Source organism: Macrosteles quadrilineatus, unplaced genomic scaffold (genome assembly GCF_028750875.1).
Source record: "Macrosteles quadrilineatus isolate MER2022 unplaced genomic scaffold, UCM_ALF_1.0 Scaffold_2__2_contigs__length_208266976, whole genome shotgun sequence".
Lineage (NCBI taxonomy): Eukaryota > Metazoa > Arthropoda > Insecta > Hemiptera > Cicadellidae > Macrosteles > Macrosteles quadrilineatus.
In genome coordinates, this window is record NW_026542595.1 from 173,385,911 (window position 1) to 173,674,268 (window position 288,358).

Consider the following 288,358-nt stretch of genomic DNA (forward strand, 5'->3'; position numbering starts at 1 on the left):
ACTGGACTGCCGCAATCATACTCATACTGATTATTCTATACATTGTATATTAGCATTAGAATACCTCAAAGTTGATGTGATGGGCTTAGGAAAAAGATTGTGCACTTTTCCTGACGCAAATTCCTATCAACCATATAGATTTTGCCTTATAGCTTCGTAATTCACTGGACTGCCGCAATCATACTCATACTGATTATTCTATACATTGTATATTAGCATTAGAATACCTCAAAGTTGATGTGATGGGCTTAGGAAAAAGATTGTGCACTTTTCCTGATGCGAGTTCCTATCAACCATATACATTTTGCCATATAACTTCGTAATTCACTGGACTGCCGCAATCATATTTATACTGAGTATTCTACACATTGTATATTACCATTAGAATACCTCAAAGTTGATGTGATGGGCTCAGGAAAAAGATTGTGCACTTTTCCTTATGCGAGTTCCTATCAACCATATACATTTTGCCATATAACTTCGTAATTTACAGGACTGCCGCAATCATACTCATACTGATTATTCTACACATTGTATATTACCATTAGAATACCTCAAAAATGATGTGATGGGCTTAGGAAAAGGATTGTGCACTTTTCTTAATGCGAATTCCTATCAACCATATACATTTTGCCATATAACTTCGTAATTTACTGGACTGCCTCAATCATATTTATACTGAGTGTTCTACACATTGTATATTACCATTAGAATACCTCAAAGTTGATGTGATGGGCTTAGGAAAAAGATTGCGCACTTTTCCTGATGCGAGTTCCTATCAACCATATACATTTTGCCATATAACTTCGTAATTCACTGGACTGCCTCAATCATATTTATACTGAGTGTTCTACACATTGTATATTACCATTAGAATACCTCAAAGTTGATGTGATGGGCTTAGGAAAAAGATTGTGCACTTTTCCTGATGCGAGTTCCTTTTAACCATATACATTTTGCCATATAACTTCGTAATTCACTGGACTGCCGCAATCATATTTATACTGAGTATTCTACACATTGTATATTACCATTAGAATACCTCAAAGTTGATGTGATGGGCTTAGGAAAAAGATTGTGCACTTTTCCTGACGCAAATTCCTATCAACCATATAGATTTTGCCTTATAGCTTCGTAATTCACTGGACTGCCGCAATCATACTCATACTGATTATTCTATACATTGTATATTAGCATTAGAATACCTCAAAGTTGATGTGATGGGCTTAGGAAAAAGATTGTGCACTTTTCCTGATGCGAGTTCCTATCAACCATATACATTTTGCCATATAACTTCGTAATTCACTGGACTGCCGCAATCATACTCATACTGATTATTCTAAACATTGTATATTACCATTAGAATACCTCAAAATTGATGTGATGGGCTTAGAAAAAAGATTGTGCACTTTTCCTGACGCAAATTCCTATCAACCATATAGATTTTGCCTTATAGCTTCGTAATTCACTGGACTGCCGCAATCATACTCATACTGATTATTCTATACATTGTATATTACCATTAGAATACATCAAAGTTGATGTGATGGGCTTAGGAAAAAGATTGTGCACTTTTCCTGATGCGAGTTCCTATCAACCATAAACATTTTGCCATATAACTTCGTAATTCACTGGACTGCCGCAATCATATTTATACTGAGTATTCTACACATTGTATATCACCATTAGAATACCTCAAAGTTGATGTGATGGGCTCAGGAAAAAGATTGTGCACTTTTCCTGATGCGAGTTCCTATCAACCATATACATTTTGCCTTATAGCTTCGTAATTCACTGGACTGCCTCAATCATATTTATACTGAGTATTCTACACATTGTATATTACCATTAGAATAGCTCAAAGTTGATGTGATGGGCTTGGGAAAAAAGATTATGCACTTTTTATGTTCGGAGTTTTAATTGATCGCGTTATGTTAAGCCATAGCTACGTATAATGTACACTACGGTCTCAAATATGCCTTTTAAAATACGTCAATTAATTAGTTTTAACTTGTATACACTTTTATCAATGTATAATTGACATTATATAAATATAAAAACATCATTTCGCACCGTATTGTCATTGAATTGTGTTTCCGACATCCCTGCAAAACACGTTTGTGGCGTCCGCAGGAGTACCAACCCACATCTATTACAAACCGAAAAAGCGCCGATGAAAAGAGCCGCTAACTTCACGACGGTCGGAAACCGAGATGTTTACTCCTGTCAAATTGATATCGGATCGCTCAGTGTTCAGTCATTATTAGTGAAGACCTTAGTGTGTGAAGGTTATTATTAGTGTCACTCAAAACAGTGTAAGGTAAAGGTGTATACTTTGTTATACGTGTACCGGTACTGTTAATTGTGATTTTTAGGTGAGGGAACTAAGGATAACTTCATTAATTTTGTCTCGCTTATGTTATTATCATCATGAAAATGTTAAAAACGTTCAGAGCTGTCATCCTTGGAGCTCCAGGGTCTGGTAAAGGGACAATATCTGCAAGAATTGTAAGAAGATTTGATATGGTACATGTATCAAGTGGGGATTTGTTAAGACGTAGCATCGTAGAGGGTTCAAAGGTAGGGTTAGAAGCCAAAAAGTACATTGATGGAGGACAGTTAGTGCCTGATGAAATTATTTTCAATGTCATCACCAGTGAACTTGGTAAACACTCCAAAGAGAACTGGTTGCTTGATGGATTTCCGAGGACTAGGAACCAAGCCGAACAATTATTCTCTAAGGAACCAGTCAGTGTGGCAATCAACCTGATTGTCCCTTTTGAAATCATAATTGAAAGAATCAAAGGTAGGTGGGTACATTTACCTAGTGGAAGAGTGTACAACACAGACTTTAATGCGCCCAAGGTTCCTGGTAAGGATGACATTACTGGTGAACCACTAGTTCAGCGGAAAGACGATCAACCCGAAGCTGTTCAGAAAAGACTAGAGGTGTATGAGAACACCTTCAGACCAATACTCGATTTTTACAGAAGCAAAGGTATCCTGGAAGAATTCAAAGGAAAGACATCCGATGAAATTTGGCCGTACGTCTTCAAATTTCTGTCGTCTCACATAACTCCTGAAATCGAGGAAAGTAGTAAAAATTAAATCACGGGATCAACTAGTTTTTAATTTGACTGTAGGCCTAATTCAGGCTTAGAAAGTTTACTATTTAGGGCTATTCACAGACTACACCATTCTGTTGATAAAGATATTCTTTTTTCTTAGAACGTAAGTTAGCCTATAAGTTAAGCCTGGTAAATAATATATCAAAAAGGTTAACTTAATATCCCAGACAAAAGAACTTAGTGATTTGAAACCTAAACTTAAACTTTGCTTGTAGCCTAATTTCTAACTAGAATGCTATTGAACTATCTTTTTTACCAAATGCTACTAACTTACTACATGACTTGTTTGAACAAGGCCTATCATCATACCGGTAACATTTTATTTCACCACCTGTATCTTAATGATTAGCCTGTCTTATTTTGTAAAGTAACGCATCAATATAAAACTAGGAGAAATAGGGTTTGGTTTGATTCGGTTTTGGTAAGTTTAACTTATTGAATTATGGTATTATTGGCATGCTCGTATATTTAACTGTACTTGGTTTTCTTAACTGATAACTTAGGCTAAACCAAGGTTAACAAGGTTTTTTGTTTAACGATTTCATAAAGAAAGTCACAAAGAACATGCCTTTTCTAATCCTACATGGTGATAGTAGTTTGTATCGAGATGTTAATCTGTCTTAACAAGATGGTATGACAGCAATGTGAATAGCAAGATGCAAAACTTGATAAGTAAAGGTTTGTGAAATACCCACATTCATCACTTATACTTACTGTGATCATGGGATTAGCTTTTAAAAGTGGTCTAATAGGCAATTTTATATTTCATAAGCCTTATAGGTCTAATATCACAATCATTTAAGAAAAATTCAAGTTTAGCCAAACATGCACAAGATAATACTTTTGATAAGTATGTTCTTATTTTAGTTTTGGTTAGGTTCAGTTCTTCACAAACATTTGTTAACTAGAAACCAACTAACAGGTAAGGTCTCTTTGATGAAGCCCAAAATCTAAAGACTATTCAATCGTAATTTATTCCTTTTGCCATTAAATGAGTTTGACATAAGAACTACCGGTCCCGTACTCAGAGATTTATCCATAATACAAGAATCTTGATTTTAAATAGGGCCTAAGTAACTTTGTTTCATTTATTTTTATAAAGGGTATTTGAATTATTAGGCCTAATACTGTACCTTAGATTATTATTTCTATTTTATTTCAAGCCTATTTTTATTACTTACTTTGTGACAAACTTATAAGTTTAGTTTTTTATAATTTTTGTTAACTTTCCACCTTTCTGCTTCCTTCTATGTTTTTTAACTTATCCCAGCCATTTATTTTCTTGCAATGTTACTATTGTAGACCTGAATTGACCAATATTGAAAGAAAATGGCTGTAAACTCTTTGACACGCAAGTAAGTTAGTGAGATGTGTTACTTAGTGGTCTTTGATTTATATCTTAATAAAAAATTACAACCCTCTTGTATACGATTGTAAAGTTGTTCCTATAAACACGCACAAAAAGGCTGACTTATGATTTAGGCTATATACTCAGTAAAGTATCCTTATGTATGTATAGGCTTATAAAAGGAGTACCGTAGCCTAATGAATTTTTATAAATAGCTTTTTCCAAAGTCTATTTCTGTGGTTTTAGAAGAAGCCAGGAAAACACTGTGAACAACTGGTTAAACTGTGAGATTAAACAATTGAAAAAGTTAACTTGTAAACAGTCTAAAAGCTGAGAATAACTATAATTTTGACCCTTAGACTAAACCAATTCCAATATTGGATCATTGAGATAACCTTTCTTATCACTTTGAACACTTGAGGAAGTGAAATATAACACTTTATAATGGCTTACCATAGACAAATTGTAATTGAGAAATGTCATTACTTTAAACTATGATTATTCATTCTGTGGTTATTTCATATTATTTTGTTTTCATAGAGAAACATTATTATTTGGGCTATAGGGCTCAATTAAAAATCACCCTCGCGTCTCATTTTCAATTCAAGTATTTTGTAGGAATTTTAAAATGCTCAATAATTAATTGTAAGATGTTTGTACAATTTGGTAAATATTGACAAGAAGCACAAGAATGCACAATCAATTTTTCATTAGCCTCTGTAAACATTATTTATTTGATTAGGCATACTTTTAAAAACACATTTGAACCAAAGACAAATGATAATCTATGATAGTGAATGACATGTTTGTTATGTATTTTTTTTATTCTGCCAAAACAACAAATTATTTAGATTGCTTACTTAGTTGTAGTATGCCCTATCCCTTTTTCAGAGTTCATCGTTCCTAATCCATATTTCCTGTTGCAAATTACACATCCCTGACAGTGGTGTAGTCGTAAAATGTACAGTGTGGGAATATTCACCATAGACTAAGAACTGACTATAGGATTAATAGATTGGACAATAGGAAAAGACAAAGTGGGAAAGCCTTTCCCACTCCACTACACCAGTGATCTCGGACTGAAAACCTATAATCTAATTACAGGTGAAAAAATTAAACTCACTACTAATTTTCTATAAAAACAAGTGATATAAATTAACTGATTTTACTTGGTATAACATTTTAATTTACTTATCATACATATCTTTGATTAAAATGCAAATGTCATAGCCTATTTATTCAAAATATTCCTTCACAAGGTTAAATTTACATTAGTTGTTAATACATTTAATGTAATTTTTGTTTCAGAGATATTTTATTTTAAATGCATTTCTTTACATTCAATTAATAAGAATGTTTGTTACTATTTCTCATAAGTTACCTGAATACTGATTATGTTTTCTTTATATTTTTAACGATGATCTAATTTATTGTTATGCATAAACTATATTTTTATCATTATTTAATCACTGTAAAACGGATCTAGAGTATTTCCATGGCATTTAACAAACAAGCTACGTTTTCTAATCAAATATTTCAAATAACGAGGATCCTATTTTAATCTAATATAAGTTAGACTAGTGTATGTTACCAAATTATTGTTACAATTGTTACAAAGGAAAAGGACTGAGCTATGTGATCAAATAATGGAGGAGCAAACTATAAAATGTTATTTTGTGACGGAAGTTTTCTGTATGCTGTAAATTGACACCAAATATTAAAGTTATTGTATATTTGTGAGTGTTATTCATTCAAATCCTGTGTTCCTTGCGTTAACTAACACCATATTCAGGTGAAATTTCTGGATCTGCACAAATTTCTTAGATCATGAAGTAGTGTTTTCATGGACCTGGTTTTGTTTAATTATAAATTCAAGAGCGACCTAATGATTTACAAGCTAAATTAAAACGGTAGGTTAGCAAACTGCACCTTTCATCATTCTAAAAATAATATCATTAGTTTTGAATATCTTGCCGCTTTTACGTTGACAAATTAATGTAGAAGCAACTTGTAGATTCTTGTTGACTTTCAAAGAAACATTCAACATGTTTTCATTGCTGTGATAAATTTAACAAGGAATGCACATTTTCATCCAATGTTATATGTATGATATTTTATTGACTAAAGTAAAAAATAAATAAATAAATAAAAATAGTTTGCATTGCATCCTTGTCATTAAAAAATGAAAAAAATCAAACAAAACAATCTCCTTCTTATGCAGATTCAATGATGATTGGGAGTGTAATTTCACAAGGTTTTTAGTTAAGACAATAACATGAGGAAAATAAAATAAATCGCCCATCTTACTTAAATAATTTATTAAATGAATACTAAACAAATATCTTACAGGAACTATAAAAATAATATACTGCACAATTCAACACATGAACATTATTTATCATAAAGAAATATGTACTGTATTTTGATTTTGCATATTTGGGTTTGTAAAAAAATTAACAGCCATTTTACTAGTTCATAGCCTGTAGTACCAGAGTTTTAACCTTTTTTGAATGTTTAAATATGCTACAGGCAATGATGAGGGAATACTATTTTGTGTGCTTTGTGAAATCTATGAAGAAGAAACCTGCTGTAGCAGTATTTAATATACATTTAATATTGTGTATATCATGAATGCTAGTAAGAGTGATATTTCAAATCAAAGGAGGAAAAAATATATACTTATTGCAATTGTTAAATATCTCAATGACTAAAGGCGAGAGATTTTATTCTCTAAGAACAAGTTAACCTACTTTTTACATTTGAATTCGGGGATGTCTGATTCTGAACAGCCATCTTCCAACAAATCACATTTGTACAAAATTGAATCCAAATAATAATCTGAATTGAGGCATTGTCTTTTTTTAAACTTCTAATACTAAGATAAACATAACGTCATGTAATTTAAGGCACTGCTGTAGAATTAAGTTGTATTCATTTTTAATACTCATACGACATACACACTTTACAGGACTTTAATGAAAAACAACATTGCCGCAGATCAAGTAAACATAAAAACAAGTTTGCGTTAATAAAAGTGATTAATACAAAATATTTCATTAAAAACAGAAATGCTATTAAAAATTAAAAATAATACTTGTCAAAACTCATAACTATATCAAATTTTTATTTTAATGGTCTATCACGAACATTACGTACCAAGGTTTTCTCAGACAATTTTCAGATACAGCATAAAAACAAAGATATGGCAGAATATTACACTTTCAAATCCTATAACAAGAGTATGCGGAAGATATGTGAACAATTATTGATGAACAAGGCACAAAAACTATTAGTTGTCCTAAGCACATAAGAAACGATGCACTATACTAATACTTAATATAGGTATTTTAAATTGAAATGGCGACATTAATTGTGATTTTAACAATTGTATAGCATAAGTGATTCATCGATAGCATTTCCATCATGTAAATTGGCCGTAGCAGAAATTTTGACTTGATCTGTTTTAGTAAAATTGCAATATGGTTAGGGTACTTAAGACCAAATAGTAACCAAAAACATGATCTATGGAAGCACAATGGCAATGGAAGGAAAACAGAATGAATCAGTAATTGGGTAGGATTTTCTAGCTTTGTAAAGAGAAGTTTGATTTGTCAATTTCTCAATTTTATACTTTCTCACCCAGGCTAGTGAACATGAGGTATTTAAATAAGCAAGTTTTATCTTAGATATTTGTTAACCAGATGACAATGAGACCAGATGTTAGTGAGTCGGTGGCTCAGTCGGTAGCGTCGCGGACTTCGGGCTCAAGGCAGTAGTGTCGTGGGTTCGGATCCTGGTCACTGCCGATAACATTTTATCAGTACAGTTCACCTTTGTACTGTACCGGCTCACTCCTTGCTTTGCTGTAAACGATCCACGCACGGGCGCTTAGTCTATGTGGACGGGCAAATGCAAGGTTAAAAGAGGCTGCCAACCTCTTAAATAAAAAAAATAAAAAAAAAAATGGACGCGTTCAGTTTGTGGTTCAGTTTTCAGTTGACTCTCTCATTTGGATTGGACGAATAAATGCTTACGACTAATGCACACAGCGCTTTATCCACGGTCATGTTAAGAGACAATCACTGTTTGATAAGTACAGCTGAATTAATACAATATATCTGCTAAAAAACATGCAGACAACATATTTTGTTAAATAAAATTGATATAAAAAAAACAATGCGAATGACATTCTCTACTGCCTGGGATATTTCGTGTTTAAAAATACATAGGTTGGCAGCACTTAGCGATTGAATCTGTGGGAAAATGGTCGTGTTGGCACTGGCACAGCCAGAACATTTTTGGGTGTTTTGAAGATATTAACTCTTATCAAATGCAACGTTGTTTGGCAGAGCTATTTAATTGGTAATATTGTATACATATTGTGTAGTTTTGAAACAAATCCAAAAATATTGTATTGATCATTCAAACTTATTTTAGTTCAGACAAAGGTGTCGCCCCGAGATGTATTCATTTAAAAATACATAAACTTAAAACGCTTGAAAATTAAGTTTGTCTTATAGTCTAAAATATGTATCGTAACAGCTAAACGTATAAAATATCACATGGTGAGGCTTTAAAAGCTTTTAAGCTACAATCAGTTTGATTTTTGGAAGCAAGAAAGGAAGACTTGCTATGCAAGCTGAGCTTGAGGAGGAATGTGTTTTCTAAGTGTTTTGATTTAGTTCCAGTTTCTCTTCCCATCTTGCCAATTAACTTGTTTCAAGTAAAATTTTACTATTATTTAGAGTTGTAAGCAGCCAATGTATAACCAAGCAAATATACAATTATTTGCCTGACAATGTATTCTATGAGGTGAAATCTCACCACTATATTCAATACTTTTTTCAGATTTTAACATCTTTGTAAATTTACTTGAAACAAATTAATCACGTAGAGTAAATTACTATACAGGGGCTACTTTGTAGCCCTTGATTATTTTTCAATACATACCTGTGCACAGGTAAAATTTATCTTGTCTTTGAAACAATGTACTTTTAAAGTACGATTCTAATACTATTTACAGTTAACAAGTATAACATTTACCTCTTCTTTGCTCTAGTAATTTTATATCTAAGAGTGAAATAGAGAGCCATTTGACTTAAGATAACTCCAAAGATGAGGACGCAGACGTTATCCCAGTAGCTTCCCTGTTCAAGTCCCATTTCTTCTAGAAACTTCTTTGGTCTACGAAAGTGACAGTAGTCTTCCTGGCAGTCTAACAGGCCGCGGTCAAACCCAAACACTGTCAGAGCTGCTGCTTCCAGACTAGACAGATTTCATAATGAACAAAATTAATTTATCATGACCATGAGTTTTTTTTTTTCAAGACTTAGTAACTTACAATGTTAAGATTTAAAAAAATGTTTTCTTATACAGTAGAGTCCCGCAAACTCGGCGTAATGTGGACTGGAAGGGCGCCGAGTTTGTGAAATGCCGGGTTATCGGGTACTAGGGTTAAAAATAAGAACTAAACAATTTTTAAGCTTTTTAACCGCCTTTTTTATTTATATTTATATTACAAGTCATCAGATATAGTACAACAAATCCTTGGTACGAGTTGTGAATGATTTGACTTTAGCTGGCTTTGTCTATGTTTAACTCAGACTCAAAAAATCACTAATTTTCTGAGACGGTGATGGCCGAGTTATCCAGACTGCCGGGTTATCGAGTTCCGAGTATGCGGGACTCTACTGTAGTTTATTCTAGCAATAAACTGTTCCCATATTGGTTATTACAGTATACTGTAACTCCAATTATCCTAACTTTCACTATCCGAATTGTCGATAGTCCGAATCGTTAAAAAATCATTTGTTTAAAAATCAAGTTAAAAAAGAGTTGTGTCTTTTCATTGCATATACAGTTTTGAGAATGGTGTATAGCCTCCACTACTTTGGAAAAATATGTTTGATTAAAGAAAAGTGTTGTCATAAGACAACTAGTGAAACTTTTCTGAGAGGGTGTGCTAGTGAAAGCCGTCACCATGTATATACAATGTATGCTTTTCTTACCCTTTGCCTTTGACCAACCTTTTTTGATACATTATCACTCTTTTTATTTAATTTAGAAGTCAGAATATAGGCATCTGAATAAATTTCCCAGTCAAACAATCTAGTTAACAATTCTTGTGCTTGTTTCTAGTTTCATCAAAGGAATATTTTGTTTATATACTGTACAGCTGGCACACCTGTAGCGGAAGATGCTGAAGTACGACAGCCACCTCATGTATGGAGAGAGGTCATTGAGATGGATGAAGAAACCAGAGATGAGGAACATGGGCATTGTACAAGACGCCACCAGAAATATGGCCAACTGTGGAACAGACAAACCTGGGTAAAATACTTACAATGATAATCAAATTAAAAGTATACATGATTGTTTATTACCCTCATTGTTTATTACCAAACCTTCCATATTTATTTTAATCCTTGATCTTAAAAAACATCAAAGGCTCTGGCCCCCTGAGCTTTCTAAGTTGACATGTTGACCTTCTGAGAAATTATTTTATTAATTGGATTTATAGACTTTTCTCAGGTAGGATTGAAGTGGAAGAGTAGATTTCTCAAAACCTCAATTTCAAGATTTCTTTTATAAAATGCACACTATGATTATCAAATGTAACACCAATAGATTGCTGTGAATAATGAAATAAAGCTTGTCAACAACACAAGTGCGCCTCAACATATTAAAAAAGTTCAGTTTCATTGTTAAGAAAAGAATGTTTAAAAACCAAATTTATTTGGTTTTATTCAGCAACTTAAAATCTGCTACATTTCAGATAAGAGGATTAACACAATCACAAAACTATAAACCTTTCATACATAAACAAAACAATCTTAACTGTGCATGAAGAGTAATCTCGGTGCATGGCAACGCTGGTGGCGCTGCCTACGATTGACAGGCAAAGCTCTCTCAAAACACTTAATGCTTTTTACCATGCGGTTGGCATTCTGGGTTATAGTAATATGTTTTCTGTGGTGTAAGTGACTAGGTGCGCTAAGGATTATTATTGTTACTTCAAATGTACATTACTTTAAGGAACATTTAGATAAACAAGCATATGTATATGAAATGAAAAAAAAAATAGCTTAAGATATGAAACTGTTTCATAATGTATAATGATCGGTGATCACATGATATATGATGAATAAGAGATATGAAACCGTTTCATGTATTCCTCAAATAAGGCGTTTCTGATTTTTCTAGGGTTATTGGTAAATTAATTTCTCCAATGATCTCAGATCAAGATGAGGCAAGCTGGTTCAAATGTGACAACAGTGCCATGTTCTCTACTTCCTTAAGCATCAATCTAGCTAGTTCTAACCTCTACATGACACCACTTAGTCTTGTCATAGGAGCCAATAACAAAGAAAAGGGAAAGAGGGTTTATTTGTGCTACAGGAGTAGTGGTGCAAATGTGTATGGCCTTCTGCAAGCTCCCCAAACTTCTTGGGCTGATTTTTAGGTGTATACACTTTTTCCATAACTATCCGTAAACAGCAACAGATTTTAATATGGATTTAACCCCCTTCCTATCCAATTATGATAACAGAAGGCAATTCATACTAGGCAGGAGCTAAGATGCTGCTTTATACTAGGCCATTCATCACATTGAATACTTACTTCAAAAGTAATCGTCGCATATAAGTAGAACCTAGCTTGACTAGTGTTTAAGAAAGAAGAAAACACGGTGCTAGTTTTACATTTGAGCTAGCTCGCTTCGTCTTGACTTTGTCACATTGGAGACCTTAAATTACGAACAGCCCTCATAACAATGAAAAGATGATCACATCATTAAGCCTAACAGCTCCAACGCCCATTGCTAAGATAAAATATAACAGAGTGTATAGTGGATTTACCTGAGGATGGAAGACAACTCCAAAGGCGCAGCCGATAGTCTGAGCCAGAATAGTGAGAGTGACACTAATCAACAGAAACATGAGGTATCTGTCCCACACTAACAGCTGACCTGTCAGATAGTATGTGATGGACAAGAACAGTGTAGGACATAATACCTGGGAACAGAAATAAGATTTTTTACAATGAGGAAAATGCATTATGCACTGTTAGTGTCTAGGTGTGTTTACCCTAATGTAGCACTCTCACACGCTAAAAACTTATTCGACCAGGTAATGGAAGCCATCTCGGAAACACTGTTTATTTTACTTCAACGGGTGCCTTTGTACGCCATAGATGGCATTCTAGCGACTATGTTTCACCAGGTTTTGCTGCAATGGTACATCACAGCTGTTCTGCTTTCTTCTCTTCCAGAACTCTCCTGAATGCAGAAACAGTGTTCCATGATTCCAGACTAGACACAATAAATGAACGTGTGTCAAGGGAGATCCGGCCAACGGTCGTTTTAAGGTCCCTTCTGACCGCTTCCCACCTCGTGTCATGGAGATGGTATGCAGGACATCATTGCAGTCATTGAACTGACATTCCAGGCTCACTAACTTTACTATCTTTTCAGGAGCATCGCTGACTACAACTGTGTTTGGAATAAAATCTACCTCTCTGTGCTCTCGCTCAACGCACTTACAGAGATTCCCAATGAGTCTCAGCATCCATATTCCTCCACCCAGCAGTGTCGCCAATCCTCCATATAGTGTATTCTTTGGCTTCAGTATCACTCAAAGCACCAGTCCCATCAAAAATGTACTTCTGCTCAAAAACAAGAATCATTGGGAATCACCCCAGCAATTGCAATGACAGCTGGCTCCGACACTGTGCAGTAGGCTGAAGCGATCTGAAGAGCACTTCTCCTCTAGACTGCTACCGTCTTTCCTCTGCGTTGTTTCTTTTTGAGGACCTCTGACCATGTCTCCAAGTACAGAATGGACTACGGACATCATCACCATCTCCTGCATAGTCGTTGTTTTGGTTGTGGAAAAATCGGGAATATCTCTTGTTATCACGGCAAAAATTGTGTCAAAATCATGAACATCTTCTGTGGTCTAGGAGACATCTTTATTGTCCCTTACGATTGCGGAAAAATCATCAAAATCCCTTGTAATGGTGGTAAATTGTGAATTTTCTACTCACGCAGCCCTTGTTGCTATAAAAAATAAAGCTAATACTCCCACTTACACGACTAGAATATAAATGCCATAAACTAAGCTTGGCGTGTACTTAAGTGACTCCCATTGATATGTGATTGGTATTTAGTTCACATTTCGTGTATTAGCTGATAAAATAATGTGTTTATGTAAATCTACAGTTAAACAGCTCAGTGGAGTAACAATGACAATAGTTTTATTTACCGGTATTCTATCCTACTCTTACAGTGAAGTGAAGTCTATATCAAATGTTAGATAATCTAAGAGCATTTTAAGTTTGTTGGTGGAGTTTAAATGCGAAGTCTACTCACCATGAGTGGAAGATCTGCTAGTACTTTAGCCAAGTAATACATACTCAACGAGTACCAATTGTTGAAATGTTCTCTTACTATCACACTGGCTTCCATGGGAACTGAAAACAAATCATAACAAAGCCCCATGAGTTTTTATTGTTTTCTTTTGGTAAATTTTACCATGATTTCACTCATCTTATGGGCACAAAATATCAAACAAGTCTTTTATGGGCACACCAGTAGTAAAATGCCTTTTTTTCGGCCTTCGACCAGCATTTTAGGTTTTTTGTGCAACCCCAAATAATTTGATGCTAAGTCTCAATAATCCAATTCAAAATGTCTGCAATATAAACCATTACACAACATACACATAAATCTAAAGTTTATACTTCAACCATGAATGTAGATTTTCTTTGAACAAAATATTACTTACACGTTAAAGTGGTGTGCATTGCTGTTCCATAGAAATGAAAAATTACGATGAAGAATATACACGAGTAGTTACTGGAAACCTTGGATCCGTCGTTTCCAAAATCGTAATAAACAACTCCTAATAGCAAGGCCACTAAAATATGGGCTGTAACCCTTAGGAAGGCCAGTCTCTGAAATTAAAATAGCATTTATAATAGAATTGTATATTAGAAATTAAACAATTAAAAAATAACCTTATATAATTTAATACCTATAAGAAATAAAAATCAATTTATTGCAAAAAAAAAAAACAAGTAGATGTAACTTACTGATGTACGTACTAGGTTTTGAATGTGTATTTGACTGTCTCTTCAAAGTGGATACCAAGTGATTAATATATTTATTTAAATTCTTACGCTTTTTAGGAGAGGCTAAAAATTATAAAATCTACAAAGTTGAGATAAAAGAAATACTTCATCCAAGTAAAATCTATTTCCTGCCAGATACAAAAATAAGTTCGAAATGTAGGATATTTTAAGTACACTTGTCTCTCTGACAAATAAGGCAATGAGATATTGTGTAAAACTACCAAATAAGTTGGGTTATCCAGAGAGAAGTAAGAAAGGAATGATACGTTCAATGGTAGGCCTACTTAAGTGCTGGTGTCTAGAGCGAATTCTATTTGTCGTCCCCTCCGCTCTCCTTTCCCCTTGCCATCATGTAGTGCAGCGCTTACGCAGGAAGAGACCCTGTTAGCTACATCTGCTGTAGAAATATGCTATGTGGCCATCGCCGTTCGGACTCTTCCTTGCTTGATACTAGTACATTTCCGCCCCAACAAACCAGAGCTAAAGGTGCACGGTTGTCCTAAAAGCTTGTATCCTCTATATCTTACTTCTCAGTGGATTATCAAGATTTGTTTATTAATGCATTTGATTCAAGATCTAGCACATATGACCATTAGGTTAATTAATTTATAATGCATTATTAATAACTAGAGTTTGATTGCAGTTTACAAAACCAATGAAATAAAGTACTAAAACAAGCAATGAAGGTGAGTGTCTAGCACCAAGGTACTACCAAGTAGGTCCGGATTAGTACATCATAAAATTACATTGGTTGTTCCCTTAAAATATCTATGCTTATAAAAACATAAAACATACTTACCAAGTCTCTAAGATTGCATATAACTGAACGTTTCAACAATATTTGAAGCTGTGTGAACCTTGGTACAGCATAAGTGCCTTCTTCTTTCATATTGCGCAATTCTGTTTTGATTGATTCTCCATTTCCCATTAAATTGATTGTCACTAAGCCATCCTTGTTATTGGTCAACATACAACCTGTAAAACATAGATTTATTAAAACACTTAACAGATAACAAGTGATAACAATTGATCTCAGCACTTGAAAGGCCAGACACAGTTTTAGTGGTGTTTACTTCAACCTTTAGGGGATTTTTTTTACTTTTAGAAGCGATAGTAAAGTTTTATGGTATCTGTAGTGCAAAATCATTCCTTAATAGGCATTATTGAAAAAAAATACAGTTACAAGGAATAGACACTTGAAATCTATTTTATTCCAGGCTTGAAAAAACTCAGACTGTAATGGTACAAAATATGGTTTATAGAGAAAAATCGAAAAGATATACTATTTTTATGTGGTTTTTCAATTTAATAAATGGTCATTCTTGGGTCATTCTTGTCATATTTTGAGTTTGTAGACACTATCTGTTTCTGTGGTTTTGTCTGAGAGCTGGTAGTATGATTTGCAAAATAGTTGAAATTTACGTATGGGAGGATAGAGAATAAGGTTTTGGCCCTACATAGTGATCTGGTATTTACATTTTGTATCAATACCATTATATCACAGATATACCTACTGTTCTCATTGGCAACTGACTTATCGTTGCAGGATGACAAGGTAATGTGTTCATCTTTGTAAAAGCTGCCACTTCGTTTATGGTGTTTTTGAACTGCCATGGTTACCAGCTCATCAATGTGGTCCCCTCTCTCCTTGCAAGCCACTTCCAAAGCTACAACAACAACAATAGAATAAACGCAATAGATTCAGACATGAGCATCCCCAATGAATGTCTATAAAAAAATACTCTTGATGACGAGTTCATCAAGCTAGAGTAAGAGAACAACCTATAGATAAACTGAAGATGTAGTTGTTGGAAGTTCATATTGGTCCCAGACACAGTGCCGGATTTACCACTAGGCCGACTAGGCCTCAAGCAAGAGAGGGCTGCAAAGGATTGACAAAAAATATCAATTTGCTGCAATTACAAAGGATAAGCGATGATGAAGTCCCCGTGATTGCGACTCAAATTTATCCGCGGTCGCAGGAATAGAATAGAATAGGATGTTCTCGATTTTGCTGCGGTCGTGGGTGTCGTCGATGATATAGTCGTGATTGTGACCAACAGTATATGTTCACGATTTTGCCGCGATTGTGGGTGTCGACGATGATATCCTGTGATTGTGACCAACAGGATATGTTCACGATTTTGCCGCGATTGTGGGTGTCGACGATGATATCCTGTGATTGTGACCAACAGGAGATGGTCACGATTTTTCTGCGGTCACTGGTGTCGATGATGATGTCTCTGTAATCGCGGCCCACGGGAGATGTTCACGATCTTGCTGCAGTCGCGGGTATCAATGATGATGTCCCTGAGATTTTGACCAACAGATGTTCACGATTTTGCGGCAGTCCTGGGTGTCGCTGATTATGTCCCCATGGTCCACCGTAGAAGTTAAAATGAAATGATAATCCTTCTTAATCGAGGCGAACTTAGGACTTCATGGTCCTTTCTTACAATTAACTAAGTTCATAAATTTTTACCGCAATCACACGGAATTTCCACAACAGTGGTGGGGGCTGCTCGTGGAATTGGGCCTAGGGCTGCAGGTACCCTGAATCCGGCACTGCCCACACATTACTGGTGTATCATGGTCAGGTTGAGCGAGTAATACAACATATAGAACAATAGGTTTGGTTCGTTTTCAATAGTAGGTAGGTAAATATTGATTGCTTTTCAAACAGTAGCCTAAATACTTTACAACCCAAAATTATATCTTTACAAATTAGTATACTAAAATACTTTTTTAGAACGAAAACAAATCTCACCGAAATCAGCACGGTTATAATACTGAGGACACTGCAGTCCGATGGCACTAAGGGTAGGGAGCAGATCTTCGAGGGTGCCGTTGTAGAAACACCTTCCCCCAGAGAGCAGCAGCAGGTCGTCAAGCAGCTCCAGCAGCCGAGAGCTGGGAGAGTGTATGACTACGATGACGGTTCTGCCTGCATGGGCCAGGCTCTGGAGATGTGTCATCACTTGGAGAGAGGAAAAACTGTCCAAACCACTGGAACATATGAATTATTTTATGAGTAGATACAGTTTATTGCTATACAGGAAGTCCGGTAAGTAAGTACAACAAATTTAGAAATAGAGGTTTAATGGGTCAAAATAGCAGAAAAATCCAAAACAAAATTTCTTTGAAAATGTATCCTTAGCAAATATTCACTGTTTTGTTGTTTTATGTTTTAAATTTATATCTTAGAATTAGAAACTATTGAAAATAACTTAATTAAATTTGGTATACAATTTTATCAAATCATTAGCTATTTTAGAAAAAATAATCATAAAAACTGTTTGTTTACAAAATGGCGGTAATTATAATTTTCATAACTTAAATTACTGAAATAGGGCTGATTTTATGACAAAAATTCCAAGAAAACTTGTATTTAGCATTTTAATTTTCTTTTAATCAACATAAAGTTATTTTAATCTTTCAAAACAAAAATGTAAGTCTATGGTATACTATGTTCAGATCTGATTGTAGGTTTAGTTGTATGGAGGACAAGGCTTCGCGTCCGCTGGACTAGGAGCGTTGCCGCAACGACTCTCCCCATTCCACTCAGAGAGAAGGGTGGTTGCTATGATGTCAAAATTATGGTACGTTTTGTCGTCAGGAGATGTTGGTGAGTTCCCATACCAGGTAAATCTCTTTGAACCAAAACGGCCTTTAAATTCCAACCATTTATATACCGAAGATTAAGCCACCCGAAATGGCCTCACCCGCTTTATTGGTTTATGGTTTATGGAGGTTTTAATGAACAAACAAAACTATCATAACCAATTACCACTGTACCTTGTTGGTTCGTCAAAGAACATGATCGGAGGGTTGGTCACCAGTTCCATTCCGATTGACACCCGCTTCTTCTCACCCCCAGACAAAGAGTGGACTTTGGACTCCAGCACTCCCGTCAATCCTAAGGTTTTGGCCACTTCTTCTACCTTATAAAACAGTTTATCAGTTAGACTTGGAAATGGTAAAATATAGACTACACTTACATCTGTGAACTACCAGCACACACCAGAAACCTATTAATTACCATAAAAAATTTGATGTATTACCATGTGTTAAAACTCCACATAGAGAGCCCCAATAAATTTTAGTGAAAGAGAAATCTATGTTTGATCGTAAACTTTAAACAAAATTAGATCCTGGTGCATCTATTTAACTGGTATAGCACAATAGCTGAGGAAGCAAAATATTAGCTTTAAAATCTACTATTTGTCTATTATTCCTCTGAAGAATAGAGCACATTTGTGTTTTATAACATGTTTTCAAACAAAACAAATAACCATTAGGATGTAAATAACTTCTTGATCAGTATTGTAGTGTTACTTTACTGAAAGTACATATAATTACGTCTAATAACACTTGTAACGTATATTTACACTTATACTGTTGACTCACATGACGGTAAATACATATAAAAATGGTAAGTGGTAATGAAGTGTCCAATTGAAATCGCCCATGTAGCACAGATGGTTGGGCCAACGTTGGCCAACTGTGGGACAGTTGGTCGATGGTTGGTTGGAGTTTCCACAACCAACCAACCGTTGTCCAACTGTATATCTCGTAGTTGGGCCAACCAATATTTACAACTGTGGACCAACATTGGTTCATTGTTAATGAAATACATTAATATGAATTGCTGGGTATCATACATCAAGCCAACCGTTGTCCAACCGTTTTTCACTCCGTTGGACCAACAAAAGATACTTTTGTAATGGAGTACTTTAGTACTTTAGGAGGACTTTAGTACTTTTGGTACTACTTGATAATGGACCAACGATGGTCCATAGTTGAGTTTACACGACTTTCATTCTCTGGGTCTAGCTTTCACAACATAATTATAATAAAATATCTGGTTTTACAATACCTTTATCAGTTCCAAAAGTTTCCAAAAGTTTTTGGAACTGATAAAGGTATTGTAAAACCAGATATTTTATATATTACAGTTCCGGGGCTACAACAATGAATTTTAATAATTATAATAATGCAAATATTTTTAAAATTAATATTCTTTAACTTATTTGCAACAATTTAAGGGGAAAGAGTAATTAATCATATAACAGTCAATTATAATAGCATTAATAATCTAACGGTAATTAATTAATCTATATTCAAATACCAGTATCCTCTCTAACAAAAAAAAAAAAAAAATAACTACTTATGATGCCTTAACAGATTAACAGAATCATATTATACTGTGTAGTATCAAAAATGTTTGAAGTATTGCGACTATTGCAACTGTCGGCTACTCTTTCACCACTTGAAAACTCTCTATATCAACAATCACAGATAGCTCAGTGGTAAGGTAAGAGGCTCATAAGTCGAAGGACCCGGGTTCGAGACACGTCTGGGCCAAAAAATTTTGTTCTAGCTTTTTTTCAAAATGTGTTTTTATGAACTATTTAATCAATTTACTCAACTAATAATTATGCTTTTCGTACTAAATCTTTATTATTTTGTGTGAAATAAAACGGTTGGTTGGATATCAGTTGTGTTATGGTTAGTTGGCCATCAGTATTTTTGGATGGTTGGGCCATTGTTGGACAATGGTTGGCTGGAAAACAGTTTAAAGAGGTGACATTTCTACCGTTGGCCAACTGTGTGGCTCCCAGTGTTGGGGAAGCTACTTTTAAAATGTAGCTAGCTACAACTACTGCTACATTTCTAAAAAAGTAGCTTAGCTACAGCTACAACTACAGCTCCGAAAAAGTAGCTAGCTACAACTACAGCTACAATGAAATGTAGCTACAGCTACAATTTTAGCTACTTTTCCAAAGACGTTACTTTTTATTCCTCGCACATTAGGTAAATGTAAAATCAATTGTAACTACATTTTTATCCAACAAACATTAAAAAAAATGTCAGTATTGTATCTACCTAGATACCTCTAGATTGCATTTAATTTGTTGGCATTATAAACCTAAAATTACAACAACAGAACCAAATAGTTGGGTGTCCCATCATATTTAGTACTTATTTTTAAATATTGCATTATTTTTAAGCATCTTATACGTAAATTTCATTAAGTTCAAAGGACATACAACAAAACTATATTTTAAAACTCATTTTATTTCTTTAATATAGATTCATTTATGGATGTCTTATATCAACAATTAAGACCAATAAAACTGTAAAACGATTATTTAAAAATACGTTTTTGTGTTACAGAGCCTAGCCTACCTTTGGAAATTGGAGTTATTACCTTTCTTTACTTTTAATGTTAAAAACGACATTGATATACGAGTAACTTTTAACCATAGTGATAAGTTACTTGTTCTATGAATAACACTTTTCAATGTCAAGAAATCGTCCTTTGTCATTATGCATAGGGCAAATTGTGCTTCAACCTAATTGGTACAGAAAACAGTATTCAGCAACTTAGCCTGAAATCGGATTTTGATTTAAACATGTAGAAATTTGTAAAGTAAAAATAACATGTAGGCTTTATTGGCTATCTAACAAGTTGGCTAGAGATTTTCATTCATTAACGGCCTTAGAAATTATGACAGGCTTGTTCTTGCAAGGACTAAACAGGTATATATTCCTAATAATTTAACTTGGAACTTGGTATTCGTCTTAAATCATAGCATAGCCTAGGAATAGTCCTATACAAGAGCTGTTAGCAGGAGTAAACAATGCTATTTTTTTCAATCTAAGTTTCATGTTATATGGAGACATTTTCGTTACAATTATCATGTAGTCTAGGCATATCTTAAATCTCTTTAGGTAATTTCCTCTTTGTTAATTTAGTAAACCTTTGAAAAATCTTCGTAATCTAACCAAGGAAGGGCTTGTGATGTGATGATGAACCACAATCAACAGCTGAAGCTAGACCAGTTTTCTCATTATTTTAAGGTTTAGTGTTGGTTTCCATTAAAACCCAAGTTGAAACACTATCAATTTAATAAAGAAACTAAATTGATTACTAATTTCCCTGTCAATCACTTGCAAGCATTCAATAGCTTTCTCTTGTCACTGGTAACGTCGTCTGCAACTAGCGATTTTATTTTATCTGACAGTAAGTAGTAAATTAAGGAAATGAGAGCCAAAAATGTGGATAACACCCATTTAATGGCCTCCATGTCCACACAACGTTGTAATAGGGAATGAAACGGCTGCAACCAGCTGTATGAAGCCAAGAAAGTAGGCCTAATTTTTTTTGAAAATCTCAGTTTGAAAGCGGTTGTTTCACGTAAGGTTGAGGTTATGATAAAAATCACTATCTCAAACAATGTTAATGTAGCGAGAAAAGTAGCTAAAATTCCGCTACAACTACTTTAAAAATGTAGCTAGCTACTGCTAAAGCTACAAAATCTTAAAAGTAGCGTAGCTACAGCTAACGCTACAAAAAAAGTAGCGCGCTACTGTAGCGTCGCTACTTGTAGCGCGCTACTTCCCAACACTGGTGGCTCCACAATTTACCAACGTTGGCCCAACCATCTGTGCTACATGGGCGACCACAGAAAGTATACAATGGATGGGAAAAAGAATATAAAATTGCAGATTTCTTGAATCACATTTCCCACGAATGAATTCGGATTGGTCACTCCATCCCAATTAGAAGCACTCAGAACCCTGATCCGAAACCAACAACTTTCTTCGATTCTGTTAAGCCGCTGTTCATTGCTTGTTCCAACATGCTTATGTCAAAACAACTCACCACCATGTGTTTCTTCTTCTTGGACACTCTAAGGGGTAGTTTCAGACTGGCAGCGATGAGTAGAGTTTCTCTGACAGTAAGGTAGTCTAGCATGCTGAACTCTTGCGTTATGTAGCAAGACTGCTTCTTCAGTTTGCTAGTGCTCCTGGGCTCATCTCCAACCATGATAGTTCCTGACAGATTTTGAGGGGATCTGAAAAATGTGTATTACTGTATAGAAGCAATGTAAAAGTAAATTACTAAAACGATGGGATACACTTTAATTTGTAGCAATTTTGGGTAGAGTTATAATTTTTAAGGTAGGATGTTGGACACAAGGAAATACGGTATGGGGGTGAATGAAAAATTTTCATCACTGTGGCATTATGTGGGGAAAGACTAACGAAGAAGGTTTTTTTCTCTGTACAATTCTAAGCAATTATGAAAAGCAACTTATACTTTAATGGTGTGCCAATAACAAAATGTCATACCATTAAAGTATGCTCATAACGCAACTTCCCCATAACGCGGAAACTAATTACATAAAGTGATAAATGAAACATTCAAATTTCCAATAGCTAGGCAAATATTATTGAAATAAATCAAAACAACTATCAGAACTTTTTTCAAAGTTTTCAAATTAAATTACTAAGTTTAAAAGTGTGTCGCTAGTCAAAAACTGCATCTTGTGGTAGTAAGTTGTACTAAAAAAAGTAATTATAATTTGATAGAGGATAAAAATTCCTTGCCACCAACGTTTATACGTCTGACGGCTTCACAGTCATTACGATGTTTTAGCTTTGTGTTGAGCTGTTCAAATCAGTTCCATTGTTTGAGACAGCGACACACTCCAAGGTGCGTACTTGAAGCTAAAGATGAGTAAACGATGAGTGTAGAACAGACTGAGATTATCTGTGTAGCTTTGTTACTATAGCTAAAGCTGGATTTTCCTAGGTGCGGAAGTGGAGCGTGAAGAACAGAGTCCACTCCACTCTTGTTAAAAGCCCAATGATATTGGCTCCACAGTTTGAAACCATCAAAAAGCTACTGACTTTTTCCAGGATCGAACCATAAGGCTAAGCTGTTAGTTTACAAAAATGCTGATGATAGAAGAAGAATGACTTACAAGAAGCCAGAGAGAATATCAAGGAGGGATGTCTTCCCTGCGCCTGACGGACCCATGATTGCACTGAGGTGGCCAGGACGGAACCTTCCACAGACACCATCTAGGATAGTCTTCTTGTCAACTGTAACACAACAACAACAATGTTAGCATGGATATAGTTCATATCATAAAAGTTCATTGATATTCGTTGACTAATTTTGTCAAGGAAAATGTTTTGACAAACATTAACAAAACCAACTTTGTTTGTTATTGTCTGCACCATACATGTTATTATGTGTGCATGTTATTACTGTGCTGCTATATAACTACCTAGAGAAATGTGTTTGTAATGAATTCACTATCTGGAATAACTTTTATTTTGGTTTTGTAAACTTACATTGATACTACCAGTTAAAATCCTCGTAAACAAAATGAACTTTAGTGAAATTTTAACATTTATTTACACTGAAGTTAAAATTACTTCTGAAAATGTAATCAAGCGAAGGAAACAAAAGAATAAAAATACATTTAAAATAATCTAAAGTGCTCCTGGATGAAAGGAAACCAATGAATTTAGGCCAAGATAATATTTGTTCTCCAATCGATTTCCCAAACAAAATCAAACTTCTATCGCATACAAACATATCTCCTGGGAAATAATAAAAATGAATAAAAATACTTTCATACCTTCCAGTCGTTTCTTAGAACTATCGTAATTATACAGGGTGTTTTCAATTGGCTGGACATATTTTGTGGACTTGATATTATGGGTCTGAAATACCTAGATTTATGTCTGTCAGTATTTTTGTGATTTTTAAAAGTATTTTACATCTTTAGCATTTTTCAAGATATAAATTTTAAAATTTTTATAAATGTGTAGTTTAGAAGGTAAAAAATGCTAAAAATATTTTGTTCCAATGTCTCAAGCCGTTTCAATATGGCGGCCATTTAAAATCTTTAACGCCAAATTTAATAAAAACCGTAAATATTGAGAGAATATATTTAATGATAAATACCCCCGCCGCAGCAAACCTGACGCCTAAGCGAATTTCCATTTGGCTGAATTGATTTTCAATTGATCTATTTAAATAACATTAGGTTTAACGAGTACTTAGGTTTGCTGCTACAAGGAAACTAATAAAGTGTGTGTTTTAAGTAAAATAATTATTGCTTAGTATAAAATGAATATATTTGCCAAGTTTGATCAAAAGATATCCATAAACAAGCAAAGTACAACATTTTACAATATTCTCCATAAGAATAACATGGGAATTTTAAATTTACCATTTATTTAGTTTTCTCCGTAACCAATAACCGTACAAAAACACTTTGATATACTGAATTGTTTGTTTTTTTAAGCTCTTTAAGAAGGTTTAGAGAAAAATTGGGAAATTTTGTGTTTTGAGGGTCAAAAGTGAGAAAAACCAATTTTTACCCCATAAAACCCTGTTCCCATGGTCCGATCATGCTGGATCGCGAACTCATTCAAGTTTATCCCGCCTTACACCTTCAAACCAAATTTCATCAAAATCGGATAAAAATTACTCAAGTTATCGTGTTCACGGACACACACATATATATATATATATATACATATATAAAAATTTGAACGAGTGGTGTTTTTGGCCTCTGGGGACATCAAAATGAAAAAGTAAATCGGTCCCGGGCCTAAGTCTTACCATGAGACCTACGGTAATAGCTACTTCCCTATAGGGAAATTCGCTAAAAAGGTAGAGGATTCAAATCCAAATCAAATGAGACCTTGTTTGTTAAAATCAGCTCACAAATAACCAAGTTATCAGTTTTTTCTAAATTGAAGCAATAAAAATATGGTAGTCCTATTAAATTTCGTAACCGAATGTAGAAAAATACTGTTAACTGGGTTGTTAGTTAGCCGATTTTAACAAACAAGGTCTCATTTGATTTGGCTTTAAATCCTCTATCTTTATATAAACAATTCTCTCAATATTTACGGTTTTTATGAAATTTGGCATTACAGATTTTAAATGGCCGCCATATTGAAACGGCTTGATATATTGGGACGAAATATTTTAAGCTCTTTTTACCTTCTACCAATTTTGAAATTTCTTTCTTACAAAATGCCCAATATATAAAATAATTTAAAAAAATCACAAACAGACCGACAGATATTACTTCATCTATGCCGACAGACAGAAATATAGGCATTTTAGACCCATACTTATAGGCTATGGAATTTTATGTCACTCTTAGCCCAAACAAAAATTCCACAAAATATGTACATACAATCTGGAAACACCCTGTATATTTCTGAAATAAATATTTGGTTGACCAGTTTCTGAAGTTAAAAGAAAATACAAAATATTTAACTAAGTACCGATACTGTATATATTTTTCTTGACTTGATTTATTAAAATACGACATTTTTAAACACACCTTCATCCATGAACACTGTAATGGACAAGGTAATGTTTTGATCACTATTAACAGGTTACAAGCTGAACTATTATCACTTCATGTTTTGTTGAAAGGATCAATATGTAACAATGGAGATAACAGCTGATACATCAACAAGTCCAACAATGACTGGATAATATAATTGCAAATGTCAACACAATTGATCTATAGCTTTGCATTTTACCAGCAAACTGTGTCACCCATACTTTCAATTTACAATTCAATAAAGACTTCTTATTTCGAATATTAACTTGTAGTCTTGTCTGTGATAACATTACTATTGTACATTACAATACTATTGTAGCATTACTATTGAGTACCGGTATTGTTTAATGATAAGTATTAATTAATTACTTGTACTTTTTAAATTATATATACTATTGATTATACATTATTAATTAATGTAGTTAACGGAATGAGTAATAAAAAGTATGCAGTACAATGTACAATGGGTTTACCAAAAGTGTTCAACAAACGACAAAATTGAGTATTAGCCTTTTCAACCTCACCTTCAATCTTTTAGAATTTTACAATGGACTATGTAATACAGGATTTGCGCTAGCTTAACCTAAGAGTAGATAGTTCTGCATAGCTCTAATAACAGCTATGTAGCTATGTTGAAATGTATAATAGGATGGCTCTGCAGGTTCAAGGACTGTAATGAGAATGTAATTGGCGTAAATTACAGGATAAAAACTGCCTGACAGAACTATTTAACTAACTCTGAACATACTAATAGTGGTGTATGAATAAAGTACACGTGTAGTTGCTTTCGTCCTATGAAATTAGTTACTTCATATCAAGAATCAAAATTAAAAATACGATCAACAATTTTTTTCTGAACTTGATGCAAAATTTAGGAGCCAGTCGGTGAGACAATTATGATTGTGGCCATTTAACAGTTCAAGGACAGAGCCTCAAGTTCAAGGCCAATCTTCATCCCAATTCTCGTTTGATCAAATTCCCCGCGTAGAGTGGGGGAGCTATGAACGAAAATTGCCATTATGTTCATCGTTCATTATGTAGCCTAAAGACCTGGGACAGGGAAATCGAAATGCTTTTTACGCCACACTACATTATTTTGACGCACTTCCCACGCAAGGATTTAGTCCAGAAAACAGCTGTTTGCCGCCAGCTTATTCAAATGGGGTTTCATTGCGTACTACTGTTCTGCAATGAGTTTTGCCGGACACCAATCAGCTGATTATACTGTATTTGCGTGGCAATTAGTGGTTATAAACAAAAACATAACCTCTCTCAGAGGTTATGACTAGTGATTTTTAGTCCTTTAGTTGATGGAAATATATAAGGATTTGTACGGATTAAGTAGTATGGCGTAAACTATCGTACGTAACTCGTCCCCGACTTCGTCTCGCACGGGAACGACCACACTCGTCCGGTAAACACTTATTTTCAGGACTAGTAACGTAATCTATTATACAGGGTGTCCCGGAACTCTCTACCAATATTTTATGGCATTGCTCCTGGGTAAGAAACATACCTAAATATCATATTAAAATTGTCCGGAAGTCCTTAGTTACTCACACAGCCGCCATTTTGTTTTTTCAGTTATTAATTTTTTTTTAAAGAATGGTTAAACATATGAAATTGAAACTTTGCACAAACATTTATGACAACTAGACAAAGCTACAAAAAAAATATGGCGATTTTTCATATTTATAAAATAAAATGGCGGCCATTTAAAAGTTTGTTTCTTAATAACTCAAAAACCGTTGATTTTATAAAAATTTTAAATGGCCACCATTTTGTTTTATGAATTTGAAAAATCGTCATAATTTTTTTGTAGCTTTGTATAGTTGTCATAAATGTTTGTGCAAAGTTTCAATTTCATATGTTTAACCATTCTTTAGAAAAATATTAATAACTGAAAAAACAAAATGGCGGCTGTGTGAGTAACTAAGGACTTCCGGACAATTTAAATATGGTATTTAGGTATGTTTCTTACCCAGGACCAATGCCATAAAATATTGGTAGAGAGTTCCGGGACACCCTGTATTATTAAAGTGATACAACCAAATCTTATGTAAACGGTTAAGGTCATTTACCAAATTAAAATATAGGCATATGGCACATCAAAATGAAGCTAAGAGTGTGTAGATTTGCCGAAAAGTATTGATATGGACGGATTTCCTAAGGGCTCTGCCCCACAGGGTGATTTCCAAGGGGCTACACCTGGCATGCTTCAAAGTTTAAATGATTTAATTTAATTTAGGTAATGAAACAGCTGGTCAGTACAATGAACTGGTGTTTGTTTATTTACTGAAAAAAATGTTTGTGGCGCTATATGTAGATTGAGGAGGGTTATGTTTGGTTTTAAAGTGGGTTGTATATGTTTTAGCGAATTTCCCTATAGGGAAGTAGCTATTACCGTAGGTGGCACGGTAAGACCTAGACCTGGGACCGATTTACTTTTTCATTTTGATGTCCCCAGAGGCCAAAAACACCATTCGTTCAAATTTTTATATATGTATATATATATATAGACATATAGACTTATATATATATACGTCCGTGAACGCGATAACTTGAGTAATTTTTGTTTAAAGGTTTAAAGCGGGATAAACTTGAATGAGTTCGCGAACCAGCACGATCGGACCATGGAAACGGGGCTTTACGGGTGGTTTTATGGGGTAAAAATTGGTTTTTCTCACTTTTGACCCTCAAAACACAACATTTCCCGATTTCTCTTTAGACCTTTTTAAAGAGCTTAAAAAAACAAATAATTTAGTATATAAAAGTATTTTTGTTCGATTATTAGTAACGGAGAAAATTAAAAAAATTGTAAATTTAAATTTCCCAAGTTATTCTTATGGAGAATATTGTCCAAATGTTGTAGTTTGCTTGTTTATGGATATATTTTGATCAAACTTGGCAAATTTATTTATTTCATACTAAGCTATCAATATTTTACTCAAAAACACACTTTATTAGTTTCCTTGTAGCAGCAAACCTAGGTACACGTTAAACCCAATGTTATTAAAATATATTTAACTGAAAATCAATTCAGACAAATGGAAATTCGCTTAGTCGGCAGGTTTGCTGCGGCGGGGGTATTTTTAAGTACTGTATTGCTCAAAGTTTCTTTTTTGAATTTATATACAGTAATAAGCTACATGTGAAGAGGCTTGGCTAAAATTGAAGAATTTTGGTAAAATTCACATTCATGAAGCATCAATATGAAGCAATTGATGCTATTGCTACACTAAGGTATGTTGTCATATTCTTATGGATCTATTACCATCAAAAGTAGGGGATTGAAAGTAAGTAGGTTTACGCTTTTAAATCAGTTTATATTTACAAACTAAATCATAGAGTTGCTGTATTTTAAAACACACATTAGCACCACTTTAATAGCTCTCTAGGTCACATTTTCTTCCCGTTGCAAAGCACGGGTATAGCAGCTTGTATACTATTAAATTCCTTCACAGTATCTCGAGCCTCAAGTGTATGTAACATTTTGATCCTTTAATCCTAATCGTGGTTGTAAACTTAAGACCGTAACTTAGTTCAATTATAGTTTGTGAATTCTTAGCATTCAATAAGCGACACGATTCTATTTTTCACTCCATCATACAAGTTAAAATACCACAAGACCTTTGTTTACTCTAGATTTTATGTTATTTTTCAGCCCAGGAACAATCGTTATTTGTGTATTTTATTTATATTATTTATATTATTTGTGTGTTAGTGGGCGAACTGTTGGGACTCGTGTTAAAAATTATATTTTTCCTACAGTTAAAAAGTACAAGTAAAAACTGTGTGCCAAAGTAAGGCTTTCTTTACAAGGATCTGTGCAAGGAAGCCCACTCTGTCGGGTGACTGTAGGGAATACTATTTTCAGGGAAATTTGAAAGTGAAATAATGAATGAGTTCCGCTTTTAGCATTACGGAACTGATTATTTGAATTACTTTCATCATAAATTCCTAATACATATGTTTTCTCCATATACTTCGATGGTTTTCTCGTATATTGACAAATGTGATTTAACTGTTTATACACAGCATGTATATACAACAAAGCGCGCGGTTTTCAAGGTTAATGACCCGGGATGGAATACAAATCGCTGTTTAAGCGTTAGATCTTCCGGTGCTCACAGGTCTATTTAGTGTTGACATGACTATACAACAGAATGCAATGCTGCTACAATGGTAACCGCGGGATTTCACGCAATCCCGAAATTATGGGGGGGGGGGAAAGAGAATATTCATAGTAGTATTTGTATGTCTGAACACAACCTGCAAAATGCAGTGTTTACAAGACTCGGCTTAAGGGCTTTTAACCGGTTTAAATTCATTGTTTCCAACAAAAAACTAAGTGACCAATTTTGTGTATCCCAAAATAAAATAATCCGTCTTCCCTGCTGACTAATTGTCATTGTCAAAGGTTACACACACATGATTTGCATACACGCGAAATATTTAGATACACACACGATACATTCACAAGTTTGAGTATTGCAATCCTCCTATTAACTTCTATTAACTCTACTGGAGAAAAAGGCGGGTAAAAAAATTGGTAAATTTTGCCCTCATGGAGTCGTTGTTTGATCAGGACGATTGTTAACGATGAAACTTTATGATTTGCATTTGACGTGCCAGTACTATTTGTAGGCAAACAAATGAGTTATTGAGTTATTACAAATAAAATTATCTTCAATTACTCGATATTCGATATTATTTCGTTGTCTTCAATCATTTCGTACGAGTAGTGTTAGAAGATGCATTTTAATCTACCGATTTAAACTAAACCCCTTAAGAGGATAAATCGAAAGTAATTAATTATAATTAATTCATTTTAACCACAGCTTAGTCTTACTTTACTCATGTCACAGACAATTTTACTTATCTGGGGTATTGACCAATAAAAAATTATTTGTGAACTAATTACGGAAATAACTGAACAAGCTGCACTTAAGTATCTGTCTACACTCATTCGAATGAATATATCAATCGATATATCGATTATTTCGTTCGGTTTTTAGGTAAGGTTAACCATAGACTAAGGAGAATAAAAGGTCTTTTATTCTCCTCAGTCTATGGGTTAACCTAACTAACCAAACTTGATATAACGAAATAATCGATGTATCCAAAAGTTTCATTCGAATGAGTGTAGGACAGATACTGTGCAGCCACTGATCATAGGAACCTCTGCCAATGCAAATTGCACTAACCAGCCTTTCACTCAATTATTTCTCTGTTTTACCCAAATCACAACACAGCTTTTCCCTATAACACACTGGGAGATTTGCTAACAACTATTTAATTAATCGTCATTAGGGCGATGGGAATGGAAATTTATTGCTTACATCAAAACTGCATCCACTTTAGCAAGGATAATGTGTGCAAGGATTTCAAAGAATAAAATTATTGCTATGTAGTGTGACTACAAAATATAATTTCAATTGACATGTGTTTATGATATTAATCTCTAGAGCATTATCGTAGGAATAAGCAGTCCACGTGGTATGATAATCGACAGTTAATCTTCTCCGGCAATTTAGTACCGAAATTAGGACAAGTTACGTCATAGGTCACACCAGGCAAGCAAGATAATCTTACTTTACATTTTTCACACGTTACATAGCTCATATATATATATATATATATATATATATATAGAGCTTGTATGTTTCGGCTTTTTGGTGGTAATATGTTTGGGCTGATTTCATAATTGCAGCCATAAAGCGAATTAATTCTCCACTCAAATGGTCATAGTCATACTCTACGAGAGGTTAATATACAGGGTGAATTTTAAATGAGTTCCCCCCCCTACTTTTTTCTACATTTCTTAAGATATCAACTCCGGACCACGTCAGATCATTGTAGAGTAGTAAGTACTTCATTTTGACTGGGTATAAATTTTTGGCCGTCATCTTGGATCCGCCATATTGGATACAAAATTTTTTTTCAAATGTAAAGGTAGGGTTGTGACCCATTGTTTTAAACTACTTTTTTATGCTAAATACGATGCTGCAATCCGTTTAAAAAAATCTAGACCCATTCTAAAGTTATGAGAACCTTTTATAACATTATTTTTAGCCCTTTTAACATTGTGCATTTAGAAATTAAGAACATAATCGCAAAATAGTTCTAGATAAAGATAAGTATACACTACATAATCCTACATAAATCTTTACAGTGTTCTCACAGTGTTAAAAGGGCTAAAAATAATGTTATAAAAAGTTCTCATAACTTTAGAATGGGTCTAGATTTTTTAAAACGGATTGCAGCATCGTATTCAGCATAAAAAAGTAGTTTAAAACAATGGGTCACAACCCTACCTTTACATTTGAAAAAAAATTTTTGTATCCAATATGGCGGATCCAAGATGGCGGCCAAAAATTTATACCCAGTCAAAATGAAGTACTTACTACTCTACAATGATCTGACGTGGTCCGGAGTTGATATCTTAAGAAATGTAGAAAAAAGTAGGGGGGGAACTCATTTAAAACTCACCCTGTATAATTTACCATAAATACTCAATAGTGAAATACGGTAAAAAAGTTTTCAAGTTGGATGAATTTAACTAGTGACAAAATTTTAAGAGATCAAAGGGAACCCAACGCAAAAATAATCTAAAATTAAAACGACAGCATTGCTTTCAGTTGTCCAACCAGGAGTACGAAAAGTAACTTAATTGTATTTTTGACACGTTCCTTTTTTGCGGAAGTCAACAATTGGTTAACTTGATATGTAAAAATAATTTATATTTAGTAGGCTATTAAACTTCAGGAAATTGAAAAAGAATCTCGCTTTGAGTTAGGACTGAACAATGTGACCACGGCAAGGAGATTTCTCTGAGATCGATTTTTATAGCATAGAGCACGGGAGCACGCTATCCTTGCTGGCCCTCCAGATATTCAGGGTCAGGCACGAGTATACCATAAGTTAACTAAAGATTCCACTGTTGTAAAATATAGGTTATTCAAACTCAACCATACAAAAAAATGAAATTATGTGGGTAACATGTGAAACCCACAAACCAATTAAAAGGAAAAACCCATGAGTGGAAGTCAGCAAAAAAAAACATTTATCAAATACTTTAATCTTTTTCCACGTTTAAAATGCGGGTTGCGAAGTACTTTTTAATATTTTAAAAAAATTCTAATATTTCGAGTTTCTACTATACTACTAAAGAACACAAATTATGTCAAGTAAACCTTTGGTAAAATTAATTACGTTCAAGGTGAAGAGGAATTGAAAGATTCAGTGTTTATACAATTTTCATTACGGTCCAGCAAACAAAAGGAACTTACGGCTACGATTGTAAAACAATCTAGTCAAGCATTTACAATAAATAAATAAATTTAAAAAAATAATAAATACAATAAATAATAAATAAATACAAATAAATAATAACTTATGGAAACTCCAACAGGGGAAGAAAGAATAAGAAGAATAAAGAGAAAACGGTCGTTATTCTGTGTTCGGTGGGCAAACATGTCAAGATATGAAGATCCATGTTCCGAGTACCGGTAATACGTTTGATCGTGATATTGAGACAGTGAGAAATTTGATTGAAGGTTCCCATTTTGAAGAGGCCTAACCTTTAATTGTCTGATTGTACATAGCCGCGACCTATGATCCATAACTGATTATATCCTAGAAGATAACCAGAAACTACTGGGATAAGGTTACTCATTATTTTTGTATAGGTGTAAACACAGATCTTGCTATTTATTAAATGTGTGAAGTGGGCCTTTTATTCACCGACAACACCCGATATAGAGTTAGGACCCAACCTTTCATAGTTCAATATCAATATTATATCAATATCAATTATTTAAGGCGGGAACGCCACTATGTGCGTATTTTAACCCAAATATGAGTGAAGGATGAGTGTAGGATGAGGGGCGCGATCTTGTAGTCTTGTTACTAAGGCCTACATGTTCTTTAGACACAGCTGTTAATTAATAGCCCATACAAGCTGTTAATTAATAGCCATGATAATGGCAACTAAAGGACCTACAGTTTGTAGTGGAATCCGAACCAAATTTTTCCTCAAAATTAACGAGTTGGTCTAATTATCATGATAGCACTTCGGGTAGTCATAGTACTCACTAGTGCGGACTTTAATCCACACCAGGGAGCATCGCATCCACAGTGCATGCCTGTAAATATCCACAATTTACATTTTTAGGTAAATGTTAGGTAGCCTAATCACATCTGTGAGGTATATGCCTACTTCCCACTATACGCACGTCTTTTAATCTCAGTCGTTTGGCCTGTAAGGAATTGCAACACGAGTGTGTGTAAACAGACAAAATGTTATAAAATCTACTTACAGGAGTAGGAGTAGATTGTAAATTACACCCAACCCAATGGATACAGTGTTTGCGCCTATGTACCTATCCTTGTGTCAATCCCAGCCTCGGAACCCCGGTTCAAGTCTGTTAGAGGTCGAATTTCAATTGACTTATGAGGTATAAGGTCTGTCTCGAACAATGAATCATACATTGTATATCAAATAACTGTGCCCGCGACCCTACTTTGACGGTCACTGCCTCGAGGTGTGATTTATCAAATTTAAAACTCTTCACAATGACATGTTTAATATTCATTCATGCTTGTTTCAGCTGTGTTTGATTCTTGGTCCGTTTGTAGTCGGAAGGACTACTTTCAAACAAGATAAATTCGTTCTCAATTTTGCATATTTTGTACCAAAAATTATGAAGATCTTATAGGTCTACTTTTGTAACTCCATGAAATTGATATCTGCAACAACATTTCTCCGATTTATTGCCAACCCAGCGCGAAGCGCGACATGCGAATAAAGAAACATGTGTTTTGCAATTTTGCTCCAAAGTTAAAAGGAGATCGAGAGTTTATAAATGTTCTGAGCACAAATTTACCGTAAAGTTTACCATACAAATCAAGTATTATATAAATCACGCAGAGACACCGGTTAAAAGTAACAACAAAAAACAACTAAGCGTGTAGTTGGATGGTTCGATCGTCACAATGTAAGATAAGAACCCTCCCAATAGCTTATCAGACTGAACCCAATGGCCTACGGCTACACGACAAGTGACGTGAACCATGTATTCGGAGCGTAACAATGTCAGCAACAATTCATGAATACTAGAATAATACCCGGCATAGATCATAAACATAAACAAATGACGTTGTTGGCCCGAATCCTATACTAATGGCATTAACATATGTTTTGGCAGTTCCATTTTAAGTAATGCTAAATCATGTTTATTTTCGGGCCAAAAACGTCATTTGTTTATTTTTATGATCCATACCGGTTCTTTTCAAGTATTCGTGACAGCAATTACCTTTCATTGTTTATTTTTTTAAACGATTTATTATTTATCTATCTACGTGTTTATTTAATTAATTATTTATTTATTTATATCAACGGATACACCATTTACAAAATAACTGTTGTCAGATACCTTATCACAATATACGAAGATAACTGCATGATGCTACAGCTACTATAAACACTACTGTAAGTGGTGAAAGTGAGTGGGCCTACAGATAAGTAATCTAGGTCAATTACAACTGCTGTATGCACCGCGCAGCATACAACCGATACTACACAACCATCCTAAAACAAAACATTGACATAGATTTAAAATATTGTTTAGAAAATAGCCTAAGTCCGGCACTAATCCCACAGTCTAATCATGCTGGTTCGCAAACTCGTTCGGAATAAACGCGGGTTTACACGTTTGTACCAAATTCCATCAAAATTAGATGATTTTGCTCGTGTTATCGTGCTAACGGACATACATGAATTTTACCAGGTAGTGTTTTTGGCCTGTGGAGACTTAACGAAAAAGTAAATCGGTCCCGGGTCCAGGTCTTACCATGAGACCTACGGTAATTGCTAATTCCCAATATGGAAAATTCGCTAAAAGCGATCAGGACAATATATCTACTTGCAGTATCAATCAATGGCACAAAGTGCGTTCGTCTCTTATCTTACTATCAATCTTGGGTGCTTTCCTTGCCCACCAATAAATAAACACTGTGTTTATATAAAAAAAACTCACGAACCAATTAAAGTAATTTAAACTCTTTTATCGGTAAAGATTAGCATTTTTGACGCTGAAGATCTGTGACTAATACAATTTGATATATGTAGGTTTAGTATTGTTTAACTATATCCATGGTATCAACTGTTCATGCCAAAGATAAGATTTCCTGTAACACACCGGCCGGCACAGTCTTCGCGAAGTTTTAATTCTGAGCTTCGTTTTCAGCAGAGCTGCGTGTTGTGTGTCATGGCCATCACTATGACGTCACAACCGCCGTGTCATCGCCAAGGCCGTGTCTGTTCAGCACTGGTGTCATGATCATCTCGTCACTAGACTCACCAGCTGTCAAACAGTTTTAGGAAAAAAATTGTGGATGATCGTGTAACCATTGTCCATTTTTGAAGTGAATGTGTATCTGCGGAGTGCACTCAGGTTGACAGCTTGTGTAGGCAAAAAGCATCAAAGGATTAACCACAGCATTGGTTTTGAATTACCAGCATAGATACTTTAAAACTTTATTCTGAATGGTAACCAAAGGTGTAGGTATTTTAAGCCAAGTATGAATGGAGATGAGTGTAGCATGAGCGATCTTGTAGTCTTGTTAGTGACTATAAGGCCGACCTGTTCCTTAGATACAGCTGTTAATTAATAGCCCATACAGCCAATGGAAACTAAGGGACCTACCTACAGTTTATAGAGGAGTCCGAACCACATTTTTGCCTTGTAATTAACGATTTTGGTTTAATTATCAGGATAGTACCTTTTATCTATGATAATGATAGTACTGCGGATCGTCGCAGTACTACCATAGATAAAAGGATCTTTTAATCTATGGTACTACCTAGTGCGGACGTTAATCCACACCAGGGAGTATCGCATCCACAGTGCATGCCTATAAATATCCACAATTTATATTAACTAAAATAGGAGTTACCTGAATCATATGTATACATACTCCTTTATAGATTTATCATCCTTGTGGAACGACAGAACACAGTTTTCCTAATTTGGTTTCTTTGTTAGCTTATTATTAGATTTTACTTATTAGATTTAGATTTACACCGATTATTTTAGGATTTCCATTCCATAAAACTGATTCAAAATCGCATAGAAGTGAACCGGTTATTTGATTAAAAGTTCACTTTTAGTAATGAAGTAACTGATTGCTCAAGTTGTTTCACCTCAAAAGCCAAGTTTGATGTTCAATTTAATGTTAGATTTATGTATTTTATGTGATTATTTAAGGGTCCAATGCTAAATATATTAGGCTAAACATCGAGACTACCTAAAACACTGCAATCTGGTCAAAGATTGACCCATGCTGTTTCACAAGTGGTACACCTTGATGAAGAGTAAGACTTGAAGAGTCAAAGTCACTTCATTGATTCAATTATTCACTATTGGCTTGTTCCTTCAATTAATTTACAGTTATGACCCTCTGCCTTTAGAAGAGCATAAGCACAAAGGACTAAATGTCAAAGAAACCTAGCTATATATTGTTTGATTGCCTTCAGAATCAATACCGGTAAGCAATTAGAGTTGAAATACTTGCTACTCTGATAAATTATTTTATTCGTGAATTAATAATTAAACAAGTAATTTTATATGAGGAATTTGTTAGGTATAAAATAAAAGTTTTGATGCTGCGATTATTTATTTGTGTAACTAGTGCTGCACATGTGGAAAGTTTCTCGAATGCTGCAAAGGCACTTTACGCTCGTGTTACACATTATATTTTTCCTACATTTATTATAAAGCTTAAAAATAATTAGTCTTTCAAACAATAAACAACACGTTTTATCTCAGGTTAAATCCAAGCGTTGGACGTAATGAGAAAAGCGTACAGTAAGTATTACTTGCCTAATAAAAGCACACGGTTTTTGTTGTTTGGTTGGAATACTAGAGTGCGGAAATAAATGATGTGGCAAAAGTAAACTAAATCAGCACACTATAAAAACCACTAAAAAAAAAATATAATCTTTTCTACCTCTATAATGGTGAAGATATTATTTTCATGGCTAAGGATACATTGAAAGTCCAATGTCTATTTGCTGTAATATTTTGGGTAAAAAATTATCGTTGGTCCTTGGTATTAATTGGTGCATGAAAACAACGCAAATATTGTTTAAATTGGTTTCCTACCAAAAATGTTCCTCTTGACTCTGCTGGTCTATACTGTCCATAATCTTATTCAGCTTACTATTCTACAAAATTTATCATAATATTTGATTGAGAAGTTAATCGGGAAATAAATTTTGCACCCTAAAACAATTTTGCCTAGCACTTTCAGATTTGGTAATAAAAAGCCTACATGGAACAAAATAAAAAAAATTCTAAGGCTCATAACAGCATATACCTTGCTACTGGTATAAAATTTAGCTAAATACAGAGACATTTTTGGGATACCGGGACCTGAATAGGATTCCTTTTCTAAATAGAATTTAAAATTTAAATTATGAACAAAAAATTAAATTAATTTTTTTTATAAAAAAATATTACTAAGTAAATAATATACTCAGAAAAACCTTGGTAAAGGGGGATGATATCATCATTGGAACTGAATGTGGTTTATAGATTGTAAAATAATTTAGACAAGTCACAAGTTGCCTCAATTTATGTTTTTAATTAAAGCCAGGGGTTGGTTGGTAACGTAATTTTAAAGTCCTTAAGGGGCATTAGACAAGCTATTTTGAATCAATTTAATTAGAATTTACATTTTTTGCAATTAATAGGCTACCACTTGAGAAGATAAATATAACATGGCAATCTAAACTCATCACTGATAAAACTGCTACTACAAGATAACTGACGATACAAGGCCATGGGTAAATAGCTACTCCAGATAAAAAGTCTCACTTGTCTAAATGTTATGATTTTGATGCTCCCAACACAATGAAGATTAGCCTACCTTGATCATCACACGTAATTAAAAGTCGATCATAGTTTGATTCCTTTTTTTAATCCTTATTGAAACGGTGAAACCTATAATTGAATACTACAATACTAGTGAAAGACAGTTGAGCGGAGCAATCACGTTTCAATAAATTGAAACAACGTTTATAGATATTTAATCATCTCCTTAGTCTATGATATAATAGAGCACTACACTATTTCATCAATTTAACTCAACAGTTTGCTCAGAACTATCAACATCTATAACAAGATTCATAAGTTAAGATTGACCCCCAACATAAGTATGTTTGACCTAAGGAACATTTCATAGGGCTACATTGTATGGGTATTTTTTCTATGTTTGCTTGCTAATGTCATCTGGCGATGATCTGGCGAACCAACAGTTCTGGTTGAAACCGGCATCAACCTTATACACTTTTAAAGTGTACACTCAGTGTAAATAGTTGGGGGAACTGACTACTTCTAGCCTATTTTGAATAAATAATAACATTTTCAGGCAACAATAAAATCAGCTGATTAGTTTGTAAACATGTACGTTGACTTTCACCGCAGCTGATATGAAAAGTTTGGGTGTTTATAGAGTGAATTTTTAAGTCAGTAAAAAGGTGTGCAATATTTTAGACATGATAAATAATTGATACAAAAATACTTTTAGGGTTAATGTGATATTTTTTGATTGTTTGAAATGGTCTGAAAACCAAAATACTTTGCAAATCGGACGGAGACTGTTGCATTGTTGCGGCAGACTTTAGCAGCATGCCTCGGCGTGCACCTCCAGCTGTCACGTATCACCAAAGATGCCATATCTCAGTTAATATTAGTACTATCTTAGAAAATAAGGTGTCAGTCGGTTTGTAAGTAAATTTCCTTAAAAAGCAATGCTTGTAAACTTGTTGTAAAATTAACGGTTTTAGAGTTATCGGAGAAAGAAAATTTAAAATGGCCGCCATTTTGGATTGGTACAATTTATTAACATGATACATTTTGCAAAGATTAGCCTCACCTGTCACTACTTACGTACCAAGTTTCAAGTCAATCGCTTAAGGAGTTCGAAAGTTATTGATTAATTTGTGAAAATCACATACAGAACACACAGACAGAAAACCAGGCATCATATAGGCCTACCCATGTTTATACGGCGTTTTTGCATTGTTTGACCTAAGGAACAAATATACAAAAGGGTTCCAGAGAGTTACGGGACATCCTGAATAGTCTTCAGCTATGTACCTACGTCAAGCATAACTTAGAAGCACGGAAGCAGACAATATAAACACTATTCTTTAGCACCCAATAGTACTAAACAATAGTCATTAAAGCTGTTTAATTTAGAGATTATAATTGTGAAAAAATGTAAATATTAAGGTAAGTTACACTTTCCCCAACCCATCTCACCTAAAACGTTCTATGGGTGCGTTCACAAAGAAAGCTGGTTACAAGCGCTTGTTGGCAAGCGTTTACAAGCTCGAACCGGCGTGAGAAAAGTCAACATAGTATCAAGAGTGTGTGTTCACAGACAAAGCTTGTGCCGGCTAGCAAGCGCTTGTTACAAGCTCTGACAAGCACGCAAGAACGTTTCGTACTTGTTTTCCGGCGCTTGTTGATCGAACCAGTCAGTTACAAACTACTAACAGTAGTAACAGTGCAGTATGATGTCGATGAGTTGATAGCTCAAGTATTTAGAGCTTCCAATTTCAAAAAAAATATATTACCCACATATTGTGGTTTTACCCTAGAATGTTCAATAACGTAACCAATAGGACAAATATAACATATTATATGTATTAAGATGATAGACAAACACATTTAATTTAATATTAATTAAGTGTTGTGTTGGATTTTTTATAGATGAAACTTGTATACTTTTACTTTATTTACCTAGAAAATTAAAACATTTGAATATATTTCACAATATTATTTGCATCATAATTAATCAGCTACATAGGGTGTTTAAAACTCCCTTCAAGTATTTTTTAGGTTTTATTATTGGTCCAAAATTCGTTCTGGTGCATGGATAGGTTGCTTTTGCCAATCCCCCCAAAACTTCACTAAATCACTTTCAATTTTCTTGAGGATGTAATTAATCGTGATTAACTTCCGCGGTTAATTGCATGAACACCTTCCTAATTCTACATCCTTTTAATTCTACATTTTCAATAAAAAATAACTGTTCATCACTTGAGGAATATATTGTCTCAACCAGAGCTGAGACTACACTGAGCTTGAAATGCAAGCGTTTGTTGTGATCACACAACAGCATTCTCAAGCGCTTGGAACAAGCGCTGAAAGTAAGTTACTTGTAACCAGCTTTCTTTGTGAACGCATCCTAGACGTGTTTAAACTGTTCCTAGACACCAACACTACAACATTGACTTATTTGTAGCCGAGGCTTCCTGTAGACACCACGTCTAAATTACTAGACACCACGCCTGAAAAACTTGCATAAATATCGTAACAGGGTAGTTTCCTATACTAGACACCTCACCAAGATTACTAGACACCACGCCCAGATTACTAGACACCATTACCTATACCAACCTAACCTAATCCTAGGTAATGGTGTCTAGTAATCTGGGATTGGTGTCTAGTAATCTGGGGTTGGTGTCTAGTAATCTTGATAATGGTGTCTAGTAATTTGGGCGTGGTGTCTAGCTATCTTGGTGAGGTGTCTAGTATAATAAACTCGCCTGTCACGACGTTTAAGGGAGTTTTTCAGGGGTGGTGTCTAGTAATCCAGGCGTGATGGTGTCTAGACACAGGATGTCTCGGCGAACAAAAAGTCATTTTTGTGTGTTGGTGTCTAGGAACAGTGGGCACTCCTAGGGTTAAAAACGTCTAAATGTAAATCAGAAGACTTTTAGGTGAGAGTTGGGGAAAGTGAATAACCCAAAGGGTAATCTGAGGCTAGATGTAGCATTTTTATTGAATTTCAATTATTAGCATCACAGAACATTTTTCAAAGAAGATGGTCATGTAACAACAAATGACAATAATGTAAAAGAAAATCCCATGACAACTCAATTTAAAGCCTTTCTTTCATTCATCATCGTCCACTGGTTAAAAAGGTTCTCAACTAAAATCCCAAACCTCTAAAACCTGACAGTGACAGTAGCAACCAAGTAAGAACCAGTTTTCTAAATATAATCTTTTAGAATTTGGATTACCTTTGTATACAAGATCAGTGAATTCAACAGCAAGCCCTTTTGTCCGATCACTCGCCATAGTCATTCGCACAATTGTTCACGTAAACAATAACTTTGTCTACACAAAACTGTAAACACACACTACATGAATCAGTTCAGCTGGACACAGCTGACTGAGATGATGAGAGGTTATGTCTATCTGCTGGCATTCATTCTGCATCAGCAAGGGCCAAGGGGGGAAGAGGAATCGATGGTTTGAGGAGCTTTGAGTGAGCGAGACAGAGAGAGAAATATGTGTCAGCTACGCCCTAGCGTCGAGTTATTGAACAAACACGCACTCTACGCAGCATCAGCATCAGAAACAAAACAGCGACAGCCTCTGCTACCTAGCGGACAAATCCTCAACTTGGTACAGCAATAAATGTTGTGTATTCGAGAGAACGTTTTGCTTCAGACAAAAAGAGTACTGTACTGTATGCTGTCTGCACTGGTCGCTGGTCTTTATACACCACACCTACATAATATAAAAATATCATTTTAGTATAACGAGTTTGGTAAAACCGTGCACAAATACAGTTTAGTAATGAGTGGATAGTGATTATGAATCATTGCACGGTTCAAACAACGATGTATAAATACATCGATACAAATGAAGAAGAATAAAATCATTTGTAACACTCGTCATTACAAATCATCATTATATACAACTTGAAATATAATATTCATCATGTATGGACCTCGTTCTAACCATCTAGATTGGTTTGTGTTTGCTGGCAAAAATGTATTTCAATTACAATTTTCAGAGAGTTTTTTTTTTTTAAGTACTGTAAGACCACAGACAATGGAAAAAACCATATTGTCTGTGGTAAGACTGTAAGACTGTTAAAAATTAAATTATAAGGCTATGGTTGGTGTCAGTGCTAATTATTTCTCATAATTTATTATACCAAGGGAATTCAATCACTATGACAAGTGTTTTAAAGGGACAAAATTCAGAAATATTGTTACTTGTGGAATCTGTTCGATAGTTTATGACGAATCAAAATAACAACATATAAAATTGAAAATAAGAAACCAAGCAATAACATTTAGAGTAAAGATTAATTAGTATGTAGAGTAAATCAAATCAACAAAGTTTCATAAAATAAAATGAAAAGTAGTATAGTATAGTATATGATAGTTCAAGATAGTAGTTTAGCAATTCATATATTAATGAAAATGTGTTTAAAGTAGATACACCTTAAAATACCTACTAGGAGGCCTACAGGACACTACACACACACACCTCATATGTCGCCGCAATAGATGATAAATCTATCTATGTACGGTAGCTAAATTAGACAATAATAGCAACATTTTATAACCATACCTATCTAATAACATTTTGCTTTGTCTATGGCTTTGAACAGATTAAAGCGTTGTGTACCGCAACTTAAAAACGTGATAACGCCTGCAAACGTCGTAAGACACATATACACTACAAAACTGTAGTGCAAATTTGCCTAATAGTTATTGAAGGCGTTTATAAATGTATTTTGCAACATATTTATTTAGTTCGTTACTGCTAATTGAAATAATTAAACACAGGAATTTATTGAAATAGTACATTAGTGGTAACAAGTCGGTAAGAATCTTTTACTGACGTAATCAAGCTTTTTAAAGTAAGCAAGTGTAATTACTAATGTTCCCTGAGGTACACAAGGGGGTGGGGGTAATAATGTCCTCCAAGTTTTGGGGCATGAACCCCCAATGAAATCTTGCCCAATACGACCTGGACAGCGTCTCAGATTTAATTACGATTATCAGCAAACTGAAGTTTCAAATCTCTGATCCAATAAACTCATCGAGTGAAATTTGGCTAAATTTAGCCTCAAAGTAGATATAAGTAGTTCATTCTTTTGTTATCAAGTATATATTGTAGATGGTGGAAAGCGGCTCCCCCACAAAAGGTGGACTGTGGGACTAAATCTTAGACAACAGTCATCTGACTGTGGGACTAAATCTTAGACTTCAGTAATCTGACTGTGGGAATAAATCTTAGACTTCAGTCATCTGACTGTGGGAATAAATCTTAGACTTCAGTCATCTGACTGTGGGACTAAATCTTAGACTTCAGTAATCTGACTGTGGGAATAAATCTTAGACTTCAGTCATCTGACTGTGGGAATAAATCTTAGACTTCAGTCATCTGACTGTGGGACTAAATCTTAGACAATTAGACGTATAACCCACGCTGAGGATAGTTACACCAGTAGAAAGCCCACATAATATAAATGAAAATGTATCCGTATGACAAGTACTGAATCCACGTCGCGACTAATGTTGGTGTCATTAATATTTATGAACAGACGTCCGGAATATAAGTGACTCATACTCATGTAAATGCTCACTCAGTGTCGAGCATATACATAATACGTCTGTGTAATATTTGCCATGCTGTGACACTCAATAATTGGTCAACTTAAACAAAATATTTCCACATTTTTTCAAACTCTGTAAATATGATTACACACAACAAACAACTGCACTGAATAATTAAAAATAAGAAAAATACAGAGTAAGAACATTTCAATTGTTCTAAAGTATTAAAAGGGCTTCTCCAAAGAAAGGTACCTATGATAAAAGTTGCACAATTTAAAATTATAAAACAATAAACTTGATACGTAAGACTAGAAACGTACAATTATGACTTTTACTGTTAAGGCAGTCAGATGTAAAATACTTGATCGTGCAAAAAACAACTAACAACTTGACAGGTTTAATACAAATGAATAGCCCGTCGTTTAGGTATCATCAGGTGGTTACTTTATATCATTGACTATTAATATAGCACAGTAGTTGTTATATTAAAAGTCAAAGAAATAAATCAACCCATTTATAAAAATATCCATTTTTTAACCCCTCAAGTTGTGCACAATAAGCTGTTCCAGCTGCGATGCAATCACTTGTAAGCCTGGTCCTCTGTTTTTTAACCCCTGAAGTTGATAATTATTGTTTTTATGTAATCATTGACTATTATTATACTGTATATTAATATAGTACTGTAGTTAATATATTAATTTACTGTATATTAATTTGAATGCTTCAAATACTGTTGGTGTAATTATCTGATTAACTTATTTAAATACGAAATTTTTCTTCAATAATCAAAATTAAAACATCGGTTTGATCGCAATTTAAACTTAAAACCCCTATGGAAAGACCCTATTCGGATAATCACTAAAAACGATTGCGCTTGACTCCGTCCTTTGCAAATGTTGGTTTACACCCTACTCGATACAGCCGAAGCCATTAATGTTTATGGGGACGCTAATGCATTTTACACAGCTTAAGAGCTCGCCTAAAACCGCTTCATAAACCGCGTCATACCGGAGTTTTTAGTGAGGTTGACGGCCAACTTGACCTTGACTGTGCCATTCCATAGGCAAACTTGTCAAGTAAAGATGCGGGTTCTTCAACAAACTTAAGTATTCAAATCAAAAAAGTTAAAACTACAAGACTTTCAGCTACCGATTTTCCATTTATTTAAAACTTTATATTACATAACCTATTGGCTTGTACGTAATTACAAATTATATTATCCAGGGTAAAAAGTTCAAATAATGAACTTTGATGAATCTTCTTGAACTAATCTATTAAAACTGCGCCTAAACTTATAACTATTTCTCCCCCATTTCTTTTTTTAATGATTCAACTCGTTTTCGATAAAGAGTAATTCTAATCTTTTTACAATATGTCGTGACATTTTTGCTATATCTTATATTCTGTACTCACTCAGTACATTTTTGTAATATATTTATCGTTTCGTCAGTAGTTATTTTGAACCTAACAAAATTAAAAACCGATTAAAACATAATAATATGTTAGTTGGTTTACTCTTGAAGCCATTCTAAAATTGATTAAAACAGGACCTAGCTGTCCTACTTAAGGGGTCCTACTTAAAAAAAGTTGCCTATAATCAACTTGTGAGCGAGGCACGGGCAGAACTAGTTTTTAAGAGTTAAAAGAACCATAACATACTAAACTTTTGATAAAAATCGTTTGAACGGCGTTTGTAAAAATCTATAATTTCTAAAATGCTATTATAAAATCTATAGTTTATCCGACTTTTCCGACTTTTAAGGAGTTATACAGGGAAATAGCCCTTAGAAATCAAAATCTTAAAAAAAAGCAAAAACCACGGAGTTACCTACTATAAATTAGTAGCAACGTGCCAAATGTCAACAAAATCTGACAACAGTTGTAGTCAATAGCTCTGACTACAATAAACACAGAGACATCACATAGAAAACTACTTTTTAGTTCAGGGGGTCTAAAACATTCCCACCCAAAACTTAATATCGAACATTTTAAGGGGGAGAAACAGTGTAAGGGGATTAATTAAAAATGTTGAATTTTTTGACAGAATAATCTTAAACAAATAATCATGACATTGGATAAGGATACCATCAACCGCATGGATATTGCCACATGATGCATGACGTCACTATGTAAATAGTGACGTCATGCGGTTAGACAGCTGATTCTTTTATTGATGGGAGCATTTGAGGTTCAAGATCATCCGAAGGCCCCGACTCCGAGACTAGGCCAAGAACTCGTCAAATCTGCAATCTGCAATTGCAATTGGCGGCTCACGTCACGTATTGCTTAACACCTTTGATTGCATGCAATCGTTACCAAATGGTTATGGTGTGCTTAATTGCTTGGTGCTTTTATGGAAAATGTTTGTAAAAATCCCCCCGATGTTAAGCTAAGATAATCTATCATTAATAAAATTGTAGTGAGGAAGACACACACCACACTGCAAAAGTTTGTAAGTGGTTTCTATATTAGTTCATTCTTAAAAATTGCAACAATAATTTTATCCGTCGTTTATCTTGCTTAAATTTTTAGCTGCATGTTTAGCTTTAAATATACAGGGTATCACAAAAATCCGTAGCGTGCTATGCAGCACAGATTCTACATACAAAAATAAGATGGAAATCAGAAATTACCTTTTTTCCTAAATCGCATCGGTAACCAAATATTTGCCATTATGTATTTTCACATAACAATTTTGATCTTTGATTGTTCCAACCGATCCTTATGACATTTTGTATGTAGGTCAAGGTAGAATCGACCCATGTGGGGAAAAATTATCTTGATCCAACACAAAATTTTAAAATGGTGGCCATTTTAATTATTAAATTTAAATTGCCAAAAAATGGCTGATTTCATGAAAAATGTAAATGGCTGGCATTTTGAAATTTTGTATTGGATTGAGATATTTTTTCTCTCATAGGTCGATTCTAACTTAACCTACATACAAAGTTTCTTAAGGATCGATTGGAACAATCTAGAGATAAAAAAATGTATGTGAAAAATACAAAACTAAAGATGTCTGATTAACCAAGCGATTTTGAGAAAATAATGTTATTCCTGATTTTCATCTTATTTTTGTATGTAGAACCCGGTTCTGCATAGCCCAATAAGGATTTTTGTAACGCCCTGTATAATGGTAGTGTAGGGTTGTTTTCAGTAGATTACTAGTATATTATCTCCAAAGTATCGGTTTCCTATGGATAAACCAACTAAAAATAAAACAACTGATATTGCAGATGTGAAAGTCAAAGTAGTCTGATACTTGATTACATTTAGTACGATAACGTCTGAGCCTAAACGGATTTTGATGAGATTTGGTGAGATAATCTTAATCTTTGATTCTGTTACCACAAAGTTGTGTGGTTTGTGATTTAATCCACAGGGAAGGTAAATAATGTTATTAGCTAGTTTTATATTTTAATTGTTTTTAACTTAAACGGTTTATGATTGTAGAAGCTATTTAAATTCGACAAATCGCTTAGTCCTTGTTATTTATGTTGTGTAATTGGTCTGAATCGTTAAATAATAACTTCTTGATTATTCACCCAACAAGGATTCACTTTTATATGGCCAACCGGTTGGGTCTGATGATGATTAGAGTGTCCAATCGAAATTGATCACCACTTATCATCTTTTATATATTTTTTAATATTTTGGATATGTATTTACCGTCTCGCAAATTCAGTAGATAAGTATAAATAACTAATATATATTTCAAGATTTCAAGTCACTAGACGTACTTTTTTACTTTCTGTAAAAATAATTGACCGATAAAGTTTATTTCGTATGCAAATATTATGCCTCAGGTAAAGTAAGTTATTATTATTAATGGTGTTGACTGCTATTGTAAATAATAAGTTTATAGCTATTAACGTTTTGGTACACTTCGGTTTGACTTATTCCCTTAGAGGCACAGGTATAAAAAAGGTCAAAGGGTCAATAACGTTATAGCCAACTTCATACCATACCACCTTACCTTACTAACAAAGTATCTTACTTTAAGTAGTATATCTTATTGATATACATTTAGAAGCAGGTTAAATATACATTTAGATGTACAATTATAGATAATATAGTCTTTGGAACCAGAGAAACGACATTTACCCGAATCAATGATTCTGTATAACCTGCAACCTGCAATAACTGGGAATTATTTACGTCCTGTTGGGTCCCGCATGATTTTCGAATCTTTAACACGGGTTTTTCTACAATGTGGGTGCCAACGAAGTTTTTTGGGCATCAAAAAATGCATCTTTCGAATGTTTATTTGGAACCATAGTTAATGCAGTGTTACTAAACAAAATGCAATATATAAAAAAAACAGTAGTAGTCTTAAAAAAATGTTAACTGTGTCTTTAACTGGATATTGGTTTAAGATGAAGAAAAGTGAAGGTTGAGTTACAAATGAATCGGATTATAGATATCTTTAAATGTAGCTTTATTTTTGTTTATTTACGATATAAAAGGAACGATCGAAACCATTGGCTGCTTATCATCTAACGTCGAACGTTTGTAGATAGCATCATTAATTGTACAATGACAAATGGGTTATTAGATTATAGAATTCTCAGATCTGCGGCAGAGAATGATCAGCTTAACCTTTATAATTATCTAGGGGCTACCCCATAGTTTATTAAAAACAAATATCAAGAATTGATTAATTGGGAACTCCCTTACAATTATTGTAAATGGCCTATTGTCATTTGGTCGTACGATGGATCACTTAATAATTCCAAGACCAATGTCATGCAGCAAACAAACAAATAGTTTACACAATACGTTGCAATGAATCCCGGACCAATGTGGGACTAAGGGAGGACCACATAAGTAATGCCCTCCTTGCAAAAAGCTCTATAATGCTATGGAGGTTTCATAAAGCACATTGCGTCAAAAAAGAGAATGTAATTTGTGTACGTTCATAATTATGAAACCACATTAAATACATACCATAATAATAATGCTTTCTATTAAGGGAGAATTCGTGCTTCAGACATCCTAAAACCCCTTGTTCCTCCATGGTAAAAATGCCGTGTGCTCCCACGTGTAGTAGCAGTTGCGCCGAGTAGCATTTGCGCCGCGGATTAAATCGTGCTTCCAGCGCCGCGGAGTTTGATTAGTTCAATGAAGCAGAAGTGACGAGGGTCATAATTACTTACACATTACTTGACTGAGTTGCTTGTAAATAGTGTCGTTTTCCATACTCCTAATAATTGTACTAGTAGTGCACTATTGCACATAAAAAATGAAAATGAAATGAAAATACCACCACATGCGGTATTGAGTTAGTATAGATATTTTTCCTGAACTTAATTATTATAACCAGTAGACATTTTATACTTATCACCTTACTAATTTAGGAGAAAGGGGGACTTTTGTTTTCCTATGATGTTTTTAGAAAATAGTTGCACCAGGATAGTCTGCGGTGCTATGAGGAATGCAAACAGCTCGGCATATTGGTATTAGGGGGATTTGCTAGCGAGGGGTATATATCCCCATACCTTTCGTAGTAACCCACTCCCTTATATTACCTTTGGTCACTCAATGGTGTTGTCATTGTCAATTTCGAGTAGAATTTAGCAGAATGAACATCGTAGAATCCACAAAGAAGGGCTCAATTTTCTTACGGTCTCAATTTTCTCAAGTCTTACGGTGCCACATACGGTAATAGCTACTTCACTATAGGGAATTCGCTAAAAACATCAATTTTTTGCGAATTTAAAACATTATGGTACAGAAGACGTAAGTATCGTAAATTTATTTATATTATACCTATACGTGTAGGTAAATAACAACAGGTTTCATTCCGATATCGGTGGTTCGTAAACTTAATCAAGGTGATTCAACCTTACACATTCATGCCAAATTTAATCAAAATCGCACGAGAAGCGATAAGCATAGGCTGGAAGCGCGCCCGAGTTCACGTGCAAACCTCGCACTGTCAAGTTGATGATTTTTAAAATATTCGTGGGAATGGATGGGGATTTGTAATGTTTATTGAGTTGTACAATAGTATTGAACATTTGCATGGGCTTGTATAGGCCGAAAGCAGGGTTTTTAGAAAATGGCTAAACAACTCACCCATGTTATTCTATTGGGGAAAAGTGCCTAAAGTGAGGTCATATTATTATTTTATACCTACTTTACATTTAATGGGTCAATAAATGAAAGAATTAGCTTTTTTAGCTTGATTTCGAATGTAGTATATGAGGATTATATGTAGGGATATGTAGGCAAAAATCAGGATTTTTGGAATTAGTGGCTAAAAAATGATCCCCATGTTATTTTTATGAAAAAAAAACGCCTAAAGTGGGGTATCTTTGTGGTATTGCCACTACACGTTTTAGAGAGTTATTTTGTAAACTTAATATGTACTTGTATTTCTAGACTTAAGATAAACTTAAATTTATATAAGGCCTGTCTCAACTCCCAGGCTTCACGAAGCGCGATGTATTACTACCAAACCTGGTACAGAAACAAACTATTTTTTTCGTAATTTCCTCTCTTTTGAGTTATTGGTAATTAATTGGTTTTAGGTAGCCCTTATACTGAAACGGTGGAGTGTATTGTGTTTTGTTGTCAACCAGTGAACGATATTTGCAGATATTTTTGGTGGCATCAATTTTGCAGTTAGGCCTATTAGATTTAAAATTATGTGTACCATTGGGTCACGAGGTGACTGCATGCAACCACTTTACGCTGAAAGTAAAATGTGGTAGGAACATAGCCTAAGTCCTCAATAATCCTATTAGTGCAATTGATTGTTTCCGCCTTTGATAACCTGTCAAAACTGCTAACCCTCATTTAATTAGCTGGCGCGGCGCTGGTGCTACGCGGCGCAAATACTACTCGGCGCAAATACTACTCAACCGTGCTCCCACTATCTCCGCGTTCCGCCATCTCCGAACCCAAATCTGTCCCGCCATCTCCGAATTCTTGAGTGACCCTTATAATCCCGTCACTGCCTGCGTTGTTAGCTGTCATTGCATCCACGGCTGCGAAGCCCCGTGGATGGAAGATTTAATGAAAATTTAACCCGTGGGTTAGGTTAGGTTAGGTCAGGTTAGGTTAGGTTAGGTTAGATTAGGTTAGGTTAGGTTAGGTTAGGTTAAGTTAAATTAAGTTAGGTTAGGTTAGGTTTGGACGGAAAGTCTTAACTCAGGAAGTAACCGAGGATTATAGGGGTCACTCTGAAATTCGGAGGTAGCAGTACACGGAGTTGGCGGTACACGGAGGTGGCGGGACGCGGAGATAGCGGGAGGTAACCAAAAATGCCTACAGGAGCATTTATTTAAATGCCATTATGAATTACATTTGAGGAAATAATGCATTAACTGGCGTGAAGACTAAAATATAGTACGAAATACTCTACGAAAGTCTAACCCTATGTCTGAGTATCCGAGTGATCATAGGCTTGCCTCCAAATCAAAAGGCTGCTAGTTCGATTACGAAACGGATTCATTCTTGATAAAGACGTATTTTGTCATTCATCGACCACATAGATTCTAACAAGAGTTTAAGGTTAGGTTAGGTATATGTTAGTCTCCAAATCAAAAGGCTGCTAGTTCGATTACGAAACGGATTCATTCTTGATAAAGACGTATTTTGTCATTCATCGACCACATAGATTGTAACAAGAGTTTAAGGTTAGGTTAGGTATATGTTAGCCTCCAAATCAAAAGGCTGCTAGTTCGATTACGAAACGGATTCATTCTTGATAAAGACGTATTTTGTCATTCATCGACCACATAGATTCTAACAAGAGTTTGAGGTTAGGTTAGGTATATGTTAGTCTCCAAATCAAAAGGCTGCTAGTTCGATTCCGAAACGGATTTCTTTTGTCATTCATCTACCACATATCGATAGATTCTAACACAAGTTTGAGGTTACGTAGTAACAAGACCAGAATTTAGAAGGTTCCCTTACAAAGAGTGCATCAAAATATAGAAATATACAAAGCTCTATGGAATAATGTAAATACTCGAGTCTAACAGCTAGTAATTATGTCGAAGTGGCATTTCTTCATTAACCACGTCGAGGTAATAGGCAGGCAAGCCACTATAATATCAAACCCCTTCATCCAGCAACTCAAAGGCTGGCTTTTGCAATTAAGGACGTGCCAATCTGCAAGTGATAGAGCCAATCTAGACGTCAAACATGTTTATGCTAATGAGGTTAAAGACTTGTGCAGAATTTTGATGCGGACAAAATAGCTGTCGATGATAAAACCATTAGATGATCATCAGTTAGATAACGTTACAGTGATAAATGGACGGCAATACGGTATTTCCACACCATAATGTTAAGAGGTAATGTAAAAAAGTATTTGCTTGATAAACACACGTTTTACTATGTAATTATTTTCAAATTTCAAATGTTAACCCTGTTGGTTGAAAGGCGAGTGCGAGAGTGCCGGCCAGGTATCAGTGACCACGGTGCGGCGGGTATGGGGGTGGATCGACCATGGGAGGGGCAGGATGAGCAATACTTACTAACTATTATAACCTAACCTAACCTAGCTAAACTTGCTGATTATGAAAAAAGTAAATGAAGTTTTACCAATCGGAATCGATATTAGCCCAGTTAAGAAACTGTACCAGGTCCTGCCTACTACACCCCCTTCTACTAATACTCCTCCCTTGAATCACTCTACGCTCTGGGGAGTCAAACGGCACTCGGGCCTACATGATCGTTTTAACAATTTATGACCCCCGCGGCAAAGAATATAACAACGGCACTCGCTCCGTTTCCCCTTTACAGTGTAGAATCTTAATAACAGTGTATATCCTAGAAAATGTTATTGAAGTTGACAAACGTCTCATGAAGGCAATGTGTAGTTGGAAAGCTCTGCCATTCTACCGTACTGCATTTTTTTCTATATTTCCATAATTTAATAAAACCAGGCTTAGGAGGAACTAAAAGACTTCACGAATTTTAAGGAAGATTCAGGAAACAATCTACTGATTCCCGATTTCTTATGATATTTTTACCATTCATAGCTATCACATTAATTTATGAGATGAGAACGCCAATGAGGTGTATTTAACAAATATATAAACCGAAGATTAATCTGCAATGAGTGAAATGTCTTAAGAGGGTTCCACCACCCGGCTGGTTACCACGTAAAAATTGTCCTACAAAAAGAACCTCCTGGCATTATTAAAGTGTTTATCGAGTTGAAATAAACTGTAAAATATTCACATAGATCCAAACTATGCACTGGATGAACTGAAACTTCGTATTTGTTTCTTTAAGTATATACAAAATAGTTTTAAAAATCCGTAAATTAGTCTTTTTTCACGTGTGAATTAAAATTCTATACAACAGTTAAAAATTAATCCATCCCATCCATTGCAAGCCCTGATATGTTCAGAGCACAAAAAGCACACAATCATTGAAACAAAGGTTTTAGAATGTTAAGAGCTTTTACAATAGAGGCATGTCCAATCCTGAACTATATTTCAATCCATATAATCCGCAATATTATGTTGAACTGAAATTTAGGCTGCCGAAGATCACCGTTTCAAAAGCTAGGGTTTTAAAAACCCAATCACAAAGAACAGCTATTTACTTTTGAATTATCTCATTCTTATCAGCTGACCATCGTTCTGATAACAAAAACAATAAATCACTGAAAGTCCCAACTTATTACGTTTAACCCCGTGTCAGTAGCTATTCGGATTTCGTGGACAGCAAAAGTGTTCGTTTCTTTGTGATATCGTGTGGTTGGATAGTTTATTATAATGTTTCCTGAAGTTTGATGCTAACGTGACATTCGAAGCGCACAGATAATCAACGGTTCGGAACTGCAGACGACCTGAGGTATTTATGTAAGTGTACACAATATTTATGTAAGTGTACAACGTAAAAATGCTGTACCTTCAGATTATAAGGTAACCAATCAGACTTACACAGCTTCTCACTTAGGTGGCATGCAGGATGTGTTACAAGTTACGATGTCCTAACCCAACCTAATTTGAAATTAGGCAATGAGCTTTTCAAAGGGGCTAAAAGGCTGTACAGTACAAGTTATTTTTGACCTGCCTCGGCAATTTTTCTATTTCTTGCACGGATTTGGCAAGAACAGAAAAAATTGTCAAATTTCTGCTAATCAGTTTAATCATGTCATTTAGGTCGTACAGAGCAAATAATCACAACATTCCTATGCACAACAGTATGACTGTTAATCTAGCCATTCACATACATAGATTATAGGTCTAGACGTAGAATGGCAACTACCAAGTACCAATACAACTAGTTGCAGTCACGAGGGTCACGTGACCAACCGGTTTCAGCATTTCAGACAAGAGTGGAGATAGTGAAGCAACTATGAACAACCGGCCCATGTCAAGGGGACCGAGCTATCACTGACCATAGGACGAAAATAGGCATATGGCAGTTAGGAAACTGAATTTTAGAAAAGGGAACTAAAAATAGATGGGAATGTTTTCCTTATTTATCAGGATTTGCATTTTTACGTGTCCTTTTGAAGACTAATGAATTGGGAACCAGTATTGGTGTATTGGTCACTGAAGGTAACATTTAGGAAATTGAGAGATAAAGTTGACACTACGAAATATGTTTTGAAACCTTTTTCCTTATATACGAGAAAACAAGAATTTGCTTTGCATGGGACTTTATACAGATGGATGGTTTGTTTGAGAACGAATAGTTGTTACTGAATGTTGATTGAAGGGTTGGATTCAAAGTGTTTTTAAGGAGAGCTTCTACACTTTTACATGGCGGGGTTGGTTAGGCTAGGCTATGATAATGACAAACAAGATAACTTTTACAAAATATATTTTTCCAAACACGAATGTGTCAAAGACCCTTAAAGACTATGAATGTGTCAAAGACACAACTAATTCATTTTTCAGTTTCTAAGGAGAATATAGACATTGATGTAAATTCTTTATAATTCTCTTTATAAGGCACTTTATGAATTCTTTAAAATTCTATAGAACTATGATTTTTAAATTGTTGTGATGGGAGCACTTTTTCAGCCAATAAATATGAAGTTTAGGGTTTGATGCAACCTTTGTGGCATGACATTTTTTTCCTTGCACAAACCGCTGGGCCATAGTAGCCGACATTTTGCACATAAATTCGATAACTTATGTACCAAGGAATTTATCGACATATTCCAATAATTCTCTTATGAGACCGAAGAGCCTTATGAGCCTTTATAATATAGATATGAGAAATTTATAAGTAAATGTTAATTTTGTTTTCATGTAATGTCTAAACGCAAACTGTAATACAATTTTACATGTATTTTTCTGTTTCTGAAATTGATAAGTTTGTATTCTATGTGTAAAACATATCTATAATGAATCATGCTATTAGCTTTTTTGTACTTAAGTTTTACCTTTTGCAAATCATGGATGGAGCTGCATGTACCATAGTGAACTCAAAAGTAAACGTTAGTTTATAGTATTTATTTAGCTATTAAATTGTGGTATTAGTTTTTCTATGATTTAAACATGTTAAACATCGACTGAAAAATCTAGAACATAGTTGAAAGTAATCACGACTGAATTTTCATTATATTGACCTAGTTTGAAAACAACAATCTTTCCCGATTACACAGTCTGTTTAATATAAGTTCCCAATAATTAATTGCTTATGATTATTTAGTGGGTTCATCTTACGTCAGAATAATCTTGAAATCCTTCTTTTGTTGAGGTTGAGCTGGTTGAAGTATCAGTAACATATTGTTAGGGTATAAAATTTAATATTTTATGTTATGGAAATGTGTGTTCATGCATCTTAGAACTTACTTTTATAGTTTATAAACTTCCTATTTACTTATTTAAAAATTAATTTAATTAAGTGGCTGCATAGTTTTGTAATATTTCCTTGACCTATTTTACCTACTATGAATCGATGTTAGGATGAACACATCACTTTTTGTTGTGTTTGATCAATGGATGGATCATATCATTTTACAGTTTGGCTGTGAATGCGACTTAAATGTCATTATATGAACGTTTACTTATTTACTATACTGTTTTTGGTGGACGAATCAATATTACTGTTTTTTCGACATATTTAGTTTTAGAATTAAACATGTTATGATTTTTAAAATAGCGTTAAGGTTGTGTTGGTAGATGCATCACGCCATATCATGATTTTAAGGGCGTTGATATTATTGCTACATACATGATATTATGATATGTTATATGTTTTCAGGGTGACAATTAATTAAGTCTATAACATGTTTTTAAAATGTTTAAACCACAATAGAAAAAATACCAAAGTGCCCACGTGCTTACTGGTAAACGCACACATCTGCCCAATTACCAACCGGGTAGCCCTTTGGGGAACGGTCCACCAGCAGTCAGACAAAATTCTTAAATAGCAGCATTGGTTGAATTTAGTATCAAACGGCCTCCGTTAGTAAAATGCAATGCCACAAAAACAAACTCAAACGGACGATGGAGTCAAAAATGACAGCTGTTCAAATATTCTGTGGAGTGTTCTATAGAAGAAATATGATGGAAATACTTTCATACAAAATTTGTATTACCGTACTACCTTCACCTCACCTTCAACATCGGAATGAGGGACATTAAAAAAAAAACATTTTAACGGTGTTGTAAACACAAAGACTTTCCAGGAGTAGGCCTATAAGATTAAAAAAGTTAAATATTGTTTGATAACATCTAAATAGCTGCAAAGTATCAAATGGAATTGTTTTCTACTGAGTTCGGCCCAATTAATCTTAACTTGTAATTGTCCAAGATTAGTGAACTAGTTTCCTTCTTGCGTTTGCTGCTGGCCTTCGTTATTTTGTTTGTCGCACTAATGGACATTTCCTTTTGTTTGATAGGCCATTAACATTCAATCCCTCGGCTGCATGAAATGCTTCCGTTATTTCTTATCGACAAAGCTGTTTGTCATGTCTTTCTATATTAGCCACTAATATTATTCTTATATAAATACGCTACTTCTGATATATATAGAGTTACTTCTTATAAATTCAACCAAATTTGGCTCTAACAACCCATTGAAATGTCAGGATTTTGCAAATTTGATTCAACCCAAGTGGGAACATAAATAGTGTAAAGATTTTCTCTAAAAATTAAAAAAAAAAATAATTCTTGATAATGAGGAGATCGCAGTGTGTTTTAATTTGATGAAGTTATTGGGATAAGAATGAAGCCCAGAATAAGAAAATTATTTAGTGCCGGAAAGAAATATTTGTAGTCATATTGTAGTGCCCTACATAACTAATTAAAACACGAACATGTTGTAAATAGTTACCTTTAGAGTTAGCTGCTACAATTGTTTTTCTATGAAATTTTTACAAATAAAATGTAGCCGTTATTAAGATTTTAAATGTACTATTCTGCCAAAACAATTTATTTACTGTTGGCCCTACTTCAAATTAAAACTACCGGTACTTATTAAAAACACATACATTTTGTAAATTTTTACCTTTAGGGCTAGCTGCTAAAATTGTTTTCCTATGTCTTTACTTTAATTAAGTGAGTGAGTTATTTGAGCAAATAGTCTATTAAGTGATTAAAGTAAGTATTGATTGAGTGACCGATCGAGTAGGCGATGTAGCAAGTGATATAGCTAGTGAAAAAGTATTGTATGTATACTATTAGGAAAGAAATGTGCAAATAATGTACAGCTAAATGCTTTGCCATATTTTGAAACAAATTTTTCGTAATAGATAAAAAGATCTTGTATAATCTGTTTTAAAATTGACATTGTTGATTCTGGAGTTCATAGTTCCAAATAACGTAAAAAATTGTTCCGTTCGGGAAGTTTATACTAAATTCTGTGTTACATAAAAACTTCACAAAGAAACAGATCAATTTATAATCTCTACCACACGATATTAAGGTATTTAAATATTTACACATCTGACGTGGACCAGATGACCTTTGGTCTAACGGTTTGCTATCCGCATCATGACGACTTCACAACATATGCAGCGATTCGTGCCCCTAATGATTTCAAAGCAACAATTTTTAAGCAAAGCGGAAATTACTTTCTAATCTTGGTCAGGTAAATATTCTGCTCTTGCTATTTCATTTTATTCTTCTGCCAATACTACGCAATATATATATAAACATAAAAGACACATACAAATAACAATAATGGAAAATCATTAATGGTAACTAAAGGAAGAAATAATACTCGTTTTAACATTAATATGGGTTGATCATTAGATGTATGGTAACTAAACAACCGAAATTCGAGAAATAGATATCTTTTACTGCCCAGGATTTATATAGCTAATTCTAATTGCATGTCCCCTTTCATCTTATAACTTGTGCACATATCCAACAAAAACAAATTATACAATATGCCAACACAAGCCACAAATAAACCAAACAATCCAAAAAGTCTTCATCCTAAAGTAATACTACAATTTCCTGATTATTACGGTCACATTTAAATAATTCCCATTCCTGATACACGATTTCCTATTTGAATTGAGCAAAAAACACTAAAATTTGACATTGCGTAAACACAGATTTGTCACTGCAAAGAAATACCCGCCGAAACCTGTACCGGCTGTTGTTTTGGCGGGTAATTAACCACAGCCTCCTAGATCAGCTGTTCGCTAGGAGAGGGGATCATCGTTGACCGTGACTCTGGTGTCGTTGTTCAGTCAATGAATACTCAGTCCGCGGACAAGCCGAAGCCGTTAGTGTAACGCGGACACGGTGCTCACATTTGTCAGGTGGGTTAAACAGCTGTTTATACTTGTGTATATTTAGTTGTATACAGTAAGTAGGTGGAAAAATATTTTTTCGTGGTTTGTAGGAAATTTATTTGAATTACTTGCTTGGACATCGGTCAGGTAGGTCCTGTACGTAAATACTTGTGTGTATTTTTTTAAATACAGTAGGAGGGAAAAATTCGATTTTTTTTCTTTAAAGTTTAAATTGTTGCTTGGAAATCCTTAGGTGGATTTGCATCTGTATGTGTAGGCTTATGCTAATTTTTAGGATGGAATTTAGACTTTATATTTTTTAGGAAATTGATAAAGTATTAATTTGTTAATAAGCAGGAGAAAAACAAATTTTTATGATTTATTGTGTGATATGCAGTAGAGTTAGTTGTTTTTACATCCATTTCGTGGTGCTATAATTATGTATTATAATCAATACAGTACATTGGCATATCTATTTGCCTACAGTAAATATCGGTGCATGAGTTTTTCTATAGAAATCTTATTTAAATAAAAACTTCATAATAAGGTGACTATTGAGGTACAAACAGGCCACAAAATAAAATAAATATTAGTTCTATTATTTGATTTCGATTTACCAGTACAATCTTATTGACACTAAATCTGCAGGATTACAAAACGTACGACTGTTTGCCTTTCGGACTTTATATGTAAACGACCCGTGACAGATATCTCTTGGGTTAAACTTGAAATAAACGTTTTATATGTTAGTTAAATATTTTGTACATATGTTATGTTTTAGTTTGTAAAACAGCTAATCGAAAATTTTGTTATTTATTTTGACACTATTTTTGTTAATGTTGATTTTTAAGTATAAACTATTGTAAAACGATGGGTTTAAAAGTATGAAACGAAAGTGTATGTAGGCCTGTAAGCTATTACCCTGTAAACAAATCTAACGTGAAAAATGTTTAAGTGTGAACTTATTGGGAAAATAACAGTTTGTTGTAAACTAACAACTTTGTTTCAGACGTAACAAAAATAAAACTTAAAAATGTAAAATGGATTTGTGTAATTTGATTTGTCTTTCAATATAAGTTTTCTAGTAGATTTTGTCTTACAGCTGATTGTTTTAGAGCATAGAGATTCAATAGTACATCTTTGCAGACGTGGTTAACTATAATTATAAACTAAAAATCTTATTAAAATAGGTTCTTAGCAGACTGAAGCACACAGTAGAGTATTTATTAATAAAGTAGACTCACGTCAATAGATTTTTTATTGATAAGGAGACAAATAATGACAAAAACTTAAAACCCATATGAATTATTTTTGAAAACAGTCAAAACATGTAGGCCTGTTAGCCATACTACTCAATACTATTCATACAATTCATGCGCATATGAAAGATTTTTTCGACTGGTAATATACGTGTTTTTATCTACATTTTGTGTTTGTTTCTACAAGAACCACATTTAAAATTTGACGTGACTTCAAGTTATTGTTATTGGTTGGTTATTTGCATAAAAACTAGGCATGGAAGAAAGTTTCATGGAGCTCTTCGATTTTTTAAAATTTGTCTCAGAAAAACTGGTATATTTACAATTTCGTACCAAATAATATGGGATGAAATTTGGATTGATACAATCATATTTCGTGTATTACGAGTCAAAACTAGCTGCTGTACCCATACTTCGCAACGGAAGAGAAATCAGTTTCATCATCGTTGAAATAGATTTAGAATAAATAATACATCTTAAAGTTTTAGATTAAATAATCCTACCACATAGTTGTGTAAAATATATTTAATTTTTTTGGATCAGCTGTCTTAAATTGTGAAATGAGCATTGGGCAGTTCTGATTGTTTACATTTAAATGTCAACGCAAAGGTAAACATTGTGAATTTTCTCATGCTTATATGGAGACCAATTGATAATTACCAATTAACCTCACCTCAAAACTTTGGACACCCAAGGGGCGTAGCCCGAGGGGAACTCAGGGAAGCGAATAGGCCTACGACATTCCTAGATATGTGGATAATCTTTGTGTTTAATTTTGGGTGTATCGGTTAAGTATTTTAGTCGTGACAGCTGCCCAGACAGACAGACACTGCCTCAATTTTATAATAGTTAAGATAGAATAGATAGATGTACAATTCTAGTGTTACAAATTTACTTATTTGTCGTTATTCCAGGATACGTCGTGTTGTGATGATATCAAACTAGTTTATAATTGTGTTTGCCTCCTTGATATAGAAATCAGACGATGTCTTTGTTCCATTATAGAAACTTAATATCTTTTAGATTACTATTCACACGCCGCCTAATATAAGTATAATCTAAAACAGCATTGTTTCAAAACACAAATAAATTACAAAATGTTATGCCCATTAATGTTTCCAAATTAACTAGAGCAATCTTATAATAGTTAAACAAGATTTTTCTAAAATTAACAGTTGTTATTAAGTTTGACAATGATGGTTTAGTACAAAATGTAGTAATCCAAAATGGGTTTCGTCCATAAGATATTACCAAGGACTACTGGTTCTGAATCCTTCCTGAGGTATCCCATACAAAATTTTAAATAAAAGAACATGTCCGTTCATCATGGATAACAAATGTTTCTCCGCTAAAATGTTGTTAGTAAACGCTTCGCCTGATTTTCAATTCTTTATTTTGTGATTTCACTTACAGATATGTTCCAAAAGTTAATATAATTATTCCAAAAATTAATTTAATAAAATTACGTCACTAGTGATCGATAAAACGTTTTAACGGGTGTGATTTGAAAATCCGTATTTTTCCAGCTAGAACATCGGAAAGTTAAGATTGGTTGGTAAACAAGGAAACATCAGCATTAGATAAAACTTATCTTCATGCCAGTGCTGCAATGATAGTAAAAGTGTACGGTACGGTCTTCTTTGTAGTTTGTGGTTTTTTGTTCTGTAGTTTATTACAAAGGTAAGTTTTTGTCTTTCAGAATATTTGCTGAAAATGTTATTTTGACTTATCTTTAAGGCCGTAATTTATCTATAAAGGGAACTTTCCACGTACCTAATGTTATATACCTCAGCTGTACTTATTTGTTTGTTATTCTTTCAATTTATTACCTTACTAGCAGAGCACCCGTCCTTCGTACGGGGTTGGCATAAGTATAAAATGCTTATTTCAGTTATACCCAAGCTTTGCGTTTACAATGGGGGGGGGGGGCACAGTTTGATATAATTTGGTTCTTTAAATTTACGGTATGATTATAGTATAACACATCTACCATAGCCATAATGTACACCTGCACTTAAACAATAGGAACAAATAAATTGTCAAACATTTATACCATCACCTAATCTCAAAATTGTAACGTTTACTGATGGAGTACAAAGTATCACATTTTTACCTAGATTACATGTTACAAATTTGTGAATCAAATCAATAAACTTTTTGCGATCAAATGTCAATAAGAAATTATATCAGTTCGAATTTATTGACCGCTAAAGTTATCTCTGTTATACAATGTATCTTTAAAAGCAAGGGACAATGACCTTAAAGTAAACCTCGAGAATACAGTTATCTTTTTGTAATGAACCCGACTTAAAGTGGAAGTTTGCAATTGGTATTATTTTATTCTGAGTCTAAAATTTGTAAATACTTATCTTTTTAGTTTTAGAAACTAACTACTGGTAGGGAGCAAGTTTCCCCCAATATGTACAATAAATTTACTAAACAATTAAGAGTGATTTTTCTTATAGTTAAGAAATAATAGCTACAATTCAATTTCATTTTTAACATTTTAGTTCCTATATATTTCAAATGCAAGGGGTTTATACATGTTTAGTAGCGTTTATACGTTGATTGGCATTAATTTTTGTGATGGTACGTACGTTTATACTCAATGGTAACTATTAAGGCTACTACAATTGACCATTTGACCAACTAACCAATTGACCAGGCTAATACAGTATATACATGTACGTATATACTCAATGATATACAAAGCTGTATAGTAGAATGTAATACTGCAGTATTATAGAAAAATAACCTTGAGGAAACTTATTTACGGGATTATTTCAGACGTAATATTTTCAGTTTTTAAAAAAAGAAGCTCCACCAAATATTAGTTGATTTTCAATAATTTTATTCATGGAATCAATTATCTCTTTCAATTGGCAACCGAATTTTCAGCTAGAAAATAGTTATTTGTGTAACTAGGGTGCAGTTTGCAATTTACGTTACACATTACATTTTTCCTACAGTTTAATGCATAGAAATAATTAGTCTTTCAAACAGTAAACTACACGTTTTTAGGTTAGGTTAAATCCGAGCGTTGAACGAAATGGGAAACAACTGCACCAGCTGATCGTAGTCGTAGTATGTTTAAGTGTTGCCAACCTATTTCTAAGAGCACACAGATTACCCGTGTTTTTTGGTTCGAATACTGGTGTGCAGCAAAAAGAGAGTGCGGCAAATAACAACTTTCTATGCTATAATCAGTGCGAGGAAGCCCACTTTGTCATGTGACTATAGGAAAATGAAGGTTTATTAGTAAACAAGAAAATGTTAGTAGAACAGCTCAACATACAGCCATTGCTGAATTAGCGAAAGTGTTCATTATAATCTTTTCCCAGCATTCGGTGTACTTTTCAACTATGAAATTATAACAGGTTACGTACCTTGACGTCCAAAATTCCTCAGTCAAAGGCTTCAACATGAATAAATATGAAATTGAAGACGACGCTAACTCAAAACCTTTTTTTCTCCTTGCAGAGTGAGACGATGGTAAGGTGAAGGCGTTGCTGAAGTTGTGAACTGTGCAAGATCTTCCTTCAAGATGGCCGGCGACGCTGACGCAGGTTTCCTTCCTTCCGCTGATGCCAAGGTGCAAATAGTGCGCTGCAATACTAAAATGATGCACCTCCCCCGTAGCAAACCCGTGGATGTTATCTTCGAGGATGTCCGCCTCACTGTCAACACCGGCTTTCTTTACAGCAAGAGTAAGTAGCTTTTGAATCCAATAGAATTTAAGCAATAATGGTTTAAATATCTTATACTGTCAAAGTGATCCTTTGTAGTCTATATGAATACTGTAGTTTCGTTCCCGATGGGAACTTCATAAGGCTGTCAAGGACATCAAATTTCCTTCCAGAGGAAGTCGTTGAAGTTATCCATCGATGTCACACATTTAATTACACAAACGGAAAGACGAACCTGATGAAGTTCCTTCGGGAACGAAACTACAGTAGCCTATGTAGACTACAAAGGATTCTTTTGACAGTATTGTATATGATATTTAAGCCACTATTTATACCAGTGATCTGGAGGCTAACAAAATGAAGAATTTAAGCAGTATTATCTGTAAACATTTGTTTTTAATATTTAAAGAAATGGGAATTCTATTTACACTAAACCATTCGCGACGCTCTTATCATAATTCAATTAATTCCCCGATGGAAATTACCTACAATTTTCATAATACAACATTATGAAGGTGGATCTCCCCAAGAAAAATGAGATACAAATTTATTCGGTGCCTGCTACAGTCTGGGAAGTCCAAGACGACCTTTGTTATCTGTTATCTCTTGGAGATTGTGTGTCCCACATTCTGGTGGTATACCGAGTGGCCTTTGTCAGTTTTTTGTTACGTATAATGTAGATAGACAATGGTCATTGCATCTGGTGTACAATCTCTGATTCACGGGTCATGATCAACGATTTAATGAAGATTCTCTGTTAGTTTACACAAGTAAGTGCCGAAAAGCTACATTAGTCTTTTCATTAAATTTAAATATATATTTTAAGAAACCCTTGCATTTGATGACTGCTGAGATTAATTCTTCTTTAGTTGTTGAGGGTCCTCGTGATTTACAGAAGAACAATTTATACGAATATGTTCGGTTTAGCGTGAAATGCGTTTAAATACAACCTTATTCAAAGCACTACATTTTTTATATAAATTACACTTCAAAATCTTAGATTTTACTCTCAAAGCAAAGAAATCTTCTTATTTTGTTTTGTCATTGGCCAACTAATCGTTTGGCGATTTCGTAAATTTTATTAGTTGAAACAAATTAATACAATGGCTAAACTTGTTCTGTGTATGTGGATCATGTTCAACGTTAAAACTAATTTGTTGACGTCCATGTCACTTTTAAATATAGTCATAACTAATTAAATATTTGGTTTGATAAGTGTGTTTGTCCCCGCCGCTGGTGTGACATATAGTACAACACACAGAAAGATTTGCCGTCTTTTACTTCAACTCGCTCCAATGTGACTCAACCTAAACGGACAGAACAGAGTTCTAACAATAGGATAAAAAAGTCGTATAACAAGACTACAACAATATATTGATAATATTGTTCAAGGAACCAACAATTTAATTTTAGCTCCAAGTAAACGCAAAGTCAATCGTTTTTCAAACAGTACATAGCTCAATATGTTCTTCCTGGTTACTAACCATACATGAGCCTTGTCACGGGACTGCTGACATCCGACTACTGATGAGTATTCATTGTTTATTCATTGTTGACTACGCACTCAATGATTCCGCTCAAACTAATCATAGGCCTCATTTAATTGCTCGATTTCCCTGTCCAAGGTTAACTATGGTACCCTCTCTCCCTCAAGAATAATCTGAACTATATTTGCATGATTGTATGTTTAACTAGCTCATTTTAATCCTCAGCTTGAGCAAGCAATTGTAAACACTAAGAAAGAGATGTGTTGAAAAAAGTAGACACGTTTTGTTTGAACATTAAAGCTTCGGGTTGATTTTCTATGAATTTATATGTTTTCTTTCAATTTGTATTATTTAAACAATGAGGGAATAGCAAGTTTAGGTTAAATTTGATGTCTTTAACGCCAAGATCGATTGCTTTACAAGGTGCAATGGACTCCTTTTCATTCATCAAGTTGTTATGATCTTTCGTTGTAGGAATGCTCCCTTAACAACAATTTTATTGCTCAAAATAATTCCAGTTTTTAAACAGTTTTTGAACACAAATCTTTACCACCCTTAGCCTACTTCCTATTTAAAAAGAAATTACATAAATACACGTTTATATGTTTTGACAAAACTTCATTCATAAGATTTCATTGCATATAGAAATTTATAAGATTTAACTACACATAAAAATATGCATACACACTCAAAATACAAAATTTCACACATATACATTCGTACTCAAAAAAAAAAAAATGTAAAGACGTCCTCTGTATGACTCCAGCCGTAGAAATTCACATTCATAAGATAAAACTCCACTTGCAAAATTATAAGGAAATATTCCATACATACTCATAAACTCAATAAGCTTAGTTAAAATTTGATAAAATTAGTTTTGGAAACCATCCTGTTTGATGATATATGTTATACACAAATATTTAATCATAAAATAATTTGGAATGTATATTTTGTAAAACGGACTATATAAAATACTTTTAATGTAAAAAATTAGTTTTATGCATGACGTTTATTACGTCTTTTTCTGTAATGTGATATTTTTATGAACGAAGGTCTAATGTGACTGAACCCAGTGGTAGAGCACGATACTTTGTTCTTTGATGTGCCGGGTTCAAATCCTCCCAATCCAATATATTTTATCTAACTAATGCCGCAACCCCTAGGTCTATCTTGAAGTAATGTGAACAAAATCCCGGGCTAGAGCCAAGCGTCCGAGGAAAAATATATATTTACATTTATAACATCACAGCTTACTGAGTGCATATTTAAGATTCGCGATCATATCTTATAAACTTCCCGAAAAGAGTAAACCTTGTATTGGCCAAATTTGGCATCCCAAGGTAGCGGCCAGGTTTTACAGCTGAGCTCGCCCACCTTGTATGTTATACCTCATATAAACGAGGTTTGTCTGACAAGGACTGCGGTTTATTGCAGATACAAGTTTACGGTTCGAAGTGGGGAAGCCAAAACGAGTGTATAAAAGTGGGAAACTGCAAAAGTTTTATGACGGATCGAGTTAGCATGATTGTAACTTAAATTTGTGCATTTATCGTTGTTTTGTATAGCTATAATTTGTTTATTTGTTGTATTTCCTTTTAAATGCCTCCGACGCGACGAAAACGAAACATAGACAAGAGGCGTAATCGTGATAACGACCGCAGCTACAGAACAGTGGCGCGTAAAGGGCGTTATTATACATCGATGGTAAGCTTACTCATCACAGTCAGCACCTGACCCTGGACAATCTCAACTATTAAGTTACAAATGCGCCCCTAACACTACCCCAAAACGACTTTTCGTTCTCAATTGGCCCTCTATCAATGACCTGTATTGCCTGTACAACGAGGCACTTTGAGAAGGAGAAAATCGGCCGGAATGCTTTAGGTTTATCAACAACGAAGATAAATATGATCTGAGTTACACACTGGTAATCTTTGAGTTGACTCTTTTAAACTCATTGTAAATATGACTGTTATTCGTTTTAAAATAACTCCTGTAATACTTCGCAATTGCTCGAATTCGAGCAACATGTACACTAGTATTATTTTATAACTGGAACGGGTGGCATCGTCCTGTAATCCAGCTACTAGGAGGTTACGAATTGTGGATATTTATAGGCATGCACTGTGGATGCGATACTCCCTTGTGTGGATTAACGTCCGCACGAGTGAGTACTACGACTATCCGCAGTAGTACCCTGAAATTAGACCATTTCGTATATACCAAGGAAAAAATGTGGTTCGGATTCCACTATAAACTGTAGGTCCCTTAGTTGCCATTTGCTGTATGGGCTATTAATTAACAGCTGTGTCTAAGGAATAAGTCGGCCTTAGTCACTAACAAGACTACAAGATCGCTCATGCTACACTCATCTCCATTCATACTTGGCTTTAAATACCTACTTTGTATGGTTGCCATTTAATTGAAAATTATTAAAGTAAAGTATTAAAGTATTAGTGATTTGGCACCGGTGGTAAAAACTTAAGGAACCGTTCTTGGTTTTGAGTATGTCATGCTTAAAATTAGGTTTAAATTCAAGTAAATTGATAAAAGTATAGATGCATTGTTTTAGTACTTAAGAACATAATTATGTGAACTGAAAGTTTATTTAATTATTATTTATTCCACATTGTTTCAAAATCACGAAAATATTTAAATAAAATAAAATAAATTACGTGCATAGTAATATATTTCATGCGTTTAAAAACCAGCCCAAAAATTATTTTCAATTTGTGGCTCCATAATACTAAACTTTCTTGACAAATTATGAAATAAAAATATTCAAGACCAGTGCCAAATAATGTAGATAGGAGAGTGTCTGTAACGCAATTTTAAGGCCGTGGCCGGTTAAAGTTTATTTTCACTATCGTGATTTTTTAAAAATCACATGCTTAAACAAATAATTTATTTATGAAAATCAATGGAAATGAAGGTTAACATACCTTTTAAGCTAAATAGCTTTGAGACAATATCAAATTGAAGTATTCTAAAATGTTATTTATACATATTAGTATATATTCAGAGCACGAAACGTTTACAAACCTGATTTTGAACATACATTCTATAAAAAAAAACTTGGAAATAAAATAATTATCCTATTCGATGTATAAAAACAAACTAGATTTATGCCATTGCTTTTTACGTTATGCAACGTTTGAACACCAAATAACCTTTTCACAAAAGTTGATTGTACTTCTAATTTATATACAAAGCTTGTAAAAGTTTACATTTCCAGTTTAATTTGCTCAATAGAAGATTGTTTACATTATAGTCTACTTCCTTGTTTAATTGTATACAGTGTTATTGTCAAGTCAGCTGTTACCTAATTATTATCAAGGGCATTGTTGTGAAGAAAATTGCGTAACTTATAACTATTTGCTATTGGTACGAGTTATTACTTATTAAAGTAAGACTAACTTATTAAAGTCAAGTCTTTAATAAGTCTACTTTTTATTTGAACCGTGTTTCAAGCTAAACACACTTCTACCTATGTTAGAATTATTGTAGCTAGAAGTTGAAGTTGGTTCATCTTTAGCTAGATTTCAAATGAAGTTATTGAGTGCATACCCAACGCACAAGCCGAAATACTGAGACATATTTCTCAATAAGTAATTAATGTTTTTTATGTTACAATTTTCATAATGATAGAATTCAAAACTTGTACACACACAAAAGTTTACTTTTAGCATATATATTTTTGAAGACGTTTTATGTGTATATTACTCTTTTGCAAGTGTGTTTTGTATAATGTAAATAAATTATGATTCCATAACGATTTAAATCAACCATAATATAACGCTGAAACAATTATAAAAAACTTTTAAAAACTAAATTACATAGCGAACTCAAATAAATAAATATTACTAAGTGTCTTTAACCTTTTAAATCCGTGCTATATCAATTTAACCTGCTTGTGAATTAAACTCAAGCTTGTAAATAAAAAACCTTGAGTGCTTATGAGTTTATTGATTAATGCGGTTGTTTACAGTTATCCTTAAACTACTGAAATTTAGCTCAAAATGCAATTAACTGGAGCTTAACAAATATTACAACAGATTATCTGGCACTTAAATTTTTTCAAACCACAGCGAGAAGCTTATTGCCACTTGTAGCTCGTACAAAAACAATATATCCCACAACATTTTGACTAGGTGAACGTCGGTTAGTATGAAATTGAAAATTGTTATAGTCTCTATTTTGTTGCATTTTTGCGAAAAAAGCTTTTAAGTCACACAAAGGAACAGATCCTTTCTTAACAGGAAAACATGATTCAAAACTCTGTATTATAATCATATTATTAGAGTATCTAAATGATAGGTATCATAATATGATAAAGCATTGGTAATCACCATTGGCAACATTCAAGGATAATCATTACTACAGATGATTGCCAGATGATTGACAAGGAGGAGGGCGCTGAGATTTTCAACATTTCAAGGCAGTCTAGTTTTAAACATGTAACCCTCTAAACACCAGCTGTCCTCAAAATGAATCGAATTGTGAACTCGCAAAATACACCGTTTATCTTCAATCATTGTTTGAAAGGGGAAATACTAAGTTACACCATACGATAAACATATTTCTTTGATTTCCCATCCTTATAGAGTGGAATAGGATGATGTTAATGTGTTCTTCTGTTTTGTACGTAAGCCTATTATCGGTTAGCCTGTAATGCTAACAGATGAATATCTACTAGGGAACTAACATTTGTCCCTTGTTATAAAGACAGGTTGACGGGCATTTTGTACAATTGAACATAACAGAAAAACTGAGATAAACGCAAATAATTAATCAAAGCATTCGGGGGTCACCGGAATTAAATATAACCTCATAACAAATACAATTCTGTACTAACTTTATGTGAATACTGAATAGGGTATCGTTTGATAGTTTATTACTCAAATTTGTTCAAAATTTTAAAATAAAACTCGAAAAACATTAATATAAAGTTATAATAATGTTGATATTAAACTAAATATAATTTAAAATAAGACATTACCGTATACAAAATAAGTGACTATAATTTAATATTTTTACATAGCCTAATCATCTTATTAGTTCGTTTTTCTAACTATAGAATAAAACGAAAATCTTCTCTTAGATATACTAATAATACAAATAATAACCAGTTTTAACACTTTTTTCGCCCAATGACTAACATATCTACATAACCTCAGCCTACATAGACAGGTATGTTTCAACAAGCCTATAATTAATTATTTTGATAATTACTCAAAGTACAACATGTTACGACGCTGTAAGCTGATAGCCTGATGCTTACAATTTGATCAGCTGTTGTAGCAATTACAGCTGATTAAGATAACAGGTCAACGACCTAGTACAGCTTTCCATGTTTGTCTTGTAATCTGCAATATTTACTTTCTCGTGTTTCCATTCTACCGGTGTCTTTCCACCTAGAGTTGTAGGGTTGTAAACAAACACGATTCTACGATATCGTTGAGTGATCGTGAGTTGTTATTTACTGAAAAAGGCAACAATATTGTCCTTAAAAAACACAAATATTGCCCAAAAATATTGTCACATCTCATGATGTCATGATTGTAAAAATGTTGTGCCGATTCGTTTGTAATAGTTTCGTAAGTAACGTGATAATTAAAACTTTTTACCAGAAGAAAGTGAAAAGAAAATTTTCCCTCTTTTGACCCATAGGTTTTAATAATTTTTACAAATATTTTTTCTCAAGAAAATGTTAAATTTTGAAAAAAAGACCTGTAATGTAGTAAATGACATTAAATCTTTCAAAACTTCCTATTGAAGTCTTGAACTATTTTTTTACAAATATTGACCGTTCATGGTCAAAAAGATATAAGAGAATAACGTTTGAGTTTTCTAGATCAGGTGCATTATACAGTAATATTAAAGTATTTAAGTGCATTTTAAATAATAAGACGACCCATTAATTAACTTTCCTAAGAATTGCTCTTGAAATAGGGAGTTATATCTTTTTTAGCAACTTCGCGAGTTCGCTAGGAGTTTGTAGTGTAGTCAGGAAACTCAAATCTCCTATAATATGTCATTACCAATGGTTATGGGCAATAAGTGTAATACTACTGGATGCTGGATGGCCATACACCGTTAACTCTCATCATCTTGCAGCCGAGTAACCTATTTTAACCATTTATGTATTACTCTCTTGAGTGGGATTGGACAAATTATTTGCAAACATAGCTGAAAACAAGCCCCCATACATTTCTGGTGCGGTGAAAGAATGTTCTAGTCTCAAACGTCTTTATCCAAATTGTTAGCAAGACGAATACACTGTTATCTCTGTTCTGAGATAAACCTCATTGGACAATCAATGAGATGACAGTATCGGGAGCTTTTTTACATTGTTGCCGTATAAACATGCATTACATAAATCGTTGGAAAGATCGTTACAGCAATATTAATATTTGGATAAGTTGAAATTCCTTGCTGTCTGAGGTAGTAGCTTGCATAAGTATATTGGATAAGTTAGTATATTGCATAAAAATAACTCATTCTTTGTGGTCGGAAAACGCAGTTAAAACGAATATTTTAAACATAATTTTAACTTATCTTTTCTAACTGATGTGTAGATGTTAAGTTCTGTTAAAACACCCATTTACATCTAAATGATAAACAGAATACTCTAGTGCTAAGTTTTCAAAGGCTTATTTGCATTATTTGCAGTGATGATTAGCACCATTATAACTTACAGTTTAGTGCACTTCTTAACTGGTTTCAATTCGTTTTCTTAAAAGACAACTGTAGTTTTTTTATGTAGAATAAATTGGAAATTAAATCATATTATTGTTTTTTTTTTACTAGTGGCGTGTTATACGTTTTGTAAGAAAACTCCAACTACGTTTTGTAAGACCTGGTCGTAGTCATGTCACTAATGTCAATATTTTGGTTTGGCACCTTTAATTATTTGACAGTTCAATGAAAAAAGATATCTTGCCTCAAAATTTACTGGCTCGGGGCCAAACTAGTACTTTCAGATTAAGGTGAACTTAAACCACTCAACCACCCATTTTAAATTTTTTTATACATTTTAAATTTTTTTATACTCTTTCAACTCAACTGATCGAGTGACTTGGAAGACCACATTTATAGGGATATTTTGATAAATGAATGTTTATTCTGTAACCTAATGTAACTCGTCCACGATTCAATAGGCAATCACGTATACTATCTAAATTGATTATATCTTAATGTTCATTAAAGGGGTGAGCGAGCTGGTCTAGTGTTTAGAGCGCGGGATTCCGGTTCCTGGGGTCCCGGGTTCAAATCCTGCCAAATCACCAATGGATATTAACGAAGTTATAATATATGTGGTAACCCCTAGGTGTAGCCTGAAGTAATGTGAAAAACAATTCAGAGCTCGTGCCTAGTGGCCTATGACAAAAAAATTCTCCAAAGAGAGTATAAAAAAGGATCAACTTGGGCGATTTTCAACTTTTTGGGAGATTTTTTTCTTGTATTGCGGGGTACGTGCGGATTGGTGCATTCTCAAGGACAGGGTTAAGGCCCGAAGCGAGCGAATCCCGTGTCGTCATTCGAGAACAGATCTGGACCACAGCAGGTTATACCGGTATGTCTGCCACACTCCGCACGTAGGCTTGGACTGGGACCCGGTCAAGTTCATGGTCTCCCTATGTGGGCAATCTTGTGACACTTCCCAAATGCTATTTGGTTTGGAGTATAGCCCGAGGGGCGGAACTCCATGTTTGTGAAGAGAAACAAGGTTGAACTTGTCCCAAAGGACAGTCTTACAAAGTTTTATTTATTTTATTCAACGATTTATACAGAAAATTGTTGCTAAATTTATGATCATTTTGTGATCAATAGTTCTAAACATGTTCATACAAATTGAGTCAATATAAAATGAACAAAAAGAATAGTCCTATCTTTTCGCACCTCTTTGCGCGTTCAATCTCTATGTTCTACAGTTGATTCCTCATCTCAAACCCAAACATATAACTATTATTTTTGCATCAAGGTATTAGAATCACACACTCGTCCCTTTTTATATTAGATACAGAGTAATGTTCCAGTTAAAACATGATGTATTGGCGAAAAATCATATTTTTGTCAACAATAAAGATTATTGTTTCGTTAAAACAAAATATTCTTTATTTTCTTATCATCACTACTCAATCACACTCAAGACCAATCGATATGCATTTATTTGGTACCTTCCAAGAGTTCTTTATTTCGGGAATTAAAGCATTTCGATTACGAAGTATATCTTCTGCCTTGTTTTATAAACATATATTCCTCCTGAAACTCTTCAAATCACTCCTCCTCAAGGAGGTGTGGCAACCAAGGAACACCATTGGGTTGTCATTTAAATTTTAAATGTAGAAAAGCAAATAGAAGCTAGTTCAAGGCCCCGTGGTGACGCGCGGAGCAGCATCTGGTTTCTAGCTATTGACGTCACGAGAAGCAGAATGTCTGAGTTTTGTCACCATGTTTATGTCGTGTTTAAGGAGCAGACTGACGTCAAAATTCCTTTAAGTTTAAAAACGGTTCCATCTTATGAGGTTAATGAGCTGAAATAACTGTGTAGTTGGAGTAAGCGATGTAGACGTGAGATAGTTCTGAAGAAAGATCCAAGTGGTGACGAAAGCCGTGACAACAATTTACAAAAATGGTGGCGAAAGGGCTTTACGGTAATTTGTATGGTTAGCATTCAGTACATTGATGCTTAATTATTGCATTGTATTTATGATCAAATGCCTAAAATAAACGAGTTTTAACCTAACCTAACCCTACCTTACCAAATCTAACCTAACCTACCCTTGCATTGCCTTAACTAACCTAACTTAACCCTACCTTACCTAACCTAATCCAACTAACCTGGGGAGCAAGTTGGTCTACTGGTTAGAGGGCGGGGCTTCGGCCCCTGGGATCCCGGGTTCAAATCCCGCCAGATCACCTATGGATTTTATCTAAGTGATAATGCCGCAACCTCTAGGTCTAGCCTGAAGTAATGTGAAAAACAATCCCGGGCTCGTGCTCTATGACAAAAAAAACCCCCAGCTAACCTATACTTGCCTTACCTAACCTAACTTAACAAAAAACGCATATTTAAAGCCCCTTATGTGAATATGCAGACGATTAAACCATTCCACATTGGATACTGGAGACGCTAACCACTAAGCTATAAAACACCCTTCTCTTTCCACAATCGCAAAAATACTCCAATAAAATTCTTTCATACCTAGCCATACTTAGCCAGATTTCCTAAGCATAATTTACAGCAACCTCTTAGCACGTCATATAATTACAAGCACAATTTGCACGTATGCCAAACGTGCGAGACGTGAGTGTTTAAATTCGTCCTTGTGTTTGGTTAAATGATGCAGCAGAGAATAAAGCCTACGTTTTGGAGCAAAGTTCAAGGATGAATCGATCAACTTTCCAATTCTTCAGCAAATTATTTTTATCACCAATTCAACACCTTATATAATTTTCATTGAGTAGATACTCGCTCGAATAATAGAGACGACTTTGATAAATCGATATAATTGAAGTTATTACATGCGAAATGGACTTATTACTTGCAGTGAATTGGCAAAATCGCTATCACTGGTTATGTGTAGGTGAAAACTCCAATGCAAAAAATACGTACTTTTAAGAACTCTGAATGTTAAACAAAAACCTCTAATGAAATTGGCGAGGGCAAACAGTACAGCTGGTGATTTCAAACATACCCAACTAACTTCTATTTTTCATTATCAAATTTACAAATTTTACTGTAATTAAGCTTTGCTGTGTAGATATAACAATCGCATGATGTTGTTACCTTATTTATTTTGTTATTAAAATGCATTCTGGTTTTTTTTTAAATTATGTACCCTTTATTTAGGCAATAAAACGTAATACTGACTTCTCACAAATTATACTATAATGTGTTTTATCGCAAAACTATTCAGTTTTGGAAAAAAACTATTTTCATATTTCCTAATTTAAAAGAATTAATAGGGAAAACGAACGAGATCAGTAGATAATGCGAACAATGCACTTTGTAATTGCATACGAGCATTGTAATTTCTTATGCAATTCTAGGTTAATGATCGTAATTAACTTAGGGAAATCATTGCATATAAACGTGTGAGAAAAGATTTAATCTTAAATTGAGATAAGACACATTTTAGAAGCATAATTAGTTACCATTATTATGTTAAGGATTTATAAGGTTGTAATTAAGATTATGAAATTCTAGTACGTCAAGGTTTCATTAAGGAGTTATTTTAAATTTTGAAAGGTCTTTGAAAATAAGTAGATAAAGTGGGCCAAAGTTGGTTTAAAGGGTTAGGCGGTTTGTAAAATCTGTGGTTGGGCAACGGTTGAATTGTAAAATACGGCTAGAATCGGAATTAGATCATAAAAAGTGAAAATTAAGCCGTGCTTACACCAAAATCCGTAGTTTGGCGACTGTTGGTTTGTAAAGGGTAGAGTTGTGGTTGGGCCACGGTTGAATTTGTTAAAGTCGGCTATAATCGTAGCTAGATCATATCAAAGATGAAAACGATGTTAGGAGTTGTAGTTGGGGGTTGGGTCCGCCACAACAAGTGAGTGTAGTGACGTAAGCCAGAGTTGGTTATGTTATGAGGTCAAAATTGTATCCTTGACACACTGATCCTGCCTCGCTGTCCCAGACATTCACGAAATGTCTGTGGAGGAAACTTCTTGTAAATATTTTGGTTTTGTCTGGTTTTTTTAAGAATAAATCGATGCGTTGCTGGTTTTTTTTATTTTAATTCAACAAGATCAATTTAACTTTACACTTAGTTTTTCATCATACGTATCAGTGATGAAAATTATTTTAATATTTTGTAATATTGTTGAAATACTTAATTTTGAAGGAAATTCCCTTGTTGTGCTTGGGAAATAACATTTCCTAAGGGGTAGGCTAGATTAGATATATTTCCTAGTAACCATAAACCTAGACAGATTAGGTTGTTGGCTTGAAGTAACGTACTGACATCAAAAATAATTTTAACGTTGAAATTTCACTTGTGTACTAAGTTTTCTAACTGAAAAGCGATCAAGATTCTAGTTTTTAAATAGGCCTACAGTAATATGCCTAACTCATATTGCATTTTAATTTTCAAAATAGTACGATACCCAAACATTTTCTTGTATATGGCAGCCTATATTCTAACATAACAGTTTTAAAGATTTCCAGACAATTGGTTGAAATCTTTAGTGATTACTATTTTGTGCAACTTAAACTGTGGAACTATTTAGGATTCAGAGTAAATTATCTCATTAATTCTAAAATATAATATCAAGTTTACATTAAAGGGACATGTAATCTTGATCCTTCCCACAGTTTATCTTTTCGATGCAGAAGCGACAACTTTCTGAAAATCCCTCCCCAAAGAGGGACAGGTTTATCAGCTAAATCTCAAGGTGGTTGCAAGCGCTAGTGTTACTGCTGGCATTTAATAATAAGCTACATCGTTGGTCTTTGCGAAACGTAATAGCTTGTTGGTCCTTGGTCCACATCGGTACACCTGTTACTGCATGGGCAGTTTGATATATGAGGAATGGTCAAGACTGCGACAACTTTGTAAAACGGCTGCATTTCAGTTTCTGACTGTTTGTGAGAGGTTATTTTTATTACTGAAAACCCATGGTGAACCGAAGCCAAAACAACCTCAGCGTAATTTTAAGGTCACTAAAATAATCTATAGATAAAAAAATACATTGAACGGCTATAATCTTAATATCTTTCTTTGGTCTAGACTCTTATCGTGTAAGGGACTGTATTTAACACATGACTGTACCTTTACCACGATGAAGAATTTGCACAACAATTAATATGGATTATTTCCAATCCGACACACTCAATAACATATGACATATGACACACGTGTCTGGATGGCTGAATGTCAAAACAGCTGATCTGTAAGTGTAAACACACCAAGGCCGACGCACGTCGCACATATCCTGTACAACGTAACCTAAGGCTTCCTGATAAATCCAAGTAGTTTTTCTTGTATAAGTTACATTCCGCGATCCTCGCCTTGAGTTTTCGTGAAGTTTGTCACGTCGTTTTAGTATCTGCGTCATAGACCGGTTTTTTGAGGTAAAAAATTGTGCCTGTGTAAGTGTTGAAATTTTGAAACTTTGTTTTGTTGGATGTAAATAATTATTTCGTTGATTATAAGTTGGGAGTGCAATAGCTATGCCTTCGTTAGGTGAAAAGAGGTCAAAGAGGCCAATAGCTCAAAAATAGGTCAAAGAGGGGCCCTTATTTGAAACAGCACTTTATTAATTGTATTTCAAATCTTATCAGGAAAAGTAAATATCTTTTTTTTTTATAAAATTATGAGCGAGATAGTTTTTTTTTTACCTAAGGACGCTAGGCACGTGCCTGGGATTGTTTTCCACATTACTTCAGGCTAGACCTAGGGGTTGCGGCATTATCACTTGGATAAAATCCATTGGTGACTTGGCGGGGATCGAACCCGGGACCTCAGGGACTGAAGTCCCGCGCTCTAACCACTACGCCAGCTCGCTCCCCTATGAGCGAGATAGTAGATTAATAATGCAGTACTGGTGCTTGATACAAGAAATTATTGGCCTAAAATTACAATTTTCGTGTAATATTTTCTTAACATTAAGTGAAATAGGTTTTCAAAACTGAATTCTAGGTACAGCCATCACATGAGATAATGCAATCTCAAAAGAGCTATAAAGAGCTAAATTTTGTTCATAAAAACTTAGAGATAACCTTTTTTGTGAAGGGTTTTCATATAAGGTCTGAAAATAATACTAATTCTGTATTCTAACCCAAGTAAAACTATTGGTTTCCTAGTTTCTAATCAAGTTTGTACATTCATCGTACTGTATTGGAATATTTTCTTCTACAGAGGGTTTCTATTCCAGTTGTTATGAATCAACTTATATAGTGAAACAAATCATGTAAATTACTGTAATTATTGCTCAGTGATCATATTACTACCTTTTAATTAGGCTTAGTGTATTATTTTAGTAGAGATATGAAAGGGATGTATAAACATACTTCTAATCATTCATCCGAATATTGTTTCATCACTGTAAATCTTGTAAAGTCCTGACAATAATGCAAAGTATCATGATTCGTCAGAGGCAGGCTAAATCGAGCAATCATGAAGCCTTGTCCCAAATCTGCGTGGAACCAATCATCTTAGGCCGGCCAATAGATACTGGTTCCATGATTAAATAACTAGCCGATTTTATGTTATTTTTTTGTCTAGCTTACAATAACAGCTATTGGAATCGCTAGCAATACGATTAAGTTAATCAGAGTGCAGGACCAAATGGACAAGATTTCATATTAAAAGAACGGCAAGTAAATAATTTAATTTTCGAGCACTACTTTTTTATTAAGCTGGAAAGGTTGACATGCAAAAAAGATGAATGATTCGAGAGGCCGCTAGTTAGGCTCCTTACATATCACAAAATTAGGTATTGTATGTTTCTGATAGAATGATAAGGAGGTTGATCGAAAGTTTGTTAAACAAATGTTTGCAATGATAGGTCTATGCATACCAGACAGGTCAAAATCAATTTAAATTCAAATGCTTTTAGTTGAAACTTGTGGAAATGATTGTGGAAAATGAATTTACCTCAGTGATTTGCGCGTTAAACAATGAAAACAGTTAAATCAAAGTTGGGTTTGAAGTAGAAGTGTTGATGAAGGGCACTCGTCTTTCATTGTATGTAAAGTTGATAGCGGGTGAAGCAAATTTATTCAGTTTAATGTCTTTGTGCTCTTGTCGTTGGATTGTATAGTGGGGGCAGAAAGCATTTATTACCCTTCAATTTTAAACATGGAGAATTAGTCTTCAATCATTCTTATTTTCGCTAAAACATAGATTGGAAACTCCATTCTATGACTGTGTTTAGAACTGTTACTCTATTTCTATAACTGTGTTTAGAACTGTTACTCTGTTTCTATAAATGTGTTTAGAACTGTTACTCTGTTTCTATAACTGTGTTTAGAACTGTTACTCAGTTACTATAACTGTGTTTAGAACTGTTACTCTGTTTCTATAACTGGGTTTAGAACTGTTACTCTGATTCTATAACTGTGTATAACGGGCGTAAATAAAAATAACCTACCTTATACTTTCGGTGAATCTATTTATTCACTTCCAAGCAAGTTAATTGTCATGAATACACCAGAATTTGTCAGTAAATCACAACTATTCATTCTGTCGCTCCTTTGGAAATGTAAGACCAATTAAATGCAACCTCGGATTCTCACCGAGCCTAGTATTACCTTAATTAGTGGCCCAGACGAGAAAATTACAGAGTTAATTGTTATTATTATGGAGAACGTGGCAAATTATCGTGCTAAATACCTACGACTACGTTCCGTCATCAACGAAAATCTACAGTTTTCTTGAATATAAGATATTTTCCTGCCCTCTGGTTCAATTAATTTTTATATTTTGACCAAAATATCTAAACCAATATTTATTGTGTAACTAGTGTGCAGTGTGCCGCACATTGCATTCGTGTTACACATTACATTTTTCCTACAGTTACTATAAACCATATGAATAATTAGTCTTTCAAACACTATACACGTTTTTAGGTTAGGTTAAATCAGCGTTGAACGAAATGGGGAAACGCTGCACCAGCTGATCGTAGTCGTAGTATCTATAAGGGTTGCTTATTTCCAAGCGTACACGTATTACGTGCCTTATAAAAGCATACAGTTGTGTGTTGTTTGGTTGGAATACTAGAGTGCGGTAAATGAATGAGTGCGGAAAAAAGTTAATGCATCAATTAGCTACTTGGTGTGCTATAATCAGTGCAAGGATGCCCACTTTGTCGGCTAACTGATGGAAAAAACCATTTTAGCCTTATATAAACATTTATTAATAAAAATGAAACGAAATTATGGTACTGACACGATAATTATGGACATTATGGTGCATTACCGTGCCAAGTCGGTGACGATTCGCGGACCAAGGAGCGCACAATACCTGCTCTAATGGGAGGTCATAAATAAAATCCGTAGGGGTAGGACCAAGGAGCGCAGAGGTACCTTGCGCGCCTCGGTCCTATCCCTGCAAGGAACTAATCCCCTAATTATACGGATTAAAAGAGACAATGGCTGGGTCAACCCTGCAAGTAAATCCCATTAGTCGTGCCTCATTGAATACACTACTTTAAAATGAAAATGTAAGGAGTAATTTTGAAACTATAAATATGTTAACAGAGACAATGCAAGATACTGTATTATGCATTCGAAGTAGTTATCTTAAAAACAGTTGGTTTTTGTCCTACGTTAATCAGCCCATTTTCAATGCAGACAAACTGCATATTTTTCTAAGTGCGGTTTAATAAAAATTAAATATTTATCACTAAATAGTACGGAACTAAATTTGCATTATTCTATTATAATTAAAATCATATTAGATTATTCGAGACAGCTAAACTTTCTCTCTGCGTTTCAGAACTATCGAATGTTTACATTATTTTGTTTTGCAGGTATAGTTTATACAATTTTGAAATAGCTTTGAAGGCATGACGACTATTAATTGCTTGATTCTACGTGATTTGTTTTGATCATCGACCAGTGATTCAACCTTTGGCTCCGTCCTGTGGAAACACCTGACATTTTCTCTCGTGATAGAGGTTAGGATATTGAATGACTTAATATTACCGGACGTTCGTACTATTTAGGAGCAACGCATACCATTCTTGAAACTAATTCTTAAGAACAACATTGTATTATGTTGTGCATTTCCAGATTAGGTGGGTGAGCCTACTGCTGAAAGTTATATTTGCCAAATGACAATGTGCCTTGGCTAAATTTACTTCAAAAAGTAGTGTTGTTTACATAGGCTTTGTTTAAATTTAAAAATACTTTTTGTATAAGAATTACTTAGGTTTTTCTGAAAGTATGTAGTTAGAAATGTCTGAAAATAAATCGATTATTTTGTTTGGTTTACTTTTTTAACTGTTGTATTGCCGACAAAAAAGTGTATCTAATGAAAATATTTACTCCTCAAGATCCTATAATTATTCCCAACTGTTTAGACAAGCACAAATTTGTTTAATCAGAATTTACTTGGCTATTTCCAAAGTAATGGTTTAAGCATCGTTTAAGTAGATTTTATAGCCTCCGGATTACCAATGAATATAAATATAATTACTCTATTTTAATGCTAAATTCAAATAACAATAACCGGCACATACTCTAAAAGGAATTCTAAAAAAAAGAGTAAACTACAAAAATTAAAACTTGTCTTTATTCAAGTAGTGTTACCAGTTACAAAGTAAATTATCTATTATAAAAAATAAACTTTTGAGTCTAGAATCAAATAAGAGATAATAAGTAATGAGTAACTTACAATCAGTGACGTGGTTTTTAGCGAATTTCCCATATAGGGAATAAGCTATTACCGTAGTACTCATGGTAAGACCTGGACGCGGGACCGATTTTTATTTTCGTTTTGAGGTCCCTAGAGGCCAAAAACACCATCCGTTCAAATTCATATATATATATATATATCTAATATATAAAATTCTCGTGTCACAGTGTTTGTCTGCAAACTCCTCCGGAACGACTTCACCGATCGTTATGAAATTTGGTGTGTAAATTCTGTAGGTATGCGAATCGGACGTAAACTATTTCCCGTTTCGAAATTCTTAAAAGGGCTCCGCCCCAGTGGCTCTGGAGTTTCCCATGTTAACCTTATGAGAAATGGAATTAATGAATCTTAACAGCTGTTTCAATTAAACAAGTTGGTTCTGTTCTATGATGTTCAATAGCATTAAAGTTACAAGAATTACCAACAGGGTGCAGCACTATTATTTCTTTTACATTTATGACAACAGCTAATTTGCAACCAAAAGGTGAGTGAGCGTAGCGAACGAACTTCAACCTGGAGGCGAGTTAGCGTAGCGAACGAGCTAACCTGAAGGCAAGTGAGCGCAGCGAACGAGCTCCAACCTAAAGGTGAGTGAGCGTAGCGAACGAGCTCCAACCCAAAGGTGAGTGAGCGTAGCGAACGAACTTCAACCAGGACGTGATTGAGCGATGCGAACGAGAAAATTAAAACATCTTGAAAATTAAACGTAACGGTACTTTCTTTCCATCGGTCTGTCTTAGGGGAAACCTATAACTTAGGCGATACGAAGTTCGCCGGGTCAGCTAGTATATCTAATATATAAAATTCTCGTGTCACAGTGTTTGTCTGCAAACTCCTCCGGAACGACTTCACCGATCGTTATGAAATTTGGTGTGTAAATTCTGTAGGTATGCGAATAGAAAGTAAACTATTTCCCGTTTCGAAATTCTTAAAAGGGCTCCGCCCCAGTGGCTCTGGAGTTTCCCATGTTAACCTTATGAGAAATGGAATTAATGAATCTTAACAGCTGTTTCAATTAAACAAGTTGGTTCTGTTCTATGATGTTCAATAGCATTAAAGTTACAAGGATTACCAACAGGGTGCAGCACTATTATTTCTTTTACATTTATGACAACAGCTAATTTGCAACCAAAAGGTGAGTGAGCGTAGCGAACGAACTTCAACCTGGAGGCGAGTTAGCGTAGCGAACGTGCTAACCTGAAGGCAAGTGAGCGCAGCGATCGAGCTCCAACCTAAAGGTGAGTGAGCGTAGCGAACGAGCTCCAACCCAAAGGTGAGTGAGCGTAGCGAACGAACTTCAACCTGGAGGCGAGTTAGCGTAGCGAACGAGCTAACCTGAAGGCAAGTGAGCGCAGCGAACGAGCTCCAACCTAAAGGTGAGTGAGCGTAGCGAACGAGCTCCAACCCAAAGGTGAGTGAGCGTAGCGAACGAACTTCAACCAGGACGTGATTGAGCGATGCGAACGAGATCATCTTGAAAATTAAACTTAACGGTACTTTCTTTCCATCGGTCTGTCTTAGGGGAAACCTATAACTTTGGCGATACGAAGTTCGCCGGGTCAGCTAGTATATATATATATATGTGTCCGTCAGCACGATAACTCGAGCAAAAATTATCCGATTTTAATGAAATTTGGTACAAACGTGCAAACGTACATTTATTCGAACGAGTTCGCGATCCAGCATGATCGGACCATGGGAACGGGGGTTTACGGGGGGTTTTATGGGGTAAAAATAGGTTTTTCCCATTTTTGACCCAAAAAACATAAAATTTAGCAATTTCTTTCCAAACCATTTTGTAGAGCTTAAAAAAACAAATAATTTAGTATATTGAAGCGTTATTATGCGCCTAATGGTTACGGAGAAAATTCCAAAAAATTGTATATTTAAAATTCCCATGTTATTCTTATGGAGAATAAGTAAACTGTTGTAGTTTGCTTGTTTGTGAACATATCTTGATCAAATTTGGAAAATGTTTTTATTTCTTACTAACTATTCACAATTTACAAAAAAAAGCAGTTTTACCCTCCCTGATGCAGCAAACCTAAGTACTTGTTAAACTAATTCTATTTAAATCAAGAATAAATGTTATATTTGTAAGTAGACATTTCAGTGTAAATCCAATCGGTCAAATGGAAATTCGCTTAGTCTGCAGCTTTGCTGCGGCGGGGGTATTTTTTTAATTTCTTGCTGTACATCTAATAAGGTGACCAATTTTACAAATTCGTTACCGGTGCAGATTCCTAAAGAAAGTTCTATTCTCGGTTAATGTTAACGGTGCAATTGGTACATTTTCTAACTAATGTCACAGATTCGTGGGTAAAAATACTTCATTAGGGCCGAGAAATCCTAATCAGAGTGCACCATTAGTCAGCACCCACAATGTAATATGCTGTGATTTTTCTTTAAATTAACAATAACTGTTTCATCTGAATAAGGCTAACTGATTATTTCAGGGCAAAATAATCAAACTTATTTATCCAGCGAGAACAAAGTTATTTTTGAAAAACATCAAACCGTAGGCCTACAGTTTAAACATTTTTTAGGCCTATACAAACATCAGTAACAATGAATTATGTTGTTAGACGTTGTGACATGTTGCTATTTAGACATTGTGATGACAATGTTATATTATACATCATTTGTGTCATTTAACAAACGTTTTACATGGTGACAACATAAACGCCAAATATAGATGATTATTCGAAAACTAAAAGAAAGTAATACAAATTGAGTTTAAATTAGGAAGATGATTTGGAATTGCAATAACTTTAAAATTATATGGAATTTGATTCATGTCACCATATAAACTAAGTGTGTTGGCCAAGTCATGTGTTGGCTAAGTAACTTTAAAAAATTGTTCCTTTGTAAAATCTTGTTTTTGTAATATTATGTTATCACTGTTGACATTAACAAGTAAAGCTTACCTCCTAAGAAATGTGAAATGAATTGAGAATGGCCCGTATTGTATTTTTGGGAAAAATATATGGGATTCGAAATAGTACAAAATTTGTCTACATAAAAAGTCATCATTTTGACACAAATACAATATACATAGTAAAATTCTGACTCCGATCCTTGCTCTCGAGTCTGAGAAACTGCAAAGTATATCAACTATATACTGTATTGGTACGTATGTTTTGTATTACCTTTTCTTTTTATCAATCGATGGAAAAATAAAGTACTTCAATGGATATGCGCATTTTACATATCATAAAGAAGAGATGGTTTCTGTCTGTTGAATTTACCTATAAAACTAAGATACGGAAAGTAAATAAAAGAAACGTCTTATAACACTTAAAACATATATTTACGCTTATACTGCTACTCACAAGAAGGTAAATATACAAAATACCCCCGTCGCAGCAAACCTGCATACTAAGCGAATTCCCATTTACCCGGCTTGATTTCTACTAAAATATTTCCATAAATATAAATGATTTATTCCCAATTTAAATAACATTCGAATTAACAAGTGCTTAGGTTTGCTGCTACAGGGAAGATGTTGAGATGTGTTTTTTTCAATTGAAATATTGATAGCTTAGTATGAAATAAACCAAATTGCCAAATTTGATTAAAATATATCCATATTCAAGCAAACTAGAAAAGTTAATTTATTCTCCATAAGAATAACATGGGAATTTTAAATTTTCTCCGTAGTCAATGAACATTCAAAAACACTTCAATATACCAAATTATTTGTTTTTTTAAGCTCTTCAAATTGGTCTAGAGAGAAATTTAGAAATTTTAAGTTTTTAGGGTCAAAAATGAGAAAAACCCATTTTTACCCCATAAAACCCCCCATAAACCCCTGATCCCATGGTCCGATTATGCTGGTTCGCGAACTCGTTCGAATAAATGTAGGTTTACACGTTTGTACCAAATTTCATCAAAATCGGATCAATTTTGCTCGAGTTATCGCGCTAACGGACACATATATAAATATATATATAAATATATATATATATATAAATATATATATATATATATGAATTTGAACGGATGGTGTTTTTGGCCTCTGGGGACCTCAAAACGAAAAAGAAAATCGGTCCCGGGTCTAGGTCTTACCATGAGACCTACGGTAATAGCTTATTCCCTATATGGGAAATTCGCTAAAAGATGGTAAGTGGTGATCGATTTCGATTGGACACTCCAATCATCATCAGACCCAATGTATAAAGTATATTTACCAATGTACCAATGTATATTTACCTTCTTGTGAGTAACAGTATAAGCGTAAATATATGTTTTAAATGTTATAAGACGTTTCTTTTATTTACTTTCCGTAAATTTAATAACACGTACAATGCTGATCAAGAAGTTATTTAAAACTAAGATGTAAAATTCAGGTTTTTTAATCAATGGTGGGTACACGTTGAAAGCATTTAATTGTATTCGTGGATTTAAATTAGCTAAGGATTTTACAAACCATTCCTGCATAAAAATTAGTATATTTCATAGCGAGGGGTCCCATTGCAAATTTGCACATTTTAATAGGGTTCAACACCTTGCAATACCCCTTTATTTTCAAAGATTATGTTTGTTTAAAGCAGTTATTAAAAGTGAATAAACTTACTAATTTACAATAATTTCCATTCATTGATTTTAGATCTACACCATGAAGACTAAAGTCACCTACAAGATGAAGTCGCAATTATTAAAAAGTAGCCTATTTAAAATCCATTTTTATAATATAAAAAAAAATCTAAATGCGGTTTAACATTCAACTGAAGGATCAGCTTTTATATTGCAATTTAAATTCGAAAGTGAAAGTGTACGGCCTGGTAATTTGTTGATACATTAGTTTGGTAATAAGTTGCACTAGAAAAATATGCCTGAATCAATGGTGTAGTCAGTGAGGCGCGACTAATGGGATTTACTCACAGGGTCGACTCAAGCATTGTCTTGTTCAACCCTCGCAAGTAGGGGATTAGTTCCTTGCACGGGTAGGACCAAGGAGCGCAAGCACCTCTGCGCTCCTTGGTCCTACCCCGACGAATTCTTCGGCCGAGGGGTTGACAGTTTTACGACTTGCGCTCCTCTGTCCGTTTCCCGTCGGTGACACGAGACAAGCCATCGCGCCTCGAGCAGTTATACCAACACTACAGTCGTTAAAATTTCTAACACGTGTTTGAGATTAATTTGCAAACACTTTTGACCTCGGCCTCCAAGCGACTTGAGCTTCAGACAACGTCAGAAAGTTTAATGTACTTTGAGTTATCCATAGGAAATACTACAATAATTATACTAAACAATAGATGAAAATGTAACGTAGCGTATCGCAAAATGCTGTAACAAACCTATTACGTGAAACATAAACATAAACAGCTTTGCTTTAAAGTTCAATTCATGACAACGATGGGAAAATGAGCGTTTTATCCAAACAAAATACTGAACAAAAGGATAATTTAATTAGTAGTATATCTTCTTCACGCAATTCTAACCTTATTTATCATGTCGGAATAGAACTAAGCTTCTAGAAACTTTGTAGGACAACCTGAGCAATATGCCCAAAAGTTTAGGATTTAAATGATCACCATGTTTGCCTAAATTGTTATGAGAGTTCTATTATTAATCTATACTAATGACGATTCAGGTAAACAAGGTAATAGTTTCGACACAGCTATTAAAACTGGAGAAATCGATCAATTTGAGATTCATCCCTTTAACCGATTTATGTTTGTGAAATAGTATATTAATCCCTTAAGTTTTTATCGCTCACCACAACTTGCTTTTTGGGGTCCAGCTCTAAACAACTTAGTAACACACATAACTTCATTCACACAACAAACGAGAATGACATACTAAAGGGGGTTTCCAAATTACTCACATCAAATGACACATCGTGGAAAATAACTGTTTCAGTCTGCTTATTAGACTATACCAACACATGGGTGTTTATTTTTAAGAGGTTTCTTATCCCAACCACTAAATGGGTGATATGATTGCAACGCCATGGTGGGAAAGCAACGCCAGAAAACATCAGTTTTAAATTAAAACGCCAGAACCCTTTGGGAAATATGATAGACCCTTGACAAACTCAGGGAATATTGTGGTCTTTGGCAAGACTGCGAATAAAAAGCCAGAATCCAAATGTTTCTTTCTCATACCCGTCCTTCAGGCCTTGACGGTTACGTCAAGTTCAGACCATTCCAAATCTGTTCTGGAGGATTCCACAATCACTTCTCGGTTTGGCCGGTTCCTGCTCGACTCGTCTTGGCACAATTCCTTGTTTTCAAGATTCTTTGAGTACGTAAACCTGTCCAGTTAACAAAATGTGTTCCTTTATACTTGAAAAATTAATGTTTTATTTTAAAACTAGCTGCTGTACCCGTGCTTCGCAACGGAATGAAAATTCAGTTCCGAAGAACGGGTGTCCCCTTACCATATCTCATTTTATAGTTAATACCATCTCTGGGTTGATACAGCAAAAGTTATAAAACCTTTTTTTTCATTTCCATAATCAACGGACATAGTTTAATAAATAACTAGTGTCCCTGTTGCTCGAATTCGAGCAATTGCTAAGTAAATATTTGTAGCAAACTGTTATAATACTATATTAGCAAACTTATTGACTGTTTAGGATTAACCTATGCTCTTCTTCTCACTTTAGATTTCTGACAACAGCTGGAGTTTCATAACAGTTTTTGTTTCCAATGTTAATCTTATGGAGAAATACGAAACTTTAAAGGGCTCCAGGGCCTCACTCTCTCATTATTTCCATAAAAAAAAAAGTTTCCTGCACAACTTCACGCTACGCTCTTTCCAATGACACCAAAAACATTACAATCGGTTCAGTAGTTTCGGAGGAGTAATTGTCACAAAAATCCTGCTTGCGTATTAAATAAGTATAAGATAAACGACAAAGTTTTATAATAAATAAACCTACCACATAGATTTGTGTAAAATATTAGGAGTTAAGGTACTTCGGTATTATACGGAGGCCACCCTTATACAGCGCGCTGCGGCGGTTATGTTAGGTTGGGTTATCATAAATCGAAAGTATGACTCATCATAACGAATTGAGGAAATTCCTACAAACATATTTATGATAATAAAACCTAACATAACCGCCGCAGCGCGCTGTAAAATGTGTGGCCTCCGTATAATACCAAAGTACCGGAGTTAATTTGTTTGGGTCGGCTGTCTGAAGTTGTAAAATAAGCATTTGACAGTTAGTTCTGATTATTTACGTTTAAATGTCATGCAAAGGTAAACATTATAAATTAAAAGAAACATAAACTTTTGAAAACCTCACCTCAAAACTTAGGATATCCAAGGGGCGTAGTCCGAGAAGAACCCAGGGAGGTGAATGGTCTAATTCATTCCTAGATATGTGGACCATCTTTGGGTTTAATTTTGGGTGTATCGGTTAAGTATTTTAGTCGTGACAGCCACACAGACAGACACACAGACTGACAGACACCACCTCAATTTTATAATAGTAAAGAATAGATAGTTGTACAATTATAGTGTTACAAATTTACTTATTTGTCGCTATTCCAGGACATTAAGTCGTGTTGTGATGATATCAAACTAGTTTATTATAATGCTTGTCTCCTTGATATAGAAATCAGACGAGCCACACAGACAAACAGACAGACACCACCTCAATTTTAAAACAGAAAAGATGAGCACCCCTTTTAAAATCAACTAAGTAGGCTACTTGCGCACAAAACACTAAAGTAAAAAAACTTAAAGTAAATACGTTTCGGAAAGCTATTGTGAACATACATAAATCATTAATCGTTTTGAGGAGGTTGAGGCAGTTTTTATTAATATAATTAGAAGTCATAGGTTAGGCTGGTTGTCTACAACAAACTGTGTAGGTGAATCGTTTACAGTGTCCACTTTATATACCTACTGTAAAAAGATAAACGCTTTGGTAGTTTTGTTGATGGTAGGAGCTTTTTGATGGTTCGAGACTGGACCCAGCTGTCCTTGATCATTAGTTTTTTTATTGATTTGGAAGGAAGGTCTTAACAGTCTTGGACGGCAGGTTTAATAAACAGTTTATCTTAGTTACTAACAAAGTTATAAAGTGAATTTAACTTCTGTCCTCACTCACCCTGCAAAACATGCATTATCATCGCTCATTCATAAAACACTTGTGAGGAAGCACCTCTGTCTCGAAAAAGTGATTAAAACGAAAAATATGTATTTTTATAATGAAAGTAATCAATGGTAACTGTAACAAAAGAAAACGACGTTCTTAAGGGGTTGTAAAACCATTTTGTCCGATTAGTTCAGGAAGAGAGAGGAGAAATAATTATTCGAAGGACTTAAAGGATTTCATGTTACAAGGAAAACGGCATTTTGAAACGTATTTCACAAAAAAACCCGAGCAGACACTGCACTGAAAGTGGATCCCCTTGATTAAAATGGCTCCAATTCTTTGAGTTAACAGTGGAGGCGGAAAATGAGGCAAAAACTCAAGATTCTGCTCGGTTAGGGCTTGAGCCTTGACAATAAATATGTTCATTCGAAAATTAGCTATTTGGCAAAATATAAGTACAGGTAATAATTTGTGTATATATAAAAATAAACGTTGTTTGATATTTTCACCATTAAAATCAAACGGAGAAAAAAGTGTTGGTTCGGTTTGAAAGATTAATTACTTTTCACCACACTATGATGTTTTTGGCTGTATTACATACGTTAATTGGTGGCTGAAAGTTACGTTTTGCTGGCCATCCCAGCTGTCATCGTAATTTGGGGACCGAGCAGGTTTTTACAGGCCGGGGCCGCAAAATCAGCTGTCCGCTTACTTACTTAAAACATGAATGCATTTTAAATACACAATCAAAATCCACAGCATTGCAATAGAATTGTGTTATTATCACCGTTGCCTAGCAACTATATATTTTTATTTTTGCTGATTCCTTAAATTATTATTTCACATAACCTTAAAGTTGTAGTTGTGTTGACTATATTATAGTCGTGAATAGTGGTAATAGGGTATAGTGTGGTGAAAAATAGCGTTCGTACCACGGACCGAAATGGTTTTGCAGCTCTCGATCGATTTAAGTTCTCGACTTCGTCTCGAACTTAAAAACTATCTCGAGCCGGCAAAACCTAATTTTCGGCCCTAGGTACGAAATATACTATTTCATTACAGTTGTTTTAAAATCTCAGTTGTCAATAAACACACATCAATCGACACAAACTATTTCTGTCCGGTCAAAATGTGCAAACAAATATTTTACATATTTCCAAGTGAATTACTCGTTTGAATTCACCAAACGTAGTTCAGTAAACATTCTCAAATAAGTAATACCGGACCGCAAGAGTTTGGATTGAGACCTGTGTTTGTGTTATGCAAAAATATATTTTTTCCCCGAACAGCAGTTTTATTGTGGTCGGTATCTATTCAAGCCTAGGAGTGGTTGGAATGTACTATAAATCCGCAATGAACATAAAATTAACACTCCTTAGCAATGCTTGGTTCTAACTCCAAATCTAACTCCAGTGACGTTGGAAAGCTAACATAATTATAGTAGGTCTATGAAATATGCCTACCTATATGCTAATGGGGACAAAATAATTTTTCTTCTGTGTACAAATATTCTCTAGAATCTATGTGTGAATTTTCGCTATATAATATGAAAATACAAAATACGTCCTCTGCGGTTAAGAACTAAGTAGATTTTAGCCACCCTGACATTGCTACTTTTTCTTTGTCCTGCCTCGTACGTAGTACGTTTTCTGTGCTTTGGATGCTTAAAAAGCTAAAAATATTTGCCCTTTGAAATAGATCCATCCACCTCATTCTTGATTATTCACAGGTCTTCCGTCTGGGTTTCCCTATCCACACCATTTTCATCACTCTACATTATCCTCTCCAATAAAATTCACAACAGGAAAATAGGACCTGCACGAAGTCACTAAAACGTCTTCCGAACAAGTATGCCATAAAGACCTCTTGAAGGAAATGACCCTTGTAATCTTCTAGGAAATGATAAGGTCAGGGTCGAGTTAAGGACATGTGTGGCCTTGAATACATTACATCCTAGGGTCAAAATAAACTGTAGGAAAATAACAAAGCGAAGGTGCGTAATGTTTGTGCTTTGGAAAGAACAAAGTACGGGTTGCGGGCCAATTTGCAGCACGCCAAGTCGCATGTGAATACGAGAAACAGGACGAATGATTGCTAAACCTCTCTGGACTGAGGTTAGTGTTTGTGGGAACGTCTTTTGACATTGTGTATGAAATGTAAAGCTATCTTGAATAATACGAGGTTACCAAATTGGTAGTCTTATTGTGTTAAGGCTATGACGATTTGAAACCATTTTTCATCCACATCCATTAACCTACGAAAGAGATCGAAGAAAATTCGTGTTTTTAGAAAATGCATGTGTCTACTTTACTGAGAATAGACCGCATTGAAATGGCACAGTGAAAATATATGCTATGTTGTCGAAGATTTGATGAGCTGTGAACAAATTTTGAACTATTAGGTAATTTTCTTGTCTTCTTTTAAGTACTACGTTGGTTATCCTTTTGATGTGTAAAGCTTGTAAACGTTAAGACCATAACAAATACTACGAAATAATTTATAGGTCATCCTAAACAATCATAGGAAAAATTGAGGGAGCTTTTGGACTATAGAGATTATATTTAAAGTTTTTATTCACATTTTCTACAATTTTAGTATCAACGAAATATTTAAAACTAAATTCGGTGCCTGTGTCAACGTTGAGCTAGTAATTCTTCTAACAGAATGGTACAAATTAAAAGCTTGAATTGTTTAAATTGGCAATGTTCTTAAATCGATCATCTTAAAGATTTTTCATTCTCGATTATTCCGTTAATTCAACTATATCACCAAAAATTGACAACAATGTAATTAATAACCTGATATACTATAATCATTTTCAAAGATCTAATGCTGATAGCATTGAGTACTAGCTTTTTTTCTATCAAAAAACACCAATGTTACAATCCCCCTCCAAAATCACTACCTACTTTCAAAACATCCTCTATTATTGGTTTTCTGTTTTCAATCTATTTATTTAATTGTATTTAGCAATATATATTATATTTACTACATCAAGTCCTTTATTAAGATTACCACGAAACTCGAGACCTCTCATGCTCCTGCCCTGACGATGACGATGGTATGAACACGAAACTTCAAGGGCGGCCGTGGCATGACAGAGATCCCCGTGTGATAAGGCCACTATGTCCCGTCTAGGACATAATCATACAGAATACAGAATGTGGAAATAGTTAGCCTGCAAGGCTAGGACAATTTTCTAGTTGCAGTTGGTGCGTTTAGATTTAAAAATCGTACATAACTTGTAACTAAAAATGTAACATAAAAATGTTTTTTTCAAACGTATGTACATTTTGTACAATGTTTGAATACTTTAAGGAAAGTTATATTCCTAAAGCTATGTCAGGAGGACTTGGCCTTCAGCGAGCAGAGCCAATGTCTAGTTCAAGGGCGTAATAGGTTTTGTTTGTTTTTATTATTTCAATGTTGACTCCAGTAACATTTCTTATCAAGGAAGTACAGGTGTTTTTGTGGGAAATGGTCCAAATTTATCAAACTTGTGCAAATCTCAATTTGAATTAGTAAATAGACTTCTACGTCTACGGATCTTTGGCGTAGCTTAAATAATGATATTAGAAAGATAAGAAGATATTGGATTACTGTATAAGGATATGGATATGTATTTGGATTTCATATATTGTTAAGTATTTACGATGTTTAAGTAAATAATTTGTTCAAAGAATCATATATAATTTTTTTTTAAAGAAACGATCAAGAAGAGAAATGGTTTACAAGCGTCTAGTGAATGCACTGTTTAGTGTTTAGCAGTAAATTATAGAAACTGGTTGTTGACAGAGGTTTAGTCTGCAATGATACAGCAGGTTGAATAACCTCTGGAAGGTCCACCAAGGTCTTTACCACCGGAGAGAGTGGATCTATTTTTCATCTGTTTCTCAATGGAGGTCCTATTTTTAGAAAAGGAGTATTTCAAAAAGAATTCGTCGGAAAAATAAAAAAATATTTGACACTGCGTGATGTTAGGAACAACTTTTTTTTTTTCTTAAATCACAGACTAATTATTATAATTTAATTTTGGGACGTTTTGAGGTTTTGGCTTATATTTATTTATAGTACCCCAAGGTTCAAAACAAAGTACATTAATTTTTGTGTCTTTTGTATTAGCTTCCATTGCAAATGTTTATTTAACTTTTATACCTCCGTGATATACATAACTAACGGATTCAGGGTACCGGTGTATTCAATAAATTTTGTACTACCAAGTTAATAAAGAGTATACAACCGTATAAAAACTGTTATTATATTTTACAAGTCCTCCAAAAGGAGCAACTCCTCAAGAATTACGATGGATTTATCAATAAAACGGTTCTCTAGAAAATTTTCAAGAAAACGATGCATAAATCATACAATCCATGCATAAATCAAGAAATCTTTAATCTATAAAGTTCATTTATGACGATTTATACAATTACAAAGTTTTTCTGAGAGAAAATCTATTTAAAGATTATGACAAATCTGAATCGGCTAAACTATTCTTACACCTCTAATTCCCCAAAACTCCTATACAAATATCTTTCCATTTATGTAATTTTGCAAATGAAATCCGCCGTATTTGCAAAATTGTGGCGACGACAGAATAAACTTTACGAGCGAAATAGAGCGCGCCCTTGGGAGTTTTAGCCAGTATTTTCCTCATTGATCTGCAGGATACCGTACAATTAGGCTGCTGATATTCGCAAGGTGACCTTGGACTAATATAAAGGACCTGATCCTATTTTCTTCTGAATATAACATCAGACCAAACTCAATTCAGGCGCGGTCTAGGCTCAAAATAAATAAGATTTCGGGAAATGATAAATGTTTAAAATTTCAACACATTAACTTTTTTTAAAACAGAAATGGTTGAAGTCTTTCTTCTTGTTTCTTGATTTGTGTATATCAGGTTTTAAAATTTATTAAAGAACTCACCTTTTGGCTCAATGGGGGCGGGGTAGTGACCATGAATATGTGTTATTTGCCACCAGTGATATTTGCCAGATTGATCAGGCCTCGTCCCATGACAGTAATAGCAATAGTATCCCATAACACAGAATAGTTTAGTAAAAGTTTAATAGCTTACACTACCTATAGATAAACACACACTTAGGTGTCGTCGAATCGATTGCGTATATTGCACTAGCAAGCATCATACGCGATTTTTCCAGAGAAAAGTACAGAATTGACAAAACTTCGAGAACAAAGACGTTTTGTTCAACACCCGATTACGTTTGCTTGTGCATAGCTATTGTGTACTACAAACATAATACGACCTTATAAATTCACTTATTGCAAAACCAGCAGAGAGAAAACGTAGGAATTTCATTGCCTGAAACACAGACACAAAAGCATTTTTGCAGTCGCCAAAGATGTTTCCTATTAGTATACATTAAAAACTTGAAAAAGGAAAGGTTACCAGCCTACTCTATAATTGTACTGAACAATACCGTGAAAAATTTAAATCACGATTTTGACGAGGTAAGTTAGTATGAAGCATAGGGATCATATCTGTTAGTCAAATTCTACAAGATCTTGTTACTGCTGTCAGCTAGAATATCATATTCGAAGTGTTTTCCATCACCTTCTTTTTGTGTACTTTAATCCAACACGAGACAAACATAGTTAAATATAGACTGTCAGCCGTGTTGTGGTTACTATGGTTACCATAGGTTCTGGCGCACACCACTGGGAGCGCCGTGTAGTTACGGTAGTTACTTAGCGCGTATGCCATAACTACATGACGCTCCCAGCGGTTGTCGCCAGAATTTATGGTATCTGCAGCACAGCTGACGGTCTATGGTGCAACTCATGACTACAAAAGATGACAAATTACAAAAACAACAGATACTTAGCTTCAATAACCGAACAAACTCGTTAAATCTTAAAATAGCAATTCGATGATATTTGTAGGTGCCAAAACTATTAACATCTTTGTTTACCAGATAGTTATCTCCAAGTAACCTAAACTTTCAACACGTGAACTTAATTTCGCACTTTCACTTACAGCTAAATATTTACCAGACGTGCCTAATGAGTCGTAACGTTCAAATCAACAAAGACAGATCGCTCTCAGCTGTGAGACATTAATTTTGTTCAACAATGCCATTAAAGTAGCGAGACAAACAGCTGTTTTGTCGGTAGAAACACTGTAGCGTTAACGGGGAGGTAATTAAGGAGATTCGTAATAGGTTTATTGACTTAAACGTTTCCTGTATTGTCTACCCCAGTGACCCCGAAAATGTCCAAGTTGTTTACGGAAGTCAGACATCTTGTGATGTGCTTTGCGAGTTTGGGTCAGTTATGGAGTTTTGTTATGGTATATAGTTACGTTACAAAGGGACTTCGAAATGGTCGTAGTATTAATTAAAGATAGTTTTGATTGTGTCTAGAGCATTCTGGCAAGATATTAACAAAAATAAATCTAAAATCACCGAATTTGTTATATCTTGAACACTGTAACGGTTGCATTTTTTTTAATCAATAGTGAATGTAGTTTAGACAATTGTTTTGATGTTTTCATTGTTAAAAAAAAGATAAATGCAACACTTCCTTAATTAACATTAACAGTTTTCTCGAAATTAAGGACAGTCCTGAGTTAGGAACAGGTCTTCTATTAGGGACAGTTTTTCGACCAGTTTCAGTTCGGCTACTATTACTATATGGTATATAGTAAACTAACTGCTGCTACTCTAAAAAATAGCTTGGAATCTGATTAGCTAAAGTGCTCGTTTAGTATTGAAATAATTACGATTGAGAAACGTATGGTTCTAAACTGGATCATAAAGATTCTTATTAACGGTCCTGGATAAGAAACAACAGTTATTAGTCCGTAACAAAGCTAGAAACATCTCCTCACTCCAGTCCAAACATTATTCACTCATATTTGGGTTACAATGTGCATAGAACCAGCTTTCATGTCTATATTCTACACCACGACTATAAAATCCGTAAATGTCGACCTGAATGCAATTAGGTATAATTATGTTTATACAATTGACGTTTTGAATCAAAATACTGCAATGTTGGCAACAATCGAAGGATGTGCACGGTCTGAAGGCCGACAATGTCATGGACGCTTGACCACTAATGTTAATTAGACTCTCTGTGACCCAGCAAGCTGTGATATAATGGTTATAATTATGCATAGATTACATAACTACAGTTTCAGTCTAGTGCCCGAGTAGATGAGAGGGTTAAAGAGAGAACTGTTCTATTGGTAGAGCGCTAGGCTTCGGTCTCCGAGGTCACGGGTTCGAATCTCGCCAAGTACCAAAGACTTGGTGTTTACAGGCTAGAGCTTAGTGGCATAGAATGAGAAAATGTGACATTTATAAAGTAGATAGGCTAGCTATGGTAGGTGTCTTATACAATTGTAACGTGCCATTGAATTGTATTCAATGATTTTTTCCTGCAAAAAACCTTAAACGAACTTAAATAATGTCTAGGAATGTTAAATTCTACTAGGTACGCTACCCAAATTCCACAACTGTTCATTATTTATTGATAAATTTCAAGGCACAACCTTCTTAGTGATTAATACACGTGCGCTGTTAATACACTTTTCGAATAAAAACACAATTTAGGTAAACAATAATTTATTGAATAAAAACATATTTAATAGAGGAGAATTTATCTTTACGCCGATTCGTTGATGGATCGACATATTTTGACCGAATTCGATTCGCGTGGTTGTATTTTTGTATTGTTGACATTTAAATTTCTAATATAATTGTGGTTTCTAAAATAAATAAAAAAGAAAATAAATGTACCCCTTAGAGATGGGCAAAACTTAGTAAACAAGTAATAAAATTGGGACACCCTCTTCTATGAGTATCTTGGAATTAAATATAGAACTAACTAAAATCACGGACAATAGTCTATGGTCACGGTCTATAGTCTGTGCTAAATTGCAGTTTTCCTAAAATTAGTCTCCCAATGACAAATGTGGTATATAACACTACACTAATAATTTGTATTAATAGTCAAAGCTAATAGGCTAATTAAACTAACAAGATATTACTTTACAAAATATCAAACTACAATATCAATTAGTAATTGAACTCCTGTTGAACCTTTCAGTGTTAATTATGAATGTAACATAATTCCACAAATCGCTCGGGAAATTACAAAACCAAACAAACAGTGCGGCGAAGCATCTGTAATTAAATTGGTGTTTCGCAACACTGTTGTGTGTTTATGTTACTAACTCAAACAGTACGAAACCGAGGTAAATTTAATCACGAGTAAAATAATCCTGACGCACTTTGGCGATTTTTTTATTTACTAACTCAATGGCAAAATTCGAGGGTGGGTATGAATTGCGCCAACTACTCCAGGGAGCCACGCGATAAGTTACGTCCCAAGTGGTAACCCTCTTTGACTGCATAATTGAGTAGGTTACGATATGTTAGGTAAGGATAGGTTAGGTTAGGTTATGTTGGTATAGGTTAGGATGATACGTAAACAAGGGCATTCCTTCTGCCAGAAACTCCCCCTACCTGGCTTGGGCTTGGCGCAACTGGGACAGATTTTTGCGACCCTTTTAGGGTTTGGCGCAATTGAGGAACTTTTGGCGCAATTAATACACGACCAAATTCTAAATAAGTCTAAGGAGGAAAAGACGTTAGAATCTCCGTAGGAACGACCTCGGGGTTAAGAGTATAATCAAGAGTCTGCCTATTAATTTTTATAATGGATTTCGGCGTTGATGTTTTCGTTTACGGTTAAGTTATGGTAGAGGAAAACGAGTGGGAAATCATGTATTTTTTGTATAGTTGTGTAAATAAATAATGTAAGACTGTAAAAAACTAAATGATTATAATTAAATGATACTACATTAAAAATTTGATTCCATAGTTCCTAAAACTACTGAAATCATACTTAAGTTTGATAAAGCGCAAACTGACTAATATCTGTGACTATTATAGATAAATATTCCCCCATTCGGTCATCATTACAACAGTTCAACGATACAATACTTATAGTCTATTAGAATAAATTGCATAATCTTGTGTTCATTATTGTTGAAATAAACTACAGAGATTATTTAGTTGGATTTTACCTAACTGTATAGGTTTTCTTTAACTATAACCTTATTAGCTACTTATAAAGTGTTGCCTACTTGCCTTAGCTTGGCCTCGTTTTTTCACATTTAAAATTGTTTCCTTTCGGAATGTAAATTTCCCTAAACTTCTTTACCAATTAAAAAAAAAAATATTCTTGCATATTCATATTTTTAACTCATAAATGGCAAAAGGTTGTGTTCCAAAGTGCAACCAGCATTTATTTATCAAATAGATATTTTATAGTTTGATAGAATATTAGTCTTATAAATCTTTTTGGGAACCACCATCCGTCATGCTATGATAATCCCATATTACATATTACAATTTGCATACAACTTTAAACATTTCCACCAAAGATACCTCAATACAAAAATGTCTATTTTCAGGAGTGCGTTCAAAGTTAAAGACCTAATAACATTGTGTTTTTCAGGATCGAAGGAGGTCCTTAAGGGAGTTTCAGGAAGGTTCGTCTCCGGAGAGTTGACCGCCATAATGGGTCCTTCAGGATCTGGCAAATCTACACTCCTTAACATCCTCACAGGATTCCAGTAAGTATTAAAATATACTCATAGACCTATTAAAATTTATATTGGTCAATAACGAACTTAAGGTGAGAGACTTTAACTTCGGGTCCTGGAGCCTTTGTTATAGTGTAACTAAATAATTACATAAATATACTGTAGTGCCTCCCAACCAGGATTTCTAACACACCAATGATATTAACAACAAAATTTGATTCATTTAAAGTCACGAGTTTTAAGTTTTACGATATGTTAAAGCATCTAACACGTTTTACGATATGTTCGATTGTCCGGATAGTCCATAATGTCCTGAACGTGTAACGTCCATTGGCAATAGTCACGTTCCAAACCTCAGCACGTGCACGTGATACAATGAGGCACGTTTCTGTTTCATTCACGACCCTGAAACTTGCATCTGATCTTCGCCGATCGAAGATTTCCTCTTGTGGCAATGTTCACCAACAGCTGCCAACTTTTGGAATAATTTATAGAGCATAATTGAAACTCTATATACTGAAAGTTGATATGAAAAACGAGTTTTCACCACACTATGATGTTTTTAGTTCTTTTACAAACGTTTATTGGAGGCTGAAAGCTAAGTTTTGTTGTCCATACCAGCTGTCATCGTCATTTGGGGGCCGAGCAGGTTTTTACATCCCTAGGGCCGAAAATCAGCTGTTCGCTTATTTACTTAAAACATTAACGTATATTAAATACACAAGCAGTGCATTGCAATAGACTTGTTTTATTGTGCTGCCTAGCAACTATTTATTATTATTTCTGCTGATTTTTAAAAATATTTCTTCACATTAGTGAGCATTTATTGTATACATTTTCTCAATTATGGTGCGGTGTTTTATTACTAAGTAAGTTCTCAACTTGGTCTCGAACTAAAAAATGATATCGAGCCAGCAAAACCTCATTTTCGGCCCTAGGTACGAAATATACTACTTTGCAATAGGGTTAGGATTTACAGACTATTACAAAGACGCATTAGCTTCCAAAACGATCTAGATTTGAAATCAGTAAATTCAGATAAGTATTCTAAGTAATTGTCAACCTATGAATAATCACAGAACATTATATTCCATTGCAGAACATTAGTTTTCTACTGAGTTTTACAATTATTACGACCAAACAAAACGGCATATTTATGAACCAATGCTTGGACTCTAAATGTAACCAAAGATTGCCACTCTTACTGTACAATTCATTCTGATTTAGATTAAAAACATCTAACTCAAACTTAACTGGCTGCAAGACCCGCGCCAATACATCAAGGATTTACAATTTTTATGAAGAGTATTTTTGCAGAATCCAAAGGTGATGGTTTGACATAATAACAATCGACAACAATGAATCAATATAAACAGCTGATTAACAACCTGCAATGTTTACACATGGAACACAATTATTATTTACATTTTTTTGTACAAAAACTGAGGTGTTGAAATGTAAATATAGTGTTACCGTAGCTACATCATGACTTGTACAGCTAATAAATCTTACGTTTTGTTTTGACGTGTCCTTTTGTACTAGACCTTGTAAATTCGCAAATCATCTGAGAGTGAACAAAATGAATCAATAATCGTCAGTCTAGCTGTCAACAGTAGTGTTGTGTCGCAAGTCATGCACTTACCCGAGCGTCATTCAAGTACCAAGGATTTCCAAGTACCGAGTCAAGATGCGTACTTTTGGCCAGGATATTTTTGACCCCACTCAATCATATTTGTTAGGTGGCAACAAAAGATTAGTGGTGATGTATTATGCATTGTTGTTGTTGCTTGGCAACCGCTTGCTAAACAAAAATCCTAACTATTTTCGCAGAATGAAAGATATTTTCTCAAAATAGTAGCCTATATTATATTTTTGTATTTATAGTGTGGAGAAAATAAAGTTCGCAATTTGGGCAAAATATTTTCAAGATAAACATATGTTTTAAAACTTATGCCTGCAAAATATAATTTTATTCTTTTTGCCAATATAAAAACGATTTTGTTTGTTGCAGCCTTGACAGAACTGTTTATACCCGTATTTTAGCCCCAACTTGACCCCGGGCCTTTGATACAAAACCATATCTCAAAGGTTATTAGAGAATTTTATCTAAGAAATTAAAAATTTCATACAATAATACTACAATTTCATTTCATACACGTTTACTACTTTAATCTATTTTTATAGTTTGATTAATCATTTACTGGAATAACTCAGGTAACTAGGTAGGCCATTGAATAAAATTGCAAATAGCAATAAGAGTTAAAAAGTACCATTCTCTAAGACTTGAATTACCTTTATGCAAACATTTACCATACGACGGAAAGCAATAATGAGACACAACAACGAGACAAGAGACAAAATTGTATACTCATACGCGTTGCCACACAACAGTCTTGAAACATAAAAACTGTAATCATTCCATTACAAACTCAACACTTACTCAACCATAAATTATATAACTAATGAGGGAGTGAGGTTAACCTTAACCCCTGCAAAAACATAAAACGCATTGTTGAAAACACAAGGAGTAGATTAAATGTTATTCAAGACTGTGTGCATTGAACTGGTGAACTTTAATCGTCATGGTTTATCAACAAGATAAGTGGGTTGTCTAACAGCAATGGCCCAATTCTGAATCAGTCATTGCTTACTTATACCATCTTTTGTTTTTACAGCTGTTTCGATTCAAGGTTTTTCTGGGTATACAGATTATTTCGGTTGTTCAAAGATGAATAGAACATCTTTATGCGTGTCCTTCGCGCTTGGTAAACCTATTGAAATAATTCAGCTAGTTTAAGGTGATGGGTGTTACAAACATAGGCCTAAACTCAAGTACAAAGTTACAAACAAAGTACGGGCAAAACTGCTAGTGAGACAATCCGAATGGTTATAGTGCTCACCTAACCTAATCTAACCTAACCTCACAATCAAAAGGTCACCAGTTCGACCCTAAAAAAAATACAAAGTAGTTCATGATAGTTCGAAACTGGACCCAGTTGTTTCTGATCATTGGGCTTGAAATAAATGATCATAGCAAATTAAACAGCTGTTCCTAGTCAGTAACAAAGCTACACAGATCTCACACCATTCTACACTCATCCTTCACTCATATTTGGGTTAAAATAAGCACCTAGTGGTGTCTCCATCTCAATCAATGACAATAACAAGAACCTTGTTAACTGCGTACAGTGCATAGCTGAAATCACGCATTTGAAGAGTATTAGCATGTATTAGTATCATTTACTTCTCCAAAGTAATAAAATAACTGGTATAATGGGGTGTAATAAAATAACTTTGTCATGTCCTTCAGCTGATGGATCAAAGCAAATTGAAGATTAGCGTAAATGCTCTTCATATCGATCCTGAATGTTCAAAATTGTCAATTTAATCTATGCTCACTGAAGAGATGAAGCCCCGTACCAATGGGTAAGTAGCCTATGGCCCAATAAGAACGATCGATCAATGTACCAAAAGTAAATATTAAAAATTTCACTTGAAATCATCAATCAGGATTTCCACAGAATTCTATCCAGCCAAATTAGTAACCTTGAACCTGACCATCGGGAGTCCTTGGGCGCCATTTTGTTTCCTTCTATTTACTTCTCGTTCGACCACTTTTTTTCAAGTTAGCCGTAGTAGTCAGATTTCTCATTTGCATTTTGCTATGTTTTAATACTTTTTTTTCACTAATTAAAATACTGTTGGTTTTATTCGTTAATTCGACACTTTCGTTTTCTCAGTTTAAATGATTTTGGTTTAAAGTATTACCAGTAAACCGTTTTATACCCTAACCAACTTTTCAGCTTATAATCGATTAAAAACATAGTGAAAACATAAATGTGTAGTTTACAACATAAGGTTTAAACAAATAAATTGACGTTCTGATTATAAGCCTCTGAAAACACGTTAAGCCAACAATCTCTTCATAGCATCCTTTCAGAAATCTTGATAATTTGGAAACGAGTTATTTATCATTCGAATATACGACAGGCGTGATTATTTTTCAATTAATTATTGTTATCTTGTCCCAACTATGATTTGATAAAATTAATGAGGATAAACCAATAAACCATAAATATTGTTCGCGGGTATCAATTCTACAGGTTAACAACTCTTCCATGAAATTTAAATTGCGTCGAATCCACGTACAAGCTGTTTAAAAATTAAGCATGCATAGCAGTTAAGGAATTGTTTTCTGTGTGGGCATTAATTGCGCCAACTGACCTGAGTAACGTAGTCGGGTAATCCTGAATTGCGCCAACTACTCCAGGGAGTCACCCGATACGTTCCTTAACCAAGACAAGTGGTGGCCCTCTTTGACTGTACAATTGAGCAGGTTAGGTTAGGTTAGGACACGTAAACAAGGATATTCCTTCTACCGGCAACTCACCCCACCAAATTGGCATGGGCTTTGCGCAACTTGACACTTTTTGGGACCCTTTGAGGGCTTAGCGCAATTAAGGAACTCTTTGGTGCAATTAATGCACGCCTTTCTAACAATTAGGTCCTTATCTAGGGTCAGCATCGTATCCTGCACGCGCTGAAAATTACATTCAAACACCAAGACGTTGGAGTCCTTGACGTTTATCATTAAAACCACAACCACGTGTAAGCTAACGACATAATATGAATAATTTACATAAAACCATAACGAAGCATGAAATTTACTTTGTGATTGACAAATGGAATATGGATACCGGTAACGGTTTCACTAATAAATCGAGGTAGGACTGACTTTCAAATGCTCTTAAACCTTTTAAGACCAAACTGACAGTTTTGACCTAAAAAGAAATTGTGCAGTACCACTAGAAAATATGCTAAGATTTCTTTTGAATACAAATGAGAAAATTAAAACTTAGTCGGTTAAATCTACGTGAAAAAATATTACTTGTGCGTAAGTTTCAGTAAAATTCCTTTGGAAAGCATTTTTGATATAATACCTGATATTCAGTTGTCAAAACAAATCATTTTAAGGCATTGACTACTTTATAACCAATAGTCAATTTCTAAAGATTATTTTAACTTCGGACAGATGAAAGTAAACTTTGAAATTTTAAACTTATTTAGACAGTTATCCATGAACAATAACGCATTATTACAGTTACCTATAACAGTTCCGATTTGTAAAAATTTCATTTAAAATCCTTTGACTATGAGACATCCAATTTATTGAAATGGAAACAATAATTTAGTAACAATACATGTAAACAGTACATGTAACCAGTACATGTAACCAGTACATGTAAACGTAGATTTTCAGTAGCCCTTAAAAACATTTCTCCACTAAAAACGAATGATTTTAAACATTTTCAGAAGAATTCACACGTTGATTTGTTGCATAATTTAGGTGTCGATTTTCTGCAGTCTTGTTGACCTGCTGCAGAGTTTGTACGTTGTTTTGCTGCATAGTTAACCTGTTTTAGAGTTCAGTCTCATAGCAAGTCTAGCAATTAGTCAGTACCAGTTATCCAAACGATTTTCCTGCTGGATAGCCTTGTAAGATTTTTTGCAACACTCGTATTGCAGAATTCCAAAGTTACTTTGACAAGAGCGTACTTCGGGTCTGTTTTGAAAAGGCGTTCAACTGAGTACGTCAAACCGAATACAAATAGGTAGTTGTAGAAAAAATATTCTCTACTGTATGTTTTTTGTGCAGGATATATATATATTTTTTTAATTTACAATATTTTAAATCTTTTAACAATATTTCTCATACGACGGAATTCTGTAAAATCCCGTCCTCTATTTGGAGATCTCCTAAGAGAAAATAATTAGTTTATATATCATTTTCAAAAGCTTTTATTAATTGGGTGCTAACGAAAGTTTCCAATTCCATTCTCTTTTAGCGAGTTAAATATGTAAATGTGATGGGTAATTTTTCAAGCACATTTATACGCTCAGGTTTTTGAAGCTTATGGCCATTGCAGGAATTTGTGCCCTAATAAACTTGGAATTTTTCAAACATGCTTTAAAATACAATCCTACTTTTTGCATAAGGTTTCTAAAGGGAAAATTTTCTTCTAATACTGTCCATCTATTGCCAATCGACATGGTGCTCTTATACCAAAAGCGAAAAAAGTAATCATTTTTCAATCAGAGTTTCATCCTCAGCCATAATTAAAAAAAACAAAATATAGCATGCGGACCGTGATGTAAATAACGCCTTAGAAAAACAGTGTAGGCCTACAACTAAACTCATACACATGTAAAACTTTTACTATATAAAAGGTTGCTTACAAACTTCTTTCTTATAATGTACCTCATTTAGACTAATCAAAAATTGTACAGTTTAAGTATGAGAAGACATTACTACCAAAAATACTAGCTTAGGTATCCTGAAGCATATTAAGTAATATATACAGTAAATGTCTGTATTAAAATACAGATATTTTTTAGTAAAACAATTGAAACAAACTGTTTCAATGAGTTTAGTACAGATTCGATGTGGTAACCTATCCTGCATCGAATGCTCTTAAATTTCCTTATTGCTGGTATGCAAACGTTATCATTTTCTTGACAAACAAATCAACGATATTATAAATTTAGCCTCTAAATTGACGTTTTGCACGATGACTGTTAACAAAGGTAGATATGTAAATTGAATCAGTTTCTCGAGCTTTTTAGCACGTTGCAAACTTTCAATCTATGTTCCCATGTAAATCAAACGACCTAGCTGATCAATTAGTTCCCGATACAAATTGTTTTATCTTTGCGACGTGACGAGTTTCAGCCACCTACTCTCTCACCGATAGTGCGATAGTTCCCAAAACTTTGGTCAACAATACTTAATCAGTATTCCCATTATCTACTATCAATGTTTATCCATTTTCTCGCCCTCGGATTAACGTATCCTGGACAAATCTATTTTCCGGACTTTCAGGATTGTTCAAGGATTTCTAATCTGAATAGGCTTTAAAGTGGTTTATTATAATCGATGGGGTTTAAAGTGTTTTGAGGAATACATACTTTAGGATACCTAATCTTTTGGAGTTTAAATGATTAACCCACCAATGACGTGATTGCCAATGACTTGTTTTTAGAGGGAAGGGACAATAGATACAGTATCAGTTTTGAAGGCTTATATTTACTATCCGTGAATGATTGTTAGGTGTGTTAGTATTGATCAACAAGGAAAGATTATTTTTTATGGGGTAGCAAATACTTAGCAAAATGTGCACATCTAAATAACTTTCCTTAAGCTATATAGCATACAATTATTTACTTAACGGTTGATCAGAGTAATAGAGAAACTAATCACTCTTAGTCTAATTGGTCGTGAAACTAATGAGAATGCTCAAATAGACAAGACAGAGAATGGTTTACTATTTGCTGGCAAGCTGCTAAATTAGATCCAAGGTAAGAGGAAACGTATTTCAGGCTGATTTCCCCTGCAACCTTCGTTGGAGTAAAAAATTTCCAACTTTCCTTATCTCACATTACACCATTGTTGGTCAAGATCAGCTTGACCGAACCATCGAAGTGGACCGGGAAATGTCAGGGAATTTATCCCTCAACTGTTCGACTGATAAAACTTGTTATCCCACCCCATATAATTTTACATCAAACTAAGTCAAGATCGGCTTGGACAAACTATGGAACTAGACAGGGAAATGTCAGGGAATTTATCCCTCAACTGGTCGACTGATACAACTTTTTATCCCACCCCATATAACTTTACACCAAACTAAGTCAAGATCACCTTAAACAAACTATGGGACTAGACAGGGAAATTTTCAGGGAATTTATCCCTCAACTGTTCCACACATAAGTCTTCTAATCCCTCCTCGTCTCAGTTTACATAATTTTTCCGTCCTCATAAAGCTATACCTAAGTTGTACCTAGAATATTAATACAACTGGACATTCTATCCCTATTTTGTCACTAGTTTTTTAAATACCTGTAGAAAGACTGATCTATCCAGATCAGTGATCCATACCAACTGTTATGACCAACCAAGTATGTCAGCAAACAAAATATAAGGTACAAGATAAAATAATGTTAAACAATAGTGCATTCTGTGACTGGCTCACAAAACTATGTTCTTTTAGTAAAAAAATGGCGACAGTTTTTCCATATTGATGGTATGTCTACTCTAGTAACCAATAGTCATAAGTCTTTATTTTTCTAAACATAATGCATTTTATCATATTATATTGTTATCAAATAATCCCATGGCCTCAAATAGCGCTTTTAAAAATATTCCTCATCTTTGAATAATAACAAAAAATAGGTCAAGATCCATAATTATGAGTTGCAGATATTTGACCCCGTTGTTTTTGGGACGGCGGGTCCTTGAATGGCGAAATCTCAAACCTCAATGATAATGATTTAGTGATGCATTTAAAAACGCACATATTTAGAATTTGTAAATCAACTTTTACTCCATGGTGAAATAGTTGAAGCTTTTGAATATTTTTTAGACGATCAAATATGCATAACGAGCTAGTCTATCAGGAACCTTATATGACCATAGGTTTTAAATTTAAATATTTGCCAAAAACTCCGTAAACCTTTCCCAAGGACTTTAAACCCCAAAACTGCCAATATACTTCCTTCAACATATATAACAAAACCTTTTAACATATAATTTCCAAACACAGATGGTTTAAATGATTAAACTAGACTGTAGCCTATTCAATCAACAATTTCCGCCCCAAAGCAAATATACATATTGTATTTACCCTCAGATTGGCAACACCAACAGGAAGCTAAGATCAAACATCATTATCACAATGAAATCATTCAATTGCAAAACTTTACACAAGTTTCATTACTACGATGAAGACATAATTGGAATATTAATAACATTGCTTTATCTATGTTAAACACTGTAATTTCACGACACTAGGACGATAAGAAATAATTAGAAGTTCCATGAAGGAGAACTGCTTGTTTTTCATTATATAAAGTAGTGTGCAAAGTAGGTGAAACAGGTATTTAGGTAATAAGTCAACTTTTCTCATTGATTTTTCCAGTGCCTACGTAAGTTACCTAACAAGTATACGAATTGTTTAATTATAACAGTGTTACATTTACAAAAACCATTGTAGATTTAGAGTAAAATTTTCGTTATCAGTAATATTAAACAGGTAGCTAAACACACAATAAACATGAGGTTGTATAATTAACAGAGAAAAATAAACCCTAAAATAAGTGTGTTTGGGTTGGTTTACTCTCGAGAAAAAATACTACAAGGTTTTAAATACAGGCGTAATGGAGTAATTTTGAACTGGTTTGTAGGCATAATTGTTGTTATCGTATTTTAATTTTATCTTCCGGATTACGTTGAATATACAAATTTTGGTGTGAATACCTGCTTCTTAGTAATTCAAAATGATGTTGTAATGGCGCAACTAGTTTCGACTTCACGAATTCATCATCAGGCGTCCAGGGGATGTCAAAATCACTTCATCAGAAGATCGTTGATAGTTAATATTATTAATAATTAAGAATAATCAATAAACAATGCTTAACAAAACACGTCTGAAACGTTAGATTATTTAATGTTAAAAGAGGGGAGCATGGGTCAAAAACCAAACAGCCTAATTTGACCATTTTAATGGTTTGATGACCCATTTTAATCAGCCGGGGTTAACAGTTGACGATACGCATACGATTTAGAAAGTAGTTAAAAGTTTCCGTTTGTTTCGATTGTGATAAGTTTGGTTATTTAACTCCACGCATTTATGACGCAACAATTATCAGTTCAACTTTGAATTATTGTGGCAAACATGAGTTAATTTCCGATCAACAAATGGTCGATCGACTAGTCGCAAATGCAACAGGTTTCACTAAAAACCTGTTAAGGTATGAAAAAATTGAAAACTTACAGTAGGTGTAAACAACACGATATTTGTAACATGATTCTGTAAGCATTGTTTACAGTTTAATGAGCTATATCAAACGTAATAATATTTCATTAAAATTTGTAAATGGACTATTTTATTTTTTGATTCCATTTCTCTGACATATTATGTTAGAAAACTATTCAAACTAATTTAGGATTTTACAAGCAAACCTACTTTTACCGTCAGCGATAGTCATTTTCATGTTTAAAGTTTGTTCTGCTGCTCATTGCAAACTAAAAGTGAAATAGGCTATTTCGAGAGAACATCCTTTATCACTATCATAGAATACAAAATCCTTCAATTGGCTGTAGAAATAAATTTTCCTACTGTTACCTGAATAGTGGGCTTCCTTGCACTGATTATAACACGCAAAGTAGCTAATTGCTGCATTTACTTTTGTCGCACTCACTTTTGCCACACTCCAGTATTCCAACTAAACAACACAAAACTGTGTGCTTTTATTAATAATACGTGTACGCTTGAAAATAAGTTAGCAACAATTAAATATTCTACTACGTACGACGATCAGCTGGTGCATCGTTTCCAATTTCGTCCAATGTTTGGATTTAACCTAAAAACCCTAAAAATTAGTTAACCTAAAAACTTGTTGTAAAGTGTTTGAAAGACGAATTAGTTTTATGTTTTTTAGTAACCGTAGGAAAAATATAATGTGTAACACGAGTGCAAAGTTCCTTTGCTGCACTTGAGAAACCTAACATAAACATTTCTCTTATGTGCAGGAAAGTGCCATTTCGCACAATAGTTACACAAATCACTATTCCAGAACCAAGTGAACTAATATAATTAAAATACAATTTACCAGACTGTAAACAGCACGTGATGTTTACATTGAAACTAACTCGCAATGAAACTTGCTCTTAATTACAAGGTACACAAGATACATGAGTTGTGAAAATTGCGTAAGCGTTGTTTGTTTATATCCGCAAACATAAGTTCAATTATAATTTTGCTAAATGTCGCAAATTTCATATAATTGATTGTGTTATGACACTGTATCGTGGTTTACTTCCACTTAATAATTCTGGAGTATTAATTTATATTATCAGTAGGTTTGTGTTCAAGCCTGGTAATTTGTCCATAAAATTGAATTGGTTATTGTGTGTTTGTAAATTTAACTTATCAACGTATTTGAGTTAAATAATTAAATGTAATTTTACTTTTTTTATTGTATCGTTAGAGTGCACAATTTTGATCCTGTAGTTGTATATTAGGTTTGCGTTGGAGCAAGAACACAAAAGTGAAGAATGAAGTTTTTTTTATGTTAAACAACCTGAAAGTTCTTTTATCTGTGGTACAATCACAATATCCTTTTTCATTTTATTCACTTGGAATAAAATTTAAATAAAATGAATATGAAATGAAAATGAATATGAATATGAAATAAAATGAAGTTAAGTGAACCTATTCATTTTAGTAGTATGTGGTTTTTAGGCAGTAAAAATGTTAACACTTTCACCAAACGTAGCAAAACATAAGACTTACGTACCATTATTATTTTATCATTAGTTTACTAATTCATGGTTTATCCTTAACCAAATATTTACTGCAGTGATTACATTATTGTGAAACCTGACGATTTTGTTTTTAGATAACGATAAAAACTACCTAGTGACGACAGGTCTAAATTGGCAAACTATTAAAACTAACTCAGTTGAACTCACTCAAAACATCTCCATTAAGTTAAATAGTTTTCTTTCTTAATTGTCTCAAAGACTATAGTGAACGAGAATCCTCTTGTTAGTCCTCCCATACAGACTTTACTAATTCATAACGAATTGAGTCACAACCCATTACCGAGAAAAGTGACGTTGTTTTTCTTTCTTTTACAACATTGATTGAAACGATTTTCCTGATATCTAAATCTTACTATCAACAACGCTTATAAACTGAATCTCAACTTAACATTGACCTCACATTTCTAGTTAAGTGCGGAAATGAACCAACTTTCAATTTAGCTAAAAGATTCCACATACGAATGTGCACAAGTTGGTCTTGACCTACTAATCCGAATTAAATCATATAACAGACTCGTTTTGATTCTCGATAATTAACTAATATTAAACATTCAGCGCTCGTTCGCAGATGTCCAAGGTCTTTTAGGAATGTCGGTGCAATGGAGGGGATACGTAATTAACCTTGTCTGCTTGTGTTAACATTATGAAAAGATCCTGACGTTTCATTCGAATCTGATGATCTACAATGTTTTTATGGGCGCAATGGCACAGCCTGTTGGGCAAAATGTCATAATGTTTTAATAAAATATTTTTTGACTCAATTTTTTTAGTTCTAGTCCTAGTGTGACACTATTATTGTTCTAGGGAGCGGGCTTGTCTAAGGGTAGAAAGCGGGACTTTCGTCCCTGAGGTCCTGGGTTCAAATTCTGCCAATCACCAAAGGATTTGATTTAAGCGATAATGTCGTGACCCCTAGGCCTAGTATGAATGAACTTGAAAAAACATTCCTATAGCGTCCTGGGTCAAAAATAAACAATATTAGTATATTCTGAGCAAAAACTCTTTTTGTTTTAATGACACAAATCGTTGAAAATTCTGCTCACAACAAAGAATTACCAATTTACAATCAGCAATTAACTTTGCTTAAAATATTAATTGATAGTCAAAGGTATTCGTTAACACTGTAAACTTGAAAACAAACTGTTTCAGTCCTCGAACATAACAAATTATGTATTTTCATTTCAATAAATTAATACAGTCGTTAGTAAATTGTTTCTTGTTTCTCTGGGTGTAGAAATTTATGAAACAAAGTGTTGAAAACAGGAGATAAACCAATCCGAAGACTGGGAGAGTTATCTGTGTGTAAACGCATGTTCATCTTGTTTGTTTACCCTTTCATCTGGTGTTCAGACGATAAAAAAGGCAAATATTGAACAATAATGGATTGTCAACTACCATTCATGTTTTGACAAGAATTATATTTTGGATAAGTTACACTTGATTGTTACTTATTTTAAGCCCTAAACTGTTTGTATGCTTGAATATTATACTATAATTGCAACAGAAAGTTAATTGTACTTTTTGACGATGAGAAACGAGATAATACTTAACTTTAAACAATTAACTACTAAGACCACAGACATATCATCCATTATAAGAATAATTAGTTATACTTCACACTGAGTTCTTGTGCTGATTCATAAACCATTCAAATCAATTACTCGATAAAGTCCAGTCTCAGCCACTGGTTTACCTTCATCTTCGATCTCTTTGAATTAATTCGGTTTTCTGCATTAGTTATTCATCGGCCCTTTATTCCTCTTCCTTCAATCCCCTCTTCCCGGTCATTTATTCATATCTGCCCACCTTCGTGGTTCTCGCTAACCTTTATCTTCGAGCTGTCTACAAATCCCGGTTAATTGTAGGCCTACACTCTGATTTCTTTGTACTTTTAATTGTTAATTATTTTTTAAACACCTGCAGTTATGACTGGTTTGAAAACACCTAATCAACTATCCTTCATAGCAAATAGACATTTATTGTTTTTTTCCTTCACAAATCCCATTATGAACTATAATCATCTTGGCGTCCCACCAGATAGTAGACTAAGACCACTTTTCTTTGCAGGAAGGAAGGCATGAAGGGCAACATCTCCTGTGCGTCCAGACTCCGCAAGAACGGCACGACCAAGCTGATTCCTCTCAACAGGAAGGATTGCTGCTACATCATGCAGGACGACAATCTCACACCTCTTCTCACCGTCAAGGAGATTATGCTCATCGCCTCGGAGCTCAAACTGGACCAGTCCATGTCCAGGAAGGCCAAGGTTATTCTTGTGAGTATCAAAAGATCAGGAATAACTTAGATGTCGGTGGTTGATAGTACTGTTGGTCTTTTAGCAGGTGTTGACAATGCATTTCCATCATTCTTTTGTGATGCATCATAACTTTGAGTCCAGTCTGTGAAAGCAAGTATGAAAGAAAGAACTACTCAGTGAAATGTACATTGTTTATTTTGGTTTGGAAATATGTTTTGTGGAGCAGTTTAAAATTACATTTTACAACATCTTTCATCTTTTTACTCTTGTTTTCCCTTCTCTCATATATCCTTACTACAACTAATTTCTATATTGTATGTCTTCAAAACCTTTGCACCACTCTTACAATTTTTAAGACATATCACCTAATGGATCTTTTTGTTCCCACGGTTATATCTGACTTTGAGGTAAGTACCACTTGTTTCAAAAAAGAAACACTCTTTAAACCCTCCAATTCAATCTTGGGAACCCTACATAACCTTTTGGTTATCTTTAGTTTTTCTCAAGTTGGTAACACTTTTTGTGATTTCCCTATCGAGACTCTTACACACTAGTTGACAAGGTACAATTAGTTAATCAATGAGTCAATAGTTTGAAGGGGCATCACACCACTTCGCATTTTATCTTACACCTTTTCTTCCTTCTGTGAAAGTTGATTATTTTGGATTCTCACAAACACGTTTGTTCACAGATCGAGGACATCCTAGAGAACGTGGGACTGAGCTTGACGATGAACACCAAGTGTAACAGACTCTCCGGTGGTCAGAGGAAGAGGTTATCAGTTGCTCTCGAACTGATAAACAATCCTCCTGTTATGTTCTTGGACGAACCAACAACGTGAGTTACATTTCTTCTTTCACTTAAACAATGCAGACTTTGATTTGTAAAGTATATTAGGATGAATCGAGAATTTCTTGTGGGTGCAAGATGAGTAATCTTGAAAGTCAGTTCCCTACTCATGACTGACGTGTACTATAACTTTGGGTACTCATCGCAGTAGCAAGCTACAATTTCACCAACAGCTAGGGTAAAGCATTTAGCAGATGAAAAGAAGGAATCATGCTTTGAAACCATAAATCCTATACATTTTAATTTCGTGAATACATTGAACCACAATGAACAAAACAACTTGTAAACATAAGACTTTACAGATCATCTAATCATCCTATCCTGACAGAAAGATTGGTCACAAATGTTTTTGGTATTGTATAATTAAGGACTGATTTTGTTTGAGGAAAGTTGAACTTTTCCTACAGGAAAACAATTTGTGAAACGTTTACAAATACTTTACCTTTAGATTGTAATTTTAAGTATTTAAATATTGACGCTAAAATAATGTAGGGGCTTGAATTTTTATTACTCTCGGATATTCTGTTTAATATTATTATTTAGTTTGAAAACTATTTAAATCTTCTACCTGCATGACGCTCTGTACTTCAAGAACCACTAATCCTCTGACTCTTTTGAGGTTAGAATGTTGCAATTTGTTTTTATGGAGATGTGCTCTAGTAGATTTCATGGTGTCACTTTATTACCAAAATGTTAAGAGCTTAAGTTTGTTGAACGAAAGACCACCAGTATACATAACATTTAAAGAGTGTAGGTTCTTCAAGAACCTGTCATAATACAGCATTATTTTCAACAACCTTATTATTTACCTTTATGACTTTTAACAAATTCTAGTCACACCCAAAGCAACTTTTCAAAGAGACTTAATGAATAATCATCCATAAGCATCACAAATGCTTGTGCATAATATTCCATCCATGACATCGCCATGATTCCGAAAATTTTTGATCAAGATTTAGCATTTATAGATGCCATATCTGTCAACTTGACAATTAGTGTTTACAGAAGTCCTACTTTGAACTTGTATAGACTGACAGTAGTGCTGCGGTTAGTATGTTTTCTGGCGTCCACCGCTAGGACTGCCATGTAGATACGGCGCACACCGCTGCAGCGTCTGCCGGTAGCATACGGCGAGGAGCCGACAACGGCAGCGAATCGAACACCGAGCACGCTATAGGGGCACATTGTGGAACCTTTCTTTGACAATCTATATTTATTCTATTTGTCTATGCTGGTCCTGAAGAACAGTTAAATTTTTCCAGGGGCCTGGACAGCCGCAGCACTCTTCAGATCGTGACTCTCCTCAAGAACCTTGCTCAGGGTGGAAGGAACATCATCTGCACGGTTCACCAGCCCTCGGCCACCATTCTGGCAATGTTTGACCATGTTTATATAATCGGCAACGGCTACTGTGTCTACCAAGGCTCTGCCAACAACATGTTACCCTTCCTACAGAGTATAGGACTGCCCTGCCCCCAGTACCACAACCCTTCTGACTTCAGTAAGTTTTTGATATTATATTCATCTATTGTATTTCTCATGGCTGTTAGCATATTTAAATGTTTTGTAAATGGACAAAATCCTTGTCTTGTTGAAATCTAAAATCTAGTTAAAGCCTGATGTTTAGTACAAAAATCTACTAAAACTATTTGTATGAATTTTACTAAAAAATCAAGCAAGATTTCTATGGAGGAACACTTTTAATGCTCCAAAGCTTCTGAAGCAAAGAATGTGTCATTTTTTTACTGTGTCATTGTGCATTGTATCTATGGTTGTCCCAAGCATGTATATTTTTATTAAAAAGTTTTTTCTATTTCTTGCATTGCAGTGCTGGACGTAGTGTCAGGAGAGTTTGGGGACCACACTCAACAACTCGTTGACAACGCTACCAACTCTATATGGAGAGCTCCCCCAATCAAACAGAAAGGTATCTAAAATGGACTCTTTAACTTGATCAACCATTTAACAATTAAACTAGGAAAACTATTGGTTGTCTGATAACAAATAAACCAAAATACATATTGGAGCAGTACAATCCATCCCACAGAATTTCTTACGATTAAGAAAAAATAAATGTTTCTCTAATACAAGGTTAAAGTTAACTTTACACCAAAATACTTTTTCAGACAATCATTATAATGATAAGTGAACTAGATAGAGCAGTGACTAGATACTAATATATTTTTAAATTGTTTTAAAACCTACCTGAATTACGAATTTCTTCAAAAACAAGAAAACCTGAAATTTTTTGAAACTGAAGAACAGTTAGATAGTAAACGTATTGTATTGGTAGCACCACTAAAACAGTTGAAGTCTTTTGAATCACGCCGCAATTAAAACCAAACCTCTCAAAGTATGTCATATCAATAAGCCATAAATCGATCAAGTGCAATTTAAAGGGTGTGGCAACCAGTTATCTTGACATAATGTGAATACGCACATATATTATACAGATCTGATCAATTTATTACTTAGTGCATTAAATATTCAGGACACAGCCAAGTCTAATACAATTACTTGACATTGTAATGTATGTGTGATATATTATTTTGTGGAAAGAACTATAATTATAAGAGAAATTGTCATATGATTTCCAGAAGCAGACATAGTGGAAGGGGATATCCCAGTTAATCACCAAAATCCTCCCTCAGAATTCTACAGGTTCAGGATTTTAGTGAGGAAAACAATAAAACTGATGTTTAGGGATTGGGTAAGTTAAATGCAATACTATTATTAGAGTAAAATATTTACATTAGAAAATATTTAGTGTGATCTGCAAAGGGCAAAAGATACCTCTCATTTTATATTGTTCATTATTTAGGTTATCATAGAATAAAATGGGAAGTTGGCACAATCTTACCTCTTTTTGAGTACATATACTGTATGTGTACTCTTGATTCTTATTAAATTTATAATGTAGGGATATGAAACCCTCTAAACTAGAATGTGCAGTTTGATCTTTATTATTTAGGGTTGATGGATTTGTAATGCATAAAACAAACCCTGTTATGCATAAAATTCCCAAATATCTTTAACAATGTAAGAGGCTCGGATTTCTCTCCCTTAAATGTGGTCGTGGTTGGTGAATTCAATCCCACCTGGCTTGGCCAGCTACTGCACTCAGCTGTTCCGTTAACCTCTGTCTTGAGAAGATGCAAAATTAGAATCATTACAACACCATTCACACTTAAGTATATAAATTTTAATTATGAACAGCGATAACTATCCCTTATAAGATCTAATCAGGAAATGGATTATTTGAAAACATTCAAAACTAATACCATAGACAAAAAGAATTAAATATGGACCCTCAGCAGTACTGCGGTTAGCATAGGCGTCCACCGCTAGGAGTGCCGTGTAGTTATGGTGCACACCGCTTCAGCGTCTGCTGGTAGCATAGGGCGAGAAGTCTATATTTATTCTATTTGTCTATGCTAATACTTATTTCTTTCAACAATTACTTGAAACATACTATAATGGTGCTCATGTCTAAATCAGATTCAATGTGAATCCCCTTGCACCCAAGCTTTGCTCTGATACTAATTACTAAATTTTTTGTTCTATTTATTACTTAACATTATTTTGTTCGCAGACAGTGGTCTACCTCAAGCTGATTCTCCACGTAGTGGTCGGTCTGATGATCGGAGCTTTGTTCCAGAAGTGTGGTATGGATGGGGATAAGTCTATCAGCAACGTAGGATATTTCATCTGCTCGGCAGTGTACCTCAGTTATACATCTCTGATGCCAGCCATTCTCAAATGTAAGCTCTCACTCTCAAGATGCTAATGCTCTATCATGTATTTTTAATTATTTTAGTTATAAGAAACGTTTCATGTTGATTTTTTAAAGAAAACAATATGAAATTGTATCAAGTTTATCGGAGAGGAAATCATAACACTTCAAAATTCAAATTCATGTACAAGATATATCTTGACCTGGCCAAGTTTACAAAACTTGCCTGCAAGGTCAAATTAATTTACAAAAGTAACACATAAATTTATATATTTTTCCTTTTTTTAAGTACAAAATTGATCTAAAGCTACTGGTTCTACTGTAGTTTGTGGCAAACTTAGATTTCAATACTTCATATTTACTATGTTTAAGTATTCTTAAAGCTTAAAGCTTAAAGCTTAAAGGAAACATGTTGCTATCTGATAATATGATGAGCTTGATAATTGAGTGGTTAAAGTGTTCCAAAAGGTGCTGGTTAAATCCTTCTGTCAAAATTTATTTTCTAACAGGAGGTCAGTGTGAGATAGCAACACAGAAGTTTTGGACATTCAGTTAGAACATTTTTAAAATTACTAGAAGGAAAAATGTGCACATGAATTATGTGCCACATATCCAGAATAGTGTTTTTTTTTTGTTTGGAGATTTCTCCTTTACCTAATGTGTTTTTTTTTACATGTGTAAATATTATCCACAGGTGGGGTCCAAAATTATTTTAATTTACTCCGCCCTGCTGAGCTGAAGTACTAATGCTTCTTATAATGGTTCATCAACATAACGTGTTTCCTAGCAGCCACCCTGGTATTGATTGTGTTAAATTAACAATTTCAATATCAAAAGTTCAATAGTCTTAGTCTACATGTTGATAGCAGATTAAGTGTACGCCGTATGCCTAATAAATTATAACTCTTGTATACTAATTCAAGGATTCTTTTGCAGTTCCATCAGAGCTTAATGTAATCAAGAAAGAACAGTTTAACCACTGGTATAAACTACGGACATTCTACATAGCTTTCCAAATAACTAATATCCCCATGCAGGTAAGCCCACCATTTTACTAGTTAAAGCTTTATAAAATTGTGCGTGAGAGCAAAAGTTCTAATTGCAAAGGTAGAATATTGTACAGTCGAATCTTCTTTAAAAAAGAAGCTAATAGCAACTAGGTCTGTTACAGTCCCCAACAAGGCAACTTTAAAAATCTTCTTGCAGGGTTCTCACTTATCTAGTATTAACTCTCCAGCTATTAAAGACTTAAAGTGATAGGTTCCTCTAATTTATTAATTTTGTTAAAAAGTATTAAAAAAATTGTTGTACCCCTGCATTGAAATAATCACATTGTCACACATGTAAACAGTACGCAAAATAGCTCATTTCCGCTTTCGAGCGGGAATGGATCATTCCTAGTTTTCCAGAATTTATGAATCAGTTTTGCTAAAACCATAGCTTCGGCATATTCTCAAGTTGCTAATTGCATTTTGTTTCCAGATGATATTCTGTGTTATCTACGTAGGCATTTCCTACTACCTCACCTCTCAGATTCTGGAGAGAGACAGGTTCCTCATGTTCCTTGTGGTAAATGCCTTTGTGATCGTCATCTCAGAGTGTATGGGTCTGGGTCTTGGCACCTCCATCAACCCTGTGGTAAGTACCTGCAAGTAACTACGAACATTTCAACTAAGCCATTTTCATGCAAGCAATGGCAGTCCTAAGGGGGGCTACAAGGGCTAAAAGCCTAAAATCTGAATGGAGATTTTCTATACTTTAAAAATTGCTTCAGAGAGTCACAAAAGAATTTTAAAATATCAAATTTTCCGAGGGAGGACCCCCCTCATTTTGTTCCTTACCCTCCAAACCCCCTAGTAGCTCCCCTTTGATAAGACCTAGAACCTCCACTTCATGAAAGCAATAGATCATTTTATAAGACAAGTGATAGGTCCTAATCATCATTAGGACCTTTAGACTTCTAGACTAAAGGTCTAGAAGGTCTTCACTTTTAGACATCTCTTTGGTGATGGCATAGTACTGCTTTATTGATTATAAAGTGTAAAGCAAATAACTCTTTATTCTCTTCTAAACAATTCCTCTGAAAAAAGGTGTTAAGAGTCACTGGTAACCTGTCAAAGATTTGGAAATGTTCACTTTTTAGACGAGAGCACTATCAAAACGATTTGAAGATTTCATTCAGCCCAGCCTTTACAACTACATTTTGGGGTATTGGTACAGTTTACGGTTATAAGATTGTGCTCAGTTTTGTAAATTACGTGCTAATAATTAAATGTAATCTTCTCTTAGAACACCAGAAACGTAGTTAATCGTAGTTGGCAAGCCAAAATGACTATATCTTACCAACAATATGACAAAAGACCTGTGAGAATAGTATATTCAACACGTAATTTTATTTTAAATCTAACATTTAATTCATTTTTACCTGATTATACTTTCCGCAAAATTAAGCAACATTTTGGTCCATTACAGAATGGCATCTTCCTGGGAGCCGTGGGTATCTGTTTCATGATCCTCATGGCTGGCTTCCTCGCCTTGCTGAAGGACATGCCCAGGATCCTCTACTATGCTGCGTACGTCAGCTACCTCAGATACGCCCTGGAGGCGATGGTGGTGGCGATCTACGGGTACGGACGACGCAATCTCTACTGTGAACAGAACTACTGCCACTACAGGAGTCCAGCTGCGGTTATGACGGAACTGGACATGGTGTAAGGCATTTTCTCATTGTTCATCGTTTTTACTTTCTCCTCCTATAGTATAGAAAAAGTGTTGTTTTTGTAAACAATTTTGATCTCGAGTTTTGAGGTGATATTCCCCCTGAACCCAAAAAAGTGTGTTTCGAAGTCATGTCTGTGTGTGTCTGTATGTGTGGAGGTGTACAGAGCTACAGGCCAATTACAATGCGATTTTGACAAAATTTTGTGTGTAGGCACGGATGGTATCTCATGGAGTTTTTTTTTTTAAATTTTTATTTTTAATGATTATTTATCCATAAAATAACTATCGGGTTTTCTCTAATATGGCCAAAACATTTTATATAAGCAGAGTATGTTATAGTACATTGAATCCTGAACAAAATGGTACAAAACCCATTTCCGTCAAACTTACAGTTCAAAAGTTGTTGTATCTTATGTTATTTTCCCATTTAAAACACCATAAAAACAAATATCAAACTTGAAAAAAACCGGTTTTGATTAAAACTTATGTGTTATGGTCCTTATGTTTTATAAAAAATATTGCAACCTCCCATTGCTGAAATAATTACGTTTCAAAAAATATTACAGCTTTTGACAGTTTCCCTATAAAATATCATAGTTTCTCCCACCGCTTACCCATGAAAAAGGTTGTTCACAAGCTAATGGAAGAAAGTATGTGTCAGATTACTGACCGTTTATTTGGAGTTTGAAACAATAGTATTTTTTTCTTTTTTGGGTAGTTGAGTAGTTGTAGTGCTCAACTAGATATCTGAAGGTACCTGGTTCAATCTTAGGAAACTGACTTTTCTCTTTCTCAAGATCAAAAGCTTTTTGTGGGTTTGACACTGTTGTTCAGGGTTTTTGGACTAATAAATATCCGTAGTCAGTTACAAAGCCACATAACCTCAATCATTGTACACTTATCTTATTTTTGATTAATTTTTGCGTTAGAATACACACTAGACACAACAACTCTCCTAATACATGTAAATTTTCCTGATTCCTTCTTAAACAAAATTTTGATTTGAGGAATATTGCAAAAGTTGAATGAACTGTGATTCAATATTAGTGAGTTTGACTTTTATGGAGTTTTCTCATACAAATTCACTAGTACTGGGTATGAAAAATGAGTTAATAACTGTCACAACTACACAAGGAAGGACTACCGAAAATTAGTTCTTTAAAGCAAACCATCCTCCTTGTTATGTTTTATTGGCTTGGACGCAGATTTGATCCTGTTCTAATCTGTATCCTACCTCAATCCATAGTGGGTATGTTGCTGGCATGGGGTAGGGTAGCGGACCTTGGAGACGGGTTCAATTACCGGTATACCCATAAAACTTTAAACAAGTTTGGACCGCTTTCCCTCAATGGCGTTTGCATGACCTTTTTTAACGCACCATCCTCGTAGACACTAAACAAATTCTCAGTAGTGTGTATTGTGTATGAACCGTGTGAAGCATTTGAGAAATAATCTACAGATATCAACTGAATTGAATAAAAAGAATATTAAACAAATTGTAATTTTCATAATCTTTCTACAAAACTATATTTTTTCAGTTAGAGCTACACTATTTATAGTTAAAAAATGTTGCGTTTAATTTTATTGTTTAATTTGAAAATTTATTTTTTCAGGTACGGAGACTACTGGAGAGATATAAGCATGTTATCGATCATAGCGGTCGTGTCCATACTGTACGCCTACTACAGTTTGCGGTCCAAAATGAGGTGGTAGTAGAAGATGAAATTGGTAGAGAAGAATTATTACTTCCACCCCAACAGAGGTTGCTACTTCCACTTGTAGAAGTGAAGAACTGTGACAAAGTAGAAGCAATGGAATTGGCACTTTCCAGTAGCATAGCTGCAGGTCAGTTGGATTGCCTGGAGAAGAACCTTTGGAATAGCCTAGTCTTGTGACTGATTTAGAACACGTACCTGGAAATGAAGAGTCTAGTGCTTGAGTGAGTGTGACATTGCACAAAACTGACAGAGAATAAAAAAACATTCTCATGATGGCAAACTTAAAAACAACTTCAAAAAATTTAAAAGTGTCCTATATTTTACTTGATAGCCTCAGGCTAAAACCTGAATCAAAGGGTTTAAAAAATGATATAGTAATAGTAACTATTAATTATCCTAAATAGAAATATTTGATCTAAAAGAGGCGAAATAGCTATGATGCTAAAAAAAAAAAAACAGTAGCGGTTGGAATAAATTTTGTATTTTAACTATATAAAAATAAAACTGTAAACTTAAATATCTTAAGACTCATATAATTGATCATGACAGTTTTAAGGTTGTGATAGATTATTTAAGTTGTATACATATTTTAGAGGTGTAATTGAGATGAAACTATTTTTATTGTAATAATTTATCTAAAAGGAATATTTATGTAATAATGACATTTATCTAATAATTGTTTATATATAAGAAATTGTGTTATTTAATTTGTAAGAAAGAAGCTTTATTACAATTTTGTATACAATTACTGATAAACAAATCAAAAGACAATAACGATTAAATGTGAAGAGTGTTTGTTATTTATCAAATGTCTAAATGTGAACTATACTATATGTGGCTTTACCGATTGAGAGTCTATTTATTAAATCTTCAGTATTTAAATGTAGGTAGATGACTTTAACATTTAAAGGGAATGTGATGTATCAAATGTTGCTGTCAATGTAAATAGAACATTTTTATAGATATGAACAAAATAAAATTATTTAAAATATGTTTATTTTTGTCTTTTAACCATAAAAAATCCTCTTAGTTATCAAACAATGAATTTTAAATTTATTAAGGAGTTTGTGAATTTTATGCTTTACAGTGTTGAGTTTTGATGTGCCATAGAGGGTAAAATCCCATTTTTAAAGTAATTTATAAATATAATATATATTTACTAATGTTCTGACTTAATTATAAAAAAAATTGTGCAGTAGTAGATAAATATTTTACCTTTTGAAGGTTTTTTTAAGATACAACATAAAAAGTAGAAATGTCAGATAATATAAACCGCCCCTGGTACTGGTGCCTACTGGTTTCTAGTAAAGGTGTACAGAGATTTTATGAAACTTAGCCATTTACTTGAAATCAAGGATAATCATTATTTAAAAAACAGATTATTGGTCTTTGTTTCATTTTCATAAAACACAAACCTTATCAAATTGCTACTATGCTGTTCCAATGTATTTTCTACATATTAAATTAACTATTGTTAGGAATATTATACTATGAAGATGAAAAACTCCATGAGTCGTTTTACAGCAATTTTGAAAGATGTCAAAAGTTAAAAAAAAAATAGGAAACAACTTAACATTGGTTTGTATTCTCCTACATCAATTTAATTCAAACCTAACCAAAACCATGTGATAAATTAACAGCAATTTATATTTTTGATTAATCAAACTAATATACCTTCCATTTAACAATTAAGCTTCCAAATAATTACAATTTTCACTTTTTTCAAGGAAATTCAAAAAAAATTTTTGAAAATACAGAAAACAATGATTTCTCAATTACCATTCCATTTGTGATAAAATACAAACACCTCTTTCCCTCACACACCTCCTCAACAACACCTCTTTGAATGAGGTGGTTAGAATGTAAACCAGTGACCAAGGGTTTTCAAACTTTGTAAAAAGCTACCGGTACTTAATATTTTAAACACTTCGCAAACTTTGTGAGTTAGGTAAATTAATACATCGCGGGTAGTTAAGCAAACCTTGTACATATTTTAGCTGTAATCTCAATAAAGAGTTTCTAAAGAGATGATGAATGAGGTCCAGCCCTTTAATGCACATAACTTGTAAAGGGCAAAGGGCTGAATATTTCATCTCAATCTTGATAAATGACTGGTGGATAAGCATTAACCACTCAAACCCTGCCTGCTTCTATGGGATAGAGTAAAATATTTCGTTACTGTACTACAGAACAAAAGAAGTGAATTAAGTCTGCGAAATTTAACCAAAGCTTTTTTTCTACACTTAAAATCTTTATAAAATCAAATCAAATAATTTTATTGGGCCAAAGTAATAATAATACAGTTTGCATTAGCCAGGTCACAACAGTACAAAAAATACTACACTATTATACAATTACTAATTCTAATATTTACAATGATATATGAATAAATAAATGAATAATGAATAAATGATTTTATTTCCATTAAAAATTACAAGGTATGAACACTTATAATATTGGAAATATAACTGACCACTTTATCAAGTTGTGTGGTCAATAGAAAAATTATAATAATCTAAAAATAAACATTAAATCAGCCTAGCTCAACATAAAAAATGACACCTGCTCTCTGTGATGTTTGACAATCCTTTTCTTAATAAAGCTAAATACTTAAACTAAAAAATCAAAGAAAAAACTACTTAATTTAAATTCGTATTAAAATTACATTTAGATGAGGTATTTTCATGGACAACATCATGCATCATGCTATTTCCAAAATTTTGTCTTTATTCTTAACCTCATTCCCAATCTAAATAATGAAGTGTACAACAAGGATGAGGCCAACCGATAACACTATCTACTACATTTGTAGGTGCACACACACACGCTCGCTCGTTCATCGCACTCACTCACTCACTCACTCACTCACTCACTCACTCACTCACTCAAAGCATTCAAAACACTTAAGGAATTCTTGAACAATGTAACAGTTTATATTTAGCAATTTATGTTTTAGCTTTTTTAAATTTTAAATTGCTTGGTTCCAACTTGGGATAATGGAAGTGAGTTTAAAAGCTTTATACAGGGTGTACAAACAATGTGTGTGTGTGTTTTTTAAGATGTTTTGTTTTTTAAGATGTAGAAATTGGCAAGTTAAATGAACGGCGCAATGTTTATTGACTTTTAGTAGAGCAGAATCAGGAAAATAAAAGTTTTGTTTCAAAAAGGTCATCTAGAATGTAAATTGATGGAAAAGTCAAGATTGTTTAGTTGAAAAAGTACTCTGCATGACTGTAGCTTGGGCCTACGCAAAGATCAAATAGTTCTATCAGCATACTTTTGGATTTTAAAAATAAATACTGTTTGGTTATGGTATACAACATTTGTAGGTATCTAGTTAGGTTCGATTTTTTCAAGTTCTTGCCTCAATGATCATTTGGTACACAAGTATTGTAAACTACCAATAATCCCTACAATAAATGTGTGTTTGTGTTAGAAATGTTATAAAACGCTCGGAACTTTGCCAAAAACTGATCTCCGGATTGTAAATGTTTTAATACCAACCATTTCAACCCCTGGTTCTGACATAAAATTTTATCTAACATTGTGGCAATTTATATTTTATTTCAGGTTGAATAATTATACTTAATTATTTTTAGAAGAATATTTTTTTTATTCAATATAAATTGAAATAGTGATGTGAAAAGATTGTCAAACTGTATTGCGAGTTTACACAGTGAATTTCGGTTGCGCCTGCATTTCCATGACAGTTTTACCACAACTTAACTGTTGTGCGGATAACTGTCAAATCCAGGCGCTACCTGATAATTTCAAACTCATTACATTGAATCTTGTTTTAACCAACTTTAGTGAATTATCAACCTATATAGTAGAGTTTATATAATGGTTTTTAGAATATATATACTTTTGACTGAAGTACTTAATCAATCTCTGTTTTAAATCGATCGGGGATATTTTGATTTTTTAGATTATTTTAACTATTTCTGTAATATCTATGTCATTCAAACCAACCCCATTCAATATAATTCAAAATAGATAACTTTAAAATAACTCAAAATTTTTTTTGTTCGTGGGAAAATAATTATAATCAAAAGATTTGGCTACGTTTTAGCATTGTTTTAGCTAATTTCAAAGGTCAAAATTAACTAATATAAGCTACTATGCAAATTAAATTCATTGTTGGTTCGTAAAGGGGATGTGTTATGTTGTTAAGGTCAAGATCAGACTAATATTCTATTATTATATACTTTCTGATTTTTGTTTTCACACAGATTAGGTGTATCTTTGTTTCGTCACTTCTATGTTTTGTGTATTTATACTGTGTATGTTTATTCTTATTATTCTCTTGTGATTTCCTGATTTAGTTTCGGTTTTTTTCTTAGTCCAAATTATGTGAAAATTTTCCTCCTTAATATCTGGGAATAAAACAAAATACCATCATCGGGGAATGTATTTAAAAATCGTTTTGCTCGCTTGGAAATAAACCAATTTTGAAAGCATTTCTTTATCGAATATCCGATTTAATAAGCTTTAATCAATAAATCAATGACAGCAAGTTGTATTGTTTTTACTTTTTTTTATGAACAGTTTGCTATTTTGTGTAGTTTAAATTAATTAATTAATTAAGCTTTAATCAATAAACCAATGACAGCAAGTTGTATTGTTTTTACTTTTTTATGAACAGTTTGCTATTTTGTGTAGTTCCCATTAATGGTTAGGAAAACACAGTATAAACGTTAGGATACAAAATATTAGATTATAAATTCTAAAAGTGTATCACAGAGTACATGTAGAGTAAACAAAGAAGCCCCACGTCTAAAATATCTACTCTTTACTCTATTTTATCTAATAACCTTTCATGTAAGTCTGCTTAAGGTTACTTAATCTTCTATGCATTATCACTGTTGCAAATTTCCCGCTAAAACTGAACCCTTCCCGCTTAATTAATTGGCGCTAAAGGACGCGTCCGAGATGTTTGAGGTTATTTATTGTCCGCTGCATTATTTACTGCCGCTATTCAAATGTCTGCCCACATCTACATACAGCGGCTTCTTTGGAGTTTCATGTTTTCGATTTTTGTTGGATTTGCGCTTATTTCGTCTGGGAAGAGCCGGTTTTTTAGCATTCGCCGATTGTTCACCCTTTCTAAACCCGGTTTCCACGAACCCGATTGCAATTTTACCTTTGATTTTGGAAGCTGGACCAACATACGAATTTCATCTAATTTGATGCGTATGATGTGTTTGACCCTAAGGCTAGTTAGAATCTGTAAATAGACATAAGAATAAAAATCGTCGCACTAATTTATTTTTGAACGGACAAAATCTCTTTCGTATGACAGCAAACACTAAACAGTTGTTTTCTCGTAAACCAAAACTCATAATATTCCCTAGGATTCATTATACTCATGTAATTTATTTTAAACGACAGGAATAAAAGCTAAATAACGTTTTTTTGAATAGTTATAATAGGCCAAGTGTTGTAAGTTCTAAATTCTCACTATCACCAAGGCCTTTGAAGTTTTATTTGAAATTTATCAAGAAATGCCAAGGCTTGCAGTATGCGTTAGGTTTTATATTCGAACAATGGTTTTAATTTCAAAGATATAATAATTCAATGTAAACGCAATATACAATTATTAAAACCTCAAAAGTGTACTTCGATTTACTCTTAAAAATGTATTAGTAAAAAATGTTTTTGAATCTAAATAAAACTAAAGAAAATCTAGAAAAATACTTCTATATAGTATAATTCTCCAAAAACGCTGTTGATATTCTTGAGAAGGTTGACATTTAAAAATGAGGCTATCATTGAAGCGTGACTAAAATCATTGTGTTAACTTGCTTAATCACTTTTCATTCGTAAGCACCTTAACAAATTTTGGTTTAAGTCCCCAAAATGTTTAAAGTCGGCCATATAACCTACAAAATAAATTTTGAAAACAATTTTAGGTAAAAATTAGATAATTCATATACGCTAATTTATCATTTATATAGTTTTGAATTATATATAAATTGCATTTACAAATGCAAATAAACTATACCACAATTTTGGAGAAACAACTCATATTATTCTTTACTAAATGCTATTTTCGAAATGCACGTTGGGAAGAAATAGTCTTACAAAGAAAGCGGTTGGTTTTCGTTTTTATGAATGATCTGCGGAAGTAGTAAGAATGTCAAGGGATGAGAAACTCCCCCTTGGAACCCCCGGGGTAAACATATACTGTAGGGGTGTCCCCCCCCCTCCCACACAAACACACACACACACACACACGTGTCAAAAATGCTGAAGCTAGCTTTGTTACTAAACATCTTGAAATTATACTCACTGGTTTTTTTAACTAATGATAATGGTTTAAACAGTGTTTTTCTTGCGTTTGTTTTATCAAAACTAGTAGCATTAGTAGTAGGATGCTGCTACCATAGATGAAGTAGCTGCTACTAACTTGGGTCCTCTTCAAGACTCTGTAAACCCAGTTACAAAAACATTATGTACCAATATTTTTAACCTTAAACAGTTGCCTGAGTTCATGACCAACTAACACCAGAATAAAAACTCAGGAACCATTGAGAAAAGTACTAAATATAATTAATTTATTAATTAATTATCATTGATTTCAAACCTTTTTGAAGTCTGGGTTATATATTTATCCAAAATATGCACTGCAGTACAATTATGAATTCCTCGAACAAAAAAGACAAATTAGATTTGTCTAACGGCTTACAGCAGCAGTTAAAATTAATTACCGATCAAGTGATTTGATTTAACTCTGAAATTACGCAATTTTGTTAATCGCCACGTCAGCAAATGAGTGGTCTCTAATTAAACGATACTTAATTGCTACAATTGATCGTTCAACAATGTGTTTCCGGACAGAATTGCTTGTTAATTTGGTTGGAAAACATTCGCCTGTTATTTGACGAGAGCCATTTGTTGTTTAGTAGATAATAGTTTGTTTGGCAAAAATGTTGAGTATTGTATGCTAAATATATATTACGTAGATGTATGGTCGTTGTAAGAATATATTTTTCTATTTCTATGTTTCATTATTAGGATGCTAAGGGTTTAAAGGATTTAAAAGGTAAATTATAAGAACTTAATAAGCATTTATAAAAAAAATTCAAACCTTCCTCCGAAATCGAAAATATACAATAATGTTATGTACGTTAAGTTATAGGTTCTTTCACAGTAGATTTTCTAGGATCCCATAAAGTAGGTACTCTAAAGAAGATTATCAAGGCTTAGTTCCAAAAGTAGGTACTAAAGTAACTAATCCAGCACGTTAAAATGTATGGAATTTATTGGAAAAGCCTATTGATAACAATATAGATTGTATAGTGTACATGAGTTAGCTATACATCTTAACGTATCTCTACATCTTAACCCTAGTAAGAGACGTGCCTTGATACCAGTTTAAATTGATCATTGTTTTCAATACAATGCTATCGAGATTAGCAGAAATACTCTTTGCATAAAGCTAACCTTTTCATGATTGATTCCTTGCGATTAGTTCATAATCTTTCTTAATATATCTTTCGCAAAATTCCAACTGCCAACCACTCTTATTTGCAACTTAGTTTTATATACTTTTGATCTGCAGTAAATTGAATTTGTGCGAGTTTTTAATTACATTAGTAATTAATCTAATTGATTAATTTTGGTTTTATTTTATAGATGTCTAAACAAGTAGGAATTCGTTGTCAATGACTTATATAACTTTATATATGTAAGTTCGCTAATATAACCTTACATCTACAATATATCAAATTTTTTTCTCGATTTGCAAGGGTTTAGGTATTTACGCTATTCATAGTTCATAATTTAAAAGTAAATTCAACCAATTGATGTTTTTTATTCGGTTAGTATTCGTTTTCGAACCCCCAGTTTGAGACACTCCAAGCCGTCTGAATGTTTTCAGGATGTCTAGTAGCAGGTTCTTGTCTGGAAGCCGTTAGTTTGTTTGGACAAGACCGCAATGTGTGTTCAGATATTCACTCACGATCGCGCATAAATTACCTTGCTAGCCTCGTGCATGTCCCTCCAATTCTAGCCTCGCTGCAGACCACTGCGGAGTCCCTCAGGGCAACATTTTAGGCCCGGTTTTGTCAACCACTGTAAACAGTGTTTTGGAATGTCGTTTTTGTTAAACATTGTATTATGAGATTCTGTAAAAGATTCTGTATGAGATTCTGTTATGAGATTCTGTTATTAGATTCTGTATGAGATTCTGTAAGGGATTCCAGTAGTTTATGAGATTCTGTAAATGTTCTCATGCAAATAATTTTTATTGCAATAATTGAAAACTTACTGTGGAAGTTATTTTGTTTGTTGCTCTTATAGCAAAACACTTCACATAAGACGTAATATAAATTACAGTTATTTGTTTGTGGATGAAATGTGTATATTAGTTGAAAATTAGGCGGACGAAAAGTTTTATTTATGTATGAGACCGCCATTAAATAAATGGATACTTATATTCAATATAAAATTTACAAAAAAATATTAACAGAAGTTATTTTTTATTTTTGATATAGGTCAATTGTTAGATGGTGTTTTGTGTGGAGACAATGACATTACAAATAATGTTTAGTGCACATCTATAGTAGGCCTAGAGCATCTATAGTATCTATAGTAGGTCTATATACGATGGTTGGACCCAACCAGTTTCCATTCCAAACGATTAACCAGTTCCACGAGTCGTTTTACAAATTATTATCACCTTAAACGATCTTTACAAAGCTCATATCCTACCCAAAAAAGATGGGAAGTTAAAAAATAGAAAAATAACTTTAATTTTCAATTTGTCATTTTTTACTTTATTTGATCCCTTGCATATTAACAAGAAAAAGGAAGATATGAAGTGCTTTGAAGTTAGTAGCAAAAGCAATCCACTTTTTGTGAAGTCCATATTAGTGTAAAGATCAAGAATGGAAGGAAAAATCAAGCTGTCTAGCCGTAGGTCAATAAATGTCTTGAAGCTGTCACGATGAACTCTTCGGCGAATGATTTGTATTTCCTTTAAAACGGGAAGGGCTCTAGATCTGCTCACAAACCTGGAGACTTGGTCAAATACGATGGTCGAAAAATACTAACATTTATAGATATCAAATGTGTGTATGTCAATGTGTGCGTTGTTACATCTAAACTACAACTATATCGTAGCGCTCTTTAAAGGTTTATTGCGGACATTTTCCATCACAATGGTAAAAAACAACACCCAACGTTTCGGGATCTGGAATCTGATCCCGTCCTCAGGTGAAAAAAACGTAATTAACTCATAACAAATACAACTAACAATACACAAAAGCCCAACCTAAGTTGGAATACACTACAGAGAGTAGCAGTCAAATATGCACTGTATGGCAGCGACGTCATGATACAACATGCAACAAATAAACAATCACGAAACATAGGTAAACAACGACAGTATGTCATAAAGAGAGTATATCGTAAAGTGGTCAATTTCGCTTCAGTGTTCATACAATCAAAGTAATAATGTAAAGCCAGTGTTTACCATGGGTTAAAAATATCGTTTTATAAAAACAAGAGGTCGTCCAGTGGTCGAAAACTTGATAAAAAATATGTAATTTGCAGACTTCTCTATTTTCACCCAACGCTGTAAATACAACATTTTATTGGAATTTCTTCCATTTGTTTCGATTTTCTGTTAATATTTAGTTGTTATTTCGTCACCAGCATGGAAACCCATAAGGCCCATGTTAATTTTTTTTACTTTAAATTCCTTTGTTGTGCTTATTTTTTGAGCCTATTTTAATTTTAAAGGGGTTCTGCCCATCTACAGGAAAATATCTTTCTAACCAGTATTCGTAGATTTTCCGTGCGATGCACATGACCTAAGAAAAAAGGTTTTAAAGAAACATGCTTGTCGATTAATATATAGATATCACCCTTACTTGGCTTAAAATACCTACCTTGTATGGTTGCCATTTCATCAAAAAGTATTAAAACAGCAGGAGATTTCTTTTGTCAGGCACGTCTGGTCTATGTAGAAGGCATTATTGTTTACCATTTGTTTCTTCATATAAAAAAAAACTATTTTGAGGGAATAAAACAATCTACTTTTAAAAAAAAGTACGTTATTCACCAAACAACAAATTACAAATCGTAAAATCCACCCTAAAATAAACTAGGAACATTTAGTCATCATGGACGCATTCTAAAACGTTACCGACACACATCAAACAAGCTTCAGAAATATATCAACACCATTCAAAGCCAATGCATTTAGCATGTAATACGGTAATCCCTACTTTGATATTTCTGTCATTCAAAGATTACTTTGTGTTTGACACGGTGATGTAATTTGATGAGTGACGTCATCACCAACCAAGAGAAGACCGCAGATGTCTGTGGTTGACATTGAGATTAGTGGTTCAATCGTGGTTGACAGCTGAGTTCGAATTTTCGAGGTTAAAATTGATTTGGAGCCAACATAGAATAAAGATTATTTCTATTTTTGTGGCGCTTTCAAAATATATATCATTAGGACCTAAAGTGACGCTTTCCAGTAATACGAATTTCCTATTATGTTGGTAGAGTAATACTTAGTATATAAATAACAGTTGCAGTTGGTCTGAATTAAATTTAAACTAGACCTTGATTTAAACCATTTTTTGGGGAAGTAATTTAAATTAATTTTATTAAGGTAAACAATGTACAAAATTCACGTATTTTGAATTATTTAGGTAAAAGAATGGTGCAGTACGAGGAAAAATATAGTTCATTACACGACAAACGCGTCCTTTCGTTGTTTTTATGCACAATGTATTACTCCGCCAACTAAATCTTAAATTCTTTAACATTTCACTTGGTTTAAGTTTTGATAAATACAATTCAACACGATAATAAACACAAACAAATGTTGATAATTGTACATTATATTTGAAAATCCGAACTATTTTCTTCAGCAACATCATCGGGTGAATTTTACAGCTAAAAATGTACAGGTGATGTCCTCAACCAGCTGATTATTTTTCCTAGCAAAAAATGACAATTATACCCGCATCGCATGTGATTAAAACAGCTGTTGTTGCGACAAAAGTTAAATTTGAATATACTCTGAACTACTTTTTCACCTTGTCAATTTAAGGTAATAAATTTATTCTTGCCACGGATAAACTTCCATCATTGTTTACTATATTTTTATAATTATAAAGGACGGTATATTGATCGCTGTGTGTACTGTAGTTGCAGTGCATGCCGAGGCATGCGGTCACGTATCTAAGCTGCCATATTATCTCAGTTAATATTCGTCCAATCTTAAATTAAAGATGTCAATTGATTTGTAATTTAATTGCCTTGAAAAGATTATTCTCGTATTCTTGTAAAAATCAAAGGTTTTTAAATTATTTAAGAAATAAAATTGTAAATGGCCGCCATTTTGTTTGATGAATTTGGAAAACTACTGTTATTTTTTAGCTTTGTCATAAATGTTTGTGCAAAGTTTTAATGTCGTACGTTTAACCACTTTCTAGAACAAAGTTAATGAGTGAATATCACAAAATGGTGGCTGTGTGAGTAACTAAGGACTTCCGGACAGTTAAAATATAATATTTAGATATGTTTCTTACTCAGGAACAATGCTCTAAAATATTGATAGAGATTTCCGGGACACCCTGTATACATATTACGATTTCTTCCAAGTATACTTTAAAAAATGTTGGGAAACTAGTGCCTATTATTTTTTCCACTTCAGTAAAGTGTGGTAATGGAAACTTAAAAGGCAGCTTATAAAAATACACTTGCACGTTTAAGATATATTTATTGACGTTCAGAATGACAGGTTTCTACTGCAGTATTTACCGTATTTCTGATGCCTATACAATCTGCTATTTATTTGACACTTAAAATATATTTTTGAACCCATAAACTGTATTTATAAAATACATAATGTTGTAAAGCCCTATTCGGTTTTAGAATGATAGATTACCATACTTATGAATTTAATTAGGCCTACTTGAAAATCCTTATCCACTATCCACTAGATACAGTACTCATAAAATTACACTACGCTATGTAAAAATTAAATCATAGAGTTAGGTTGAATTGTGATATTTACTTTTAGTCTCAGTAATGATCAAATCACTTAGAAATCTGCAATTAAAAAAATGTAAGGAAACAAGGAATAAAATATAATTCCATAACATACCTCTATACCCAATTTGCAATTCTAACTAAGGCTTAATAACGGTTTCGTCTGCAAATTAAATAATGAAGGGTGCCGACTACAATTATGACAAAATTGTCGATTTAGATTTATGTTGTTCTCTTGGGTAGGAACGGATGGGGGAAAGTGGGGGATGATCTTTCATCACGTAAAATTTATGAATTTTTAAAATTTGATTCACGCCGAGCTGAGCCTATCGTGTTTAAATTTGGAATTTAACCCTTAATGTTCACTTCAATGAAATATTATTTTGTTATGTATACTGTATGAAATTTAACACGCAATTAGTTACACGCTAGTCAAGAGTATTTAATCTTTACTTAGGACATGTTTTGCAGCCTTTAGGAAAAGTAAAATGTTTAGTAAAAATAAAGCTAAATTTGCATTGCAAGTTAAACTATGTAAGACAAGTGACTATTGTCTATTGTGTATAGATAATTAATATGTTGGAAATTATAAAATTGTTGAAATTAGGATGTAGTTATGTTACTGTAAAAAATTAACCCCTAACCGGTTCTACAATTTGGAAAATAGCACACACTTCAATAGTAACATTGTTTCATATTTTTGTTTTTCATCAAATAACTAATATTTCATTCAAGGGTAAGGAGATTGAAGCCTTTGATGGAAATAAAACTCGTCCTTTTAGTTCTGGTTCATTAAAAGTATAAATATTACTGTAAGAAAGTCTCAGAATAACTCTTTTCAAACAAAGATTCGTTGCAAAAGACTTCTCAATGAATGATGAAAGTAAGGTTCAATTAAAACAAAATAATAGAGGTTAAGTAGTATTTTTAACGAAGAAAAGAAATACTGAATTGTTTTTCGTAATATTGAGCTAAAAACTTCCTAACTTAAGGAAAGTAACATTAGTAAATATTTGACAATAAACTATAAATTGGCTTTACTGATTTAACTATTTTTCTTATAATAAAGACACATACTTTCATGAATAGTTACCTGTAAACTTTCTTTAATTTTTAACTTTAATTTGTTTGCTTATGGAGATGAATTTCCATAAACATAAATTAACTACTATAGTAATATTACTATTAATACTACTAATACTAATACTATTAATATTACTATTAATTACTATAGTAATTAAATACGATTCATAGGAGATATATTTTATACGGAAAAATACTTAAGTTATCTTAACATTTCAGAATTTAATCTTATTAACTAATTACATTTCTCTAAACGCGAAAAAAGATTTGATTTTGTAGTTGGATGTAAACAATTAAGATGACGTCCGCCTTTACTTACTTCACTTAGTTAGTGGAATGTAATTATGAAACTTGATTAAAATTATTCAATTTTATTTTTGAAATTACGCATTAAAATGAAATATCTTTAGTAAAACATTTCGTTGGGTTACAAAACATCAGAATGCATTGTAAATTTAATTAGTTTTTTAACAATGGTTTAGAAAAGCATAATACGAAGTTGCAGCTCGTTAGTTTTATCTAAATATAGTATTAAGTAGAAAAATTCAAAACGCATTTATTTTCTAAATAACTCTTCCACTCTTTTAAAAACCGGATTAAGTGCAGTGCAACTGTATTGCTTCTTACATTAAAATGTAAACATATACTCTTAGTAATGTGTTTTAATGTACTAATGTACTGGGAATAGAAGCAAAGATGTATTAGTATTTAATGACACACCATTTTTGTCATGATTTGTGTAGGACCAGAATAACTTTCATAACCTCCATTAATGGCGGAATTTGTGTTAATTTTAACAAAAAGTAAAAATAATGGTAAAGTAAATTAATATTAATTGATAGGACACTAGTTAGTAAGCATCTTTGACTAGAGATACGCTTATAAGTAAAAGTGATGTATTAATTCATTCAGAAGTTTAAGCCATATAACATATTTTAATGTTTGTCAGTATAAAATATTATATAAATATAAGATTAGGTAAAGCTAACAAAGTAGAACGAATGGTTTCTAAGAGAGGCTCTTATAAAAAGTTCAAAATATCGCAAAGGAGCACATAGCAATTTATAACAGATTTCCCGCAAAAAATATTTCCAAAGCTAATGAGGTCTCCAACAAAACGGGGCTCAAAAGAAAAGCTTTAAGAATTTTTGAATTGAAGGTTAAGAGGGCGAAGTCAAAGAATTTCAAAGACGAATCTTTCTTCGTATGTTTGAACAATTTAATGGTCGTTAAGATGTCTTGGGAAAGACTTCTTAAATTCAAGCATTAATAATATTTATATCAAACATGCTTGTTTTTACAAATCTGTATATTAGATACATCGTTTTAGAAACTTGTTAAATTTCTTCCTATATGTTAATCCATTTTTGTTAATTCATAGCTTCGTCATTATATTGTCATGTACATAATGCTAAGAATAGTTGTGTAACTAGTTATTTTTCCTACAGTTATTATAAAGCATATAAATAATTAGTCTTTCTAACACTACAACACATTTTAGGTTTATCTTAAATCTATGCGTTGAACGAACTGGGAAACACTGCACCAGCTGATCGTAGTCGTAGTGTGTTGCCTTACTACGACCATGTAATACTATGAAATAAGGTTTACATTTAAAATAGGAACAATAATAGGCTAAGGTCATTTGTTTGATATATTCAATACAATATTTAGTTAACCAATAATAAATTATTCTGCAAATAAAGGGATGTAATATCTTGAAATAAATATCTCACACTTGTGTTTATGTACAATGCTGACAAATAAGGGTAAAATGGTCAAATCAAATCACACTATTCAATCGCGATATATTGAATATAAATATTCAACACGCATATTTATATCCCTGTGTTGTATTCATGTTTTTCCACTAATGAAATTGACACGTGGAGTGGCAATATTGTTTCTCGTCAAAGTTTCATAACATTTTCAAACGAAATGTAAATCATAGCACAGCGGCTCTCTCGCAGAGTGTTATTTAAATCTTTCAACACAGAGTATACGAGTATCAAATGTCCCACGCGGTCAATAGCTGTGGTCAAAAAATAGTGGTTGTTTTCATACAATGGCTAGGGTACTGGCGTATTGTTTACTATAGAAGTATTTGTTCAGAGGCTTTGATATGACCAAAAATACTTATTAATAGCTAAACTGATTTTGTATGATTGTCTGTGTGTTCGTCATGGAAGAGATTTCTGTAAATATTGGATTAATGTCCTTATAGATCTCACCGAGTTTACTCGTAAACAATAAAAAAAAATCTAGATGTACAAAAAATATATATAAGTTAAATAAATATTTAAATAAAAAAACATTCAACATTATAATTCAAAAGCAAAATTATATGTTTCTCTCTCATCAAACGAGTGCTTCTCAAATAATAAGTATGACTCACACTCAATGTAAATTTCACCATATTAATCATTCATCAGTTAAGAAAATAAAATTACAGTCCATTTTGTCAAGAGTTTGTCATTTCCATTGGTATGTTAACTTGTTGCGTTTATTTAGACCAATTCGATTTATTTTTGCGAGGTAGTTTTTCCTAATAGATGATGTTCCTACGACCGTTTTGTACCACTCGCACTACTTAGGCTCGTACCACTTAGCACATTTACTCAATCATTGTGTAAACTTATGTTTGTCAAATAATGTTTTGTTTCCTGTTTTAGCGAATTTCCCATATAGGGAATAAGCTATTACCGTAGTACTCATGGTAAGACCTGGACGCGGGACCGATTTTTTTTTCGTTTTGAGGTCCCTAGAGGCCAAAAACACCATCCGTTCAAATTCATATATATATGTCCGTTAGCGTGATAACTCTAGCAAAAATGATCCGATTTTGATGAAATTTGGTACAAACGTGTAAACCTACATTTATTCGAACGAGTTCGCGATCCAGCATAATCGGACCATGGGAACAGGGGTTTATGTGGGGTTGTAAGGGGTAAAAATGGGGTTTTCCCATTTTTGACCCTAAAAACAAAAAAAATTCAATTTCTTTCCAAACCGTTTCGAAGAGCTTAAAAAAAGAAATAATTTAGTATATTGAAGCGCTGTTGTATGCCTAACTGTCACGGAGAAAATTCAAAAATAGTGTAATTTAAAATCCCCATGTTATTCTTATATGGAGAAAATGAAAATTGTTGTACTTTACTTGTTTATGGATATTGATAACATTATGCAAATTTATTTATTTCATCCTATACTATTGACGTATGGTCAAAAACACTTTTTACCTTCCCCGTAGCAGCAAACCTAAGCACTCGTTAAATCTAATGTTATTTAAATAGGGAATAAATAACCAATGTCTTATTTATGGAAATATTTTAGTAGAAATATAATCAGACAAGTTGAAATTCACTTAGTCTGCAGGTTTGCTGTGGCGGGGGTATTTATTTTTATTGTATGATTACCAAAATATATTTGAAATTCTTTTTCCGATGGGGCAAAATGACAGTAGAGTTGGTTCTAAATGTAATTGGTGAAAACCGACCCAGCATCGGTCAGTTCCATGTCGTATGGATATCATATTACCTTAATTTGAATGCAGAATGTGGATGTAGCGGTTTTATAAAAGCTTTAAAACGAGACGTGATTTTTTTCTTTTGCTACTGGTTGTTGTAAAAATCTGTGACACGTATACTTAATTACAAGTTTTTAGGTTTTTTAAAACTGTAAAACGTCGATGCGTAACGTTGTCTGTGACATGATTATATTGATTAGGCTCTAAAATGTTATCTGTTTAAGAGGTTATTAATAATTAATAAAATTCATTTAACAAAACTGAGAAATATTTATCTGCCTATCTCACTCACATTCGTGAAACATAATAATTTTGCATGAAAATGTATTTATTTTATATGCATTTACATAAACAAATAAGTCCATGTAAAAACAACTCCCTAGGAATGTCTATTTGTGGTAGTTCTTACCAAAGCCCTACATAGGGTAAATGGCAATTAATCAGGCCTATTGAAACACGCAAACAAGATAGAGGTGATAAGAAATAAATAAAATAAAGTAAATAAAACAAGAAATAAAGAAGCCTTTAAACACAATTGTCAATGTATAACACAGTGACAATTTATATATGAAATAAATTAATTATACATACAAAACCAAAATAGTACCTAATTAAATTAAATTAATAGGAAATACAAACAGAATCAAACATACACGATAAAACTATTCCAAAAATAAATTAAACTGTATACACAATACAAACTAAATGTCTAATTATTATGTTATGTAAGATTGGTAATAATCTAAAAGTCTGTATGTTTCACTTTAAAAAAATTTTAAACATAGTTTATTTTTTGATCTCTTCTCTATTTATTTTAAATTCTATATAAGTAATAATCCACGACCAAAAACAAGCATAACCGAAAATTATGAATTTTTAATGTTTAAAATTACTAATAAACAAAATTAAAAAGTTATTAAAAATTGTTTATTAATTTTGTTTGTTGGAATGGTTTTTGATAATATTAGTGTACTAAATGCGCAGGATTTTTTTTTGAATTTTAAAACACAAATAATATCAGAACCAAGACAATTCCAAGTTTCAAACGTTATAATAGGTAGACTTTGAAAAGACAAGAAAGCTCGAGTTCAGATTTGAATTCCGGTTCATTAAAACTCACAACAATGAAGTAACAAAGGTTCGACCTGTTTCTTTGTCACAAAGTTAGATTTTCTCTGCAGATGTTAACTTTGAACTGCTATACTTGAAAGAAAGTAAAATATGTATATTTAATGAAATTCCTAAATGATGTCGATAAACACAAATTAAGTTTGATACTTCAAATATATTTCCTAGTATTCAAACTTTGTAGAGAATAAAATGTTTTACAACAATTTCAAAATAATGTTTTAAGGGCAGTGTATATTACCCAATGTAATAAGCTAGGATACATCTCGTCTTCTACGTGTGTTACTGTATGTTTAGTAGTACAATACCTAAAACGAACCCCTTATAATATAACTTTTCTACTCTATTGAGTGGCTTGATAAAAGCAAATTTATTTATTGTAATTTTATTATATTTACACCTCAAAGAAATGCAAACCCTACCAATTTTTCAGAACCCGCTTACAATTATAAGTCAATATTAAAATATATAAATCTTTAGATAACGGAAAGAGTATTTTTATTTTGTATCCTGGTATTTCCTATTCCAACAACATCTTGTAATCGTCCCCATTGTTTTCAAGTGTACTTTTACTTTATCTCTTTTCAATTAGTTCCCTCCCCCAAGCGAACTTTTTCCCCTCGAGAGGGCTAAGTTTTTACGTACTTCTCCCAGTTGGCTCTCAGTGTTTATTTACAGAATTTTTCCTGAATGCACAGCTACTGGGATCACGAGTTGGGAACGTTCTTTAGAGTTTGGTCTCTTTTATATAGGAAATACAATTGTAAAATTAATTCAGATTTTAAGTCTTTAAACTGGCCTACAGTAGGGGTTAGACAGACTATTTAGAGCTAGTTCAAACATATGAACATATTATAATTTAGTGGTAATTATAATATGTCACATAATTATGTATACACTACACCCACTACTACCCACTTTACCCACTATACTATGTAGGTCCCTTTTGCCATTGGCTGTATGGGCTTTGGTATGGGGTTTGCCAACAGCTGTGCTAAGGAATAAGGTCTCTAACAAGACTACAAGATCGCGTCACTAATCCTACACTCATCTCCATACTTGGCTTAAACTACCTACTCTCATTAATACCTACTCTCGTATGGTCACCATTTCGAAGTAAAGTATTAAAATAAAATACAAATATATTTTTGTAATTAGTCTTAATAAAGTCGTAGAGAAATTTCAGAGAGGCGATTTAGTGCTTTGGGCAGAATTCTTTAAGCTTAACAAGAGTAAAATACAGACAGAGCTTAAACTGGATTAAGAGAAGAGCTACTTCAGTGCTTGAAACTTGATCAAATAAATCCTTAGAAGACGAAAAACAACGATTCATTACTGTTAAGGAACATTCTCTTCTGTAATCTTATGCTTGGATTACAGTATGTCCTTCTATGTTCGCAAATCATTTACTTTGTCGAAAAAATGCATGGAACTAGTGAAAAAAGAAAAACACATGAACACTCTTCACTTTTCTTGTAGGAGTAGCTAAACAGGATGGAATAAAACACAAACTAACATTTTTATAAATTTCACTTCAGATTTAGGGATCGATTTAGGATATGGCTAAGCAATATCTATATATTAATAGGCAAGTAGTTTTCTTTAAAACCTTTTATCGCAGCTCGGATGCATCGCAGGGGAAATCTACGCATACTGTTAGAAAGATATTTTCCTGCAGGTGTGCAGAATCCCTTTATAAATTAAAATAGGCTCAAAATAAGCAAAAAAAAATGAAATAATTCTTTTTTTTATTATTAGCATGGGACTATGGGTTGCCATGCTGTTGACGAAAATGACAACGAAATATTAAACAGAAAATCAAAACGAATGGAAGAAACTCCAATCATGTTTCTATTTACAGCGTGGGGTGAAAATAGAGAAGTCTGTACACTACATATTTTTGGTCGAGTTTTCAACCACTGGACGACATCTAGTACTAAATAAAATTACAGTTGTTAATTATTTTTGAATCGAGTTTCTACAATTATAAAAATCGTATACTTACTTGTTCATAGTTGAGGTTGGGCATGCATTAAAAGGGACCTTTCAACTTTTGCTGTTTCCTTGTGCATCAAATCATTTCGTTTCAAAGGATACATAATTATAGCCTATACTTTGCCGGAATCATGTATGTTTCAATAATGCTGAATTAATTTTAAATTTATACGATTTTTTTAAATTCTGTTTTTGGATTAGCAGACACAGTCATGTTAGAGGTATACAATAATTCAGATTCAATCATTAGCTCCTAAATTCCTTTTCAAACAATTCACAAGTTTCATTCTTTTCAAAACAGAAGTAATTAAAAAAGAAAATAGACGAAACCCTTTGTCGGTATAATTACTAAAACAATTTCTAAGCGAGCCATTCCTTAATTAAAACAAAAGGTCCCTTGAGCAGAACAACTCGTGTAAGAAGTTTGTTCATCTGGGGTTAAGGGTGAAAATAAATTAACGTAGGGGACAATAAGCTGGTAACAAAAGGTGCTAAAAACAGAACATTGTCAAGCTAACGATGCAGATTATAAAGGGGAGGAGGGTTCAACTGAGGGTGTAATACACTACCACGGCTACAAAGACAAGTAAATTTCATTCAAATGTGCAATTTGGCCTTTTGTATTTTTACACATTTTTGGTAGAATATTAGGAATATAATTATTTTTTAGTGTATTTAATCTTCCAGTTATATAACAATTTCAGGTTGTACGTAAAATGAATTTGCTAAATAATGTATGATCATGGGTTTAGAGTTTACCTACTGATAAATCATTAAACATGAATAGGAATAAATATATAATAGGAAATTTCAAATATTTCTCATGTAAACTTGCCTAACTCATCAATTGATCTCTATAACCTAATGTGCAGCTCATTTCCTATTGGTTTTCTTTTCCCTTGGCATAAAATGTACATTTTACTGACTATAGCAATCGATACAACAATTAAATAAATATCCTATTGAGATTGAAAATGATTTTTAAAATATCGCTTTACTAAAAGCTACTACTCTCTACACCCTACACCCGATCCACCCCATCATAAGCCATTGGAGTGCGGCAAAAAAGAGTGCGGCAAAAGTAAAAGGAGTGCGGCAAAAATACGTAAATGCAGCAATTATCAACTTTCCGTACTACAATCCGTGCAAGGAAGCCCACTTTGTCAGGTAACTGTAGGAAAACTAAATTTCCCTGAACTGACTCGGGTTTCTATCCCGAGTCTACACATTCCACTAGCGCCCAGCCAAGCACGATAAGATCATCCAAGGCTCGCTTTCAATTCAAATTTCGATAGAGGCGCACATGAGATGCGTGTGGGTCTGGGGAACCGGTCGTCTGCCGTGACCCTCTGTCCCCCCCTGTACCCCCCTTTACCCAAGTATCCCGGGGACCGCCTACTGTTTGCTTAGGCACAGTCAGATCTCATTACTCTTGTCAAAATACGGCAAGCGCGGCCCCACGCAGCAGGTTTTCATCTTTCCTCTCTCTCGTGATGTCCTTTCACATGTAAACTTCAACTTGTATATTTTGGCCATCCGTTTATTTTTCACCCGTTTGTAACTACTGGCTGGTTAGTAAATGAGTTAAATTATAAAATTCGGATGTGGTTGAACCCGAAGTATGATTCATAGAGAGAAATATTAAATCCGTAATTTTTCTGACCAAACTTTTGCGTGTCAAATTAGTTTAAGTTATTGATTTCTACAATTTATTAATATAAGTAAATTGATATTGCCCATTTACATTTAAAACGATTAAAAATCAGTTATCACAACTGTGAGAGTGAGAGCAATTGAGGAATCCTAGAACATCACGACTAGAAGTATGCCGCGCATCGATGGTAGGCTATACATCGATGGGCTACCAATCGTTTAACCTAGCGTAATATTATATTTATTTTCGTATTTCACAAATTTTCGTTTCTTTTTTAAGACTAACTAGCGGTGTTTGTGTAGTAACATTTTGGAATCAATGTACACTATATTATTTTCTATGAATTATCCAAATAGTAAATTATTGCATATGTTACCAGTGAAGTATTCTTTTTACCAGTGCAACATTTATATTACTAGTTTAATAATGCGTGAGACTAGTATATTGATGGAAATGCTCCAAGTAAATGTTTGTATTCGTTGCTAGTAAAGCAATAATTTTTATGTTACCAGTAAAATAAAGAATACGTTACATAATTATGAAACCAAATCAATAAATATGTTACAAGTCAAGAAATATAACAATAAAGTAATTTATAAGTTACCAGTCAAGAAATTTATTTGTTACCAGTAAACTAATTTTCAAAGACAAACATCGTGATACAGACTTTAAAAATATTTTTCTAGGTTGCCTGCATACTAAATTACTAAATTTACCTTAAGCGTTCAAACATTTATATAAAACTAAATCTATTTAGTGAACCAATGAGCCAACATGTTTTTTTTCAGGCTCCCCAAACTTAATTTTAAATAAGCTAGAAACGATTCTGATAAACATTACTTTATAGTCGTTTACGCAACAATCGCGTTAACGACACGAGTAGAAATTTTAATGTACGAGTCTTGGCGAGTGTTTTAAAACTTGTACAAGTGTCGTGAAGACTATTTACGTGAGTTGCGTACACTACTTTACCTACGACAGTGTTTTAATAACTAAATTCACTACTCATAACTTCTAAGAGAGGTTATGTTTTAGTTTATAACCTCTTCTTATATGCCACTGACAGTGATGCAACGAAACATTGTAATCAAACTAATTGCACCACTCAACAATTAAATTGGCCTGAACAGCTGATTGGTTGAACTTGAATCATTACAATTTTACTTTTTATCTCTCAATCCTTGAACCTCATTGGTCCGTCACCCGTGTTGTTATGAGTAAAACTATGCTGTTATGAAAGTAAACAATGCTGTTATGATATACTTTTCAATTCTAAGAACTGAGCTGAAACGGCTACTTAAAAAACGGTCGTAGGTAAAAGTTGAAACGCACAATGCTCCAAGACTGAAATACTAAATGTCGGTATTTCCTTATTTATTAACAAATATATCAAAGCGCAATGAGAAACTTAAAAACTCCTATAGTTCAAACTGTTTAGTAGCTACAAATAGAGCCGATGTTAAATGTTGATTCCGTCCAAATGAAATGTCGAATTGTCCGCAATGCGCGATGGACCTGACTAGAATCTAGAACGCTAAACGAACTTAAAACTGTTTCTTGCGTCCGGTACATCAGTGACTTTGATTGGTAAAGTTACTTTATAAACTAGGATTAGATACGTTCTGTTTACTATTATTTAAACCTTTTACTATTGCTTTAACTAAAGTGAATATGCTGAGCAAATAATTTGATTGAAATTTGTTGTTGTTGATAAATTACTTGGTTAATTATTTGGACTATGGGTTTTTAAAGTAGAGACGTATTAAATTATGCTCACAAAAAGTTGGAACTTTTCTATTAATTCACTACCAATAGTGGAATGTGGTTAGGTTGGGGTTTTCTAACTCTATACTAACCTAACCTTATCAAAGTTTAATTCACTGCCACTTCTATTGCTAATAATCTATTGCTCTAGTGGTAGTGAACCAACGAAAAAGGTCCTAAAAGTTTGTAATATTTTCATACGGAACAATGCAAGTTGGACGGGTAGCAAAGACAAAAGAGAGAATTTAGGAGTCTCTCGTTGGAGATTTATCTCCAGTTGTGAGACACAATTAGATCTGTCAAGGCCTTCAGTAATCTCATTAGAGACTCATCCACGCTCAGCTGAGACGGAGATACTTACGAATCTTTGCCAGAGTTATCCTTCTTATTGCTAATTCTCAACTGTAGAAGTGTTTTACTGTATGATACACTCTGGTTGAATCTTATAACAATTCTGCAATGTACATTTTTACTTTCTCCCCTTATACATGGAGAAAGTATTGTTTTCGTCAAAATGTTTGAGTTTCAGTTTTGAGTGGATATATCCGTTTTGGGCCCCCTGAGCACAAAAAGTGGTTTTCGAAGTGATGTCTGTGTGCGTGGATGTGTACAGAGATACAGACCATACCTGTAGTCCGATTTTGATTAAATTTTGTATTTAGGTATTAATCCATGGTATCTCCAGGCTATTTTTAATTTTTTTGGAAATTTTTACTCCATAAAATAATGGAACAATCGGATTTTATCGACAATCGTCCAAACAATTTTAATAAAAACTTTGTATGTTATAGTCCTTTAAATTTTGAACAAAACTGTACAAATCCATTCCTGTAAAAATTACGGTTCAAAAGTTATTGTAACTTATGTTAATTTCCCATAAAACCCATGAAATAACAAACAAATCGGATTTTAGAAAAAAAAACTGGTTTTTATTAAAATTACTGTGTGCTCCTTATAATTATAAACAAAATAGTGCAACGCCCCATTGCTGAAAAACAATTACGGTCCAAAAGCTATTGCAACTTTTTAGATTTTCCTTATAAAATATCATAGTTATCCCCACCGATTACCCATGTTAGTTGTTTGACGGGGTAGCGGATTTTTATCCCCCTGTAATTTTACCCCCCGGGCAAACGTGACGTCACAAACCAGGGGGTAAAATTCCGGCCGCGAACTTTTGAGTTTCGCGACATCAGCTCGATGGATTAAAAGGCGGAATTAAACATATATTTTCACGGTTGTGAATTTAATCAGAACACATGAAATTATAAAAACCTAGAATGTACGGCCCCCGGATTTTTACCCCCGGAATTTTACCCCCTGGCCAGATATATAAATTAGTGAGAAAGATTAATCATCTTCATTCTGTTTTAATTTAATAGTTTAATTTAAATTCCAAATCCGCGGGGGTAAAATTCCGGCCGCGAACAAACTTTTGGCCACTCAGGTTACTACGTCATTCCGGCGACCCTTGTTGACAAGCTCATGGGAGAGAGTATGTGTCAGATTGCTAATACAGTTTTTTTAATATTATTGCAAATTTAATCAACATGCTGCTGTATAGACCAATTCTGTTCTACATTTTATATATATTTTATGGTTGAAAGATATAGTCTCTCATCTAAGGGGCTCTGTATTTCCTCCGTTCTTATTACAACTCCTCAGATAAGATAAGTAAATATCATATAAGTCATAAGTCCTAAGATATAACATGAACATGTCAAATGAGTTTAAATATTTAGGTGTTATGTAAAGTTGTATTATGTTTAATTATATTTATTACAGTCACTCCAACAACATGAATGAACAAGTAGTATATTATTTGAAGGGATAAAAGTACTGTTATATATTAAGTTTAGTAGGTGTACAGTTTTCATGTAAATGTTTGGACACAATAAATCATTCTTACGTTTTACTAGTGGCTTGTAGGGGCAATAGCCCCAATATATATATATATATTCTAGTAAATATTTTGTAAAAATTACATGTATTAGTCTCATGGGTAACCCTACCTTGAATAACCGTTTAAAATTGTTGTATATTATAATTTGTATAATAGTTATTACATACCTGCATAATGCATTTTGATGTCTGCTCTGTTTAAAATACAAATTCCAAAGGACTGTTTATGCTGTGTGTTTATAATATAAACTTTCTAATCATAATACAACTAAGGAAAATTTTCAATTAGGCCTATAATCGTCATGACTATCAATTATATATATATATATATATATATATATATATATATATATATATATATATATATATATATATATATATACATACATTTCTTTGAATATAGACAAATTCACTTAGATAAAACTCATAGAGATAATGTCATCCTCCAAATTGTGAAATGCTAATTCTATAACAAAATCTCTCTGAAAACATTCATTTTATAGTATCCATTTTGGTCGATTCCTTGGTCTTCATTTGCTTCAAGTACTATATTTTAACATAATCAGGCCGCTTTACCCTTCTAAAACCTAAAAGCAACATAAAGTTGGCCATGGGTTAACACTGGTTTTTTTCTAATAAATGCCAACTTTTGTCAAGGTTTGGCCTAGCGCTTTATTTATATTAATAGCGAAAGCTAATCTAAATGGGAATTAAATCCTTGTAAACTTAAACGGCATATTAGGGTCTTTTGATATTAGTTTTATTTTTGGCATGAAAAATATCCAGTACCGGTAATTACTTCTAACTTTACACTTTTTTCAGACATACCTAACACAACCAATCGTGCTCCATTAACTAATCCAGAACCTTAAAATTGGGAAAAAGTATATTTCAGCTTTATTACAGTACATATTACATATAACCATATGCTTTAAATAAAGTTTAAACCATATGTTTTAAAGTAAACAAAGCAGACATGACATAGATTCCCATGCTATTTAAATGTGAATTATTTTATTCCGTATCAACCTTTTGGTACATAATTAAGAAAAATGAATAATTTTCCCCAAAATCTCATGTCCAGACCTTTAAAATGAGACATCTCCCAGCTTTCTACGGCCTCCCGTTCGCTCGCAATTTCATTGTAAAATTTTGGGCTTACGGAATTAGATATATAGATTTGACTTTGTTTATAAAAATATTGTTATTTTGTGACTTACGACAAAAAAAAATTATTTTTTAAAGATATTTATTCATACGTATATAATACATTCAACCACCTACTTCGTATATACACCCTATTACTAGAGCGACATATTTCCCTCTTCCCCTTGACTACCTTAATGTTTTATACTAATTAAACAATTAAATAAATAATATGGTACACGTAACCAAGCTTGTTAAGTACTGTAACCGAATGTGGTATTTAAATCAGTGGTCGAGATAGACAGTCAGTAATCGTGAAGGCATTGTTGGGAACTGATGACGCAGCACTGGGGAGGTTATATCAGCAATGCTGAACGCTGACTTTCGCTGAGTACGACCGGAGACTGGCAGATGTCGTATTCGGAATAAATTTCCCCTCACATTTTCCTGTTTCCCTTTTTGTCGCGTTTTCTTTCTTGTGGCGTAAGAACGATTTTTCCTAACTTCTTTGTGTTTTACGTAACTTATCTGTAAAACAAAATTAAAAAACCTCATGAAAATTTGTTGAAAAAAATACAATGAGAATATAGTGAGTTGAGTGAGATGGAATCGGGTGGAATGGAATGGGAATGGAATGTGATGAATTTGAGGTGTATTGAACTGAATAGACCGGCAATCAGATAAACTGAATCAAACGAACTTTACAGTATTTAAAATATTAGAAAAGGGTGGATGTAAAATTTAATACAATATAATAAGTTTGGATAAAATGTAACCTTAAAAACTTAAATACGTTCAGTGGTTTTCAACGTGTTTAGTTTCTTGACCGAACACGCACCATATGATGATTGATTGATGATGATTGATTGATTGATGATATAAATCAATCAATTATTTAAGACGGGGACGCCACTATGTGCGTTTAACCCAAATATGAGTGAAGGATGAGTAGTGTGATCTTGTAGTCTTGTTAAATTAAAATATAAGGCCGACATATTTCTTAGACACAGCTGTTAATTTATAGCCCAAACAGCTAATGGCAACTAAGGGACCTACAGTTTTATAATGGATTCTGAACCACATTTTTGCCTTGGTATTGACGAATTGGTCTAATTATCAGGATAGCACTGCAGATAGTCGTAGTACTCACTCGTGCGGACGTTAATCCACACCAGGGAGTATCGCATCCACATTGCATGCCTATAAATATCCACAATTCATGACCACCTAGAAGCTGGATTACAGGACGACGCCACCCGTCCATAGTGAGTTGAATGAGATGGAATCAGGTGGAATGAAATTGGGATGGATTGAGTTGAAATATGATGTGGAATGGGAATGGGATGTGATAAAATGAATTTGAGCTGTTTGAACTGAACATACCGGCAATCAACTGGATATTACTGGATCAACTGGGTTAAATGAACTTTATCTATATAAATAAAATTAGAGTTTTGTCTGTACTTTGCTCAGAATTATATACTTTTAGGTTATTTTTACGTTTTATACATTAAAGAAGCAGAAACGAGTCTTATCTCTATTTCTGTCTGTCTGTCTGTCTGTCTGTCTTTCCCTTTGTCTGTAACACTCAAGATGGCATTTTACGCAATCTTCTCCGTGAAAACCAGAGTACCTATCAAGATCCAAGTCATTTTAATGTATTCACTGGATTGGCGAGAGTGTCTTTAGTGATTTAAATATAGCCTCACTACTTTGTAAATAAAATTACGGACGTTCAAAAATGCAGTTTTTGCGATTTTTTTCAAATTTTTGTTCAATTTTTATCACATAATCGTCTATGAAATAACGAACAGCTGTTCGGATCAAGATTATTTTTTCTAGCTGTCAATGATATGTTTACAAATGTTGTTTACATATACCGCAACCATTTCGAATCACGTTTTGAAAGCAAATCCCAACCAAGTGAGATTAAAAACGTTTTTCTTACATAACGGATGTAATTAATCGCAAGTGCAATAATATAGTCTAATAGTGTAACCGTAAATGAAATTAAATAAATAGACATCGTCCAAATCGGAACCAGAAATTCTTTGAGTATAAAATGTTTCTTGAGTTTTGACAACCAGAAAGAAGACCTTGAATCAGTGTTGTATAGGGCTGGACACTGAAATGATCGTCGCCAATAGCTTACAAAAAAGGTTTCCACTCATTGACGGCGCTTCAATGGCGGTTGTGTAAAGTGTTAAGTAAAAAATCACAACTGCAGTGGGTGATTGTAACAGAGGTTTAACAGAGGAAGTGCTAAACTCGCTTTTCCAATGTGTCACTTTCTGTTTCTACTCACCGTGTGATGCAATCGCTGGACCATACAACCAATAGGCCCATAGCTCATATCTTGGGTACGTAAGCCTACATATATTTATTCATAACAACCTTTTTGACGACGATCCTTGATACCGGTACTTTTCCATAGAATACATGGCCTACCTACTTAAGAAATATAATTACAAATGACCAAAACCCCAACATTGTGTTTTTTCGTCACATTTCCTTCTAATGTTAATAGATATACTAATCATTGTTTAGAGAATGCGTAATCTATTAAATAACAAAAAGTTGTTTGGGTAAGGTTGTTTTTTTTTCAAACTGACACCGATAAGTTTACGCTATAACTTTTTACGAGAAAATCCAAAAGCAAGAGATCAATAACCTCGGGACTAGATATTAATGTATTTAATTGGTCGGATGTACTATAGTTCTTAGGTAGGTTCTTACGTAGGTACTGGTTCTTTTCCTTAGAACCGTTGGTAGCTGCTAGAATCATTTTTACGTAGGTACCAACACATCACTGTAGTTTACAAATTAGTTATCGTTGGTGTTGCACCTTATTTATTAGAGCCGTCCGTATTCAATTTAAGTGATGTCTTAACTCTGTATAAGTTTTGCTTTTTCTGTCTGGATTCCAAATCTTAGCTTACCCGGTATGCTAAGAAAATGATAACCTATTTGAGTAAAACATTTGTTGGGCAAACCATCATGAATTGTTTACGCCTTTATATTGTTTATGTATCAATAGTTCGTGGCCTTTTTTGGATTGTTGTGTGTATGTCTGTTGGTAACGCATTAATGTCCTTATTTCTCAGTGTTTCACGGAATGGACAAGAGCACCTTTGATACTGAAAATGTCAACCGGAATAAAGTGTTAAATGGTGAGGTTGAGGTAGTACTTTAAATACGTTTAAGTTAACCGATGTGGAAAGTAACTTTCAATTATAGGCCTACTTTAGGGCTACGCTTCATGGATCTATAAAACATTTTTTAGTTTAATCATTGGACATATGGACCATAACGATCCGGGTGACATTTAATTGCGAAGCATTTATTTTGGCTTGAACTGTCAGATACTGTATTTGCAAAGGTTTATATATAATAGTTTTGCCAGCATATCTGCAAATATGCAAACTAACTGCTGTTCTTAATCTTAATATAAGAAGGTTTCAACTGACTACTATAAGATCCCCGTGCGTAGAACGGGCACACAGCTAGTTTAAAATATTTGAAACGGTTATATGTAAAAATAAGTGTAATATAATGAATCTGAATAAATAGTGGGTTTCAGCGAATTTAGTTTCCTCGCCATAACACGCACCACAAAATGATAGGGACATCAAACGTTTACAAAGAACTTAAGAACTCTTTTTCAATAGTGAGGGCCCCGCTACGCGTTATTTTGACAGGCATAATGAGGCATGACCGAGCCTGAACAAACACGAGGGGCTTTGGAAGCCTGAGGGACATTTTTTGTCCCGCGACTCCAATGAATGGGCTTTGATGGTTTAATCGTTCTCCAGGTTGATCCTTAATCTTGACAATTAATCTTGACAACCTCTTGTCAAGGATGAAAGGATTTTCCCACTTTTTGATCTTCCACACCCAAACAGAAAGCTCTCGGCGTGTTTTGAAAAGAGAATAGATGAAAATCTGTAATGGGTGTTTTAGTAGCCATGTTTTGTTGTTGAAATTTGCTGAAGAATGGTTGGGTAATGTGTAATATTGATTGTACCGGTTATATTTTATTTTAATGGGATTTATGGCTGCGTGGAGTTGTATAAAGCAAAATCACAATACTGCAAAATAGTAATATTTTACCTTGCAAATTGGAATTTAATTTAAATAGACCAAATAAATGATGAAGTAATCTACATTTTAAGAATCTATCTGTTCAATGTATTGTAATTTATATTTTTAAAATTTGGTAACAAATACATCTAAGACGTGTATAGGGGTCTTAAATAAGGAACTCTTGTCAAATGGGACTTGAAATTTAACACACAACCTCGGACAAGAAAATACAAATTGATCGTTTCAGAAAAAAAAAACACAAACCACGATTTCAGAATGATTAAATTTTTTTTAAATTACAATTGTCGTAAACCACTATGCTGAAATAATGACACAGTTTTTAAATTTATGAATTTGTTCGTTTTGGTGACTTGGTACTTTAGAAAACATTCTGATATCGTATCGAAACTTAAATTGCTTTATTGCCTTTTATTTACTTAAATTCTTTAAATTTATGGCATCTACCTGATTAGAAGCACGATCAGCTGTTAGAAGCTGCACTGTACTAGATCGTCTTTGCGATACAGTTACCATCCTCTCGGGAACCGTCTACTGTAACTACCTGGCCAAACTATTTGGTCAAAGTTACAACTGCTGTATACCTATATCATTAACAGAACGGTTTTTAACAATACAGTTGTTAATAATAGAAGCATACAAAAATCAATTGCTAAACTATTTTATGTTGACAGTTTTTAATTTGTACATGAACACCATAGTGTACAACACATAATACATACTACAAATTACGTGGTACAATTTAAACTATTGTTATATCTAATTTTGTGTTTGGAAACTGATGGTGAATGTCTAAGATTCATTCGGTTTACTTACGCTTCAATCTTGACATAGGCGAAGACAAGTTCCTTGTTTACTGAATATTTTAAAAGATATTTTAAGGAGTTAAAACCTACCGGGAAAGAGAGTCTCTCAAACTTATCTGGACCATAGATCAATCTACTTGTTTATGTTTGTACTGTTAAAACAGCTAGGGAACAATCCTTCGCTCTTGTTTCATACCCGTTCATTGGCAGATGCTAGAGTCAACAGTAAACTGTGGTCAAAGGGCAAGTATTTGGTTTCCACACGAACAAAATCAATCATTTGGAATCAAACATTTGGAATTTCTAATGATGTCACGTTTTGTAGTCTACATATCCTTTTTTAGTTTTCATCGTTCACAGCTTTCCCAAAATCGTATTCCAAGTTCATAAAGTCATAAGATGCCATGTAGAGAACTTTTAATGTGCAGTATGAAGATTTCTCAAAGTGAAGTTGCTGTTTTCTTAAATTAATACATTACTCCTTTTAAAGAAATTAAAAAAATAAATTGATGGAATAACAAACGATTCTATGAAGATCAATTGTGACGAAGATACTAATAGTTTCTCTCTTGAACGTGCTAAAGGTTCCATGAATCCCACACGAGGTGGTCCGAGGCTAGTGTCGAAGAATGCACTTCTAGGAGTTACGAGGGGTTGTCAAGGACTCTTCAGTGTTTAGGACAATCTGTAGAGTCATTCATCACCCGAAACGTCCAAGAGGGTGTTAGGTAGGGCCTTCTGAATAGGACCTTTACTAAAAGGAAAGAATCCGTGAAGCATTCAACGGTTAAAATATGATGTCAGTTGTCTTGCAACAACCATCCAGGCCTTTGAGATTTTTAAACAGGATCTGCAGTTGAAATTGGAGTTGTAGTTTCTTTTTCGTTTATTGGAACGGGCTTATTTATTTTAAACTGCCCCAGAGGTTTGATATAATATTAGCAATGGTTTCTATCAGACATTGATTATGTCTCATGTTTTTTCTTAACATTAAAGGTATATTAATAAATATTGTTTAACACGAGAAAAGGATTAGATGAGTTAATTGTTGTTTTTGTTTTTAATATTATAGCTAAAGTGGTATATGTTTATTTTGAGATGTGTATACGATATTCAGTGTAGTCATCATTGTGGTTACATTTAGGTAATGTGGAATACAAGGAGTCATGTTGCAGATCAAATCTTGTTCATATATTTAGGAAAGGTGGAAAACAACAAGTCATCTTCCAGAACATATCTTGTGCATATATTTCGGTAAGGTGGGACACAGCGATTCACCTTAGCTCTCGTCGTGTTTCAGGTAAGGTGGGACACAACGAGCCACCCGTCTGTTCACATCTTGTTAGCGGCTGCGCGCTGCGAGGGACAGGTCGTTGGGTGGGAAGTGGGAAGAGTCGGGTAAACAAAACATTCGATTCTCGACTCTCGACAGTCGGACCTCGAGCACCGACCGGATCATACACACAGCTGTGGACAACCAACACTCAAAAATCAGCTGATCGAGTAGTGTTTGTAGGCAGTGTGATGGTGATAAAACGCGGGGTTAAGTGTGATAACGCGCGTAATCGGTCGACAAGCGAACAGCTGAACAAGGCGGTGAGGTGGCTACAGATCAATACGTGACTTTGAGGTTATGCTGTAACAGTGAGTTGAATCATCTAATTATTAAGTATTTTAATAAATTTTCGGTTATGTGTTTTATAAATCTCAAAATACGTTTCTTATTATGATTTACGAACTTTAAAAATAATTGTGACAGAAATCTTTATGTTAGGTGAACTATTTTTGCATATATTTTCAAAGTGTCTTCAACATGTACTTCACTTCTCCCTTTCTTCAACTCCGTTCTTCAGGAGTTTGTCTCTTCATCTCAGTCTACTTCTTCCTCTTCCTAGTGGCCAGCATAGTTCTCTTCACTCCCATGTTCCGTGCCTCCTTGGACCACAGAGTTCCTCCCCCTAGCTACCGGAGCGACCCTGACAACTCCTGGGAGAACTCGCTGTTCCTGAACCTCAGCGGGTTTTCCTCCGCCCCCAGAGGACTCCGGTGGCCCGTGCCGTCCTCCGGTCCCATCAACTGCTCAACCCTCCACGAGGTACGCGACCTGGAGTTTGTCGCCGCCGGATGGACCAAGGCTGTGTACAAGGGAGTGTTCCGTGGAAGTCCTGTAGCGGTCAAGACGGTGAACCTCAACGGGCACGACTTCCGCCAATGTCAAGAGAGTAAACCACAGGCTTCTCTGGCTACTTGCTACCGTAGAACTGCTGCGAAACTGCTCAAGGAACTTATCCTGCTGACGGAGTTGCAGCATCAAAACGTTATCAAGGTAAGTGCGGGTTTGCTTTGTAAACATCGTCTATACAGAATCGATGGTTAAAAATTATACGATGTGAGTATAAACTAAAATCAACTAACTAAACCATAAATTGACACCATCTTAAAATTAAAAGGATATAAGTTAGTAGTCAACTAAACTTGAGTGAATTATATTTATTTGTTTAATCTATGTTAATAGAAATGGGTGTCCAGCAAAATAAACAAAACCAGTTGTCGTTTTGGAACTTACATAACAAATACAAATTCAACTGAACGAAACTTAGAACCAAGCTTAGAATTAAGCTTGGAAACGATTTGATTTTATTGGAGATTTAATTTTAATCCACACTTAAACTTAAGAGTACTTTAATAATGCACAAATTAATGTCATTGGTAATAAAGAAACGTACGTCGCTAACTGTTGTTGACTCTTACATTAGTTACATTCTATTTTAAGAGGATCATGTTTAGTATTAGTACTATATTTCCAAGTCGTATTCCTGTCTAAATTTTAATGGACGTTTGAATAATGACTGAAGAACAAAAATCAAACATGTTGACCCCAATCGTATGTAATCTTGCAGTAGTTTCGTATATTTTTATCCTGCCGTAATTCCGAACAAAACAAGACATATTTCAACAGTAAAACTACAACTATGGTAGTAGCACTTAATGACGGTAAATGATATGCTATCTAGCCAATAATATTTTGACGCCTTGCGTTTAAAAATTTCTTATACTAACAACAAAATACCACTCTCTTATGCACTTGATAATGTTTCCCCTTTTACCTGTAACGAACGCCTAAAATGGGATTAGCTAATATAAAAAGCACTTAATCTATTAAGTATGCAAATCAATAGATCTGCATAATTAATTGTTGAACTTAATTATCTCAATGATCATTGTCTATTTCATTATGCTAATTTGAGTAGAATATTGCAATTACAATCTCTTTATTCTCTTTATTAACATTATTAAGTGCTTTAACTTTATTAGAGTTTTATAGGTAAACATGTGTATTACATATAAAGCATCCTATTGTCATCACAATACTACTTCAGTTAATACCATTTTTGGTTTATCTGGCCAGAAATGTTTTTCATTTTTATTTCCCTCTCTTTGTATATAGTTCATGAGAACTTTAGTATTGTACCATTACATTTTTATCATGAGACGGAAAGTAAAAATAATATCCTTGCTTAAAATCAGTACGTAATCTGTAGACAATTTTTAAAAATCGAGTAAATAATTTTGTTCAATTTTATTTTTAATTTAAAATATAATACGGTATGGTATTTGAACGTACTAAACTGCTAGTATGAGTGTAATAAAATGCATATATTTATTAACAATGATGAATTTATTCCGATTATAACCTAAGTTGTTATAGACCAGTAGTTAAAACACACTTTTTTGTTCTTAAACAGTGGGTTTTTATAAATCTTCCACAATATGATAATAATAACGTGAATGGAATATGGACGACGTGTTTTTCTTCATTAAATAAAAATGACCAGAAACGTCTCCTATAACTTACGTCCCTTATATGTATTTGTTTGCTTGTGCGATGACTTAGATAATATTAAAACTATTCAAATTATGAGTGGGCTGAAAAGTTTTTCAAAGGCCAAGTAAAAACAAAAAGTTTTCAAAAGAATTTTGGCGAAAAATAAAAATACTTGTGTTTTATTATAGCCAAACTCGTGTGAATCCGGAATACCAAATATTTTCAAAACGTAATAGTTTGAAATTATGAGTAACAAATGACGTAGAAAAACTGCGCGTTGTTTATAGGCTATAAACACGAGGTAAACAAACTGTTTGCGCTGTTTGCAGTTAACATAAAACTTGGATGGATTTGAGAAACGGACTTGCCTTCTCGCACATCGTGGAAACTTGGTAAATATTTTATCTGCTTTTCGTGTTGATGAGACGTAAAGGTTTCATTTCCCGCATCACTGTTTAACATCTTCAGGTAAAAGTTTTGATTTTCAAGTTTAAAAATTCTTAGATTAAAATATACAATCAATTATTTACACTTATAATATAGGCCTTAAAACTGTAGGTTCTTTTATACTTGTCAACAATGATATTTTTAATTCTGCCTTTTGAAATATTGAACCCATTAACTCTGTATTTTGATAAATTGTAGAAATAAAGGTACAAAATAATAGAATGTACACAAATTTAGCATCCTTACTTTTTCGAGTTTTTAATCCTATATAGGTTATTAAAAGAATTTGGGTTTTCTTTTCCAAGTTTACTTGGCTCTTCTACCCGACCGAGTTTCATGTTTGAGGTCTCAAGTTGAAGGTATGCACGCTTAGATTTCACATCAAGCATCGGCATATATTTACCTACTGTATTACTCGACCAAAAAAATATAAATTTGACATATTTTCGAATTCTTACTTCAATTCAAGATGTATTTCACCTATAATACTAAATATTTTGGTCTAAGCAACTTAAGTGAAATACCGGCTTTCATTTGATCTATTAGTTATTTAAATCGGACGAGTTTCAAGCAAACGCAAGGTGAACAACCAACAATAACATAAAAATGATTTTTTATATGACTTTTCTATGATTAAAAATCAATAGCTCCAGTATTGTTAATGTTTTTGATATGTTTTAGACTCAAAATAATCAGTAAATTATAGGCTTAAATTTGAGCTATGATAGTTTGAATCAGTTAAGTTCAAGATACTAATCAAATTTGACTATTTCTCGGTTATGATATTTATTTCAACGGATCAGCATGGGTCCTCCTTAATTTCATTATTCATAAGATGTTTCATCTACAATTTCTTTATTGTAAACCAACTCCAAACGATACGGTGACATCTCTTTACAACAATGAAGCAATGACGTCACTTTGTCGGTGTTTGTGTTTGGTCCCTGATGACGTCATGTTGTCATTGTCAAATACACGCACCCCCCCCCCCCCCCCCTCCTGCCACTACCCCTGGGGGCAATAATTCATGACTACAATCGAAGCTTACGCTTTGAATGTTGCTTAATCATGCAATCGTTATGTACAATGGTCGGGGGATTCTTAAGTTGAGAAGGGTAGAAGCATATTTGTTATTTATTGAATTGTTAAATAAGTGTTTGTTTATTATCTTTACCACTTTACCGTTAATAATTACTCATGCTTTTTCGGGGTTTTATCAACTTTTTACACCAACACTGATTGATCGGGTAAGAATAATTTTATAGGACCATGTACAAAGTTTTTGGAAATACACCTACGTGTCTATGAATCTATTACTCCCAAAAAATTACGAATTTACCTTATGAAGGAATAGTGTTACTGCTCCAACTATGATTACGATCATTTCCCAGAACAACAATCTTGTCACTACAACAATCTTTGTTATAACAATTGTATAGCCCTTTGACTCCTTAACGGTAAAATAGGCTTCCTTAGTGTGTTCGTGTCTTAAGTCATTGTGTCGTGTTATATACAATTATTTTGTTTTCACGTTTTGACGTGTCGCAAGCTTTGACAATGCGACGAATCTAGTCAGCACAATTTTCGTTGACGTTGAGGTAGATTTTTAGACTGCTTAAGAAGTTTGGTTCGATATTGGTTGTATCTTTGCTGATTCACATTGTAGCGAATTTTCCATATAGGGAGTAAGCTATTACCGTCGTACTCATGGTAAGACCTGGATCCGGGACCGATTTACTTTTTCGTTTTCAGGTCCCTAGAGGCCAAAAACACCATCCGTTCAAATTCATATCTTAGCGCGATAACTCGAGCAAAAATCATACGATTTTGATTAAATTTGTAAACCTACGTTTCAGTTAATGTCAATTATTAAAACGAGTTTGCGAACCAGCATGATACAACTATTGGAACAGGGGTTTATGCGGGGGGTTTTATGGGGTAAAAATTGGGGTTTTTTTCATTTTCGACCCTAAAAATATAGAAATTAAAACAACTTCTTTCCAAACCATTTTGTAGAGCTTAAAAAAACAAATAATTTAGTATATTGAAGCATTATTATGCGCCTAGTGGCTACAGATAAATTTCAAAAAAACGTTCAATTTTAAATTTCCATGTTATTTTTATGGAGAAAATTGTAAACTGTTGTAATTTGCTTGTTTATGAGCATATTTTGATCAAATTTGTAAAATACATTCATTTCACACTAAACTATTAACACTTTACAAAAAAACACCTTTTACCCTCCCTGTTGCAGCAAACCTAAGTACTCGTTAATCTAATGCTATTTAAGTAGGGAATAAATGTGATATTTTTAAGGAGCCATTTTTAGTGTAAATCCAATCAGGCAAATAGAAATTCGCTTAGTCTGCAGGTTTGCTGCGGTGGGGTCATTTTTACTTACGGTATAACAAAGTATTGCTTTCAGTTAAAATTATTTTACATTCTATTTTAGTTTACTTTTTCCTGAACACGAGCTATTAAACTCCATAATATGCATATGCCTATATACATAAAATATAATATGCCTAACAACGATATAAACATGTATAAAAACACTTTGACTCATATAAGCTACTAAATTTCAAAATCATCAATTTTACAATGTCTGACAAAACATTAGGTGTACCCAGAGTTGGAGTGTGCTAAAACACCAAACAATTGCCATGTTCACGAATGTACAACACCAACACATCAACCTTCTCTCTAGTTTGAGTGAGTATTTGATGATACGTGTTATGTAAATCAGACAGATACGACATGTATCTTGCAACCTACATATCATTAAACACACATGTTACATGTTCATTTTACATTCAACTCATGTTCAACATGTTATGTCCACATGATATGTTCACATGATATGTATATGTTGCTCATGCCTCTGTCGAGTAGCCAAATGTAATCATAACGACTTACCTTATTTGATAGTTTATAATTCATTTTCTTTAAATGTCTATCGCCACAAACAGTATTATATTGATTGAATGTTGTGATTGGAAATGTTTTGAGATCATTTTTATTTCCTTATCATGAAAACAGTTATTTTAATTTACAAAGTAGTTTGGTATTTTTATTATACCGAATAAGAATAATTTCTAATAATAATAGTTCACTTTTGTGTTACTGTGGCTTCTTATAGTATATAATTGCCCTTTGGTTACTCTTTGTGATAAAAAGCTTGGCGTTTATACCCTTCTTTGAACAAAGCTGTACTTCCATAGTTTAGCTTAGTGAAGAGAACCTAAAAATGTGTCTCTTTGAGTTTGTGTCTTAAACTTTATTTTAAAGACACAACCTCCAAGCGAGGTGAAATGTCTCTGCTTTGGACACTCTCCACAAAAATCCTTAATAATAATTACGGTAATCAACATAAACAAAAAGCAAAGAATAACATAACACTATTTATACAATAAAGCAACTTTGCATGTATGCAATTTATAAACGTGAAAGTCCAGATATACCCTTTTTAACTATAAGTTTCAATTAGAAACTATTGTTAATTTGTATAATGTTACAGATACTAGGATCTTGTGTGCCTGATGCTGTGGGGCCGGTAGTGATTGCTACAGAACTGGGAGAACCTTTGGATACTGTCCATCTTCTGCAGCTATCCTGGGAACATCGCCTCCAGGTGTGTCTGTGAAACAGTTTGAAGAATAAGTTTAGTAACGTAAGGTGTATATCTGCTAGGTAACCCTCCGACTACATTCAGAAACTAATGTTAAATGCTAGAGACGAGAAATGTAAGCGTTTTTGGAAAAAAATTTGTCTTGATTTTCTTTTATTTTGACCCATTATAATAAATAATTAATAAATCTTCCTTATGTTGTAAATAAACAGGTAAAATTGACAAAGTCGTAGAGGCAGTACAACTGCCAGGTCATACAAGTTTTTTTTATGTATAAAATATGATATACAGTCAAAAAGAATTTATTTATGTTATGTTTGGAAAAATTCTTAGAATTTGCTATTTATTTTTCGGACACCCTTTATAGGACGCAAAACTATCAGCTACCGTTAGCTGGATCTGAGGGATGGATTAAGAATCCAAAATATTTTATATGTGATCCAAACGGCATTCATCCTATGACTATTTAAATTGATTTAAACACTTAATATCATCTAAAAACTCAATTGTGTTAAAATGCTTGTTAAAATGGGCTAAAGGCACATTTCAGTTGACAATGTAGTCCTAAATGATTTTGCCGTAGAGAAAATGGAGATGAAACTGAAACCTTAAAGACCTGTGTTTTAACCCTTTACTAATTCCTTTTTTCAATGTTTATTTAAACTTGAACGTTTGAAACCACATAAGTTGTTGGATCCACTCATTTAATAACCTAATGATGGCACTCTTTTACAAGTCTACTCTCTCATTAATGACTAATCTCTAACAAAATGTGAAACAAATCCTTCATTTTTTCCGCAGCTGGTCCACGGAGTAGCGAGTCTTCTCTACCACCTGGCCCACTCTCCTCTCGGATCTCTCGCCATGAACGACCTGCGTCGCCAACAGTTTGTGTTGGCCGGAGGTGTCCTCAAGTTGTCCGATGTAGACGACATGGGCGTCTCTGAACCTTACTGTGAGACAGACCTAGACTGCAGCAGACATCTCCAGCCTAACATGACTGGTGAGTTACATAGTTGTTATAGTTTGTACTATACAAGAATTTAATGGGTGGTTTTTGCAAGGGCTGTTTGTGCATATAGCTCTGTAGTTTGGGTGTTCACAGTGAAGAGTCACCTTGATGCTCATTTACATAATCTGTGAACAGAATGGTGCCATTTGCAGTTCTGTAGCTGACATTTACACTTTATTTTATGTCTAACAAATTATGAATGATTGTATCTCCTGCCTTGTGAAATATCAGGTCAACATCTTATAGTATACCTGGATGAGAGACTTTTGACTTACTTTGACTTATTTCCTTACGTTCTTAGGGGGAGCATAGGGCCTCGATGAACACTCTCCAGTGGTACCTTTGGATGGCCAGCTCCTTTGCCCTAGCCCATGTCATGCCCTGACTCTTTAACTCCTCCACAGTCCGCCACAAGGTTCTTGGTCTCCCTCTTCTATTTCCCTGTGGATTCCATTCCAGGGCTTGTCTCGCTACTGTATCTTGTGGTTGCCGAAGAATATGCCAATCCATCTCCATTTTCTCCTATTTACCTGGATGAGAGAAGATTGCTCTAATTTCTCGCATAAGTGTGGGGTGTGGGGGTGTATCCTTAAAAACACTTTCTCAACACCGCACAAAGGTTAACAATTAGGGCATAGGTTTATTATGTTTTTTGATTTCAGTTATTCCATTGAGTATTGGATACTGAAGTAGACATCAAATCTATATGGACCAGCTCCAGCTGTTGCATTTTTTTTTTTTTTTAACCTAGTTGTATGAGCCTAGTCAAAGAAGTGTCTGAAATTTTATTTTATACCTTATCTTTTTTGCTGACCAAGTATTCAAACATTCAAAGGCTATACACAATACAGGGACAATTAATATTTGTTTTCTAACATTTATTTTACTTTTAAAAATATGTTCTTGATATCACAATCATGACTCTTAGATCGAGGGTTGACGAGGTGCGTAGACAGCCAGTGCAGAGGACACAACGAGAGGCTCAACATCTGGAGAGCTGGCCAACACTTTGTACGTCAGCTGTTGCCGCTGAGAGCTCCGTCTGCGCTGGAGCCACAGATACATCAGCTGCTGGAGGCGTACAGTGACACGTCTTGGAGCTCAGAGAGGATACTGGCTGCCACGGAGCAGCTGCTCCGCTCATACACTGGTCACAGGGGTACGTCTCATTGTGTTTTTATGAAATAATTACAAACACTTGAGGGAAAACAATCCAAATCCCTTAAATGTGTATAGATATTTCCGGTATTTCCTCTTGCAGTGAAGTATGGAATATGCTAATCACTAGTATAGTTTTTATTTTATTTTATTTATTTATTTTTGTCCTAGGACGCTAGGCACGAGCCCTAGATCGTTTTTCACATTACTTAAGGTTAAACCTAGGGGTTGCGGCATTATCACTTGGATAAAATCCATTGCTGATTTAGCGGGATTTGAACCCGGGACCCCAGGGACTGAAGTTCTGCATTCTAACCACCAGACCAGCTCCCTTCTCTGATCACTAGTATAGTAGTGCATCAATTGTTTTCACAACCTATTAATTGCCTTACATTATTTAATTATCCGACAACCTTTTGTAACAATCTCTTGTATTTAGATTGTAAGTCAATTTCCAAACAATTCAGGAAAAATTTAGCAGCAATTGTGCAGCAGCATTTTGGATGGGTTAAATAAAATAATATATTTGTTTTGGTGGTGATTATTAATTTAATGTTAAATCGATACAAACAAGTTTCCCTGCGTTTGAACAGGGTCTCTAAATTTCCAATTAATTTGTCTACTAACAACAATTTGTCTTAGTCACAGAGTAGCAAAATGTTGGTTACAAGGGTTATCGGTAAATTATCGGATGTTCAATGAGTTGTCTTCATGACAGAGTAAGCTAGATCAGTCTGACACCATTGCAGTGTTCTTTACTTCCTCCATTACTGTTCTCGCACCCAACTCTATCTACGAAACTCTCAGTATTGTTGTAGCATCTGACAAAGAAAAAGTCAACTCTAAACTGGAGAATTTAAATTCATAGGTAGATGGCCATAAGAGAAAAGTGCATGGACAAAAAAATTTGCGTAGATGGTCAAGGAAGCTCACAAAAAGTAATCTATTTGCACTACTTGACCGTCTGCGGAGTCAGTTATTTTCTGCCAAGAGAAGTCACAAATTTGAGGGATTTGCTTGTGGATCAGTGTCATTAAAATTTCCCGCACTTGCCAATATGTCTATGACAGTCATAGACCTGTTACATTTCAGAGTTTTAATCTCTTGCAGTCACACACTGGATCAGCAAGAAAGATTCTTTTCAACTTTTGGTTTATCTCATCTGAAGTTGATGGACGCCCGCTGCCTGCCTTGACATATGTTTTTGACCTTCCCAAACTCCCTCTACTACTTAAGCACATTTTTTCACTCACTAAACTATCTCCGTGGCACCATAGTTCAACTAGGTTTTGACCAGTTGAACCACAAAGATCCATTCACTTAACATAATCTTTACTTAACAGGAGCTTCTTTTCTTTACCATCTTCAAGGATCACGACGTTATAGTGAGCATTGCATTTGAATTTTGGGTGTATAGAGATTTGGACAGACTAAAATAGTAGTTAAAAAGTATTGTATGGCGCTTAGATTTCAACTGGCTCCACCATGATCTACCCAATAATGGTTTAACTAGTTACATCTTGTAATCATATGTTTATTTTGCCAGGAACGTACGAGGATTTCCCAGACAGTGATCTGCCAGGACAGTTTGACTATTGGTGTAGACACAGTGAGGACCCTGTCAGCTGTAGATACACTGTCAGCAATACAGAAGAGGCAGTGTCTCTATGCGACGGTGACCTCTTGTGTCGTGCTATCATCATCAGACATGAGCATGGTGAGTTATTTGATTAAAGTATTGAAGGTCTTGCCATCATCTAGTCAATAACCAGTGAAAGATCAATTGAGGTTGGACAATAACAACCCGCTATATTAAACGTTTGCCTCATATGTTAAGTCCTCATAGCAACAGGACTTGCCCAAGAGTGACACTACTCTACAGAAGGAAGGAGTTGGTCATGTGATACATATCAGTGGCCAATCAGAGAGCTAGTCTTGAAACCATTGGGATTTGAAGATACTGATGCACTCCATGAGGAAAACATTTAACTATTTGAAATGGTATTTAAATGGAGATTGTGGTGAAATCAGTTACATATTATATACATATTATTAGAGTGCATGAAAATAAAAAATTATTTTAAGAATACTTAGAACAAAACAGTTTGACACATACCAAAAAAGATCAAACAAAATTTTAAAGCTAGCCACAATGCTACAGTTCATTCAGTATTACTATTCTAATCCATATCATTAAATGTCTAACATGCTACGACAGACGCGAAGATGAACAACGTCAACAAATGCAAAAATAAAGCCCAGTGGAAAATATGAATATTTGGGGTTACCTCGACCAACCCGAAATAAAAACCCAAAACCCACTACCCTAACATGCACGCTAAGGCACAATATGCGGCGTTTCCTTCTCAATAGCTAGATGAAATGTAATCACATTACACTGTCCATGGGAAATGTCTCCCATCTGCATGTGCACCTGAGCAGGGATGGTGATGTCTCCGATCGGAGGCATGCGCACCTGGGCAGGGATGGTGATGTCTCCGATCGGAGGCATGCGCACCTGGGCAGGGATGGTGATGTCTCCGATCGGAGGCATGCGCACCTGGGCAGGGATGGTGATGTCTCCGATCGGAGGCATGCGCACCTGGGCAGGGATGGTGATGTCTCCGATCGGAGGCATGCGCACCCGGGCAGGGATGGTGATGTCTCCGATCGGAGGCATGCGCACCTGGGCAGGGATGGTGATGTCTCCGATCGGAGGCATGCGCACCTGGGCAGGGATGGTGATGTCTCCGATCGGAGGCATGCGCACCTGAGCAGGGATGGTGATGTCTCCGATCGGAGGCATGCGCAACTGGGCAGGGATGGTGATGTGCAGGGATGTGTTAAGTACTAAGTATAAAGTATTTGGTATTAAGTATACAACTATTAAGATGCTTAACACCTTAAGTTTACGTGTAAATTGAATCATAAGCTAGTCTATACTGCTCTTCATTGTTGATGTTTTGTAGCTGAACATCAATATCTTCGTGTTTTGATGTAGGAGGAATTGGCTTCTCCAGAAAGTTATTTTGAGTCCCTGTTTAGTGTACCTCTTTAGCAAGATAATTAGAAAGTAGCATAGATCTGAGTGCAATTCTACCATAGGGCGAAGTAAGCATTTTTTTCTCCCAATTTCTTAATGAATATTTCACAAAACTTTTTTGTAACTTGAAAACTAGATGAGATTTTGATGTGGACGTAGTCAATGTAACTTTTCCATCAGTTTCTTATTCAGAATTACACGGAGAAATGATGAACTCGTCTCTATCGTCAGTCTCACGTTAAGTTGAGATAGGTCTTTGGCATCTCTCTATCCTTGATTATGTATGAATTGTAGTTGTAAAAGTATACAACTATTTCCACAAATGGGTAAAAAGTTGTTCAGTGTCATAGAATATTCTTTTTCACCAAACTGTTCAGAAAGCAGCCGATTTTAGTTTTCTAAACCGTACTCAAATTCATCGTTTTCGGGTAACTTCAAATAGGGAGCAGAAAAAAGAACATAATGTGGTAAATTTTTCAGCATGCTGAGCTCAAAATATTATGAGTGCATTATGAAAACGCTGCTAATCACTTGATATTAAAAGCTATGTTTGTAAACAACAGAAATTTTATTGATGACGACTTTGTATAGCCTGAAATTATGTGGTCTAATTTTGTAACGATTAGAATAAGGTTATAGTTGTTCATCACATGGAGCGAAAGTGTCTTTTTGGTACATAATCATAATTCCAAGCTCGGCAGCGCCTTGGTCATTGTTAAACACAATTGGGAACCAAACCAAGGACCACTTTTGCTCCTATGATGAAAACTACTACGGTAATTGAGAAAATAAATGGTAATTTCATGTTGCAGATAAAATTCAAGCGACGCTCAAAAATGGGTTCGCACCCCCCACCAGCCGTCCAGGGGCGTATTTACTGCTTAAGCCGAGATGATTCCCCCTTTACCCCCCTACGGTGTCCTCTAGTCATCTGCCAGACCTCTGTGATATAGACTTATGATAATTGTCTCGATGTGATATAACATTTTGTAACTTTTTCATGTTGTGATATTGTGTATTTTTGTATATTTGTTATTGTTTTATATGGTTTGTACTGATTATTGTACGTATTTACTGAGGCTTTGTACTTGTGAAATATATTGTTATAAATTTATTTCTACAATTGTCTAATAGTTTTGTCTTCAGTTTGTTTTCTTCACAAAAATGTTGTCCAACAACAATTCGTAGACTTTTTTAAGCCTTACATCTATCTGGTTGTTAACCGACTACAGATCATTAAATTGTTATGAGTTTAAATCTTGCTCACCATTAAAACTCAAAACGTTCCACATTCAAGCCTGGGACCTATGAAGATGGAATGATGCAAAATTAAAAAAAGGCTGCTAATATCTAGAAAATAATTGTATTACTTTGTCAAAAGAATGTATTCCATAACGTTTTAAACCTTGTTTTAGGTATTAGCATCATTGACTATCAGGTAAATAAAACTATTAGGTGGTAATAAAAAATTCTATTGAGTAGTTTTTACTAATGTACAGTGGTACTCTGTTAACTCCACAGAGGATGAGGAATTAGATTTTAGGTATTAGATTTTTGTGCCTCCAAAGCATTTAACTAGCCAAGAGCATAAGGAGGGGCTGATCCTGTTTGTACTATATAGAGTCCTCGAGCTCTGAAACAACCAGTACATAAAAATATGATTATTGTACGTCAAATATTATTTCTTATATCACACTGATTAGACGGAAAACTAAAATTATTCATTACAATCTGAATAGTAAGCAATCAAATCGTCTTTGAAATGCTATGATAATATAACTTATAACAATTTAAGCTATGAATCTCAGGCTCCGTCCTAGGTGGGCGACAGGAGTGTCGTGACAGTAGTGAAGCCAGTGTAAATGCTTGAATCACCAGAATGCTGTAGAATTTGGCTTCCTACTTTACTTGGCGAGCAAATAGTAAAATAACTTTGTGACTGGTTTTTATGTAAACAATATACCCCACGTGGGCAATGTGATATTGGGAAGGTACATGCTATTTCCATTCCGTTTTTCTGCGATCTTCGACCATAATCTATTGTTCATTAACTTGCAATGATTGTGTATGTATCGCATGTTACATTTTGAAGGATACTTTTGTACTGAAGCAATGAATTCTTCCTTAGAATGCATGCACGTGGTGGGACAAAATGTTACCGAAACACCTATCACAACAGTCTCTTCAGTGAGAATACTGTGTCGCCTGAATAGGAGAGTTCTATTTGAGCATTTCTGCGACACGTGCAACACTGGTAGCGACAACAGTGGTAAGATACTAAATGGCCTGTAATTTCAAGATAATATGCTCGCAACGCATGCTGCCAAAGTGTCGCCCACTAAGGACGCTCCTACATTTTGGAATTTTGTCGCTCCCATTGCGCTGCTCCTGTCGCCTACGTAGGAAGAGGCCTTATGACTTTGACCTTTGACCCAAACTCTACTTCGTGTTTGAAAGTAAATTACTAGATTTGGTTCTCAAAACACGGATTAAATTTTTCAGCTATTTCAATCTACTATTCAATCTACTCATATCTAAATACAGTAAATAATTAAGGAAATATATTTTTTAATAGTTTAGTAATGAAAACTGCTTTATCAGCTTTGGCAGAGCCCCCTAGAACCCTGGTTACAAGACACCACTGATAGCACATTGGTTTTAGCATTTTAGCGAATTTCCCTATAGGGAAGTAGCTATTACCGTAGGTGGCATGGTAAGACCTAGGCCCGGGACCGATTTACTTTTTCATTTTGATGTCCCCAGAGGCCAAAAACACCATTTGTTGAAATTTTTATATATATGTATATATATAGATTTATATGAACACGATAACTTGAGTAATTTTTTTCTGATATTGATGAAATTTGGTTTAAAGGTGTAAAGCGGGGTAAACTTGAATGAATTCGCGAACCGGCATGATCGGACTATGGGAACGGGGGTTTATGGGGGGTTTTATGGGGTAAAAATAGGTTTTTCCCATTTTTGAATCTAAAAACACAAAATTTCACAATTTATTTCTAAACCATTTTGTAGAGCGTAAAAAAACAAATAATTTAGTATATTGAAGCGTTTTTGTGCGCCTAATGGTTACGGAGAAAATTTTAAAAAATTGTAATTTTAAAATTCCCATGTTATTCTTATGGAGAATAAGTCAACAGTTGTAGTTTTTGCTTGTTTATGAACATATTTTGATTAAATTTGGAAAATACATTAATTTCTTACTAAACTACAGTAGGCCTACCTATTAACATTTTACATTAAAAAAACAGTTTTACCCTCCCTGTTGCAGCAAACCTAAGTATTTGTTAAACTAATTCTTTTTAAATAGGCAATATATGTAATATTTGTAAGGAAACATTTAAGTGTAAATCCAATCAGGAAAACGGAAATTCGCTTAGTCTGCAGGTTTGCTGCGGTGGGGGTATTTATATTTAATAACAATGTAGACAATTGCATTTTGGTTATAGAACTTTCATTTCTTAAAATACGTACAAAAGTATGTCTCCAACCGTCACAGAACTCACCCAAAAATAACTTTCTCCCCCATGAGGATCCTAGAGCGAGCTGCTGGATGGTACTTGTTAGTGAGGGGACACCAGCCCAGCGTGTACTGGAAGTAGTTGGGACATGAGGTACCATAGAATCCAACTGTGGAGGTGATAGACTCAGCGAAGTAAGTGTTGGCCAGCATATGACTACATAATGGAGGGTCTGAAAATGGCCAGAAGTAAATTACAACAAATTAAATATGTGCCACTGATAAATGAACACAATTGTGGAAAAGGTAACAGGCAAACTTAGAAACCTGGTAAATATCTAATATACACTAACTGACCTAGTTCCAGACATCACAGTCATTACCAAAATATAACTTTTGAGGTTGTTGACCAATGACCATAGCTGCCCCTGCTGCAGTTTACCATTGATTGCCCCCCTCTCTGAATAATGGCAGCTTCTCCTCACCAGCTTGAAATCATTATAGTTCAAAGTATCTCCAACTAGGCTAAGCTGAGCTACCATAAATACCAACAGTTTGTGTTAAACCAGTTCTGCTAGTCAGAATTTTCTATGTTGTTCACTACCACTGGCCGCCAAAGTTGAAATAAAATCTAATCAAAATATAATAGGCTTTAAAAGAGTAAAATTTACCTGCACAAACATTAATACTTTTGGAAAATAAATGGTATGAACGTCTAATAACATCAAATTGAAAATGGAATGCAATTTAACTTGATAAAAACCTTTTTTGAAACAAAAATTAAATCAATCATATAAATTTGCGAGCGAGAGATAGTGAAGTAAGACAGGAGGGACAGAGGGGATTGTCATAATTTGTTGACAGCAGTTTGATGTGATGTGTAATTACAGTAACAAGTTAGTAGGACAGTTTGTACCTTACAGGTATTGGAAACTTTTCACCGATGTGTTAAGGTTGACTTCTCTTGCAGCTACCAAATATTGTCAGCTTGCAGTTACATGTGTACTTCAGCCGTTTATTCCTACCTTTGCTTTGTAGATTTGTGTCGTTATTTTGTCGATCAGACATGCTAGTTAGGTTAACAAGAACTTGTTATTGTCATTATTTAAATTTTAATTTACTGCTTCGTTAACTATTTTTGCATAGTTTACTAACTATGTACAGTAACTGCGCAAAAGTGACGTAGTAAACTTTAGTAAAAGTGAGATTAAATTTCAGATCTTATTTTACAATCATTATACAAGTCTAAAGCTTACTTCTATGTTCAGTACAGCCAGGTTGTAACGTGCCATCGTTTACGTAGAAGTCAATATGACCAGTGGGCTCAATCTTGCCAAAGAGACCAGTGTTGGTGTGAATGACGTCAACAAAAATAGCATCCTCTTTGTCCAGCTTCCACGAGTCTTTCAGTGTGGCAAAGAACGGCAAAGCAGGATCCAAACCTGAAGAAAATCAACACAAAATTGTCATCAATATGGAGGAATTTGATCATAAACTACATTTAGATCATGTTGCATGAAAAACTTAAGATTATTTTATCTATGTTTTTTATCTACAAAAACATTGAAAAAATATGTTCTTAGTTCATTTCTTTTCGTAGTGTGGACAACTTCAGGATATGTGTGTCAGATGAGTGCTAGAGGCGTACAAACAGTTAAATAAAACAATCTCCCAGGTACTTGTCTTAGAAGATATCCGGTTCAATGAGAAAAGCAAGTGTTTAAGTAGTCCCTGGCTGAAGATCGACCCCATCTCAGTCGATAACAAAGCTTCATGCAACACTCATCCTTTTATCTTCTCTTTTTTCACCTAGGTCGGCATTGTATGAATAATCTAATCTACGTTAAGTATGTTTGAATTAAGTCGTAGAACCTTTCATAAGAAACAGGGTTAGAGCAGTACCTAAATACTAGACCAGCGTTCTAAGTTGCATGAGCTACCTGTAATCCTGGCTACTCTTTGTCCGGAGTGAGCTTGGACGTAATTGGCTGTAAAGGCAGCTATGTGAGCTCCGAGGCTGAACCCGATGATGTGAAGCTGAGACGGAGGATGAGTGGGAGACATCCTCAGCAGCAACTCTCCCAGACATCTGCCTACCTAATTGAAAATCTTAAGAAACAAATTTTTGGAATGCACTAGTTCCAGATATACATGCTCAAGACAAAGACATATCCAAAAAGTAAGATATTTCACCTCAAGAACTTATAAAATGTTAACTAACTATAGTAGTTTATAATAAAGTTCTCTTTCTGCTCTGACTATCAAATAAGTTTGTGGGTTATGGATGATGAGCAAAACTACAATAGATCCATTTACAAAACTATGATATTATTTTTTTTAAACAAAACAATAATGTTTCTGATTAATCAGCAGTAGAAATACATTGGGAGAGGGGTCATTGCTTACTATTTTGAAAATAAATATCATTAATGACACGCCCTTCGCCTAAATCAGTATAAAAAAGTACACTAAAATTTATGTTTAAATGTGTTATATTTCCTTTACATCTCCCAGAAATGTTTCTATACCTTATACCAGTATCTCAAACCTTTTGCAAGAGGTAACCTTTAATTTCTTGCATTAGTGCTTCAATGACATGGACCAACTTCTTGCTAATCATACTGAAATGTAATGCATCATTCTCTTCCCACATCTTTTCCAAGAAAGTTCCTCTATGTTCAGGATTATGTGTCTGTTAAACCTAGAAGTACCATTTGTCTGAAGTGTGGAAGATAAATTAGAAGAATACCTATTTATAAGTGCTTTTCTTTGGGTAGTGTAATCAAAGGTATCAGTAAACATACAATATTTTTCAACAGTTCTAATTTTTTGCTCAGTGCTACCGATAAAGTGTTCTTAAAACTATTAATAAACTGTTGCGTATTCACGCATACACATCAGTCTAGCTCAGATTTCATTCATATTTTGTTCTGACCCTTTCCCTGTCGCGTGATGTCTGGTCATCCTGCCTTATTCCCCATGTACTGGTCAACCTGAAGAGATGTTAATCTAGCCATTTTTACTTTGTATTTATTCCCCTACTCTATTTTTTGCATATAAATAGAACTTATGTATCATGTACCTATTCTAAAAGCTGCCCAACCATTAAGACTCTCATTCCTCTATGGGCTACAGACATCACTTCAGTAAAAAGGTACCGATTCATACTTATTTCCTATTCAAAAGGGTATATTTTGTGTTCAGTGTGTCTCTAAAGTTGATCACATAACATATTATAATATATCACCGATCACCCCCTTTTATGCAGTACTGTACACATTACACAATTTTATCCCCCAAATGCATTAGTCATTCCACCTAGACACCAAAGCAACTCAAAACAGGTGATTATTACCTCATTAAATTGTAAATTTCGTTACCTAGAAACCATATTTCATTATGAATATTTGAAAAGCGAGGGAAAGATTTATTTTGTTAAAACAGATTAAAACTTGGTCTCAAATTTGAAATATTCCAGACTCTTGGCCCCAGATCCTCCTACATCATGGTGGAAGCGAGTAAAGTCTTCCACCATGACCTTCCCTCAGTTTTCCTTGCATTCACTTCACTAATCCCCTCGACACAACCCTAATCTCCAAAGCAAACTTTTATGATTTTTAAACACCTGTCAAACACTCTCACCTCCATCCCTATATTAGCTGATCTGCCAATATTACCTCTACTTCTAACTCGTCTTATTCTTAACCTCTTCTCTTCACTATCTTTTACATGTTATTCCTTACACCACAAATTCACCTTTTGGGCTTCTCGAGTAGGCCAGTCTCTTCATGTAACCTTCTTCACCCCTCTCACATCTCATCCCCTCCCATATTTCCTGTCACACACTGGCCTCTGGACTTATCTAGGATTTCCATACCATTCTTTACCTTTTTACCAGTCTCAACCTTCCAAACTCCCTTCCCTGGGGCATTGAGGGTCAATACCTTTAATGCGGCCATTGGCAGTCTAAAGCCTGCAAAATGAGCTTTGCTCTTGAACGCAGAGAGAAAGTATTAAAAAAAGTGACAATATTTTGTTCAGTTACATACAGGGTGGCTGAAAAGTAACTTGCACCCCCCCTTAACTTTTCAACCATTTGAGATATTTGAAATCGGTTTGCGGCAAACTTCTTAGATATGAGGAGCTACAATAATTATGGTCAATTTTGAAAAATTTTCCCTTAGGGGTAGCGGGGGTAGGGAGTAGCTCAAAATTTTCAAATGACAAGTATAGTCGAGTTTGGTATCATTTTACAGGTCATGACGAAACATAAACATTGACATAAAGAAAACCAAAATCGGCTCACTAATAACAAAATGGCGCCCTAAAACGTTTTAAATCCAAATAACCATGAGGATGGCAGAAAAATTAACTTGCACCCTCTTTAACTTTTGAACTATTCGAGATATTTGAAATCGGTTTGCGGCAACTTGTTTGGATATGAAGGGCTACAATAATTATGGTCAGTTTTGAAAATTTTGCCCTTAGGGGTAGCGAGGGTAGGGGGTAGCTCAAAAGTATCAAACAGCAAGTATAGTCAAGTTTGGTATCATTTTGTAGGTCTTGACAAAACATAACAATTAACATAAAGAAAATAGAAATCGGACCATTAATAACAAAATGGCAGTAGGGCGTCATTTTGTTATTAGTGAGCCGATTTTGGTTTTCTTTATGTCAATGTTTATGTTTCGTCAAGACCTGTAAAATGATACCAAACTCGACTATATTTATCATTTGAAAATTTTGAGCTACCCCTTACCCCCGCTACCCCTAAGGGAAAATTTTTCTAAATTGACCATAATTATTGTAGCCCCTCATATCTAAGAAGTTTGCCGCAAACCGATTTCAAATATCTCAAATGGTTGAAAAGTTAAGGGGGGGGGGGGTGCAAGTTACTTTTCAGCCACCCTGTATAGTGATGGAGTTATCTGTAAATAATACATGTTATGTCAAGTAACAGAAGGAAAACATCCAATATACAGGTTTCTTCTTCCCATTGGTTGTAATTAAGAAACTCAGGTTTTATTTTAATTGGCTGCAGAGCATCAGGCTAAGAACAAGTGGAAGATTTTTTGAGTCATGGCAAACTTTTGAAAGTTTCACGGTACCATGATTTTCCCCTCCAGGTTTCAAATTTAAATCTTTTTTTCGGCTAGTTGGCTAGTTTGGTTTTATTAAATTTGCTTTATATAGCTTAAAACTTCAACTGAAGCAATACTCAAAGGGGTACTTGAAGGAAAATAACATATCATTTTTCACTCTTCAGCTACCTATTACAATTATCTTCAAGACTCTTAAAACCAAGTTCATGGAGACAGAATTTTCTTACTTTTTTACTTTTGAATTTTATACTTTTTCTTCTTCCTTGGTAGTATTTCCGGCATGAAAAGGGTCCTGGTAGGTACCTAACTACTAAACGGGGATCGGTAGAATGAGACAATTGCTTAAATGGCTCAATGGATCCCAGCTGTTTCTCTTCCATAATCAGGCCAGGTAGGTATGAAACAATACGGAACCTGAATTGGGTATGAGTACCGTACCTTTAATACATAGTGATTGAGACCACTTCATATAAGTTCCAACTTCCAACATCAAATACTCTTGTAAAGTAATCAGCGCTTTTTCATCCCATTTGTCCAAAATGGTACAGTAACCAGATGTACATTCCTTATTACTATGTGTCTACAGTAAAGGTCAGATTCTGGTTACACAGATATTTTTATTTAGACACAAAATAAATAAAGCGAAGCATACTGGTAATGTATAAACTCAGTCATTCCCTCTTACCTCTATGGTATTTAGTGTGGCTGATGGGTAGCATGGCAACAAAGCTAGCCTGCCCCAGTCCACAGCCAGGACATTGTAACCGCCAGCCTTCATATACTCTACAACCATAACAGTAAGTTAAAATATTTACCCATACATAGTATAAGCTTATAGTTAAAATAATTAAATACAGTAAAATCTTGCTATCTCAATCATACTTGACTATTTTGTTTGGAAAGGGGAAGTTAAATTTGAGCATGGAGGTAAGACAATTAAATTTGACACACACACGCATACACACACAGGCATGATGTAGAAGAAAAACAGTTGGACATTTAAGATACAAAATATGGAAAGACAAAGACTGGGGATTATTCGACTGAAGCTAAAATAAGATGGTAGAAATATTTCAAGGTAAGACTTTTAAGCTTAAACAGGTCTTTCCAAGCAAATTTAAAACAATTTGTGATTCATAGTAAGGGTAGACTGTATGTATTAAACAAATCCTTGAAGTATGAATATAGTATGAGTATAGTATGAAGTAAATAATTCTTCATGTTGAATGCAGTGACTAGTATCATAGAGTAAACATACTCTCATGCTACTCATACTCAATGCTAGTACCTCATTTTTATAAATTACCACACATCTATATTTTTATTTATAATGCACTTTACTACAGGTTTTTTAATAAATACCTTTTCTTATGTCTGAAGTAGGATCTGTAAGAATTCTGCCAGCAAATCCATGGATTAAGACCTTTAGAGGTAATGTTTCGTCATAGCCTTGTGGTAGTGATCTGAATGATCCATTTAATACAGCAGGTGGGTCATCTTCTCTGGAATGTAGGCATCAAATCATATATCTTAACAACAGTGTGTTTATTTGTTGTACAGCTAATATCAATATTTGCTGTACCAGTACTTTACGTAAATTCAATGTGTGAACAGTGTTGATATTCTGTTATCCGTTGGAAATATGAGACATGTTTTTTAAGTTAGTACTGTTTTTAAATTTCTCCTCCAGTGCTACGATTGGCATTTTGAACATTTGCGCTGTGTATGTGCATCTATTGGCAAGCCTGCACCGGAAGTTTGGCAACAATCGGCCGTGTTTACATCCGGTTTTGAGCATTCAAAATGGTGCCGCCAATTGAGACTGCCGCCTAATGTGAAGTACCCGCTGTAATTAGATTTTTTAAGTGCTAAAGGTGTGAAAGCCGTTGAAATTCATCGAAAGATTAGTGAAGTGTATGGCATGAACATGATGAGTGACGGAGTAATACGCAAGTGGGTAAGGGCATTTAAAGACAGCCTCACCAATGTTCATGATGAGCAACGCACTGTGCGGCGTCATTACTGTCCCCAGTACCCAGTGCGTTGCTCATCATGAACGTTGTTGGGCCGTCTTTAAATGACCTTATACCCACTTGCGTACTATTCCGTCACTCATAATGTTCTCGCCATACACTTCACTAATCTTCACTAATCCTTTTCCTAGTGGGAAGTAGGGAGAACTAGGTTTTAGGTTTTAGGATGTTTGAAAGATAGATAAGCCATTGTCAAAAGGAAACACCAAAATCTTTAAAATACACTACATAACAGTTTTCAACAGTATTCTATTTTAACATTTTGTGTCAGAGAGTACAGTAATTTTTAAGGTACATTTGTAATATTTTGAATCAAATAGGACACAAAATGTATGGTCAACTTACCTTGAATACAAATAATATAGGATGTCGCTGTTTTCATCGCAAGATTCATACAAACGTAACCTACAGGTTCTAATGGACCAATCCAGTCTATAGTATTCTTCTGTAGAAGCGTCCGCAAAAATCCAGTCTAGGTGGTGGGGAAACAAAAAGATGAAAAGTTTTGGATAGTTTGGGTTTTTAGTTAAACCGTTATTTCATACAACAGATTTTTCTTCCTATAGCTAAATCATAGGTGAAAACCGTTTAAATAGAACAAAACAGCTAAGTAGACATATTTTTCAGGAGGTATCAACATACAAATAAGTATCAGTAATTTATATTTTGAAACTGTCGGATTTATAGTTACAACTTAAAAGATTAAGTTAATTGTTTTGCATTTTTAATTCCAAAAATTCCATTAAATTCTGTTATAGTTCCCTTGATAGCTTACAAAAACTCTTAAGAACTCTATATTGTTTTATACAAAACAAAATAAAATAAAGAGTGTGAGTGTATCCTATTATTTCAAACAAATAGAATCAAAAGGCTTTTCTACTGGTAGTTGGTATTCTAGTTGGCTAGAGTTATTGGCAATAAAGTACCTGTTACGAGCAGCAGGACTATCCACATGTCTCTTGACTGTCAACGGACATTAGACGGGATGCTTCCAATGCTAATGTGACCAGTCAGTGACCAGCTGACCAGCTGACCAGCCTTATTTGCAATGTAATTCACCGAGGAATCCAATTTGGAAGCAAACGGTAAATTCATCCTTGGCTTTTTGCTTTGTGATTTGCATACGTTTTGGTTATACTTGTAGGATGATGTAATTTTTTTATACAATGGTTTGATGAATAATTTATGTACGTGTGATATAAAATATAATAATTGCAAGTCTAATATATGGTCACTTTTGCGTGGAAGAAAGAGCAAATGGGTAAAAAGTTTAAATTTGAAAACTATTTTCTCTGCAATAGTGTTCTTAGAAGGATAAACCTTTTTGTATACAGTAAATTTAACAGGAAAAAAAATTTGCAGGAAAAATTTCAACCACATCCTTCTTATACTGAACGTGTATATCGTACTGCCCTGAAAATCTTGTTGAGGGAGAAGCCTACAAGACTATTTTAATGAGAAACTTTAATAAGCCAAATCATCCACCACCAAAGTACGTAACAAAGTTTTCAAATTCCAATCCAAGGAAGTTTTAGTGTATATAGTGTAAATAGTAAATTTGCCGCAACCTATCCGGCTCTGCTGGTCTCGGTCAAGGAGGAGGTAATTAATTGAAGGAGTTAAAAAGGTAATTATAACTTTACAAACTATAACATTCAACATAACAGTTACAATCAAATTACAACTACAACTTTTTTACATCATGACCATTTAATGTATTACACCAACATCCTATTATACAGTTTATTAAGTCAGTAAATCAATATTTGTCAAACATTTAAGGAACAAGTAATTTTTCTCACTGTTCATCTTTAAGGTACTGAATTGTTTCTGTACATGTGATTTTCAAGAGTGACGTAACTCAAGGTGTTGTTTTCCCCTTCATCCTTCACCTCCAAAAAACGACGAAGCCCATTTACGAACATAACAACTTGAGACTCTAACTGGATGGTCGCCACGAAGAAAGTTGCAAACAATGACAGCGCCTGTGGGAAAAGTGCGGTTTATTACGATATATTATATTTTCAAATATAAAATGTAAAATGAGTTTGAAAGAGTGGAGTTATGTTTGAATAGAAACTCCAAAACAAAAGGTTCAGTGGTCTTGTTGATCATATACTGGTAACGGTTTTTGTGTCAGTGCTTTCTTGTGGAGAAAGATCTAAAAACCTTAATGTCATTGGTATTAAAAATGTTCTCTTGCGTGTTCAATATTAAGCAGCGTCAGCTAGATATTTTAGACAGCGTCTTGTCTAGCCTTTAACGTCTTACAAAGAAGAACTAATAGCCATCAATGTATCAAAACTAAAACTAAACTAAAATATAAGCTTCCTCATCAAAGTTGACTATCAGAGATCAGCGTTCTTCAGGAGATGAGCGAAGTTCCTCGACAACTGGTGAAAATACTGGTCGATGATTTGGATGCTTTGCAGCAATCCATCTTTGGGATAATCCACAGCTCAACATTTCAATTGAACATTTAACGTAATAACAGAAAATTCAACATTTTAATCTAAGATTTGTCATTTTAGTTGAATTGAGTGTTCATAGATGCCTTTCCGCAGAGCATCCAAAACTGTTATCTGGCAACGAGGAAATAAACATAAACAACCTATAGGAACTTTGAGCAGATCACCTTTGTAATAATCTCCTTGTTCACATCGGCAAGGCCTGCTGCGCTGACAGACACAATATTGACCTTTATCTGACGCAGAAAGTACATCACCTGTGCAACAATCATTGGAACAATCATATGGCTAACAACATATGGGAAGTATGACAGCTGGACTAATATGAGTAAATGCATAAAACAATAGCTGCCAAACATACTCTGTTTAAAACTTTTATCTTTATAGATAAGCTGGAGACTCTGTTAAGGTATTTTCGGGTGAGGTTCATAAGGTCCAAATTTCACAAAGTCCAATGGTTAAAATATTAATAAACAGAGCGTTTCACAAGGTCCAAATTTCACAAAGTCAAACGTTAAAATATCAAATGAACAGAGCGTTTCACAAGGTCCAAATTTCATAAGGTCCAAAACTATGACATTCAAATAATCACCGTTTCACAATGTCCAAATTTCACAAAGTCCAATGTTAAAATATCAAATAAACATAGCGTTTCACAAGGTCCAAATTTCACAAAGTCCAACGGTACAGTCTCGGCCAGAAGCCACTGCAGAGGTTGCCGTGGTTCAGTATGTAGGCACTACACTACCTAGTGTTGTTGCCACGCGTCAATACGTTGTAAAGAATGTAAGTAGTGGTATTCACCCCCTCCGCAGCAAAAATGCAGACTAATCGATTTTCCATTTCCCTTATTTGATTTACACTAGAATATCTCCTTCAAATGATCACATTTATTCCCTATTTAAATAGCATTAGTTTAAAAAGTACCGTACTTAGGTTTGCTGCAACAGAAAGTAATCAGTAATCAGTAGTTGAGCGCCGGCGGACGGTGCCTGCTATCTGACCGTGGCAACCACTGTAGAGACTTCTGGCCCAGACTGTACCGTTGGACCTTGTGAAACGCTCTGTTTATTTGATATTTTAAGGTTGGACTTTGTGAAATTTGGACATTATGAAACAGTGATTATTTGAATGTTATAGTTTTGGACTTTATGAAATTTGGACCTTGTGAACGCTCTGTTTATTTGATTTTTTAACATTGGACTTTGTGAAATTTGGACATTGTGAAACGGTGATTATTTGAATGTTTGGACTTTATGAAATTAGGACCTTGTGAAACGCTCTGTTTATTTAATATTTTAACCGTTGGACTTTGTGAAATTTGGACTTTATGAAACGCTCCCGTATTTTCTTTGTGGTAGTGCATGAGTGCATTATTGATTTCTCCTCTTCATTTGTAAGATTATTTTACTACCCTTGAATTATTTGACAAAATAGAAAGATCTTTTTGTAAATTACTGCTCATCCTGCAGTTATATATAAAGTAGTTAAATTTACTACAAAATTGGGAGAGTTTTAGTTGGAAATATAGGTGCTAAAGTTTTATTTGACATAAAACATTCATAAAAACCAGCTTCAAATTTATAACAATGAGAAGTGGTCTACTTGCAGTATACAAAATAAGTGGAAATACATACCTGAAATAACTCATTGTCAGGGAATGGTTCCAATGCCATTTTGAGGACGAAGTGAATCAAATCCTTATTCTGAAAATTAAATAAAAGTAACAATACTCCCGCCGCAGCAAACCTGCAGACTAAGCGAATTTCAACTTGTCTGATTACATATTTACTAAAATATTTCCATAAATAAAAAATATTTATTCCCAATTTAAATAACATTAGATTTAACGAGTGCTTAGGTTTTCTGCTACGGGGAAGGTAAACAGTGTCTTTTGACCAAACGTCAACGGTATAGGATGAAATAAATAAATTTGCCAAATTTGATCGAAATATATCCATAAACAAGTCAACCACAACAGTTTTCATTTTCTCCATAAGAATAACATGGGAATTTTACATTTGCCCTTTTTTGAATGTTCTCCTTTACCCTTAGGCATACAACAATGCTTCAATATACTAAATTATTTATTTTTTAATCTCTACAAAATGGTTGGGAAAGAAATTCCAAAATTTTATGGTTTTAGGGCGAACCCATACAACAAACATACATAAAAAAACAGGGTGAAACCCATTTTTACCCCATAAAACCCCCCATAAACCCCCGTTCCCATGGTCCGATCATGCTGGTTCGCGAACTCGTTTGAATAAATATAGGTCTACACGTTTATAACAAATTTCATCAAAATCGGATAATTTTTGTTCGAGTTATCGAGCTAACAGACATATATATATATGAATTTGAACGGATGGTGTTTTTGGCCTCTGGGGACCTCAAAATAAAAAAGTAAATCTGTTTCGGGTCCAGGTCTTACCATGAGACCTACGGTAATAGCTTATTCCCTATATGGTAAATTCACTAAAACCCAGAACCAGCTGATCTTAGCCAGTGCCTAAACCACTGAGCTATAATTCTAACTGGAGGTAGCACTGAATGTCAAAGATGCGTGTCGCCAGCCGCCATGTTAGCGTGAGGTGTGAGTTATAAAGAAGCCATGTTATTGGATGAAAAAACTCACTGCTATACAGACCTAGTTATAGAAGCCATGTCATTGGTTAAAAAAACTCACTGCTATACCAACCTAACAAAATCAGCGACACACTCTTGACAGACTTCTGCCATGGCAGTGCTACCTCCAGTTATAATTTTAGCTCAGTGGCCTAAACTGACATCTGCATCTGATTTTTTCAACAATCATCACTCACTATAGTGTGTTGGTGGCATACATGCTCATCCCTAATCTCTATTAGAATATCTTAAACTACCAACAAACCTTGTTGCAGATGTGGTCGCTAAGCACTGCTGGGTAATAGATGAAGAACAAAATCAAGATAACCTGTACAAGTGTGATCACATGTTTCAAATTATTAGTCCCATAAATTGACAAGTAACATGCAATGACAAACCAACAACTTGTGGTGACATAAACAAATCCGATCCACGTTCCAAAGGTGTCGTCCATGAGCCGAACACAGGTGACGAGGCGAGCATGAGTCAAGCGGTAACGCTCTATCTTTTCTTCTTTTACTTCCGTGCAAGGAGTTTCAGAAAGGGCTTCTAGCATGGTGGAAAACCGGTCATAGAAATGGTTCATCTGGTAACAAACAACGTAGTAGAGAGACATTTGGGAAACCTGAAAGAAAATAGTTTGGAATTTTACCCAGTAGAGACCATAGACATCCTGAAATATCCCATGGAGTATGATCATAACTGGAAAAGTTGCCAGGATGGTGGTTGTTAAAGTGAAGATGATGACGAATTTGCAGTCTTTCCTTGTTTTATCCGGGTCGCTTTCTTTCAAACAAGGGTCCGTGTCCAGAGAATCCATCGCACGAACAAGTTTGATCAAAGAGGGTATTTTCCGGATGAAGAGAACTTTAAGGGATACAGGGTTGAGGAGGAAGAAGAAAACGAATATGTGAAATACAGGATCTTGTATAGGATACAATATCAAATATATCAATAGGGCCATTGGTAAAGCCAAAACAGAAAAAACTGTCAAAGCGCTATTCCAGGAGAAGGTAAGTTTTGAACTTGATTTAGAAATGTTTACAGGAAAGCATCCTAGACATCTGCAGAAATATGCAAACTTCCTAAAGTGCGGGTAGAATGACTTTTTACTTTCATCTGGTGCTGACTCCTCTTCCCAAGCTGTTTTTGGTTTTCCAAAATTTGGATTTGTGACAAAAATAGGACCACTGTAAAACTCTGACATGATAGGATATTCAATGCCTTCACAACTCAACACAAGTATTAGTGGACGATTTTATGGTTGAGTTCATAATTTAATCTAATTCAACCGTTTGTCATCCATTTGGTAATCATCATGGATAATTTGATGAGGCAGAAATAATAGTTTGATCAAATAAAAAATATCAATAAGGCTTGATTGGTTACAAAAACACTCTTTGACGCTTTCCCGTAAATTATTTTATGCTTAAACGTTCCATTATTATATTACAAAAAATGTATTGTCATTTCAACAGTGGAAAATCTTCCTTTTACTATTTAGTTTTTGGTTACATTACATTTTTTTTATATTGCCACCAACTTGCAATTTGTACTTTTGTTGGCAAAAAACATTTAAGCATTCAATTTTTCTTATCTTGGATCCACAGTTTGCATACAAATTTAAATAAAATGTACAAGTAAAAAGGCAGAGCAAGCTGCACTAAAAATCCCTCTTTATAGTGCTTTTACCACTCTATTAGATAAACTAAGGTTACTCTAATTCCTTAGATAAGAGAAACATTTTTTTAACTTGCATTGGCAAAAAATTTAAGTTATTTTTATTTCTACAATTTTGTTCTAAATCTAAATAGTACCGGTATCATTGGTTTGTTAGTCAATGGTATTATTATCATGATACAAAATTCTATAGATTGTAAAAAACTCTTTTTATGATTGTTTTTGGGAAAATAATAAAATTTTTTTAAATATGTAATTTATTTTTAATTACAATTAACATGAGGTAACTAGACAAATATTGTTTCGGGTAATATAAAAAATAAATTACCGTTAAATAAATACAAGGAGTGTATATGCATGTTTTTAAACTAGAAATATAACTAATATGTAATTATAATTTAATTTTTGGCTTTTTCAAAACATACTCTCAACTTATCAAGCATCTTAGCTATAGTAATAATTTTATATTTAACTAAAGACAATGGTTGTACCACAATATTACTGTATACATTGATTGTCCAATAATCATTCTATGATTATGAGAATTGTTTATATACATAATCATTCTAGATAGGTACATATTTTGTAGACTATTGTTACGCTTGTATTTTAAATACTTAAGTAATTTTATCAATCCCATCTTTTATAAATAGAATTCAGTATAAACTTAAAATCAAATGTAAACAGAGAAGATGAGGTAGAAATTAAACCTTGGTTAAATCTTAACTTAAATGTTTCATTAATAATTCTAAAGTGTATCACTATTATTTTCACCAGGCAGAATCGTCTGTCGATAAAGTTACAAAATACTCCCTTGAGACATGTCATCAAAGCATACTGTTGTCACTGTTAAACCACTCCCTGATACTTTTTTGAACTTTTTCCATGGAAGTATGAGAAGATAATTGTAAAAACTTACAAGACATGGTTCATACTCATAATATTTCCTATTTTTTGGTAACAGAATCAAAATGCAGTTTTAAAATCTGAATGAAAGAGTACCATAAGCAATAGCCCTCTCTAGAGCTGCTGAACAGTAAATTTACACACAAAATTCAAAATCCAGAATTAGAGACGCACAAAGAATTAACCAATCCAAAATGTCTCTGGAAATGAAAAATACAAAGGATCAATTCTCTGCCAATCCTGGTAACCTTGTAGCCAGAGGGTTGATGGTGTAAGTCCTGACAAAGTCTGTAGCTACAGGCTCCTGCGTAGTGGTAGGCTCAATGGTGGTTGGTGGTTCTGTGGTCGTCTCGTCTTCCTCGTAGACTGGCGTCACGGAGGGAGGCACACAACACAACGGACTACCAGAGTCACCTCTACGTCTGGGGCAGTAGGGAGGCTCTTCATTGTTGACACAGAACATCCCTGTGGCACTGGAAAATAAATTATTAACAGTAGATTAAACAGAACCCCTTGTAAATGTGTGAGTTAACACAGAACGAACATTGGATAGTAGTTCTGAGCTTTAAGCAATCATCTTGAAACTTTGATTTGCCGAGACAAAATTCCAAGTTAAAGTGCTAGGGTTGTCCTTTCATTAAGGACTCTGTTAAATTTGAGACCAATCACAGAGAAGTAAGACACAGAGGATAAATTCAATGGTACACAAGTGGTGTCTAGAGCAAATTCTATTCGTCGTCCCTTCCCGCTCTCCTTTCCCCCTCGTCATCACGTTCTACAGCGCCTACGCGGTAGGGAGATCCTTTGCGCTAAAACTTCTGTACAAATATGTTATGTGGCCCCATCACTGTTCAGGCTCTTCCGAGCTCGCTACTACTACATTTCCGCCCCACCATACCAGGGCTAAAAGCGCACAGTTGTCCCATTTGAGCATAATTTCTCTGTATAACTTACACTTCTTTGTGGACCAATGCAGTTTACCTCACTTTGTTCTATACAAGTCTAGCCAGTTTCAACCTCTAAATCATATTAGCCGAAAAAACAGCGCGAGGGAAATTCTACGCTACTGCCAATTATAAATAATCTTCAGTAATAATATTTGTGGTGTTGAAGGCGAAGGAGCAACTTCTATTGAAATCAAAGAGGGTTGACTGATGTGAACAAAGTACAGTATTTAGACATAAACCACATACATAAAAAAATTATGGACGGAGTTCGGAGATGGTTTTATAGATTTTATAGATGTGTGCGATGTTTTGCATGATGTATGCTGATTCATCAGTTTCATTTACGGCATCATTTAGGGAGATTTTGGATTTGGATCACGGTGTGATTGAATGAGACACTGGTGATCTGACTGTGAATGTCTCCTAAAGATTAAGAAAAACATTGGTAATTGCAGGTACATTTAAACACACCGATCGGGAAGAGACGTTTCCTTAACTTTAATCATATGCTGGATGAAAACTGACAAATTCTCGCTCATGTCCTTGCTGTGCACATTTTTACAGCCATCTGCAAACTTCTAAAGTCACCTACATACAATTTCTACTTCTAAACACTTTCCTGTATACACATAGGGCGACTGGAAACAAATTTCAATAGGAATTGACCCACTTACCACAGAAACTCATCCCAATGTGATGCATACTTTTCCCTCAAACCATTTTTGGCTACTGTGAGGAGACCAATTTTTGAACCTGCTCACTTGGCCACAAAGGAGTTAAATGGAGACTTTAATTTCCAAATAACACTCTTAGCTTAATAAAGTTTCTTGTGTCCTCCATCCATCCATTATCATCTCGATTTAAGGAGGAATACAGTGGTCTAACTTTTTAGAACCTTTTCTCTAGGAAAAACTTGTCTTAACACTATTTTTACAAATTCCAAACAAAAGAACCGTTGTAAATTGTTTTATATCTGTCTTGTGTAGCAAAATTGTTCATAGAAGAGGGTGGGAGGAAAGGGCATGAGTTGGAAGTTGACGATGGATAGGTAAGATCAGAGATCTTGAATATGTTTTAGTTCTGGTACCTCAAACTCATAAATCACTATTCCTAAATAACTAGGATTGCTTTCAGAGCGGTGAAAGCCAGTTGAGCGGAGAAAACTTGATTTAATATTTGGGTAACTAACTAAATAAATAAAAAAAAACAATATATTAATGCTTGTTTTATTGATTGAAATTTTAATAATTTACCTCTTGACTACATCTTGATGTGATTCAGATAGGCTACCTCTTGCAAAAGTAGATTAAATTACAGTAGTTGGGACTATGATAATAACATTGAAAACGGGTATTAAAGTAAAAAAAGAGGAGGGAAATTTTACATTTAAACTCAACTGTAAAAAAAAAAAAAAAAACAGTGGACTTCATTATGACCCTTGCAATCGGTAAAAAGTATTGAAGTATAAAAAAACAATAAGTATAAAAACATGAGGGGAAATTTAAAAGTCAACTGTGCATTATAAACATTAAATTTGTCTTCATTTTAACCCTTCCAATCGGTTGAATTGGTTTTAATATTGGCCTTAATAAAACATAACACGAAAAAGGTAGGCCTGTTTTAACTTTAAAACACAACCGTAAAATACTTTATACTCAAATTAATTGAAACACTTCTAAATGACTAAAATTATCAATTGTATTTTTATGTAAAACAAAAAACTTAAGAACTGCTAAAAATACTATTGAACAATTAAACATGGCTGAAATGTAGGCATAATAATAACAAAAGTGAAAAGTAAACATCACATCAGCTGATTTATGTGAAAACATAATAATAATAGAAGGGAAGACATGCCAGAGACAATGTAGATTTGGTCTCCTATTACGTCATCCTATTTTGTCACAACGTTGGCCTTATCTAAACAACTCAAATTAATTAGCCTAATACAGAAATTTCTTTACTATTTTTAGCGTATTCTTCGTTTTTATTGGGCGTTTAAAGTATATTTTTATTTATCCACGCTGTAATAATAATTATACATCATAAACATATTATTTCGTTTATTAGTCACGAATACTCATAAACCCCGACCTACATTCCCCACATGCCTAAATTAGATCAGTGTTCAATCTGCGTTTTATTAATAAGTGTAATAACTTACAGTACCGTCGATGTAATTCAACATAATATAACCTGTGATGTATTCGGATTAAATATAGATTTCGATGCGGTTCGATATATCGCTTATTAAATCCTGATTTCTAAATTGGCTGTTTATAATCAGCTGGCAACACAAATAGGTTCCCAAGAAAGTAGTCACTGGTCCGTATCCCTCCGCTCCTTGTTTATGCTCCGCGCATTGAGAAAGTAGTTCCGTATATTTTCTCGATTTTCAGTGAATTCCGCGCCTTAAAAAATGTTTTAACAGCATTTTCCTGTTTATTAAAATCATAGGAATGGTTTAAGAACGTTTAAAAGAAAAGTCTAGAAAGTTCAGAAATACCTTATGGGTACTCTTGTTTACATTTTTCTTGTAAACAAAAAACTGTCATATGGCTACTTTAGTCCCATAAGCCTAATGTTAAAAATTGGAAATTTTAAGTTCGTTTTATATTGCATTAGCGTTATCTAATTGAAATTTGTCTGTTTAAAAACCATCTCACCATTAGTCTAAGTAATTTTGTTAAGTTTGGCTGAAATGCATTCAGCCGTTATTGAGTGATGTTTCTCTATTTGTTGCATTGAAGTTGATCCAAAAGAGCTACGCTCGCTTCGCTCGCTCCGCTCAAAAACTAGTATGAATGCATCCAGCACTTAAATCTACATCAACAGGGATATTTCTTTAGGTAAAACATAAAAAACCGACCTGTCAGGAGTCATCTGACCTATGAACACAGGAGGAGCGTGTCTCTTCCAGTCCTGTACCCTGTCTCCTCCATGGCATCTCCTGGTGCAGGGGACAGCCACTCTGGCTGTACCAGGGTCTAGACTCTCAGCCATGTAACACACACTCCTGATGTGACTGCATAATTGTTCATCTGGAAAAAAGTTATGGTCCAGTCTGGGATTGTAGGAAATAATAGTGTTCAAGATACTGGCTTTTGCTGATCAATAAAGAGTCCCACAATGGTGCAGGTTCTTTTCTTCAGTAAAATGTATAAATTTCCTGATGACACAGCTATAGGAATATTATCCTAAATATAAAAAAAATCCATAGAAAAATTCTTTTCAGCAGATAAACCCTTGTTTTGTTATTATTCATAGTTGGAAGATAAACTGTCTCTTGCTTTCAGACCCTAAATTTACATTCAACAGGCATCAGTTCTTTTCTCAATTAGTCAATTGGTGGACTGTTTGTTTGTGATATCATCACACAATGAAAATATAAGTTTTGATTAATTCTTGACCCGACCCAAGCCTTCCCAATAACTTGTGGATTGTATTTTTAATATACAGTTGACAAAATACCATGCATGACTTGTGACTGTGACCATGTGAATTGTGTAACTTGGTTGAAGGGGGGGGGAATGGGTGTGAAGTCTTATATCAATATCTCGGCAGAATGATTTTGCCAATTCTTGTTGGTGAATCGACAACCAAGAATGAAACTACTGTATAGAATAAACCAAGAACTGTTTAGCCTACTTTAGACATCAAAATAGTGTGTGTAGAGTGTATGGAAAAAATTCCTTGCACCACTTTGTAAACATATTTTTTTAGAAACTACATGGTCCACACATTTTTAGCTTCGGCAAGAGGTTTGAGCCAAGGTGTTAGGTGTTGAAACCCAGAGTTTACTCACTAGTGGTGTTGTGACAGAAGGGCTGAGCTCGACCTCCGTTGACACAGATATCAATGTGTCCTGACCTCCTGGTGTCTCCGAATGTGGAGGAAGTGTGAATCACCTGTACGACCTCCGCGTCACCTGCGTCCAGCCTGTTCTTGTTCTGGGGTCTGATCAGTGGTCGAGCTGGGTCCAAACCTGGAACGAATCATTGGTGTAAACCAACAAAAGTGTAATCTGTCAGATTTATAGAGAAATCTTTTAGCTTCAAGAAAAATTTGAGCTCAATTATAATGTATTGTTAAAAAGTTAGGATAACATTTTGACAACTCAAAAGTACAATGGCCATAAAAGTGGAATGATGGTGAGTACACTCAATGTCTATTCCTGTCAACAATTACTAAATATACCTATACCTGCATGAAAACATTGTTATTTCTTTCACTTGTTTCCCCTTTTTAATTTATTTTAGAAGTGAACTTGAATCTCCAATAAATCTCTCAATACCTTTCAATACCTCTCAATAAATATACTCTAAACAAACCTATCCATGAAGATATAAAATCTTTTATGGTCACCATTAAGGTGCCATCAGCATAGCCTGTTACTACATTGTTTATGGTTGTGGATGGGTAAATGCATCGCTGTCAGCCTACCACTTTGTAGAAAGGTGTCAAGTTTTCACGTAGACAACCCACAACTGACTGGATAGTGGCACACTGAAGGAGTGTTCTTAGTGGTTTTAGCACTACAGGAACTCTAATAAGTTAAACTACTACCTGTAAGATTCTGGCCAAATCCTAAAACACTGATGAATTCTCATATATTTAACCAAATATACAATCATTTTATTTGATTGCAGTCTATTTTCTGTGATCTGATGTTTCCTATCTCAACTCAAAAACCTCACAGTGGGGCACTGAAAAATGTATGCTATCAACTGTCTGCTATTGTTTTCTTCATAAGTCTTTTTCCTTCAGGATCCTCAGTAGATTCAACTGGACTTTGTCTAAAAGCATTGAATACATCACACTCACCAATAATCCGGTGCATCCGGAAGAGCAGGTAGTTGGCAGCAATGCCACACACGTGGGCTCCCAGGGAATGTCCCACACAGGTGGTTCTTCCCACAGGAACACCAGAGTCCCGTAGGAAGGCCAGGAACTGTGCGACACACCGGGACACAGGTCTCAGGTTGTGGACAGCTGCAGGATAGCATGGGATGGCAGCCAGCTCGCCCCAGTCCACTACGAACACGTTGTAGCCTCCGTTCTTCAGGTAGGCTGGAATGAGATGTAAGTTAACGATTAAAGCATTTGTAAGCCTGTATATGCCTTTATTTTTCAAGCAGACTTCATGTATGAAAAGTGAATGAAATTGTTGTAATTGTTATCTTCGATTGCTCTACAACCATCAACCGTTATACTTTACAGCATTATGCTATACCCTTATATTTTTTGACAGAAGAGAAGTATACAAAGTACGACACCGCTATGGTACTTGGCAAGCCCTACACCTTGACACGCCACGATGTCGCCTCAACCTTCAAAAGCTTCTCGCTGTCATAAAGGCTCTTTAACACCTTGCTGAAGAGCGTTTGAGCTGAACATCACCTCCTTCAAAGCGGCAATCTGAAACAGCCTAATGACAAAAATTTCACTGCACTCACTGCAGGAGCTGAGTGAAGAACCCCTAGGAATCACGTGAAAGTCTCAAACCTATCATATAATGTTTTATTTTGAGCCACAGACTAATTTAATTTGAAGTGAAACTTTTTTATTTATAGTGTTTTGTTTTAAAAGCACTTTGATACAATCCATCCGACATTGACGGTCATCGATGAAGGATACAACAATACAACAATAAGAACATCAAGTACTGTAATTGTATTCAGTCGCATTTTGCTGCACTTTAGGTTAAGGGAGATTGTGTAGGATATGATATTATTTGGTTCATCCCAAAAATTTTAAGCTAGGTACGTACCAAACGGTGAAACAATGGTTTGAAATTGGCAGCTTCTTTCAATATCAACAGTGCATTAAAGGAGCTACGAGTGTTGTAAACGTGTAATAATTATAATTACGGTATAATTTCTAGGTACAACCAAATATTTCAAGCTCATGGCTTATACCGAAAAAAAAAAATGTAAAGCCTGATTGTTTTGTAAGTTTTAACTCTATTTTTTGTAAGTATTCCACGCTTTTTTGTGAATATCATTATAGGAATAATGGGGTTGCTACAGATGACACGACACAGCCCAGAAAGGGCGCTTTCAAACCTTCTTCCAAATACCTCTTATCGCTCATGGATTTTCTGATACTATTAATAACCATAGAGTTATGTTATCATGTTCTCGAAAATTATTTGAAGGATATGGATGCGAGTTGATTCAGTGAAATACTGTAGGATGTCTTAAAACCAACTAACGATGTAACTAACTACTCTACGCAACAGATGCGGGCAAGCAGTTAAAGTTGTCCGGTACTTTCTAAGTCCTTCGTTTGCTATTGACTCTTGTATTGAGCGAAAGTGAAACACTTGTAGAACAACCTCACGTTATTTTAAAGAGAGTTCTAGTCTCTAATGTTCTTGTTAAAGACATTACAGTCTGGTTAGGCAATTGTTAAAATTTGAGAGTTTTCTGTGTTCTTAGGGTATCGGGGACATTAAAATTAATTGGGGGTTATCTATTGTATCAGCTGATTAACTGTTTTATTGTTGTTATTCACAAATATTATGTAGGAATGGAAATGTAGTGTGAGTTAAAATTTAGCTTCCTTTATGTTAAAACTTCAGTCAAAGACTACAATAAAATATAATTTAATTATAGCCTAACTACATTTAATATGGCCTTTCAACCTTTGAGTCTATATAATAATTATGACACTGTTCAGTTTATTTCAAAATTCTAATGATTTTATATGCTGCATGTTGATGGATAGTGCTTTTAATACAAATCCAAACAATTTTACTAATTTTAGACGTAGTGTTTGATTATTTTGAAAATAAAAGTGAAAACTATAGACTAAACTCTTGACGAATTGGAATTACCCTAAACTATGCCTCAGCTAAGGGTAAAACCTAATTCTTGGCAAAATTAATTTCCTGGAAGAAAAAACATCACAACTCTTCCACATTATAGGCCTATGTAACCATCCACATATACTCACCATCCCTAAGGACTCCTACAGGGAGGACGTCAGTGACCCCGGCATATCCATGGATCAGCACCACAGTATCCAGAGCAGGATCGTAGTGGCTAGAGTGAAGCCAACGCGGCGAGTGAAGATCCACCCGTTCTATATGAGGTCTTCCGTCACCATCCTCGGTCCTGTACATAGATATTGTGGATTACAATCTACAAAAACTACAATCTAAATACTACTAAATAATTTGAGCAGAAGTTCTTTGTATGTTCAAAATCAAGAAGGTTCAAGGGAATATACAATTGGGGTGAAAGATGTTCAAAGTTTAGTTCAGAGGTTAAGGGTTTCAATAAGGACTTATTTCCCCTGTGTCATTTCCATAAATCCCGCTTTGACTCTAAATTACATTTGGTTTGTTAAGTTAAACATGAAAATGCACGCAGCTACAACTTTCTTAGATATAGTAGAAGTGAAAACGTAAGAGCCCGTGTTTCTTTATTACATCAGCTCTTATCTTTCAAGTTTTTGTTCATTGGTCCTTTTTGTCTTAAGGTGTTAAAATGGCAATTAAGAAGTTGTAGTTATAGCAAATTGTCTAAAGTACCTGTTGGGAATGTAGAAGTGGTATAAGATATTAGGGTCCGGACACTACTCTGATCTCACTCGCCAACTCTTCTCCAGATGCAGTCTTCTCTTGATGTTTAAGAAAACTTAACTACTAAGTGTGACAATTACCTGTTTGGAATGTAGAGATAGTAGAAGATGTTGGGGTCCGGACACTGGTCTCTCTCACCACCTCTTCTCCATATGCAGTCTTCTCTTGACATATTCTGTTGGCTCATTCCTAAAAGAAGAGCCTGCTGCAGAGGCCTCTCTGACGTCACTTCTGCAACCCATACAACAATCAAACAGCTGGTGATGAATATAGACAAGAGTTGTATATTATTACAGTACATAGTTTTGATCCGAGGGATTTGAAGAATGGAAAAAAAGGATCAATGTACTATAAATAGAGTATTCAATAAAAGAGGTATCCTTTTAATAGCCTCCCAGCCAAGACTTCCATATTTAACCCCATTGTAGTTTAATATACAGGGTGGCTGAAAAGTAACTTGCACCCCACCTTAACTTTTCAACCATTTGAGATATTTGAAATCGGTTTGCGGCAACCTTCTTAGATATGAGGGGCCACAATAATTATGGTCAATTTTGAAAATTTTGCCCTTAAGGGTAGCGGGGGTAGGGGGTGGCTCAAAATTTTCAAATGACAAGTATAGTCAAGTTTGGTATCATTTTACAGGTCTTGACGAAACATGAACATTGACATAAAGAAAACCAAAATCGGCTTACTAATAACAAAATGGCGCCCTAAAACGTTTCAAATCCAAATAACCATGAGGGTGGCAAAAAAAATTAACTTGCACCCTCTTTAACTTTTTAACTATTTGAGATATTTGAAATCGGTTTGCGGCAACTTGTTTGGAAATGAAGGGCCACAATAATTATGGTCAATTTTGAAAATTTTGCCCTTAAGGGTAGCGGGGGTAGGGGGTGGCTCAAAATTTTCAAATGACAAGTATAGTCGAGTTTGGTATCATTTTACAGGTCTTGATGAAACATGAACATTGACATAAAGAAAACCAAAATCGGCTTACTAATAACAAAATGGCGCCCTAAAATGTTTCAAATCCAAATAACCATGAGGGTGGCAAAAAAATTAAATTGCACCCTCTTTAACTTTTTAACTATTTGAGATATTTGAAATCGGTTTGCGGCAACTTGTTTGGAAATGAAGGGCTACAATAATTATGGTCAGTTTGAAAATTTTGCCATTAGGGGTAGCGGGGGTAGGAGTAGCTCAACATTTTCAAATAGCAAGTATAGTCGAGTTTGGTATCATTTTGTAGGTCTTGACAAAACATAACAATTAACATAAAGAAAATAGAAATCGGACCATTAATAACAAAATGGCAGCTCAAAATTACTTTAAATAACCATTGTCTCAATAATTTTTAGCTGCCATTTTGTTATTAATGGTCCGATTTCAATTTTATTTATGTTAATTGTTATATTTCGTCAAGAACTACAAAATGATACTAAACAAGACTATAGTTGCTTTTTGAAAATGTTGAGCTACTCCCTATCAAAACATTTCCCAATAACAAAGAGAGTAGAGAAATATTGATCGTTATGAAATATCAATGGCCTAACATATTATAATTGTCCCCATCATGCATGTTCAGGGGCAGTGTGCGGGCATGTTACATGCAGCCTAACCCGTACTTCCGCCTAGAAGGTTGTTGTGCCGGTGTCACCTGATATTGCGTAATATGTCTACATGTCAACAGTATACTAGTGGAGAATGTAAGATGAGAGTTAAAATCAACATCATATCCACATCTTGAGAGTTAAAATCACAACTCATTCCATTGTCGTGAGCTTCCCATACATTTCAACATACAGGGTGGTAAAAAAGTCCCTGGACAGTTAAATATTTTAAAAAATAATGCAGATAGAGCTACAATACTTGGTACAAAGCTACAGGACATAAAACTCTATTTTAACACATATTCAGTGATCCAATAACTCTTCAGGGGGACTGCCCACAAGGAGTCGGAAGAAAATCTTAAATGGAAGCATAGGTCAATATGCACTTCAAATTAAAGGTCTTTTTTTAGTAGAATACAATGCCACAAACCGCACTTCAAAAGGTTGACCCTGCACAAAATGACAGTTGTTCAAAGATTCATTTAATTTACATTGCTATTATACGCTTTATCCTCAGGGGGCACAGCCCTAGGAATCGGAAGAAAATTGTTAACGTAAGCATAGGTCGATATGCACATCAAATTAAAGGTCTTCACTAGTAGATTACGATGCCGTAAATTCAAGCTCAAAATAATGTCTGAGTAAAAAATGGCAGTCGTTCAAAGATTCAAAATGGCGGATTCAAGAAATCTTTGAACATCTGCCATTTTGCGCAGGATCAACCTTTTGAAGTGCGGTTTGCGGCATTGTATTCTACTAAAGAAGACCTTTAATTTGATGTGCATATTGACCTATGCTCCCGTTTAAGATTTTCTTCCGACTCCTTGTGGGCCGTCCCCCTGAAGAGTTATTGGATCACTGAATATGTGTTAAAATATAGTTTTATGCCCTGTAACTTTGTACCAAGTATTGTAGCTCTATCTGCATTATTTCTTTTAATATTTAACTGTCCAGGGTCTTTTTTACCACCCTGTAGTTTAGCTCTAATACAATCACTAGACATGTTTGATGCGTCTCCAAATGTTCCATGTTTTGTTAACAAACAATACATTTTTGAACGTGATTTTAAAAGATTTTTTCTAGCCAAGATGAAGAAAAGTGTTGACCTACTTCCAAGGTAAAGGTAAGGTTGAATTCATTTCAGATGCTTCAGCATGATTCACTCACGTCCGTTACCTCCTTACTACGCTGAGCATGCGCATGCTTGGGTTGACTCACGTATGTTGTCCTCCTTAAACTAGGCTTCCGGTTAAACTGTTATAATAACAGAATAACTGTGATGTATTTTCACACCCAAATAATAATAGTTCATGAATAATGCACGAGTATACGGATAACTGCCTTCAAAACATGTGTTAAACGATTATACCCTCTGGAGACTTTACTAAAGTGAAAAAGTGTTCTTTACCATGCGTGTTACGTAATATTTCCTCTTAGTCTAAATTAAGTCAATATCTTTTGTCTAAAAAATATATTAAAAGTTGTGTACCTTTTCCGTTAATTCACTACCACTAGTTTTAGAACAATATTTTATTAGCAGTAGAAGTGGTAGCGAATTCAACTTTGGTTAGGTTAGGTTAGGTTGGTATAGAGTTTAGAACAGAGTTGGAAAAACCTAACCTAACCTAACCACATTCAATTAGTGGCAAATTAACGGAAAAGGTCCAATGTTTTTTTAAGGAATAAGAAGTAAGAAGCTTGGAATGTATATTTACTTTTTACTTGTACGGAATGAAGTTATATTGTTGCAATCTCGAATGATTCTGTCTTTGCTGGTACAATTAATGTTTATCTTACATCATAAATCACTCACATTGCACTTTAACAAAATATACTTCTAAGATCTAATAAAATAAAATTACAGTAGTAAAAACTGTTAAGGAAACTAAGTTAAAACGTTAATGTTATCTGATTATTAACGAGCAACCTATTAATTTGCAAACAACTAATAATCTGTTATTATATTTGATTCTGCCACACAGTTGTGCGGATACACAAAATATTTTAATTCAAATGAGCAAGAAGTACTCCGAACTCTTCTTAGTGGACACCTTAACTGTAAATATTTTTGATTGGCCTTTTAATTGTCAGATTAAGAAGTAAATTAAATTCCAAAACATAGTCTATGAATATTTACTCAAAAATACGTTAAAATTTGTCCAATAAAAACGGAAGAACGACGTAATTTAAAACAAATGCAAAAATAAATCCAACTCTAACTTACCAGAAACGAAAATGAAAATAATCGCGATATGTAGCAGTAGGTTGACACAGTACATGAGACCCATGACAGTTGACACGACTGATGCTGTTAACAGTTGACACGCGACTGGCGCTGTTAACAGTTGACACACGACTGACACTGATACAACCAGCTAACGGTCACCTGCTGGCTGATGGCTAACCATTCAAATTTGTCACTCATTGTCCCTGTTCGTTAACGAAGCTAGGCTGGGCCTCCATGAATAATACTGGGGATAAGTAAAACGACGCCGTAACATAGATTGTGTATGAGTATGACCAAGTTGGTCGTTGAAGAGACGAAATAAGTAAGTTCCAATAATTTATGTGTTCATAAAGCTTCAGGAGAAAATGGTTTTATTACCAGCAAGAAATTTCTGTTTATCTGAGCCTAGAAATCCAAACGCAATTTCATAAAATTACTTTGATATTTCCGACAACTAAGAGATAATCTGATTGCAATATTTCAGTTCATAATGTTTAGGACTGGAGGGTTGCATAATGTGCAAAATGGAGGTGAGGAGGTGCGGTGCGGAGTTGTGGAGGTGCGGAGGTGCGCATGTGAGGAGTGGTGTAGGTGCGGAGACGTCGGGTTGCGGAGCTGTGTAAAGTTTCGAGGTGCGGAGTTGTGTAGGTGCGGAGTTGTGAAGGTGCGGAGGTGCGCATGTGAGGAGTTGAATGGTGCGGAGCTGTAGAGGTGCGGAGGTGTCGAGGTGCGGAGTTGTGAAGGTGCGGAGGTGCGCATGTGAGGAGTTGAATGGTGCGGAGCTGTAGAGGTGCGGATATGTGTAGTAGCACGCAGCGCGGTTACTGAAGTTGGAGGAAAACCACGATACCACAGGAAAATACATATTAAACGTGACTATCCTTAAAACAACTATTTGGAAAATTTAAGCTGTGAAATCTTCAAAATTGTATCGATGAAAAATAAGCTTGTGAACCTAAAGGGTCAAATTTCATTTTCAAGAGTTGTTAGCCCCCGGATTACGTTTGAATAATTGTAATGGTTTAAATACCTGCATTCAGTAATCCAAAATGTTGCTTGTGGCAACAATAGTTTCGATTCACAGGGAATCATCTACAGGCCGTACAAGGCGTCGTTATTCATCTCCGTATATGAAGGTCGTCATTTAATAAATAAGCACATAGAACACGAACACACACGAAAACGCACATTGAAAGACCAAATACCGAGTACTCGGAGACACGGGGTCAGAAAAGGGTCAGGTTGATCCTTTGTCAAACCTACTATACTCGAGAGACGGCTCCAATAGTGCTGAGGATTATGAGATTTGGGGAGTACAGCCGAAGTGACACTAGTTTTGACAATGGGAAAGTAGGCTTCCTGTATTATTAGAACCAATGCCACAAAGTCAAAAGTTTATAAATATCCTAACACCCCTAGGCAATACTAATACTCTACCACTTGCAAACGAATGGTCAGTGTTAATTCATCCGCGCGCAGAGTGAGTTGAAGTTTGTATGAACAGTGCGATGTTGTTCCATGATGAATCTTAGGCCCCAGCATCAAATATTGAAGGTGAGATGTACTGTATACTTGTGAGGTAGTTTGATTATGGCAAAATACAAAATAAAAACAACAAAGTTAAATAAACCATCTTGTATATTTAAAAAGATATAAGTAATATACGTAAACGAAATTTGCTCCCCAAGTATTTCTCATAGGAGTTAAATTTGGGTTTTCTGAGTTCGTTTGGATTTTTCTACCCAACCAATTTTCATGATTTAGCTCTCAAATTGGTATACACGCGCAGACCACAGCACACCAAGCATTGGCATATATTAATCTACAGTCCCACTAGGCTAATACGTAAACGAAATTTGCTCCTCGTGTACCCATGTGCTCCCCTTATGGGAGTTAAATTTGGTTTTTCTTTTCCGAGTTCGTTTGGCTCTTCTACCCGACCGATTTTCATGATTGAGGTCTCAAATTGGTATGCAGGTACAGATTTCATATCAAGCATAGGCATGCATTTAAGAATTCCAAAATAAATCAAATTCATGTTTTTGGTCGATTAATACAATTGACCAAAAACATGAATTTGATTTATTTTGGAATTCTTACTTTAATGAACCTTTAATGAAATGCCGGCTTTCGTTTAAGCTATTACGTATTCAAATCGGACGAGTTTAGCCAAGTTAGTTAGTTAAGTTAGGTGTTAATAATCAACCCCACATAGTTAGTTATATAGTTATTATTAAAGTTAGTTAGTTCAAGCAAACGCAAGGTGAACAAACAACATACAAACTATTTTTATAAGGTTTGTCTATGATTAAAATCAATTAGCTGTTTGTTTTTTATGTTTTAGACTCAAAATAATCAGTAAATCATAGGCTTTAATTTAAGCTATTGATCGGTTGAATCAGTTAAGTACCAGATACAGTAAAGATAAGTAAAGATACATTACTCAATCAAAAATCATAAATTTTATTATTTCTCGGATATGATATTTATTTCAACGCAGCGGAGCAGCATGGGTAGACAAATTCACTGGTTATTAAATATTATTTTAAAAACATTGTTCAGTAATGATTTGTTAAAAAATAATTTTGTTCTGGTACATCCTCAGGTATCACAGGAAAATCTGCGAGGCAAGCATAGGTTAATTTGCAAATAAAATTAAAGGTCTTTTTTTAGAAAAAAATACAATGCCGCAAACCCGACATCAAACGGACAACCGAGTCAAAAATGGCAGCATTGCGAATATTGATAAAATAGCAACAATAAGTGAGGTAGGTTTTTAAACATTTAAAGAGATAACGCATGAATGAGGTGCTCCGTTATCTTATCGGTTTAAAGGTCCCTTATCGCCAACGCCATTCATTCGCGACATAGTCCTTGTAGTCCAGGAGCTGATAGTCCAGGAGCTGAGGGGGTTTGAGCATGCATGAAAGTAGTACGCAATGTTATTGCTGATTATTGTAATATGGACTCTGGTGATAAAAATTACGTATGTCGCCTATTTCAAAAGTGGTCGATAAGGTAGGGGGGAGGGGGCAAACATGGCGGTTTGCGCTATGCGTTAAAACGCTGATATTTCAAAAACGGTAAAAGATAGAACATCGGTTAAAACGTCGTTGTAATTCTAAAAATGTGGACTACAATAATGGTTATTGAGTCCGAGGTCGTATCTCTATAAATAAACAAGTTATTGTAAAACATATGTCAAAATTGACTTTTCGTGTAGTTTTTTTTTTTTTTTTTTTTACCGAAAGTAGAATTAATTTGTGAGTGTCGCAAAGAAGTAATATCAAATATCTTTGCTGATTATTGTAATAAGGACTGTGGTGATCAAAATTACGTATGTCGCCTATTTCAAAAGTGGTCGATAAGGTAGGGACCTGAAGGGACCCCTAAGGTAGGGGGGAGGGGGCAAACATGGCGGTTTGCGCTATGCGTTAAAACGCTGATATTTCAATACGACTGGACTACAATAATGGTTATTGAGTCCGAGGTCGTATCTCTATAAATAAACAAGTTATTGTAAAACATATGTAAAAATTGACTTTTCGTGTAGTTTTTTTTTTTTTTTTTTTTTTTTTTACCGAAAGTAGAATTAATTTGTGAGTGTCGCAAAGAAGTAATATTAAATATCTTTGCTGATTATTGTAATAAGGACTGTGGTGATCAAAATTACGTATGTCGCCTATTTCAAAAGTGGTCGATAAGGTAGGGACCTGACCTGGTAAGGGACCCCTAAGGTAGGGGGGGGGGGGCAAACATGGCGGTTTGCGCTATGCGTTAAAACGCTGATATTTCAATACGACTGGACTACAATAATGGTTATTGAGTCCGAGGTCGTATCTCTATAAATAAACAAGTTATTGTATAAAATATGTAAAAATTGACTTTTCGTGTAGTTTTTTTTTTTTTACCGAAAGTAGAATTAATTTGTAAGAGTCGCAAAGAAGTAATATCAAATATCTTTGCTGATAGTTGTAATATGGACTATGGTGATACAAAATACGCATGTCGCCTACTTTTCAGGTGGTCGAGAACTTGGGGGGAGGGGGCAAAGATGGCGGAACGCGCTATGCATTGAAACGACTGTAGCTCGATAACGGCACGAGATGGGACATCGGTTAAAACGTAGTTTTAATCCAAAAATTATGGCCAATAGAAAAGGTTATTGGGTAAAAAGTTGTATCTTCACTAATAAAAAAGTTATAACAATAATAATTTTAACAAAATCTACATTATACAGCTATTTTCTTCAAAAATCATATGGATTGTTCATAAAAAATAGTGTAATTACTTAATTGCTTGGCTAAATATTAACTAGATGCATTTTCTTATAAGAAAAAAAATATATTATTACGAATACATAAGGTTTAAAATGTAAAACACGGCATCATATCAGCAGCACTGCGCAGCAATTATGACCCCAAGGCGTTTGGAGGATTGCTGCGCAGTGCTGCTGATATGATGCCGTGTTTTACATTTTAAACCTTATGTATTCGTAATAATATATTTTTTTTCTTATAAGAAAATGCATCTAGTTAATATTTAGCCAAGCAATTAAGTAATTACACTATTTTTTATGAACAATCCATATGATTTTTGAAGAAAATAGCTGTATAATGTAGATTTTGTTAAACTTATTATTGTTATAACTTTTTTATTAGTTAAGATACAACTTTTTACCCAATAACCTTTTCTATTGGCCATAATTTTTGGATTAAAACTACGTTTTAACCGATGTCCCATCTCATGCCGTTATCGAGCTACAGTCGTTTCAATGCATAGCGCGTTCCGCCATCTTTGCCCCCCTCCCCCAAAGTTCTCGACCACCTGAAAAGTAGGCGACATGCGTATTTTGTATCACCACAGTCCATATTACAACTGTTAGCAAAGATATTTGATATTACTTCTTTGCGACACTCACAAATTAATTCTACTTTCGGTAAAAAAACTACTCGAAAAGTCAATTTTTACATATTTTATACAATAACTTGTTTATTTATAGAGATACGACCTCGGACTCAATAACCATTATTGTAGTCCACATTTTTAGAATTACAACGACGTTTTAACCGATGTTCTATCTTTTACCGTTTTCGAAATATCAGCGTTTTAACGCATAGCGCAAACCGCCATTTTTGCCCCCTCCCGCCCACCTTATCGACCACTTTTGAAATAGGCGACATACGTAATTTTGATCACCACAGTCCATATTACAATAATCAGCAATAACATTGCGTACTACTTTCATGCATGCTCAAACCCCCTCAGCTCCTGGACTATTGGGTATTTAAGTTTATCTCTACCATGGAATGTCATTGATTTTAATTTAGATTTTTAAAAATCGTAACTTGGGAACGAAACATGCTATTAGAGTCGGGCTTTCGCCGTTGTGTTTCGTTAGGTAAAATCTCCAAACTAAAATGTATTTTTGTATAATAAAATAATTTTGCACATTTTAAAATATACCAAAAATACTTATTCATCTAGTTAGTTTAAATAATGTCCAAACACTTAACTTTTAATTAGCTTAAAAATACGACGACAATTATTTTGAGTCAAACAACGTAATTTAAAAAGCAAATTGGACCATAAAAAAATTAATTTAACCAAACATTTGGTAAAACTTAACAGAGCTTTATGGGCACAGTTTTAGACGTAGAAAGTCGCCAAACTGCTTTAAAAATACAATTTTCAAAGGGAGTGCCTCTAAACCTCCCGGTAGCCCCATGTGGCAAGGTACTAGAACCACCAATGATCTTCAGGTTGTTTTTACAATAAGATTCGTAGTGTAGCTTCGAACTTAACTAATCAGCTGTTCAGACCAAATGAATTGTTGAGTGGTGCAATTAGTGTTTTGGTACAATGATTCGCTGCATGACTGTCAGTGGCGATGAGAGGTTGTAAACGAAAACATAACCTCCCTTAGAAGGTGTAGTGATTGTAGTAATTAAATAACTGTCGTAGGTAAAGTAGTGTACGCAACTCGCTTGAATAGTCTTAAAGACACTCGTAGACGTTTTTTCTACTCGTGTTGTTAACTGTCTTTACGGGATCGTTGCGCGAACTACAATATCAATAGTAATAAGTATATACAGTAATATGTATAAAATAAAATTATTATATATTGACCTTGATGAACTTATAATTTTAATTATACATTTCATTATATTACTCTATATACATATTAACCAACTATTACAAATATCTTATATCTATCGATATATCTATTACATATATCTTATATCTATAGATATATCTATTACATATATCTTCGTATTAACCAACTGTCTACTATTGTAGTTTTATTTTTGAACAAAATAGTTAAAATGAATCCATGTTCGTAACACACTGAATTTTTATTTAAGCCTGTCAACATTATTGCATGGTTAAAATGTTGTTGTAATTTTACTGTTGTAAAAAATATTATTTCACGTCCGAATGAAGTATTTTCAACTTAAAATAGTTTAATATCGAACTAAATCGTTGCATGTTGCATACACAGTCACGATTAGTCCAATATAATAGAATCAAAACTTTTACTTTATTTTGTTCACACAGTAAGGCTAAGCGTTAAAAAAACATAAAATTGTGTAAAAAACTGATTTTGTTGTCAAAAAGGTATTTTTTAAGCCGTGCTTCTACATTTGCATGTTTTTAGGATACTCAAATATGAACTTCACATGCAGTATATGTAACGTGACTTTCAACTCAAAACAACATCTAAAAAGACATGTAAAATCTTTACATGGAACAGAGTTTTTCGGATGTGCAGAGTGTGGGAAATACTTTAAACGGAAGGATGCTTTGCAGAGGCATATCGAGACCCATACAAGGCAAATCAAAACCCATGCAAGTAAGTAATTGACAAGTGTATAAAGTATATTTTGATTTAAGTAAATAAGTAACTAATGTGATATTTATATGCAGATTACTGTTAACTAGGCTAGGTACATCTAAAACAACTTATGGTAAAAATACAAAATTTTGATTTACTTCAATGTTAATCACTTTCCTTTATTTATAAGTAGTTTTAGAGGTAATTGATTAATTAATTGATGAACTAATTATGATGGCCTATTAATGTTAATAGCCTATCAGTTCATAAGGCTTTATTTCGAATATAAGTTGTGACAACATAGTCTGATATAAATAATAACTAAATAATTAACACAAAAGGGCATTTTTGTAAAATCCCTTTTTACCGCATGCCCGATTTTTACGATTTTGTCATTTAAAAGCATATGATCCATCTCACCTGCGAATTGTAATTAAAAAGCTAATTTCCTTTAGGCTTTGCCCCCTTAATTTTAATTTATTTAAAGTAATATAATTACTGTAAATAATATTATTCAACTTTGAATCCAAGGAAATTTTAACATAGTATCTAATATACAAAATGTAAATAAAATCATTCCAAATGTAAAGCTTTCATAATTGGCGAAGGATTTAATAATTAATTGAATGGGGAAACATTCGAAAAAATCTCCCACAATCACCTGCTTTCAATGCTTCTTTCAACCCACTGCATGTTGTAATATCATTGTTTGGTCGTAGGGACGACGATTGACTCAAGAGAAACAAGTGCAGCAATCCAACGACCGGTGACAACTAAAAGTGAGTAACTATTATTTATAAATGTAAAACAATTTATAAAAGCATAAATGTAATTTGTAAACTTAATTGATAAGTGTAATCTTTTAGGCAATTTTGATATTTAAATATTTGTCTCAAAATGTTATATGCAACAATTTCAAAACTTATAACGACTGAAAATGATTCTCTAACTCATTTTAAATGAGTTATGGCATTTATGTTTCAACTAGTTGTTCTGTCCGTTCGTCACAAAGGGGCAAGAAAAAATGGTAAATAATTTGGGTCTCTAAATCTATTGTAAAATTGAAACTAGTTACTCACATTTGCATTGCAAATTATGCAGGAAAATCTCAATCGTACTTATCTCTTATTTTAATGAAAATCTCTTGAATTGAATTAAACTTGGAATTAAACTCTGCGATGGAATCGAAACTAATAACTTAATCTTATTGTAAGATTCTATGTTGAGAATCAAAAGATTAATTCAGGGGAAAAGTAAACAAAAAACTATAAATAAATAGCAAATCTAACAGTTGGCTCATCTTCAATATTTAAAATGTGGTTCAAGTGAGTCCTTCAACAGAGATGTGTCTGCTCTTAGAAGGGGGTTTATTGAAAAGCTGTTTTTTTCTGGCAAGATTCACCTTGCCTTGAAGGCAGATCATCAAGACCTTTCATTGAAGAATGCGGTTTAAAGGTGTTTAGCTTACAGGTTTCTCAGAAGTTCGTGATTCTTTTTTAGATTTACATATATATAGATATAGCATATAGCATATAGCATGCTTTATAATAGTACTCAAGTTATTACCGACCGTAGATCAAGTACTCTAACCCAACTGTACAATAATAATGTTTATGTAAATATGTTTTGTTAAATACAATTTCTTTTTTTTAATATTCATGTTATCGTTGTATAATGTTGTATAATATTCCAGGATTCTCATGTATCCTGTGTGACAAGATGTTTACACGCAAAAGTAAACTTCGCCAACACCTGATCTGCCACTGCCCCATCCTGCGCCACAGTGCGCGGTATCCAGCGTTGCAACAACAACCATCTCCACAACAACAAAAATCTACACAAACAGAACCTCAGCCACAACCAGAAACACCACAACAACAACCATCACCACAAACTTAACCACTACAATCTCAACCACAACCACAAAAAGCACCACCACAACATAACTCAACATAAATAGGTACCATAACTCATTTAAAATCAGTTAGAGAATAATTTTCAGTCATTATATGTTTTGAAATTATGGGCGGTGTTATATAATATTTTTGTAAAAATATTTATACTATCAAAATTGTAACATTAAATTTTATTCATAATTTCATGCGTTGTTTTTTTACAATCCTTCAAGTATCTCAATCTTATGAAGTTTAATCCATAACCACAAACACAAACTCCACAATCTCTACCACAACCGGGTCGAGGGTCGATAAGGTACCCTTGTTGAACATGAGGTGTACTGTGTGAGGGGTAAAGCAATGATTTAAGGTGCATTGTCCCTGAAGCGACTCTTGCGATAGTAGTTGAGCGACAGTAGCTCAGCGATAGTAGCTCAGCGATAGTAGCTAACCATGTCATTGTCCCTGAAGCGATTGTTCTAGAGCGATTCTGTATATTAGTTTGCTGACTTTCGGGTGAATTGGTGCTATGAGTGCCATGACACCTCCTAACTTTAAAACGTTTTTATTAGCTCGCTTTCTTGTCCGGTACAAACTTTGCAATACATTTTAAACTAACTTCCCGACGAGCTAGAGAAATGAAACTAGAGAACACAGCTCACAAAGGATGACAATGTAATACTATATCATTTAATTTTCATATTTTCCTTGGGCTAAGCCCCATGGTCTTCCAAATTGTCCATGTTTACATTTTGAAGTAAGCCGTAAATACTTAAATTTGACAGTTTGAAAAGCTTGGGTAGAGGTACAGGTTCTGCTCCCGAGGATTCTAAATATAAAATAAGCAGTTCAAAGGAAATATAAAACATATGACTACAGATAATAAGGGTTTGATATGTATTAACAGGCCATATAAAATAGATTTAACATATTTACACATTAATGACTAAAAAGTATAAAATAAATTATAAATAAAAATACTTTGTTTTAAATGCCACGTTTTTAAACGCACTAAAAAGTAAAAATAATTTATAAATATGTGGAGGGAATAAATACTTAGCATGCGCCCCACGTTTTTTTTTTAATCTTACAAGTATTTATTCTCCCCACATATTTATAAACTATTTTTTACTTTATAGTGCGTTTAAAAACGTTGCATTTTTAAAAAGTATTTTCATTTATAATTTATAATAGTAGTGATTTAATATTATGTACATATCTGATATCATCTTCAGGGGTAAAAAGCAGTTTTGTATTCTTTGAAGACATTACGACCAAAACAAGTCTATAAACAACACAAATCGCTCAGCGACTGCGACTCTGACTGCCCTCAGAGCAGACCCGCTACAGTCGCTGTGTTCAGCCGCTAGCCGCTCGAGTCGCAGTCGCGTCAAGGACAATGGTCCCATTTGAAACAACGCTAACCAGTGCTCAGCTATTATCGCTGAGCTACTATCGCTCAGCTACTATCGCAAGAGTCGCTTCAGGGACAATGCACCTTTAGAGAGTTTACTAGTTCGAAATAATACATGTTTTGCACTTATAAAGCCCCTGAAACAACACTCGCTTCCCCCTGTGACCCCCCCCCCCCCGAGACAGGTGGCGTTCCAAGGGGGTGGGCATTAATTAATTGCGCCCACTGACCTGAGTCAGGTAGCCGGGTATTCCTGAATTGCGCCAACTACTCCAGGGAGGCACCCAATACGTTCGTTGACTGCAGCATGTGGCTGCCCTCTTTGACTGTATAATTGAGTAGGTTAGGTTATGTTAGATTAGGTTAGTTTAGGTTAGAGTAGGTTAGGTTAGATTAGGTTAGGTTAGGTTAGGGTAGGTTAGGATAGATCAGGATGACACGTAAACAAGGTTATTCCTTCTGGCGGCAACTTACCCCTACCTTGGACTTGGGTTCAACTAAGGAACATTTTTTGGGACCCTTTGAGGGCTTGGCACAGTTGAGGAACTCTTGGGCACGATTGCACCTTCTAAGGGTAAGCACCTCAACAGTAAGTGAAAGCGCGTTAAAACCAAAGAGAGTCAAGAAAGGTTGTTGCCCTTAACACTAGAAACATCCCTTAGGCTATACAACTATATTAAGTGCTGACCTTCACATGGGGAAGTCAGTGTTTAGTTCAACGTTACGTTGGTTTGACTTATCGATGTGATGGTGAAATCATCTGTGAGTGAGTCTTCATGAGTTACTGTGCGTCTCCATTATTGAATATTTAAGGTAAGATTTTTTAACCAGCATTATTTTTTACTAAGTTCATTTTTATTTCTAGTATAAACTTAATTTTCATATGTAAACTTACTACATAGTGCTACCAACACTTGTTTTAGTGTAAACCTCCTATTAAATTTAGTTAAAAGTTACCTAATAGATTATTAACGTAATATATTCTGATATTGATTTATTTACAACTAGATAACCTTTTTTACGTAAATAACAACTGATTAATCAAGTTCAACTTCTTACTATGCCCTATCTCGCAAGCATATCGTTGCTGAATAACATAATACATTTAAAATGTAATATTAGCGATAATATTTTATATAGGTAAGGAGATAATATATGTACTGTGGCTGGTATGGAAGTACCGGAAGTACTGGTGAAGTACCGCCCCTAAAGAAGCGTAACAATGCTGCATTTTTTTATCAATGAATAGTAATTAATTATATATTTTTCACTACATAGGCCTACTCATCATATTTCAAAATTATCTTTAACATACATTACTTAACTTCTACAAGTTATTAAAAATTGTACGGGGGAAAATTCTTACAGTTTCGAGCGTTCTATGAGCGTAAGGGATAGCCGGGTAGTTTCGGAAAACTACCCTACTAGTGGTTGGCGCTCACCTATTTCCACCAACCCTTATTGAGACGTGTCCCATTAAAATGTTATGAAATTGAAGTTGGTCTTGTAAAATTGACAGAGATTCTGATTCTGATTCTGATCCTGTAATTTTGTGTCTTGTAATTTCTTTTCAAAATGAATACTCAAAAGAATAACGTTTCAACTTTGAACCCCCGTCGGGTATAGCCCTGTAAGATTTTCACAACTTCAATAAGCCTATGTGTTTCTCAAGACTATTAAGTACCTCTCTGCAAAATGTCTGCTCAATCGGTCAAGTAGTTTTCACGCGATGGAACTTCAGAGTTATACACAATCATCCATGCTAAACATTTTTTAAATTAGTAGGGTATCTAAAGTATCTCAAATGTCTTTCTACTTTATTATATATTTGTAATGTTGCATTTTTCCCTTCTACAGATGGTATTCCAGTGCAGTATTTGTGAAGCTAGTTTTTCACAGAAAAAGAGTTTGAACCGCCACGTACGAGATGTTCATGGAGATGGGGAGAGGTTTAGCTGCGCTCAATGCGATAGACATTATTCTACAAAGAATAATCTTCAACGCCATATCCTTGAACATTCAAGTAAGAAAATATTAGTTTAAAGTTTATATAATAGATGTTTACCAATCAAAGCAATGGAATACGATTTTTGTAAAAACTACAATGTAAAAATAACTGAAACATTAATTTGATTGTTTTGATGAATTAATTAGCAAGCTGACTTAATAATTATTACATTTATAGTAGACTAATTTGTGGTAGGAAAATTGTTCTCTTAGAAATTCAAGCTTCCCCATTATAAACTTAATTATAAATATTTCTTTCTTCCCATCATGTGTAATAATTAGGTAAAAATTATTCAGTATTGTGTTTGAGAAATCAATACAGTACAATATAAATACAAAATTATTGTTTACAACTTTTATTCAATGAATTAATTATTTAATTTGAGAAATCAATATAAACCACATAAATACCAAATTGTTATTTAAACACTTTTAATTAACGAATTTACTTAAAACTTATTTTACTTAAAAATTAATGTTTTTACACATCCAATGAGAATAATTCTGATCAATATATTCCAAAAATGTAAAATACAGATTCATTTTATTGATTATATTGAAAAAAGTGAGTATCAGTGGGGGGGTTATATTCATAATGTGTCTAGCATAGATGACTGGAGGGCCGGTAAAAAATTTTGGAATGTAAAAAATAGATAGAAATAAATAGTTTATGGAATTTCTTGTTTTACTATGTGCTTATGTTTTTTCTTTTATATATTACTTAAGTTAACATATCGTCCACTAGTTGTTAAGAATTGCACGGGTAAAAAGTCCACCAACCCTTAATTAGAAGTGCCCCATTAAAAAAATGAATAATTGAAGTTGTTCTTAGTGTAAAAGTTACCAAAAAGGTATTATAATGAAATAAGCACGGCTGACTATTGAGAATAGATTAATATGAGAACTAAGAATTACATTATATAAATGGTCCGGGCTTAAATTGTAAGATACGAATACACGAATTCTTTAACACAATTTTATAAATATCAAAAATCTGTTTAACGCTTGGTAAAAACAAGTTGTTTGATTCTTTTTATTTATTATTGATCCCAATAATAAAAGAATTAGCTATGAAAAAAATATTCTCTAAGCAAGCAAAGGTGTGTTAAACTAATGAACTCGTAGCAGTTAATATAATACGCATTAAAAATTTTGTCAATCGAAAAGTATAAAAAATCGAAACGTAAATATCAAAAGGAAAAGGCGATTTTGTTACAGAGATTATAGCTAAATTGCTAGATCGATTTTGATTTTTTATGTGTTATTTTAAAGCACTAGAAGTTTCATCAATTAATATATGCCTTGAAGATCTCAAGTCAGTGTGTGGAAGCAGAGACCCTTAAGAAGCCCTCGAAGTTCGATTTTGGTCCATATACACAACATGGGGAGAAAATCAAAAACGAATGAGCCCATGGTTGTAATATAACCACAAATTGTTTGCTGATATGACTAAAATAACCCCTAGAGACTAATATTCTGCTAATATACGCGGTATTATTAACGTTAAAATGGACGTCAGAGTGGATATGTTTTAAATTTATACTTGTTTTTAACAATGAGAAGAGTCTGAAGAGTATGATGTGTAACATCTTGTGACGTCATCTTTCACCCGCTATAAACGCTACTCCTAGACCACCTATAGCACACTGCTTGATTGCTCGCTGTTGTTCTTGCTTCAACGCCATCACCACAACTCTCTACAATTCCCCAGCAGTATTTGATAAGGCGAGTTCTATGAATTACCCTCAATAGATATTGTACATACATGTCAATTGAAATCAACACTTAACAAGTTAGTGATTATGTTTTAAAATACTACCGCGTGTCCACAAAAGAACTGAAACATTTTAAAGGTAAATACTGATACCAAATAAGAGACTATGTTTAATGTTTTATGTATGTATTTAAAGCTTAAATTCTCAAGTTTTATTAGAAACTTAGTATAACTCGATATGAGCACCATTAGTGGCCCGGCATACAGCTAAGCGAAATTTGACCTCTTCCCAGGTATTGGTCAGTACTTCAGGGGATATACATGCTATTTAATGTGACATGTTAGAACAGTACGTTTTCCCACTGTTTGATGACGTTGAGATGGAGATTGGTCCTGTCTATTTTCAACAGCATGGAGTGCCACCACACTACAGTTTGCGTGTACGAGAAGCGCTGGATACTCGTTTTGACAATCGGTGGATTGGCAGGGAAGGGAGGGCCCATTCAATAACCTCCTAGGAGTCCAGATATACCTCCTCTGGACTTTTTCGTTTGGGGGCAGTAAAGAATGACGTCTACTCGGTGCAGATTTGGGATCTGAATCACTTCCGTCAGAGAATATTCGCATATGTTGGTGCAACATCTCCTGAAGTAGGCCTACTGACCAATACCTGGGAAGAGGTCAAATTTCGCTTAGCTTTATGCCGGGTCACTAATGGTGCTCATATCTAGTTATACTAAGTTTTTAATAAAACGTGAGAATTTTAGCTTTAAATACATACACAAAACATTGAACATAGTCTCTTATTTTGTATTAGTATTTGCCTTTAAAATGTTTCAGTTCTTTTGTGGACACCCTATATTTAGATATATTTCTGACCATTAAGTTCTCAGGGGTAACAAAAAGGCGAATTGCTGCTTTAACAAGGTTGATAAGGTCTGATATCTAGCACATTTAAAGTTACAAAATACTAAGAAGCGAGAAAATAAGGTAGAAATACCTGTAATACCTGAAATACGTCTGTGTATTGAAGAACATGTCATATAAATGCTAACATTTTTTTAAAGCTTAATTTCATGCACATATTTTTTTACACAATTATTTTATCAAGAGGTTGGCTAATGTTTTGTTGTAAATGGTGCAGTTATTTTTCTCACAATATTACTACTTAAATTTATTTAAAGTATTAAAGTTAAACCATTGCTGTTCCTGTTTTATAACTACATTGTTACTTATGTTTCAGATGGCTTCAATCTGTTCTGTGTGTGAGCGTTCCTTCGCAGACCGAAGAAACATGTTGAGGCATTATAAACTCAAGCACGGGGACAATAACGAATCGTTTGACTGTGACGAGTGTGGGAAAAGCTACTTGACCAAGTTTAACCTGCAAAGACACATGTTAACTCATTCTAGTAAGTTTTAGGTAGACATTTTGTCCAAGGACGCTAGGCACGAGCCTGGGATTGTTTTTCACATTACTTCAGGCTAGATCTAGGGGTTGCGGCATTATCACTTAGATAAAATCCATTGGTGACTTGGCGGGGATTGAACTCGGCACCTCAGGGACTGAAGTCCCGCGCTCTAACCACTACGCCAGCTCGCTCCCCTTTGGGTAGACATTAGAGCTATTTATTACGTTGATTTTAAATATAAATAGAAAATAGATTGACGACATACTGCATAAAAATGCAAAAAACTAGTGTTATAAACAAAATAAATAGCCTTGTCTATAATAAATACTTGTGTGTTAGTTGGCATGTTTTTTATTTATTTAAATATGAATTCAAGTAACATAACATTTTCCAGAACGCTTGAAGGTTGGATGTGTATGACGAAGCAGTACCCGGCCCATCATTGCCTGAAACTTCACCGTATCAGGCTTTTAAATAGGCTTATCCAAACTCCGCGTGGTGGTCAGAAATATGTCAAAACCGACTGTCCAACTCCGTACAGTGATCACCTCTGGTCCCTCGTGGCACTCATGTCCAACTCCGCGTGGTGGTCAATTTTGGCTCTCACAGCCCTGACGGCTGTGAGTTTGTATTTTAAGATTGAAATTGTTTTACATGTACATAATTTAGAACTGTACGAAACCACCGTAACTAATAAAATAAAGTTAATTAGTACAAAACAGAATACTTATGTTTCATTAGAATTTACCCATCATTAACCTAACCTAACCTAACTTAACCAAACCTAACCTGTCACATGAATAAAATAGTTATGAACAAATAAAAGTGTAACATTATATATAGAATATTTTTTATTAAACACATCATATCTCATACGAAAGCACAACAAGGTAGCGTAGAGATTAGATGTGGCCACCGCGCGGAGTTAGACTGTTCACTAAAAGTGACCACCGCGCGGAGTTGGACTGGACCCTTCGGGGGCCATAAAACTTTTCCTCGGCTTAAATTTGACAACCGCGCGGAGTTGGGCTATCCCCTTTAAAATTGGGAGTTGTATCGGGGCTTTAAGATAGTTGTAAATATCCTTGTATCATAGATAAAAGGAGTGTCTACTTCTTTTAAATCTATGCTTGTATGTCTCAACTGCATAGCCCGATTCACTATGTTTGAAAAAAATGTTAGCCTATACTAATTTTGTTTTTTCACCGTTACAACTATCACCAAAGAATGCCTCCCGTAAAAACACTTTTCTCGCTCAAGTCGGATGCACCCTCTCTGTAACACGCTACAGTAAAAGCAAACCTCGCCAGTCTTTACGTTTACTGTCAACACGAACTTTATGCATACCGGTAGCTTAATCATATCTCAAGCACCGATCTCCATCTAGACGCTGTTGTAGACGGTTCGTAGGCTAGTAACAAACTGAAAGGCTTTTTGTTTTCACCTAGGATTCTGGAGACCTCAGATATTTTAACATGTGGAAATATTACAACTGGATGACGATATGTTAACATAAGTAATATTTTATGAATATAATAAAAAAACAATTTATGTATATTAAATATATATTTGGGTAATATCCTGTTTTCAGAACGTGTCGGCAACAATGCGAATATAACCCCCATACTAGTATCAAATATGAGTATGTAGAACTATTGTTTTACAATTTATATATGTATATATATTTGGGTAATATCCTGTTTCCAGAACGCCAGAGGTTGGATGCTGGTGGTGAAGCTGTGCCCGGTCCATCACGGTCTGAAACTTCACCGCCACAACCCCCGGCATCGGGTTCAGCTGACGCTCAACCCCAGACGGATGCGTTGCAGCGATTCGAATGCTCAAGCTGCGACAAAACGTACACCCAACGCTCCACCCTTACACGCCATATGAAATCACGAGAACCGTGTAGTAAGTATCATTTTTTTTAAATGGTGTGGAAAAATATATATTACTATAGTACAAAGATTCGCTATAAAAAATGAAATACCTTTCATAGACTCTTTTCTCCAAGCAAATATCTATTTATGAACAAATATTAATTAAATAATACCCCCGCCACAACAAACCAGCAGACTAAGCGAATTTCCATTTACCTGGTTTGATTTTCAATTAAATCTATTTCAATAGCATTAGGTTTAATGAGCACCTAGGTTTGCTGCTACAGGGAAATGGTAACTTATATATTAGTAAAATATTAATACCTTTAGTATGAAATAAACAAATATGTTATGTTTGATCTAAACATATCCATAAACAAGCAAACTACAAAAGTTTACTTATTAACCATAAGTTAACAAGGAAATTTTAGATTTACAATTTTTTCATTTTCTCCGTAACCAATAACCGTAAAAAACTTTATGTACTAAATCATTTGTTTTTCAAGCTCTTCAAAATAGCTCAGAGAGAAATTGGACAATTTTATGTTTTTGAGTCAAAAATGAGAAATATATTAATTTTAACGGATGGTGTTTTTGATCTGGGACATCAGAATGAAAAAGTAAATCGGTCCCGGGTCCAGGTCTTACCTTGAAGCCTACGGTAATAGCTTATTCCCTATATGGGAAATTTGCTAAATATACCCATGTTTCATAAAGATTTCATGTCTCTAGTGCTTTTACCACATCTCAACACCTTCAACCACAAGCGCGTTTTAAGTTGAAAGATTTTATATGGAATTTGTTTAAATATTGTGGGAGTGTAGATTTCTACGTTACGGAGATTTATAGTTTCGTATTTTTTTTTGTGCTTTCAAACATGAAAATTTACATTTTAATCATGGTAGTAGTGAGGATATGTTCTAGAGCTACATGGTTTTATTAACCAATAGTTAATTTAACCAACTAATTAACCAATAGTTAATAAGTTAGTTTAAATTGATTGTCTTTCCATTTTTATTTTGGTTATAATAGTGGTAGTGCAATCTCTGTCAAAATGATTGGAGCCTTCCCTGTTTTTGTGTTTCTACCTGTAATTACTCATTCAAAGAAATACGACACTGTTAGTGTTAAGCTGCTTAGAAGAGGTACTTCATCGGCGCTTCGGGCACTTCCATGCCGGCCACATGATGCATAAGTCCTCTCTACTTATTCAAGAACTTTTATATTCCAAATCATTGCACAAAAAATAGCTATGAAATTTATCCAGACAGTTTGAATTTTGAAACCGTAACGACTAAAAACTAATTCTCTGCCTAATCCATTATTAGTTTTTTTTTATTATTTTTAAGTACATTACACTATAAGATTTGTTTAATATAGCGACGATAAGTCAAGTACTTTTAACCAAGTACATAAACCAACTGTACAATGAGAATGTTTAGGTGAATATGTTTTGTGAATTAAACTTCTGGTGAAATAAACGTTATCGTTGTATAATGTTTTGTATAATATTCCAGGATTCTCCTGCGTTCTTTGTGACAAGATGTTTACACGCAAAAGTAAACTTCGCCGACACCTGCTCTACAACTGCCCCATCATGCTCCACAGTGCGCGGTATCCAGCGTTGCAACAACCACAACCACCTCCACAACAACAACAATCAACACAAACACAACCTACACCACAACCTCAACCAGAAACTATAGGTAGTGGTTCACTACCGCCAACACTGCTACCACCACAACCACCTCCACAGCAACAAAAATCAACACAAACAGAGCTTACACCACCTCAACCTCAGCCTCAACCACAAATGCAACCACTAACACTACAACAACAACAACCGCCACAAACACAACAACAAAAATCAACACAAACAGAGCCTACACCACAACCTCAACCTCAGCCTCAACCACAAATGCAACCACTAACACCACAACAACAAAAACCACCACAAACACAACAACAAAAATCAACACAAACAGAACCTACACCACCAACTCAACCTGAACCTCAACCACAAATGCAACCACAAACACCACAGCAACAACAACAGACACCACAAACACAAAATCAACCACTACCGCCAACACAACCACCACCACAAACACAACCTCAACCACGACATCAACCACTACTACCAACACAATCTCAGACACTACCACCAACACAACCTCAACCTCAAACACTACTGCCATTACAACCACCACCACAACCTCGACCACCAACGCCACAGCCGCAGGAGGGATCATCGGTCGCCTCATTGTCACCACCTCCGACAGACTATGTCTCCACCTTTGACCTACCGCTCGAAGAAGAGGAGACTGCATTCAGCACCTTCCTGGGCACATACTGCACGGAGGACTTTACAAGTAAGATTTCACTCAAGTTTTCTTTTCGTTCTACTAAGCATGTTTGCTGTTTGCTAAGGAGAGTAAACGTACTTCTTGACGTGCTTCTTGAATGTGAATTTAGAAATATCAATGGTGATGCTTGTGAGCGACATTACAAAACAATGAACCATCCAATTTCTCAAAACACTGATTTGAGCTGTTCTGCAAATTTTACAACACTTATAACTGAAAAAGAATGTTGGAAAAGGGGTCAGGTTAGGTGTTTGTAAAAATAAAACAACTTAACTAGGAACTAATGAAACAAAAGTCCACTTAAAAAAACATAATTTGATTCATTTTCGAATTTTTACTTCAATTTAAGATGTATTTCACCAGTTATAATAATCCTATATATTTTGTTCTAAGAACCTTCAGTGAAATACCGGCTTTCATTTGAGCTATTAGTTATTCAAATAGAATGAGTTTCAAGAAAACGCAAGGTGAACAACGAACATAAAAATTATTTTTCATAAGGGTTTACTATGATTAAAAATCAATAGCTCCAGTATTGGTAATGTTTTTTAAATGATTTTTTTAATATTATTTGAGCTATTGATAATTTGAATCAGTTGAGCTCGAGATACTGTATTACTCAATCAAAAATCATAAATATGATTATTTCTCGAATATTATATTTATTTAAACTGCGGAATAATAGAATTGTAATACCAGATTTGTCCTACTTCTATTATATGTTGACGAGTGTAAATCTATAATGCATGTATAGTTTAAAGGTGAAACTCGAGGGGGCGTCGACCTGCTAAGTATGGGTTTAGAAAATCCAAATCAGGTAGGTGACATATTTGCACTGGACGTAATTAGTGGAAGCTCCGTAGACATAATTCTGGAATCTCCAAATCTGCCTTGCTATCCTGGGAATATCATGAGACATAAACACATCATATAATTGTGTTGAACTAAGCTACAGAAATACATCCTAAGTTATTCAAACACTCGCAATTTCACCCCCTGCCTTAATAAACTACCCTTTGGTTGTAGCCATCCGTTTTTCAGGTCACCCGCTAGTATAAGTTTGGTACTACCATGAGCTTTTTGGTGTGGTTGTTAAATCATTTTTCGAGTTAGCAGGTTGCATTTGTCTTTCCCTAAGTGTTACAAGTTTAGAGATGTCTATACCTCGGGGTTTAGCGTTAAGGATAGAGATATAGGACTTGTGAATGGGTGAAGAACCTTCTACTGTTTGGCTGAAGAGGACTAAGTCATAAAACAGCCTAAGTCCAGTAGGGTTTCAGCTCTCTGGATTGGAACGTCACGAAGAACAGAACCTTCTACTGTTTGACGACTATGGCTACGCAGAAATAGAATTGTGTGACTATGGTTGTTCAAACTACCCAGGAGAGGATTCTCGAAGTTCTTCGTTAAAATGTTTAATTTTCTACGCGTGGTTTCAAACTCTAGGTCTAAGCTAAGGGCTTCGCCCCTCTTATCCCCCCCCCTTCTACCCCAACCAATACGAGACTTTATAAGCTAAGATCAAGTCAAGAGTCATCACTTCCTAGTTGGACTTTATACTGTATTTAGTTCTAGCGCGAATTTCATCAAACTCTTCACTTCACTAAACTAAAGGTAAGAACTGTTAACCTTGTATGCAACTTTATTGTACATATTTTTATTTAACTTTAAATAGTTTAGATTTTTAAAATTGGGAAATATATTTTTTATATACATTTTAATATGATAAATGTTTAGAACTAAATACCTGTCCAATGTTTAGTAAGTACACTTGTCTGGATATAGATGAAGTCATTTGTTCGTAACATAAATGTTATTATTGTTGATATTTTTGTTATTTAAATAATATAAAATACTGTTTTTATAACCTGCAAAGTATTTAAAAAGTTAATTTATTTTAGAACCGAATCTTGCTGATAAAGTCCAAAGAGGTATTTTTTATTTAATTTCATGAAGCGATAAACAAACAACAATGAATATTGGTTCACTCTACGGTTTATGCAAATAACAATTTCTAAATTTATAACCCTATTATCTTGAAAAGTCTTACGTTACATGATGGATGTTAGTGCTTAAGTCACACATACTATTTATCATAAAGCAAATATGAAAATAACAATAACAAAATAACATAACATAAAACAGATTTTAAATAAAAACCATGTTAACAACTTACACTTTATTCCAAAATTGAACAAATACATTTATTTATAAATTTCTCCTGTATTTGGCCAATAGTGCTTGGATTGTATATTTTTTATATTTATATATTTTTAAGGTTTGCCAAGATTACATTAGTAGTTTAATAGGTACTTCAAGGCTTTAGATTTTTACGACAATAAGTCCCATAAGATACACTACACACCTAATATTGAACTGGTATGCTCATCTAAAATTTAATGTTTTAGATGTTTCAATGTAATCTATGTGGAGCTAGTTTTGCATTTAAACACAACCTGACTCGACACCTGCGAAATTTGCATGGCGATGAAGGCCCGTTTGAATGTAACGAATGTGGGAAAACATTTAAATGCAAAAACAATCTACAACGTCACATTGTACTACATTCAAGTAAGTGCTGTCACTTTTTTATTTAAAAAGAAGTGTTTATGTTTAAGTATTTATATTTACGGTCAACACGAACTTTACGCATATAACACTACCATAGCTAAACAATGTTGTTCGCTTAAACATGTCTCTAGCACTGATCTCCGTTGCGAGGTAGACACTTTTGTAGATGGTTCGTAGGATAGTGACAAACTGAAAGGCTTTTTGCTTTCACCTACGATTCTGGAGATCTCAAATATTTAATCATGTAGTTTTTAACAACTGGATGACGATTTAACATAAGTAAAACATGGTGAATATAATTTTAAATAAACGGTATCAGAGTTCTAACACATACTTTCTCCCATAAGCTTGTCAACAACCTTTATCATGGGTAAGAACGAGAGTAGTTAAAAATACAAAAGCTGCAATAACTTTTAAACCGTAATTGTTACAGCAATGGGGTGTTGTAGTTTTTTTGTAGAATTATAAGGATTCATGATGATCAAAGCCAGCTTGTCTCCAAAAATCCGATTTTTTTGTTATTTTATGAGAAAATACCATAAGTTACAATAACTTTTGAACCGTAATTTTTACGGAAATGGGATTTGTACCATTTTGTTCAGAATTTAAAGGAATATAACATACTATTCCTTTTTAGAAAATAGTGTGTGCCATTTTCTAAAAAATCTGATTTTTTCTTTATTTTGTGGGGTTTATGGGGTATAGGAAATCCCCATTAAAAATCAAAATATCAAAAAAATGAAAATAACTTTCAAAATTGTAAGGGCCATAACATACTAAGTTAAAACAAAACCTGTTTTTTTCAAAAATTCTTTTAATTTATTTTATGGGGTTTTATGGGAAAATAACATAATTTACAATAGTTTCTGAACCGTAATTTTTACAGACATGGGAGTCGTACCATTTTGTTTGGAATTTAAAGGACTTTTTATAAGCACATAGTAAAAATATAAATTCTTCAAACTATTTATTTCTATCTCGCTTTTTTTACATTCCAACATGCCGGCCACAATACGAATATAACCCCCCTTCTATCAAATATGAGTGTGTAGAACTATTGTTTTACAGTTTTCATTTTTTAATAAATTCGGGTAATGAACTGTTTTCAGAACGCCCGAGGGTGGATGCTGGTGGTGAAGCTGTGCCCGGTCCATCACGGCCTGAAGCTTCACCGCCACAACCCCCAGCACCGGGTTCCGCTGACGTCCAACCGCAGACGGATGCGTCGCAGCGATTCGAATGTTCAAGCTGCGACAAAACGTACACCCAACGCTCCAACCTTACACGCCATATGACATCACGTGATCCATGCAGTAAGTACAAATAGTAACGAATATTTACCAATATTTAGTAGCAATAGTACAAATATTTACCATAAAAAAATCGAATATGTGTCATAAACTCTTTTTCCAAGCAAATATCTATTTAGGCTATAAAAAAATTAAATAAAAATACGCATCTTCATAAAGATTTCGTGCATTTAACCCCTTTACAGCATCTTATCTCCTCAACCGTATAAAGCGTATTTATAGTTGATAGATTTCATATTAAATTTGTTTAAACATCGTAGAAGTGTAGTATATGCTTTATCAAATAAAGTTTTTCTTAGCGAATTTCCCTATAGGGAAGTAGGTATAACCGTAGGTGGCACAGTAAGACCTCGGCCCGGGCCCGATTTACTTTTTCATTTTGATGTCCCCAGAGGCTAAAAACACCATTCGTTTGAATTTTTATATATGCGTATATAAATATATACGTCCGTGAACGCGATAACTTGAGTAATTTTTGTCCGATTTTGATGAAATTTGGTTTAAAGGTGTAACGCGGAATAAACATGAATGAGTTCGTGAACCAGCATGATCGGACCATGGGAACGGGGCTTTTAGGGGGGGGGGGTATTATGGGGTAAAAAATTGTTTTTCTCATTTTTGACCCTCAAAATACCAAATTTCCCAATTTCTCTCTAGACCTTTTTAAATAGCTAAAAACAAATAATTTAGTATATTAAAGTGTTTTTGTACGGTTATCGGTAACGGAGAAAATTCAAAAAATTATATATTTAAAATTCCCATGTTATTCTTATGGAGAATATTGTAAAAAGTTGTTGTTTGCTTGTTTATGGATATATTTTGATCAAACTTGGCAAATTTATTTATTTTATACTAAGCTATGAATATTTTACTAAAAATACATTTCATTAGTATCCTTGTAATAGCAAACCTATGTACTCAATCTTATGTTATTTAAATAGATTTAATTAAAAATCAACTCAGATAAATGGAAATTCGCTTAGTATGCAGGTTTGCTGCGGTGGGGGTATTTATAATTATTTTTAATTGAGTATGCTTTCAAACTTGAAAATTTTAATTTTTAATTTTTATCCATGGTAGTAGTGAGGGTATGTTCTAGAGCTGGCTTTATTATTTTTATTAAAAGTTAAATCAAATTTGATATTGTCTTTAAATCTACATTTTGGTACTAGTAGTAGTAGTGGTGGTGGTGGTATTTTGAGCAATATCTGCCAAAATGATTGGAGTATTCCATGTGTGTTTGCCTGTAATTACTTATTTTAAAGAAATACAGCTCTGTTAAACTTCTTTAGTACTCCATCGGCGCTTCAGGCACTTCCATACCGGACACATTATGAATATGTCCTACCTACTTTTACTGTATTCAGTACTTTTATATTCCAAATCATTGTAAAAAAATAGCTATAAACATTTATCCAGGCAGTTTTAATTTCGAAACTGTTAACGACTGAAAATAAATTATCTGGTTCATTTTAAATTAGTTATTTTATTTTTGGATACATTACGCTTTACAGATAAGTCAAGTACCAAGTATGTAAACCAATTGTAGAATGAGAATGTTGATGTGAATATATGTGAAATAAACTTTTTGTGAAAAAACTTATTGTTTTTCAATATTTATGCCATCGTTTATAATATTCCAGGATTCTCCTGCATCCTGTGTGACAAGACGTTTACACGCAAAAGTAAACTTCGCCGACACCTGATCTGCCACTGCCCCATCCTGCGCCACAGTGCACGGTATCCAGCGTTGCAACAACAACCACCTCCACAACAACAAAAATCTACACAAACAGAACCTCAACATCAACCAAAAACACCACCACAACAACCATCACCACAAACACAACATCCACAATCTCTAACAAAACCACCTACACAACCACAAATAACGCTACCACAACAACAACCATCACCACAAACACAACCTCCAAGATTTCAATCACCACCACCACCAACGCCACCGTCATCACCTCCAACCGACCCTGTTACCATTTCTGTTCTACCACTTGAAGAAGGGGAAACTGCATTCGGCACCTGCCTGCACATACCACTGGGAAGACTTTACAAGTAAGACTGTGCTCCAAGTCTTTTTAAACTCCTCTACTAACCATTCATTTTCTTTAATATATGTTGTGTATGTTGTATGTTTAGCATGTTTAAATTAACGTTACAAGACCAATACGGTACTTTCCTGTTAAAGGGAACATTCATTATTATCGATGATTATTTCGATATATCGATATTTTTGTTTTCCGATCCTTTACAAATTGACAACAACTAACTAACTGACCTTGTTTAGGCTAAAACAGTCTATTATATGGATTAAGAAATGAAACTGTTCTAAGGTAACCGTTTGATAACAGAAAAGGCAAGTTAAACACGGAATTTTTAAATGTTACAGCAAGTTTGGTTAGTTATGTTAGGTTATTTTTTTAGAACAGTTTCATTTTATTATTGTTTGTTGATACTGAACAATATTTATCGTAGTTGTCAGCTGATATGTTTCGATTTGTTAATATCGATATATCGATAAAAAAACCATCAATAATAATGAATGTTCCCTTTAACAGGAAAGTACCAAAAAGGCTATGAAACTCTTTTCACTCGATTAATCTAAACATGTCGATAACACATTACTGGGTGAGAAGACATAATACCTTTTACACTACACTACATTATTTTGACGAACTTCCCACGCAAGGATTTAGTCCATAAAACAGCTGTTTGCCGCCGGCTTATTCAAATGGGGTTTCATTGCGTACTACTGTTCTGTAATGAGTTTTACCGGACACCAATCAGCTGATTATACTGTATTTAGGTGGCAATGAATGGTCATAAACAAAAACATAACCTGTCTTAGAAATTATGACTAGTGATTTTTAGTCCTTTAGTTGGTGGAAATATATAAGGATTTGTACAGATTTATTAGTATGGCGTAAACTATCGTACGTAACTCGTCCAAAATGTGTGTACCGGACTCGTATGGTAATCCCGTACTCGACTTCGTCTCGCACGGGAACGACCACACTCGTCCGATAAACACTTATTTTCAGGACTAGTAACGTAATATATAATTTCACCATACTATGATGTTTTTAGCTATTTTACATACATTCATTTGTGGCTGAAAGTTAAGTTTTTCTGGCCATGCCAACTGTCATAGTTATTTGGGGACCGGACCGAGCAGGATTTTACATCCCTAGGGCCGCAAAATCAGCTGTCCGCTTACTTTCTTAAACACGAACGCATATTAAATAAATACACAATCAGTATCCATGACATTGCAATAGATTTTTTTTTCTTACCGCTGCTTAGCAACTATTTATTATTATTTTTGCTGATTCCTCAAATTATTTCTTCACATACCTTAAAGTTCTAGTTGTGTTGAGTGTGTTGACTATCAGTGTGCATTAATTATTGTGGTGAATGGGGTAACAGGGTATAGTGTGGTTAGAAGTAGCGTTCGTACCACGGACCGAAATGGTTTTGCAGCTCTCGATCGTTTTTAAGTTCGAGACGATGTGCGAGTGCAGCAAAGGTACTTTGCACTCGTGTTACACATTATATTTTTCCTACAGTAACCATAAAGCATAATGGCCAGCAAAACTTAACTTTCAGCCACCAATTAACGTATGTAAAACAGCTAAAAACATCATAGTGTGGTGAAAATAACTTATCTATTACATTTACATGTTAATGAATAAATCAATAATAATCTTACGTGATGGAAAACCAAGTAACCTAAATAGTACTGGTTTTAACATGGCATTCAAATATGTTCTCTAATCTATGTAGTATATAAATCCAAATATAAATCCCAAAGTACCCATGAACCTTTGAGAAAACTACAAGTCATACCCCATAAACCATATACATGTTAATATACAAAACCATAAACAAAATGTTCGTAATAACGAGAAACCTTTCGCAAAACTATCCATTATTTCATAAAATGCCCTTTAAGGTCGTTAATTCCTTTCTAAATGGTACTTTTCATATACCTAATGTTAAAAATACCTCAGCTGTACTTATTTGTTTCTATTACTGTATTCTGTTATGTTTATATCCGCTTAACCAATCAATAGTTGTATTAAGTCTTCCCGTAATTGGTTAATGACGATACACCAGGTGTTAGACCTCTTGGCTCTTGAAGTTGGATGTTCTGTTTCATCAAACAACCTTATTTGGCGTAAAAATTAAAATGTTGTTGTTTTTAAGATATAATAAGTACAGCTGTAATGTGTATTATGAAAAAATAAGCTTAATTATTTAACCATCAAATATACCTACTCTCATTCCTACCCGCCATGGTAGAAACCCTGAGGAAAGTAAAAGGGTAGAATCATAAACAAAATAATTAAATTTATCAAGAGAAAGTAGGTTTTTTAAGGACATCTTCAACTTTAAACTATTTTAAGGAAACAAAATTGTATAACAACCACCACAGGATGTGCAGACATGTCTACTCCACTCCTTTGTTCTGTACTACTATTAAATAAATTCCCCTTAGGGAATATAGTGTAAGAGCACAAAGCAGTAGTTGCTTTTGTGTAATAGCGTTTCCCAAGATTGTCAATTGTTTTGTATTTTGTTCCTTACTGCTTCTTAAGTACAAAGAATTCAGGAATAGGTTTATTAGGTAAAAAAAACGAAAAAATAGCATTTTTAATACAAAATATTTACCATCATGTTTTTAAGTTTTTAATTTACTTCACAACACTTATTTATCTTTATGAACCTTGGTATACACTTTTAGCAAGTCAAGTGTTTACAAAAATATTTATTAGCCTACGAAACATTTTTTGGTTTCGAAATGGTAGCAACTATTTCATAGCTTAAAAAAATATGATATAATATATAATATGACAAAATGCTAAGGACACTTTTATTTAGCATTTAAAGTTTTCTACCAAACGATATCAAGCTCAAAAAGATCAAATAGTAAATAGCGAGAAGCGGAGCGAGTGCCGTCCTATTCTCTGCCGTGGTGGTCACAAACTGTCAAAACCGTCAGGTAGGCCTGAGTGCAGTTTGATTCTTTCTGGGTAGGGGTATTATTTGAAGAGGGTGTAGTGGGCAGAATGTAACGGAGACCGGATAGAGTTACTTAACTTGGTTACCTTCATCGATTCGATTAGTAAACCTTAATTCAATTTGTTCATAAACATCAAGTTTGGTCAGGTTAGGTTACGTTATAACATTTAATTTTATACAATAAAACAGGGTTTGCTTATCCTGCCCCCCCCCGCGGGTCAATCTTTTCACCCCTACCACCATACCCGCCGTACCGTGGAACCGGTTATTGATACCTGGCTGGCACTCGCACCACTGAGCCTCAGGCTGTAAAATTACCTCGTCAAAGTTTTTAGGCAATGGCACTTGGCCCTGCACTCATAGCTGAAAAATAACGATTTAGTTGTAAAGCAGTTGTTTGTATTGAAAAAGACCGCAAGGCTGCAAGGGGTGGCAGCACGTCGTGCCACCAACCCACTCCCTCCTCCCCCCACCACCTACCCCATCGATCACCACCCCCACCCCCACCTTATCCCTCCCCCACCTCCCCCCCACCCACTACCGCCAAAAGCTTTCAACGTTCTATTGTTTGATTGAAAGCTCCATTATCGGTTTTCTAAAAGCTTCTAGGTATCCTTTGATTTCAAATCACTGCCAGACCCTGCGTCTTTGTGCGTCACGACCGTCACACCCTCCCTTGCAGCCGATCCTCAGTTAGGGGTTGGCGTTCGTAGTATTAGGTTGTAAGTTTTATCAGCAGCTACAACTATTCCATCAGTGTTTGTGCAAATTGGATTATTGTGATTAAAATCGTAAGTATTAGAAATAATATTAATATATGTTAAGTGAATGTTAAGTATTATCATGACTTTTAGGAATTGTTGAACCTTTAGCAGATATAGTTTCACAGAGTTTAGTTTTTAAAAATATTACGTAATATTGTCAAGTAATTTTGATTTAAATGTAAAATTATTTAATTTATTAAAAATTGGGTTAAATACAATAATTTTAATTTCCTATATTTTTTGTATTTGATTATTATAGGAATAATTTTTACATTTTACCATAAATGTAAAACAATATTTTATTTTTAATAAATCATTCTATTACTTCTAACATATATCATGCAAACGTTAGTTCGTAGTCTATCTGACCCAATACTCTAGTAAAACTGAGTGGCGACTTAACACTGCATTGAAATCATTTAAATTGATCTTCAATTACTCTTTGGTTGTAATATTTTTTTTCAATTGTGTAAATTCATTTTATTCAATTATTACTTAATTTATGTAATAAGTATAAGTATCTTTTAAATGGAAATTTTTATTTATTTTATTATAATTTATTGTTAATTTTTTTGATATTTCTGAATTTACACGTGCACATGACGTTTTCTTCGTTGTCGCAGATGGATAAACATTCCCTCGGAGGTGCGCCGCCGCCGCCGCCCGTGTGTCCCGTGTGTCATCGAGAGTTCTCGCGGCGGGATCACGTCGCGCGCCATTTGCGCACGGTCCACCTGCGGACGGTGCGATACGCGTGCAACTGGTGCGCCGTTGCGTTTTCCCGTCGGGACGCTCTCGTGCGGCACAACGCGGAGACGCACGGATCGTGTCGAGCTTCGCACCCGTCACCGTCGCAGTCACCGTCACAGTCACCGCCGCAGTCACCGCCACAGTCGCCAGGGGATCCAGAGAATAATAGCGACGAGGACGACAGCGTCGATAATGTCCCGACGACAGAACTAATCGTCGGATTACTGGAAGGTTTGTTTGTTATATGATTGTAAATTGAATTAAAAATTTGTATCATTTAATATTGTTTTTTTTTATTTCACATCAACGAAAAAAGGGAAGGAATAAGGGGGAATAGTGGGAGGGGGAAGCGGAATAATACCCCCCGGAAAACTCTCCCAGGTGAAACGTGACGTCACGAAATCTGCCAACTAACCAATATGGGAGCCACCATGTCCACGACTGGAATCTGATGCTATGTAATTTAATTGTAATTTTAATTCGATATATTCCGTTTGATAACATGTGGGGAGTATCAAACAGAATATTGAAATATTACAGCAAGTTTGGTTGGTTAGGTTAGGTTAGTTTAGAACTGTTTGACAACGAAACTTGAGTGCCCGTGACTGGAAAACTGCCCCCCGATCTCTGACGCCAATAGACGTAGGAACCTGCTTAGGGGTCTTGGGGGGGGGAGGGGTTGTCCGGGGGCAGTGGGTGTAATAATATAATAAACACAATGCACTAACAACAACTGTTCTCAACGTACTCTCAGATATAATCTGATTGAATTATTGTAGATTTTATTGCGGTAACTGTCACTGGTGCTGGGCTGTGGATAATTCGACAACTACCATATCCATGACAAGGCGACGTCACCACATAGTTGCGTGAATGATCCGATTTGTTTGTCACGTCAAGGAACAAACGTGTAGATTATTATCTAGAGCTCACTTTTGTCAATATCGATCCGTTGAGTGTATTTCCTTGTACTCAAAGGTCAAAGGAGCCGCCCGACAGATATCGATTAGAGGAGTAAGGTAATTCATTATCTAGGGGTTGATGTGGTGGTGGGGTGGGGGTGGATTTGGGGTGAGGGAAGGATGGGGTGGGGGGATGGGGGGGATTGGGTGGTGGTGGGAAGGGGTGGTGTGGAATGGGGTGGTGGGGGGATGGGTTGAGGTGTGGGGGTGGGGGTGATAGATCATCAGATAAGACAAATTGACTGACGTCCCCCCCCCCCGCCCACTTAGTGATTGGAGTAATTTTTAGAAAAAATTTTTTTTAGCAAATTTTCCATTGGGAATAAGTTATTACCATAGGTCTAAGACCTGGATCCGGGACGGATTTGCTTTTTCGTTTTGAGGTTCCCAGAGACAAAAAAAAAACATTCCAAATTCATATGTATTTAAATATAAATTAAGTACCCTGATTTTTTTTCAACGCTTCCACATGTTTCGGCCATTCATGCCATAATCACAGTGAAGTCTTTAAAACCTATTAAACTATACTATTTACAAATACATCTGAAATTTCTTGTTTTAAGAACAGGGAATATATTATGTCAAGGGAGTTGGAGGTGTTGGTTTTCTTTAATATTAATAATTTTATTTAATATGCCATTTTGGGTTTGATATAGTGTAACGCTCAGTAAATGGTATTTATCAGTGGTATGATCGTACCATACTATCATACCACTGATAAGGACAACTTAACTTATATTAACGTGGCACCATAGATAAAAGAAGGGTGGCACTAAATCAGGACCAAAATGTCATATTTAATTAAATCTATCCATCTACAGTAGTATAAAAAACGCTAAGCCGATTTTTGTGAACAGAACTCCTCCCTCATTTTTACAATTTTACACTGATTCTATATATTAATAGGCAAGAATGTTTATTGAAAACCGTTTCTCTAAGTTTGTGTGCATCGCAGGGAAAATCTACGCATAAAGATATTTTCCTGTAGATGTACAGAATCCCTTTATAAATTTAAATAGGCTCAAAACAAGCACAAAAATGACTTTATTTTTTAAATTAACATGAGTATTATGGGTTTCCATGCTGGTGACGAAATAACAACAACAAAATTTCATCAAATGGAAGAAAGCCCAATCACATGTTTTATTTACAGCGTGGGGTGAAAATAGATAACTCTGTAACACATATTTTTGTTCGAGTTTTCGACCACTGGACGACTAGTTTCAATGATTTAAGTGTCACAAAAATTAAAAGCCTCGATCTGTAGTTTTGCAAAGTGGTTTTCATTTTTTTTTTATTGTTTTGGACAGGAGCTTCCCTCAAAGTTAGATTTTCCCCTTAAGGTTAATATGGGAGAATAAGTTATTTTTAAAAATTGGTTCTGTTTTCTTTTGATTTCATGCTTTAATAAAGCAGCCGGTTAGATGATTTGTTGTAAATCATAATAACAACAAAATTATTACCATTCCTCTAGCAGCAAACCTATTTATCTATACTATCATAAAATTGAGATGGTGTCTGTCTGTCTGTCTGGGCAGCTTTCACGATAATAATACTTAACCGATAATATCCAAAATTAAGCACAAATATGGTCCACATATCTAGGAATGTCATAGTCCTATTCACTTCCCTGGGTTCCTCTCGGGCTACGTCCGTTGGATGTCCAAAGTTTTGAGGTGAGGTTTTCAAAAGTAAATAATAATTGGTCTCCTGGTCTCCATGGAAGCAGGAGAAAATTCACAATGTTTATCTTTCCGTTGATATTTCAATGTAAGAAACAGAACTGCCAGATTGCTTATTTCACGATTGATGTCAGACAGCTGATACCAAGACATTAAATATAATATTTTACACAACTATGTGGCAGGTTTATTTATTCTAAAGTCATTGATTATGGAAAAACCCGTTGCTGTATCAACCCAGGCTCTATTTTCGGTTTATTAAAGTGTTTAAGCTATGAAAATAATGTTATTAATATATTTTCATGTAAGCATTAGGACAATTACAGTGTAGGTTATATTTTTTTTTGTATAAATTTATTGGCTTTTTGTTTATAAATTCAAGCTACTCAAAAGGGGTGTGGAATAGGCGGTATAGTACATCTTCCCGTTGTGAAGCACGGGTACACCAGCAAGTACTACTTTGTCATAGATTTTTATTCTTAATCTATGGCATTGATTATGGAATTTAAAACCCCCCTATAGTATAACTGATTCTGTATCAACCCAGTCTCTGCATGGTTATATAATTAAAGATTAAGTTAAATGCAATCATTCGAAGACCAAAATTTATGAGATAGTTTCAACTATCAAGATATGTTATGATATTAAGGGTACACCCGTTCTTCTAAACTGAATTCTCTTTCAGTTGCGAAGCACGGTAACAGCAGCTAGTTTAAATATAGGCCTAAAATAAATACGACTGCTGGAAATTCGCTTAGTCTGCAGGTTTGCTGCGGCGGTGGTATTTTAGTATATTTTATTCATGATGTCAAATTAGCACAATGTACTCTGTAAGCAATAATGCGTACTGACCTACTGAGGATAAATTTTACAACTCAATGTTTGTATACAATGTTTGTTACAATGTTTGTAAGTGTGCTATTTAAACCAAACTATGTACGGTTAGTTGTAATTTTAATTTTGACAGATCCTGAGGAGTCTGGTAGTAGTGCTGACGTGACGCGCAGAGATGATACGACAGAAGTCAGGCCGATAACACAACACAAAGAAACAAGTAGGTGTAACATATATTCCTGATTGTACTCGAAAATACTGGTTTTGATTGATTAATGAGTTCAGTGTTGATACAACAATGAAGCGACGCATTAGAAACCTATTTTGCACTACATTTATTTGTATACAGGTAATCTTCAATAAGAGGATAATTTGTTTTACAGATACTTTAATATATACTTATACTATGAAATGACTGGAGATGAGTGTAGGATGAGTGGCGCGATCTTGTAGTCTTGTTTGAGGCCGACATTTTCCTTAGACACAGCTGTTAATAAATAACCCATACAGCTAATAGTAACTAAGGTACCTACCTACAGTTTATAGTGCAATCCGAACCACATTTTTGTTTCGGTATTTGCGAACTGGTCTAATTATCAGGATAGCATTGCGGATAGTCGTAGTACTCACTAGTGTAGTACTCACGTTAATCCACACCAGGGAGTATCACATCCACAGTGCATGTCTATAAATATCCACAATTCGTGACCTAGTCACAGTCTGTAGTAGTCTACAGGACGACGGGTGCCAGTCATAGTTCAACCTTATTGAAAATAAATTTCTAACTAAACTTGACAGTAATACACATGCAATACACAACAGTCGGTTATTAATATCGGTTTTACTTTTTCTCCAGAGCTCTCTTGCTGTCACTGTGGGAAAACGTACACAAGGAAGTCTAAACTGCGGCGTCATCTGGACTACAAGTGTCCTTTGCTGGTACAGAGGACCCAACACACATTACCTCTACTTCAACAACCAGACCGAAGACTTCCAACTTCCACGTTACCATCAACTACCGTCACTGACACCCCTTTGGCACCAGCCGATAAAGTGGAAACCACTAGCAGCCTACGGACGATTCGATTGAAGAAGCTGATTAGTAAGACATTGCCTGGTTTATTATTCACTTGTAATATGCATATTGTCTCTAGATTATTGATTATGAATGATATCTACAATGCATGGTAAAAATAGTTATTGGATGTGAATTGAACAAAATAAATGGGGAATTCTGTGGGTTAGCGTAGCACTCAGCGCGGTTACTGAAGTTGGTGGAAAATGTACCTTGAACGAGACTATCAAAACAACTGTTTGGAAAATTTAAGCTGTGGAATCTTCAAATTTGCATCGATGAAAAAGAACCTTGTGAACTATAATGGTTAGGTTGAGCTTTTTTAAACCTATGTTCGAGATACGTGTTCACATAATGCTGAATTCTAAATTGCAACCGAGCTGGCACTTTTGAGAATGGGAAAGTATGTCGGCTGAGGAATGAGGATTACTGTATTATTTTTGTATTAAATAATACAGGACATTTGTGAGGATTTATATATTAAGGAAATTGATGCAAAATGTCCCAAATTTTAAACACCTCTAGGCAATAATGATATTTATAAGAGCTAACCTATTGTATAAATCTTGTATTCTCTATATCAGAGCGCTGTGTAAAGCTGTATCTGTTAGAAGAGACATTTTCCCGTAACTTCTTGCAGACGACAACATTTTTTTATATATATTTCAGGATTGACACAAGGCCCACTAGAAAAAGTTTTTATTTTGGGGCCTTGTGTAACACCTGTTATTTATCTATCAAAAGTCGAGCACAAGCTCACCAAAATCCGGGCGAATTATCAAAAGCTATTACTATTACTACTACTATACTATTTTACTATTTTTTTTTTATTTTTTTTTGTACTATTGTATTACTATTCACCCGGTAGAGGGACTACATGTCACCTTGAGGTAAATAAATACTCTGCGTAATTTTCATTTTTTTTACCTTGTAAAAAGGCTATATGAAAAAATATACAATTAAATTAATGATATAATAAAAGGATTACCTTATCCACAGTTGCTGGTATCACAACTATTTTCGTTCCTTAGAACTTCGTTAGGTCATTGTATGCAACCACATCATCAATGTATTAATACACTGTGGTATGTCAAGAGATTCTTTAAACCACTGTCAAAATCACAATAGTAAAAACTGGCCATGTTGATCAAAATATTAAAATGGAATAAAAAGTGATAAAACTGATGCTGGCCAGCACTGTCTTATCACTGTCACTGACTAAATAAAACTGTCTGAATCATGAGGTGTCTTCATCTCTCCAGTGCCACCTGTATTAGTATTTCAGTTTATTTTGTTCTTCTTATTTAATACTTCTTCGATTTGTAGCTTGTCAATATATGTATCAAATATAATATTTGACTGGAAAGAAGTCTGATTATTTAAAATGTTAAATGGGTCAAGTTTTTTAGCTTTGTAGAGGGTAAATTCTTCTTTAAGATCAAGCTTAAAGCCTTTAGGTATTACTTAAACTATTTCCAAGTTGTTATCAATACACCTAGAAGTGTAGTTTTTTTATTCAATTTTAATAGTTTGATCAACGTGACTCGTTTTTACTATTGTGATTTTGACAGTGCTTTAAATAATCTTTTGACATACCACAATGTATTAACTTAATACACTGATGATGTGGTTGCATACCTGACGAAGTTCTAAGGAACGAAACTAGTCATACCAGCAACTGTGGTTGGATAAGGTAATACTTTTATCAATAATATATTCCAGCCAAGGGTCACAATGAATAACAAAATAAAATTAAAGTTGCAGCTAAATTTAGGGTGCAATGTTGCTATGATTTTTTTAAGACTAATTCACTGTGATGCGCATATCCCAATTTACTGGATTGAGTTGAACTTTTTGTATCAATTCGTCGATATCAACTTGTTAGCCGCTTGTTTACTAGCATGGAACAATAAGAATAAGAATAAGCTCGCTGAGTCTGACTCATTTGGCGCCGACAGTCTGACTCAGAAAACCAGCGTGCGCATTGGCATTGTGGACAGTAGCGTAGCGTAGCGACTCGCGCGCGTCAAGTATTACAAGGCCGAAGGTCGCGGCGAACGAAAACTGGCAACGTCGCATCTTAGTGTGGAGGCCGGAGGGAGAGTGAGAGTGTTGGAGTCGCGTTCGCGTACCGTACAGACTCACACGTGGTTCTACAGCTACTACTATGCCGGATAGATGTGTTGTGCCTGGGTGCAGGAGTAACTACGAGAGCTCAATCAAAACCGAAGGTTACATACAGCTTTTTATGATACCAAGTGATCCGGCGCGTAGGCAACAATGGATTTGTGCTATTCCGCGATCGGACTGGACTCCCTCAAACAGTTCGCGTGTGTGTGTGAAACATTTTCATGTAGATGACCTTGTTTTTGTGGAAAGATACAAGAACAAAGACGGTGATTGGTGTGAATATAGACGCAAGAAGCCAGCTTTATCTAAGAATGCAGTGCCTAGACTATTTCCAAAAGTACCTTCGTATGTCAGTGTACGTAAAACGACAACGAGAAAGACTCCTAAAAGAAGAGGTAGCAGTAGGTTAAAGAAAAGCCAACAAAATGAAGAAATTCGACTTGTCATAGAAAACGAAGTCGGGGACTTTGCTTCATTTTACCACAACCTTCCTTCAACAAGTGACTGCAGTAAGTTATCTGTTTGTAATGATGATAACAGTTGTATTGTGTATAATATTGATATTTCTAAGGACCTAAAATAGATTAGTATACGGGTAAATAAGGGCCTAAGTATTGGTGTGCACAACAACGGAGGCATTATTTCCAATACAAATATTAGGTGAAAAAAGTAACAGCCCAGTTTTCCCTAGTTCTATTTGGCAAAAGTGGGCCCAATTTGTAAAGCTTGTAAGAACTTGCAAAACCTAAGAAGTTATAATTGTTGATACAAATTGTACAAATTGTTGATACAGCATTTGAATGATTAAGAGATGAAGCAAGACGAAAACTCTATTGGTAAAAAAGTCGATTCAAATATTTTGAAGAATTAACCAGATCAGTTTACCTTTTTTCTATGCCTAAATATACAGTTGAACTTATTAACAGCATTTTTAATATACATGCAGTCTGCTAAATGTTATAATATCATAAGATTGAATAACATACCCCCTTAGATACTCCCCTCTAGATATTTAGTGAAAATTTGCGCTTCTGTATCAGTCTCTAGTGAATATTTTATGTCACCATTATTATAAGATCTGTCACTACAATTGCACTAAGTATTAAGTTATAATATACGCTGTACGAGATAGCACTACTTTCTAGGAATTTGGGCTTTGAACTAGGCTGAATCGCTGTGCCTCCGAAACGCATAGGAGTATAAAACGAATTACAAGAATAAAAATGCCTTAGAATTTTACGTAGAATCCAAAAATATCATAAAAAGTGGGGGTTTCCTTTGCAAAAAAAAAATAAGTTATATAAACAAGTGTAGTCCGAGCCGGACTCGTACGGTGGGGGGGGGGGGGGGGGTTGTGGCGTTGCCACTGTTGCCAGTTCGAATGTCGCACCGGTCGCGCCCATACATCGATGGTGCTAGAGAAGGCTAAGATGCTATTTCCATATTGATATCAATGAATAAGGATAAGTGCTTAAATGGGTTCTACTGTATTGTGTAAAAATTGCCGTGAAATCCTTCCCAGGTCTTCTGGGAATCTATGTACCCATCAAAAACGCAATTCCTTCATAAATTTTTCACTGCCATTTTGAAACTCCCTAGCCAAGCCTATTGGTTATTTTTGCAATTGCAGGATGCTCATGTACCTTCTGCGCACACAGGTTTAGTTGCGACTGCAAATTTCTAATACTACCTTGTGCTACGCCACAGTACTTACAAGGTACTCGTGGTATACAAGGTTTTCTACCCAATACATCGAGCACACATACAACAGCCGTACACCACAGGACACCCAAACTAGTAACAAAATATGTATACTATGGGAAGCGTCATTAAATAAATATGTACCTACTGGCCTAGGTTTAAATTAAATCAATGGTCTCGTGGTTCATCCTTTAGGCATATTTCCTATCCAAATTAGACGTATGTACTGCAACCAACTTTGTTGCTAAAATGAAGTAAAAGTAAAATCAAGTAAATTGCTGGAATTGAGCTACTTTACAAAACAATAAATACAGTAATTGTAATTTCTATGTTGACAGATACTGTAAAGACCAAAAATATAACAGATGTAGCCCAAGAAACGGAGTTACCGACAGAACCAAACGTACAACACAACGTAGATAAACAATTACAGGTGAGTTGAATTTAATTAAAATTTAAATTGTTATTGAGACATTCATAGGGTGTTGATAATGGGTTGTCACAAACTTTAGGGGCTGATAGTACTAATCAATCTATAAATTTTATATCAACATAGGTCGAAAAAAAATTCGTAGCCGCTAGCTGTCATTTAGTATTTTTTACAAAACAATTTATATTTGAAGAATTATTTAAGCTACGGAAACCAAACTTTGCACGTACATTTATTGTGTCAAGATGCGATTTAAAAAATTAATTATGTACAGTATTTTCTTTTAAATTATCAAAATGATGGCCATTTAAAAACATTAAACTTAAATTACTAAAATATGGCAGATTTTACGATAAAACGTCGGGAAGACTTTTATTTAGCATGCCCAATTAAGCGAAACCAAGTTTTAAAAAATTAAATAAAAATAGCTGAAATATCATGATTTTTAGTTGTAAAATGAGGCAAACCTGCTCGGTCTTGTTCTTTCCCATTTTACAACTCAAAATCATGATATTTCAACTACTTTTTATTCGATCTTTTTTAACTGAACTTGGTATCGTTTAGTAGGGAATCGTAAAGGTATTGCTCATAATATTTTGACTACAGTTTTTCTTATGTGAAGACTAATAAACAAATATGTTTAACAAACTTTCTTCCACATTGAGGATGTATGTTTGTAGCTTGTGTTAAAAGGGCGACGGGATAAAAAATGGCATCGCCAACTACAAATTCAGCAAACGAAAATACTTATGTTATATAATTAGGTTGTAACCTTTGACTAATGGCTGTAACATAAAAAAATGTTACACTCACACACGCATTTTTGTAGATTGAAAAACTCTTCTACAAGAGGCCAGAAACCTTTCTAGTCAACTCTATTTTTGCAAAAAAACTTGAACGCCGGTAAAATCTAGTTGTCCTTGTATCAATCCAAAGGGAAGATGGAGTGAGCTGGTCTAGTGGTAGAGCGCGGAACTTCGGTTCTCAAGGACCCAGGTTCAAATCCCTCAAATCACAAAGGGATTTTATCTAAATGATAATGCCTTATGTGATAAACAATTTCAACCATAAAAAGGAAAAAGAGCTCTACAAAATCTCAAGGCTTTGCAAAAAAGTAAAGGAAGGTGCATGCATGTTGATGCATAGACAGACTTGCGACGTCGTTCCAAAGAACAGAGCGGAGCGATGCGTAGTATACGTGTAGGAGTAGAGGGGATGGATGAGTTGGTAGTTGAACAAAGGAATTCCTTACGTCACAGCTGGTCGAGCCCAAGCCAGACTTGCCAGAGTCAGAGTGAAACGATAGTTCCTACAACACCCGCTCCTGTCGTGTAGCGCTAGTGATGCCGCGCCAAACACGGTGCCGCCCGGCGCCCGCCATAGCTGCCAGCTGATGAGGGGGGGGGGCTGCCTGACTAGCCGCTCAGCCTCGTTCTCGTTGTGAATGTGAGCCAGATTGTTGTAGTCTGGTTTGCTTGGCGAGTTTTAACCGTCACGTGCCACTCTGTGACCTCGGACTTCGGACTGCTGCAGTGAAGTGCTTACAACCAAGTGTTTATTTGCTATAGTGTTTGTATTGAATCCTTTATGTGTTGTGTCTTCTACTGACATGTTTGGTTGAACGGTGTGTGTTTGTTTGGATAAAGTGTTTCCAAAGTGGTGGGGGGTTTCAAGTAGGCTCACAGACTGCTTGACTTGCTACGTGGATTGTGATCCAAACCATTGACTATATCCAAACGCAACATGTCTGAATCTGAAATTGACGAAAGTCTCACATCTGATGGCAGTGGTATCTTCACAGACAACAACAGTGGCTACGACCTTGTGATAAAATCTGAAAGACACATGAGTTCCGTCTTCATGAATCCTAGTGTACTGACAAAATTTATCGAGATGTACAAGAGTTTTCCGTGCCTTTGGAAAACCAACCGTAAAAAATACACCGTCCACGTTGGATCTGATAAGAAAATGGCTTTCAACGAGTTGTTGACTTACACCAAACAATTCCTACCAGAGGCTACGTTAACGTTTCTCAAAAAAAGGGTACAAATTATAAGAGGGTGCTTCAGGAAGCAGTATGCAATAGTTTTGAAGAAAGCTGCCAATAATATAGAGTACAAGCCAAAGTTGTGGTATTTTGATTTATTGCTGTTCCTTGTTCAGGATCAAAAAAAGGATGGGGACGAAACTGAAGATTCACCTGTTGTGAAAAACGAAGTACGGGAAGATGAGACTGAGACTGAAACAGTGATCAAGGCAGAGGAAGACAACAGTATCAATCAGGAGTCCTGTTTGGAAAACGAAGTAAGTTAAGTAGTATTGTAAAAATTAATCATTATCATTTTTCACATTTACATCAGTTTAGGCCCTAGATAGTTAAACCCAACTTAAACTCAAGCAAGGGGATTGTTAAAGTTGAAGGTGGTTATCAGATAAGGGAATCTATTCTTCGTATCAATCGTTTGGAATTAAACTATGCCCATTAAGTTGACGCCTTCACTATAGCAATCGCTTGCTAATAATGGATATTTTGATATTCAATTGATTAGTTTTATGTTAAAAAGCCAACTAATTAAAAAAGTTAAATACAAAGTAGTAACTAATTTAATAATACAGTAATGAAATAAGCTATAAGAAAAATACTATAGGCCTATTAAAAATAATTTACAGGGTGTTACGTAAGTAAATAGCCAAACTCAAGGAAATGGTTCTATGAGTCAAAATAAAGAGAAAGTTAAGAATAATATATTCCAAAAATCACTTCATTATCCAGATGTCCGCCAATTTTTTTTACATAAACATTTTTGTATTAGCGAATTTCCCATATAGGGAATAAGCTATTACCGTAGTACTCATGGTAAGACCTGGACGCGGGACCGATTTTTTTTTTCGTTTTGAGGTCCCTAGAGGCCAAAAACACCATCCGTTCAAATTCATATATATATATATGTGTCCGTCAGCACGATAACTCGAGCAAAAATTATCCGATTTTGATGAAATTTGGTAATTTGGTACAAACGTGTAAACGTACGTTTATTCGAACGAGTTCGCGATCCAGCATGATCGGACTATGGGAACGGGGGTTTACGGGGGGTTTTATGGGGTAAAAATAGGGTTTTCCCATTTTTGACCCAAAAAACATAAAATTTAGCAATTTCTTTCCAAACCATTTTGTAGAGCTTAAAAAACAAATAATTTAGTATATTGAAGCGTTATTATGCGCCTAATGGTTACGGAGAAAATTCCAAAAAATTGTAAATTTAAAATTCCCATGTTATTCTTATGGAGAATAAGTAAACTGTTGTAGTTTGCTTGTTTGTGAACATATTTTGATCAAATTTGGAAAATGTTTTTATTTCTCACTAACTATTCACATTTTACAAAAAAAAAAAAAAAAAAAAAAAAAAACAGTTTTACCCTCCCTGATGCAGCAAACCTAAGTACTTGTTAAACTAATTCTATTTAAATCAAGAATAAATGTTATATTTTTAAGTAGACATTTCAGTGTAAATCCAAACAGTCAAATGGAAATTCGCTTAGTCTGCAGGTTTGCTGCGGCGGGGGTATTTGAATTTTTCAACTGATCATAATGAAACTTGGTATAATTTATGTTTAAGTAAAACAGACCCCCATTAGAAAAAATATCTTACTCCAATAAAAAAAATAGCAGCCATTTTAACTTTTTAATTTGTATAATTGCAAAAAAATGGCAAATTTTATAAAAAAATAATAAGAACACTTTTATTTAGCATTTAAAATTCCCTGTCAAACAACACCAAGTTCAAAAATATCAGATAAAAAACAACTGAAATATCACGATTTTAAATTGTAAAATGATCTCTGATCCTAAGCTCTTCAGGTATGCTTCATAGTACACCTAAAATACATGATATTTCGGATATTTTTATTCAATCTTTTTGAACTTGGAGTCGTTTGATAGGAATTTTTTTTAATGCTGAATAAAAGTCTTATTGAAATTTTTTTCATAAAATTAGCCATTTTCAGCAATTTTAATTTACAATATTAAAATGGCCGCCATTTTAAAATTTTTAGTTGGATTGACATAGGCTAATTATTTTTCTGACGTGGGTCTGTTTTACCTTAACATACCTACATACCAAATTTCATTATGGTCGGCTGAAAAAATTGTGATAAAAATGTATAGGCTATGAAAAAACAAAATGGCGAATATCTGGATAATTAAGCGATTTTTGGAATATATTATTCTTAACTTTCTCTTTATTTTCACCCATAGAACCATTTCCTGGAGTTTGGCTGTTTACTTACAGGACACCTTGTATACTCTCATATTGGATTGTAAGTATGCCTTGCAGCTTGTACAGTGGAGGCTCTAGAGATTGCGGGGCCCCATAAGGTACAGTACCTGAAATACGGCTGTGCGGGGCCCCTGAAAAACACGAGGCTCCAGGCACCGCCTTGTTTGCCCTTACATAGGGCCGCCTCTGAGCTTGTACCAACCCATGATAATACCACAACCACATGTTGATAAATTAATTTGTTGTAGATCGATTTTCCTTGCCCTACAAGTACAGAAACCTTCCAGGCAGCCCAGGAGCAACCACAACAGCAACCACAACAGCAACCACAACAACAACCACAACAACAACCACAACAGCAAACTACTTCTGGATGTAATCAGCTAGGATTACTACAGGTAAAATATTCTTCGGATGTATGATTTTGGTTTGGTTTGACAAAGGTACCTATACCTAACTTGTAAGTTTGATTTATTTAGCCTATTTATTTTTATTACACTAATGCAGCAGTGGAAGAGCAAGGATTGTTGCACCCTTGGAACAGTAGGGCTCTAAAAGGGAATAAAGGGAATAATACAGGGTGTTTTTCTTTCATCGCAAGCCAAATATTACAAGTACTGTACTGTGAAAATAATGTGTTCATTGTGCACTTTAAAAATGATTGAATTGAAATACCGTTTAATGACAAAACCATTTGATAAATATGTCGATATTCCAGTTTTCTTTACATCATTGTCATCACCTGAAATGTTGCATAGATAAATGATGTTAAGTGGGTTTAGATTGTAAATAAATTTTCCCGAGAAATTTTTAAGATAGCCGCCATATTATTTCAAAATGGTGCCCATATCTGAAATACCCCCGCCGCAGCAAACCTGCCGTCTAAGCGAATTTCCATTTGGCTGAATTGATTTTCAATTTATCTATTTAAATAATATTAGGTTTAACGAGTACCTAGATTTGCTGCTACAAGGAAACTAATAAAGTGTGTTTTTAGTAAAATATTGATAGCTTACTATAAAATAAATAAATTTGCCAAGTTTGATCAAAATATATCCATAAACAAGCAAACTACAACATTTTACAATATTTTCCATAAGAATAACATGGGAATTTTAAATTTACCATTTTTTTTAGTTTTCTCTGTAACCAATAACTGTACAAAAACACTTTGATATACTGAATTGTTTGTTTTTTAAGCTCTTTAAGAAGGTTTAGAGAAAAATTGGAAAATTTTGTGTTTTGAGGGTCAAAAGTGAGAAAAACCAATTTTCACCCCATAAAACCCCCCATAAAACCCTGTTCCCATGGTCCGATCATGCTGGATCGCGAACTCATTCAAGTTTATCCCGCCTTACACCTTCAAACCAAATTTCATCAAAATCAGATAAAAATTACTCAAGTTATCGTGATCACGGACACATATATATAAATCTATATATATATACCATCTATAACATAATCTATACATATATAAATACCCCCGCCGCAGCAAACCTGCAGACTAAGCGAATTTCCATTTCCCTGAATGGATTTACACTAAAATGTCTCCTTAAAAATATCACATTTATTCCCTATTTAAATAGAATCAGTTTAAAACATACTTAGGTTTGCTGCAACAGGGAGGGTAAAAGTGTTTTTTTATGTATTTTATGTAAAATGGTAATAGTTAGTAAGAAATAAAAACATTTTCCAAATTTGAGCAAAATATGTTTATAAACAAGCAAACTACAACAGTTTGTTATTCTCCATAAGAATAACATGGGAATTTTAAATTTACAATTTTTTGGAATTTTCTCCGTAACCATTAGGCCCATTATAACGCTTCAATATACTAAATTATTTGTTTTTTTAAGCTCTACAAAATAGTTTCGAAAGAAATTGCAAAATTTTATGATTTTTGGGTCAAAAATGGGAAAAACCCCCATAAACCAACGTTCCCATGGTCCGATCATGCTGGTTCGCGAACTCGTTCGAATAAACGTAGGTTTACACGTTTGTACCAAATTTCATCAAAATCGGATCATTTTTGCTCGAGTTATTGCGCTAACGGACACATATATATACAGGGTGAATTTTAAATGAGTTCCCCCCCTACTTTTTTCTACATTTCTTCAGATATCAACTTCGGACCACGTCAGATCATTGTACTGTAGTAAGTACTTCATTTTGACTGGGTAAACATTTTTGGCCGCCATCTTGGATCCGCCATATTGGATACAAAATTTATTTTTCAAATGTAAAGGTAGGGTTGTGACCCATTGTTTCAAACTAAAATTTTACGCTGATTACAATTCCGCAATTAGTTTTTAAAAATCTTGATCCGTCCTAAAGTTATGAGGACTTTTTATAACTTTATTTTTAGCCCATTTTAACATTGTGCATTTACAAACTAAGACCATAATCTCAAAATAGTGCTAGATAAAGATAAATATACACCACCATTCATTGTCGACCTATTATCACTTGGTTATGACGGATGTATTTTTTTCGGCCGCCATCTTGGATCTGCCATTTTGAAATGTGATAAATTAATTTAAATATGAAAGTGGTGTTGTGACCCATCATTTCAGACTACTTTTTTATACTGAATTTAATGCCGTAATCCGTTTTGCATTTTCATATTTGTTTTTTGAAATATTGGAAATTTAGGTAAGATAATTTTAATATTTCATCAAGAAAGCCTGAGAAACAAAAACGGATTGCGGCATTGAGTTCAGCATAAAAAGTTAGTCTGAAATAATGGGTCACAACACCACCTTCATATTTAAATTAATTTATCGCATTTCAAAATGACAGATCCAAGATGGCGGCCAAAAAAAATACATCCGTCATAACCAAGTGATAATAGGTCGACAACGAATGGTGGTGTATACTTATCTTTACCTAGCACTATTTTGAGATTATGGTCTTAGTTTGTAAATGCACAATGTTTAAATGGGCTAAAAATAAAGTTATAAAAAGTCCTCATAACTTTAGAACGGATCAAGATTTTTAAAAACTAATTGCGGCATTGTAATCAGCGTAAGATTCTAGTTTGAAACAATGGGTCACAACCCTACCTTTACATTTGAAAAATAAATTTTGTATCCAATATGGCGGATCCAAGATGGCGGCCAAAAATGTTTACCCAGTCAAAATGAAGTACTTACTACAGTACAATGATCTGACGTGGTCCGAAGTTGATATCTGAAGAAATGTAGAAAAAAGTAGGGGGGAACTCATTTAAAATTCACCCTGTATAGGCTATGTGATATATACAGGACGCTCTTTTAAATCTAGATTCAAAGAACACATTCAAGCTCTTAAGAGTAACAACAGAACATCCATGAAATCAAACTTTGCTGAACACCTTTTATCGACCAACCACAATTACACAAATTTAAAAAACAACATGAAAATTCTAAAAGTTTTAAACAAAGGAAATCAAATGGATTCAACTGAAGAATATTTCATATACAAAGAAAATCTAAAAAATCCAAATCATATTTTAAATAGCCAAATTCCTTCAAGAAACCCAATCTTTGACCAAATTTTAAAATTAAATAATCAGTAACAAAAAGTTTTTCCAAATCCTATCTAGTTCTATAAACCATCTGTATATATAAATCATATTTATTTACAAACAAACAATATAAACAATAGTTAAGTGTTTAATGTATTTTGAAGTTTGAAAATGGACTAATGTCCGAAACATGTCACTTCTTTTTATAAAATATAATATTCAGGGTGCTCAGTTGTACTTATTTACTTAAATATTTAATATATATATAAATATATATATAAATATATATATAAATATATATATAAATATATATATAAATATATATATAAATATATATATAAATATATATATAAATATATATATAAATATATATATAAATATATATATAAATATATATATAAATATATAAATATATATATAAATATATATATATATATATGAATTTGAACGGATGGTGTTTTTGACCTCTAGGGACCTCAAAACGAAAAAAAATCGCTCCCGGGTCCAGGTCTTACCGTGAGTACTACGGTAATAGCTTATTCCCTATATGGGAAATTCGCTAAAAGTAGGATTCATAACTTTTTATGTCATAAAAAACAGTTAAACTTCTTCATTTAAATGTTGTCTATAAAGATAATGGGTTCCAAAATACCAATGGTGGCACAGATTTATTGTTCATCCTTCATACAACCTGCTACCATAGAGAAATAGAATAAATATAGACCGTAGGCTATGCTGCGGTTAGCATGGGTTCTGGCGTCCACCGCTAGGTTTGCCGTGTAGTTACGGCGCACACCGCTGCTGGGCTCCTCGTCTGCAGCTGTGTGCGCCGTAGCTACAAGGCACTCCTAGCGGTGGGCGCCGGAACCTTCCTTTGACAGTCTATATTTATTCTATTCGTCTATGCTGCTACTCAGCTAGCTGTATTTTCAGGTAATCGTTTAAATTCTAAGGGAATTTCGTAGAATCAACATTAAGGTACTCCTCTTTGGTCGGATTCTTAAGCCATCAAAAAGCCAATTAAACCATATGATCATAATGTTTTAAGGTTAACCTCATCCTAATATTCCAGATTGACTTCACAAGTAGGAGCACCCAGAGACGAGAGCCTCCAGAATTTTCCGATTTTTCACCCTTGAAACGGCTTAAACCTACACCTCCGCCGTCCTACAGCTCTGTGGAATTCGCCAACATGGGGGATTCGGAGTGTGAACTTCTGGGCAAAATGGTTGCGGCTAAGATGCGCAGTATGGACAACATCCAAAGGTTACACGCAGACAAACTGATCAACGATGTTCTGTACAAGGGAATGCTGGGAAATCTCACAGAGACATGTTATATAGGCGAATACTACAGCCATAACAACTTTAATAAATAATTAAAGATTATTGAAAATTTCAAATTATTTTCAAAGTTTATTAAAATTTTTCTTATGATGACCTTTTTTCATTGTGACGCATAATGTGTGATGTGTTTTTATTGTTGAACTGATTTTTGTGATGTTTTTAAAGTGGAAAAGCTAGGCCTAATATTTTGTGAAAACTCACCGTTTTGCTCGTAGATTCTTTTGACCCACCAATGTTTACCAAATACGAGTATATAAAGACATTTTGATTTATTTCTGTTATTTTAGATTTAAGAGTTTTGTTTCTAAGCATTTTGTAAAAATCATCTTAATGTACATAGAACTGTTCAGTATTATATGAGATGTAAAATATAATTTTATTGATGGTTTGTGGAAGTGACTATCCATATAAATTCCTCATCGACAATTCAAGGTAATGGCATAGATGAAGTAATATCTATGGCAGTGTTATATTTTAAAAATTATATTTCTTCTTGGGTAGGTTCTTGCCAATTAGAAATAAATTTTAAAAATAAGTTTTCCCCTCACTATGATATTTTTGGCTGTATTACATACGTTAATTGGTGGCTGAAAGTTACGTTTTGCTGGCCATGCCAGCTGTCATCGTAATTTGCTACTTACTTAAAACATGAATGCATTTTAAATACACAATGAAAATCCATAGCATTGCAATAGAATTGTGTTATTGTCACCGTTGCCTAGCAACTATTTATTTTAATTTTAGCTGATTTCTCAAATTATTTCGTCACATAACCTTAAAGTTGTGTTGACTATCAGTGTGCATTATTATAGTGGTGAATAGTGTTGGTAATAGGTTATAGTGTGGTGAAAAATAGCGTTCGTACCACGGACCGAAATGGTTTTGCAGGCTCGAGATAGTTTTTAAGTTCGAGACGAAGTCAAGAACTTAAATCGATCGAGAGCTGATGTTTGTTGCTCATTTTCGGCCCTAGGTACAAAATATACTATTACATTAAGAACACTTTACCCGATTTATCTCAATACTGGGATATTTTAGCATAGGACCTTTGACTAGTGCTGAAATCATCTGTTGTAATTATTTGGCAGACCAAATTAGATACAGTACCTCCATAAAATGACCATAGCATAGTCTTTCTTGTTGCTTAATGACCTAAGCAATGAAATTACAAATAAAATTTATATTTATTTAGTTTTTAAGAAGAGATTAGATTCTCTATTATTTTCATCTTTGAAATTTATGGTTAAACTTTAGTTTAGGCTACACGCTCTTACTTGAAGAGAATCTTATTCCTCTTTATATATTTACTTACTAAATGTAAAAGCATTTTTTGATCACAAATGTTTAGTCTTTGTATTTAGACTTTTATTTTTAATACTTTTTATTTTAATATTTAGGTTCTTTAAGTTGGGTGAAAATAAATAACCATTTTGATAAAGATAATGGATTAGTTACATGAAAATATTGTATTTGAACTAATTCACATCTAATACAATCATACACTATTTTATTGAGGTATAGCAATATTACAATATTTTTACTACAACATACTAACTTCTTTATTTGGCATTTTGATTTGTTTAAAAATTCTATAAATGCATGTTAAATATAGTAAACTATTTTATTTGCTCTAAAAACCATAAAAATTGAACCCGTAACTGTTTGAAAATCTATAAAATGTCTAGTTGTGTATGGGAAATGATGTTTTTAATATTAAATAAATGTATAAACCTAAAAATAAATAACTAAATAAATACTGCCTATGGTCGATAAAAGTATACAATTAAATATTTAAACTTAATTATTCTATAACAATTTCTATTATTTAATTGTTTAAAAAAGAATAATTTTAAGTTTTTTTTTTAGTTGATGGATTAAAATTTTTAAATACAATATTAAAAATCACCTTTCTATCTAATCTATTTTAGGTAATTGTACCATGTCTTCAATTTTGTTATCAAATGCAATAGAACATAAATAGATGCAAAATATAATATTGTGAAGGCAAAATACAATTCATATTATCTAGGTAATTTGTAACAAACATAATAATAATGGAAAATAATAAAAATAAAATACCAGAAACATCTGAACATGTACATTCTACACGTTCAGCATCTCAATATAATTACTATTAGATATTAAATAAATGTTGTTATTCACTAAATATCGCATCATGATATGGCTTTGGTTGAAATCTGTCACTATGGTAGGGTCAGTGAGTACATGTTGTATGCACTACAGGCTACAATGCCTTGGTGTAGCTCTGCCTAGATGTTTCACCCCCAGTATAGTGGCTACTAATCAAAGGGGCATCGCTGAGCGTCATCCATTCGTATGCAGTAAGTCCCTCGCACACTGAAACAGAATTTAAAAAAAAATTAGGCAGGAAAATAGCACTTCAAGTCTTTCCAAATAAAATAAAAAAATTGGAAATTCTCAACAAATTTTCTAAATTGTAGCTGGTACAATAAATAATATTTTCTGTTTGAATACTAAGTAGGAAACTTAATTTGAATTCGGTAGTCATGCCAAATTGATGCTCTAAAATTACATTACAGTAGTATGATCGTATGATCACAATATAGAAACTTTTCTATTTCAATGAACACCTTCTAAAAGCAAACGCAGCACACATGGACGTCGAGAATGTAAGTTGTCAGTATAGACTTGCAGGCGCTTGCGATAACTGGCCCTCGAAACGTATAGTTTTAAAAGATAGTTTTGAAATTTATAAACACTTTTTTATATACATAGAATCAGTCTCCGTATGTCTGAATCTAAATAAAAAATGTGAACAAGCAATTTTAATACAAAGATAATAAACGGTTATTCTGAAATTGCTTGTATTTATTTATGGAAAACAAGCACTTTTGATATTTCAATGACCATACAATACCTACTCGCACGATAATTCGTAAATTACTTCATCCACTAAATTTCAAAAAAGTAATTTTAGTTGTAGAGTAAAGCATTACGGAATACGGAATAGGTCTGGATCTGAACTAAATGCAAATACCAGAGAATACGAGCCTTTTCCTAATTTGTTCAATCCATTACTTTTTTACTGAATTTAATAATCATGATAGATTTATATTGCCAGAGTAGTATGTATTGTTTATAAAAGACAATTAATTGTCTTTGGTGGAGTTTATTTTGTGTGATTATTTTGTTAGGTCCTTTCTAACTAATGCTTTTAAATGATAGGCTGTTTTTCGTCGTTGAATTAAATCCCTTGTTAAGCCTTGTTGTTGCTGTCGTTGTTAAGCCTTGATAAGTTTTTTTAAATCTTATTCTTGTTTCCTTTTGCTCGTTGAGTATTTTTTCACGTTGAACTTAAATTCTTTATTGTTTACATTCGAGTATTGCTCAACTCTTTTCTTTATTATTTATATTACCACGGTTTGCTTTTCATATAATTATATAAGCTACTTTAGAATTACCTTAGTCTGCTTGCTAGTTCACTTTCATGTCTGCACTTTATAAATTAATCAATTGTTTGTAAAATGGTGTTTACCGTTGAGAATAAATAAATAAATAAATCCTTGACCGTAAACCTAAAACGTAGAGTTTATGGTCAACGGTTCAATTTGTATAATTTATTTTATTAACATAGCTTATAGGTTTTGGCTATATATACGAAAATTCCCTATACTGTATACAATTTAAGGATGAACTGGGTTCCCAAAACTGACGTTATTATTTGAAAGAGAAACATTTTCATTTCCACACTAATTCAACAATTAGGAGGACAACTTTCACAAAATTATACTACAATACAGAAAGTAACCCTTTTCTCATATTTACAAATAATGCACGATTGGGAATGAAACCATTACTCAGGAACAATATGCTTCCCTAACTTAAGAGCACGAATAGTAAAACATACTTCCCACTTTCCCATAAGCTCCCATAGGCATTGTGAGCCATTGAGTGCTTCCCATGGATTAGGCGCTCAATTGAGTGCACTGAGCGATCTCATGACGTCATTGTCTCATGGAATCCGTATGAAAGTCACTTAATTTCTCCTCGACTTTTTCTCGCATAATTAGATCAGTTAAAATGCACATGCGCAACTTTCTAGCGCCTCAGGCATGCGCCGTGGGGAATGTAGATTATAGGGTAATACCAGTAATACTGTCCGGACCTTACGAGCGTTAAAAGCTTTCCCTGCGGCGGTAAGAGGTTATTGTTGTGGACGTATGATAATGATTATTGCAAAACAACTATGTGGGGGAACTATTTGGTTTGGCGTATTTTGTTTGTATCAGTAGTTCGGAAAAGAATTTGCTGGATGTGTGATTAGCAGATTTTTGTAAAAATACTATTACATCGTTATCGTTTAAGATTAAGAAAACCTTGGAACCGGCGTTTATTGTGCGGAGCGAAGCGAAGCTCTGTGGGATCAACTTCAATGCAATATTTATAACACTAAAACTCAATAATGGCTGAACATATTTTAGGCAAACTTACCTAGGTTGTTTTGACATATGTTTGGAAGGTTTAAACGAAACCAATTTAAATTTTTGATAATGCCTATATAATACATTTTTACATTGGCCTTATGGGTTGCCATAATGATTACAAAAATAACGACACAAATGTAAACAAAACAACGAATCATCGCATATGTTAAAATCAAGCCACGACCAAAACACAGTACAGAAAAAGTCTTTAAGTTTACATTTACGTCCCAGTTTGGAAACGACCACTAATCCAATAGGTACAGCACTTTACATATTTGATTTATGTAGCTAAATAAGGTTATAACAAATTACTGAAACAAAACAGTGATACAATTCAAAGATTTATATATTTACTTTTCGTAATTCAAAGATGTCTAAAACCACACAAATAGGGCATAACCGTAGTTGCATAAATAGGATTTTTGTGTGTTTTAATTGAAATGCAATTGTTAAACTTTATTGCCACTAACGATTTGTATACATTTTAAAACATGTAAACAACACTATTGAAACAATTTTATTCAACGATTATGGTGATTCTATGAGGCATCTACAACTCCTCAACTCTCCATAAAGTAAATTCCATCAGCTTGCGTAATAATGAAACACACTTTGATCAATATATTTCTCTTTTTTAGAAAACAAAAACTACGTTCTCCTCGATTTCCAACAAGAGCTGATAACTATAAAATGGGTTTAGTGTTTCATTACCCAGCTGTATGTTATGTAGTGAAAGGGGACTACTTTTTGTAGTAATTACTTTCAACTCCTTTCTCATGTGGTTCTGTTTAGCTTGTTCGAATTCGGAGTCCACTAAGGAACGACTTCGTGGCTAAATTGAATTAGTCCGTGCTATCCCGTACCCCGTACCATGATTTTGGTGTTTAACTGTACTATTTTACAAACAAATCAACGTTAAAATAAGTTCAAGGGAGAAATTTGTTAAATAAATTTTGAATATTTTAATTGTGTAAGTAATACATTTTTAGCTTATTCCGTTATTTTAAATAACGAATTAACCGTATACAGTACTAGGTGTGCCATACATAATAGTCCGAAGCCTAGTTAATTTTTAAACGGTTGCACGTTGGTGTTTCAGGGAAATGAATGACGTATTTTAGTCGGATAAGATCACGTAGTTCTTTACGTGATCAAACAAGATAATACGTGACTAGAGTCCCGCAATGTACACGTGACCAACCACGTGATCCACAATGTGTGTTTGTTGTATGCTTTGCTTATCTGCTACTTACTTACTTACTATCATTTCGTGATGAGAGGCGGGCGTATTTTTCAATCAAATTCTTGTTCATAAGCCAATACACCTACTGTAAAACCCTATTGTAAAGCTTAGTTAAATTATATAAAAAAAATTAATAATCAGCTTTTGTCCAAAGTTTTTGAAAAAAAAAACTGATTTTTAACTTTTTTATGCCTATGGGTTAGCTAGATATTACACGCACTACAAAAAGTACCTCGTAATTTTACGGGTTTTTTAATTGTATGTTTTACTTACCTACCTCAGACGCGACAAGTATTTCAACCCAGAGCTAGTTGTGATGTTTTTATAGCTTTGTTACTTGCTAAAACTAACAGTTTTTAACTATGGAACCACCTTTTTGTATTCCTCATTTTCTCACCGGGTTTAAAATTTGGTTTAAAAATCTTAATGGATCCGTTACTTATGAAATAATGATATACGATTGGAAAAATTTCAATCGGCATAACTATCTAAACAAATAAAAAATTTTTGATTGCAGTGAAATAAATGTTCTTTTACAAAAAATTATTGAATTACAGCACTCATTTGGTTGTTCATGAATGAAGGAATGCTTTCACTTGGGTGAAAATCGACCCAAAGTGCGGAACTACGTCAATGACTTCATGTTCTGTGACAATCATTAGACACGCCTGATAGGCAAGTGAAAATTTGTACGGCACGATAAAACATTACTACAACTGGAGGTCTATATTATTTTATAAATTATTTATATTATTTTATTTTATTTAAAATTAATTTGTTCTGCTTATTTTTGAGCTTATATTTATAAAGGGATTCTGCACATCTACAAGAAAATATCTTTCTGACAGTATGCGCAGATTTTCCCTACGATGCACACGAGCTGAGAAAAAAGGTTTTAAAGAAACATGTTTGCCTATTAATATATAGATACCGTACCGGTACCTACTCATTCTGCATTGTGAAAAACTCTTGAAAGCAAAATACAGCTGTGCGATTATTATACCATTATATTCAACGAAACAACTAAAGCATGGAACATCCTCAATTGACCAACAAAAAAAATTAAGCGCCAGTGGCAACAGTAAACACTTACAAAATACCACGTTAAGATTGCAAGACAGCAGCCCAAATTCTTCGATCGTTTTATGATATGCTGGGGATCTAGCCCAATACCTCTCGCACAGAATGCTGAGGTACAAACAACTAAGCACAACCAATAATAGTTTTATAAAGTGAGCAGTTGATGAGCGCTGTGTAGTACCAAAAGTTTATTTACTGGCCCCTCTATGATTACTTACGTCTCTGGTGTGTGGACGCCCATGGACACGGTGCGGTCCAGGCCGCCCAGTGGTGGAGGCAGAGGGCGGCAAGTGACCGAGCAGGGGGCGGCCTTGTGGCGGCTACCGGCCTCACTGATGGTGGCGGCGAAGAAACAAGAACTGAGGAAGTGACTGCATCTCGCCTGTCCTGATAGAACAAGATGTAAAACTTTAAGCAACTGGCTATAATATTAGTTACAGAATGGACAGACTAGTCGGGATTTCTGAAGTTTTCATACACAGTACTCAGTAACCCTACACGCTTGATAACCTTATTGAGACAGTAGGGTACTTTGTGTACGTAGTTGTACTAAGTACCAATGCAGGATGATCGCAAAATGAAATGGAAAATCGTATGTTTTCAGGAAACTTAAAATTGTACCGCTCATGGCCCTAGCTCAGGATCATGTTTCTCGAGATAAGCCCTTTAAGTGAAGCTGCAAAATAAATGTCACCTTCATTTTGGCGAATTGTTTAGCACTTACTTAGTTACTGATAAAACATCAAATGGTCCATCTTCAAATTCATTTCTATGAAAGGAATTAGCCTGTTACAAGATGCACTACTTACTGATACGCCGTCCCTCTTTGCGACAGCTGGGCTGCATTCTGCCACCGTTGATGCAGAAGTCAACATGGCCCACCTGAGGCACCTCCCCTAGCAGACCGGCGTTCGTGTGGAACACTTGGACGATGTGAGCGTCGTCCCTGGTCAGTCTGAAGGCTCTGGACCCGTACCTGTCCACTAAAGGTCGTGCCGGGTCGAGCCCTACACAGGGAAATGTGAAATTTGTGTATTTAGAGCTTAGAGTTTGACCGAGACACCAGTTTATCGAGAAACCAGTTGGCCGACAATCAAGTTGATCGACAAACCAGTTAGCCGACAATCAAGTTGATCGACAAACCAGTTGATAGACAAACCAGTTGATCGAATTTCCAGTACTTTGGATATCATTGAAAACTATTCAAATGTTAAATGGTCAACTTTCCAACTAAAATTACGTGTTCAATAACTACTGAATAAGTTACATAGACTTAAGTAATCGATAAACTGAAACATCTTGTTCTAAAATAACATTGCACGTTTCAGAATGCCCAAATCTCAATTTATGAAACGTTTAACAATGGGATTGTAAATCTATTTTACAATAAAAGCTATGCAACCGGGTTAACTTGAATGTTTGTAGTGATTTCTAGTCATACTAGTTATAACCTTGGAATATACTTTGTCAGACATTTTTACAGCCCATTCAAGGATGAAATACACTGAATGCGCGGGAAGGGAAAGGCTTAAATGCCGCAACCAATGGAACCGTCACATAAATTTTAATGGAATGCCTTAAGTTGGGTAAAATGGATTTACTGTAATACAGAATTTCGTTTTGATGCCATTAAATTCAATAGACTAATATCTTTCATTCGATATGCAATGGGTATGGGTTGTGCTACTGTCAAACTTAAAAATCGTGTGGGAACAGTTTAAATTCTGTTCAGTGGGTGAACACTACTTCCACTATGCTAACCTCATAAGTGAACATTACGTTTTGTGATATATAAGGGAACTATGGCGAAAATAAGCATAATTGAACTAACATCACTAACAAGACAGCTACATAAGTGCGTATTTTGAGTTGAATTTGAATGCAAGGGAGTTTAGAATTTAGTACAGTGATCTATTCACTTGTTAACGGCTTATACAAACGGTTTATTATGCTAGAAGCATTTTATTAAAGCCTAGTGGGCAAGGACCACTAGACTCACTTTTGAACCATTAAAAGCTACTGAATTTTCTCAGGGTCAACCCGACAACCATTTGATAGAGTAATGAACCATAAGAGATTCAAAAATTCTTTTGACATAGACTTATTCGAGATCTATAATCAATTAGGCAATCTTTCTCCAAAGTTTAATGTGAACATTTACCAATTATCTTATGCATCTTCTCCGTGAGATGGTTGCTCATCATGCCGCAGATGTGCGCGCCTAGACTGTGCCCTACGCAGTGAATGGTGTGCGCAGGCGCACCGCTGTGGGTCAGGTACGAGTAGAACTGCGCAGAGCACTGCGCAACCAGCCGAGAGTTGCTGATGGCCGACAAGTAGCACGGGAACGGCGTCAGGATCTCCCAATCTATCGTGAAGATGTTGTAGTCCCCTCTGTGGATGTAGGCTAGGGACATATTAGTGAGGGTTACTAAAAGAATAAGTAGAAGAATATGTAGCAGAAAATACATCTAGAAGAGGGCTTTCTCAGTAAAAGTAGGCTGTGGAATCATGGTGTTGCAGCAATCCACCTGCAGTAAGCTACAATTCACCTTCTATAACCTCAAGAAAGTCATTTCCTGAATGCCATTATTCAAAAGTGTGGATGTGTGGAAGTTTTATACCTTAAACAGTTGATCAAATCTACAAACTATAAACTACGGCCATTTCTTTAGCTCCTGCAAGCTATAAATTTCTGTGAGCTTAACGTTCAATAACCTTGGAAGGTTTTGATATTTACTAAATGTTGTCTTTTTGACAGGTTTAACATTGCAAATGCGACCTTAAAACATTAGTTGAGATGGATGGAATAAAACTAAAAGGTTTTTTTATCTTTGAAGATTAAGTCAAGTAATTTATTCTACTAACTATTATTCGGAAGACAACACTTTGCAAAAAGATACATTGTACGTTGTTTATTGTTGTTGTTGTTGTTGTTGATGATGATGATGATGATGATGTTGTTGTTGTTGTTGTTTGGCATTGCAATAATTATTCATCGTGTGCAGTTTTCTTGAGCTTTACTGTTCTAAGGTTATCATTGTATGTCACATTTATTTTGCAGTTTCTGAGTATAAATATGTTTATGTGAAGATTCCCTTGATTTTAGATGGATTCTTGAAATAGTTTGAGCCACAAAATATTGACAAAACACCACGACACATGGCACACGTATAAAGGAAATCGTGACTCTAATACATACATCTTCCTAGATCTCCAACGTTTTAACAAGCTTACAAGCAATGTGTAGGGCACTATTTTACCCATTGATAGAAAGAACATCATTAATACCTAAGCAAGGATTCTTCGATCTTACCATCCCGGATGAAGGTCATCGGAGTTTTGCTCTCCGTGCCGTTGAAGCCGTGGATGATGATGACATTCTTGCGGAGAGGGTCCCAACCTTGCTCCTGGAGCGACAACGGACTGTGGATCTGGATACGCGTGGCGTAGCTCTTGTCTCTGCAAACGGAAAGTTAAAAGATCATTGTCAAACTCTGCTCATCAGGTGTGTTTAATTGGAGCTGGTAACAGTTTGTGATACGATACACTTTTTCTTTTAAACTTCCTTGGTCAAATTACTTTCCTTGTTTTATCAAAGAAGAGCATATTACAGCAGCATCATATACAAATTTCCCAAGCCATACTGGTTCTGTGTTTTAATTTCATACATATCTACCCCCTAATAATATTTTGTTTGTGACTTTTGACTAAGCAAATTATTATAGAAACAAATAAATGCATAAACGATCTCATTAGGTTATTGACGGCATCCAATCAGGAGTAGCTAAGTAAAATATACTGGGATACCTACTTTGGCATTCTTTGCTAGGAATCTCAGGTGTAAAAAACTTAAAACCCTAAAATGTTGAATGACATTTTAAAAAAACCTTTAAAGTAGTAGTAAAATCATGTTATCTGGAATGTGGAGTCATGTTATCATGGAAGAAATCGGGGATACCAAAAGAATAATTGAACGAATACAACAAACGTTTAAGTAGGACGCTGTTATAAGATGGGGACGCAACACTTACGGTGAATAGAGAAATATCCTGATGTCTTCGTCTGGACAGACATTATTCCTCTTGAGTTTGCAGCGCCAATAATCGATGTCAAAAGCATTCCAAAGCAAGCCGATGGTACCTGGAAAGAGACAGTTTATTATCTTTAAGTAAATCTTATCAATTTCTTGAACTAGGTCCAAGGGTGTTAAAGAACTTTTAAAAAGGGCTGGCATTAATTAATTGTGCCAATTGACCTGAGTCAGGTAGTCGGGTATTCCTGAATTGCGCCAACTACTCCAGAGAACTACGCCACGTGGGAGGCCCTCGTTGACTGTATGATTGAGTAGGTTAGGTTAGGTTAGGTTTGGTTAGGTTATGTTCGGTTTGGTTTGGTTAGGTTAGGTTAGATTAGGTTAGGTTAGCTCAGAGGTAGGTTAGGGATGACACGTAAACAAGAACATTCCTTCTGCTGGCAACTCAATCTAACCTGGCTTGGGTTTGGCGCATCTAAGGAACACTTCTGGGATCCTTTGAGGGCTTGACGCAATTAAGGAACTCTATGGTACAATTAATGCAAGATATAACTAGGTCCAAGGGTAGTAAGGAGCTTTAAAAACATCAATGCAATACAATGGGAAAATTTAACGTTTTGGTTACTTCTTAATTTGAACATTATTTTTTATATGGTGTACCAAGGGTCTCGGAATTCTAGGACATAGGAAGCAGCTCTTTTCATCACTACTTATTTTGGTTGACCAATAAATAAAAATGAGTGAGTCATCTGACGTAACCCTGATGAAAACGAGTGAATCAAGCCGTACCAAAAGAGCCGTAATCACAGATCAACACCAAAACACCTGTTTAACGCTGTCATTAAATCTCACTTCTCTTTATTCAGTTCACGGTCCATTCCGCCTTGGAAGGCTTTCTCTCGACTGGTATTATATCTTAATATCACTTATCCTACTGTGTTATACACTGTGGTGCTAAATAACTATGACGGATAATAGACAAAATAACGCTATAGTCTAATAAATTTGTTAGTAAAAAGGCTATTTAGTTTTAACTGTTTATTGTTTTATTTACAGTAACGGTTTTTATCCTATGGTCAATGGTTTTATCATTGAAGTATATTATACAACAATACAATACAAGTCTAGTCCCCCCCCTGTTCAAAACTGTATTCATTGTAGATCTTATTCAATTTAACAATTCATATACATCTCCTTTCTAAACTAATAACCTTTTAAGCAACAGTTTTCATTTCATTATTCATCTTTTTTATAGGCAATAATTCCATATGACTTAGTTACTATAAATATTAAATAGCAACCCAGCAGACGCACAGGCAGCACTTGCCTATGTCTGCTGTATTTCATACAATCAATTTAATTTAGTTTATACAGAAATGTTCTTTTTTATTCTTCGTCTTAGTTTTATTTTGTAAGTATTTTGTATTAAAAAGTATGTTATTGTTTTCTGTATATATTATGTGGAAATAAACATATTTCATTCATTCATTCAAAAATAATATAATATAACATAGTATAATATAACAAAATATAATATAACAAAATATAATATAAGCCACCAAGTTATATTATAGGCTGCTCTTCGAACATCGGTAGTAGCCTGAAGGATTATTCTTCCAGGATAAAGTTGGGTTGTATTATTTACTTCGACGGGTTTTAACTCTCAAACATCAAGACGGCCACTGTACGGCTTGGAAAGGATTTAACAATACCCCTTGTAAACAAATAAAACTTTTCAAAATTGTTGTGTTTTTTTACACTAACGGTACTGAATCTTAAATCAAAGAACATTTGAAATAATAATTACATATAAATATTATAAAGAGTAATTCACAGTATTATTTTAAATATTTATAATGTATCCTGTCATCAACGTATCTATATATAGAATGGTCTATAGAAGAAATGAAAAAAATATTGAATAAAATGTATGGATCAACGTCACCAATATAATATAAGTTTAATTATATAGGTGTAAAGTAACGATTTACACTTTCTAGTAGTTTTTTTTTTGTTAATTCAATTACTTTAAAAAGTGCATAGCTTTGTTACTGACAAAGATCAGCTGCTTTATTAGATTAGTAACAGCTGGGTCCAGCTTGGTTAAATCCAGTTTTCATACCCTAGGTCTATGGTTGAAAACGGGTTAGGAGTATTGCTTTAGGTTCTACTTGTAAATCAACACATACAGTGTAAAGTAATTTTTTCTCTTTAATAAACCCACTTTTATTTTGTTTACGTCTTTAAAATATTAAGATTCATATGTATGACATATAAATGAGTTAATCTAGTGCTTTGTCAAAGCACTCGTGATGCGTCGTGGTGCTGTTGTGTGTTTGTCCTCTATCAATAAAAATGTCCAAGGACAAAATGTCAACAAATATGTAAGACGAGTCTCTCCACATTCTAAAAACTCCATTCAACATCTCCCAATGTGGTAGAGCCAATGGTAAAAGTTACTGTCAAAACAATCCATCATAAAAATAATGTACTTTTCCCTCCAAACAAGTCTTGGTGACACGTCGTCTGCTACTGCAAACAGCTGATCTGCAACTCTCTAACAGGTGGATATCAGCTGATAACTTGTGAGGCTGCCAGCTGCTCTCGATATGTATAAATCACATGGCGAAAGCACTCTCTCCGCTGTTCAGAGAAAGGATCACATGTGCCGATTGGAATTTACGAAGTGGAACATTTAGGTGGCAGTACAATAATTTACACGCGTTATTAATTTTCCTCCTCAAGAAAATAAATGGTCTCTTTTAAAGTTAAGCTATCAACTCGTTAAGGCTGATGGATGTAGATTGATTTTAGAAATTTGGTTCCGAGCCAGAAAAGATGATTGGAGAAAATATAACTTAAGTGTTAATAAATTAGGCTGTACATCTTAAGGCAAGGCAGAGTAAAATTTGAATATATTTGAAGTTTGCATAAAACGTGATCAATCTTTGTCAAGATGGTTTTAAAACAGTCAGTCACTACTTTGAATATATTTTAAAACTTTTGTGGAAATACTTTTACGTTGTTCAAAGGTTTATTACGGACATTTTCCATCATGATGGTAAAAAAACAATACGGGATATGGAATCTGATCAGGTCCTCAGGTGAAAAAAAACAAGAACTTAAAAAGAACCTTAGGTTAAAGATACTTTTACGTATTCACAATTACACACACATTAAAAGAAAAGCCAATTTCAAATAATTGACTTTTACTGGATTAAATTTAATGTTAACTCAATTGATTAATTATTTCAAATAAACCCTTTGTTTAATAACTTAGAATTGTGAGGACAGGCGTATGCATGTCTCAAGATTTTAGTTTATGGACATGATTTTATGGAACAATTTAGATGTGATTTAAAGAAATCTTTTACACTGAAAACATTAAAAATTTAATCTTCATTCCCTACTTAAAATTATTTAAAACCCATCAAAATTCTTAGACTGAGAATGCGTGTATGAGCCAAGTCTACAAATACAATGTAACCAACTGTTAAACCAAGGTTTCTGTCATCTTTACGACTTTGAGCCCACTTAACACTTTACACATTGGACACGACGCATTCAACATGTTTACAACCTCTGTGATACAGTGCTTATGTTCACAGATTACACAGAATAAATTGATGTTGAACAATTCTCCCCACGATATGTGTACGACAAAAACACTGCAGTTTTTACGAGTGAATATCGAAGATTTGTTTTGGATTCAGGTACAAAAGATTGCGCGTACGGAACAGACAAGCAAGCATGTCAAGATGACTAAACCTGTTGTTCAACAACGTTAAATTTGCCGAAAACTAGAGAGGGTCAACTTTCTCAAACTGTGTTTCTGCTTTGCTAGTTCCTAGCCCGGTTGACCCAGAAGCCAACATGGCCGCAGCATCATCATCATATTATCATAATATATACCGGTCCAAAGCACCAACCTTACAGTTAAGTCGAAATTAGTCACCAAAATTCTAAAAAAAAGATGGATACAAATTTGTTGAATTTAGGAACTTTTTGAGGAATTAATAGCCGATTTTAAAGAGATAATTGTTTGAAGCAGCTCAATAATTAGTTTACGTATTTTGGGAGTTTTCATATACATTTGGTAGAATCGAGTTATAGATTCAAATATGGTTCTGCTGAGCTCCCGATGTTTGAAAATTATTTTTATCACTTCAACCACAAACTAAGTTTACTAAATGTAAATTAAATTAGTATCTTCATAGAATGTCTGGCTGATTTACAAACCAAAGTGAAAACGAGATGAAGATGAGCACAATGGTTGATTTAAGACAATCTGATAGTTTGAACAAGAACAATTATTTCAAGCACAGTGATTATGGTATACCTAGATCTAATAAATCTCATAACAACAAAATAGTTTCCTTTACCAATGACTATCAATCTACAGGCAATGCCTGTCCTCATAGGATATAAGAAAACTACTAACAGTTAAAGACTGTTTGGTCATACTGTGCTTCATTTTTCATACCAACAGATAAAAAAAAAATACTTATAAACGTGTATCTATTTGCTTTGAAATAGCACAGTATATACTGTAGATCTCTCCCTTTGTGATGTAAAGTCTACCACTTCATTCTAGGGTAGCAGCAAGCAATTGGCATACTCCTTACAATTTCAGGGAAGCATCAATAACTAATAGCAAGTGACCCCGCGGTCAATGTAAGTGGGGGTTCCTCAAAGACGTGCAATTTCGCGATTAAAAGCAAAGACCTCTAAACCGCGAGCGTATGGCGGATTGGCGGGACTTTCTCCCCGCGCTCACGTGCACTCCACGCGACCGACGTTGTGAAAGGGAACATTTAGGGACAAAAATGAAACAAAAAACATTGGTAGAACGTGACGGCTCTTCCTGTTGGATAAATACGGTAAGGTCGTCCAGCAAGAAAAGTAAGGAAGGTATATTGACCAACAATCATGTTTTATTTCCGTTTTAAAATATTTAACTTAGTTGCGTACGTAAAAATGTCTCAAATAGTTCTACTAAAAAAGTAGTGATATCTACTGTAGAGAAGCATTACAAAGTAGGGGTGTATTTTAATTAATCATTTAAGAAAAGGCCTGCTTAACACTAGGTATATCTTTTACATGTATTTAGAAACGTTAAGGGTTGCACTACGCGCACCTAACATTCTCTGCCGATAAGATCTTAAGACATACGTGACTGAACGAAAGGTTCACTACAGAATGGACTCTTTATTAAAATTACATGTCTACACGTCAAACGCGAATAAAAAATATAATTCATAAATGAATCCATACTTAAGGTTATTTGGAATGTAACATTGATATCCTTAGTTATTAAATACTTGAAGTTGGCTGATGAGTTTTATACGTGCGAAGCAAAAGAATATAGAATTATTAGAAACCCAAAAATTAAAATTAAGCAATGCTACCTATCATCTGGTCAACAAGTTCTGGTCAACTCCTGGTTTACAATATTTCCTTAGAGGAAACTCGGCGCCGCATAACAAGATAATCCAGTTACACAATAGTCACCAAGACAGTAAGTTGGGGGAAAGTGTAAGTGTCTTTGACAGCGATTCGTCGCGAGGGTCAAGGTCGATGAAAGCATGGATTTGTTGGAAAGTTGAAACAGGACTGGTCCACAATCCGGCAATCCTGCGGTCCACGGTCCACAGTCCGGGGTTTCACGACCGTTTGGCCACCACGACTTGTGGTCGCTGCCTGGTAGTGGAACTGGAAACGTGGAACTGAACTAAACTGGAAACTGGATGTTCAGTCCTTGACTTAAAGTTCGATGTCCGAAGTCTTGCGTAAACATTCAAGGTTACTTTAGCATCCACTAGTTTATGTCTGCAGGAGACCAAAATGAAAGGTTGTAAAAATTTAATAAACTTGGAAGATTGGAAGTGGAAAAAGGTTTGGGCTAAAGAGTATTCTAAAGAAATTATAGTATCTAAATGTACAATTTATTTACTTCATCCAATGTTGCATCAGCAAACATTATTGAGAGCTCGTAAATGGAACATAGTATACCAACCAAAGTGAATTTGATAACCATTGGCTAAGCAAGTTCCTCTAAAATGTAGACCTTTTTGGTAATCCAACGTCACTTTTATAATTAAGACACACTGTTTCAGTGTTTCCCATATGAAGATGAAAAGAGGATGCATAATGGTGGAGAAATATTTGAAATTTAATGATTCATTCTATTGAGAACATCAACAATCAACACTATAGTTTCCTCCCCCATATTTCTTGACATATTTTCTTGGCATATTTTTTGACTACTACCCTCGGTAGTGTATTCCAACTTAGGTTGGGCGTTTGTGTATTGTTAGTTGTAATGTGTTAGTTAAGTTTTTTCACCTGAAGACGGGATCAGGTTCCAGATCCCGAAACGTTGTGTATTGTTTTTTACATTCGTGATGGAAAATGTCCGCAATAAACCTTTGAACAACTATAGTTTGATCAAATAACGAATGTATTCATTTGCTGGGGATGGAGTCTATTTGTAAAAATAGATGAACTACTTGATCTCTTGAAGTGAAATGGCAGCTGCCCGTTACCATGAAACCGAGTGGCGTTGGTCTAAAGAAAGTGATGTGCTGTTTTGCATAATAACTGAATAAAGACTGCCTTTCTCACTATTTTGTGGTTCAAGTCACATGATGAGACTATCACCGCTACTGTGATGAAATCTTAAACCAGATCGTCTGGCTTATCCTGGGCTTATCATCCGAACTTATTTATTACCGAATTTATTAGTGAGTCGGTGGCTCAGTCGGTAGCGTCGCGGACTTCGGGCCCAAGGCAGCGATGTCGTGGGTTCGGATCCTGGTCACTGCCGATAACATTTTATCAGTAAAGATCACCTTTGTACTGTACCGGCTCACTCCTTGCTTTGCTGTAAACGATCCACGCACGGGCGCTTAGTCTATGTGGACGGGCAAATGCAAGGTTAAAAGAGGCCGCCAACCTCTTTTTTTAAAAAAAAAAAAAAAAAAAAAAAAAAAACACTTCACTGAGCTACTGGCCACGGTGTTCGGTCAATACCTACACAACAATTAAACATGGGATACCTTCATCTCGCATCAATTCCCACCAATTCTGGTAATCATTTACTTTCCTTGCTGAGTTAATTACCGGCAAATTGGACTCAAGTTGAAGTTAGTAGAGTGGAAAGTCTGCTATCTTTGTTGTTCCCGCGAACCTCGTTGAAACAAAACTGTAACTGATCTAAACACCTGGACTAAACTGTTCCCTTACACATTGTTTAACATGTAACAACAGTATCGACCTCGCTTTTTATTTGGGTGTGTTAGAACGAAGAAATTACTTTAGTTCCTCCATGGCTTCTTCAATGTCATTAATATTTACCGTTTCATTTCATCCGATTTCATTCGAGAACACTCTTTACATTTAACATTTAAAACAATAGGGTAATTTGATTCGTCTATTTTTTAATTAATCAATTTATTAGCAATTCCATCTACGGACGAATTAAATAGCTAGTTACAACAAAATATGTATGTAATAATTACGGTATCATAAATGGAAGTTCAAAAATGAAATTGAACATAAAAAATTTCTTTAACAGGTTGAGAAATTTTCATAAAGTGTAATACTGACTCGGCAGGTTAAGTAGTAAGCAATATATTGCCATAACACCCTTAAGGGTGGCCAGAGATTTAGTAGGTCTAGAGGGGAAAACAGAATCTTCCATGATTTTGATGTAATGCAAACAAACATTACACACACCAAACAATCAATGAAAAGTAATTTCGCTAAAAACTCATTCACACAATCAAATATGCCCATAACACATCGTTCCTACCTGTTACAAGCATACACTAGACCAAACACTTGTGACCAAGTGTTGCCACAACCACAAATATTTAACCACGAACCTCTAGAGGTTGAGGAGGTAATTGAGACTAATACTTGTTTGGGTGACTGGCAGATCATCCATCATACACTACCATTGACTGTACCAGTGCTCCTGCCAAACACCACAGGTACAATAAGTACAGTCTGTGTTGAAACTTCGGTAAGTCATGTAAAAAAGTGTTATTGTAACTTTTTGATGTGAAATCTACTTCAATCTCATTCTTTACATGGGATCAAATGGAAAAGTCTGTAAGTTGGATACCTGTCCATTTGTGTAAATAATCAACTACGTTTATTTACAAACAAGGTTAACATATCATTAATTCCTTAAGGAACTGTAAACTTTAAGGAAAATACGTCTTAAGGAAAGTATTTTGTGAGGTGCTATTTGTACGTGTCATATTTTCATCTTATAAGAAGATGAACGTGGTGTTGGACCCTAAGACTCTGATAATTTGAATTGGATTGATGTCTTAGTTAATTTATTTGGTAGTCCTGAAATTTAGATGTTCATTGGTAAAATTTTCAGTCATGCAAGAGGTTTTCTTATTTGTTATGCATATCAGTTTTCGTTTTCCGTTGTACAATAATTTTTCATCCCAAGAATAGGAAACTTGTATTTAACAGTCTAATGTTTAAAGCTACTCTTATTTCACTACTCCACAGTTAAATAATATTATACCACTTGACTGGTAAATTATACATTGACAATTGATAGACAACTGTGACTTCAAACCGTTTCGGCCTCTTACAACTGTACTTCTTTAAACAACTTTTAAACTGCAATAAAGCGGAAAAACAGCGGTATAACATCAACCATCTGATCTTGTTAGGCTCGATTTCGATCAACTATGGGGAACGAAAGATTTGCTCAAGCTGCTGCATATAGATGGGATGTCTCCTTTGTATTCAGATTCATAGGTACACATAAGCCTCTTCATTTTCCAAAATTTATACAAGAGAAATAAATATCTCGAATAATAGAAAGTTTACAAACAAAAACACTCAACAGGTGTCAAATGCCGACATTCTTCACAAGAAACTTCCAAAATCGTGAACTTTAAAATGGCGAAAGCTTCTCCGGGTGTGACACACGAATTTTCTCTGCGAAAACGTTTCATATCACGTGACCGGTTTGGACCAAGGTTAAGGTCAATGGGATGCAGAAAGTAGCCGCTGGAAGCGCTTCGGTCGCAAACCTTGTTTGAAGGAGAAAGTCTTTCTACAGGTCCCTGGACAATTAATCCTTGCAGACAGAATGACATTCTTCCCATCTTTGTATGAGTAAATTGGGTAAGGGATTTCCGACGAGGTAATAAAGTTAAAATTAATTGAGTGAACGAATTGGAAATTAAAGCTGGTAATCCAAGTGCCATTCAGAGAGATTTTACAATGTGGATACAGAAAAGCCATATATTAAACATACTCTCTTGTGTTGAATTTATATCTATGGTTCATCTTGTACCGTTACTTGTTCTGTCAAAAAGTAGAAAAGAAAAAAAAGTGGTTGTATTTTAAGTTGAAAATCTGGTTATTATAGCAAATGCAAATCATTATTAAACCATCCTCTTCTGATCTTTTCATTAGTTATTTTTTTGTTTTTTTTATAGCGTGTTTTATATCTGCGATAGAACAAAAACGGAACGAAATGGTCGAAAATAAAGTTTGATACTATTAATACACATAAACGTTCAATTCAGATTGCAAAAGCATTGCAACAAAGTTAAGGAACCAAAGTATACAACAAACTAGCAACAAACAATTTTTGTTCAAGTATGCATTAGGGTTTTCCCATTGTCAAGCTGTAAGCAACCAATTGTATGTTTCAATCCCACAATATCTTTGGAAGAGACTATTTCGTGTAATTTTCCAAATTATTTGCAATCTCATACCTTGAACTAGCAACAGGATGACGCAGGACTGTAGAAGGGATGGCGAACTCCACGGACGGGTCCATACCATGGTCGACTGTCACCTCAGTATCATACCGCCCAGGGGCAGCTTCTGCAACAACCGAGAAAGGCACTTAAAAAGAAACCTTCAAAAAATGCTCTATGTGTGAAATTTTTATCTGGCTACTAAATTTATTCTGTACCATGTACCAACCTAACACTGCCTTCCTGGTACTCTGAGCAAAAATTTGTCAATTATGTATTAAAAGCCAGGGATTAAGTAGGAGTCGCCTTGGCTGACTTAACTCAACTATTAAGGTTCCTAAAAATTTCCGCCATCCTGGTACTCTTAGGTGAAAATTAGCCAACAAGCATGCTGCGTTATAGCTTATTAACTTCTTTTACGCGAGTTGCGTACACTAAGTTCCCTACGACAGTGTTTTAATTACTAAAATCACTTCTCATAACTTCTAAGAAAGGTTATGTTTTCGTTTATAACCTCTCATTGCCACTGACAGTGATGCAACGGAACATTGTACCAAACACTAATTACACCCAACAATTAAATTGGCCTGAACAGCTGATTAGTTGAAGTTCGAATCATTACAATTTTACTTCTTTTCTATCAATCCTTGAATCTCGTTGGTCCGTTACCCGTGTTGTTAACTAAGCTATGCTGTCATGTAAGTAAATAATGCTGTTCTGTGAAACTTTTCAATTATAAGAACTGGACTGAAACGGAGAGTTAACAAACGGTCTTAGGTAATCAATATTAAACTTCAAACTGTCAAAGAAACTAAAAAAACTTAATTGGACAAATACACGACATCCGTACCAGTCAAAGAGTCGCACAAATTTCAAATGATCTTTGTCATAACATGTTATCATTACGTGAAGTAACACCGCTTCTGTCTGGTTCTAGGAAAACTCACGAAGACAAAGAGATCACTGTTAAGTCAACACATCGCAGCATCCGTGATGAGTTTATTTTGTGATAAGCTTAGTCTGGCCAGTTGAAAGTTGATGTAGTTAAGTGTTGGTACTACCAAGGGTTCCGAGTCTAAAAAATTGGTAAGTAATACAACAATTTTGATAATTTATTTCATAGAATTTTTACTTTTGACTCATAGTACTTTTTAACACACATTCAACCCCTGTTTATTAGTACGCAATTTTAACAGATTTTTTTAGTTATTATAACTGACAGCTTTGCATAGAACTGGTAGGCATCTAATCTTTAAGTTAAAATCTGGTGTGTATTTAATGCTTTGTTAGCATGTGAACGGGGTTTTATGGAGTAAAAATTGAGATTTCTCATTTTTTAACCTCAACATATAACATTTTTCCATTTCTCTCTACGTACTTTTGAAAAGGGGAAAAATAGACTATTGAAGTGTTTTTGTAGGGTTATTAATTACGGGGAAAATTCAACTAACCCCCCACCTCGGCTAATTTAATGGGAATGTTAAATTTAAAATTCCAATGTGTGTGTTCTTTTGGAGAGTAAGCAAACTGTTGTAGTTTGTTTGTTTAAATATAGCAAATTTATTATTCTACACTAAGCTGTTAACATTTTACTACACCCTCCATGTAGCAGCAAACCTCAGTAGCCTACTCGTTAAATCTTATGTTATTTAAATGAGGAATAAATCTAACATATTTGAGGGAATATTTAAGTGAAAATCCAATTAGGCAAATGGAAATTCGCTTAGTCTGCAGGTTTTCTACGGTGGGAGTATTTACGTACATGAACTATCTATTTGTACTTTGTTTACTCACATAAACTATCTATTTGCACATAATTTTAGCACATAAACTATCTGTTTGCACATTATATGATAATTGATTGACGAACAGCCAATACACGTACCTATGATGTCCTAGTCTGTAGCCATAGTAGGTTGTTTGGCACGTTTTACAGCCTGTGACACAATGCCAAAGGTGTTAAAGTGTTAAGGCCGCACACTAAAGTGAAGTAACTGTCAATGACAACGCACTTCTCTTACGTTCGGCGGGATTGTCTAATTTATGACCTGACAAACATAACTGTTGCGTACAGTTGTTGGTTGTACGGATAAATATTCACTTTTCCCAACTCACCGAAAACGTTCTATAAGATGCTTTTATGTTAATTTGTGGAGGAAACATCAATTCTATTGATGTCCTTTGAGTAGAGACATTCAGACATCAAAGGACAACAATAGAATTGATGTTTGAATATTATTTGTTGATTGAAAAATTTAAATATTAGATATAAATATATGAAAAATATGTTTCACTGTTTATGGTGTTCCGAACAATATTTGAAAACAAATTCAAGACAAAGTATTAAATATGTCAAGTTGAACTTAATCATCTATTTTTGGTTTATTTATTATTTATTTGAATTAAATTAACAAAAACAAAATATTAGTTTCTGGTTTGTGAGCATAATGATTTTATCCAAACATTTCGTATAGTCCTCGTAAACCAAGCAGATTTTGAGGTCTTTAACAAGAAACTTTAAGTTAATTTGAGACATTTTAAAATTAAAAAGTCTAATTTGAACAAACGTTTAATTCGATCTCGTCAGACATTATAAACAGATGGAATAATCGTAGACATAGACTGTAATGAACATCAGGGCTAACGTTAGTTTTAAACTTTCGTTATAGCCTATAGTAATTAAATTGACAAATAAAATAAATCTACATTACATCTACATCTACATTCCGTTGTCTCACTTGGAAAGCGATACGATTATAGTACGCTATATCACAATATTAAATCGTTAAACCCAGTTTTGCAAGGTAGTTGTTTTAAAGGGACTTACTGTTTGTTTGTAAAAATATGTTTAACAGTGTACAACATCCATTCTTTAATTTTTTAAAATATAAATACGGAGAGTAAATAAAAACAAGTCTAATAACTTTTGAAACATATTTTACACTTATACTGTTTTAAACAAGACGGTAAATATATATATAAAAGATGGCAATGCTAATCGGATGATTGGTCACTCCAATCATCATCAGGCCTAATCCGCGAATGACATAAAATCTAAATAATCATACCCTATTGGCCTATTATTTAATAGTGCAATCTATTCAATGTTGACGATAGATAGTATCAAGACCAGGGTTTGGATCGTTCCATTAATTAAAAATCCTTAAAAGGTAATAAAAAAGTTGTAAAAATTAAAAAAAATACAATGGTGTTTTAGGATAGTTGGATTAGAAACAAGAGTTCATATTTCATAACGTATTAAGTTGTGAAAATACTATAAACTTTTATACTATACTGTATACTGTACCTATAACCTTTGACTATTGATTTCAATGCTACAACTGTAGACCCTTTAATGAATTCCATAAAAAAAACACAGTAAACAATAAAAACAACTCAAATAAAAAAAATACTTACATGTCAAACCTAACAGACACCTAAAACGACGATCTTTCACTTCACAAAACGTGCAGTAAAAATTCCACTCGAAAAAATTTCGCGTGTTTCTTAGGTCAGTGGCACGACTTACCCGTGTTTTACCGAAGACTGAGGACGATACAGTAGAAGCGGAGCGAGCGAGTGAAACGGAGCAAGAGGACGGGAGAGGGGGTCCTGGAGTCCTGAAATGCGATAAGGAGACAGGGGCAGTGTCACGGCCGGGAGTAGGGTAGGTCAAGGGGGAAAAGTAAAAAGGAGTCTTAGGTTCTTCAGGGAGTTTTAAAGAATCAAAAATTCCTATTGCGTAAAGCAAAAGTAGGTTTTGGAGTAAAAAGAGTTACATAGTGATTTACATTACCCATGTTCCAAGGCTACAGATTTTATTTTGCTAAAAATACCCTTTGGTCACTGGAAACTAGACACATTTTTCCTTCATTGTTAGAATTTTAATTTGTGATTCTAGCTGAAGAAACGCCGATTCTTACATCGCATCAAAGCTACACTAGGCAAATCTATGTAATTCTATTGTAAGGTAATCTTCCGCTCATAATGAGGTTAAAATGTGTAATATTGTTAAATAATGGATTGTGGACAATTTTATCACGGATTTTTTTAAAGAAAATGTCCACAAATCCCACAATAATCATCATACAAAATAAACGGTTCTATACGAACATGCAGATAAGTTAGACACATGGTAAGTTGGACGATTCTGAGCGTTCTTATCGTTGGTAATGGTAGAAAGTGGAAGGCTTTGAAAATTATCCCTTTTCTTCTGAACGGATCTTTTAGGTTATTTTAATTACCTTAGTATTTTTTTTGTTGTCTTCCATTGTTATTTCAATCATTACGTATCTGATCCTAATTTCAGTAAATATCCGAAGATGTTCAGGCCAAATTACCTACAACAAAACAGTCATAGTAGTATAGTTGGATTTTTATCGAAACGGTTGATGAATGAAAATCTCTCTTAGCTTTAGTATATGTTTTAGATGCTCTTGACGTTTTTGTCTCGAAACAGTTTTGCCAAATTAAATTCCCCTGAGAACAAAAATTAATTAAAACTTTTTACAGCGTGCAAAAAATTAAACAAAAAACCACTCGGGGTGCAAGATTCACGAAGAAGAACTGTATATATTCTCCTAATGTATATATTCTCCTCTGACGATGCTCGTGAAGTTTATGTCAATCCATCCTAGACGATGATTCCCGACTTTCCCTCACGATTAGTTCAAGGTCGTCAAATCACGGTAATCAGTTACGCGTGTTATCAAACAAGTACATAATCAGGTCTTTTGTCGTCGAGTTATCCATCATTGCAGTCCTGACGCTGACGGCTCATACTGAAGGACACCTCTTAGTTTTGCATGCCTAGTTGTTTGATGGAGGTAAGGACTGTCTAAACGATCACAGAGGATTTTGGATATGTAAATTAAACTTGTGGATATTTCCAGGGGTGCATTTTAAAACGTGTTTAACTTCATTTAGAAAATATATACAGGGTGTTGAAAATGTCTGGAACCAACATTATATCTCGTGAGTGGTTAAAGAAAAACAACTGATATTTTGTGTACGGATATACTATGGTTTTACCTATCTTTTGGTGCCTTATGAAAATTTTTACCACTTATAGGGAACGTCCTGTGGAGGATGCAGTAATAAGTTTTAATGGAAGCCTATGGTAAATGATACATCATTTTAAAGGCCATTTTTTCCTGAGTAAGGAGCCACAAGTTTCATCTCAAAAGGACCACCCTAGCAAAAATGGCGACTGTTTGAAATTTAAAAAACCATTTATAGGGAACGGAATTTTTAAATTTCAAACAGGTGCCATTTTCGCTAGGGTGGTCCTTTTGAGATGAAACTTTTGGCTCCTTACTCAGAAAAAAATGGCCTTTAAAATGATGTATCATTTACCGTAGGCTTCCATTAAAACTTATTACTGCATCCTCCACAGGACGTTCCCTATAAGTGGTAAAAATTTTCATAAGGCACCAAAAGATAGGTAAAACCATAGTATATCCGTGCACAAAGTATCATTTGTTTTTCTTTAACCACTCACCAGATATAATGTTGGTTCCAGACATTTTCAACACCCTGTATAGCAAGTGTTGCATATAGACTGTTATGTCTTGAAATCTTTGGTACCTATGAGGCACTATAGGTTGGTATAGGTTGTTGCCAAATAGGTTGATATTTAAAGAGGGTTTAAAATTATTATAATATTCAATAACTAAAGAGTCCAGTTTCAAAATGTGCAAGCCCATAAAGTTCAACATAAAATTTAATTAAAAGATTGAAAACTTATGGAATCAAAAAATATCTATTTAATGAATGTAATTGAAAAGTACAAGATTAAATCACCAAAAGTTTTGTGAAATTTCTTACTTACTTTAACATTTCTTGTAATTATTCCAACTCCGGTCTGCAATGATACAAAACTGAAACAAATGTAACAAATGTAAACGAAATGTGTAAGCAGTAGTTCGGGAACGGTCATGTAAGTGCGTCCATGTTGTACACAGACTCTTCTTCAATAGCCCAACATACATCAAGAGATGCAAGCAGCGTAGTGAAGACATCAATCAACGTCAAGAGGAGAAGAAGAAGAAGAGAAAGAAACGCTTTAACATAGTTGCATGACACCTTACTGTCTATACAAGTTGCCGTACCTTTGGCTAATGTAACTTATGTCGCAACTAGTTGACGAATTACTTATTTACTTGTCTCTGGATATTTAGGTAACAATGCCAGCGACAATCTGTCACGATAAAAAGACTACCGAGTGAGATAGCTTAGTGAGAGCAATTTGGACAGTTTTTATTATACCTTCAAAGTCCCCAAGAAAACGACTTAAATAGATCACTTATGTAAAGAAAAAATAAATAAGTGAGGTAAGCACAAGATTACCTGACATGAATACAGTGAAAGAATGTCAAAATAACGTTTTCAGTAAACTTTTGAACAAGGTTAATTTTTAATTCAATTAATAATCGCTTGAGTTGTGGTTTTAGCTTTTTAGTGACCCTAACGTTTCTAAAACACCTGGCTCTAATCACCACTACAGCTTCTAATACTGTACATAGCTTCAATGAATCCTGGGTTTCAATATTAGTTAGCATAATCGTATATGAGAACGTAGACATTTTAAATAGCTTTATCCATTTTAGGTTAGGTTAGGCTTATCCAAGCGTTTAACGAAATGGGAAACGATGGACGAGCTGATCGTCTTCGTAGTATCTTTAAGTGTTGCCAACCTATTTCCAAGCGTAAACGGATTACATGCCTAATAAAAGCACGCCTTTTGTGTTGTTTGGTTGGAATACTGGTGTGCGAAAATAAGATTATGGCAAAAGTAAAAAGAGTGCGGCAAAAGTAAGTAAATGCAGCAATTAGCAACTTTCTGTACTATAATCAGTGCAAGGAAGTCCACTTTGTTAGGTGACTGTAGAAAAATGTATATGTTGTACACTAAAACGTTAGTATGGGTGGAACGTACTAAACGTGCAAATTGAAATACTATTTTTTTCACTCATATTAATTATGATCCCTAAACGATAGCATGAAACGTGAAAATGTGTATTTCAAACCTTGCGAATGCGAAACTAGCACTTTTGTGCACAGACAATATAAATCCAAGTACAATAATGTAGCCATAGTTTTTTCCGTCTGCGGTTCTCTTAGTTTACAAAATACCGTTTTACTATTTCCACAATTACTAAAATTTCCGTGACGGCATTTCACCTCAACTGCGCGATGCTCAATTAGTAATTCACATTTATAAATGATAAATTAGTAATTCATCAATTAGTGAATTAGCTCAATTAGTGATTCATTGCTGATCGTCATGTGGGCTTTACACTCTCAAAGCACTATGTTGCCCGGTTTACATAGTAGGTTTATATGCAGATGTATCGCATGCCTGCGTGCTGAAACTTTCACTACTTTCGCACGCATGCCGCTTATGTGTGTTATAGGCCTACATGGGACGTGAAAATGAGATCTGGCACAAATATAAGGGGATGCCCACGCTTAAAACATGTTATGGCTGTTGAAGTAAAAAAAAAAACATTGTTGTATTTACCAACTGCGTACATTTTGTTTTTTATGTTGAGTTACAGGGGTAAACCATATTATTAAATAAGATTATGATTTTGATCACCTACTTGACGCCATTTTTTGCCATGAATTTGATAAAATACATGCCCTATGCCTACTAAAGATCAACTGAAAAGTTGTTTCCTGTCGTGTATAAGTAAATTACGAGTTTCAGCTATTTATTTCATGTTTTGTGCCTTAATTACGATTTCGTTACGATTTTTCGTCATACTGCAGCAAAAAGACAGATTTTTTTACAGGCTTGGCGGGACTAAAGTGTATCTTTTTTACTCCAGGGTGGAATGGAAAAGAATCAGCTGGGTTTGAGGATGTCAGCTATGCAGGGTTTTAACTTTAAGATTATTTAGTCCGCTGATTTTTCCGGAGAAAATAGTCCCGAACAATGAAAAGTATTATTGTATCATTACTAATTGTTTTGTGTCGATCAATGATCATCTTGTATTGTAAGTTGTATATTTCACAACATTGTCGACAAAATAATCTGAAAGTTATCAATAGCAGTAATTTAAATATGAATTTATTATCCGGTTGGTTGAGTAATACATCACATAATGAATCTAAAAAGAGTGCACGCGGTTCACACATGATAGCAAAATCCATTAAAATATTTTGTAAACTATTATAACAGAGAACAATTATGTACATGTGTTTTTTATAGGTTACCTTAAATAATAGTGTAATGAAGTAAAATATAGTTCAGCAAACTAAAAGCCAAAAATGTCTTTTGACAAACTAGAGCTCGTGCCAAAAAGTGTCACTTTGTCTTTAGGCACTAGAGAAATATACTATTTCCTAAAATACATGCGTTGTTGTGGTCTTTTGCGATTTCCTGCCTATAGCTGACGTCAGGTGTACCATTTTAATTTAAAAATTTGGTCGCTGATATTGCCGAAAAAATAGTTCCGATTAATAAAAATACAAGTATTACTGCATCGTTTAAAAATGTTTCGTAAAATCTAAGCATTATCTAGTCTTAAAGTAGGCTATGTTTAAGAACAAAACCATCGCCATAGTGATCGTATAGTGAAGTAGTCAATATTTTCAATCGTCTCAAGATTCAGCATTTCAAATGCGCCTGCAATACACAGAATGTGAGCTCAGCGTACGGATGTAGCTAAATCACGTCGCGTCTTTGCAGGGAGTAAACGGTAACAATGCTCATGTCGTGTATCTAAAAATAATTTAAAAACAAATACAAATACGTTTGTTTGTGTATTTGTATTTATTTCAGAACAGTAATCAACTAGTGAATGGAAAAAATTCTTCTGTGTAATTTGTTAACACAACATTGAATTTTAATCAGTAGGGCATAAATAAATACACACGACTACATAGATCGAAAAATGGAATTAATAAATAAACACAAATAAAAACTAAAATTAAAAAACAAAAAGTAAAAAAAGATTAAATTTATCTTAAAAAGGTTCTTTTATTTGCATTATAAAGTAGTTAAAACACAACAAGCTTTCTAATAAATTTATAAAATCCATAAAATGAATAGTAATAATAATAAAGAGAATTCTGTATACTATGTAACAACAATGTGTTTTTTAAGTATACGTTAAGTACGTCGACACAAAATTTTTTAAGAAGTTTGGTAAAACAATTAGGTCTACTTACAAAAACATTAATAAAACGATCATGGGACTATGTCATTAATGTCATCTCACATTAAAATAACTGTGTGCTTTTTCTATCTTTTTATGTAAGTTGTGAAGTTATTTAGAGAATTATTATGAACATTAGATAATATAGAGTCCTTTAAAATAATAGTTCTAAACAGAAAACATGTTAGAGATGAATTAAATAGAAAGGTCATACCTGTTTTTTTATTGAAGGTGTAGTAGTATGTAAAGAGTTTTAACTGTTACCTGAAATTATTTTGTCTGAAAAAATCGGGCAGAGTTTTTAAAGTTCTCAAATTATCTTGGTTTTGCTGAGGTCCTTCTTGCTTAGTTCTTACGTACGTCTTTTAAAATATTTTACAAAATTTTTTTTCCAGATATGAACAAATGTAAGGATTTACATAGTTAAAAACATAATATATATTTTGTAAAATCGTTTATCAGTTCACTAATAGAGGAAGAATCATTATTGAATCATTATTGGTTTTCTAATAAATTGAAACTCTTAATATCAGACACAGATATTGCTGGTGTAAATATCATATCACTCCTGTACAGGAATAAGGTTAAAATCTAACTGGCTAAATTTTATGTATTCAATTTCTCTCTCTTTTTTCTGATATAGTTGTCTTGGAATTTATTACTATTCAAACAGTTTAATTAATTTGCATTATTTCATAGAGGATTTAAAAAAAATACTTTTTTACACAAGAAAATTAATGTAAGAGTAGACGTCATTAAGCTTTTGACGGGCTGACATTTTAATAGAGAAGATATAGCGATCTTTGGTCTTTACCAAGTTTTTATAAATACTTTAAAATGAGGTGTCAGTTGAAGGGGGTTTACATTTAAAAATTTCGAGTTGCCCCCAAAATTCCCCATTTTTTGGGGGACACTCGAAATTTTCAAAATGAACTTCTTGCTAAGATGTCACACGACCACTAAAAGGATATACTGTATCTGTATATTTTCTTTAGAAAAATATTCGGGGGGCTTTACTTTTTTATTCGCCCTGTATTTACTTAACAAGGTAAATAGAACATGGCACAGTCAGAAGGTACAACAGTATGACCCTTGCTTTGTCCTTGTATTGTTGAGAAAAAGTTATTATTTGTCATCGGAATATAATTATAATTTTTATACCACTAATGCTTATACAAAAATAGTACCAGGGTTTGGGACATTCTCTCACAAACAACAAATGAACAAATTCTCCTACTATAAACGAATCATTCCAAATGCTTCTCCACCACCCAAACCGAAACCTTTGACTCCGTACCTCTTACACCCAGACACCCAAGGTCCCGGGTGTCGTCACCACAGACTCCTGGCAGTTCACCAAGGCCCTAAGGACGTGATCTACCGGGTCATGGTTCGCGAGGAGGAGGATGGAGGACGAGTAAAATATCTTTCCTCGAACTACGAACCTGTTTGCGAACGCAGATCGATTTCTATTCTAAGTAAACAACGCAAAGGTCTCAGAAGCGTATAAATAAGTTAGGCAAGCATTACGTAAGGTGGAAATCGGCGATAAAATAGCGAAATTACGTGATTTCTCGATTGAAACAGGAATAACGATTATTCGGAAGTAGTTTAAAGTAGTTGGAAGGACATGTATAAAACATACGTGTACGTAAAGATTAGGTAAATTCTATAATTAAATTTAACAATTATCGCAACATGGCTAGGACGTAAAACAACTGTAGAAAAAAGTTAACTCAGTTTTCAACACTGATCTTGGAAACACTTCAAACCTCATTCAGCAAGTAGTTGTTGCAATACAAAAATACCCCCGCCGCAGGAAACCTGCAGACTAAGCGAATGTCCATCTAATGAACACCTACGGTATAAATTTGATCTTTATGGGAAATTCGCTAGCAATATTTGATAACTCGATAGTGTTTACTTAAATAAATCAAATGTATATTGTGGGTTTTCTCGTATTGTCTTGTAAATAAATCAATATTTAGCGAACATTTTACCATTATCAGTACCTACTAACAGGAGCTCTATTGAGTATATTGTTTATGCTTATTTGAAATCAATGTGTTTAAAACCTATTAAAAAATGTCATAACAAAAATTAAATTACATTTCTTAAGTAAAACATAGAATAACTTACCCCAAAATATGCATTGTATTGTGATTTTATAATACATCTTACTGATAAGCAGTGCCTTCAACATAAAACTTCTTAACCTATTAAAGATGTGCAATGCGTATAGAGTTTTACTTATGTAGGCAGGTTGGTCTCAGAAATGTATGTTATTTTTGTACAAATACTTAACAGGTTTTTTATATTAGCTCGGTATTTAATTGACAGATAAATAAATAGGAGATAGTTCTAGTGCTCGCCTAATAGACAGATGGTAACCAGTTCGATCCTCAACTAATCAGTAACTGGCTCAAAATTGATCATTGCATTATGAATAATCCTGACTCAAAAAGAGGATTTAGTTAAGAATAATTAAACAGAAACCCAGATCAACCCCCCCCCCCCCTATTCTAGACTCCCCTATATCAAAATTGCGTTTCTGTCAAAATAAAAACGTATATAATAAGTGATTTTATATAATTGCTTAAATAGCTGAGTGGTTATAGTACTTGCCTTTAAATGTGTAAATTGCTTGTTTGGTTCCATTTGTAAACAATTCTGGACTCAGAGGTTATTTCTTATTGAGTTTCCAATTTACTTTGCTCTCATAAGACGTAAAATAGTAACAAGATTATGGTTGGACCGTTCACTAACACAACTCGTAAAACGTTTCAGAGGTCTAGATGTTAACTATTAGATCGGTTTAAGTTAAGATGACTTTCTTTCCCTCTCATGCAAATGCCCGAGAGTTGAGAAAGAGAGAGAGCGAGGTGCGGAATTCGGTCCGCGAGTTTCCGCGTACCACTAGGAGTCGTCGCCTAGGTGTGACGTCCTGTCGTCCTCAAGGTCGGGCGGAGCCCCTCAACCACCGTCCTGAAGAGGTCTCGTGCTTCAAACGTGCCTAGACCGCCAACTAACCACACACAATATACATGTTGTTCATCATATTACTAATAATGATATTCTCTGTTACTAAAACTGTCTTCCTGGAGATGTCTATATTTTTAATTGCACTTCAAGCAAACTCCATACACGATCCTTTGATTCAAGACGCACCCTTAGTTTTAACCTTGCGTATTGAGATTTGGATACAGAAGTAAATCTTTCATCTATATGGACCAGCTGAAGCCAACGTTTAATCACAGACAAATAGATTTAAATATAGACCAACACCAGCGCTGCGGTTAGCACAAGTTCTGGCCTACACCGCTGGGAGCGCCGTAAAGTTACGTATCTACGGCACTCATAGTGGTGGACGACAGAACTTATGCTAACCACAGCACTGGTGTCGGTCTATATTTAATTCTCTTGTTCTATGGTTTAAATAAAAGAAAATCGTTTGGTGAACTTCTGGCTGAGTGAGCTACACTGTCTTTGTGTTTACATGAAGCCAGTGGTAGGCAGGTGGGTTACCAGCCTCATGTAACTTGTAGCACAGAAAACGTACTACTATAACCCAGAATGCCAACCGCATGGTAAAAAGCATTAAGCGGTTTGAGAGAGCTTTGCCTGTCAATCGGTAGGCAGCGCCACCAGCGTTGCTATGCTATTGCATGGCAACGCTAGTGGCGCTGCCTACGGATTGACAGGCAAAGCTCTCTCAAACCGCTTAATGCTTTTTACCATGCGGTTGGCATTCTCAGTGCCGGATTTACCACTAGGCCGATTAGGCCGCGGCCTAGGGCCGCAAGCAAGAGGGGGCCGCAGAGGATTGGGAAAAACATTTTTTTAGATAAAATTAAAAAAAAATAATTTATTTTAAACCACCAGTTTGCCGCGATCACAGGTGACCATAATAATGTCTCCGTGGACCGAGGGAGATGTTCACGATTTTGCCTCGGGTGCCTGTGATGATGTCCCGTGGTTGCGGCCCGCGGGAGACGTTCATGATTTAGCCGCGGCCGCGGGTGACGTTCACGAATTAGATGCTGTATCGAGTTGTCAATGATGATGTCCCCGTGATTGCGGCCTGTGTGCGGGAGATTTTCACGATATCGCCGCGGTCACAAGTGTCGATGATGATGTCCCCGTAATTGCGGTCCGCGGCAGATGTTCATGATTTCACCACGGCCGCGAGTGTTGACGATGCATCCCCGTGATTGCGGCCCACGGGAGATGTTAACGATTTCGCCGCGGCTGGGGGTGTCAATGTGGATGTTCCCGTGGTGGCTTACCGAGGAGGATGTTTACGATTTAGTTACGGCCGCGGGTGACAATGATGAAGTCCTCAAGATCGCAGTCCACGGGAGATTTTTTTAACACGAATTTGCCGCGATCGCAAGTGTCGATGATGATGTTCACGTGATTGCGGCCCGCGGCAGATGTTCATGATTTCACCGCGGCTGCGAGTGTTGATGATGATGTCCCCGTGATCGTGATTCACGGGAGATGTTAACGATTTCGCCGCGACTGGGGGTGTCAATGAGGACGTTCCCGTGATGGCTTCCCGAGTGGGATGTTTACGATTTCGGCACGGCCGCGGGTGACAATGATGAAGTCCTCATGATCGCAGTCCACGGGAGAGGTTTTTAACACGACTTTGCCGCGATCGCAAGTTTCGATGATGATGTCCACGTGATTGCGGCCCGCGGGAGATGTTCACGATTATACTGCGGTCCCGGATAGTTATGATCACTAAGCCATCATAGTTATGATGGCTTTGACTGGGTTTAGGAGAGATGTCCACGATTTCATCCAGGATCACGGGTGTCGATGATGATGTCCCCTTGATGTATAGGAGATAGTCACTATTACTTCCGCGATCGCAAGGAATTTTCACCACAGGGGGAGGGCCGCTCAAGTAATTTGGCCTAGGGCCGCAAGTACCCTAAATCCGGCACTGGGCATTCTGGGTTATAGTAGTACGTTTTCTGTGCTTGTAGGTAGAATACATTACTTCCTCCTACTACCTACTGGCCTCTTGTAAACGCGGCATCAGTTTTAGTTAGTGATTGACGTGATATGGAAGGTAAGCCACTACCAGTTTGACTTTATTGACATTTATAAACGTCTACGAACGACAAAGTTGAAATTAACAACGCTCTGGTGCTCTGGTGCTCTGGTGTGTTGTGGTCGTGTATTAATTGCGCCAAAGAGTTCCTTAATAGCACCAAGCCCTCTAAGGGTCCCAACAAATATTCCTTAGTTGCGTCAAGCTCAAGGCGAGGTAGGAGTGGGTTGCCGGCAGAAGGAATAACCTTGTTTACGTGTCATCCTAACCTATGGTCCTAACCTAACCTAACTTAACCTAACCTAACATAACCTAACTTGGGGCTGCCACTTGCAATGAGCTTATCGGGTGGCTCCCTGGAATAGTTGGCGCAATTCAGGAATACCCGACTACCTGAATCAGGTCAGTTGGCGCAATTACAGCCCGCCCCTCTGGACTACTCAGTCCAACTATGTTCAGTTTGTATTCTAAAACAGCCTAAAACACTAACATGGGAATGAAATACCTTTTAGTTCGTTCTATTATTTACTACTTCTTAACCAAAGTAATTCACCTCAGGCGTGAACAATACGTAAATACATGTAAATTAGCAAACTCTTTCGTGACAATCGCGAATATGCAAATGTGTATACTTAGAAACATTAATCGACTGCGTCTTTATTTGTTGTTGCATCAGTAAACACTAGGTTCTATAATCCCTCGGGTATATTTGGGTATATTAATAATCCCCAAAATAATATGATTAGTATGTTATTCGTAAAATGTTCAATACTTTCATTCGATAAATTTCTTTTGCTTAGCCTTCAATTACTGAAGTCGCGTCAATTCGATTAGTCCACTTAAACATTATCACATCTGCTTTATAATGGAAATATCGAATATTTACAAATTATTTTACAATTTTATTATTTTCAAACCAAGTACAAAGAAGTAAAAGTAACACAAATTTGTGTTACCTTGTGAGAAAAAGATGAAATGATCATTCATTTAACCGATCAAAATGTCTTAACGTACATTTATAAACCGGTCGGTGATATTTAATTAAACGTTTATCAATAATTAGAGGAAACTTCTCAGAAGTATGATTTCGTACGTAACAAGTAATTAGGACGCAATAATGGTTTCAAGGCCTCAATATTGCTGTCTTTATGACATACTCTCAAGTAACAGTTATTTCTATATAAGTAACAGTTACTATAAGTTACTACAAAGTAAAAGTTTCTATAAGTTACACACAAGTAACAGTAACAAGTATAAGTAACAGTTTCTATAAGTAACAGTTATTTCTATACTCACTTTTCTTGAACCCAATGAAGAATAGGCCTACTTACATTCTGAATACATTTTTTGAATATTTTCTTTATCGATCTAAATAGTTAATATCATAGATTAAACATACTCCTATGTTAATATACTGACGATTTCAACTGTCCCCACGTGTACATTATTAGGTAATAAATGCTCTTACTCAATAAATTACATGTTTAACAAATGCCACCTTTAGGGCTTTGCCCTGTTGGATTTTAAATTGATCATGCTAATTTATAAAGTTTTATTTTTTTTATAAACTCATCCAAACGCAGTTAACTTTTGACCCAGTAAAAGTGATAGTGGATACTGCGTTAGCTTCACACCTGGAGTCCGCGGGTTCAAAACCAGCCAATAAAGAGTAATATATTTTAGCCACGTTAAATCCACTACTAATTGATTGGTAGCAGGGTCATTATATCGATAAATCTTACAATACCAAATGGGCGCTAATAGCCTCGAAATGTCAATTCGTAATCGAGATCCATTTGATCATGCGTTAAGGAATTGTTTTAATTTTGTTAGGTTAAGTTAGGTTAAATTAGGCTAGGTTAGGTGAGGATAGGTTAGGATGACACGTAAACAAGTTTATTCCTTATGCCGGCAACTCACCCCTACCTGGATTGGGCTTGGAGCAACTAAGGAACAATGTTTGGACCCTTCGAGGGCTTGGCGTAATTAAGGAACTCTTTGGCGCAATTAGTGCATGACCAAATTTGATTTTCTCCCTTAAGCTGGTTGGACTTTTGCTACAGAATTGGGAATTGAAAATGTACATCAGTACATTGTTCATGATTCAATTCAACACTGTACCTATATTCTCATTTTAGCCATCAGGCTGCAAATTTAACATAGTAATGAACAATTTCATCAACTAGACATTGAACTGATCGTCAATACTCAAACCTAACTGAGTGAACCATTTTCTTACCTTCTTCTCACGTTTCGCTAATCAAAGCCACGAGCCCCATTATCCCTTAACTATGACGACCTTCCAATTGTGAATTGGTTAAAGGCACCGGCGGAATCACTTATGTCGAAACTTAAATCACAGATTAGCATCTTTTGATGCGCAGCTCAACTGGTATTGCCAGCTTCCGAGGCCGTCCTAGAAATAGACTTGATTAATAAAACGATATGTATTCAAAATAACCGTTAATATGGAATTCCTTACGGTAGACCACATAGTTAGCATAATCGTACAAACACTCGTCATCATAGGAGATGGGATTTATATCTTAGATGTTTTAGGTAGTTATTAAAACATGGGGTGGGTTATGTACTTTCGACGGTCATGGGTAAATAATTGTCTGTATTTTATAATCCAAGCTAATCAAAGTTGGCAACAGTGGTTCCCGCGTTCGCACGCATCTGTAACCTTGTTCTAAGGTCTTTGCTCCTCTGAAGGTCTTTGGTCAAGCTTTGTTAGAACATCTTTGACTTCAACTTGGTATCCTTGTGTAATGAAAAAATCATAACATAGCTAAATCAACTAATAATGATTCTAATCGTCAACATTTATGATTTCAGAGAGGATAATTAGGTTAATGTAAGTGTAGAATGGACAATGTTTCAAGAAATTATTTTTAAAATATGAGGGTACCTAAAATTAAAAAGGTGAATGTGTATAGTTTTAGTGTTTGAAGCGCGTACCCTTACTTCACATTCAATTTCATATTTAAACCACCGAATAAGAACTATAGAAATGTTTTAGTAATGTTGTAGTAAGAAAAGAAAAATTTTGTAATGTTTTGGGTAAGATATTTTAGTTCCGATCGTATTTTTGTATTTCGATATGGATTTATTGAACGAATGAAATATAAAATTAAATGAATCCATAGAATACCTTTCCCCAGTTATCTTTCTACTTTTACCTTTTCGTAGTCTTACTGACTACTTTAAGCCCTGAATTTTACCAACCTTATTTAGCAGTTTGGTAAAATTCAGGGCCTTTGCCCAAGATTCAAGTTATAAAGGGCAGTTCATTTATTACCTAAGATAATCACATCGTTCTTTTGATTTTGTGTCCACCGTACACCTCAAATTTCAGCGTTAACGTTTAAAACCCCAGCATAGAACCACTAACTATGAAATAGGTTCCTTCCGGGAAGCTGGGAGAACAGAGTAAAAAAATCAGGGTCTCTTCCAGGGATTTAATTTGTAAATCGCCGTAGCCGTGAAATGTGTATCAGAAGACGCGAGAATGGAGAGTTTTGCGCACGTTGATGTCTGGAACGGTCAACTGCGCCAAGGTTTGCCCAAGGTCTTCAACTTGTCACAACTATTGAGCTGCTCTGTACAAAGGCCGAGGATTCACAATCCTAGATGTTGAGGCCTTCTGTAGATAGAGATAAAGATTGACGATCAAAACTTCAGTTAGCTCTTCTTGGAACATGAGGATATTATTATTCTAATCTTGACGTCGAAAACGTTATTTTCATCTACCTCAAGTAAAAATTTCAAATAAATCACTACTCTGAAAAATTAAAATTAAATATGAAAACATCATTAAAAAAAAATATTGTTTTCTCAACAGTTATGGCTAAATTACAAATCGCTGAGTTTATTGCTATCTCGGCAACACAACTTAATCATTATTTTCCTAATGTTACTTAAAGTAGTTCAAATAAAATTCTTTTCCAAAAAATATATTTTCAATAGGTTAACCATTACAAAACAACTATCTTTTAGGGAGTTTGAGCTAATAGTCTCTAATGGGCATACTTAAATTACTACTATGTAGTTTAACATACAAACTTTTTAACGGTTATGACCAGACTAGGTAATTAATTATCACTAGGGCTTCGTGCTTAGAGCTGTGGAGAAACAGGGGGAGATAAAAACTGTTTAACTCGGTTTAAGAATTCGCAGTGGGTGAACTGATGAGAGCTCCTCCATCAGTTGGATCTATTATAACAATAGGGATCTATTAAAATGCTAGGGGTGGGAGGAGGAGATACGATGGTTCTATTACGAAGTTAGCGGTTTCTTATTAAAGCATTGTTCGGTCGTACCTGGGTCCACGATGCGTAAAAAAAAACTATTGAGTATTGGGACATAAAATAACTAAGTATTTGCGAATTAATTTATTGTTTGTGGTCAGAGACTCACCCTTAACTAGCAACGTTTTGTAATGCAGTGCTATAGTCTGTATGATGGAACCTGTCTCCTGAACCTCTATCTGGGACTGGGCCTTAAACCCTTGGCCAGTCCCTGGTAGGGTCAGAAGACATGTTCCAACATACAGAGTATATTACCCAACATATCTGTGCTAATCCAATTATTTCAAAACAATTTCACAGCCTAAGGATAGCGTTTTCCACCTAATCCTCAGCTACAATTAGCGAAACGTGGTCTGGTGTCATAGAGCTATTTATAACATGCACATGAAGGGGCAATGATGCCAAATTAAGTAAACGAGACACCGTTACAGCGAGCCAGGGGCCGCGGACCGAGAGAAACTATCTGGAAACCGGTCGCGGGACGAGTCTCGGGCTAGAGACTGCTCGAAAGCTGATCCGGTAGTACTATTGGTTTTAGCGATACCTGGCGAAGTTCCAATTGAAAGTCTCAGCCGAGAGTTGGAAGTCGATAACAACAAAGAGAAAAATATCGAAACGATCTTTTGGTGAACGATGTCTTATTTCAGGAGAGCTTGTTGAAATCATGTCACTGAGCCAAAAACTGGATCACACCATGATAAAATATCTTTATCCGTTAATTATTCTCATATAGGTATCTACTTATAGGTTTTTTTTTAAGTTGAAGTGCGTTGATAGCAGTTTTTATTTTCGATTAAAATTAGATTGCGAAAATAGCCAATTCGCGTAAGAGCGCTAAGTACGTCATTGCCGCACGAACTTTAGCTGAGTGCGGCCAAACATTTCGAGAGCGGCAATGATTGTTTGTGCACGTATTACAAACAAGATTTTTCCTACCACCATAATTAACTTACCAAAACACACAGATACAATTTTTAGATATATATAACAAGCAATTTAGGTTATTTTTGTTTTTTATTCTACTATAAGCTATTGCTTCCAGGCTTCCTCTATGGTCAAAAGGTTAATGAAATTGTAATTTCAGATAAAAACAACTCTAAAATGTTTATTTAGTGAGCTTGGAGTTTATTATTGGTGTTTTGGATCTGTGGTAGGCTAACTGCAGATAAAAAGTGTATTGTGTACTCTAACCTACCGTATACAATTGAAAAAGTCTTTCCGCCAGCATCTTATGTGTAACATAAAGTGTATATGGTGTACAAATAGACCAATAAAATATGTGTTGAAAAAAGTACAATTTTTAAGCAGAAGATTAAGTCAGTACGGCTAAACTTAACACAAAATCGCAAACAATCTTTTAAACAGTTTATAATAGTCTTTTATCAGTACTGGAGTCAAAGTTAAGTAGTTCTATTACTCCACGGACGCATCTTTATAAGTACATTTACAAGAGGAAAAGTACAATTATTGTACATATTAAAGTCCTAAGTGTCTGAACAAAAGGTAATTGGTAATTGTGCGTGAGAGTTCAGAATATTCATGAGAAACCAGAATAATCGTTGTCATTGGACGTTCAATGCAGTAACAATTATCTGATCGATGAGTGGAAGACCGAGTGAGATCAAAGATCTTAATCACGCGCTACACACGTATGAGGAATGTGTTTTATTGGACATTACACACACATATGTGTGATCTACTCATACATGAACATGTCACAGCATGTGAGTAGATTTAAATGTTTCAACGAGTATTCACAGCATTATTTTATGGATAAACTTACGTCATAATGGATGTAGGTTAAGTAGGAAGTATAAGGTATACAATAAAAAACGTTGAGTTGAGGTAATGTAACGAAATACCGTAATTTCAAGATAACAACGATAGTTGCATGAATAATTGCAGGAAACGAACGATTCTCTGGAGTCTAGATGACCTCAACTACAAGAGAATGATTCTATAGACCTCAACTATGTTGTACTAGCAAAACTTTCCAAGAAACAATAACAACATACATGTTGATTAAATATTTTTTATGACATAGTTTTTTGATTTATTGGTGGAAGCTCATCGTGGAATAGATTCCTTAATGAAACCCCCCCCCCTAGACTTGGGAAGGATCGAAGATGGCACAAGAAAGTATTCACACTTAATTTTTGGCAGTGGCTATTCGCTGTCAGTTCCAAATGACGTCACATTACGCTCCTAATCCAGTTACTTTTGTAACTGCTTGGGAACAAGTTGCACACAAAGAAAAGCTAGTATTAAAAACGGTAGTACCTCAACTAAACCACATCAGCCGAAATGGATGGAATCAACTTCAAGATTTTCTGTCCTTAACTATATATTGATTATGAAATGAAACTGTTCTAAACTAACCTAAACAAACTTGCTATAACATTTCAAAAATTCCTTTTGATAGCAGAAATGGCTTTCGCGCTCCATCGACTGTTGTAGAACGTTCAATTCTTAACTGAATATGCTCACCTTTTTAAATGAACTATTTTAACGCTTCAAAATGGCAAAAAATAAATTAACCTCCATCTTCACCGAAATGTAGTGTGAGTGGGTAATTCAAAATGGCTTCTAGAAAAAAGTAGCTGTTCCCTTTACATTATTTTGCAATACTGGAACTGGGACCCCACGGGAATGGTTGTGCGAATAGTCACTTCGTTAATGTTTTGTTGAGCTCCTCCCAAACACCCTCTTCATCCATCCTCTTCCAACTCCCGTTGTCATGGTATTCCGAAAACCACCTCAAATCAAAACTGTACCTCAGTGATGGCAAACATTCCTATCTAGTAAACAATCTTGTTTTCAAACCTGGCCTATAAATAGACCTGTAAGATGACGTCAAAAGTCGATGACTTTAGTCCCGCAAGCGTCGGTCATTAATTGGCTATAAGTTATCTGGAGCTAATAGTTTGAACACGTGAATCGCGTGTGACTGGTGCAAGGGACAGAGTGACACAGGGAACAGCTGTGAGTGACCATGGACACAGGGGCAGCAGGTAAGAATTTAGCTGTCGTTAAAGTTTCATTACGATCACCACAACCTTAGCCCAATTTTTTGTGGAGGTATGTACGTGGATTGCTTGCATAGTGCGATGGGTAAAATTTAGTTCGTCATTGTATGGCTTTTAAGTACTCCTTAAAGATCCCAAAGTACCCCTCAAAGTGCCCCTAAGTATCCCTTTAGTACCTCTCAAGGGCCTCAAGAGCACCTTAGGACGATTTAGTAGGATGGGCTATTGGCTGGATGAAAAGTTGTTATCAATGAAACAATTGGATTAAAATAAACTGATTATAAAGTCGCTAAATTATATTAAATGAGACATAAGAAGATGCATAACCCATAACTCAACCATTATCTTAACTGAATGAAATACCCCCGCCGCAGCAAACCTGCCGACTAAGCGAATTTCCATTTGTCTGAATTGATTTTCAGTTAAATATATTTTAATAACATTAGGTTTAACGAGTACCTAGATTTGCTGCTACAAGGAAACTAATAAAGTGTGTTTTTGAGTAAAATATTGATAGCTTAGTACAAAATAAATAAATTTGCCAAGTTTGATCAAAATATATCAATAAACAAGCAAACTACAACATTTGACAATATTCTCCATAAGAATAACATGGGAATTTTAAATTTACAATTTTTTTAATTTTCTCCGTTACTAATAATCGAACAAAAATACTTTTATATACTAAATTATTTGTTTTTTTAAGCTCTTTAAAAAGGTTTAAAGATAAATCGGGAAATTTTGTGTTTTGAGGGTCAAAAGTGAGAAAAACCATTTTTTACCCCATAAAACCCCCCGTAAAGCCCCGTTCCCATGGTCCGATCGTGCTAGTTCGCGAACTCATTCAAGTTTATCCCGCTTTACACCTTTAAACCAAATTTCATCAAAATCGGACAAAAATTACTCAAGTTATCGCGTTCACGGACGTATATATATATATATATATATATGTCTATATATATATATATACATATATAAAAATTTGAACGAATGGTGTTTTTGGCCTCTGGGGACATCAAAATGAAAAAGTAAATCGGTCCCGGGTCTAGGTCTTACCGTGCCACCTACAGTAATAGCTACTTCCCTATAGGGAAATTCGCTAAAAATAAAACGAAAACATTGTAGAACAATAACAGAAATCATATGTGATGTCGAGAAATCATATGGTGTCAACTCTTTATCTATGTGATATATACCTATTATACTAGCGGAGTACCCGTCCTTCGTGGGGTTGGCGTATAAGTATAAAATACATAATGCATCTGTTATACTCATGCTTTGAGTTTGCAATGAGAGAAGAAACGGTTTAAGAAAGTTTGATTCTTTTAATTAACGATATGGTATAGTGTAGCACTTCTACCATAACCATAATGTTCTACCACTGCACCTAAACAATAAAAAGTGAAATTTTCATTTTCATAGCTTTTTGTTGCT

General features: G+C 34.5%; 8 protein-coding genes across 12 annotated transcripts; 5 read left to right on the forward strand and 3 right to left on the reverse strand.

Moving 5' to 3' along the window:
- Positions 1 to 2,217: 2,217 nt before the first annotated feature.
- Positions 2,218 to 6,211, forward strand: LOC128986597 (GTP:AMP phosphotransferase AK3, mitochondrial). The gene has a single exon (XM_054407041.1). It carries the CDS (start codon positions 2,431 to 2,433, stop codon positions 3,106 to 3,108), a length of 678 nt encoding a protein of 225 aa, XP_054263016.1. The 5' UTR covers positions 2,218 to 2,430; the 3' UTR covers positions 3,109 to 6,211.
- Positions 6,212 to 6,775: 564 nt separating this feature from the next.
- Positions 6,776 to 42,037, reverse strand: LOC128987338 (ATP-binding cassette subfamily G member 4-like). The gene is made up of 12 exons (XM_054408131.1): positions 41,878 to 42,037; positions 23,379 to 23,499; positions 22,274 to 22,466; positions 18,400 to 18,545; positions 17,372 to 17,610; positions 16,119 to 16,271; positions 15,404 to 15,579; positions 14,259 to 14,427; positions 13,844 to 13,944; positions 12,333 to 12,488; positions 10,661 to 10,785; positions 6,776 to 9,741 (listed from the first exon to the last, which is right to left on the reverse strand). The coding sequence occupies exons 1-12, from the start codon at positions 41,939 to 41,941 to the stop codon at positions 9,516 to 9,518; spliced, it is 1,869 nt and encodes a 622-aa protein (XP_054264106.1). The 5' UTR covers positions 41,942 to 42,037; the 3' UTR covers positions 6,776 to 9,515.
- An 11,872-nt stretch (positions 42,038 to 53,909) lies between these two features.
- Positions 53,910 to 122,981, forward strand: LOC128987318 (ATP-binding cassette sub-family G member 1-like). 4 transcript variants are annotated; one of them, XM_054408095.1, is made up of 13 exons: positions 53,910 to 54,036; positions 63,631 to 63,857; positions 99,242 to 99,359; positions 112,780 to 112,987; positions 113,661 to 113,806; positions 115,081 to 115,319; positions 115,647 to 115,745; positions 116,416 to 116,528; positions 117,411 to 117,579; positions 118,488 to 118,588; positions 119,034 to 119,189; positions 120,024 to 120,262; positions 121,886 to 122,981. In XM_054408095.1, the coding sequence occupies exons 2-13, from the start codon at positions 63,695 to 63,697 to the stop codon at positions 121,983 to 121,985; spliced, it is 1,851 nt and encodes a 616-aa protein (XP_054264070.1). In that variant the 5' UTR covers positions 53,910 to 54,036; positions 63,631 to 63,694; the 3' UTR covers positions 121,986 to 122,981. The 4 variants fall into 4 exon arrangements, with proteins under 4 accessions (XP_054264070.1, XP_054264069.1, XP_054264071.1 ...); XM_054408094.1 differs by lacking the exon at positions 53,910 to 54,036 and adding an exon at positions 58,841 to 58,918; XM_054408096.1 differs by lacking the exon at positions 53,910 to 54,036 and adding an exon at positions 58,966 to 59,038.
- Positions 122,982 to 154,522: 31,541 nt separating this feature from the next.
- LOC128986868 (extracellular tyrosine-protein kinase PKDCC-like) lies at positions 154,523 to 167,358 on the forward strand. The gene is made up of 6 exons (XM_054407443.1): positions 154,523 to 155,439; positions 160,904 to 161,017; positions 161,816 to 162,017; positions 162,955 to 163,185; positions 164,731 to 164,901; positions 167,040 to 167,358. The coding sequence occupies exons 1-6, from the start codon at positions 154,927 to 154,929 to the stop codon at positions 167,120 to 167,122; spliced, it is 1,314 nt and encodes a 437-aa protein (XP_054263418.1). The 5' UTR covers positions 154,523 to 154,926; the 3' UTR covers positions 167,123 to 167,358.
- A 353-nt stretch (positions 167,359 to 167,711) lies between these two features.
- On the reverse strand, positions 167,712 to 197,022 carry LOC128985151 (uncharacterized). The gene is made up of 16 exons (XM_054404533.1): positions 196,895 to 197,022; positions 193,138 to 193,288; positions 192,427 to 192,587; positions 190,294 to 190,539; positions 189,275 to 189,454; positions 188,339 to 188,510; positions 184,749 to 184,995; positions 182,339 to 182,522; positions 179,452 to 179,565; positions 177,186 to 177,312; positions 176,170 to 176,309; positions 175,493 to 175,590; positions 171,646 to 171,802; positions 170,962 to 171,147; positions 169,752 to 169,938; positions 167,712 to 167,860 (listed from the first exon to the last, which is right to left on the reverse strand). Exons 1-16 carry the CDS (start codon positions 196,956 to 196,958, stop codon positions 167,803 to 167,805), a joined length of 2,472 nt encoding a protein of 823 aa, XP_054260508.1. The 5' UTR covers positions 196,959 to 197,022; the 3' UTR covers positions 167,712 to 167,802.
- Positions 197,023 to 208,968: 11,946 nt separating this feature from the next.
- LOC128985152 (zinc finger protein 628-like) lies at positions 208,969 to 222,375 on the forward strand. The gene is made up of 6 exons (XM_054404534.1): positions 208,969 to 209,064; positions 212,006 to 212,174; positions 213,882 to 214,085; positions 215,572 to 216,426; positions 220,101 to 220,304; positions 221,945 to 222,375. Exons 1-6 carry the CDS (start codon positions 208,969 to 208,971, stop codon positions 222,373 to 222,375), a joined length of 1,959 nt encoding a protein of 652 aa, XP_054260509.1.
- Positions 222,376 to 226,701: 4,326 nt separating this feature from the next.
- On the forward strand, positions 226,702 to 245,174 carry LOC128985153 (uncharacterized). The gene is made up of 7 exons (XM_054404535.1): positions 226,702 to 227,083; positions 230,464 to 230,550; positions 231,187 to 231,432; positions 235,575 to 235,669; positions 237,830 to 237,970; positions 240,192 to 240,341; positions 244,521 to 245,174. The coding sequence occupies exons 1-7, from the start codon at positions 226,702 to 226,704 to the stop codon at positions 244,824 to 244,826; spliced, it is 1,407 nt and encodes a 468-aa protein (XP_054260510.1). The 3' UTR covers positions 244,827 to 245,174.
- A 1,503-nt stretch (positions 245,175 to 246,677) lies between these two features.
- On the reverse strand, positions 246,678 to 271,289 carry LOC128987211 (phospholipase A1 1-like). Of its 2 annotated transcripts, none has more exons than XM_054407958.1 (8): positions 271,193 to 271,289; positions 265,378 to 265,489; positions 255,618 to 255,726; positions 254,900 to 255,045; positions 253,745 to 253,990; positions 252,393 to 252,590; positions 251,802 to 251,970; positions 246,678 to 247,152 (listed from the first exon to the last, which is right to left on the reverse strand). In XM_054407958.1, exons 2-8 carry the CDS (start codon positions 265,445 to 265,447, stop codon positions 247,095 to 247,097), a joined length of 996 nt encoding a protein of 331 aa, XP_054263933.1. In that variant the 5' UTR covers positions 265,448 to 265,489; positions 271,193 to 271,289; the 3' UTR covers positions 246,678 to 247,094. The 2 variants fall into 2 exon arrangements, with proteins under 2 accessions (XP_054263933.1, XP_054263932.1); XM_054407957.1 differs by lacking the exon at positions 271,193 to 271,289 and adding an exon at positions 268,780 to 268,873.
- Between the last annotated feature and the right edge of the window lie 17,069 nt (positions 271,290 to 288,358).

Excerpts from the sequence above, each read along its gene's own strand:
- LOC128986597 (XM_054407041.1), top strand. The coding sequence starts at position 2,431 with ATGAAAATGTTAAAAACGTTCAGAGCTGTCATCCTTGGAGCTCCAGGG.
- LOC128987338 (XM_054408131.1), bottom strand. The coding sequence starts at position 41,941 with ATGACTATGGCGAGTGATCGGACAAAAGGGCTTGCTGTTGAATTCACT. Across the intron at positions 18,546-22,273 it reads AGAAGAAGAAACACATGGTG|GTAGAAGAAGTGGCCAAAAC; the intron begins GTGAGTTGTTTT and ends CTGTTTTATAAG. Across the intron at positions 17,611-18,399 it reads TTCTTTGACGAACCAACAAG|TGGTTTGGACAGTTTTTCCT; the intron begins GTACAGTGGTAA and ends CATATGTTCCAG.
- LOC128987318 (XM_054408095.1), top strand. The coding sequence starts at position 63,695 with ATGGCCGGCGACGCTGACGCAGGTTTCCTTCCTTCCGCTGATGCCAAG. Across the intron at positions 99,360-112,779 it reads AACATCCTCACAGGATTCCA|GAAGGAAGGCATGAAGGGCA; the intron begins GTAAGTATTAAA and ends TTTTCTTTGCAG. Across the intron at positions 117,580-118,487 it reads GATGCCAGCCATTCTCAAAT|TTCCATCAGAGCTTAATGTA; the intron begins GTAAGCTCTCAC and ends ATTCTTTTGCAG.
- LOC128986868 (XM_054407443.1), top strand. The coding sequence starts at position 154,927 with ATGTACTTCACTTCTCCCTTTCTTCAACTCCGTTCTTCAGGAGTTTGT. Across the intron at positions 155,440-160,903 it reads AGCATCAAAACGTTATCAAG|ATACTAGGATCTTGTGTGCC; the intron begins GTAAGTGCGGGT and ends ATAATGTTACAG. Across the intron at positions 163,186-164,730 it reads CTCATACACTGGTCACAGGG|GAACGTACGAGGATTTCCCA; the intron begins GTACGTCTCATT and ends TTATTTTGCCAG.
- LOC128985151 (XM_054404533.1), bottom strand. The coding sequence starts at position 196,958 with ATGGGTCTCATGTACTGTGTCAACCTACTGCTACATATCGCGATTATT. Across the intron at positions 179,566-182,338 it reads TGTTTATGTCACCACAAGTT|GTGATGTACTTTCTGCGTCA; the intron begins GTTGGTTTGTCA and ends ATTGTTGCACAG. Across the intron at positions 176,310-177,185 it reads CTATATTATTTGTATTCAAG|AGAAGATGACCCACCTGCTG; the intron begins GTAAGTTGACCA and ends CCTACATTCCAG.
- LOC128985152 (XM_054404534.1), top strand. The coding sequence starts at position 208,969 with ATGTTCATGGAGATGGGGAGAGGTTTAGCTGCGCTCAATGCGATAGAC. Across the intron at positions 214,086-215,571 it reads GAAATCACGAGAACCGTGTA|GATTCTCCTGCGTTCTTTGT; the intron begins GTAAGTATCATT and ends ATAATATTCCAG. Across the intron at positions 220,305-221,944 it reads GACATCACGTGATCCATGCA|GATTCTCCTGCATCCTGTGT; the intron begins GTAAGTACAAAT and ends ATAATATTCCAG.
- LOC128985153 (XM_054404535.1), top strand. The coding sequence starts at position 226,702 with ATGACGTTTTCTTCGTTGTCGCAGATGGATAAACATTCCCTCGGAGGT. Across the intron at positions 231,433-235,574 it reads TCGATTGAAGAAGCTGATTA|ATACTGTAAAGACCAAAAAT; the intron begins GTAAGACATTGC and ends CTATGTTGACAG. Across the intron at positions 240,342-244,520 it reads ATCAGCTAGGATTACTACAG|ATTGACTTCACAAGTAGGAG; the intron begins GTAAAATATTCT and ends CTAATATTCCAG.
- LOC128987211 (XM_054407958.1), bottom strand. The coding sequence starts at position 265,447 with ATGGTATGGACCCGTCCGTGGAGTTCGCCATCCCTTCTACAGTCCTGC. Across the intron at positions 255,046-255,617 it reads AGGATATTTCTCTATTCACC|AGACAAGAGCTACGCCACGC; the intron begins GTAAGTGTTGCG and ends TTCCGTTTGCAG. Across the intron at positions 252,591-253,744 it reads GAAGATGCATAAGATAATTG|GGCTCGACCCGGCACGACCT; the intron begins GTAAATGTTCAC and ends TTCCCTGTGTAG.